General features: G+C 42.8%; 5 protein-coding genes and 1 long non-coding RNA gene across 14 annotated transcripts; 5 read left to right on the top strand and 1 right to left on the bottom strand.

Annotated features, from left to right (window-relative positions):
• The first annotated feature begins 26,414 nt into the window (after positions 1-26,414).
• On the top strand, positions 26,415-96,242 carry STOX1 (storkhead box 1). Of its 5 annotated transcripts, none has more exons than XR_011971596.1 (5): positions 29,156-29,664; positions 82,648-82,800; positions 87,099-89,517; positions 90,837-90,892; positions 95,824-96,000. XR_011971596.1 is itself a non-coding variant. In XM_072628769.1 (4 exons), exons 1-4 carry the CDS (start codon positions 26,450-26,452, stop codon positions 95,978-95,980), a joined length of 2,796 nt encoding a protein of 931 aa, XP_072484870.1. In that variant the 5' UTR covers positions 26,415-26,449; the 3' UTR covers positions 95,981-96,242. The 5 variants fall into 5 exon arrangements, 3 of the variants coding, with proteins under 3 accessions (XP_072484870.1, XP_072484869.1, XP_072484871.1); XR_011971597.1 differs by having other exon boundaries at positions 90,837-90,905; XM_072628769.1 differs by lacking the exons at positions 29,156-29,664; positions 90,837-90,892 and adding an exon at positions 26,415-26,516 and having other exon boundaries at positions 95,824-96,242.
• Positions 96,243-108,295: 12,053 nt separating this feature from the next.
• On the bottom strand, positions 108,296-109,031 carry LOC140525087 (uncharacterized). The gene is made up of 2 exons (XR_011973925.1): positions 108,779-109,031; positions 108,296-108,674 (listed from the first exon to the last, which is right to left on the bottom strand). It is a non-coding gene; the product is annotated as an uncharacterized lncRNA (long non-coding RNA).
• Positions 109,032-109,160: 129 nt separating this feature from the next.
• Positions 109,161-136,030, top strand: DDX50 (DExD-box helicase 50). The gene is made up of 15 exons (XM_072628776.1): positions 109,161-109,413; positions 113,109-113,408; positions 114,532-114,607; positions 115,813-115,991; positions 116,615-116,732; positions 116,851-117,036; positions 117,237-117,382; positions 118,067-118,216; positions 121,046-121,207; positions 121,805-121,924; positions 123,184-123,257; positions 126,521-126,680; positions 129,565-129,699; positions 130,222-130,266; positions 135,535-136,030. The coding sequence occupies exons 1-15, from the start codon at positions 109,321-109,323 to the stop codon at positions 135,820-135,822; spliced, it is 2,232 nt and encodes a 743-aa protein (XP_072484877.1). The 5' UTR covers positions 109,161-109,320; the 3' UTR covers positions 135,823-136,030.
• A 5,321-nt stretch (positions 136,031-141,351) lies between these two features.
• Positions 141,352-161,685, top strand: DDX21 (DExD-box helicase 21). 3 transcript variants are annotated; one of them, XM_072628775.1, is made up of 16 exons: positions 141,352-141,425; positions 143,833-144,345; positions 145,059-145,256; positions 147,116-147,191; positions 148,379-148,557; positions 149,392-149,509; positions 149,634-149,819; positions 150,386-150,531; positions 152,037-152,186; positions 152,728-152,889; positions 154,711-154,830; positions 155,261-155,334; positions 156,703-156,862; positions 157,163-157,297; positions 158,406-158,450; positions 158,738-161,685. In XM_072628775.1, exons 2-16 carry the CDS (start codon positions 143,926-143,928, stop codon positions 159,029-159,031), a joined length of 2,463 nt encoding a protein of 820 aa, XP_072484876.1. In that variant the 5' UTR covers positions 141,352-141,425; positions 143,833-143,925; the 3' UTR covers positions 159,032-161,685. The 3 variants fall into 3 exon arrangements, with proteins under 3 accessions (XP_072484876.1, XP_072484875.1, XP_072484874.1); XM_072628774.1 differs by having other exon boundaries at positions 141,388-141,505; positions 143,836-144,345; XM_072628773.1 differs by having other exon boundaries at positions 141,390-141,505.
• Positions 161,686-162,799: 1,114 nt separating this feature from the next.
• KIFBP (kinesin family binding protein) lies at positions 162,800-176,685 on the top strand. 2 transcript variants are annotated; one of them, XM_072628778.1, is made up of 7 exons: positions 162,800-163,264; positions 166,386-166,484; positions 168,926-169,005; positions 169,324-169,507; positions 171,979-172,063; positions 173,844-173,953; positions 175,386-176,685. In XM_072628778.1, the coding sequence occupies exons 1-7, from the start codon at positions 162,833-162,835 to the stop codon at positions 176,262-176,264; spliced, it is 1,869 nt and encodes a 622-aa protein (XP_072484879.1). In that variant the 5' UTR covers positions 162,800-162,832; the 3' UTR covers positions 176,265-176,685. The 2 variants fall into 2 exon arrangements, with proteins under 2 accessions (XP_072484879.1, XP_072484878.1); XM_072628777.1 differs by having other exon boundaries at positions 171,979-172,069.
• Positions 176,686-223,041: 46,356 nt separating this feature from the next.
• SRGN (serglycin) lies at positions 223,042-239,320 on the top strand. Of its 2 annotated transcripts, XM_072628767.1 has the most exons (4): positions 223,042-223,199; positions 223,308-223,506; positions 234,895-235,042; positions 237,510-239,320. In XM_072628767.1, the coding sequence occupies exons 2-4, from the start codon at positions 223,428-223,430 to the stop codon at positions 237,727-237,729; spliced, it is 447 nt and encodes a 148-aa protein (XP_072484868.1). In that variant the 5' UTR covers positions 223,042-223,199; positions 223,308-223,427; the 3' UTR covers positions 237,730-239,320. The 2 variants fall into 2 exon arrangements, with proteins under 2 accessions (XP_072484868.1, XP_072484867.1); XM_072628766.1 differs by lacking the exon at positions 223,042-223,199 and having other exon boundaries at positions 223,226-223,506.
• The last annotated feature ends 1,875 nt before the right edge of the window (positions 239,321-241,195 follow it).

Here is a 241,195-nt window from a genome sequence, read left to right as displayed (position 1 = left end):
ACTGAGAGCTTGGGTCACTTGCCCAGGGTCACGCAGCCATTGGGTGTCCCAACGCTTGGTACTATAAGTCCCTTGAAATGCCCTACAAAAGTAAGCCTCAATCTTGTATGTGAAGAAAGACAAATTTAAATATCCTCATTTCCCTCTGACACAGTTTTTATCTATGGGTATCCATGAATGCAGGAGGGACCATATTAAGCCAAAAGCAAAGCAGATATTTATGTCACAGAATCAGTCCTTCCAAAGGGCCTCTCTGCTGCCTCATTAATGAGAGAGACCTGCACCCGATCATTATGCCAAGCTGAAGCAATTTCAGGCTGAGCAGGTCTGCCTACTTAGTATTTATATGTGCTTAAAGCTGGGGAAAGAAGGATTCATTCACTGTTGGGTCTCTTGTCATTTGCACCTGTGAGCAGTCTGGTTTTCTCTCTGGGTAAGTGTTTTATAGAATTGAGTAAAGCTGTTTCTTCCCTCTGAGAAAATGAAGAAGGGATGTAGTCTAGAAGAGACTTTTTAGTGGCTTTTAATGATATGGAAGATTCTCTTGGGATACTTATAACTAACAGTGACAACAAATTGTGATGTATTTTTAGAGCCAATTTAGAGAGAGAAGGCTGGGAAATCCCCTCTTCACCCCATCTTCCATCATTCAGTTTTAAACATCTTTCATTTAACTCTGTGAAGGGATTCTTTGGCATACTTGGGTCATTCTTTGTCCAAACTCACAGCCGTGCTGGTGTGACTGAGTGAGCCAGGGTCTTGCTAGTGATCTTACTGATACCTGAGGGCAGGGCACAGAGATGGGAAACTCCCAGAGCCTTAGTCCACCTGTTAGCTCACCAGCACCCCTATCTTGGCTCCCAATCCAAGTCTGACTTTCCCAGCTTTCTTTTTAATAGATTTTTATTCATACTTATGTTTTTGTAGCAAAACATCAATATATCCTATGCCATGTTCCCTACCCATGGACCTCCCTACCACCCACACCTCCTCAAAGGAGGGAGGGATGATCTCCCTAACTTAAATCTCTGTTCTTGGACCTGGACTCCTGTCTCTTCTCAGCTCCTTGGACTGGATTGGAGTCCCCCAGAAAAGTCCCATGTTCCTACCTCAGTCCTGGTCTTGATCTTAGCATTAGCTATATCCTGATTCAGTTCCTACCCTCTTCCCATTGGGGGCTGACCACTCTGTCCCACTCCTCAGTAGGTTCTAGTAATTGTCCTCATTACACCACCCTTAGCATTGAATCTGGTGTGCTAAGCTTTTCAGTTGGATCCCTTGTAACAAAAGTTCCCTGAATTAGCAGGAAAGTAAATTAGGTTAGAGAAACACTTCTGATGGGTGTCATAAAGTATGTATGCTCTATGGATGCTACTTCGTAAAATAGAAAATAACACTTTTCTGTTATTCAAAGTTACTTAGTTACACACTTTCAGGAATTTCTCTTTCACAGAACTAATGCTGTTGAACTAGAAGAAAGCTCAGAGATCATGTAATCTGACTCTTGTTTTTTATATAATTGAAGAAATCAAAATTTCGGAATGAAATGACTTGCCCAGTTATGCAGATAGCAAGTAGCCAAGTTGGAATTAAAACCCAGATCATTGGAGTAAACTCCAAAATGCCCTGCTAACTAATGCCATGCTGTATTCTCTTTTCAAAGCCAAGCTAAGCTTAAATCAACAGCAAAGTGCATTCCTTAATTTTTCTGGGCCTCAGTTTCCTCACCTGTAAAATGGGATTTAAGGACTACCCCCAACATCTTATGGCCATGGTATCTCTGACCACTCCCCCTCTACCTTTTATTCTGAGATAGAGATTGATGTCACTACCATTCCTGACAAGGACATGGAGGTGGTACAGTGGATGGAGCATCAGATCTAGAGTCAGGAAGTTGTTGCTCAGTCATTTTCATTTATGTCAGACTCTGTGATCCCATTTGGAGTTTTCTTGGCAAGGATGCTGAATTGGGTTGCCATTCCTCCAACTCATTTTATAGATGAGAAAACTGAGGTAAATACCTGAGTTCAAATCCAGCCTCAGACCCTTACTTTCCAAGTGACCCCAGGCAAATTATTTAACCTTTGCCTCAGTTTCCTCATCTGTAAAATGGGGATGATTACAGCACCTACCTCACAGAGTTGTGAGGATCTAATGAGGTAATCATTGTAAAGCACTTTGCACAGTGCCTGGCACATGGTAAGCTCCATATAAAAATTAGCATACGTATGTATTGTCTTCTATTAAAACATAAGCACTTTGAGGACAGAAATTGTTTTGGTTTGAATCTGTATCCCCAGCTTAGTATAGTACCTGGTACCTAGCGCTTTTTCGTTCATTTATCTCTGAGGTCTCATCCACTTCTGAGTTCTATAATCAGTCCTGTGTTCATGCACTCCCAAATACAATAAAAAGAGCAGAATGTGATCCTTGTGTGTTCATCCTTTGTTGCCAAAGAAGACCATGCCACCAGAGAAATAATGACATGACTTGCATTTGACTTTGTTTTGAGTGAGGGCTGTGCAGGTCACCAGCCTCACTTCTCCTCCAGAGCCATCTGAATCCAGTGACCAGATATTCATCAGGATGACTGGAGATGATCCAGGATGAGGCAATTGGGATTAAGTGACTTGCCCAAGGTCATACAGCTAGTGAGTGTCAAGTGTCTGAGGTGAGATTTGAACTCAGGTCCTTCTGATTCCTGCACTGGTGCTCTATCCACTGCACCACCTAGCTTCCCCTAGAATGTGATCTATGCAAAGGAGAGATGACTTTCAGCTGAGGGTTGGGTGGGCAGGAAGGTGGAACTCCTTCTGGGGCACCATGGGAAGAATTTGTGGTAGGTGTTGAGAAGACCCAAGTGAATGCTCAGGGGCAGGGGAGAAGGGGACAGAACCAGGGCTCACAGGGCGTTGTGGTTTGCTTAGAATACAGCGTATGCATAAGAACAGAATGCAGTAAGCCTGAAATGGGGAATTGGTGTCAGATTCTAACGAGAAGCCCTTAAATGCCAGGCCAAGAGCGTCTTTTATTAAAGGGAACCACGGATGGTTTTTAAAGCAGAACATCCGATTAGATCTTTGCAAGAGGAAGTGTGGTGGGGCGTCCACGCAACAGAAGAGTTGGAGAGAAGAGTCTAACCTTGGCAGAGCAGTGTGGCTGCTCTGGAAGCCTTTGGTAGGGCCTCGAGGAGAAGGAAGTTGGGGCAGTGGGGAAAAGCTAAGCAGGAATTGGAAAGAGTTCTGAAATTGAAGTAAGAAGCAGACTTAGATTCAATTTCCATCTTTTAATCTCTCCAGTCTCTGATGTTCAGTTGTGTCCAGCTTTCTGTAACCCCACTAGGGGTTTTCTTGGCCAGATATGGATTGGTTTGCCATTTCCTTCTCCAGTTCATTTTACAAATAAAGAAATTGAGGCAAACAGGATTAAGTGACTTGCCCAGGGTCAAGTGTCTGAGGCCAGATTTGAACTCAGGAAGATGAGTCTTTCTGACTTTAGACCTGGTGTTCGGTGCACTATGATGCCACCTAGCTGCCTTAGTCTCTGTTAATTTGCCCATAAAATGGCACTAGCATCTACTTCAGAGTTCTCATGTGGATCCAATGAGATAAAAGCACTCTGCAGACTTTAGGGTGCTCCAGAAATTCCAGTGATGATGATGATTATGTTGTAGAAAAAGCTCTAGATTTGGAATCACAAGAACTGGGTTTGAATTATTCCAGCTCTGAGGTTTATAACCCATGTGACGCTGGGCAAGTCACTTCCCATTCTGGATTTCAGTTTCCTTTTTGGTTAAATGAAATGGTTAAGTTAAATAATCTCTAAATTTTCTTCTGTCTCCCAGTCCCAGGAACCTGTGCTAAGAGGGTGCCATTACCCTATATTGACAAGTCTTTTGAAGAGTCCCTTGCCAGAAATCTCTCCCTATACCACATCAAGTTCTTGTGCTCATTGATTCTAAATATATTTTTTAAAACCTCCATCCTAGATTATAACAGCCATTTAAACTTTTAAAATATTCCTTAAGTCTAGGTTTGGCTAACTCAGTTACCTATAAATATGTAGCTCTCGGCATCACTATACAATGTCTTGAGAACAGACGGCTTTCCATTTCACCAGACCCAGAATCCATGTGGCCTGGTCAAACTTCAAAGGCCACCATAAAATCACTTTAATTTTTCCACTTTATTGGCCTACTGCAGTTTCATTATTGTTGGCACGTGGTTAATAAGGTCCTCTGCCATCTGAAGTATGTTGAGGGCCCTCAGATTCAGGGGATATGTTCATCTTTAAAATAAAAAACAATTTTTTTTCTATGGCTGGTTTTGTAAAAGATCATTTATTGCTATTTTCGTGGCAGCCACTACCCTAATCACTACTCTGAGGGGCAAATTTGGCCTTTGGTCACCTAGGCCATTTAGTCTAAAAGGAGTTAGACACCGTAGGGTTGCTCAAAAAGAACATGGGAACACAAGAAGCATCTAATGACATGTTTTTTTCAGGAAGCCAGCTCTTTAAATGTGATCTACAGGAAACCATTAAATGAAGTTTGTGATAAACTAAGTCTATAGCTGAAGTAGTCTTTAAATGACTGGACATCTGAGCAGAAAAAATACAAAGAATTTGTGGACTACTTTTCATAAACTCTAAATTTTAGATTCAGGACAACTGAGGCACCAAAAAAGTCACTTAGGACCAGCTGCCAATGCCCAATTTTCCTTTCCTATGGTCTTCAGCTCATTTCAGAGGAGCTGGGTAATGGTTAAAATTTAATTAATAAACATTTGGGTTCAAGTGATCAACTGCATAATCCAAGGGTGGGGGAGATTTACCTAGATAATGGCCCACTCAGGGTTTTAGTGGACTTTGAGAGCAGCAAGAGTCGATAATGGCGGCCCAGACTCCAGAAAAGCTGGACACTATTAGAGGCTGCGTTGAGAGCTCTTGTATCCAGGAGGAGGGAGTGATGCTGTACTACTCTCTGTACCATATTCCGTTCTAGCCACATTTGGAGTATTGTGAAGGCTATGTTTTAAGAAAAACTTGTATAAGCTTGGAACAAGAGTGATTAGACCAGTGGAAGGATTCAAAACCACATCTTCCAAGGATCCAGAGATGCTGAGCCTGCAAAAGAGACTATTATGCTCCACCCCTGACTCCAACTCCAATAACTGCTTTCAAGCATCTGAAGAAGGCAGACAGTCTGGTAGTCAAAAAACATTTATCAGGCATCCATTATGTGCCAGGCACTGTGCTAAGCACTGGATGGTCATGATGAAGAGGAAATTGGACTTGATTTACTTGGCTCCAGAGACAGAACCACAACTAGGAGATTCTCATGTTAAGGGGAAATAAAGCTAGTGGGTTGGGAGAGTGGTGGTCCAAGTGAACACTGAGAGAGACAGAGTTTGATCATAGTTGTGACCTCATTGGGAAAGAGAGGTGGCCCATGCCCTTCACCTCTGGTCCCTTGACCCTCCCAGGGCTGTCTTCCTCACCACACTTCCCAGATCATGAGGTGTAGGGATGGTGGCCTCCAGACTTCTATCAGAAGATCATACCTCCCTGCCATATTAGCACTTGGGATAAAGCCCAAGGGATCACCCTCTGTCCGGGTAGCAGGACCAGGAGCAATGAGGAGACGTAGGAAGGAAGAATTCTAGTGACTGTCCCAAAACAAGAGTGGGCTTCATCTGGCATGGGTGACTCTTCCATAGTCCTCATGAGAAACTGGAGAGCTGGGGGTCAGAGATGTTGTGGAGCAGATTCAGTTCTACATCAGAGAGAGATGACCTTTGAGCTCTCCTCCAAGTCTGAAGATTTGACACTAGCTGCTGTTCTACAGAGAGGAAACGTGTTCAAAGACAGGGAAGTGGCTCCCAGGGCTCCTGGGTCAAGGGCTCATTCCTGTTCCATCCCAGGCTAAGTCAACCTTGGTCCAGATTCCCAGCCTCCGGGCCTGGGCAAGGGGCCTGTGACTGGAATGCTCTCCCTGCTCCTCTCTGCCTCCCAGGATGCTTAGTTTCTTTAAGGGCTCTGCGAGGTTGCCAATTCAATTTAGTTCAATACACATTTATTAAACCCTGAGAGGATGCCAGACCTTGAGGTGGGCATTGGAGATTTGAAGACAAAAATCAAACTATCTATTCTCAAAGAAGGCAGTTATGTGGCCCTGGAGTCAGAAAGATCTGAGTTCAAATGTGGCCTCAGACATTTACAAGCTGAGTGAGCCAGGGCAAGTCACTTAACCTTGTTTGCCTCAGTTTCCTCATCTGTAAAATGAACTGGAGAAGGAAATAGCAAACCACTCCAGGACCTCTGCCAAGAAAACCCCAAATGGAGGCACAGAGAAATCAGACACAATTGGACAACAACACTTTCAAAGAGCTTACAATCTACTGGGAAGAAGCAATTTGTGCCTGAATAAGTAAATATTTGGGGCATGAAAGATGGCAAATATATCTATAGATAAAGCATTTATTAAATGCTTATTATTTCCCAAGCACTCTACCCCTGGTAGAGTGAGTGGATGAGAGCAGTTGGTTCCAATGTCCATGAAGCTGGCTGAAGCAGGTGCTGGGGAGAGCTTACAGCCTGGTCAGACATCAAAGACATCAGTATTCTGCTGCATCCTGGGCCTTCTTGACATTGGTCCTGCCCTGAACATCAATGACTCAAGAAGAGAGAGTGAGGCTGACACTTGATGCAACTCTGCCTCACTTATATCCATTTTATAGGCAAGTCAAGACATCACCCTGGGATGTCATTGATCCCCTTCCAAAGTGAACAATAATGACCATTTGCTAGGTGCTGTACTAGGCTGGGGATACAATTACTGCTACAAGAAAGTCTCTGCCCTCAAGGGTCTTACATTCAAATGAAGAAAAACTATAAAGAGGAGGTGTGCATAGATTGAAGGGATGTGGTGTCACTGCCTAATTCTGGACAAGATTAGGCAAAATCTCCCCTTAGATTTGGGAGGAACCTGGTGGCATCAGAGTTTGGAGATAGGACAGAGATTGGGATGGTGGTCAGAGTGAAAGTAGTATAGTGAGAGGATGAAAAGGTGGCAAGGTAAAAGGGTGACAGTGAAAGCTGGAATGTCATGGTGGAACACAAGAAAGACAGTTAAAAATGTGGAGGAAATAAAAGGGTGCGATGTGAAGTCAGCCTGGAAAGCTAGGTTGGAAACAAATTATAAGAAGCTTTCAAAATCCAGACTTCTACCCCAAAAGCAATATGGAGCCATTGCAGCTTCATCGGTAGGAAAGGGATATACACGGTCAGAGCTGGGCTTTGTCAAGTAACTGCATATGTGGAAGATGCATTGGAATGGGAAGAGAGTAGAGACAGGGTGATCAGTTAGGAAGCTATTGCAGCAGTCTACAGGAGAGGGGATGAGGACTGGTGGTAGCTGAATGAGTGGAGAGATGATGTTCTGGAGGTAGACAACAAGACCTGGCAACTGATAGTGTGTGGCGGGATGAAGAAAAGGCAGGAGTGGAAAATAACCTCCAGATCGCTAAAGTGGGTGACTGGAAGAATGTTATGATAAAGAGTAAATTCAGGGGGAAAGATAAGAGTACTGTTTCACCTATACTGAATTTGACATAGGAATTGGCATCTCAAACCACCACTTCCTGTGAGGCACATAGTAAGCATGTCATACCATTTATTAAGCACCTACTATGGCAGGCACTGTGCTCAACATTGTACAAAGGAAAAAACAATCCCTACTCAAAAGGAGCTTACATCCTAAGTGGGTGGGGAAGAAGAAAGAGAGAGAATATTAAAAACATGCACAAATGTATAGTCTAAATATAAGGTGAATAAATCCCAAACTACCCAACCACAATTAAATGTAAGGTAATATATTGAAATGAGCTGTTTTTCTACTACATCCTAGCTTGGTTCGCCATCTTGGTCTCACCCACATTCCAGCTTGCTGGGCTCTTCACCTCCCTTCAGGCAAGGAAAAGGCAAGATCCTGTGTGTCACACGAACAATTAATATTTAATGTCTCCTGAATCATTCCTTCTCGTGCAAATGGTCCTTTTCAAACAGGGCTTTGGCCTCACAAAGGCCACTGTCTGTTTCTGGCTTCAAAGCATAAATATTTAATGGAAGGAAAACCACCTTTGAAGCTTTACTTCCAAAAAGGCAAGTGTACAGTGTACTGTAGCCAAGGGCTGTACTTAAAATAATTCTAAGCCCATCTGGTTCATATTATAGGATTTTATCAGCTTTTTGCATTCGGGAATACCCTGGGCTGAGGCTATGGGAAAGTTATTTCCAAGAGGTGAATGTTAAAGTGCCAGTAGCTGCTGCCCAATCCAAATAAAGACCCCTTCTTTACCCATACAACCCACCAACCATCCTCAAAAGATTTGGATGCTTAGTAAATAGGAATCTACATTGGCATACCAAAGCTATGACTTCAAATTCCACCATGGCTTTGTTCCCACCTGAAGATCTGAAGGTGTGGATCACTTGGTTTGTTATGGTCATCAATTACTCCAAAAGGAAGGGTTCCGTTTAAAGAGATGACAGAGAAAATGGACCCCTAAAAGGAGGGTTCTTCCCATTCCTTCCCAAGATCCTCCAGAGGCCATGCTATTTTTTCATCCTTATATTCCCTGATGGCCAAGAAGAGTACTCTCACATCACTGACAATTGAATGGGATGGAATAATCTCCCACCCAAGACTTTTCCTGCCTTCCCAATAATATACAAGTTCCTTGAGAACAGATATTGTGTTCATTCTTCTATTTCAATCCTCAGTGCCTGGCAGTAGACCCATAGAAGACCTTCAATATATGTTTACTGAGCTAAATTACATTGAATTCTTAAGGAATAGAGATCATCCTCTCTTATTACTCAGAATCCTTATTAAACAACCAAAAAATAAAGACTATGGGGAAGACTGTCAGTATCAACCAATAAACTATTGATCAAGCAACAAATGTTTACTAAGTCCCAACTAAAATTGCATCTTCTGCAGGAAGCCTTTCCCAACCCCTCTTAATTCTAGTGCCTTCCCTCTCTTAATTATTTCCTGTTTATTTTTTATATGGCTTGTTTGTTTGCTTTTGTTTCCCTGTTGTCTCCTCCATTAGAATGCAAAGTTCCTGAAGTCAAGGACAGTCTTTTGCCTCTTTTCATATCCCCAGCTCTCAGCATACTGCTGGGCACATAGTAGAAGCTTAATAAGTGTTTATTGACTTACTGACCATTAAACACCTGCTATGCGCCAGGACACTGTGCCAGGCACAGAGGACACAAGTACAAAGAAGAAAGAATCACTGTTCCCAAGCAATTTACCTTCTAAGGAGGGAAAACCACACACACATGTAAAAAATACCCAAAGTGTAAATAAAAAAGAATGAATACAAAATAGTTAAATACAAGGTAGTCTGGGTAGAAGGGCATCAGGAATGGTTTCCTGGAGAAGATAGTATTTGAGATGCCTCTTGAGAGAAGAGAGGGACTCTGAGACTGAGAGAAGGAAAGAGAGCTTTCCAGACCTGGGAGACAGCCAGCACAAAGGCAAGGAGATGGGATGAACTGTCAGGTGGGAAGAACAGAGATAAGACCAGTCTGGCTGGATCATAGAGCACGGGAAGGGAAACTGTGTCCAATGAGAAAGCTAAGCTGAAATAGGACATCCATAGCTGGGTGGAGTTGGGGGGGAGGGGGAGGAGGGGAGAAGGAGGAAGAGACAGAGAGAGAGAGACAGAGAGAGAGAGAGAGGGAGAGAGAGAGAAAGAAGAAAAAAGAAAGAAAAGGAAGGAAGGAAGGAAGGAAGGAAGGAAGGAAGGAAGGAAGGAAGGAAGGAAGGAAGGAAGGAAGGAAGGAAGGAAGGAAGGCCTGAAATAGAATGGCTCATTGGAGTCAACTTTCCAGTTTTTAGAGTTTTTAGGACTGGAGAGAGCCCTGTTGATGTAGTTCAACTCCTATGACTTTTTCAACTTTGACAGAGATTTTTTAAAAGGAATAATAGTAGATCCTCAATTTCTGAATCAACTTCAGTGTTAACCCTCCTACAAGCAAGAGAAGCACATAACCTTCTGATGGTCAGTTCAGTGATTCCCTGCCAGACACCAAGAGGTCCCAATATAGTGTGTACAGGTGGAAGACAGATGACATTCATCGAATTCATGTTCGACCTGAAACTTTTAGCTCCTCACCCAGGGAGAAGGACTCCATTCATCAAGTTTTTGGACATTCAGATTGGAACTCCCCACCATGTTTTCTTTTAGCACAGCCACACATGTGACCAGGGCTGGGTTTTGTTTTTAGAATGTGATTTACATTCAAGGTGTCAGGCTGTTAACTGAAAGTGAAAAGAAACACAGCGTTTCTTGGAAAAGGGATATTTTTACTCGAAGGGTGGTAAGTTTCCTATGAGTTAGCCTTTGTTCTCATCTACCCTGGCCTCTCTGGCTATGTTACAGAGGTAAGAACACTTCTGACCAAGACCCAGGATTGAGTCCCAGCTCTGTCATTAGCTAAATGTGTTATCTTGTTCAAATTGCTAAACCTCTGTGATTCTGTTTCCTTATCTATAAAGTGGATATAATCACATGTTCACAGGGCCTTGTGAAGATCAAATGACAGGGTGTTATAAAGTGCTTTAAGCAGGAAACCCATCAATCAATAAGCATTTATTAAGCACCTACTATATGAAAGGATACAAAAAGAGGTAAAAGGCAGTCCCTACCCTCAAGGAGCTTACACTCCAATGGGGGAGACATCATCCAAACAAATATATACAAAGCAAACTATATACAAGATAAGTAGGAAATAATTAAAAGATGGGATTTTTAGTTGGGACTTAAAGGAAACCAGGGAGGCCAGCAGGCAAAGTAGAAGAAGAAAAGGTTTCAGGTCAGAGAGAATGCCCAGAGCTGGGAGTTGGAGGGTCTTCTTTGTGGAGGAGCCAGGAGGCTGGTGTTGCTGGATTGAAGAGTTGGAGAAGCAAATTGTAAGAATCATGGAAAGTTAGGAAGGGTGAAGGTTATGAAAGGTTTAGAGTGCTGAGCTGATCACTGTAAGTTACTATTAATTATTTTTTTGGCTTGGGCAGGCTTGGTGTCCTCAGGCATTCCATTTTTCCAGCTAGGTTCTTTGCCAGATTCAGGTGCCAAATAAATTTTTGATCATAGAATTATGGTTTTAGAGCTGAAGGGTCTTTAGAAGTCCTGTGATCCAACTCCTTCGATTTAGAACAATGGAGTCCAAAGAGCCTTTGATTGATTTACCTAAGGGCACCCAGTACTAAATGGTAGAACTGGGATTTGAACCGAAATCCCCAAATCTAATGAGGCAGCTATGTGGTGCATTAGGTAGAGCACTGGGCCTGGAGGTGGAGAGACCTGAGTTCAAATTCCATCTTAGACACTTAGACACTTACAAATTCCATCTCCACACTTACTGGATGTGTGACCTTGGGTCACTTAACCCTGTTTGCCTCAGTTTGTTCATCTGTAAAATGACCTGGAAAAGGAAATGGCAAACCACTCCAGTATCTTTGCCAAGAAAACCCTAAATGGGGTCATGAAGAGTCAGATGTGGCGGAATGATACATATTAGGAGAATTACACCTGACTTTCCTTACATGCTGGTATCTAAACTTTCCTTCTCAAGAAAGAAAAGTGGCTTGTAGGTTGTGCCCATAAGGTTGGAAGAAGGTAATGCTGAGGATGCGTCCTGTGCATCGGAGAGAAAGGGCGATTGATTGACTCAGTACCTTCCAGCTGTGAAAGCCCCACCTCCAGCTCCATTCCCAACTGTAAAAATGCAAATTTAGGCCAGCTGTGACTTACTACTGCTTACTTATGCTAGCAGTAAAACTCTTTATTAAACTTCTTAAAATAAAAGCAGAGTTGAAAGCCGCTGAAATGAGAAGGGGAGGAGGGATGGGGGAGGGGAGCTTATGTTTAAGGCCTTAATCTCCTCCCTTGGAAAACTCAAGCCCAAAGCTTGCCCAGTCAGTGTTCCAGGGTGAATGCATTGTTCTAAATTCCCTGAGAAAATGGACTAAGCATGTCTCTAAAGTTTAGTAGAAGCCCGGCACTGTACTAAGCAAGCACTTTGATCTCATTTGATCCTCACAATAACCCTGCTAGGTGGGTGCTGCTATTATTCCTATTTTACAGTTGAGGAAACTGAGTCAGGCAGCAAACTCATATGACTCACTGAAAGTTACATAGCTATTGAGTGTCTGAGGCCACCTTTGAACTCAGGTCCTTCTGACTCCAGGCTCAACAATCTACTGTCTGTGTTACCTAGCTACCCTAGCTCTAGAGAGAGGTTAGGACTGGATATATAAATTTGGGAATCAACTCCACAAAAAAATCTTTCAACCCATGGAAACAAATGAGATCACCAAGTGAGAAAGTAAGGAGATGAAAAAGAATCAAAGCCAGGGCCTTGCTTGGGGGATGCCTGTGGCTGGTGGTGTGTGAGATGGGCTGAGGAGGGTAAGTCAGACAAAGAGTGCAACCAGGAAACACTAGAATTATGAGAACCCATGAGGAGAGAAGACCTGGGAAGAGACGATGGTCAGTTTCAAAGGCTGTTACAGAGAGGTCCAAAAGGACCAGGACTGAGAAATACAAGGTCATCACATTTAGCAGAGAAGAGATTCTAGACAGTGGTATGCTGATCAATGTTTAACAATTTGTTCTCTAAGAAACTGTGCATATATGATTCTCACAGAATGCTTTCATTGATTTTTACCAAACTCTCTTGTCCGTAGCTAACCATGATTCCACAAGCGGAGTTGCTTCCCAATCTTCTTTTTCCAATAAATTTATTGTCACTAAATCTGATATGTCGCCTACTGTTACACTATTTCTTACCCTTGTACAAATTATATTAACTAAACTGAAACCTCTTTCCCCTTCAAAGCTAGTGATGGCAACCTAATTGTCTTTTTGTATAGTTTCAGAGAGTGGAATATTGCTTGATGTAATATTATCTAAAAAATCTACAAAATCATACAAATCAATTTCATGTTTTAAAATTTCACTTAGATGGAATAATATTTTTTCTACAGCTATCCATGATGCAGTTAGTTCTTCTTAAGGTCAAGTAGATGGTTGTAATAAATCAAAATAGTCAATTTTGATAAAAATTCTAATAAAAAGCATGTAAGTTCACATGTTGAATAATATTTTCCAGTTAACATGTTCTTAAGAAGAGCTTTAAATGGATTATTTCCATTCAATGAAATGTTTTTGAGCTTATCTGACTTAATTGCAATCTTTCAGTTGTGATCTATACTTTTCAGCACCAACCTTTACATTTTCCAAAGCTCTTATGGTGCGTTTGATTAATTTGGTGACTTTTGGAATGTTTTTCATCTTAGTATCAATGCCGTTGAAAGTAATGGAAATCCTTCAAGAATATCAATTATTCAAGTAAGCTCTTGGGAAGAAATTAATGTTAGCTAATCTCTTTGTCAAACAAGGATGAAAAGAAAACAAGAAAAACATATGTATGATGTAAGATATACATCCCGTAGTGTGGTGGCTATCCTTGGCACACGTTCCACTCATCTTGATCCCAGTACTCAACCAACTTAATCATTTCAATTTTCAAATTCTTTAGCTGTAATTTCTGGTTGTTTTTCAATCATTTTTAGTCATGTCTGATTCTTTGTGACCCCGTTTGGGTTTTCTTGGCAAAGATACTAGAAGGGTTTGCTGTTTCCTTCTTCAGCTCATTTTACAGATGAGGAAACTGAGGCAAACAGGGGTAAGTGACTTGCCGACTTGCCCAAGGTCACACAGTAAGTGTCTAAGGCCAGATTTGAACTAGGAAGATGAATTTTCCTGAATCCAAGCCCAGGGATGAACAGAATCTAGTTTACCCAGAACTATTTTAAAATTATTAACTTATTTTACTTAAGGTATTGAATTGTCAAGTGATGATTGCAATCAATGATTTAAAAAGTGCCAAATGATGATTTTTAGAAAAATTTTCTGCCAACATCATAACTACTCCGGACTTTCTTTCCAGTGCTGTATCAGTCCCGTTACAGACAGCTGGGTGGTGCACTGGGCCCAGAGTCTGGAAGACGAGTTCAAACTCTGCCTCAGGCACTCACCGGCTGTGTGATTCTGAACAAGTTCCTTAACCTCTCTTAATTGTAAAGCAGGTAAATGATAACTCCTTCACAGAATAGCAGTGAAGAAGAGAGGGAAATAATATTTGTAAAGTGTTTAGCAAAGTGTCAGGCATATAATAGGTGCTTAATAATTGTTTCTTCTCTTTGCCTTTTCCTTCTTCAGAATAAAATACAATTAAGTTCACTTTCAAATATTTGTGATCAAAGCCACGATCATTTAAAGTAGGCAATAACCCATTGAAAATACACTCTGCTATGGCTGACACCAATCCTTTTAAAATCACAAATAGCATTACTGGTCTAGAAACTGACTGAAATGTCCATGCTCTATGTTTTACAACAGGCTCACAAAATTCCTAAATATTTATTATTTGGCTCGTAAGTGCTAGTCCAAGTCATCTCTAGCATACAACTGAATTCATAGGAAAACCTTGGAAAGAGTAGCTTCCGTTGAGTGATGGGTAAGAAAGCCTGATTACAAAAGGTTCAAAAGGGGGTGAGAGGTAAAGAAAACAGATGAGTATGGATGTTTTTTCTTACAAGTCTTGCTCTGATAAGGAGGGATAGGATGAGGCATAAGACACAGGATAATAATATGAGAAGATGTCAGGGTCAAAGCGAAGGGCTTTTTAATCAAGAAATGACCTGTAGGTAAGAAGAGACTGAAGATGTTATTTGGTCAAACATCCAGTTAAAGATACAAAGTGTCCCAAAGGTCCCAGTGCTGTTTCAAGCCTTAATAATACCTTAAGTTTAATAAATTAATAGCTTAATACTTTAATTTAAATTCATTTAATAACTTTAAGTTGCACTAATACTTTTGGAACACCCTAACTAATAGTAACAATGTCCACTTATCAACTCCTCACTACAAATCCCTTCCTGATGCCTCTTGTACCTTCACATGTAGATACATATATTTTAAAAAAGAAAGTTATAGTCAAACAATGCTGGATTTCTGGTTCTACTTTCTCTGTCCTTGCACTGTTTCATACAGGGCTTTCCCAGTGTGGTGTAGTAGAAATTTGGAGACATTTGGAGGACCTGGGTTCAAATCTGGACCTTGTCAGTTTTGACTTGTATGATCTTGGACAAGTCCCTTCCCTTCTCAGAGCCTCAGTTTCCTCATCTGTAAAGTAAGGGGGCGTATAAGCTGATCTCCAAGGTACTTTCCAACACCAAATCCATGAAACTGTGATGATATATTTCCCTATGTTCCAAATAGTTTTTGTTTTTAGTGGCATTCTAAAACTCTATTACATAAATGTGCCACAATTTACCTGGCCATTCCAAAAAACCTCTGTACCAGTATTTCAGAATTATTACTTTCTTCAGGTATAGTCACTGTAATGAGATTACTGAGTCCAAAGCATGGTCATTTTTTATGACTTGTGTGCTGCCAGACTGCTCTTCAGAAAGCCTAGTTTGCAATAACATCAGCAATGTATAAGTGTAGCTGTTTCCTCACAGTTCTATTGACGTCATGCTTTACTATTTTTAATTTATTTTTGTTGATTTTAAAGGTATGCAGTGGTACCTCAGAGGCTGGTTGATTTTTTTTTTTTAAATAGGGAACTAAGCTTCCATAAATATAGTCATTTTTATGACCTTTATATATTACCAGATTTTTCATCAGAAAGACTATACTGGTTTCAATTACACCAGTAATGTATGAATGCACATTTCCTCACAGCTCCACTAATATCGTGATTTATTATTTTTATTTTTGTTAGTTTGAAAGGTATGCAGTGACACTTTGGAGGTTTGCTGTTGTTCTTTAAATACAGGATAATCTCCACTTTTCCCAAAGCTTACTTACAGCTTTCCCTTTTGGTGTTCATTTCTTCTGACCATTTCTATTGAGAGAAAGAATATTGCCCTTACAGATTTGTGTCACTGATATATAAAATCTGGATACCAAACTTTTATCTGATATTAAATACAAAAAATTTCCCCCCAATCTGTTTTTTTCCTTTCTTAGTTTTATTTTTTTTGGTTGTACAAAATTCAATTTTTATTTTATATACTCAAGTTCAAGCATCTTGTCTCCAGTAATTTCTTTATTTAATAGATTAGAATTTATCTCCTCTATCCATTCGTAATAAATATGTTATTCTATGTTACAGTTTTCAAAAGGCTGAGTGAGGAACTGTGTATACACAAGCTGCCAAACCACAATTCAGAATTATCTGTAAAATGAAGGGGTTAGACTAGATTCAGTTCAATTAACAAATGTTTATTAGGCACCTACTGGGTGCAGAGGACTGTGGATTAGAAATGGATTAGCATTAGGAGTATTTGGGAAGTTTAGGTAAATTTCAGAGAGGTCCAAAAGGAGAAGAACTAAGAAAAGGTAGTCAGGTTTAGTAATTAAAAGATAGTTGGTAACCTCAAATTCTAAATTAGTGAGAGGTTAGTGTCATTACAGAGAAAAGGAGCTCTTAATTCCTCTACTGCAGGTTAAAATATAATTAAAATTTTTAAAAATATTCTTCATTATAAAAATGACTGGGGAAGAATAAATGGGAAATTTAGATAATGTAAAAACAAAATATACCAAAAAATTTTACTTTATAAAATTAAATATGATTTCCATTTAAAAGTGATTTATTTATAACTTTCCAGGGACTACAGGAAATACTTTGTAAAGAAAGGTTCACCTATGGCATTGTCTTTCTTTTTATTTAGCTATGAAAATATTTCCATTTTCAGCAAGAACCATATCTCCTGGACACAAGGTCCCTTTGTGGAGGAGGGGGGGGAGGAGTCTTTAAGATTTTTGTTAATCAAATAATCAAAAACTTTTATTTACTCAAAGTCCTACTATGTGCCAGGAGCTCTGACAGAAGTTGTGAGGTAGACACAGAGGCAAAAATAGAAACAGCCCCTCCCCTTGAAGAGCTCATAGTCGATGGTATAGGATCATGGATTTTCGGTTAGAAGGGACCTTCTAGGTTTGCTGGTCCATAACCCTAATTTTGCAGATGGACAAACTGAAATTCAGAGAGAGTGATTTGCCCAGGGTCACACAGCTATTAAACAACTGAGGTGGGATTTGAATCCTGGTCTCCTAACTCCAGGTCCAGTATCCATCTTGCCTCACAGTGTTCATATATAAGTAAATATAGGACACATATAAAATGAATACCCAGTGATTTGCCTGGGCAGTAGGGTAGTGAATACTTCCAACAGGGAGAATCGAAGAACCCTAAATTCTAAAAGGGGCATCATATGAGCAAAGACTTGAAGAGTAGTGGAGGTTCCAAAAGGTGGAGGTGAAGAGGGAGAACATTCCATGTGTGGACACAGCCTGCACAGAAAGTGAGTCCTGCTATTTAATTGGACAATAAAATGCATGAGCGTAATCATAATCACATGTATAGATGAGTAATCGGAAATCCAGGTTGAAGACCTATACTTAAGGGTTCTAAATGCTGAGCAGATTTATCCAAGAGGCAACAGGGGTTCCTGAGCAAGGGAATGAGTGACATGGTCAGACCTGTACTTTAAGAATATTAGTTTGACTGCTGATTGTATGGATTATGAATCAGAGAAGGAGAGGCTGAATACAGGGAGACCAGTTAGGAATCTTTTGTAACAGTCCAGGCAAAAGGTGACGAGGGTTTGGACTGAGGTGGTTTTGGTATGACTAGAGAGAAGGGGAAAGATGAAGGAGATTTTGAGGAGGTGGAATTGTTAAGACCTGGACACCTATTGGATAGGGGGTGGGGGTGGGCAGGGAGTGAAAAGAAAAGGTCAAGGGTGACTTGTTAGTTGCCCATTAGATAAGTGGATGAATGTTGCTGCCCCCTGGACAGAAATGGGAAAATGAGGAGGGTGGATTTACAGGGAAAAATAATGTTTTGTTTTGGACATGTTGAATTTGAGTTGCCTGTGGGACATCCAAGTGGCTGAGATCTGGAAGGTGGTTAGGGATTCACTCAAGTGACAGATTAGGGCTGGATTTGCAATCTTGTTATCAATAGAGAGATAATAGTTGGATTAACGACAGATCTGATTAGATCACAAGCATAGAGGAAAGAAGAATTAAGATACAATAGCCAATGCGGGCAAGACATGGTTGATGGTGAGACTGAGAAGGATCAGGCTGACAGGTAGGGAGAGAACCATCAGAATATTCTCAATGGCTTGGAGGAAGGCATAAATGGTGAACACACAGTTAACTAGGATCCAAAGAAACTGTGACGAGTAGGATTTTTGGGCTAAGAAAATGAAATTAGGTAAAAAAAAGAAAACAATGACCACAAGCTCAAGGTGGAGGAGGCATGGCTGGCAGCTATTTTTTGAAAAAGATCTGAGGTTTTTAAGGGACTAGAAGTTCAATGTGAATTAGCATCATGATGTGGCGACCAAAAGCAAATGAAATCTCACTGGGCATTAGGACACTCAGGAAGATCATGAGAGCTGTGTATCCTGCCCTGCTCAGACCACAGAGTCCTATGTTCAGATCCAGGTGCCACAGTGTAAGAAGGGCCCGGATAAGTGAGAGACAGTCCAGGGGAAGGCCACTGGGATGGCGAAGAGCCTTGAGTATATGTCAAAAGGACTGGGTGAGGGAATGGGGAATGTTTAGCCTGAAGAAAAGACAAATCAGGAGGTACACGCTAGCTGTCTTTAAGTAATTGAATGGCTGACATGTGGAAGGGGGATTAATCCTGTTCTGTTTGGCTCCAGAGGGGAAAATGAGGATTAAGGGCAACAAATTTATGCCTGATGTCAGGGAAAACTTCCTACTAATTAGAGTTGTCCCAAAGCAGAACAGACAGCCTTGGAAATAGTTGAGTTCTCCCCTGCCCCTCACTTGGAGTACTTTGGGCCAAGGGTGCATGATTCATTTTATTTTTGTCTTCGGAATCATTATTCAGGTATGGATTGGATGAGATTTCCCTTTCAATTATGAGATTCCATCTTTCTCTAGTTCTCTAAGAACCCATGGCTATAAAGCTCACTCTCTGGTACCCAGTAAAAGAATTCCAAGCCAATCAGATGAAAGCATTTGGCTCTAATAAGTTTTGTCATAAATATCTGTAGGAAATTAGAGTGGCATCTTGTAGGGGGTATTAAATTTGTGGAGCACATTGGCTTCGTCCCACATAGTTTCCCTTCCAGTAAATGAGGGTTTTTTTTTAATTAGAGGGTTAGAGGGGCTGCGGGAGATTGGTAAGAACAGAACCCTGGTTTGAATCTAGTCCAGGTCAACCTTGTGACCCCAGATTGTTTGTGTCCTGTGTGAAATGAGCTGGTGCATTCAACCAGGTCCTTAAGAGACTGCTTTTCCAATCGAAGTTGGCACTAATTGGTCTCCCTGTTGACAAGCTCAGCAGAGAAGCTCAGGACTGAACTGGCAGGGAGTGGGAACAGGATTGAAAATCCCTCTTTTTCATCTTTGGAAAGTCTGTCTAGTCAACTAGCCTGGGGGTACAAAAAGAGACTGAGGTCCTGCCCTCCTCAATTCGAAAGACATGGACTTGGGAATTCTTTGCAGTCCTCTCTGAGGCAGTTGAGAATTAGGGTCTGGGGGTCCCAGCAGCAGTAAGGCCTTTTTCCTCAGTGGGTATATAGTAGGAAGGACTGTGACTTTGGAGTCAAAAGACCAGGTTTTGAAGCTCAGCTTGTGTGACCCAAACAAATCATGACCACACTCAGCCTCAGTTTCCTTCCCTATAAAATAAACTAGAAGAGATGGTCACTAAGGGCTCTTCCAAAAGGAAATCCTATGTTTTCTGTGACTTGCAAAATGGGAAGAGCCAACATAACCCTCCCCCACCTCCCAGGACCTAGTCCTACTTTACTTCGGAAATTTCTGTGAAGCTATGACAATATGATAATGAAAATGAGCTTTTGGGAGAACTTTTTCATAGTGGTAGTGAGGTGGTTGGACTTAGGAGTCAGGAAGACCTAGATTCAAATTTTGCCTCTGATGCCTTCGAGCTGTGTGACCACTGACAAGCCATTTAACTTCTCTGAGGAACAATTGCCTTTTCTGAAAAATGAACATAATAATTGTGATGCCCAAAGAGAAAATAATAATAATGCCAGTGCTATAATATTGCAGAGTATCTACATTTTCATTTAATCTTCAATTTTTGTAACAAACCTTGGGGTAAATGCTAGGATTACCATTGTCTCCCTTTTATGGATGGAGAAAATGGGGCCCCTATTGGCTAAGTGACTTATCTGTGGTCTTTCTGAGTTCAAGTGTAGTACTTTGCAAACCTTCAAGCAACAGTCATTATTCTGTCACCATTATTGCTGTTGTCATCACTGACATGATGATGAGTCATGGAAATGTAAATTTCATTGCTTTAGAAACCCACAAAAGTCATCTACGCCTCAGCAGCTGGATGGTGTGTGGCCAGGATGCTGCACCTGGAATCAGGGAGACCTCAATTTAAATCCTGCCTCAAACACCTACTGGCTGTGTGACCCTGGGCAAGTTATTTAATCTCTTTCTGCCTAAATTTCCTCATCTGTAAAATGGGGATGATAATAATAACACCTACCTCTCAGGATTGTTAATGAGATAATTGTCTAATGAGATAACAGATGTAAAAGACTTTGAAAACCTTAAAGTGCCATATAAATGCTAAATATGATAATAATGATAGTCATTAGTAGTAATAGAATTTTTTATTCTGAACTTAACAAAGACAAAATTGAATTAATATTTTCAATATACATAGTAGAACAGAGAGGATTGTATATGAAACTGCAGATCTCTATTATGCACAGCTTTATTTTTTAAAATAATTTTTCTCAATGAACAAGAATTTTTTTTCCATCTTCCCCAGTCAACTGAAGTACCAGACAACACACTCGACTTCAAAGTACCAGGCATCAAAATGATTTGGTTCTGAATAAAAAAAAATAGAGAGGTTCATTAGTGGAGCAGATTAGGCACATAAATCAAGAGCAAAGGAGTTGAATGTCTGATAAACTCACAGACTCCCACTCCAGGTGTAAGAACTCAATATCTGTCAAAAACAACTGCAAAAACTGAAAAGCAATCTGTTCTTTCTTTTTAAGTATAAAGCAAATTCTATCTGTAGCTTTCAAAGCTAACTTACGTATCAGTGCCTCTTTCTGACCTTCCTTGAGTTCTCTTCTCTGTAGTTCTTTTTTAAAGATGCCTCAATGACCCTGAGATTGACTAGAATTTTTTTTTAAAAGCTCTTGATTTTATTGAGGCATATTATCCTAAGAACTGCATAATAGTGACAATGTGTCTTCATCCATGGCCTCAGTTATGGGATCATGAATTTTGAGTTTGCAACGGTCTAAGGATCTAACCCTCTCATTTCCTTTTTTTTTTAATTCAAAAGTTAAACACCAAATAACATTAGCATTACCATATACATTGTAGAACAGAAGAAAGGAATGGTACATGAAACTGTTCACCACTACTATGTAGAGCTCACTTTCTTTTAAAGTATGTAACAAATGTATCATGTTACTTTCAAAGCTATCTCATTAGTCTATGGTTCTTCTGGCCTCCCTTTAGTTCTTTTCTCATTTTTTTCACCCTTCCCCTCTCTCCCCTCTCTTCCTCATTGAAAAGGAAAAGGAAACTTTTGTAATAAATATGCATGGTCAAACAAAACAGACTCCCACGTTGGTCATGTCCAAAAATATGTGTTTCATTTTGCATTTTGAATCCATCACTTCTCTTAGTTGGTGGGTAGTATGATTCATCATTGGGACTCTGGGATTGTGGATAATTACATTGATTCAAATTTTTAGGTCTTCTAAAATTGTTTTTCTTTACATTGTTGGTGGTTGTACTCCTTTCACTCTGCCCCAATTCAAAAGTGTCTTCCCAAGTTTGTCTAAAGCCATCCCTGTTGTCACTCCATGTGACAAAATGGTATTCCAATAAACTCATCTAATCAACCAAGCAATCAATGAATATGTAATCTTTGTGGCCAATTTGTTCTCATGCATCCATCCTGTTGGGGGAAAGCTTCATATACTTGGGGTAGACATCCCCCTAATTCACCAAAGATTTTGAGGCTTCTTGGCTACCTTCAGCCTGGGTTAGCCCATCTGCTGAGGTGGTTTTACTGGAGTATGGCCACCATGCTTACTAATCTTCTTGGAGCCAGAGGTAAGAGTTGAGTAACAGGTAGACACCAATGGTGGTGGATGAGTAGCCATGAGAATGGCTCAGTAGTCTTCACCCCAGAGGTGCTAGTCCTCCCTGAACACTCCATACACCCTGGGATAAATAGGAAATAACAGAAGGAAGGTACTGGAATTAATATATCATAGTTTGTTTAGCCATTCCCTAATTGATAGGCATATCTAATTCTTTGCCATTGCAAAACAAGCTGGTATAAATATTTTTGTACCTATGAGTTCTTTTCTTCTTCCTTTGATTGGGGTATAAACTAAGTATTGTCTCTGGGTCAAAGCCTTCAGTAACTTTGAGGGCATAGCTGCAAACTCATTTCCAGAATGCCTGGGCCACTTCACAGATCTGGAAACAGTGCATGAATGTGCCTGTTTTCCCATAGCCCCTTCAACATTTGTTTTTTGTCAAGTTTGTCAAACTAATGGGTCTGAAGTAGAACCTCAAAGTTGCTTTAATTTGCATTTCTTTAATTATTAGTTATCTGGCTACAGAAAACTTGGATTGTTTTTTCCTTTGAGAATTGTCTGTTCATTATCTTTGACCATTTATCAGTTAGGGAATGACTCCTGTTCTTATATATATGAATCATTTCTCTATCTATCTTGGACATGAGACTTTTGTAAAGAAACTTGCTGCAAAGTTTTTCTCCTCCCCCTCCCCACAATTGTTTCCCTTCTAATTTTAACCATATTTAACTCTTTCATTTCCAGAGGAGAAAATAGGCTCAGATTAGTAAAATGACTTTCCCAGGGTCACACAGAGAATAAACAGCGGAGTTGATATTTGAACCTAAATGCCTTGATGAATCCAGTGTATTTTGCATTTGCTTCTGTCATTAATATTCATGGTGGTTTCAGAGGGAAAAGGCTTTAGTAGCTTTCCTTCCCCACCCCGAGACCCCCCGCCCCCGCCCCCACACTCTCCCCCTCTTCGATCCTTTCCAAAAACCTGAGAGGAGAGACTCAAGACTGGCAGGGGGGAGGGATGGGAGACTGAGATTCTTTGAGCTGGGCTTGAGTAACTGGCTGGGAGCCAGCTCCCTTCAGAGGATTTGCATGTAAATGGGGTCAGGGGGCCACCGGGGCTACCCAAGCATTGCACCCTCCTCCCCCTTGGTGGGAAGTACTCTTCAGCCACCCCTTCTCTTAAAAAGCCTGAGATTCAGCCTGACCTCCTACCCCGACCTGCCTGACTGGACTCTGTTTGCCAGGGCCTGATTAAAAAACCTGGAGGCAGGATCAGTGTCAATGTCAAGACTGGTGACTGGCTGTGGCTGGTAGAGCGTCTGAGGAGGCTCAGGCATTCTTCTCAGAAGGCTGTCTCCTTGGTTCCCCTGAGAAGAGGCCTTAAGCCCTGTTTTGGATCCCATCAGCCTCCCCTCTGACCTCTGCCTTAATGAGCCTAGAGTAAAAATGTTCTAACTCGTAGGGGAACAACAGCTGGAGGCCTTCCCCTTGTTAGCTGGCCTCCTCAGGGTCAGTGTGACCCAGAAGGAGCCAACCACTGAGGGGATGCTTTTTCAAAAAGTAAAATCCAGTCAACAAACCCACTGCTTCCCACTGGGCACTGCTAGCCTTCCTGGAGCTCAGAAATAATAACTACTCACATCTGTCTATAAAATCATAGACCTACAGCTGGAATGGACTTGGAGATGATCTCCTCTAAGGCCATCATTTTACAAGTGATGAAGTCAAGAGATTAAGTGACTTGCCTTAAGCCACAAGGGCACCAGGGACAGGGGCAGGATATGAAGCAAACACTTCTGTATCCAAACCCAGCTAGTTCCACTGCCTCTTCCTTCCATCCTTCTGTCCCTCCCTCCCTCCCTCCATCCATCCATCCACTCATTCATTTAACAAGTATTTATTAAGGAGCCAGGCACTGTGTGACATGCCAGAAATAAAGGGTCAAACATGAAACAATCTGTGTTCCCAACTGAGATAACATGTAAAATACTTTCTAAATCTTAGAATGATATGTAAACGTTAGCTCTAACTTCTATTATTCCACCGCAAATGCAACACCAAGCAAGCCTGCTATGTGCCAGGATCGACAAACATGAAACAGACTCTTCCCTCAGGGAGCTAACCTTCTAGTGGTGAGAAAACACATTCAAATAAAAGTAAACACTAAAAATACACAGGAAAAACAGGAAAAAGTAACTCCTTTTGATAGTCACTAGCAACTGGGAGTGGGAGTGGATATAGGGAGGGGATCAGGGAAGGTCTCAACTAGAAGGCTGTGATTAGGCTGAATGACAGCTACTAACAATAATTAAAGTTTATGTAGTGCCTATTATGTGTCAGGCATTGTGCTAAGTACTTTACAATTATTATCTCACTGGATCCTCACAACAGCTTTGGTGCTATCATTATCCCTATTTTACAGATGAGGAAACTGAGGCAAATAAAGGTGAACTAAATTGTTCAGCATCACAGAGGTACTAAGTGTCTGAGGCTATAATCTGAACTCAGACCTTCCTGATCTCAGTCCCAGTCCACTGTACCTAGCTGAATTTTAAAAGAAAGTAGGAATTAGTGATTTAAGTTTGCAAAGCACTTTTTAATAGATGTTCACTCTTTTGTCCCTCACAACCAACCTATCTTACAAGTAAGGCTAATGCCTTACTTTGCTAAGGAGGAAACAGAGATTTAGAGAGAAATGACTAACCTAGGCCCACACAGCTAGTAATTTGAATTCTTCTGATTAATTCACAGGTTGTTAAAGATGGAAGAGGTTAACTAATCTAGCTCCTTTTTTTTGAGTTGAGAAAGAGGCACAATCTGGACAGGGGACAGGATTTGCTCAGGGTCACCCTGATAGGACATATATTTTTTTTTACCAAGCCTCTTCCTAAGTCCAACCCCAGCTAATTTCTAGAAGGGAGATGAGACACAGATAATTTTGATACAGCAACAACTGGTAAAAACAATTGGTGAAGTCTGAGGGGGCAGATTGTCCCCTGTGAGGAGGTTTAGCATGGGCTTTCTGGAAAAAGTAGCATTCAATGTGGGCTCTAAAAGATGGGAATGGAATCAAAATATTAGGGTTTCTTTTACTCTTTATTTTCTTTTTGTGGCATCTTTGTGTGTATGTTTGTCCTTCGTTGCCTAAAAAGACTATACCTTCAGAGAAATGATGACATGACTTGCACTTAACTTTGTTTTGAGTGAGGGAGGACTGTGCAGGTCACCAGCCTCACCTCTCCTCCAGAGCCATCTGAATGCAGTGACCAGATATTCATCAGGATGACTGGAGATGACCCAGGATGAGGCAATTGGGGTTAAGTGACTTGCCTAAGGTCACACGGCTAGTGAGTGTCAAGTGTCTGAGGTGAGATTTGAACTCAGGTCCTCCTGACTTGTGCTTTATCCACTGCACCACCTAGCTTCCCACCAGCATCTTTGTGTAATTATAGGAAGGATCTCTTAAGCTAGGGTCCAGAAACTTGTTTTGAAAAAAAAAATTGATAGCTGTATTTCAATTTAGTTGGTTTATTTTGTAATCTTGGATGATTTATTTTATGCATTTAAAGACATGATTCTGAGAAGAGGTCTGTAGGTTTCACCAAATCAGTAATCTGAAAAATGTTTATCAATCTATGGTGAAAGGAATGAATTTTTAGACTCAGAGTCAGGAAGCCATGAATTCAAATCCCCCCTCAGACAGTTTGTGACCTTGGGCAAGTCACTTAGCTTAGTACAGTGCCTTTCAAATAGTAAGCATTGATTGACTGACAACCTATGAGCCACAGGTACCCTTCAAAAATGCAACCACTGAGGTAAGGATAGTTAAGGGATATTTGGTGGTGGACAGATTTCCCATACTCCCCTAAATCTAGGCACATGGGTATGTTTTTTAAGTATTGGCTCTATATTCTTTGAAAATCAGTGGTCCAACTAAGAGAGAGGATGATAGAAGGAGGGGGAAGGGAGGAAAAGAGAGGGAGGTGAAGGGGGGGGAGGGAGAGAGAGAGAGAGAGAGCTCGAGCACTGGCACAGACTATTCTAGTGTGTCAGAGCCCTGGGATTTGCCACAGTCTGGTATTTTTCTTATCTGAGAGAAGGGCAGGAGCAGTCTCTGCTTCTGGCACGTTCAGTTCTCCTCCCATACAAGTTCTGGCTGCCATTTTACTCTTCCCAGCGGGGAGGCCCACAGGTTAAATGCCGGCATTGTCCAAGGGCACAGATCAGAATCAGCTGTGGGAGTTCCTGGCTTCTCTGGTCTCAGGTCAGATTTCTCCTTTGTGCCTCAGGTCACCAAACAGGTTTTCAGCCTGGGGTGAAGACCATTCTTAGATCAGGAGAAAAAAAGGAATGATCCCGACTCTGAGGCAGGAGAGTAGAGGTATAGGATCATGGAACCTACAACAGGAGGGTGGAGCCCAATCCTCTGCCTTTAGGAAAACATCTTACAAATAATAAGGATAGTCCTAGGAGAGCCTGCATCCCCTCAAAGCTGGCCAGGGGGCTGCAGAGTCAGGAGGGCTGCGTTCAGGTTTAGCCTCTGACATACTCTAACTGTGTGACCCTGTGACAATCTCTGCCAGCCCTCAGACTACTTTTTTAAGACTAATTTTTAGAGCAGGTGCCCATCTGTGTCAGAGAAGAGAATTTCCTCATCAAGAATTTCCTGCACAGATGAAATCACAGGTCTATAGCTACAATCCTCTGAAAAAAAGAAAGATATGCTCTAGGATAGTATATGGGTGTACAGAGAGCCACCCTAGGGGCCAAAAGCACCTAGATCCAAGTCCTAATTTCTTACTGTTGTTCACTTGTGTCCAACTCTTTGTGAACACTTGGACTAGTTTTTCCATGGGATTTTCTTAGCAAAGATACTCGAATGGTTTGCAAATAGAGGTTAAATGAATTGCCCAAGGTCATATAGATAGTAAGGAGGAGGACCTTTTGTATTTTAATAGTGGTTTAGTTTTCAAAACATTTTCCTTACTAGAACTTAGACAGTTTACAATGCAAATATTATGTTATTGTGGAAAGAACGTTGTTTTTGCAGTGAGAGGACCCGAATTCAAATCTATCTTTAGTAATTGTTTCCCCTCTCTGGGCCATCTAAAAAGTGGGAGAGTTGGACAACATGATCTCTGAGGTCCCTTCCAGCTTTGGAGCCAATGATTCTGTATCATCAATATCCTTTTGTATAGCAATAGACTGGATAGAGGTGTGTCCCTGTTCTGACATGTGAGGTCCCTCTGCTTCCTTCAAATCCTGGGATGCACAACTGTTCCTGGGAGTTTTGGTGAAAGATCCATACCCAGGGATTAAAAGGATCCCATAGAAGTTTAGATCTTGGAGGAAGAAGAAGGGTCACCTCTATCCTGGTTCTGTAACCCCATGAAAGCCCCAAGTCAATGGTCTGTCCCAGTGGTGGGATCAACCTCCAAATCCTCAGAGAGGGAGGGAACCACAGATGTACTACCAGTTTATTAGGTTATGCTTAAGAGCCTATTTCCCCCATCCTAGCAAAAAGCTCAAAGTTCTAGGCACAATAGACCCTCACAATGCTCATTGTGCCCTTAGTATGATGCTCCGGGCATGGCAGACTTTCTGCGGATTTAACCGGAGGAAAATTGAGGCACAGAGTGGATGTGATTTGCCCAAGATCACAAAAAGAGTTACCAGTGAAATCCCACCACATAGACAGTTTGTTTTATAGGATCAAATGAAGTTGTGCTCCTATCACATGACCCCCCTCCTTTCAGTGGGTACTTCCCCTCCTAATGACATGGAATAGGCCCTTGGGGGACTCTGTGCCCCTCACTCATAAGCTGTGGGAGTTTTAGCTTGAAATAGTTTAGGTTTTATGAGGAAAATCCTTTTTTATGCCAATTCAGCTGAGACTCAAGGGTTTAGGGGTAGTAGGAGAGGAAATGGGGTTGGTCAGTTTTCTCCTTTGCAAAATCAAGGAGTTGGATTCAAAGATGTCTATATCATTTCACTGAGTTACCAAGAACAATGGGCCTTCCTTGGGGGGCCAAACGTGTGCTTCTAAAGAATGAGGGGCATATCTGGGGCAGAGAGGAGAGGAAAATGTGATCCCTAAAGGAGTGAAAATGGAGTCCGGAGGCGGAGCTATACCAGTACCATTGGGAAGTTCCTTCTCTCGGAGCCTCAGTTTCCTTTTCCATCAAGGGAGGGTGTGCACTTAGATGCCCTAGAGGACTCTCCCAGCTCCGTGGTAAGGCAAGAGGTGTGTGTGTGTGTGTTGTTTGTGTGTTGTGTGTGTGTGTTTCCTTTTTTCGTGTGTGTCAAAGATCTTTTCTGTAGCCTAGGGAAGCCCATGGAGCCCTTCTCAGAATGTTTGTTCCCTATGTTCCTATTTGAAGGAACTGACAAGGAATCCCTCTCCACTGAGAGGTTGGTAAACTAAAGATGTGATTATTTTCCCATATCAGTTCACGACTCTCCAGAAATCCATCCACGGACCCCAGATGAGGAACCACTATTCTGAGCATTCTTTCGGCTCAACATTCTAGAACAAAATATTCCAACACTGTATATTCGAACGTTACTTTGGTCCTGAGATTCTGGGTTCAACGTTCCAATATTCTATATTCTAAAGTCATCATTCGAAGCTGAACGTTCTAAAAGTCCTAGTTCTCAGAACCACGGTCGGGCCCTTTCCTGGGCACGGGGGACCTTCCTTCTGCTACACCCCGCTTCTCTCCCCAACCCCAGTGGACTAGTGAATCTAGCTCCAGCTCATTTGCTGGCTCGCCCCGCCCTCACGGCTGGGGCCTTCGGGCCGGACCCTCGCTCACTCCCGTCCCCGCCCCCGTCACCAACCAGGCCCCCGGGAGCCCAGAGTTCGGACTCCGCCCCCAAAGTCGCGTTCCCTAGGCAGCCGCGGCTGCTGCCCAGTAAGCCGATCTCCCGGCTACGGGCTGCGAGCTGCGAAGGGGCTGCGGGGCTGCCTGATCCGGGGCTGCGCAGGGGGTGCGGGGCAGGCGAGATGGCGCGCCCCGTGCAGCTGGCCCCGGGCTCGCTGGCACTGGTGCTGTGCCGACAGGAGCGGGAACGGGGAGCCTCCGGGGCGCCGGAACCGGACCCGGAGCTGGAGGCCGGGGCAACCGAGTCAAGCCTGGACGAGTTGTTGCCAGCTGGGGCCCCAGGGGCGCCGGAGGCGGAGGATGGGGAGCCCGGAGGCCGTGCGCTCTTCCGTGCCTTCCGTCGTGCCAACGCGCGCTGCTTCTGGAACGCGCGCCTGGCCCGCGCCGCCTCCCGGCTGGCCTTCCAGGGCTGGCTGCGGCGCGGGGTGCTGCTGGTGCATGGGCCACCCGGCAGCCTACAGGTGCTGCGGGACGCCTGGCTGCGCCGGGCGCTGCGCCCGCCGCGGGGCTTTCGCATCCGCGCCGTGGGTGAGTGAGCGCGTGCAGGAGGGAGGGAAGGGGACTCGAGCGGCGGGCGACCGGAGTTGGGGACCAGGGGCGCGAGCACCTGTGGGCTGGCGAAGTGGGGAGACAGGGGCTCCGGAGGACGCAGGAGGCTCGGCTCGGGAACGCATCAGTTCTCTCTGGAGAGAGAGGCTAGAAGAGCAAAGAAGGGAACCTGACCAGCTTCGCTTGGTGTCCTCGCCGGGCACGCACCTCCCTGCCCCAAGTGCTGGACTTTCCCGGTTAGGTGGTGAGCTCCCCGCAGAGCAGCTCCCGGGACCGATATAGTCGGGGCACCAAAGATTTGGGAAGCAAAGAGCCGCCCCTTTACCGCTCCCTTGGGTGGGCGGTCGGGAGTGGCCTTCCAGTCTCAGACCAGCTGTTACCTAATGTTTTAGTTCTCTCCGTTCCCCCACGCCCCCATCCATCCATTTGGTTCAGAGCTGTGATTTCTTCAGAGTAGGGAACTCCTGGTTTCTCGGAAGAAGAAAACCTTCGCTACTTACAGACTGGTAACTAATGCACACTTTACTGGTCTCAGAGAGAAGCCTGGGGCGCTGAGGGGGGAGGGGCAGAGACTTTTCCGGGGTCACTCAGCTAGTATGTCAAGAGATTACCCTCCTGTGGACGCCTACGATGCGAAGGGGAGGAGAACCGTGATTATAGGCGTGGTCATAGGGCGTGCCGGGAGTATGGTAAATGATTATATTTTATTTCTTATAAGCATCTGATCGGTAAACTCTCCATTTGTTTCCTTTCATATCGGATCTGGGACTTCCGAAAGCCAAGGGGTGTTCAGATAATGAAAGGTTGGGATGCCCTGCTGTACTCTAGAGGCTTTTCTGGAGCTTGAAAGAGTTCAGCCCAAGTGAGGCAAAAGCTTGGCTCGGGTTTTGTGGAGGTTCAGCTGGGACCTGAGGGCTTCTCCGCAGGCGGGCGGGAAGGGAATGGTCAACTTCCTCTGTAAAACCAATGGGTTGGACTAAAGGATTTCTGAATCTATCCAAGCCAAAGCTTTTTTATTGTTCAAAAAATTACCTTATCGATGCCTTTAGTTTTTACGTCACTCTTGCGTTTTTAATATATCCCTCACACTGCTCGGGGAGCCATCCCTTGTAACAAAGATTCCATAAGGAAGAGAAAAAAGGCCACACTCCCGGAGACTGACAATAGCTGAAGTGTTCGGCAGCTATCCCCCTGCCCCCATCCCTTCGGCAGCGGAGGCTGGGAGGGAGCTGCATTTTCTCAGCTCTCAAGGCCAAGTTTGGTCATTATTATGCTGAAAAGAGTGCCTTTTTTTCTTTTCTTCCCAACGTGTATTTTTTTTTTGTTATTTATGGCTGCATTGATGTATTTTATTTTTATGTTACATATGTTACTCCCACTTCTCTTAAAATGTTAGGTATAATAATACATAGACCTCATCTGAAAGTACACACATTTCATATTTGTAATACTCCCTCCTCTGTTTTTTTAAAAATGAACTGAAATCATCCTCCCTCCCCCCCTGGGAAAAGAAAAGAAGAAAAAACTTTTTTTCTGTCAAATATTCATAATCAAACAAAATACGGGCCTCCAATGGCTATACGCAAACATATATATGTATATGTACACAAACATATATAGATGCAAGCCTCATTGCACACCCTACATCCATCACCTCTTTGTAATGGAGAGCAGGGACATCATTGCCTCAAGTTCTCAGAACTCTCTTTAGACTTCAGATCTGTGGTCTCTTGCCAGGGGTGCTCCCTCTGAGCATGTAGCTAGCTCATCTGTGCCTTTCTACCATCCTGGGTTGTTCTTGTTCACACCCTGGAAATCCTGTGAGTTGAAGGTACCCCCTCCCAGGGTGCTGGCAGCCTCTCTTGGTGTCTTTGAACATTTCTGGGTAGAATTGCAGCCCTCGACATGTCCATCTGTTTTCCCTCCATGTCACTCCAAGACCATTCTCTCTCCTCAGAGGGCATGCTTTCTGCTAGAAACACCTTTTTACAATTAACAGATATATGCTGCAGCCTTCATACATTTCTGCCTTGCTCTTCAAGTGGTCAGAATTCTGATTTTTCAGAGATTTTTGCAATCTGGAATTCCCACTTCTTGTTTTCTGTCCTCAAATCACATTGTATCTCTTTGTTTGTACATCTGTTCTATCCCTTTCCTCAGAATGTAAACTCCTTGAAGGCAGGGCCTGCCTCCTCTGTATCCCCAGTACCTAGGACAGAGTAGATGCTTAGGAAATACTTGTTGGCTTGACTTGAACAGGGATGGGGCACCCCAAGGTGCTGAACTGGTACTGAACTGATTCTGGGGTTGTTTGGAACCAAAAGTTCTGTGAGTGAAGCCCTTGATTGTTTGAATTTTGGACTGAATAGGCTATTGATCCCCAGTTTTGGACTGACCTGGGAAGACTGAGGAGCCTGGGGTAGGGCCCCGGGGGGCAAAACCCCCCCCTTCTCTCTTGGCTAGGCTTAAAGCTGGTAATGCTCAGCAAAGCAACTGAAGTAGCTGTCTTCCTCACAGCTCATCTTCTAAATAAACAGGGAAAGTAGCTCCCAAATTACCAATACCCAGTGCAAACTCTGCCTGACCTTTTCTTTCTTTCTTCCTTCCTTTTTTTTTTTAAGAACCAGCTGTCAGTCATACTTTTTCTTGGAATGTATTTGTGCTCTGTTAGAAGGTAGAAAGCTTCAGTGCTTTCCTTGAGTCCCTTTGCTTGTGCAAAATGTCTTTGGACTAAATTCCCATGCAAAGCCCTGTCTTTGGTCCTGTGGTTGGACAGTTACAGAACACAGAATGTCAGAGCCAGAAGGGACTTTAGAACATACAATATTAGTATAGGAAGGAACTTTAGAATCCTGAATGTCAGAGTTGGAAGAGACCCTGGGACATAATGTCAGGGCTGGAGGAGATCCTGGAATGTAGAATGTCAGGGCTAGGAGGCCCCTCAGAGACCACATCTAGTTAAACCTTCTCTTTTTTCCCGAGGTGTTGACTGAGGCTTAAGGAACTGCCTTGTTTTCTGAGTTTCCTTCTGTGAAGAGCTCGAGTCTTTGGCTCACCCCTGTCCAGGAAATTTCAGCAAGTTTTTCCTGTGAATATTTGGATGCGAACACTTCTTAAACTGTAGGTCATGACCCTATATAGGGTCTATATGTGTATAGATATAGACATGGTAGTACTATATCTGCATGGATTTGTGACTGTAGTTAGTTTGAAGACAGGTTGTTAACATGTCATCAGCTAAGCCTTCCCTGGGTTTTGAGGCACTGTGGTGCAGTGGGGAGAGCTGGCACTTTGGAGTCCAAGGATCTGGATTCAAATAGAACCTCTCTTACTTGCTACTGTTGGAGATGTCTTTTCCTCTCTGCCCAGTGATAGCCTGGAGCTGGATTATCAGGCAGTTGGCTGCCAACTCTAAATGTTGTGAGGTTGTGTTTCCCTAAGCCAGAAGAGTCTCACTTTCTCTTTCTCTTTCTCTACACCTTCTCTAGACAATTTCCCTATTCTCGAGCTTAAAGTGTGATAGAGATGCCTGGGGCCACTGGGGCCAGCGTGTACCAGAGGCTTATCTTCTATATATTGTGCTTACTGCCTCTCAGCACTGGATCATAACCCTGATTACTGTGTCTCTTTAATGACAAATGTCCAAGCTGAGCAGGTCATGCAATGGGGTTTGGGGGTATGCGGGGGTGGGGAGTTGCTTATATTTTGCAGTTGTACCACATCTCATCAGGTCCACCGATTTCCAGCAGAACTCCCCACCCATGCCCAACTTCCCTCCTTCCCAACCCTTTATCTGCTGGTCTCTTGTTCTTCTTTCTGGTTTGAATTAGCCATCCCAGGTCTGGTGCTTCTAGTATTAAATGGAGCAGCAGAGTACACCAGGGAGGTAGAGGCTGGGCTGGGACAGGGATGGGGGGGACTGTGTTTAGGGTAAGATAATGGAGGAGGAGTGGGTAAATCACAGCGGATAACAATGACATGACATAAGGTACCAGTTAGGCGGTGGTAGCCTTCAGTCTCTTGGCTCCTTTTACTGACTCTGAAAGCTGGGCCCTAATTAAGGGAACATTTGAAAGATTGGACAGTCAACGAATGGGCTTCTAAGCCCCAGGTCCTAAAGTCCAGCTCCGATGCTCTTGCCTCCCCTGCCCCCCCAGCTTGTAAATACTGAAAACAGTGATAATAGTTGGCATTTATGTGTATTCAGGGCTCTGCACAGCTTTTACAACCATGATCTCATTCAAGCCTCACAACAGCCAGTTCAGTAGGCAGAATAGCTACAGCATTATTATTCCCATTGTGCAGATGAGGGAACTGAGACTCACACAAGCCAAAGATTTGCCAGTGGTCACCCAGCTAGAAATGCCCAAGACTGGCTTCAAACCCAGATGTCAGCTAACTTCCATTGAATCCCTCCTCCAATGGGGCCCACCCCTGTAGACACTCAGTATTTATTTCTAAGCATATTGATGCAGTGGAAAGAGCATAGGAATAGGAGTCACATGGTCTGGGTTCAAATCCCACTATTGCCACTTAATAGCTTTGTGACCCCCAAGCAAGTCAATTCCCTTCTCTTAAGATTCACTTTTCACTTCTGCAAAAATGGAGATGATCCTACTGGAGCTGGATTGTTGAGAGGCAGTGGATGGAAACGGGAGAGGAAGTAGATGGAGCACTGGACTCCAAGTCTGAAAGACCTGGGTTCAAAACCTCCCATCGATACTTTCTAGTTTTGTGACCTATGGCATTTCACAAAGTTTCTGGGTAGGCCTCCGTTTCCTCATCTGTAAAAAGAAGAGGTTGAAGTCAATGCCTTCTAAGGTCCTTTCCAGCTCTAAATCTGTCTCCCTTTGATTATTATTGATAAACTTTAAAACACAGTAGGAATGAGAGTTAGTGCATTATATTAGTCATATAATATAAATTATATAGTGAGTTATTATCTCATGTCCACATGAGAAAACAAAGATGGGGAGGTAGCATAACGAGGTCAGGGCCATACCACTGAGTGGGGGCAGAGCCTGGATTCCACATCTGAGCTCTTGCTTTGATGACATTTCTTGAACTGAACTGAACTCCAGAGCAGGACATGTGATAGGGATGAGGTCTGAAACTCGTCATATTGGACTATTGCTTTTTAGAACCCAGTTGGATGTGTCAGAGAGACTAGAAAAGAGCTAGAAGATTTATAAAGGAGTTGGATGAAATGTCTTATAAGGAGAACCTGGGAAACTCAATGTCTTCCAGGAGAAGGAGGTTGGAATTTGCTGGTGGCCTTCGGTGCTCTTGCCAACAAGATCAACTGATCCAATGTGGGGATGCTTGGGGAGGACGGGCAGCCTCTCAGTGACTTGTGAAAGCATAGAGACATCAGAGGAAAAGGAACCAGAAGCCTCGGCATCAGTTGGTACTGGAAGGCAAAGGCACTTGTTACCTACGTGGTCACCTCTTTGGACCTCAGTGTCTTCTTCTATAGAATGACCCAAGCTTCTAGCTCTCAATCTTTGGTCTCTGCTGGGGCTGGTTGTCTGGGGGAGTTTGTGGTTCTTGCAGTCATGGCAACTTTGGGCAAAGCCAGAAGGCCCCCAGTAAGCCAGGCCTGTACATTCCAGATATGGAGTCTTAATGATAGAATGTTAGCACCCCAAGGGAACCTCTGAGAATCCAATTCCACAAATATTTATTGTGTCTCTGTGCTAGGCACTGATGGAGAAGCAAGGGGAAAAGTGAAGTAACATCCTGCCCTCCAGGAGTCCTACATACCACAGTGGGTTATGTCCATAAAGTCTAACAATCTACAAGCATTTATTCCCAACCTTCTAGGTGCCAGGTACTATAGGTGGTACAGTGGATAGAGTACTGAGACTCTGGGTCAGTGAGACCCGAGTTTGAATTCTACCTCATACACTTACTAGCTGGGTGACTCTGGACAAGTCATTCCACATCCTTCAGTCTCAGCTTTCTGGGAGGGGGATAATAGTAGCACCTTTCTCATACTACTTTTATGAGGACACCTGAGATAATGTAAAGCGTTGTGCAGACCTTAAAGGGCTAAGTAAGTGGGAGCTGTTATTTGACACTGAGGACAGAGATAAGATTTCTAAGTACAAGCTAATTTGAGATGGGAAAGAACATTAACAATGGGAGGGATCAGGGAAGGTTTCCCAGAGGAGGCAACACTCAAGGTAAGCTTTGAGGAAAGACTTGGGGGAGAGACTGCAATAGATGAGGAAACTGGGGCACAGAGTGGAGAGCTGACAAAACCAGGAATCTAGCCACAATGGAGCAACGGAAAGACTTCTGTTATCAGATCTGGGTTCAAATTTCGACCCCTGCTTATACCACCTGCGTGACTTGGACCATTCGCTTAACTTCTCAGGGCCTCAGTTTCCCCTTCTGTAAAATGAGAGGGTTCTGTAAAATGCAGCAAGATCATGCTGACTTTCACATCCTTGTCAAGGGTGAACTAAGAGGGAGATCTTCACTCGCCTTAGGCCAGATTGGAAGGGAGACCAGTGAGGGACCAGTGTGGTGAAGTCTGCCTAGGGGATGAACTGAGAAGAGCTGGGAGTCATGGATCCCAGACCAGGGGTCAGGTCGGAGTGTAGAGAGAGGAGGGGGGAAGCAGGCAGACCATGTGCTTTTCCCTTTCCTCCTGTGGATTCCCTTCTCTCTCACGAGGAGAATTGTGCTTAGGCTCTCCATGCCCCAGCCTATCTTTGCCTAGTTTTCTTGGTCTCCCCATTCTTGTCCTTGCTTTTTGCAGAAATAATAACACTTAAAGCAAATGCACCAGGACTGAAAGAGGGAGAAAAAACGACCCTGCATCTTATACGAACTTGGCGTTGTTGCTCTTTTAATTTCCCCGCTTTGCCTGTTCACCTAGGCTTGATTTAACCAGGCATAAAAGAATTTGCCTGCTGCAGAGTGTTAATAGTCAACCCAGGCCGGGAGGGAGGGAGAAGAGATCAGCCTTCTCAAGCCCTCAGTGCTAAAACAAAACAAAACAAAAACCCCAATATTCAATTCTTACTGATACCGTTGGTTTTTTACTACTTGCCTTCCCCAATTTCTCTCTCACCTTCTCCTTCCCAAAGAGCCACCTTTTATAGAAAAGAATTAAAAAGGAGGGGAGAGAAGGAGCAGTTCAGCAATATTAACCAATAGCAAAAGCGTCTACTTTACTTAGTGTTTCCCACCCATATCCCCTACCTTGGTAAAGAAGAGTGGGCCAGACCTCCCCTCCTCCCTTCCCCTCCCCTCCCCCCTTTTCCTCCCCCCCTTTTCCTCCCCCCCTCCTGCCAACCTTGAGCCATATGATTTCAAAACATTCACTTTCTATTGTTTTGTTCTTCTTTCCATTTACATCATTTATGTCATTGTTTTCTTGATCCTGCTCATTTTATTTGGTTTATGTGAGTTCATAGAGGTCCCTCAGTCATTCATTAAGCCTTGCAATGCTTCTACGTATTTTATCACATTTGTTGCTTTGATAACACAGAAACATCCCATTCTGTTCACATAACCTCTTGAATCATTTCCCAACCAGTGAGCTTCTACTGGATTTTCAGTTCTTTGCTCCTACAAATATTTTGGTGCATATGGTGCCTTTCTTTCTGTCACTGATATTTTTGGGGTATAGGCCCAACAGTGGAATCTCTAAGTCAAAGGACATGGATATTTTGAGTCACTTTAAAAAGAATAATTCCAACCTGCTTTCCAAAATGGGTGGACCAATTTGCAGTTCCACCAACGATGCATTAGTATATCTACACAACCTCTCTTTGCTTTTTATGTAATTGTGTCAGGGTTCTATTAATATTTCCCCACAGTTGTAACTGAGAAATGAAGCTGTTTGTTATCGTTGTTCCTGAGTTCCTGATCTAGATTCATCCTCCCCAGGTTTCTGGTGTTCTCTGGACCTGAGACCTCAGGAAGCTTTTACCACTGTCAGATACATAAGACCTTCTCTAGGGAGGAAGCATGGAACACAAACATTGTCATGCAAGAGGCTCCCCTGCAAAAGTCTTACCTGGCTCCTTCTAAAACACTCAACTGTCATCACAGTACAATAGACCATCGTATTGGGTGCTCAGGCTCTCTGAATTAGTTGTGGAAATTTAAAGCTGGAAAGGATCTTCATTTTATAGGTTGAACACAGTGAGGCCCAAAGAGATCATGAGCTCTGGAGTTAGAAGGACCTTAGAGAGAAAAGCATGTTCCTTGTTTGGGTTAGGGAAGTAAGTTTCCCAAGGTCATATAGGTAGTAAGGGGCAGAGTGAGGATTTGAATGAAGATCTGACTTCAGACCAAGTTCTCTTTGTTGCCTTCCAGCAGCTTCAGAGAAGATAAATCCTAGTGCCCTTGTTAGGCTCATTGGTAATGGCTGCTGTCTTCCTGTTCCTTAACTCAGCTGCCCTGCCTCCCTTGTGCTAACACCTGTCTTCTGGGATGGGTGGAGTCAGATATCCAGGTGACCTGTGTATGACCTGTGCATTAGAGCTCTTCCCCTTTCATGGTTCAGAAACTGATGCACAGATAACCCCAACTGAGGCCTTGACCAAGGCCACAGAGAAGGTGGATGAGGGACCCTTGTCTATATCTCCTAGATCTCCTAGATCCTCTCAGAGCTTAACTCAAGTACCACCTTATCCACTCGGCCTTACCAGATTCCCTCAACTGATAGTGGCCTCCCTCTCCATCCTGTTTTTATTTTAAATATACTTAAAAAAAGGCAAGTTCCTTGAGGATAGGGACTGTTTCATTTCTGTCACTGTATCCCCAGTAGCCAGTACAGTGGCTGGCGCTTAGTAGGCACATATCAAATGCTTGTTGTTTGATTTATTAAAGGGTAAGAGCAGGTAATTCAGGACTCCTTAAGTAGACACTCCCAGCAGACATAGTGCCTCAGCCCTATTGGAAGGTGTGAACTTGTGGGCAGCCATGCTAGTTCCAGAACTGAGATTCCCCGAAGTTTAGTGATTTTATTATTTCCCTTCCTGACTTCTAACACCATTTGGTAGTAGCCGATTATCAGTTTCCCCTTAAAAGAAGGGGACAAACTGGAGCCTTGGACCCAATAGGTACATTTCCATGATCTTTTATGCTCTGGTCCCCGGAGTGGTTTTGTTTTCATTCACCAACTAAAGGGGTGGGTCTCAGGATCTAGAGGGAGACAGCTGTGAACTGTGTGCCCTCTGAGATGTGTGCAGCCTTTGTTTGCAGTCAGGAGGCCAGAGATGGAGAATGGATCATAACTAGTCTTTGGGAATCTGATGCCAGAATAAAAGGACTGTCTTTGTGAACTGAGGTCCTGACCTATATGTCTAGGTGGGGGAAGTGCTGCCTTTACCTGCTGGTATTTTTGTGTCTTCCCCGGGGTCAGGGAAGAGGATGTTAGCCAGGAGCTGAGTAGGTATGTGAGTGAAATACCCAAAATCCCACCATGAAATCAGGAAGTTTCTTCATTAACTGAGAGTGACCCTGAGATTGTAGAATGGGTAAATGAGCTAGATCTGGGGCTCCGGAGTGGGCAAATTCCAAATCAGGGGGGAGAAGGAATTGATTGGAAAGGCCCCATTCTCTTTGGGGCCATAAACATAGATTGTGGTAAGGGCTTTGGCACCAGGGAAGGGGGTGGGGATGAAGCTAGCCAGAGGGAAATTTAGTTTGAGATCTGGTCAGCTGGAGAATTTAGGCTTCTTTAGGCTAGGTAGAAATCTTTGGGACAAAGTTTGCATTCCCTGTAATTCTTTATGTTACTCTTTTCTCTTTTAAAGTAACTCTTGAAGATGTGCTGCTATGGTCTGAAGTTTGTGATGACCAGGGGTCAGAAGGGACAGAGGGGAAGAGACACCAGGCTATATGGTATCCCCTTATGGTTGTGACTAAGAAGGGAGAATTGGTGTAAAGGAATTTGGAGTCAGAAGATCTGCTTTGTTTGAGACCTGGCTTTGTTACTTCCTTGTGGAGGGTAACAGTCAGAGTGCCAGAGTTAGAGTGAGGAAGACCTGGGTTTGAATTCTGCTTCCAACATTATCTCATTAATCCTCACAGCCCTGCAAAATAGGTGCTATTATTATCCTCATTTTATAATTGAGGAAACTGAGGTTAACAGATATTAAGTGCCTTGTCCAGTGTCACACAATTAGTAAGTTTCTAAGGCTAGATTTGAACTCTGGTCTTCCTGACTAAACCCAGCACTCTATTCACAGTACAACATAGCTTCTTCATAGAACTCAAGACACTTTTCTCACAACCCTGGTAATGTTCCCTTGTTATAGACTAGGAAACTGAGGCTCAGAGAGACAAAGTAATCTGCTCATACTCATAAAGCTAGTGAGTGACAGATATGATTTGAAGCCAGGTCTTTTGACCCTGAAAAGTACTCCAGAAAGCCCTGGAACCAAATTAGAGAGAGTTGGCTCCAGAGTCAAAAGACCTGGGTTCAGATTCTGCCTCTGATGAGGACCATCCATATAACCTTGGGTAAGTCACTTTATCTTCCCCTGACTTCAATTTTCTCATCACTCAAATGGGGATATTAGAGTAGACATTCTCTAAGATGGCCTCAAGCTCTAGAATTACAACCCTTTTATTCTTTGGGATTGTATCAGTGTCTTGGACCTGTTCCAAGAAGAAGCCAACAACCTCCTTCCCACCCCCTCCCAACTGACCTGGTCAGCAGTGGCTAAGGTCAGATCCTTTGCCAATCATAACAGTTCCCACTTCTGTAGCTAGTTAAGATTTACAAAGTGCTCTAGGAAGGTGAAAGGTTAATGGTGACAGTTTGCAGAGCAGCCACTCAGGGAAAAGACATAATAACAGCCAATTGGCCGAACAAGTTTGTTCCCCTGTCCTCCTCCAAAATTTATAACTGAGTTGCCTCCCCACCTCTAGCTTTTGTCTTCCACTCTCCCATCGCTTCATAAAAATGTCGAAGGCACCTGGAGAGCTCATGTATCCCATTCCCTTCAATTGGCTTGATTTGTCTTTTACTCCATATGTTTCCATGTGTTTGAGGGGGAAATGGGTTTTTCATTAAATCTGGAATTAGCCTGTTTTCCCCAAGGTCTGTTTCTGGAAGAGGAATATCCTCTTTCCCCTTGGTCTAGAGGTGACTGAACAGAGCACAGACCCAGCTCAGCCTGAAGTAGCATTCCAGTCCATATTCTTACTGACTGAGGATGACCTTGAATAAACCATTTCCCTCTTTCTGAGCCTCAGTATCCATATCTGTAAGATGACAGATGGTTAGTCTAGGTGACTTTTGAAAGACTCTCAATTCTATCTCTAAGCTCCATCTTGCCTGTATCCCAGCTTCTTGTGATTTGCTGGTCTGGTGGCTGACCTTTCCTCTAGACAGGTGAGGCAGTTTCCTCCCATGTGACATGATTGAAGAATTCTGTTATGTCCCTCACCTGCCTCCCAAATTTGAAGTGTCTTCATTTTTCAGTGCTTTAGGGGATCAGAGATCTCCTCCATGGTATGTGCTCCTTCTGCAGTGTAGATGGAAACCCATCTGGGTCTTCTTGTCCTAGGCAGTATTTGTTTAGGTAGAACTTTCCATAAGTGTTCCAGACAGGTTCTACCCAAAGCTTTAGAACTCTTCCTTCTTTGCATGAAATTAAAATGGCAGGATTGGCCTCATTAAAGACAAGTTTCTTTATTTCTGGGTGCCTCCTAGCAAACAGCTTCCCAAATGGGAGGTTGACACCATTTTCTTCATATTGGTGTAGCACAGTATAGACTTTGGGATTGGGACATAGTATATGTGTGCCATCACCCTGGCTTTTAAATTTTTTTCTGTTTTATTTTTAATTCAACAATCATCAACAGATACAAAAATTTTAGTGTATAAAGAACAAAAAAATGGGTTACATATGAAATTGAATTTTAGTTACTTGTAGTTTGTTTTTTAAGTATATTTTAACAAGGTAGCTCCAAAATTGCTCATTTTCATATATTCATGACTTATTTTGTTTTTTCTCCATATTCTTAAATGTTTTATTGATCTTTATTTCATCCTTCTAACTTCTGTTTTTCTTTCTTTCTTCCCTTTTCTTTCTCATTCTCCTCCCTCTTTTCTTTGAAGATTGAAGAAAAGGAAAGGGAAAGACTGAAGAAAGTGAAGGCTGGAGGCATAACTAACAGTGTAATTTCCTTTCCCAGAGAAGAAAAGAAGAGATTCTCAGGGTTCAGAGGTTCTTTTCCTTCCTCCTTTCCTTCACTTATTTTTCCCTTCCTGGCTCCCTTCCTCTCTTCCTTCCTCCATCCCTTCCTTTTTTCTTCCTCCTTTCCTTTTCTCCTTTTCCTCCCATTCTTCCCAACCTTCCCTTCCTCCCTTTCTTTTTCTTTCCTTCCTTCCTTTTCTTTCTGTCTTCCCTTCCTTCCCTTCCTTTCTTGCAAACCTATCTCTACCCACTAACTTGTACTCCCTTGTAACAAGTACAGTCCAGCAAAAATTACTAAACACAATGATTTTTTTAATTATTTAACTTTTAACATTCATTTTCACAAAATTTTGGGTTCCAAATTTTCTCCCCATTTGTCCCCTCCCCCACCCCAAAACATCGAGCATTCTGATTTCCCCTATCACCAATCTGCCCTCTCTTCTATCATCCCTCCCTTCCCTTGTCCCTGTCTTCTCTTTTGTCCTGTGGGGCCAGATAACTTTCCATACCCCATTACCTGTATTTCTTATTTCCTAGTAGCAAGAACAGTACTTGACAGTTGGAACTTTGAGTTCCAACTTCTCTTCATCCCTTCCTCCCCACCCATTCCCTTTGGAAGGCAAGCAATTCAACATAGGCCATATCTGTGTAGTTTTGCAAATGACTTCCATAATAGTCGTGTTGTGTAAGACTAACTATAATTCTCTCCATCCTATCCTGCCCCCCATTGCTTCTATTCTCTCTTTTGATCCTGCCCCTCCCCAAGAGTGTTGACTTCAAATTGCTCCCTCCTCCCATTGCCCTCCCTTCTATCATCCCCCCCACCCTGCTTATCCCCTTCTCCCCCACTTTCCTGTATTGTAAGATAGTTTTTCATACCAAAATGAGTGTGCATTTTATTCCTTCCTTTAGTGGAATGTGATGAGAGTAAACTTCATGTTTTTCTCTCACCTCCCCTCTTTTTTCCCTCCACTAAAAAGTCTTTTGCCTGTCTCTTTTATGAGAGATAATTTGCCCTATTCCATTTCTCCCTTTCTCCTCCCAATATATTTCTCTCTCACCACTTAATTTCATTTTTTTAAGATATGATCCCATCCTATTCCATTCACTCTGTGCTCTCTGTCTCTGTGTGTGTGCACATGTGTGTGTGTCTGTGTGTATGTAATCCCACCAACTACCCAGATACTGAAAAGTTTCAAGAGTTACAAATATTGTCTTTCCATGTAGGAATGTAAATAGTTCAACTTTAGTAAAGTCCCTTATGACTCCTCTTTGCTGTTTACCTTTTCATGCTTCTCTTCATTCTTGTGTTTGAAGGTCAAATTTTCTTTTCAGCTCTAGTCTTTTCATCAAGAATGCTTGAAAGTCCTCGATTTCATTGAAAGGCCATTTTTTCCCCTGAAGTATTATACTCAGTTTTGCTGGGTAGGTGATTCTTGGTTTTAGTCCTAGTTCCTTTGACTTCTGGAATATCCTATTCCATGCCCTTCAATCCCTTAATGTAGAAGCTGCTAGATCTTGTGTTATCCTGATTGTATTTCCACAATACTTGAATTGCTTCTTTCTAGCTGCTTGCAGTATTTTCTCCTTGACCAGGGAACTCTGGAATTTGGCCACAATGTTCCTAGGAGTTTCTCTTTTTGGATCTCTTTCAGGTGGTGATTGGTAGATTCCTTGAATACTTATTTTGCCCTCTGGTTCTAGAATCTCAGGGCAGTTTTCCTTGATAATTTCATGAAAGATGATGTCTAGGCTCTTTTTTTGGTCATGGCTTTCAGGTAGTCCCATAATTTTTAAATTGTCTCTCTTGGATCTATTTTCCATGTCAGTTGTTTTTCCCATGAGATATTTGACATTATCTTCCATTTTTTCATTCTTTTGGTTTTGTTTTGTGATTTCTTGGTTTCTCATAAAGTCATTAGCCTCCATCTGTTCCATTCTAATTTTGAAAGAGCTATTTTCTTCAGTGAACTTTTGAACCTCCTTTTCCATTTGTCTAATTCTGCTTTTGAAAGTATTCTTCTCCTCATTGGCTTTTTGAACCTCTTTTGCCTATTGAGTTAGCCTGTTTTTCAAGGTGTCATTTTCTTCAGCATTTTTTTGGGTCTCCTTTAGCAGGGTGTTTACTTGTTTTTCATGCTTTGCTTGCATGTCACTCATTTCTCTTCCCAGTTTTTCCTCCACCTCTCTAACTTGATTTTCAAAATCCTTTTTGAGCTCTTCCATGGCCTGAGCCCATTAGGTGGGCTGGGATACAGAAGCCTTGACTTCTGTTTCTTTCCCTGATGGTAAGCATTGTTCTTCCTCATCAGAAAGGAAGGGAGGAAATACCTGTTCACCAAGAAAGTAACCTTCTGTGGTCTTATTTTTTTTCCCCTTTTCTGGGCATTTTCCCAGCCAGTGACTTGACTTCTGAGTGTCCTCTCCACCACCCCCACCACACCTCCAGATCCACCCAGCTAGTGCTTGGTGTCTGAGATTCAAATGCTGCTTCCCAGCCTCAGGGCTTTTGGTGGGGGTGGGGCTGCTATTCAGTGTGAGATTAAGTTCAGCTGCTCAGGTTGGGGCAGGGCGGCCTCACTGGGCTCAGTCTCCTCAGGGGGTTTATGCAGAGATCTTCAACAATGGATCCAGGCTCCTGCCTGCTTCGGGAGCCCCTGTCTACTGCTGCCTCCCAAGGGGCCCTGAGTTATGGAGACACTCGCTCCCCTCTCTGCCAGCCAAAGAGACTCTCTCACTGACCTTTGCCGCCTGTGGGTGGAGGAACCCGAACTGCCACTGGAGATTCTGTCCCTGAAGCCTGCTCAGATCTGCTCCTCTCTGTTCTGCATGGCTGAGACAGGGCTGGGCTCTGCGCCGGGTCCTGGGCACGACAGACCTTTTGTGTCAGTTTTTCAGGGCTCTCTGGAACAGAAATCTCCTCCATTCCATTGTTCTGTGGCTTCTGCTGCTCCAGAATTTGTTGGGAGTTCTTCTTTACAGATATTTTATGGGCTGTGGGTTTGGAGCTAGCATATGTGTATCTTTCTGCTCCGCCATCTTGGCTCCTCCCCCGAAACACAATGATTTTGACTGAAAACATATGTTTCCTTCTTTACACCTATTTCATCTTCTCTCTGCCTCATCATAGGTCTTGGGGAGTTAGGACTGGACACTTCATTGATCAGAGTTCAACTTTTGAACTCTTGGCAAGGAACCCAAAGTCTCCTGGGTGAGGAAGCTGCCAGAGCCCATGTACCATGATGGCAGAGAGAGGGAAAGGCCTTTGGCTCTCCTAGTTCATGGTCTCCACTTCAACAATGATGTTGTCTACCTCTGAATCCCCTCCTGATTACACACCCAACCTCTGCCATTTTGGTCACATATTTCTTATTTCCTCCTTTTTTTTGGTTATTCTTTCCTTGACAAGCGTCTTCAAACAGGAATATTTTCATATGTGTAGGTGGACAGAAATAGAAGATTGTTATAAAACTACAGCTCCCCGTTGTACATCCTTGCTTGCAGTTTTTAAAGAATGTAAGGAGTTGAATGTGGTAGTTTCAAATCTGTCCCGTTTGCCTTTTTCTGTTTTCCTGTGTGTTTTTAAAAAATGATATAATGACTCTCTTTTCTTTTATTCTTCTTTTTTTGATAGCCTTATCAGTAGTTCTCTTTTCCCTTCCAAATCCTTTCCCCAAATGAAAGCTTTCTTGTGTTGAAACAACAACAGTAGTGGCCACAACAACTTCTTTGGTAACAAATAAGCATTATATAAATCCACACATTGACCGTGCCTGAAAATGTGTATCTCAGCCTGGGGTTTGAGCCCCCTGCCTCTCTGTTAGGAGGTAGGTAGGAGGCTTTCTCATATCTGGAATAGTGGTTGGTCATTTTATTGATCAGAATTCTTTAGTCTTTCAATTTTTCTTAATTGTACACATGGCTCTTTTTCTATTGCTGTATACACTGTTCACCGGGTTCTGCTCACTTTGCTTCTCTCCATCAGTTCATATAAGTCTTCTCAGGTTTCTCTGAGTCCATCCCTCTTGTCAGATTGAAGAAAGGCAAAGGGAAAGACTGAAGAAAAGGAAGGCTGGGGCCATAACTAGCAGTGTAATTTCCTTTCTCAGAGAAGAAAAGAAGAGATTCTCAGGGTCCAGAACCTTACTCTGTCTTCTTTCATTCAATTCCTAACCTGAGTTTCTATAGCACCCATCAAGGTATAAAGATCTTAAATTGCCTTGTAGGCTATAGTGGCCAGCGGAGTTTGGGGAAGCCCTCTCTAATTTTTAAAACAACTAATTCCCGTGTTGGGGAAAATCTAGGTCCAGAGAAGTGAAACAATGATCACTCAGAATCAGTAAATGGGAACTGAAAATATGAATGCTATAAAACCGAAGCTTAAAAATACTATTTCCTCAATAGTCAGTACACATTTATTAAGTACCTACTATGTGCCAGGTACCATGTTAAGTTCTGGGGATACAAATAAGAAAAAGAAAGACCAAATATGTCAGTATACAAAGAACAAGAAAGAGGATTGTATACAAAACTAAATTTCAGCTACTTGTAGTTTGTTTTTTGTGTAATTTAATTTAGCAAGGTAGCACCAAAATTCTTCATTTTAGTACCTTTCAGAACATTTTTGATTCCTTCTCCATATTTTTAAATGTTTTATTGATCTTTATTTCTTCCTTCTAACCTTTCTTTTTTTCTCTTCCTTCCTTTTTCTTTCTCTCACTCTTCTTTCCTTCCTCCTCTCCTTTCCTCCTCTTTTCCTTCCTTACTTCCTCTCTTCCTTCCTACCTCCCTTCCTCTCATCTTCCCTTCTTCCTTCCTCTTTCTTTTCCTCCTCCCTTCCCTTCCAATCTAATGGAGGAAGACACTACACAAAAGAGGGAAAGGAGAGCCACCAGAAGGTCCCTGGTATAGAGGCATGATATTTGTGGAGTTAAAACCAAGCAGAGACCCTGATGGGAAATGAGTTTAGCTGTAAAAATCTGGGTCCTCATAAAGGGAATCCTGGCTCTCTCCTGGTTCTGCTCACTTCCTTCTGCATCAGTTCAGACAAGTCTTCCGAGGCTTCTCTAGTTTTTCTCATCCTGATTTCTCACTGCCCAGGAATATTCATGTGCCACACTCGGTACAGACATTTCCGTATTAATGAACAGCCACTTTGTTTCCAGGTCTTGGTTTAACTATGAGTATTTGCCAAGGAGATTTTTTTTTAAACTAGAATGTAAAAGGTTAACCCAGAAAAGGGGAAATCTTAGAGCTCAGTTAATTACAAGTTCTATTTAAAATGTTATTTTCACTGATATCTTTAAAATCTTTTTTACATTAGCCAACTTGGATTTCTTGTTTTTCGGTTGTGTCTGACTCTTTGTGAGCCCATTTGGGGTTTTCTTGGCAAAGATGTGATGAACTGAGGCAAATAGATTTGAGAGACTTGCCCAGGATCACACAGCTAGTTAGTGTCTGAGTCCAGGTTTGAACTCAGAGAGATGAGTCTTTCTGATTCCAGACCAGGCACTACTGCCTCATCTAGACAATTTGGACAACCCATCTCTGTGAAATGAAAGTCCCTATGTCTTTTTATGTCTTAGAGGTACAGACTTTGTATCTGATTTTTATTTTCCTGATATTTCCTTCCTCCTACCCTGTGTAACAAACAATTCCATATTACAAAGATTTTAAAAGAAAAAGGGGGAAAATACTTCATCAAAACCAACCAACCTCTCAGTCATGTTTGATGGTATATGTACATCTAGCCCCTCACCTTTTCAAAGAGGGGAGGGAGGTCTGTTTTTTTCAGTTCCATTTTGGGTCGGGCTTCTTCATTATACCCTCTTGGTCATGTTTTCTCATGAGAAAACAGGCCCAGAGTGGAGGTGACATGCCCAAGGTCACACAGCTAATTAGTGGCAAAGACAGAACTGGAGGTAGGGTCTTCTGACTCCCCTGCTCAATGTTCTTTTAACCCTGGCTTCCCAGCATCCCTGTCTGGCCTCTGCTTGTCTTCAGCAGTCATGCACACTGCCTCTCACACTCCCAGTGTGGTTATTTGATCACCATCAGATCAATGCTGTTGGACGCCAAGGCAGCGGAGATAGCAAAAACAGCTGCTCCTTGTAGGGGCCCTTCCTCTCCCCCCTGCCTCAGGCTCCCCTTCTTCCCCACCCAGGAGACTTCCTGGCTCACATCTTTTTCTGTTTTTCTTTTGGTTGCCAGATGTTACCTTTTACCTTACTCAACTCCATGGTAGCTGAGAGGCTGAGTCTGCAACAATGTGAGGGATCCCATCCAAAACTGGGTGAACATATCCACAGATCCCTGGCACAATGTCTGTATAGTAAATGAGGGTCTAATAATGATCTGTGGTGAAGTGTGTAGCACATCAAATTGGGAAGAAACAATTTTCCCATCTGAATCTCACCGTGTGGCAGTAGGGGATGATGGATGCTAAGCTGGAAGAGACCTCAGGTCATCCAGTCCGAATCACCCCTTAACAGGACCCTCTCAATAATAGTTCTCATTTCTATAATGCTTTAAGATTTACAAAGTGTTTTTTTTTTTTGAAGTAATCCTGGGAGGTAGGTCATGCTGAGATTACTGTAGAGTTAGAAGGGGCTCAGTTAGTCCAGCCCATTCATCTTGTAGATGAGAAAGCCAATACTCAATGCCCTGGGCCATACTGTAACTGTCAGGTAGGATTTGAATCCAGGTCCTTAGGTTCCAGAACCAGCTCTATTTCTGTAGTACCATGCTACCCCTCTTTTTTTACTGTTCGGGAACTGAGTCTCAGAGACTTGTCTGAGGTCATATAACCACTCATTAGTGGAGCTAGGATTCAGAGAATTAAGGTCTCATGGACTGTGAAAATGAGAAAGAACCTTAGAAGTCATCTGTTCTGATCACCTTATTTTCCAGAAAAGGAAATTGAGACTCAGAGAGCAAAGTGATTTTTTTTCATGGTCACATAGCTACAACATATTGAAAGTCAGGATTTGAACCCAGGACTTCTGATCCCAAACCCATCCCTATTTCTGCTAACCAAGACAAGTCTCTTATTGAAAACTCCCTAGTGATAGAGAAATGACTTCCTTCCCTGACCTCACTATTAGCCTTTTCAACAACCCCTGGGGCTCCAGGCAGAATGGTGTTCTGGGACAAGGATATTGCCTTTTTCCATCTATCTTTCATTACCTTGGAGTTGGCCCATTGGTAAAATTATAATCATGTGTCACCTCTAGCCACTTGGGAAGCCATCCACTCCAATAACAAGCAGGCCCTGGAGCTCACTTTTTGCTGTCTGCTGTATTTCCTGCCCCCAAACTCAATTGGTTATTGTCTGCTCACACAACTGTGAGGTGGCAAGGCCATGTGTACCATATGGTGCAGAATCACAGGATTTCAGAGTTGGAAAGGGACCTCGGTGGCATTCAGGTTCAAATGAGGCCTCCAAGGTTAGTTCCCACTATAACATCCCTGACAAGTGGTCATCTGCTTAGAAGCTTTCAAGGAGGTGAGTCCCACTACTTCCAGAGGCAGAAACTGCAGTTTTAGACAGTCCTAATAATTCATTTCCCTCCTAAGAACAAGCCTGAATGGGCCTTTTTGCAATCCATGCTCCATGCTCCTATTTTTGCCCTCTTGGGCCCAGCAGAACAGATCCAATCCCTCTTCCATGGAACAGCCCTTCGGGTACTTGAACACAGTTCTCTGTCTTGGAGGTTGGAGGACAGAGGGAAAAGAGTCAGGGACGAATGGAACTCAGGATTCTCCATTGACTTCCCCCTGTCCTTCCCCATCTCCGGGCCCTTGGTCATTACTGTATTAACAGGTGCTACTGTGTTGAAGGTAGGCCTCTTTATCCTTCCAGGCTCTCTTATTAGATTCGAAATTCTCTGAGACTGGGCACTCTTGTCTATGTTTTACACCTTTTCTCAAGCCCCAAGTTCACTTCTCAATCCTATGGATCACAGATTCAGAGCTGGAAGGGACCTTCAGGGTCTTAAAAATAAACTGGCCAGGAATTGATTGTGTTTGTGGATGTTGTATTTTTGTGGCATCTCAGAACTGCAGAGTTCGTTTTAGGAGAAGAAACAATTATATACAGATCACTTTAAAACTGTCAGGCCACTGGAGAGGGGGAGGAGAGAAATTAGAGACACCTGAGTAGACAGCCCTTTCCAGTAGGTTAGCCACAAAGGGTAGAAGAGATCAAAGACAATATTTGGTGGGTGAGGATCTTTTGGGGATGAAGGAGAGATGGACATGTTTGTAGGCAGTAGATAATGAACTGGTAGACCGGGAGAGATGTGGAAGTAAGTGATGGAGTGTGAATGACCAAAGGGGCAATCTGTTGGAAGCAACAGGAAGGAATGGGATGACTTGAGCAAGTAGAGGGGTGAGCATTGGTGAGGAGTAAGGCAACTTCATCATGTGAGACAGGAGCCAAGGAAGAGGGAGCAGCCGAAGGCATCTAGGTGATATGAGATGAAGGAGGTGGAGCAGACTGAATGATCTCCCATCAAATGACCTCAGTTTTTTTTTCTGTAAAATATGAGGCATAGTTCGAAAAGGGATGAAAAGCTTTGGAAGAACTGTTGTGAAGGATAATGCCACAATGAGGTGCTTTACTTCCTTTCCCTGGGTCTCTCTGTGCTCAGGCAAATGAAAGGATTGGTTCTGGAAAATAACTTGGAATTTGACTAGAAAGATTACTAAAGTAACCTTACCCTTGGACCTATCAATTCCATTTATGGGCCTATACTCCATGAAAGCCAAAGACAGAAAGGAAAAAAGGAAGAAAAAGAAAGGGAAGGAAGGAAAGAGAAAGAAAGAAAGATAGGAAAGAAGAAAGATGAGCTTTAAAGGTCTCTTCTAGATCTAAATATTTGGTCTTAGGGTCTATTAACAGTCATGTTTCATTTCTCTTGCCAGGAAGGCAAGAGGTTCTTAATATCATCCCAAGACTCCATCAGGAAGCCACTTTTATCAGTCTAGGCAAAATGCAGTTCTTGGGCCTGTCTTTGCCCTTTGTCTCTAGTGGTGTGGGTATCAGTGAGTGGACAGGCTTGTTGACACACTCTAGGTTTGTGTTTGATAGATGCTGATGCCCTTTGCCCTTTCAGATTGGCATCTGTAGTGGAGGCAGCCAGATCCAGTCTTCCCCCAGGTTATGGGAGCTCCCAGGAGACTCACAGAAGGGTGTGTAATAGCTACTTATTAGCAGACGAATTGTAATCATCCTGTTGTGGGGAGGTGACTCAGGTGAAGGGCAGAGGGCTCCATCACTATCTTTGATCTTGGGCAGGTTTTTTTCACCTCTCTGGGCCTCATTCCCCTCATCTGTAAAATGGGGATAGTCATCCTTGCCTTGCCTCTCTGTCCTCTCCCTCCCTGTCCCACTCACTGCCTCATCCCCTGAGGCTTGTGAGGTTCAGATGAGGCCATGTATGTGAGGAGCAGTAACATCTCTGCTGTGTTCATCACTGCACTGTGAGACAGAAATTATCTCCTTTCTCCTGAGGAAGAAATGAAAACCTGATAGTAATGTTTTCCCTAGTGTTCAGAGAATCCTGGGGTTTTAGAATGGAAAGAAATGTGAAAGTCACAACTCCCTCATTTTACTTAATTCCATAGAATCTTGGTCTAGAGTGTAAGTGACTTGCCCGGTGGTACACAGCTAATCAGTGTCCAAGGCAAGATTTGAACCCATGTCTTCCTGATTCCAAGGAATAACAATACCACAACACCTCTCATTTTAGAAAAAGTAGTTGTATTAATACTTTTTGTTTTTGCATCTAGTCATTTCTGGAAATACCCTTTCTTCTTCTTCAAAGTTCAACTCTCTCTTGGTACAAAGAAAAACTTTGAAAAAAAGAAAGAAAAAACAGTTTATTAAACACATCTGATACATGCACATACCATTCTACCCTGGCCGTTCCCTGCCTCCCAGCATACAGGAGGGGTTATGAATTATCTGTTCTTCAGGATCATTAATCAGTACTCCCCCCATCTTGATTTTACAGGAGGGAAAACAGTCCTAAAGAAGGGTACATTCTCAGCCTCCTCATTTTACAGGAGAAGAAATTGAGGCCCATAGAGGGATAGAGGAACAATCCCTTTATTTTACAGAGAAGGAAACTAAGGCCCTTAGAAACATAAGATCTTGGGACCACAGAGATCTGAAACTAGAGAAAGACCCCCAGAAACTATCAGATCTAACCCTCTTATTATACAAATGAGACCCAGACACTTTGAAGCAGGGGCTCCTGCCTCCACCTCTAAGGCTGTCCCAGGCTTCCTTTTGTGTCCGTCAAGTACTCCTTAACTGTAAGCTCTTCTCCCAGTGAGCTTCCATACAAAAGCCCGGCCATAAACAATACAGACAGATAGGAAGGACAGACTCTAAGTAAATGCAGATGGGGTTGAGTGTTTGGGTTTATATGCAAGTGGAGGGCAGCTTAGTGACATTCCTCAGGGTTGCCTTTCTTTTTCTTCTCCTCTCCTTTAAAAAAAAGTTTTTGGATAATTTTTGGTTTCCTGGGGTCCTTTTTAGGAAATGCAGATGGGCCAGGGAGATGGGCTCTGAAAGCCTTGCTTCCAAGTAGGGCAGAAGATTGGGACCGGCTGAGGATGTTGATTTCAGGACTAGCTGAGGACAGTTGATTTCAGGACCAGCTGAGGATGTTGATTTCAGGGCCACCTGAGGACAGTTGATTTCAGGACTAGCTGAGGACAGTTGATTTCAGGACCAGCTGAGGACAGTTGATTTCAGGACCAGCTGAGGATGTTGATTTCAGGACCAGCTGAGGACAGCTGATTTCAGGACCAGCTGAGGACAGTTGATTTCAGGACCAGCTGAGGACAGTTGATTTCAGGACCAGCTGAGGATGTTGATTTCAGGACCAGCTGAGGACAGTTGATTTCAGGACCAGCTGAGGACAGTTGATTTCAGGACCACCTGAGGATGTTGATTTCAGGACCAGCTGATATCTTCACTGAAATCCTCCCTTTGTCCCTGTGTGTTCTCCCCCGACCTTGAGAACTTGGTAAATGGTCTGTGATAATTATTGTAACTGAATGGTTTACACATCCCTCCTTCCTTCCCACACCCAATTTGTAAACATACGAGACAAAGCCAAGTTGTGGTGGGTATAGCTAACACCCCAGCAACGTCCAGAAGACTGAGGCCCAAAAGGGTGACATGGACCTCAGGAATGGACCAGGAAGCTATAGTAGGAGACTGACAAGATCTTTCCCTGTAGTGATCTCTTCTCAGGGTCAGCTAGTTCAACCAGGGATGTCTCTCTTTTTGTGACTTGTTTCAAACAATTTCATTTTATTGTTTTCTTTTGTTTTTATATCACACATCTTTAGAGATCACCCCCACCATGAGCCCTTCTTTTTAACAAAGACAATTAAGCAAGGCAACAGACCAGAGTAGCCAAATCTGGTGGTGTATGCACCATGCCATACTCATAAGTTCCACCCTTACCCCATTCTGTACACATTTTTTTAAAGGGAGAGAGGCACTTTCTTGGGGCATCCACAGTGGATAGAGAACTGACCCTGGTGCCAGGAGGTCCTGAGTTCAAATCCGCCCTCAGACATTTACTAGCTGTGTTATCCTGGGTAAGTCATTTCCACCCTGTCTGCCTCAGTTTCCTTATCTGTAAAATGAGCTGGAGAAAGAAATGGCAAACCATTCAAATATCTTTGCCAAGAAAACCCCAAATGGGGTCACAGAGACTCAGGCACGGCTGAAAAAATGACTGAACAAAGGCACTTATTACCTTATCTCTTCTCCCTGGGACTAGGATTGGTCATAATTTAGACTTTTGGCTTCCCTTTAGCCTTCTTTGTGTTTCCATGATTATAGTTGGTGTCTTGTTGACTTGTCAAATAGCTATTTCCAGGGGCTTGTTAGTCATAGAGCTGGAAAGGACTTTAGAGAGGGGACCTTGGCCCAGGAGGGGAAGGGACTTGTTCCGCATAAAGGGGCCCAGCCGCTTCTTTTCCTGGTGACCTGCCCCTTCAGACCAGAAAGGGCAGACTTGGTCAGGAAGAGATGGTGCAGACCATCTGGTCCAGTGTTCTCATCCTATGCAGGAGGAGCCTGAGGCCATGGGACCTGCCCAAGTCCACAAAGGTAAGAAGTGGGAGACATGAGATTCCACTACCTCACTCCGCCCTTAAGACTTTCGAGGTTCCAACAAGTATTGAATGTCATCTGTTCCCTAAGTAGGTTCTCAGGGGAAAAAAACAAAAAACACAATTACTTAAAGGCAGCTAAGACCTGAGTTTGAATTCTGCTTCAGATAATCACCAGTTCTGTGACCTTGAGCAAGCCACTTAAGCTCTGTTGGCCTCAATTTTGTCACCTGTAAAATAGGCATTATAATAGCAACATAGCCTTAGAGATGGAAGGGACCTCTGAGGTCATCTGGATCCACAACATTGTCCTTCTTCTCATTTTTATAGATGAAGAACCTGTCTCCTGAGGAGGTGAAGTGACTTGCCCACAGGTAGCATAGGGGCACACAGGTAAATGCTCATTGTATAGCTGATTCCAAGCTGGAAGGGACCTTAGACACCATCTAGTCCAAATGCCCCCATTTTACAGATTAGGAAACTGAGGCTCAGAGAGAGGGAGTCATTTGATCAAGGTCATACAGGCAGTAAGTAGAAGAGACAAGGATTTGAACTCAGACCGTTTGACATCAGATGTAGCACTCTGCTCTTTGCACTTTATACCTCTGTTTCGCTGTTATCAAGGTAAGGAGGTACCTCAGAAGTTTTCTCCAGACCCTGAAATGCTATCCAATTGCAGTTCTTTTTAAGCCCTGGCAGAACTGGTGCCATGGTTGGAGTCATCGATGGCTGGGACTTCCCTGGCTGATGAGGGAGAGTTTGAGGCTCCTGCTCAGGTCTTTCCTTAGCTTCAGGGTCTGTTGTCCAAAGAGGGGGCCCTTTCCCCCCACCCACTTCTGTGCAGAGTTGTTTTGGCCTTCAGGCTTGCATGATAGCAATGGCACTGACCTTCAAGCCACAGTAAGCATCTTTGCTCCTTCCCCTGTCCTTTTGGGAGCCTGAACCTCCACATTTGACCTGTGAAGGCTGTAAAGGCCCCCTTCTCTGACACTGGATTCTCTCCAGGTTCTAAAGGTGATCCAGTGCAGATGCACCAGGCAAGAAGGAGGCTAAAACCCCCAGGAGGCCCATTTAAATCAGAAGCCTGATGAAGGAGAGGGAGAGCCAGACAAAGAATCCCATTCTGTTCAGATAGAGAGAAAATCCACAGTGCCTTTAGAATTGGGAGGGGGAGGTTTATCTTTGGGGGAAAGGGAGAGCCTAAAAACAGGCCTCAATTTCATGTTCAGGCAGCCACTTCCGTGAAAGATAATTTTACATCAAGGGCAGAGTTCTATTTGTTTGTTTTTTTGGGTGGTGGTAGCAGTGGTATGTAGAAAATTAAAACCAAGCTAAATATTTTGTAAATGGGACCAGAGTAGTATGGTGTAATGGGAGAAATGAAGAGTTTACAATCCAAGAGACTGGGGTGCAACACTCTCTGCTGCTTAGTAGAGACCTTGGGCAAGTCATTTCCTGCTCTGGGCTTTCAAGGGGACTGCTCTAGATGAACTTTAAGGGACTTTCTGGCTCTAAATCTAAATTTTGTAATCCTTCCCTATTCATCAGACTTCGGGAATACAAAATTTCTTTATGTCTTTAGGTCACAAGCTACTTCATTTCTTCTAGAAGCCCAAAATCGGCAGTCTGCAAAACTCCTCCACTTCATTAAAGAGCAGAATTTTAGCACCCAGAGCTGGGAAGACGTTAGAGCTCATTGAGTCCAGACTTTACTCATGAGGAAGTTGGGGCCCAGAGCAGGCAAGTCACATATCCAAGGTCACAAAAGGGAGGGGAGGTGGGCAGGACAGCAGTAATGATGAGCATGCTCTTGTCTTTAGGGTTTTAAGGCTTCAAAGGTTCTTTCTCAGTTTGGTGTCATATGGAGAACCCTCCTCAAAATCAGGAAGACCTGGCTCAAATCTTGTCTCCCTGGCCCTGAGCAAATCATTTAACCACTCCTGCCCCGGGGCAACTCCAGGATTTGTAGAAACACCAATGAAATTAAGATCTGGCTTAAAAAATAAAAAAATAAATTTTCCTTACCACAGCCCTGGGAGGGAGGAAGGAAGCAATTAGTGCTGTGTGTAGATCTGTTGGCACCGAGTGGGACACAGTGTACAGAAGATCAGGATTCTGACCTTAAGGAATTTATAGTGCAATAGAGCTTTAAGTTTGATTAACTCCCTTTTACAGAGGAGAAAACTGAAGCCTCGGATTACCAGTGTCCAAACATTGACTTGATCTTTGGAGTCCAAGATACCAACTCTGTTTTCACCAGCCAGTACTCAGCCATAATGTTTTAGGAAGTAAGTCTTTAAAGGTCACATCCTGCCCCCTCATTTGAAAATGAGGAAACTGAGGCACAGAGAGAAGGTGATTAGATAATGTCATTCGATGAATTAAGGGTAACACTGACAGAGCTCTAACTAGGGATAGGCAAACTAGGCTTTTTCCTAGGTTGTTGAAATTTAGAGGGTGACAACTATTCTATCCTGGAGTGTACCTCTCCACCAGCAGTGACCATCTCCCAAATGAACTATGTCCTGCCACACCTCTTGCTAGGGCTTGTTTTCTCCATGGTATACTAGGACCTAAATATGTGGTTCAGGGCTTTGATCCCTCTCCCCACTGTCTCTCTTTGTCCAAGATGTAGAAGACTATGTATCTCTAATATCTGCTTTTCTGTATCCTGTATAGAGAAGTGCATCATTGTTCAGGACTCTGGGTATATAGGCCTGTTGTCAGCGACCTTCAGGCCTTTGACTGAATCCAAACTTCACAGAACAGATCCCTTTAACAAAAGGATTTGCTCTGTAAAACTTGGACTCAGAAGGCCACACCTGAGGACCTAGAAGGCCCCATGTGGCCTTGAGGCCACAGGTTCCCAATCCCAGCCCAGCATTTCATTTTGGTCTGGCCCCAAACCTCTCCTTTTTACTTCCCCCCCTGCCCCCACATTTGTCTCACACCTCAGGAGCCCTCTAGGCTTGAGGTCTGGAGTGGGGACTGGCAAATTAACCTAAATTAGGGGAAGGTGCTAATTTCTTCCAGGCACAGCTGAGATGCCACAGGCCTTGTGGTCACATTTATACTGCTCTCTTCACAACCAGGGGGAGGAAAGCTTGATTCTGTATTTCTCTTACCTTCTCAGTTTTGCAAACAGGAGGCTGAGGCTCTGAGATGGAAAGTAAATTGTCCAGTGTCACAAGGCTAATCTGTGCTTACCCCACCATATCCCCTTCCACCTGCCTTGCTGCCTCAGGAGCACTGAGATTTTTAGAGCTAAAAGGCACTTGAGAGATCATTTGGTTCAGCCCACCCCTATTTGACATCGTGGAAAACTGAAGCCCAGAGAGGTGAAGGGACTTATTTAGCATCACTCAAGTAGTTAAAGGCAGGATTCAAACTCAGGTCTCTTGACTCCAAGTCCAGCACCCTTTCTCTTATCCTTTCTCTATCCCTTCCTTGGACCTCAGCGTCTTCCAGTCTTTCTGGTACTTTCCTAGAAATATAGAATTTTGAGCAGTTTGTCCTGAAAAAAAGATTTAGACAGGTCTTGGTGTAAGGCAGAGTTTTTCACCTAAGATCCATGGACCCCTTGGGGGTCTACGAGTAGATTTCAGGGATTGAATTTGGATGAGGAAAAAAATACATCTTTATTTCAATGTTATTATCTTTATTTGTACTTTTCTCTATTTTAGTTTATGCTTTTAAAAATAAAATTCTGAGAAGGGACCCATAGGCTTCACCAGATTGTCCACAAAAAAGATTAAGAGCCTCTGGCCTAGTTAGTTGATAGAACACTAGACCTAGAGTTAGGAAGACATGGGATTGAATCCCACCTGAGATACATGCTTGCTGTGACCTTGAGCAAAATCACTTAACCTTTCTGGACCTCAGTTTCTTCATCAGTAAAAGGAGGGAGGTTGGACTTGGTGACCTCTAGGATCTCTTTCAGCTCTAAACCTGACAGAAACTGGATGGGTGGGAAACAGATTTTATCTTGTTTCACTTGGCCCCAGAGAGTGGAATGAAAAGACAGGTACAGAAAGACTCATATAAGGAAAAGTCTCTTAAGCCCTCCAAGGGCATGGATTGCTGCTTGTGGGTTCCTAATCACTGGAAATCTTAAGGTAAAAAGTACATGACCACTCATTAATTTTAGGTCAGGTCGGGTTGGCCATTTTGGTCCCTGAGGTCCCTTCTGAGGGTCAGTGATTCTAGAAGGGACCTTGGATATCATCAAGTTCATCCCTGAGTTTACAGATGAGGAAAATGACTCTCGAAACCCTCCCTGACCATTAGCTACGGACAGAATCAGAATTTGAATCTATATCTTCTAAGTCCAAATCTAATGCTTTCCCCCCATCAAGCTGCCTCTCTTTTATTCCACCAAAAAAGGAACTAGGAAATTCAACCTTAGAGAGAGATAATATTTTATGTTATGTTATGTTTTATTATGATTAGCCCAGAGAAAAGATGATTTAGAGACACCATTTTAGAATAACTCACAATCATATAGGGAGAATGAGCTACTGCTAGCCATTGATTGGTTTATTTGTGTAAGCAAATGGCATCCCAGCAGGCCCACCATGAGGCCTGGCCATCCTAAATGCCTATGTCTAATCAGTATCTGATACCTATCAATCAATCAATCGATCAACAAAATTAAACACAAAAATTAGGCACTGTGGGAGGTGCTAGAGATGCAAAGACAAACACTAACAGTCCCCATCCTCAAGAACGCCTTTTATATCAGACAGAACTCCAACAACTAACTTTCTTGTTGAAAGGCCACCATGTTGGAACAGATTGATTGTTTGTCTGTCTTGGGATTTGTGGGTAATAAAGTTAGCCCCATTCCCTTTTGTGAGTTTAACCTCTCAAAACAAGCCCCCAGTGGCCTTGAGGCCTTTCCTCCCTGCTGTCTAAACTGTTTGCCCAGCAGGACTTCGCTTAGAACTGACTTTCCCAATGTTGGCCCAGCAGCATCCTATTAAGGAAAAACCACCAAACTGGAAGGCAGAAGTTCCGAGTTAGACCTCTGGCTCACAGAATCTTGGGATTTAGAGCCAGAAATAGTTTTGGATCCCACCTGGTCCAGACTCTTATTTACAGATGGGGAAACTGAGGCCCAGAAAAATCAAATGAGTATCTCAGGCTACACCAGTAGTAAGTAGCAGTGGAGGTTTGACTCATGTGATGTATGTAACTTAAAGACTGCTTGACTTGGAGCCCAGAGAACCTAAATTCACATTCTGATTCTGCTAACACCACCTTCTGTGACTGCAGGAATATCACTGGGCCTCAATTTCCTCATCTGTAAAATGAGGGCCTGGAACTATATGATTTCTTTTATGTTTGTTTCAGACCTGCAATTTCTTGTTGTAGAGCACCCTAGAAAAGGAAACTCTTTCCAACGAGGCAGATCTACAATCAGCTATAGTCTTAGAGAGTGAGCTAAGGCATGGAGTGATTGAGTGATTTACTCAGGGTTTTGTTTGGGGCCAGACCAAGAAAGCAGCTGAAGGGAAGCGCCAAGACCAACCAAAATGTTTCAGAGTTACTCCCCGTTCTGGATTGAGAATGGCAGCTAATCAAAGAAGCTGATATTTATCGAGTGGTTGGGAACTGGAAACTAGTCACAGAATGTCACACTTGCTCCACAGTCCCTCGAAAGCACTTGCATGAAAAAATGTCATAACTGTCCCCCAAACCATAACCAACAGACCTACTGTTGTAAGATCATCAAGGGCCCAGGAGAAGATGAAACCATACCAACAATAATAATCAGCCAACAAACATTTATTAAATATCTAGTATGTGAGTCTCCCTGTGTTGGATGCTGGGAGTACAAGAGGAAAATGAAATAGTTCCTTCCCTCAGTGTCATAGCTAGAGGGCTGACCCTTGGGTTGTAAAGACCTGGATCCCAGTTCCGTCCATGACTCATCCTGGCTGGGTGACCCTGGGCCAGTCACTTAATTCTTAGTGCCCCAAGCAAGCCATCTCTTAAAGACCTTACAGTGTGGGTGGGGAGATTTTTTTCACCGGAGTTTCCCCATACTAAGGAAGTCCCAATTCCAATCCAAAATAATGACAATGTGCACTCAAATCCCAATATTCTTATAGAATTATGAAATCTAGTAATTTCATTTGCCTGCACAGCATTCCAAAGCACCTTAAACAGATTTGGCAGCAGAAAGGCTTGTCCCAGGAGTGTTTCTATCTGACCTTTCAGAAGGAGATGTGTGTGAGCTGATATCACAGTATCATGAGGAGCTTGGCTTTGGTGTTCTCTGGAGCTTTCCCCACTCTAAATACCATGTTGCAGGAGAATGTGCATCTCTGATGACAGAGATGGTTTTGGGTTTTTTTGTCTCTTTATCCCCTGTGCCTACCCTGTGTCCATAAGGGCTTCCTGGATAGAAGTAAATGCATAGGCCCTCCATGCTCACCCACAGGGCTCAGGCTTTCAGGGACTCTGGCTCCTGAGCTATCCCCTCCTCTCTCTTCCCCCTCCCCCTTCCCAGGGAGCTGATCTCGGCCAGCTGCACGGGGCACACACTTAATGGCGGGAGCAGGCACTCAGCAGGAGGTGGGACATGTGTTTCTTGGATTCCTTTCATGGTTATAGTGCTTTCATCTCCATCCCAGATTTTGATCCTTTCTGCAGCACAGGTTTAAAAATTAAACCAGATTAATTCTATACCTGGCTCGGGGCATCATTCCTGGGTTTGGTTTCATTTGGGAATGGATTTAGGATTTTTAGTTCCCAGATTTTTTTCTTCTTCCTCCCCCATTCCCAAAATAAAATCAGATTTTATTTTGAGAAGGAGGGAAGAGGTACTGCAGAGAAGATCTTCGCAGCAAACCTACTTAAAGTTCCCATGGTAGGTCCCCTAAATCAGCCGGGAAGCTCTAGGACAGGTCCCTAATGGGGACATTTCAGAGAGCTCCCAGGGAGCTGGGTGTTATTTCTCAGGGACCACTGATTATCCCAGGCTAACCTGCTCCTTACTCAGGGTTAGTTATCCTTACTGGCTAGAGGTAGGCACTAGAAATAAAGCAGTCATTGTTCCTAGTGTCCTGTTTTCACTGGATTACTGTTATAACCTGCGCTACTTTAGAGCACGATCGTTTAGACCAAGCCCCTCATTTGACAGATGAAGAGACTGAGACCCAAGGTTGCAGAGCTAGTAAATTTCAGAGGCAGGACTTGTCTTTTTTTAAATTCAATTTTATTTTATTTTTAGTTCCAAATTCTTCCCCCCTCCCTTAACCACTGAGAAGGCAAGAAAAACAGAAGTCCATACAAAACTATATGAATATCATGCAAAACAAATTTCTGCATTAGCCATATCCGTAAAGGAAGGGAGGGAGGGAGAAGCCAAAAAAGGAAGGAAGAAAGAAGAAAATAGGCTTCAGTCTGCTTTCTGAGGTCATCAGTTCTCTATCTGGAGGTGAGAAGCACATTTCATCATAAGTCCTTTGGAGTCGTGGTTGGCTCATTGTGTTGATCAGAGTAGCTAAGCCTTTCAAAATTGATTGTCTTTACAATATTACTGTTACTGTATAAATTGTTCTCTGCTTTCTGCCCACTTCACTTTGCATCAGTTCATACACGTCTTCCCAGGTTTCTCATGAAACCATCCCCTTCATCATTTCTTACAGAACAATACCATTTCATCACATTTGTCCCACAACTTGTTCATCCATTCCCCCAAATGATGGACATTCCCTCAGTTTCCAGTTCTTTACCATGGTTATAAATAAGTTTTGTACATGTGGGTCCCAGGGACAATATTTGAACTCAGGTCTTCCTGGCTCCAGGTCTAAGGTTCAGCACTTCAATAATCCAATGAATGGCATCCTTGATGAACCAGTAGATGGTCTTGGAGCATTGCTGTAGCAGATTAGATGCTGGAGTGAGAGGTAGCATGGCCTGGTGCAGAACCAGAAGCAGCAGGTAAATGTTTGAGAGGGTAATTTGTGCTTGACATCAGGAAGACCCCTGCCAAGGAGAGCTGTCTAGTGGCCAAATGGGTAGCAGTAAGAGGTAGTGGCTTCCCCCTCCTGGGAGGTTTCCTAGCAAAAGCTAGAGGACCCTTTGTGGGCTCTACTGCAGCAACAGTTCCTTTGGGGACAAGTTGGTATCTATGGAGTGGAGGCTGCAAGATTTAGAAATTCATCACCTTATTTTAATCATCTCCCAACTCTGTAAAGTAGACTTGGGTCCTAGCCTTTATTCTGCTGCACTAAATTTTCTCCCATCATGCACTCCATCTTCCTCATTATACAGATGAGGAAACTGAGGCCCCGATGAAGACAGTGCTTTGTGAACTTTACAAAGAGCTATAGAAATGTGAGTTGTTAGCACTACACACCCTCACCCACCCAAAGGTTTCCTTTATGTCTACCCTGTTTGAATGTTAGCCCCAGGACCACAGGGGCTGTCTGGCTTTCTTATGTATCATGCCCAGCTGCTCAGCAGAGTTCCTGGCACATAGTGCGTCCTTAACAAAGGCTCTATCATTTATTCCTTCTTTAACTGGGAAATAAAGAAATCCTGTCTTCTTTGCAGAGGGGAGGGAGGATGTATGTAGAACATTGCGTTCATTATTAGGTTCAGTTAATATATGGGTTAGTTTTACTGAAATCACTATTTTTTCCTCCTTTTCTCCTATTCTTTGTGACAAGGCATCATTCTCTGAGCAAGGAAGTCTTCCCAGGGAGCAGGGAGGGAAATATTAAGAAATGAAGGTCATTCAAAAGCAAGGAATAGCTATAAAGAGTTTAAAAAGAAAAAGAATTCTATGGCACGAGGGGACGCCCTCAGAAGACGACTAGCTGACATTACGTAGCATATTAAGGCTTTCCAAGCCTCTTCCTCACTATTGCCCTGGGAGATAGGGTAGAAGAAAAAGAAGGGAGAGGGGAAGGGGGGCAGTTCTGCTTTTACTAGGCTGGAGGCCTTTCTCTGGGCTGCAGCCTCAGTCCTGGAGGGGGATGGGAGGTAGGTAAACATTTGATGGGGGCAGGGGAGCCAATAGCTCCAGCAGATGGGCCCTGGGGTTTTTGCTGGGCCTCATTAACAACCTGGTGTAAATGTGGGCCTTGCCTTTCTTCTCTGGGGGGGTGGGGGTGACTGTAATCTGAGGAAGCTTCCTAGCTGTCCCCGGTCAGAGGTAATAATAATGGATGGATTAGCTGGAAGGGGGGTGGTGGTCAAGTGACCCACTGACCTGTATTGGGGGAACCTTGAGACCCACTGACTCTTCTCAGCTTAATTGTGAGAGGAAGGAAATTTTAGCATCCTATTTGTATGGAGGTGGGCTTGTAGCCTGGCACATAGTAGGGACTTTATAACTTTTTATAAAATTGAATTATAGATATATCCTAAAGACCTGCCGAGGCCCAGGCAGCCCCTTCTGCTTTGCGATATGACTCGGGGGAGGAGGGTAGCTAAGAGGATTTAAAGAAAAAATTGGGATCCTCCTGGCTTCCAGCTTCCCAACATCCCACAAAGGCACTTCCCCATAACTCCCATTTCCATGAAGCCTGTTCCCCAAAGCTGCTTTTTACCTCCCCTAAAAAATTCCCATTTTCAAATATTCTGTCATCAGCCAGGGCCCAGTTGGGGATGTGGGAGACAAAATCCCCCAGAGCCCAAATGAAAGAGATCTTTGAGCTTGAAATAGAAGCTGATGTTTTCCAGAGAGAAGCTTTCAGAGGCACAGAAAGAGACCTGAATAGGCCAATGGTCCAATTGAGGGATGCCAGGGATGCCAGGGGAGCACGTCTGTGCCCAGGGAAGCCTCTCTAGGCTGGCTGTCTTTGATTCCCAACCAGATCCTGTTACATTTCTGCCTGTTGGTCACCCCACTCCACCCCAACCCCCCAATCTCACATACTTTCTTATGGAAAGGGAACTGGCAGCAGTTGGGGCTATATTTCTCCTGGGGTCTTGGTTAAAAATGCATTTTTTATCACCTTTTTCAATACAGAACTGTGATGTTATTGGTTATAGGCAACTTTTATCAAGAAGACTGCCCTGACCAATTTAAATCAGGGACTGCTTGTCTTCGAACTTTCAGACTAGGCTCCCGGGCCACTTAGAGAGGAAGTTACTTGCCCAGGGTAACAAATGCATGGGCTGTGTGTCAGAGGCCAGACTTTCAAGTCTGCCCATAGTCTCTGCTATCTTTTGTGTGAATCATATACATCACTGACACATTTATTAAGTATCTACTGTATTCCAGGTGTTGGGGATATAAGCACATCCCAAAATGAAGCGGTACTGAACCTCAAAAAGCTCACAGTTAATCAGCAAGTGTCTATTAAATACTGCCTTTGTGTCAGTGCTGTGCCAAGCTCTAGGAATACAAAGACAAAGATAGAAATGTCCAAGAACTCAGGGAGCTAATATTCTTTCAAGGGAGATGATATGTATACATAAGTAGATATAAAAACATTTTTAAAGATTAATTTGAGGGGCAGCTAGGTGGCTCAGTGGTTAGAGCACTGACCCTGGAATCTGGAGGACCTGAGTTCAAATTTGACCTCAGATACTTATTAAATCTGTGACCCTGATCAAGTCACTTAACCCTGATTGGCCTCTCCCCCCCCCCCCAAAAAAGATTAATTTGAGATGAAGGGGCATGGTTAGTAACGGATGTGGGGAGATATCAGAAGTGGCTTCAAGTAGGAGATGACATTGGAACTGAGCTTGGAAAGCAGGTGAGCCTCCCTGCTAAGAGGGGGAGGTGAGGAAGGAGCAGGGCATTTCAGATTTGAGAGACAATGAGCAAAAACTCAGAGGTAGGAGATGGAATGTGGTGTGGGAGGAACCAAAAGTTGGGATAGAGGATATGTGAAGGGGAATGATGTCCTAAACCCAGAAGGGGAGCTTGGAGCTAGGTCAGGAAGGCCAGAAATGCCAAGCAGGTGTTTATATCTGCTGTTGAGGGTCATGACATCCAGGAGGTGATGTCATGACTTGCAAGTGAATTGGATTTTACCCCAAAGAAAGGGGTCTTTACTTTACTAATGTCCTGGACCCCTACATCAATATCTGTTAAAGCTTCTCCACTAACCTGTCTCAGAATCATGCATTTTAATGCATCACATAAAACAGGATTATGAAACACAATTATCCAAATATAGTTTACGTATTTTCATTTTAATGTATTTTATGTAGTTTAAAATGTGTTTTAAAAAACTAAGTCCACCACCCCCAGCTGAAGAACACCTGCAACTAGCATTTATTGATTATCAGCACAGGGTCAATCAACAAGCATTTCATAAGTGCCCGTTATGCACCAGCATCATGCTGGGCTTGTCCAAGAGAATCTGAGCAGAAACAGAGCAGTGGTCGGGCAGACTTGTGCTTTAGAAACACCCCTTTGGCCGCTGAGCAGAGGATGTGTCCGAAGCAGTACTTGAACCCAGGTCTTCTGACTTCAAAGCCAGCCCTCCCTCAGCTAAGCCATTTTTGGTTTAGCATTTCTTATCTTGTACACAGTGGATTCTCAATGAATGTTAGCTATATTGAACTGACAGTGATCTGTGTTGGTGGCAGGTGGGAAGGAAGACCTGTGCCAAAGAAATCTCAGATACCTCAAATGTGGAAGTGAGTATGCTTATTTGGAAGGCAAGAGGGCAAAGCTACATCTGCCTCCTGTGGAACAGATACAACCTTCTTTGGGGGTTCAGGAATCCTGTTAGTGCTCCACATCTCTCAGGCAAGATGGCCTAGGAGGTCTGTTGCTAGGTATTTCAGAGGTAGCTGGGAACTGATTGACAGTAAATTCCTTGGGCAAATGGTGAGAATCATCCCTGAAATAGACAATAGCCCTTATTTGCCTCTGTAAATCCTGAGCTATTCCCTGTGGATCTTAATAGGGACATTAGTTTATTGGTTTCATATGACAGGCTTCCTTTCAGGAAGGGAAAGAATGGGGAAGAGACCATGCCCTTATTAGGCATCTACTATGTTCCAGGCATTGTTCTGAGAACTTGACAAATATCATTCTTGCTTCTTTAGGGTCAGACTGGTCTCTATTAGAAGAGGAATCTCTTTGCAGCTGTTAGCATTCTGATTTCCTGACCTTATAATTCTAGGCTATGACAACCTTCAGCAGAATCTATTCATTTTGTGATAGAGAAGAGTGTGGTAGCATACTTTTAAAAACAATGTTAATTGGTCCAATTTTTTTAAGTATCCCTAACACTTTGCAGTAATCACTTCACCTCCCAAAAAATCCTGCCTCATAGCAAATAAGAACAATTAAGCAAAATAAAATGATGAATCAACATGATTTTGTAGCATATGCAATATTTCACACCTCTCTAATAAAGAGAGAGGAATATTTTGTCATCAGCCCTGGAATAGAGAATGACCATTATATTAACCTAATTTAAAGAAAATCTTATTCTATCAAATTATATATAATAAATATACATACCTATTACACATAATCATTACGTATGATTTGTTCATTATATTCGTTTTTATTTATTACGGTGCTGTTTTCCTTTCATTATTGAAGTCATCGCTTATATTTTTTCTTGTTTCTGCTTTTCTATGCTTTGTATCAATTCATTTGTCTTCCTTAATTTTTCTGAATTCCTCATACTTGTTGTTTCTCACTATATAATAATATTCCACATATTCTTATACCAAAATTTGTCCATCCAATCTTCGGTTGAGAGTACCCAGTTTGTTTCCAGATATGGCTAACCTCCCCAAATAATGTTGTGAATGTTTTGGTTTTTATTAGACCTTTGCCTTTGATCTCTTTGAGGCATATACCCAGTCACAGGATTGCTGGGGGAAGTTTATGAAGAGTTTAGTGACTTTTCTTGCCTAATTCCACTTTTCTTCTAGAATACTGTGCAAATTCACAGCTCCACTGACAATGCATTATTGTGCCTGACTTCCCATCTCCTCTTTATTATTGACTAATTTCTGTTTTTGCCATTTGTGCTGATTTGCTGAGTGTGAAGTGAAACCTCAAAGTTGTTTTCATTTTCCTTTCTCTTATCAGTCACATGGAGCATTTTTCATATGATTGTTGATGTTATGCGCTTCTTCTTTTGAAAACTGTCTGCTTCTATCCTTTGACTTCTGTTGGCAATGATTCTTTTTCATGAAAGATTTCTTGAAGTAGATAAAATAAGATAGGAATAAAACCTCCCTTTCACGTTCTTTCCATTACCAGGACTGAGTGTTCATGTTAGAGGCAGGAGCAGTGTCTTCTGTAAATATTTAGGAAACAATATTTAGGCCTTTAGAACTTCATAACAGAACCAAAGCAGCTCCCACATAGTCTAGCAAATGAGTGTAAACTCTGAAAGCAGGTACACAGAGCCCACTATCTGCACCCCAGGGCAAACACGGTTCCCATTCTGTGGATGCATTGGGAAGAGGAAGCCAATGCCACACTGCCTTAACTGGCTTTAGAGCCATGAGGTAGAGATTATGAGATGTGTTCATCACAGAGCTAAAAGGGACTCCTGGGATCATCTGGTCCAATCCCTTCATTTTTACATGTGAACAAACTGAGGCCAAGAAGGAAAACTGACATGTTATGTGGTTCATAAGTAACAAGTTTCAGAGCTGGGATTTGAACTAGAGCCCTGGCTATTCCAGTACAACATCCTTTCCACAGTTTAGTATAAAGCAGATTTAGGAGAAAACCCACAGGCTCTAGGTTCTTTATGATTATCTTGCCCAATCCTCTCCTTTTACAGATGAGGAAACTGAGGCCCAGGAAGGCTAAACAATTCCGCAAGAATCATCACATAGGTAGTATGTGTCAGAAGCAGGATTTGAACCCAGCTCCTCTGACTTCAGAGTCAGTGGTCTGTACCATGTTGCTAAGCATGAAGGAAGGCAGTTAAGATGATGGGGATTTGAAGGAACAGGGGATGTTTGATATAGAGAAGAATTCAGAGACTGCTCATCATTCAGAGATTTAGAGCCAGAGGGGATGGACCTTATATACTTACTGAATCCACCACTCCCCCATTATACAGAGGAGGAGGCTGAGGCCAAAGGAGGAAAAGTGACTCCTTTACACAGATAGCAGGTGTGAGATCAGTTTATCAATAAATATCTTTTAAGCTTGGGGATAAAAACACAAAACGACAGGCCCTGACCTCCAGGAATTTATTTACATTCTATGGGAAACAACATGTGTACATATGAGTAGATATAGAATTTATACAATGGAAATACAAGACAATCTTGGTCTAGTCCAATGCCCTAATCCTGCAGATGGGGAAACTGAGGACCAGAGAGAACTACTACATCTCAGATAACACAGCTGTTTAATGTTGGAGATTTGAACCATAACCTGGTTCCTGTGGGACTCCAGGGTTAGAGGCTGTTAGAGGCTGGAGTATAGAGACCTCAGATCAGGGGTCCAATTTTGGGGGAGCCAAGGTGGAAGGTGTTAGCTTTGCTTTGTTTCATGCCATGGTCCACGACCCTTAACCTAGACCCTAAACCTTGGTTATCTAGAGATATATGTAAAACTTTGTAGCTGTAAGGAGACCTTAGAAAGCCTTTATTCCCATTGCCTCTTTTTTCAGATGGGCTCATGGACTTGCCCAGGGTCACACAGTAGTAAACAGAGCCAATAGTTGAACCTCAGACCTTTTGACGCTAAAGTTTTTCTCACTGCACACTGTCTGGAGCTTTGTAAAAGCTGAAAGGAATGGAATCCTAGGGGGTGGGCTCCCATCTTGCTATTGCACAGAGTGAGTCAAGAATCTCAGCTTCATGTAAGGACTGATTCCCTCGATGGATGCTCATATCCTGTGCTCATGAGTGTTAGGGGCAGGCTCCCCACCAGAGCAGCAGAAAGTGAGAATTCCTTCCTAAGCCCCTCCTGCAGGGCACCAGATGGCTGATGGCCCCCACCTCTAACCCCAGAGTCTAGTAGCATGGGCTTTCAATTGACTTTAAGTGGGCCTGGGAACCTACCCGCCATCGCTGACCTTGCTTCTGGGAACCAGCGGGTTCCACAATCCAAATAAACCACCTTCACAGATTAACTTTTGGGGCAAGGAACACTGATCGGTTGGAGGTAAATAAGAGTAGTGATGAGGATGATGATGATGATGATGATGATAATATATGTGGATATATATAGTGCTTTAAAGCTTGACAAGCATTTCACAAACATTTTAGTGTATTTGACCCTCACTGCAAGTAATGACTTACTTGCCCAGGGTCATTCAGCAAGGCTAGTTCAGAGTGCAGATTTGCACTCAGATCCTCCATCTCTCTCTGCCTCTCAGGCAGGGGTTATTATTGCAATCTCAGTAAAACCATTTTAAAAAAAATCCAGAATCCAGATTTCAAGATAGAAAAATGTAATAGGGCCAGATTTGGAATTCCAGTCCTGTCTGCTTCTCACTAGCCATGTGACCTTGGGTAAGTTGCTTGTTCTTTCTAGTCTCCTTTTCCTCAGAAGGATAAGGAGTATGGCCCTGATTGGCCTCCGAAGACCTTCCCAGATTCGTATGGAGGTTCCTACATGGGGCCCGCTTCAGTGATGGTTGGTGTCCCTTGGATCTCCCTGGGACACCATAGACCCCTGAAGCACTTTTTGAATAAGAAAAGAGAAGCTAAGCAATGTCCACTATAACTGATGTTGGAAGTGATTTGGGATGGATGACCTAGAAATGTGCAATCCACATTTAATACAGTTGTTCATTTTTTCCAGTCATGTCCAACTCTTTGTGATCCCATTTGAGATTTTCTTAGCAATGATCCTGGAGTAGTTTGCCATTTCCTTTTCTAGCACATTTGACAAATGGGAAAACTGAGGCAAACAGCATGAAGTAATTTGCCTAGGGTAACATAGCTCATAAGTGTCTGAAGCTGGATTTGAACTCAGGTCTTTCTGACTTCAAGCGGCTCATTCCATCCACTGGGCACCTCAATGTCCTGTCTGGCACAGAGTAAGAGCTTAATCAGGGGTTCTTAAGTTTTTTGTCCCCAGGACCTCTTGACTCTCCTAAAAAATTATTGAGGACCCTAAAGAGATTTTGTTTATGTAGGTTGTAGAAATACATCTTAGTATTATAATAAAAATAGTTTTGGCCTTGTGGATATTCTGAAAGGGTCTCAGGGAATCCTTTTACCTGGGCTCAGCACTGTCCCATTACCCGGGATGTTGCATTGATTCCCACTCACACTTCATAAATGCCAGCTTCCGGTAGTCCTTTCAGACTGACTCCTACCATGGTGCAGGGCACACAGCAGGCCCTTAACAAATCTTAGTTATTGATCTTTTAAAAATACAAGTTAAAAATCTTGGGCTATGTTCTTGCAACCAAGCTTTGATTTTGCCTATGGCTTAGCTGAAAAGTTCCAGGGAGTTGCCTGGGGCCAGGTGAGGTTAAAGGATTTACCCTGGGTCACAGAAGCAGGATTTGAACCCAGGTCTTCCTGACTTCAAGCTCAGCATTCTTTCCAGTGTGCCAGGCTGTCAATTAAGTCCCAAGATAGAATAATGATGACAGAGAAAGGCATCATGGAGCAGTGGATAGCGAGCCGGCCTCTGCGGTCAGGAAGTCCTGGATTCAGGTGCCATTTCTGACTCATCCTGAATAAGTTGTTCATTTTTGTAGTTAGAGAGATTCTGTTCTAAGATTCTAAATGGGAGAGCGGATGCTGACCTCTGTTGGATGATTGAGTCCCAAAGTAATAATAACAGCAGGCAATAAGAATAACTTTGTACCTCCATCAACACATTTCAGGAACCAACTACCTGCAAAGAGCAAATGAGATTCCTCATCAAGTCTACTCCAGGCTTCTCTGCCTGGATGGTCTCCAGAGGAAAGAGATATCTCCTTAAGAACTCTGTTCTGGTTTCCTGGAAGGACAAAAGTATGAGGTTCTCTCATACCTGACTGCCCCCAGGATTGTTGCTGGGGTAGGGAAGTGACAAGGATGTTCAGAGGGAGATGTGGTTCAGGAGAGGGCTCATACCATGTTTTCCTATGGCTCTCCTCACCCCAAAATCTGTATCAAGGTAGAATGGACACTGAAGGAAAAACCGAGTCACAGGAGGGCCAACATTGGATCAGTCAGGTAGTGGGGTATGATCAGCAGGAGGTTATGGATGCTTCTTGCAGGCTGTGTGGCTTTGAACAGTCCCTGCCCTTCTCTGGGCTGCTTCAGATTCCTTCTCTGTAAAATGTGAAGGAGTTGGATACCTCTGCTATCTTCTGAATCCTGTGATTCCAGTGTCTAGGATTCATTTCATCTCTAGCTGAAGGACTTGCTTCACTTCATATCCATCCTCTCTTCTCCTTCAGTAAACTCCAGCAGCTATCTCCCTGCATTGCCTCCAGGATCAAATATAAAAGCCTCTGCTTGCTTGCTTCTCAAAGCCCTCCAGAACCTAGCCCCTTCTGACCTTTCCAATTTCATTGCCCTTTACTCCCTTCCATGGACTCAAATGACCCAGGGACGCTGGTCTGGCTGTCCCCCATGCCTGGAACACTGTCCCTCCTCATCTCTGCCTCCTGCCTTCTCCAGATTCTTTGAGGTATCAACTCAAGTCCCACCATCTGCAAGAATCCTTTTCCAGTCCTCCTTAACATTCACGCATTTCTTCCGAAAGCATCCCCAATTTATCCTGATTCTATCAGGTTTGTACATAGTGATTATCTCCTTCATTGGACTGAGCTCCTTGAGAACAAAGATTGCTTGACTTTTTTTTGCCTTTCTTAGTATCTCAGTGATCAATGATCAGCCCATGGTAGGTGCTTAATACATGCTTGCCAATCAATTAACGATGGAAAAGCCCCATCAACGACAGGGGCTTGATTGGTGTAGATTTCTTGAATATCTTTTCTCAAGCCATTTGAAAAAGTCCTATCGAGGGTTGTTTTATTTTTTCCTCCTCTTGAATGAACCCCATTAACAGTTCAGCAGAAGACCAATTTCTATAAGGGAACTAATTGAAAATAAAGGATTGTTTTTTTCCCAAACACTTGTAACTGTGTCTGATAAACACCTTCAATTTCTAGTGTCCCTGGTCTCTATTTTCCTGGATGTGTATCTGACCTCCATTCACTCAAACATAGAAGGATGTCTTCACTACCTGATTTTGTTAAAAGGGAGAGCCTCCTAGTACTACTGGGCTAACCCTTTTTTGTCTGTGTTGGTGTTTTAATTTCAGTTGATTTTCTGAATCTCTTGTAGCCATATAACAATGGCCCTCACTATTTAGGGCCCCATTGATTTGAGTATGGTATCTTATCGCCATCTTGGAACCAGAGGCATATGGTTATAAGATACACCATTGGGTCGTGTTGTTGTTTTTTTTTAAGTTGAGTATTATTTTTAATGTTTTTGAAAAAAATGAGTGGACATTCTGTCCTGGATAAAAGTGCTTTTTTTAAAAAAAAGGAAACGTCTTCAAGTTACACAGAACAAACCATCCTTTTGTCTCAGCCCTGAGTGTGTCTGCCGGCCGTTTTGGTCATCAGTAACACACACAGGAGATACCTTTCCCACAGTGCGATTCAATACAGGCCAGCAAAAGATGGTCTCAGATTTCACGGGCTGGGTAATTAGCTGAGTTTGAGTGGCTCCGTTAAAGTATTTGAAGGTCAATAATGCATGAATTTCTGGCCGGCTGCCTAGCACAGAGTCAACAAACACTTCTGTATGAGCCGAACTTTTTATAATAGAGAAAATTCTCTGTGTTATGTGTAAACTCACTAGGGTTAGGATTTGCCGGGCTCCATGGGCTCCCTCACTGACCCCAGGGCAAGTGTGGAGTTCGGACATGAATACCAGCATCCCAGAGGGACTGCTTGCTTTCCAGAGGGAGGTGATCCATATTTCACTCACACATTTGGTAGCGTACATACAGCACCACGTACCTTAAAATTACTTTAGATAGACAATTCCAAAAGACTCACGATGGAAAATGCTACCCACATCCAGAGAAAGAACTTTGGAGTCTGAATGCAAATGGGAGTGTACTGTTTGCTCTCTTTTTATTGTTGTGTTCTGTTTCTTCTGTCTTATGGTTCCTCCCATTGGTTTTAATTCTTCTTTATAACATGACTAATGTGAAAATACGTTTAATGTATGTAGAGCCTATATCAGATTGCACATTGTTTTGGAGAGAGGGGAGAGAGAGAAAATTTAAAACGCAAAATCTTATGGAAGTTGAATGTTGAAAACTAAAAATAAATTCATTAATTTTAAAAAATTATTTTAGGTATCCAGTGTTAAAACGTTGAGGTTAAAAATGGGCAGGATACTAGGAAATTCAGCTTGTGGATTATAGGTTGATGGCTTTGGAAGCCAAGTAATCCAGCCTTCTCATTTTACAAAGATGTCAACTGAAAACAGCAGAATTCAAAACCAGGATCTTTGAATCCAAATCCAGTATTCATTTCACTATGCCCAACTGCCTCCTACATCTTTTGGGGGGAGGGAAGGAACAATCATTAAAGTATTATGGAATATATGCATTAGTCAACAAAGGTATATTAATTGAGAAGGAATTGGAAGGTGAGTGATGCCAGAGAACCTGAGTTCTCTATGGGTACCCACAGAACCCTCAAATGGAAGAAGGCCTTTAGTGCATTGGGCAAATCCTCAGACTGAGATGGGTAAGGATGGGGTGGGAAGCAGGTTCTGTATCATTACACTTTTTTTTGGAAGTGTGGTGAACCCTTCTCCGAATCATCGTTTGTAGATTACATTCAAATTCGAAGGAAGGTTAGTGAAAATAGTGGTGTAATTTTTTTCCCCTATCCAAGGCCATAGATCCCTTGAAATCTCCCAGGTTAATATCTTTCATCTTAGAGAGTTGGCTAGAACAGAGGTGTCAAAAAGTGACTTACTCACTGTTAAAATGTAATTGGGAAATATTGAACAAAATAAATAAAAATACAATGGAACTTAGATAATGTTAATATGTAGTTTTCTAAGTCAATATGCAACCACAGAGAGGCTCAATGATCCTGTTTTAATTTGAGATTGACTCCCCTGACCTAGAACACTGAGAGTTAAAGTGGTTTCTCCAGGTTACCCAGCCATTATGTGTTAGGGCCAGCATATGAACCCAGGTCTCCCATTGGAGTCAAACTCAAATAGAAACAGGGCCCCTTAAACTGTACACAAGGTCCTTGCAGGCTGCATATTGACTTAGGAAATCACACATGTTTATAGATTTCTTTTTTTTATTAACACATCAACACATTAAAATCCAATTTTAACTACATTTAAATCTGGTTTGGCTATTCTCTGGAGTGTCATGGACCCTGCATGTGATCAGTGGGATGTGACTTTGAAACCTCAGCTCTACCCCAGACTGTTTCTTAAGATTCATTCAGTCTAGTTTCATCTCATGCCTTCAGGAGACTTCATACAGAGTGTTAAGGTGATTTGAAAATAAACAAACAAAACAGTCCCACTCTGAGAAACATGCTTGAGATGTGTCCCCAGTGGTCTGAGCAAAAAATTCCATTAGTGAGAAAAGATTCTAATTTTGGCTCTGACCACTCATTTAGTGACGTTTGATCTCTCAGCTAATTTGTGTCTGTTTTCCTTCCCTTTAGTAAACATTCAATCAATGAACATTTACTAAGCACCTACTATGCTTCAGGCACTGTACTAAAAACAATAATGATGTTAACCTATAGCACAAACTCGTTGAGACTCACCTTCTAAATATATATAGTATAGAAATATCATTTAAGTATTGATATTGGTATAAAAGCATCATCATGAGTACACATTGCCAGAAAGAGATGTGACCTGTATTCTATCAAGAGTAAAGGCCAACAGATGGACAGTCTGTAAATTCATAGACAAGCGGGTTGCAGTCCACACTGATGGAAGAAATATCTGCACCGAGATCTCAGTTTAACTGGAGTGTTGAATGACATGACCCTTAGGGCCTGGATTAGTTTCACACGTCTGTTGGTTGTGGGCTCCATCTAGAAATCTGGGGAAATTTTTAATTGAGTAATCCAGCAAACTGACCCCAAATTCTACTTGGAATTGCTACCCGAGTCCCCCATGTTGCTGTAGGTTCCATGACTGGTGTAGCCATTTTCAGTCAAATTTCAGCCCAAGCCCCCATCTAATGCATTCTTTCTTAATAGAGACCAGGCAGGAACCATAAGTCAAATCATAAAGCTTTTAATTAAGGCAGAATATAGCAAAGTAAATAAGAAAGAAAAACTCACAGAATCACTTTTTGCCTTCCCCCCCCTTCCTCCACAATGGGATGGGATCTCCCACAGATTACTTTTTGTTTGTTTGTTTTTGGTGAGAAAGGGGTCATTTCTTGCATAACTTACACCTAGGATTCCACTCAGCTCTGTGTCCCAGGAACTGCTGTTCCCCGTTCTAGAGATCCTGGCTCCTCTCTCCCCTTAGCTCTTTTTCTGCTCAGCGTTTACTACTGTTCACCAGAGCTGCCGTCTGCTTCTTTTTTCCTCAAAGGAAATCTTGAGCTAATAGATCAAACCTTAAGGCACTATGTAAGTGCTAGCTGGTATGATTATTGTTATAATCAGTTTTTAATTGGTCATTTTCCTCAGGTTTCATTACTTCCATTCTAGATGTACTGTCTCTTCCCCACTGTAACCACATATTCCCATGGTGCTATGTATCTACTTTTTTTTAAGCACTTCATTGCCTTCTTAATCATATGTATATGCCCATAGATAATCCATCCATATATACATATATATATATATATTTGGTGATATTGAATCACAACTTGAAGCTGTTATGAAATCTAGGGAAAAAAATTTGGAGACAAATTTGGAGAGTTTAAGTGACTTGACCAGGGTCACATGCTATTAAGTACCTGAGGCCACATTTGAACTCAGATCCTTCTGATTCTAGGACTGGTGCTCTATCTACAGCTGTACCTCTGCTAAAAAATTTTATTTAATGCATCATTTATAGTTATAGTTTATCAAGATGCCAAAGCCCCATTTTCACTTGTGGGACTCTGTTCATCCTTCCCAACCTCAGATACTATCTTTTCCAGAAAATCTTTCCAAATCTACGGGGTTGGCAATGATATTTCCCTTTGAACCTTTCATTGCACTCCTTTTCAACAAGAATAAGCATTTATTAAGTACCTACTATGTGAAAAGTATTATTCCAGATGCTAGGGATGTAAAAACAAAAAAAGAAAAAAATTTCTTGTTCTCAAGGAGCTTATATTCTACTATGTGTATACCACATAGACACAGATAAGGAAATAGAAGATAATTTGAGGAGGGAGAGAATAACCAACAAAGAAGCATTTATGAAGTGCTTACTGTGTGGCAAGCATGATGGTAGATGGTGGGGATTCAAGTACAAAGAATGAAACAATTTCTATTTGGAAGATGCTAACATTTTCTCCTCTTCCTCCTCCTTTTCCTCCTTTCTTCTCCTACTTTTCCTCTTCCTTCTTCATCCCCTTCCTCTTCCTCCATTTCCTCTTCTGCATAATACACCAAACAAATGTTGGCATTGTCCATGTCCACAGAATATCAGTCTCAATCTGCTATGAGTTCATCAGCTTTCTGTCAGGAGATGGGTAGGAGCTTACATTCTAACCAAGGAGACAAATACATTAAAATCAATATAAAGTGGATAAATGCAAATAATACGAATTAAATTAATTTTAAAAAGACAATAAGGGAGAGGTGGCCCACCAACAGTTGAGTGAATCAGGAAGGGTTTCATGCAAAAGATGGTCTTTGAGCCTCGCCTTGAAGGAGGAAAAGGATTCTTTAAGGGGAGAGGAAGAAGAGAGGGCATTGGAGGCATGTGACACAGCCAGTGCAAAAGTGAGGAGATGGAAAAGTCATGTGTGAGAAACAAAGAGAAGGCCCAGTTTGACTGGATGGCAGAGTAATGTCCAATGAGACTGAAAAGGTGAATTGGAAGCAGGTTGTATAAGGCTTTAAAAACTAAATAAGATCAAATAAGTCAGGTTAGGAAGGACTTTAAATGCCAAACCCAGGAGTTTGTTTTTGATCTTAGTGGCAATAGGAAAACCTTCCCTGTCTACCCCCCTCCCCTGTAGTACATGGGCTTTATAACCCTCAGGATTGGGATTTTCAAATTCTACTGAACTGAGTTCCATGAAGGCAGGAACCCCACCTTATCCCAGCTCTGTATCTCCCCTAGTACTATTGTATACAGTAGGTGCTTGATTAATGCTTGTTGACTCAAAGAAATAATTAACTTATTTTGGAGTCATTCTTCTAGTGGGTAGTACACTTTTCCCACAACTCCTCAAACTGCAGGTTGTATTTGGTCAAGGTTCTGTCTCTTGGCCTTTCTCTCCCGTGCCCTGCCTTAAACATTCCTGACTGCTTATTTCTGTAGCAGGGAAAGACCTCTCCAGGGCCTCATTACAAGCGTAGCACTCAATTACTTGGCCAGATGACAAAGCCAAGGGACTTTTCTCCTTCTGCTGGGTCATAACTCACTTAAATATGTACTTTGTTTTCTTCACAAAAAGCTGGGTTTGGGTGGAATGCCAAAAAAAAGCCAAGCTAATGCCAAGTTAATTGAAATGCCCTGGGCAGCCTCAGCAAAATGATTGTGTCATTTAGAAATGGCTTATTATGGATTTGTTTGTTTTTCTCAGGCAGAGTAGTCTGGAATTAAGCATAACCAAGGCAACCATAAGGCACCTAGGTGGAACAGTGGATTGAATGTCAGGCCTGGACTCAGGAAGACTCAGACACAAACTGTGTGATCCTGGGCAAGTCACCTCACCCTGTTTGCCTCAGTTTCCCCATCTGTCAAATGAGCTGGAGAAGGAAATGGTAAACCCCTCCAGTGTTTTTGACAAGAAAAGCCAAATGGGGGCACGAAGAGTCGGACATGACTAATCAACAAAATACATAAAACAAAACTCTTGATTAGGGGTACATTGGGGTGCAGCCCTTTGTGTCAACCTCATTTGTTATCTTTCCATGGCTGATCATCTCTCTTAGGTTTTCAGATAATATTCCCTGTTTAGTGGAAAGTGTTTTAGAGTCAAAAGACTTGAGTTCAAATGCTGACCCCACTGCTTTGTAGCCATGTCAGTAGAGCAATCTTACCTCCCTCCCTCATCAGCTTGCTCTCTAACTCTCCACGGAAGCTCTTCTAATACTTTTCATCCATCCTCAAAACTCCCATGACTCCCCCTCAACTCCCCTTCTCAGTGGAGAACTTTGCCTCTTATTTCATAGAAAAAAATTGAATTATTTCATCATGATTTCCCTCTTCTCTCTCGCCTCCCATCTCTCAGACACCGTCTGCCCCTCCCTCCTTCACCCCTGCCTCCCATGGAGAGGTGACTTTACCCCTTACCAAGGCTAAGCCCTATGCTTGTTCTCCTCCAGTGGATTGCCCCCCCTTGCCTCCCCCGTCTGTCACTTACTTTCAGTCCCTCCCTTTCTACTGTCTCATCCCCTATTGCCTACACTCATACCCATGCTGAAAAAACCCTCACTCAATTCTTCCATCCCATACCCCTTATGCCCTTGTGACTAAACTTCGTCAGAAGGCCATCTATAATAGGTGTCTCCACTTTCCTCCCACTCTCTTCTTACCCCTTAAAATTGGCTACTGACCTTATTAAATAAAACTGCTTTCTTCAAAGTTGCTCATGATCCCTTAGGTGTCAGATCCAGTGGCCTCTTCTCAACCTCTCTGTGGCCTTCTCCTCCTTCTCTTCTCTCTAGGTTTCTGGGAAACCCTTCCCTTTTGGTTGTTCTACTTATCTGACCACTCCTCAATCTCCTTTGCTGAATCCTCTTCCATATCACACTCTCTAACTATAAATGTCCCTCAGGTCTCTGTCCTGGATCTTCTTCTCCCCTCTCTCTGTACTACTTCACTCTATGATCTCATCAGTTTTCGTGGCTTTAATCACCAAATCTAGGCTGAAGATGACTTCTCCTGCCTCAGCCTATCCGCTGACCTCAATTTCACACTGCCACCTTCTTTTCGGATATCTCCAACTATAGGCATCTTAATATGTCTAATATGGAACCCATTCTCTTTCCCCCTAAACTCTTCCAACCTTCCCTGTTATTATAGAGGGCCCCATCATCCTCCCAGTCCTCAGGATTCATCCTGGATTCCTCACTATCTCTCACCCCTTTCCTCTATATCCAAGCTCTGGCCAAGGCCTATTGATTTCACTTTTGTAACATCTTTCAAGTATGTCTCCCCCTTCTCTCTTCTGACACAGTCACTACTGTGGTGCAGACCCTCATCACCTCACACCTGGACTATTACAGTAGCCTGCTGGTGAGTCTGCCTTGCCTCAGGTCTCTCTGTCTGTCCTCCATTTAGCCACCAAAATGATTCTCCCAAACCTCAGATCCTACCGTGTCATCCCTGCCCTCACACATACACATACACACATTCAATAAACTCCAGAGGCTTCCTGTCACCTCCAGGATTAAATATAAAATACTCTCTTTGATGATCAAAGTCATTACCTCGCTGTCTTATACCTTTCTATCCTTGTATACCATACTATGCAACACCCACGCTACTCTGATCCAGTAACACTGGCCTCCCAGCTGTTTCATGAACAAGACACTCTATCTCTTAATTCCAGGAATTTTCTCTGCTTGTGCCCCATTCCTTGGAATTCTCTCCCTTCTCATCTCTACCTCCTGGCTTCCCCAATTTCCTTTAAATCCCAACTAAAATCCCATCTTCTATAGGAAGCCTTTCTCAATCCCTCTTAATTAGAAACTTAGAAACTCTCTAGAGATGCAACATGATCCTTTTTGGATGCCTTCTCTAGTGCTTTCTACTAAAAAAATTCAGGAAAAATGTATGTGCCATAGTTCACTGATCTGGAAATTAGCATTTTTTAAGATTCCAAATACATAGTGATACAATGTAAAAAACAGATGTCATTTCATAAAATTCTCACAAGTTGTCACTTGTCTTGATGCTTACAAAGACCTTCCCCAATTTCAAAACTATTTTTTTAAAAAAGGAAGAGAAAATAAAATTTCTCATCTCAAAGGGAAATCTTGGTTCCTCTGAGTTCCCAGAACATAGAGGGTTCCTTCCACAAGGATTAGGGGCTTGGGATCAACGGGAAGTGACCCCTTCATTCTTTGGGAGAAAAAACCAATGATCCTAATCCTTCTATGACTTCCTTTAGCATATAAGCTAGGCCAGCAGGAGTTCCAGACATCATCTCCTGTTGTCTCTTTCCATACAAGACATGCTAAGTTTCTCCATGGATAAGACTGGAGGGCCAGATAAAAGATTTCTTCTGGGTCCCTTCACTATAAGTCATGTGAAATTTCTCTAAGGAATCACTGTTAATTCATTAGGGCAATCTAAATGGAGTTCCTAATTCACGTCTCACTAGGATGGGCTGGTTTAACTTAAAAGAAAACATCTCAGAAAAACTCTTAATTTGGTAGGGGACTCCCAAGGAGGAAGTACTCAGGGTTAATTCTTCAGGGTTTTCAGGCCAACCTTATCCCATAGATGTGCAACTTAATGATCTCATACAAGCTGTCTGAGTTCTTTTCACAATTAGAGCAGGCAAGTCTAGGTTAAAAAGAAAAAAAAAATTATCAACTAACAGTGTACTAGACAAATGCCTAGTACTAATCTTTTAGGGAAAGAAAATGCATACTTCTCATATTAGCTTTCATACACATAAGGGATTCAGGTCTCGGTACATAAACATTCAAACAAGCAAAGGTTATCCCAGAAGACCTGGTCTAACTTTTAAAGAAAACACATATCATCTGTCCAAACTGTCTCCCTCAAAACAGAGGGGAAAATGCTCATTTTTCTCTAATGGAGCCAAAAACATGAGAGTCCTAGATAGACAACGTCTCCCGAAGGTTTTGCATATGAGAAGGTTCCTGAAAGAACCCTCAGAGTGGATATAGTAAGTAAAATGCAGGCTTTGGTATTTAGAATGCCTTCTTCAGAGGGTTGTTGGAAGGTAAATACTTTGCTTATGTGACATGCTCTGCACATGGGACTTACTGTTTCCTGTAACGTTCTCTCTGTCCTCAGGGTCAGGGGTAGCCTAGGGGATTCTCCTGACCCAACCAGTGATTACAGCTGTTTGCTGCAAAGAGCCCCATTCTAGCAAAGAGGGGCCAGCCCAGGGATTGGATGTTAGTAAGGCTTACCTCCTTTTCCTCCTGGCCTGTGTAGGTACACCATCCCAACAGAAAGAGGATCTCATGTCACTTCTGAATAATAAGCCCCACTTGTAGTATCTTGGGAAGGTACTAGATTACCAGGGTGTGGGGGTGAGGGTGGATGGAGGTAGCACCAGCTCTCTTTTCAAGTGGACTAAAACATTACTTTAAACTCCCCCACCCTATCATTCCTACTTCTCAGTATTTGGGGCCCTAAATGGCCTCTGAGGCCTGGACAGTCATGAGGTTCAGTGATTCTTTAATGAGCCCCTGGTTAGTCCAGAGGCTGAGAAGGCAATAGCCAACATTCATTTATTTTTTAAGGTTTATAAAGTGTTTACAGATATCCTCCCAACAACCCTGGGAGAAGCGGTGCTATTATCATCTCCATTTTGCAGATGAGGAAACTGAGGCTGAGAGAGTTGCCCAAAGTCACCTGACTGAGTAAGTGTCTGAGGCAGGATTTGAATTAAGACTTTCCTCACTCCAGCATCCTATAACCCTGTGCCACCTAGCTACCCTTTGTTCCCCAAGGTGGGGTCGGTGGGACCTTGTCTGTTAAATGGACCAGAGCAGGGGTGAGGAACCTTGGCTGTAATTTCCCCATCCCAATCATCAAGGCTGTGTCTTTATATAGTTTCTGAAACATTCAGCAGCCCAGAGGCCCGTCCACCACCCTCCTCAATCAGTGGGCAAACAAGGTCAGGAATTGTCCCTTTTATTTATTAAGCACTTACTACATGCCAGGTACTGTGTTATGTGCTGGCAATAGAAATACTGGGAGACAGAAAGAAAGATGGTTTTACATTCTAATATGGGAAGACAAAATATAAAAGGAACTTGAAATGAGGGTGGGGATCTATGGTCAGGGGAAGAGACCACAGGAGCTGAGAGTGCTTCTAATATGTGAATTCCTGGACTGCAGTGAACTAGGGGGATGAAGAGGTTTCTGAGGCATGGTAGAGAAGGCCAAAGTATAGCCTAAAGCCATGTACTGGGCATGGTGCTAAATGCTAGGCATACAGATATAAACAATCCAACTACCCCTGCCCTCAAGGCACTTCCATTCTAATGGGGAAAGACCACCCAAGGGAAGTTGGGAGGCAAAGGGAGAAGGAATACTTTATCAGGGGAAGAAAGAGAAGGATTCTAGAGAGGGTCAGGTATGAGGCAGGGGCTCTTCCTAAAGTGGTGGTTGACGGAGGGAGGTCCTTTGGGGAGCCCTTTCCAATACATTATCTCATTTGAGCCTCACAGTAACTCTGTGTTTTGGCTTCCGCAGGCATTGCTGCTCTGTTTTATAGTTTCGCCGCTGCTGGAAAGCGCTAGTTTGGTTCTCTCTGATTCCACGAAAGGGGAGAAGAATGAAGCATTTGCTGAGAGCCGCTTGTCATCCTGATTGGACTGTCTGGACATTTCATGTTGTGGATTTTCAAGCTGTGGTTCTGTTTTGTTTTCCTCCGTAGGGGATGTTTTTCCAGTACAGATGAATCCAATTACCCAGTCCCAGTTTATACCTCTGGCTGAGGTCCTTTGCTGCGCTATAGCGGATATGAATGCAGCTCATGTTGTGGTGACCCAGGAATCCCTGATGGATCAGCTAGTGAAACACTACCCAGGTACAGGCAGAAGTTTCCCCGCTTTGTGGAGGATGAATGATGCGCTGTGGGTGGCTGGTTGGTAACACTATTCCAGTCTGCCTTAACAAAAACCCTTAGGGATCAGAGGCCATAAGCCCAGAAAACCTTAACTCTGGCAAATACCTTACTTTGCAATGGCACTTGAACCTTGTTCATTGTAAATATTGAAATAATTGTTGTAATAATAGTCAACTGACATTTATTTTATACAGTGTTTTAAATTAAATGATTTATTTAAATTAGTATATTTATTTGAATTAATTAAATTAAATTTTTGTCATGGTAATATCTGGTACCTGGACAGGATAGTCCAGTGGAAAGATAGCAGGTTTGGAAACAAGAGATCTTGGTTCTGATCCTACATCTGACACTTACTACCTAGTTAACCTCAGGCTTTTCACTTAACCTCCCTGGGACTCAGTTTCCTCTTCTGAAAAATGAGGAAGTATAGAATTATCAGGGCATAGTTCTAAAGCTGGAAGGGACCTCAAAGGACTAGTAGTCCAAGAGTGGAAGGATCTACCTCAAGAAGTGATGGGTTTCCCTTCATTGGAGGTCTTTTAAGCCAAAGATGGATGACCACTCATCAAGGATGCTATAGTGGAAAGGTCCTTTTATTTTTTGGAGTAGACAAAATGATATTTGAGGTCTCTAGAACTGTGAGCTTATGCTCTTGTTTTCCAGAACCATAGAATATCTATCTGTAAGCAGGATACTATTTTGAAAAAATTAATTTTGATGGTAAAAGGACCCACATGTACAAAAATATTCATGACAGCTCTTTTTGTGATGGCAAAGAACTGGAAACTGAGGGGAAATTGAGGGAGCCCATCAATTGGGGAATGGCTGAACAAGTTGTGGTATACGAATGTCATGGGATACTATTGTGCTGTAAGAAATGATGAGCAAGTGGACTTTAGAAAAACCTGGAAAGACTTACATGGACTGATGCTAAGAGAAATGAACAGAACCAGGATTGTATATAGTAACAGCCACATTGTGAAATGACTGACTTTGATAGACTTAGCTCTTCTCAGCAATGCAGAATGATCTAAGACAACTCCACAAGACTCATAATGGAAAATACTATCCATATCCAGAGAAAGAACTTTGGAGTCTGAATGCAGATGGAAGCATTTGCTCTGCTTCTCTTTTGTTGTTTTGTTTCTTCTTTCTTGTGGTTCCTCCCATTACTTCTAATTCTTCTTTGTGTCATGACTAATGTGAAAATATGTTTAATATGAATATATATATATAAGTACAGCTTATATCAGATTGCACATCATCTTGGGGAGGGTGAAGAAAAGGGAGAAAACAAACTCAAAATCTTATGCAAAGTGAAAGTTGAAAACTAAAAATTAATTAATTATTTAAAAAATAATTTTGGTAATTTCCCAACTTGAGAAACCAATCAGTCAATCAATAAGCATTTATTAAGTGCCTTATATGTCCTGAAGTCAGTGCTTCTTAGCACATTGCCTGGCATGTATCAGGCACTTAAAAATACTTGTTGAGTGGTTGCTAAAAAGACCAGAATGAAGCAGTCCCTGTCTTCAAGAGACTTGAATATTAGTTATATGTAACTGAACAATATTTAGAATTTGATTTGGACAAGACTATAAAGACTATCTAATCCAATCTCTGTTTTTTTTCACCATTTTTTTATACTGACCTTAAACACACACCAAATAAAATGAGTATTTCTTATATATAGCGTGGAATGGACAGAGAATGGTGTGTCTATTGTGAACATCTTTTGTTTTTGACAATAAATTTAACCGGTAACTTTCAAAACCTGATTCCTTTTGACCCTCTGGTCTCTTTCATTTTTGGAGGGAGGGAACCTTTAACTCCCTTGAACAAATTAAACAAAAACCTTGTAATCAATATACATAGTCAAGAAACTCGCACATCAGTTCCATGTCCAAAAGTGTACGACTCTTTCTGCATCTTGAATCCATCACCTCTGTTAGGAGGTGAGTAGGATGCTTCACCATTGGTCTTTTGAATTGTTGGCTGCTGCACCGATCAGAGTTCTTAAGTTTTTCAAAGTTGTTTGTCTTTACAATGTTTTTGTTATGATAAAAAATCATCTCCTGGTTCTGGTCACTTCACTCTGCATCAGTTCATACAAATCTTCTTAAATCTCTCTGAAAACATTCCCTTTGTCATTCCTTACAGAATAATGATATTCCGTTACCACCATATACCATGCTTTTCTCAGCAGTTACCCAATAGATAGGCATCCCCCTATTTTCCAGTTGTATGTCACCATAAATAGAACTACTCTGAATATTTTTGTTACATATGCATCTCTTTAGTCTTTCTTTAATTTTTTGTAGATATGTAGTAGAGGGGTAGAGGTAGAGATGTAGTAGTGGTGTTGCTAGGTCAGATGGTATGCCCTGGGTAGTGACTTGGAGAAGCATAGTCCTCTCCTTTTGGAGAAGAAGAAACTGAGGTCCAGAGCAGGCAAGGGCTTTACTCAAGGTAGCAAATGACCAAACCAAGTCTTCTGACTACAGAGTGCCCATCGTCTTTCCACCATGTTGTTATTGAGTCATATCTGAGTTTGTGACCCCATTTTGGAATTTTCTTGGCAGAGGTATTGGAGTGGTTTGCCATATTGTACATTTCATTTTACAGATGAACAAATTGAGGCAAACCAGGTTAAGTGACTTGCCCAGGGTCACATAGCTAATAAGTGTCTGAGGCCAAATTTGAACTCAAAAGAAGGAGTCTTCCTGACTTTAGGCTCAGTGCTCTATTCACTGAACTACATAGCTGTCCTAAATCAGCTTCAAACGTATCATCTATGACTGAAGTACTGTTGTTATTTAAAAATTGGTTTTATTATAAACTTAACAATTGTCAATAAAAAACCAAACAAATCAAATGTTATAACACACAGGGGTAGAATCTAGATAATATCCTTAGCATTTAACAAAGTAGAACTAAGTGAATAAACAAACAACAGACAAGCCAATGCTTGATTTTGCTCTGTGTCTCCATCTAGGTCTCTCTGAAGCATAATGGCTTCTAGTTTTTATTTTTTTAAAAACATATGTAGTTACTTAGCCACTGCATTTACTAATCTAGTTCTGGTGATCTCACTTTGCATCTCTATATATCCTTGTTCGATTCATGTATTTATTGTTTTCTCCCACCCTGTGATATTCATATTATTAATTAATAATTATCAATTCATTATTAAATAATCACATAATTATTAATTAAACAATTCATATTATTAATATTTTTATTTTTTGAGACTGGGTCTCCCTGTCTCACCCAGTCACCCATGGACCTGATCCCACTGCTGATTGGAAGTGCCCCATTTCCAACATGGGATAATTTGCCCCTCATTAGGCAGCCTGGTGGTCTCCCATCCTTGCGACTCAACATATCTGGTTAGTTCACTGCAGCTCAGAACAACAGAGCTCATGAGATGATCTAGACTCCCCCTTCCCTGGTAGCAGGGATTACAGGATTGAGCCACTGTACCCAGCTCCATCAATTGTTCAACCATCCTCCAGTCCTCAAACTTACAGGTTCTCAGAATGGTAGCTATACATTTTAGTGCCCAGGACAGGCAGCACAAAATGTAGCCTCAAACTAACTTTGTAGCTCATGATGTGAAAATGACCCAGTTTAGTAAAGTACAGTTGAATTGGAGGAGAGGCTCTGGGAAATTAGCTTCATGGTGGGAGGGATGCTGAAACACCCCCTATATAGGAGACAAACTCCAAACATGGGTACCCTGATAGGAAGAGAAGAGAGGGAAAGACCTCAACACTAACTCTGTGCAGAAAGTCCGGGAATAATGCCCATTATTGGGCAGAGACACAAGGAGAGGGGAAGAGCTAAGGACTGGGCTGGACTGGGGAGAAAACTTGCCCTGTGACAGCACTGTATTTTAACTTTTGCTCCAGGCGAGTATTAAAACTCAGTTGTTTCCAAGCTACTAGAAGAGTATAATTGCTATCAAAATGTAAAATAGCAAGTTTTAAAATTCTATGCTCTGAAAATAATTTTTAAATTTTTTGCCTTCTAAATTTTGGTGTCCTGAGGTAAAACCATAGTCACCTCATCTTAATTACAACTCCACAGGGTGTTTACGATTGTATGTTATCACCAGTAGAGATTGTTGCTATTAACGTTTGACCCTTTGCACAAAAAGTATAAAAGGTGTTTTAATCAGGAATGAATTCATCTCATGAGATCATCATATTCTTTCAGATGGAATTAAATCTCTGTCACACCTTTCTTTGTTTTAGGCATAGCCACTCCCTCACAAGAGATCCTTTATACAACCCTGGGGAATTTAATTAAAGAAAGGAAGATCTACCATACTGGAGAAGGATACTTCATTGTGACTCCCCAGACTTACTTCATCACAAACACAACAGCAACCCAAGAAAAGAAGGGAGCTGCACAGGGAGATGGTCACCCACTGCCATCTTCGGTCACTTACCTGGTCAGTATGGACAACAAGACAGAATTAACCAAAGAAAACATCAGTAGTCCCTCCCACTGCAAATCCTGCCGCTGCTTCCCAGACCCGTGTCCTGGAGAAGGACCAGTAGCACCACCTACAGGAGAAGTGGGTAGGAGAGGGCAGAAGAACTTGGGGGAAGCCAAACCCTTAGTACAGAACCAGGCCATCTCAGCATCAGAGGAGAACCGACTTTGTAATGGGACCAAATCCTTACCATCCACCAAGGACAAAGAAAAGAGCAAGAAGTTTGGTCTCCGTCTCCTCTGGCGCCAGATGTCCAGAAAAGAAAGGCCCAAGAAGGACCATCGGACTTTCTCTGCCCAGTTCCCACCTGAAGAGTGGCCTGTCCGAGATGAGGAGAACTTAGACAATATTCCTCGGGATGTTGAACATGAGATTATCAAGCGTATCAACCCCGAGCTGACTGTCAACAACTTAATCAGACACACAGTCCTAATGCAGAACTACGAAGAGCGGAAAAAATACATGAGCCAGGGCACATCCACTGACCTGCTGGCAGCCAACCACAAGCTGCCACAGCAGCAGCCGATGAAAGCCGGGCTGAGGAGACAGCAGAGTAGGTCAGGAAGGCATAGGAGGAAAAGACATTCGAGCAGAGAGAGGTCAAGAGGCCGGAGCCAGAGAGGCTCTCAGGGTAGTGAACCAAGGTCAGGCATCACCAGACTAGAGAAACACTCCAAGCACTTCCCTGCTGAGGCTGTGCCCAGAGCCAAAACCCCAGAAGAAGGACTGGCTCAGAAACCTTTAGGGGAGACTCAATCAGAGGTTGCCAACCCCCATTTTATTTACAAAAAAAGAATCAACAACCCTTTTCTAGGCTTTCCTCACAGGGGGAACCCAATAATTAGAGGCTACAAGGACCAGAAGAGCAGTGACCTGAAATCCAAGCAGATCAAAAAGCCCAAAAAGTCTTTCCAAAGGTCAAGGTCTTTGGATTCCTCAAGAAATGTTGACAGTGAAGGACAACAACTGAGCACTGAACAGCCCAAAGATAAGATGAAGCCAGGAATACCATTTAATCGTAGTACTGCTTCTGTCCAACCTGTCAGTGATGACATCCAAGACTTCCCCTTGAATTACTCACAGGGTGGGCTTTTCAGAATAAGTAGTAAGGGCCATCCCTTTAGAGAAAGCCAGCCTGGGCATAATGCCTATGCTGGTCAAGACAAGGTAGTCTCCAATGTCCAGTGGAAAATTCACTCCTGTGCTGATCCAGTAGGGAAGACCCAAACTGAAACACAGCATCGCTCTGTGTCCCAGGCCTCTTGTTTAATAGACCGCACAGCCCGTGGGCATGGGCTGATTGATCAGGCCTTTGTGCATCAGTTCCAAAATCTTGGCCTTCTGAGCAGTGCTCACCGGGTCAGACAGCCTGAGAGGCAAAGCAGAGATACTCCAAAGGAGCTGACTATGAAATGTTGGGAGCCCCTCATTCAAGAGAATGAGGGGTTTACTGATGACGATGACCACCAGGCTTTGTACCAGAAGGATGTGGATGGTGAAGAGGATGCCTGCAGCTCTTTGGAGGAGGAGGAGGACGAGGAGGACGAGGAGGACTTTGCTGAGAAACACATCCTGTGTCCAACTCTGCCAAACCACATCCCATATTCCTTTACAGATGGAAGCCTGTGGGACAATTTAGGGAAAACTCAAGTGACAGAGGGACATCTGGACCACTGGAAGATAAGTAGTGATCTGACTGATTATAGCAGCAAAATACAAGGGTTTGAGCCTCAGATTTCTGAAAGAAATGACTATCACAGACCTGCTGGCACTCTCACTGACTTGGATGGGCACCAGAAGATGAATTTCTCAGGAGAAAACCATGGCCCCCGTCCATGTGGCTACCACTGTGATGAGGAAGCTGGTGCAATCCCAAGGGCCCAAGCTTCTTCAGAGCTTGTCGATGGCAGTATATTTGATTATTACAATACCAGCGAGGCTGACTCTGAGGCAGAAACTTTGCAGAACTCCACCGGGGAGATGGGGGAGAAAACAGGTTGCTGGGGTCTGGGACCACAGGGTGAGGAAGTGAGGAAACATTTCAGACAGAAGCCAGAGCTCTTTAGTGACTCACGGATGCCAGGTTTGGCCCAGCATGTCCAGCAGGAGCAGAATCACTTGGAAGGAACTGAAAACCACAGTCTGACAGGAGATAGTGGAATTGATTCTCCACGGTAAGTACATCAGTCTCTCCTGGGACTCGGTGGGACCAAGGACAGGCTGAGATCTTTAGGACCTTCTACTTTCTTCCAAACTGTATTACTGGGATATGATCGGGTCTACTGTATTGCATCCATCTCTTAAAGTGAAGCATTACTTAAGGAACAGTTTCAAATATATTTTCCATAAAGGTAATTTAAAATGTTGATCTGGTGTTTAGTTAAAGCTTCACTGAGACATCTCTGAAAACAGAAGGAAAAATGCAGACTGCTGAGAACTTCCAGATGTCCTAGAGGTTTAGAACAGAGACCTGGCAGGATTGTCATGTAATGTTGGATCTGTCCACTATCTACCTAATTTTGAACGAATAGATTTGATTTGTCAGCATTTCTCCAATTTCACTTTAAAAGAGAAGCATTTGAAAGATCATCTTGGTAGGGATGTCAAGTCTAATCATTAGTGAACAACCATGTAGTCGTTTAAAAACATTTGAAAATTTTATGAATGTTAACAAAGAACCTTGAGAGATGTCAGACAGTTAAGGAATTATATCACAGTGGCATTTAGTTTGCCCTAAATGAAATCTCAATCATCTCTATAAGGGTACCTGATTTCCTAGGATAAAAAGGACAAGAATTCTAAGAACTATCATTTACATAACCCTTTAAGATTTAAAAGACACTTTACAAATATGTCCAGGAAGTAGGTGTTGTTATTTTATACATGAAGAAACTTGGGCAGACAGAGATTAAGTGACTTGCTCAGGGTCACACAGCCAGTAAGTGTCTGAAGTAGGTTTAAACTCAGGTCTTCCCAGAGTCCAGGTCCAGAGCTCTATCCACTGCACCATCCAGTCACTACCTGCTGAAAATCAGGTGTTTAAAAAAAAAAAGGCATAAATGAGAACATGACTACTTTCTATTCATTTCTACCCAATTCTTTCTATTTTACAAGGACAAGCTATTTATCTATTTGGGCAAATCATTTGCCTTCTCTGAATTTCAGTTTCCTCATCTGTAAAATATGGGAGTTGGACCACACACTTTAAAAGTTTCCTTTTAATTAATCAAGCAACAAGGACTTCTTATGTACCTATGTATATCAGACATTGAGCTGAGTTCTAGAGAAACAAAGACAAAAATGAAATCATCCATATCCTCAAGGAGTTTGCATTTTAATTTAAGCCTATGAACATATATAGAATATGTAATAATAATAACAACAGGCATTTAGATAATGCTTTAGGGTTTGCAAAGAGCTTTATAAATATTACCTCATTTTATCCTTACAGCAACTCTGGGAGGTGGGTGATATTATTGTCCCCATTTTACAGATGAGAAATCTGAGGCAGGACAGAACTGAAATGACTTGCTCAGGATCACACTGTTGGTAAGCGTCTGAGGTAGGATTTGAACTTAAGCCTTCCTGACTCCAGGTCTAACTCTCTCTTCACTGGACCACCTAGCTTTCTCAAAAAAGAATTTATGGTACCTTGGGGAGGGAGGAAACTATCAACTGGGGAGATCAGAAGAGCATTCAAGTTGAAGCCCCAAATTCTATGATTCTATATTCTAATTAAAATTCAGTCTTTTATAAGGGTTTCAAAAAAAATGCTCTGAGCTAAAAAATAAAGAACAAAAGAATTCATTTCTTTTCCTCTGTTAATCAAAGAATAAAGTCACTGATTCCACTAGAAGGCATTAAAGACTCCTGTAGATAGAAGCTCCCCTTTGGTTCTCTCCAAAGTCCCATGGTAGATGTGTAGACATCAGCATTTATCATGAGGATACAGACTGGTCCACATGTGTTTTTTCCTTTTTCTTTTTTTTCCCTTTATTTATTTATTTTAAGTTTTCAACATTCATTTCCACAAAATTTTGAGTTCCAAATTTTCTGCCCACCTCTCCCCTCCCCCCACCCCAAAATGCCTTGCATTCTGATTGCCGCTTCCACCAATGTACCCTCCCTATTAACACCCCTCCCTTCCCTTATCCCCATCTTCTCTCTTGTCCAGTAGGGCAAGATAAATTTCTATACCCCATTACCTGTATTTCTTATTTCCCAGTTGTACGCAAAAACAATTCTCAACATTTGTTCCTAAAACTTGGAGTTCCAATTTCTCTTCCTTCCTCCTTCCCCACCCATCCCCACTGAGAAGGCAAGCAATTCAATATAGGCTATATATGTGTAGTTTTGCAAATGACTTCTATAATAGTTATGTTGTGTAAGACTAACTACATTTCCCTCCATCCTATCCTGGCCCCCATTTCTTCTATTCTCTTTTTTGACCTTGTCCTTCCCCAAGAGTGTTTACTTCTAATTGCTCCCTCCTCCCATTTGCCCTCCCTTTCATCATCCCCCTCCCCACCCTGCTTATCCCCTTCTCCCCTACTTTCCTGTAATGTAAGATAGATTTTCACACCAAATTGAATGTGCATGTTATTCCTTCCTTGAGCCAAATGGATGAGAGTAAACTTCACTTTTTCCCTCTCTCCTCCCCCCTTTTTCCCTTCCATTGGAAAAACTTTTTCTTTCCTCTTCTATGAGAGATAATTTGCCCCATTCCATTTCTCCCTTTCTCCTCCCAATATATTCTTCTCTCACCCCTTAATTTTATTTTTTTAGATATGATTCCTTCCTATTCAACTCACCCTATGCACGCTCTCTCTCTCCCTCTCTCTCTCTCTCTCTCTTTCTCTCCATATGTGTGTGTGTGTGTGTGTGTGTGTGTGTGTGTGTGTGTGTGTGTGTGTGTGTAATCCCTCTAACTACCCAGATACTGAGAAAAACTTCAAGAGTTACAAATATTATCTTTCCATGCAGGAATGTAAACAGTTCACCTTTAGATTCTTGTGTTTGAAAGTCAAATTTGCTTTTCAACTCTGGTCTTTTCATCAAGAATTCTTGAAAGTCCTCTATTTCATTGAATAACCATTTTTTCCCTTGAAGTATTATACTCAGTTTTGCTGAGTATGTGATTCTTGGTTTTAATCCCAGTTCCTTTGACTTCTGGAATATCATATTCTAAGCCTTTCGATCCCTTAATGTAGAAGCTGCTAGATCCTGTGTTGTCCTGATTGTATTTCCACAATACTTGAATTGTTTCTTTCTGGCTGCTTGTAATATTTTCTCCTTGACCTGGAAACTCTGGAATTTGGCTATAATATTCTTAGGAGTTTCTCTTTTTGGATCTCTTTCAGGAGGTGATTGGTGGATTCTTTCAATAACCCTCAAAGACTTTTTGAACCTCTTTTGCCAATTGAGTTAGTCTATTTTTAAGGGTGTTATTTTCTTCAGCATTTTTTGGGTCTCCTTTAGCAAGCTGTTGATTCGCTTTTCATGATTTTCTTGCATTGCTGTCATTTCTCTTCCTAATTTTTCCTCCACTTCTCTTATTTGATTTTCAAAATCCTTTTTGAGCTCTTCCATGGCCTGGGACCATTGCATATTTGTTTTGGAGGTTTTGGATGCAAAAACCTTGCCTTTTATGTCTTCCCCTGATGGTAAACATTGTTCTTCCTCATCTGAAAGGATGACAGAGAATACCTGTTCACCAAGAAAGTAACCTATTATGGTCTTATTTTTTTCCCTTTTTTTGGGCATTTTCCCAACCAGTTATTTGACTTTTGGGTCCTTTGTGAAGAGCAGGGTATGTTCTGGGGAGCTGTAAGTTCTCAGTTCCTCCAGGGTGGCACAATCAAGGGAGAGGAGTTTACTCCCTGGCCTGGCTTGAGGCTGAGATTCATATTGGCTGCTCAATTCCTCCAGGGGCTTTAGGTAGGGGCAAGCCACCACTCAGCCTGAGGTTCAGACCAGCTGCTCAAATCCTCCAGGGGCTTTAGGTAGGGGCAAGTCACCACTCAGGGCTGAGGTTCAGATCAGCTCCTCCAAGAGCTTTACGCTGAGGCTCCAACAGTGCCTGCTGTGGCCACCGCCACCTCAGCTGCTGCCACCCACTGCTGCCACTGCTGCACTTGGGGTCTGGACTAGGGGAGGACCCTGATCCCTTGTCGCGGAGGTGAAAAAGCCCTCTCACTGACCTTTGAAGCTGCCTCTGGCATTTGTGGGTTGGGGGGTCTGGGAACCTCCACTGCTGCTTCCAGGGATTCCACGCCCCCCTCCCTGGCCTGCTGTCCTGCTCCTCCCTGCGCTGGGCAGCCAAGGTGGGGTTACGGTCCACTCTGCGTCCAGTGTGATAGACCTTTCCCATTGGCCTTCCAGTTTATCCTAGGCTGGAAATCTCCTCCACTCCGTCATTCTGTGGCTTCTGCTGCTCTAGAATTTGTTGAGAGTCTTCTTTTTACAGGTATTTTATGGACTGTGGGGGAAGAGCTAGAGTATGTGCATCTTTCTACTCTGCATCTTGGCCCCTCCCCCCTGTTTTTCCTTTTTCATAAAATGTCATATTTTACATGTGGAAGTCTCTATAATTTGGATGAACATAATTTGGGTAGGTAATGATAATTAATCAGCAAGCTTTTATTAAGTTCTTTCCATGTGACCTGGCACTGGGTCCTACAGGTGCATAATGGTGGTTATCACTAGAAAGTTTATAATGAGGGTGGAGGAAGGTATATGGGGGGGTCACTTTTAGGATTGTTCTTACCATCCTCACCCCTGACTCCTCCTGCATCCATCCCCCCAGAAGCTGGAGAGAAGAAGGGCAGCATTTTCCTAGATGTTCTGTGGCTGGATGTCACTGAGCAGACTTAGTCCTGATCTCTCCATGTTTGCTATTTAACCACACAGATCAAATGTGCACATGGAAGGACATGGGAAGGGGGCTTTTTCAGCTTTGTGTGTGTGTCCTGGACCCCTTCACAGAATAATACTTTAAAATACATAAAATAAAATATACAAGATTACAAAGGAATCCAAATAAATCAAAATACATTTCTCAAAATATTTTTTAAAAACATTCAGAGACCCTGGGATCTATACCCCTGGTGTAGGGGGAAAATTATTAGGTCACATGAACAAGGACAAGATCCACTGTGACTGTAGAGGCCTAGGACGGAGGAGAAGGGAGTGATGTGGAAGAGGCTTCTGGTAGGACATGATGAGTTTTCACTAGGCTTTTGTATGAGTGACTCCTCTTTGGACCTTTGTTTCTTCCTCTGTAAAATGAATGATTTTGGAGTATATGATCAGATCTGCTCTGAATCCCATGATCTTGTGACCCCAGAATGAGAAACAGAAAATGATGATGAAAAGAGGATGAGAACTTTAGGCATTAGAGATGACTGCTGATATGTGTGTAAAAGTTTTAAGTTATTTATTAACACTTTAAAAGCATTGTTTGGTCCTCTTGATTTTGTTGATGGTAGTGGTCATTTTTCAGTCATGGTCTACTCTTCATGACCCATATTTGTGGTTTTCTTGGCAGAGATACTGGAGTAGTTTGCTATTTCCTTCTCCAGCTCATTTGACTGATGAGGAAATTGAGGCAAACAGGGTTAAGTGGCTTGCCCACAATGACAGAGCTAGTAAGCGTCAGAGGCAGAATTTGAGTTCAGGAAGGTGAGGTTTCCTGACTCTAGGCCTGGCATTCTATGCACTATGGCACCCCTTAGCTGCCTCAGATATTCTCAATAGCTCTGTGAAATAGATGCTCTTAAGAGACTAGTCATAGGACCTAGGCCAGTGATTTCATTGGTATATAGATTGACACAACAGTGTATAGTCTTAGACCAGAAAGAGGTTCTTAACCTGGGGCCCACAGACAAAGGCAAAGTTGAAAACAGGGGAGCAGAAGTCAGTTCAACAACAGAAACATTAACTGTCCAGGTGTTTCGATCTCAGTGCCTGGAACATAAGTAGGTGCTTACTAAATGCTTAGGTTTTTAATATTTCTCATTTTTAATATATTTTATTTCATCTTCATTTCTAATCTTCTCTCCCTTATGCATCCTTTGTAACAACTAATTAAAAAGAGAGAGAAATCAGTTCAACAAAACCAACCAACCAACAAATCAGTGTACTTTGATGGTCTATGTAGTGTCTAATACCTATGTCCACCACCTCTGCAAAGAAAAGAGGAACGTCCTTAATATGCGTTTATTGAATTGAACTACATATGCAATGCATGTGATGATATCATAGATGTCCAGTTGTGGAACACGTTAAGCATGAAGAACACCTGTGACTGAGGACCTGACTTCTTTTAAAATTGTAATTCAGGCCTAACAGAGTTTCTTTTTACTCTTTCATAGTAATAAATAACCAGGGGATGCAATGCCTTACTTGGTTAATATAAACAGAAATCCAAAGCACTTTTTTTTTTTAAAGTAACAGCTCTATTTAATTTTCTATATCTTTAGGACACAGAGCCTGGCATCTAATAATTCTGTTATCCTGGAGGGGCTAAAGAGAAGACGGAATTTCCTACAGAGCTTTGAAGGCATAAACAGCACAAGGAATGGACAGATGCTCACATCAAATTCCTTACTCCAGCTGACACCTGTAATAAACGTTTGAGTCTTCTTTTTCTCTGGGAACTTGAGGCTAATTTTTTTTTGTAAAAAATGTACAGCCTTCACTGTAAGTGTCTTAATCCACTGCCTATATCCGATTCACCCATGTTTTACATACATGCTTTATAATTCTTGAATATTTGCACTCTAGTCACAGACTTTGTTCTATTTCTGATCTTTTAGAAAAATGACTTTTAAAAACAATTTATTTGAGTATAGAGTCACTGAAAATATTAGAATGTTTACAATAAAAAGAAAAAAGCAGACGTGGCATTAGTCATCTTTATTGCCGTGCAACAGAGTCAAAAGGACATGGGAGAGGCAGCTAGGTGGCACGGTGAATGCAGCACCGGCCCTGGGGTCAGGAGGACCTGAGTTCAAATCCAGCCTCACACCAGCTGTGTGGCCCTGGGCAAGTCTCTGATTGCCTAGAAGTAAAATAAAAAGGACATGGAAGTTGGAGGCAAAGCTATTGGGTTTGTGTCCTGCATCTGAGCTTCTCTGCCTCTGTGATCTCTCTTTACCTGAATGTCTTACCAAATAGGAATAGTATTGGTAATGCTTGCACTGCCTGGCATAGCGGGATACATCCTGGATGGCTCCGGAGTCCCCAGTCCAACCATTCCTGGTAGGATGTAAGCCGTTTGAGGGCAAGCATATTTATTCTTGGCTTTGTGTCCCTAGTGCTTAGCACAGTGTCTGTGGGATTATAGATTTAGAGACTCAAGGGACCTTGGAGATCATGTAGCTCCTCTGCCCCTTATCAGACAGATGAGGGAGCTGAAGGTGCTAAGAAATGAAGGGTCGGTCACACAGCTAATAAATATCTGGGCCCAGTCTTCTTGGCCCCAGATCTGATGCCTGTCTGTTGTGCCACACTGCCTTGTCAATAACAAATATTGATCTTAATTACATTTATTACTTAATTACAGTCACACTGATAATTTAATTGAAAAAAGATTACTGGGTGGAGAAAGGCTGGGGACTGAGGAAGGCTGCTTCCTGGAGGAAAGGGCTTCAAAGGGTGGGAAATTGAAAATTCTTTCTATGTAATTGGGAAAAATGCTATTAAAAAAATAAAGGATGAGAAAAAAATCAACAGGTGTGGGGAGGCGGGAGCAGGAAAGAACAATAAGACTGATCAATGACACAAACAAAGGAGTTAGACCAGAATAAAGAGAGGAGGGAGAGGAGAAGCAGGGACCGACGCTGGAAAGGGGGAAGGAGGCATTGTCCAAGGGCTTCAAATACAGGATAAATGATCAAACTTTCCTTGGTAGGTGCTGAAAGCCAAGTAAAACAGTCAATGAGCATTTAGTAAGTGCTTGTAGTATTCCAGGAACTGGGCTAGATCATGGGGATACCAAGACACATGAATTCCCTGCCCTCAGGGAGCTTGTATTCTATTGGAATAATGATGTGAGCTATGTATAAGAATTCATCCGTAGTGGTATGAACTGGAGAAAGAGTTCTAAAGACCTCAAATTCTATTGCAATAGTCTGTGTAGGTGGTAATGGGGGCTCTATTAGGGCAACACTGGAAATAAGAAAGGGAAAGGATGAGGGAATATTATGCAGGTAAAATGTACAGGCCTCAGTAAAAGATTGAAAATGAGAATGAAGAGAGAAGGAAAAGTCAAAGCTAACCCTCTGATTTGGAACTCAGGAAGCAGGGTGAATGCTGGTGCCTTTGACCCACCTCTAGGAGGAATGGATTTGGAGGCATACATAATGACCTTGGTTTTGGACATGAAGAGTTTGAGATGCTGGTGGCACATCCCAGTGGAGACATCCAGTGGCCAACTGGAGATATAGATTTGGGAGACTGGCAGAGGGGTAACAGTTGAACCCCTCAGAAGTAATGGGAGGGAGGAAAGGGAATTCTTCCTTAGGTAATAACTGGGCCAGATGGCCCCTGAGGTCCCTTGGCTGAGATTGCCAACAAGCTCTCCAAGGAAAAGTGTGGAGGGGAAGGGGAGATGGGCGAGGTCAGATCCTTAGGAACACCTACTGCAGGCATCAGGACAAGGAATGGGTGAAGGAAGTTGGGGAAGAAAGAACCAGGAGATTGTGGAGATTCTGAAACCAAAGGAGTAGAGAATGTTGGGTTTGGAGGGGGCAGTTAATCAAGTTAAATGCTATGGAGAGGTGAAAGCAAAATGAGTATTGAAAAGAGGCAGTTTGTATTTAGGTCCTGGATCCCTTTGAGAAAGCAGTTCCAGAGTGAAGATGATGGAAGCCAAATATAGAGAAATTAAAGAAGAGTTGGTGGTCTGTGGCAAGGGGGCCTGACAGATAGAAAAATGTTGCAGGAGTCTAGCAGTGAAGGAACAGAGAGAGATGGATGGGGTCAGATGGGTCAGCAGAAGGCATTTTTTAGATCATGCATCAGATGGTCTTAGAGCTGAAAGGCACCATAGAGATCATACTCTTCATTTTACAGATAAGGAAACTGAGGTCCACAGACTTTTGACTCTCAAATCTGTTTACTTCTATTGTTCTACCACTGCCTTGGAATTATAGAGATCTCCATACACTTGTGGATAAAGGGGAAAGAGCCAATCCCAGAGACAGTGAGAAGTACCCGAGGGAGGCAGAGATAGATGAGTGCTGAACCCCGTTCAGAAGCAGGCCAGAGGGCATAGGGCCAGGACCTCAGGCTGAGAGATTTACCTGATTGTGTAGAATAGCTCTTCCTCCGTGTCTAGTGGGATTTGGAGGGGAATTGAGGCTGAGGATTAGAGAAGGGGGAGCTGAGGAAATTCACTTTGGATGGCTTTAATCTTGTTGGAAATGGAAAAGGAGGCCATGAAATTGCCAGACTTTGGTACTGGAGAGGAACATAATAAGGAGAGGATCAGGGAAAGGACATCTGGTACATGAAAAAAAAGCTTATAAGTAAGAGACAAGAGAGAATAACATAACTGATGTTTAAAAAGTGCTTCAAGGTTTGAAAAGTCCTTTATTTACATATATTATCTCTTTTGATCTTCGCAACAACCTCATGAGGTAAATACTAAGGGTGCTATGATCTTCATTTTAAGAATGAGGAAACTGAGGCCCGGAGATGGGACATGACTTACCTGGGGTCATGTGAGAGGTGGTGTTTGAGCCCAGGTCTCTCCTGACCCAAGGACCAGGGGACCTCTTTCCATTCCACCTCATGGAAGTCTAACTAGGATTTTGGAGGACAGAGGTAGATAATTGTTTCCCTTCACGATGTTGTCCATGTAGCTTTGCCAGAGGGTTTTGTTTTGTTTTGGGGAATTATTTTGGTTTTGTTAAACCAAGAAGTCAGTATATATTTTTGAGAAGGAGGGTTAGTTGAGGCTAGTTGAAGATTTGCTTCAGTAATAAAAGGAGAGACTTTATCAACACAAGGCTGTCCAATCAGGAAGCAGTGTGGTATTGAAAAATAATGAATTTGGGAATCAAAGGACTTCAGTTCGAATTCCTACTCTTCCATTTACTTCTCATATGACCTTCAATAAGTCATCTAGTCTCCTTGGGCTTCAGTCTCTTTATCTTTTAAATGAAGAAGTTGAACTTGGGAGCAGGCCTTTGCTCACTTTAATTCCCTGCTCCACCAAGAAGCCCCAGCCTTTTAGGCCAAAGTTAGGAGGAAGCCTAGTGGCTGGTGCTCCCTCTGCTCCAGAGGGGGTAGGATGGGCCAAAGACTAGGAAGGTGCCTAGATCTATATATAATCCTATGACCAACCATTAGGCTCCCTCCAGCCTTGGTCTAATCTGTGTTCACCAGTTACACTCATCCAGCTAGACTTTCAACATGGATTACACAAATCTGTAATTATGTGGCCTAAACATGGCTCTTTATGAAACCAGACATGTTCCTCTGTCATCTCAAAAACACCTCATGAAACCACAGGAATTACAGGTGGAAGAAATGTCTTAAATTGCCATGAACTCCCCAAAGCTTGGGGGAAGATTGTTCCCTAAGATATACGACATCCACTGCTGTAGATTACTTTGTCATGGAAACTTTAGCTGGACCTATTGACTTCTTTTCCCTTTGTCTGTTCTCTACTAATGAAAAAAAAATAAGCAAGCTGACTATTTTCTTGACTCATCCTAAATAGAAAGGAAAAATGAGCATGTGTTGACAGAATTGGCCTTGTCAGAGGACTCCCAGGGAGGCAAAGGGATATAGTGAGAAAAGGACTGAATTTCAAGTTAGGGCTGGAATCCATCCTCTAATACTAGTGTGACCCTTGGCCTGTAATTTAGCCTCATGGTGCCTCATTTTCTTCATTTGTAAGATGAGAGAGAAAAGTTGGACTAAGTTTCTGCTAAGGTTTCTCAGCTCAAAATCTATGGTCCTGTGATCCATTTTACTTTGATAACTCACTTCCAGGTTGACCTCAACTGAGTCATTTCACTGGGCCTTAATCTATAAAATGAAAGGGTTGATCTCAAAGCTCACTTCCAGCTCTCAACCCTATAAACTACTTGTTGATTGTCAAGGCATCTAAAGTTCCATCATTAGAATTCACTCCTTTTGGTCTTGGAGGTTCTTGAGAGGAGTAAATGAAACTGGAGAGTGGATGAAACAATTATTAAACACTTACTATGTGCCAGAGCCTAAGGGGAGAAGTTGAGAATGCAAAGATGAAAAGGGATCTTATTCTCTGTCCTCAGTGAGCTTAAGATACCTTGGCAGGAGAAATACCAGAAGTCAGCAGGTATATTGACATCTAAGTATATGTTAAAGTCCCTCTTTATGGAAGCAACCTTAGAGATTATCTAGTCCTGCTACCTTATTTTAGGTGAGAAAATAGAGGCTGCCAAAGATGGAGTAATTTACCAAAGCTCACACAGTGAGGACCAGAGCTGGGGTATGAACCCAGGTACTCTGATTGCAGTACCACAACAGGGTCATGTTAGAAGAAGAGAGGGATATGGGAGCTCCATATTGAAGGCAGGACTGGTTGGGGTTTTTTGGTTCTGTTTTGTTTCTTTGTCTCAGCTCCCAACCACCTAGCCCACAGCTTTACACATAGAAGGTGCTGAATAAATGTAGGTTGAATTGAATTGATGTAGGGATATGCTCTTCCTAGCGGCATTGATTGGTTTTGGAAATAAGATTCCGAGGGCAATCAGTTCCACTGGAAGATACAAAAATTTAATTTGCTTCTTGAGTAGTCAAAGGGTTTGGCTATGATGTAGCAGTCTTATTTAGGTAAAACAATAAACTGCGATTTCTTCAGGGGAAACCCCAATGCTCCATGCCTTATTGACAGCTCCGTCTCCTACCATAAACAGCCCTCCCCACCTCTCTTGCCTCACTTGGAAAAAAATAGAGATAAAGAATTAAGATCCATTTGTATCTCTGGACCCAAGTCCGCAGCTCCAAATTTATAAAGATTGGTTTCAATCCTGGGAACATCTACTAAATCCTTTTTCTTTGACTAAATAGCATGTAAATTAATAATAATTTATGAATAACTAATAATACATAGGAAAGACAGTGTGGCCTAATAGATAAATGATCCAGGAAATAATCAAGAAGACTGTAAGTCTTAACACCTCTGATATATACTGGTCTTGTGACCTTGAGCGAAACACCTGCTTGGTGCTGACTAACCTAACACTATAGGTTGCAGAGAAACTGCAGATTTGCTTCAGTGGAGAGAGTTTTCATACTGGGAATTACATATGCAATCATAGTAATGGGCAAAAAGAAAAAAAATGGTGGTAGGGCAGAATGGTGGATGTACACACAGACCTACAAGTTAAGAAGACCTGGGTTCACATCCAACATCTAATACAAACCTGATTGATCTACTGGTGACATAGATCATAGGCAAGACAACCTAACCTCTCAGTGTGTTGGGCAATTCTCTAAGATTACAAATTAAATTAGAATCACTCATCTAAGTTGGTGGAAGGAGGTTCTGCTCCAAGGGCTCTTCATGGTCCTGAACTTATATATCTGACCTCCCTCCTCTTCTCCAGAAAAACTATGTTAATAGTAATTATTTACAGTACAGAAATTATTTTCCAGAAAAAGGTCTGATTTATGACCATATTGTGTAGTTAATATCCGAACAATGGTACTACTATTAATGGATTTCCATTGGCTTGAATTATGAGAAGAAAGGGACTGTAGAGGTCATTGAGTTCAGTCCCCATCTCATTTTATAAATGAGGAAACAGCCCAGGGAAGTGAAGTGGCTTGCTTTACACAGGTATTAGAGAGCAGAGATTTTTTTTTTTCACTTTTAACATTCATTTTCACAGAATTTTTGGGCTCCAAATTTTCTCCCCCCTTGTCCCCTCCCCCCACCCCAAAACACCAAGCATTCTAATTGCCCCCATCTCCACTCTGAGAGCAGAGATTTTTTACAAAAAAATGATTGTTAAATTTTTAACATGTAATTAGGAAATATTTGATGAAATAAAAATAATTTTAAAAAAAGAAGAGCTTTGATTTGAAGCTATCTTTTGACTTAAAATGCTGTGTGTTTTGTACTATACCAGGGGTGGGGAACCTGTGGCCTGGAGGCCACATGAATGAATCCACTGGATTCAAAGGGCCACACTTGAGGACCTAGAGAGCCACATGTGGCCTTGAGGCTGCAGATTCCCTATCCCTGCACCACACTATGGTAATATGATTTACCTTCTGCAAGTAAAGTCAGAACTCTCTTCAGCCTGGTATTTGTAGGGATTATAGAGCTAGAGCTACAAAGTACCTTAGAAGTCATCAGCCCCAACTATTTCAGTTTACAGATGAGGAAACTGAGGCCCAGCGAGATTGAGAGATCAGGTCCAAGATACCTTCTCCCTCCACCATGAACTTCCCACCTTTCCTGCTCATCTCACTCTGTGCCACTTTACAAACTCAGTGCTCCAAACAGATTGGATTATCTGTCATCCCTTAAACACATCCTGTGTTTTTCTACCTCTATTATCATTGCTTGCCCATTCTCGGTGCCTAGGAAGCTGTTCCACCTTATCTGTATCAGGGTGATGCCCTATGTACCCACTCCATCCTTCAAGACCCTTCTCCAGGAAACCTCCCCTGGATGCCTCAGGCAGGATGGGCTCCCTTGTCTGATCTCATAATGGTTTGTGTTTTACTTATGCATTTATAATCTCATTTATATTCTGGTTATTCATGAACATGTTATTTCCCCTAGTAGAGTGTAAGGTCCTTGAGAGTAGGCATTGCCTTATCCATCTCTGTATCTTCAGGACTTAATAGTACTTTGTACATGAAAGGTACTTAATAAGTATTTGTTTGGTGAAATTGTGTATATTGTGGAGTGAATGAATAAAAAGACACTTGCTAACTGGATCAGGCACTGGACTGAATAATGGGGTTCCAAATACAAAAAAAAGAGATCCTGCCCTCAGGAGCCTTACATTCTGATGGGAGAGACAACACATAGAAGGAAAGGATGACCAGGGGAGAGTGGGATAATAACGAGTCCCCACTTATATTTCTGACAACAACGCTATGAGGTGGGGGGATACAAGCAGGCACTTTGTATAAATGGAGTAGTAGACAGAGAAGAGACGGACCCAGGAATCAGGGAGTCCCCTTTTTACAGATGAGGAAACTGAGGCTTCATGAGGGCAAATGGCAGAAACAGAAAAAAGTGTTGATAGAATTTGGAGTCCAAGAACAAGCTCGGCTCTTGATTGTCCAGGTCACCTCAAACAAATCTTCTTACCTCAATGGAAGCCAATTTTCTCCTCTGAAATGATCAGCTTAGAGCATCTTGGAGGTGTCTACCAGCTCTAACCATGTATGACCAAATGATGTGTCCAATGTCACAAAGGGAGTATAAGGGAGGAGCCAGCTGTGGTCACAAAGGTCTTCCTACTCTGAGTCCAATGTTTTCTCACTGACACCAGTGTGGAATTCCCATAGGAGGTTGGTTTTTTTAACATTGAACTTGGACCATAGTTAGTCAAGCACATTGTAAGCATTAAAGTTCATTAGCAAATTCCTTTTGTCTTTAATATGATATTATTTATAGTATGGCTTGAGATTGGAATAGAATTCCTTGATAAGTCACGCCCTCTTGTGGTCCAGCAGATGGGACACAAAACTGCTAAAACAGAAAAACCCAGAATTTCCAAAGTAATCAGAGTTGTTATGAATCTTAGGGGTTTCTCGGGGGTACAATTCCAGGGTGAATTGGGACATATACGTCCACAGACATGGAATAAATGAGTCCATTTAATATGATTGCTCAGGGATTGGCAAGAGAATTCACTGTTGGATTTCAGTTTTTATGCTGCATATCATCCTTCCGTGCTTTCCTCTTTCTGCTGTTTCTTAGTTATCTCCTGGAGAGAGTAGGCAGGAAAGACATCATACTTAAAACTCACGTAACTCCCTAACCGTATGGATCATATGTATACAAGTATTACACATATAAAGTCTTGGAATTGCTAGGGAATTTGGAAAGCACGGTCACCTAGTCTATCCCCTTCATTTTACAAAGGGGACAGCCAGATCCATAGAAGGGAAGTAACCTGTGGAAGGGTCCACAGCTGGTGCACAGCAGCAGAGCCAAGACTCCAACCAATCTTTCTTCACTCCCAATCTTTTCATTCCAGCTTTCCCTGCTCATTTTTGAGTTACCCAATTTTACAAGCTCCTAGAAGAAAAACAGCACAGCACAGTGAATAGACTGTGGGACTCAGAAGCAGAAAGACCTGAGTTCAAATTTGATCTCAGACTCTTACTAGCTAGGTGACTCTGGGCAAGTCACTTAACCTTCAGCTGCCTCATTTTCCTTATCTATAAAATGGGCTTAATAATAGCACCATCCTCCCAGGATTGTTGGGAGGATCAAATGAGATGATATCTGTGCAGTGCTTTGCAAACTTTAAGACACTATGTAAATGTTAGCCATTATAAGAAAGGGGCCAGAAAAGTGGGACTCATTCTAAAACAAACTGAATTTTGTTAAAAACAAACCAGTTGACATTTGTTACTTGCCCCCCCCCCCCATCACCACCACTTGTCCTCATTTCTAGGGTCACTTTTAAAAGATGATCGTTCTACCAGGAGAACGCTGTGCACAATAACAGCATCGTCATGCCATGAGCGACTTTGATAGACTTGGCTCTTCCCAGCAATGCAATGATCTACAACATTTCCAAAAGACTCATGATGGGAAATGTTATCCACATCCAGAGAAAGAACTATGGAGTCTTAGAGCAAATCGAAGCATACTATTTTTCTCTTCTTTTGTTTTTTATTTTTTCTTCCTCGTGGGTTTTTCCTTTTCTAACCAATGTGGAAATATGTTTAATATAATTATACATGTATAGACTATATCAGATTGCTTGTCATCTTGGAGAGGGGAGAAGGAAGAAAGAGGGAGAAATTAGAACTCAGAATCTTATAAAAGAGAATGCTGAAAACTAAAAGTAAATAAGCTTTTTAAAAAAAACTGATGGCTCTATAAGTAGACAGTGGTATCAAACTCAAATAGAAACAGATCTCTGCAGTTGCACACTGACTTAGCAAACTCCAAATGAACATTATCTATAGTTGTGTTGCATTTTTATTTATTTTGTTAAACATTTCCCAATTACATTTTAATTTGGGTCAAGCAGTACTCAGAAATTTTGACGTAGCTTGTAGCCTTTTAAACCTCTAGATTAAACCAACACCTTCTACCGTGAATCAAGTTAAAGTTCTAAATGCATGCATGACTCAGATGCAAACAAATGAAAGGAACAAGGGAAAAATTACCTTCCAGGTCTATGGATAGGGGAAGAATTCATGATCAAACAAGCAACAGAGATCACAGAAGATGAAATGAATGATTTTAACTACATAAAATTTAAAAGTTTTTGCTCAAACAAATCTAACATGGTTAAAATTAGAAGGGAAAGAGGTAACTGAGGGGGGGGAAATCTTTGTAGCAAGTTTCTTTGATAATGGTTTTATATAGAAAATACATAAAGAGCTAATTCAAATTCATAAAATTAGATAAATGATCAAAGGAACGGAACAGTTTTCAAAGGAAGAAATCTAAGCTACCACTAATCATATTAAAAAATCTTCTAAATCCCTAGTAATCAGAGAAATGCAAAGTGATAAAAATGATGGTTCTATTTTTCATGCTTAGGTAGATTGATAAAACAGGTACAACATGTTACATGAATTTAGTGGAAAGAGGGCCTGAATTGTACTCAGGAAGCCTAGGTTTGAGTCTAGGTTCTGACAACTATGAGTCAGGTGACCTTGGACAAGTCACTTGCATTGTTACTCAGAAGCTCAATTTCTTCATCTGTGAAATGAGGATAATACCTTGCTGAAGGAAGTGTTTTGTGTACCTTAGTTTACAAAGTGCTAGAGAAATCTGAGTTCATCTTCTCTCCTGGTTCCACTTTCTAGTTATATGGTACATTTCAATGGGGGAGCTAGGTGGTGCAGTGAGTGGATAGAGCACCAGTGCAGGAGTCAGGAGGACCTGAGTTCAAATCTCACCTCAGACACTTGACACTCACTAGCTGTGTGACTTTGGGCAAGTCACTTAACCCCAATTGCCTCGCCCTGGGTCATCTCCAGTCATCCTGATGAACATCTGGTCACTGCATTCAGATGGCTCTGGAGGAGAAGTGAGGCTGGTGACCTGTACAGCCCTCCCTCAGTCAAAACAAAGTCAAATGCAAGTCATGTCATTATTTCTCTAATGGCATGGTCTTCTTCGGCAATGAAGGACGAACACACCTCACACACCTCACATTTCAATACTTCAACGGATCCTTCATCTCATCAATGTGGGTATTCCCTCCACTAGTGTAGGGCACTATCTATCCACTCATTCTCATTCTTTAAAATTCTTGTCCATTGGCTATAGAGCTAACTGCCCAATGAGCTCAAATTTTTCCTCTGTGCTTTTATGGGTACGAATGCATCACAAGATGCTTTTCCTGACTCCCATTAATTCTAGTGTTTTCCCTTTGTTGATTTTCTCTACTTTATCCTGTATGTAGCTTGTTTGCAAGTTGCTTGCATGTTTCCTCCATTAGACTGTAAGCTCCCCAGGGAAGGGTATATTTTTGCCCTTCTTTGTATCCCTAACACTTGTCATAATTACTGGCCCATAGTTGGTGCTTTACAAATGCTAGTGTACTAACTGACTAGTGATTCTTCTTTTCTGGTCATACAGTGCTTGGTGTCTTTTATGCCACTCTGGGAGAGTGAGGGTACAAGATGTCACTAGTAACATGCTAGATTATCCAACTAGGTGGCATATGGATGAAGCAAGACTTAGCTTCAGGAAGATCAGTGTGTGAATCCTATTTCAGAACTCACTAACAATGTGACTCTGGAGAGGTCACTTAACATCTTAACATCCTCAGTTTCTTCATCTTTAAAATGAGGATAATATTAGCACCTTACTTCTTTGTTATGAGGATCAAATGAGATAATATAACAAAATGAGATAATATAAGTACCTTAAAGCATTATAGAAATATTAGTTATTATCATTATTAATATAATTATTAGTTATTAATATCATTACCATGTGATCAAGGGTCACCCACAATTTTAATTCTTTATAGTCTGGGATTTCCTATTCATAGTCATAGAGCATGATATAATGGGTAGAGTACTGGACTCAGAATCTGGAAGACCTGGGTTCAAACCTTGCTCCAGTCAATTCTCAGCTTCCTTAAACTAAGTCCCTTCATTTCCCTGGGTCTCACTTCACCTGTAAAATGAGAACATTGTACTTGATAGGCTCTAAAGATCCTTCCAAGTCTAAATCTATAATCCTAAAAGTATTAATGTTAAAAGATGAGATTTTATGTCAGGCAGCAACTTTGGACTGTTGAAAGTACTATGTGATCTCCTAAATGCAATCCAACTGGCTTTCTCCTGCTTATTCAATCCTGGGCCCATCTGGTTGTCCATCTGCTGTGACTGTCTAAGAGATATATATACTCTGATATACTAACTCAGCAGACTGTTCATCCAGCTGCATGTTCTGTTCTAATGTGTGGGGGCAGATCAAACATCTCCCATCCTTCAATTTCTAAAATTAGAGGTGTTATGAGCAGACAAGAAAGGAGTGTGGTGTGGTGGATGAGCCACTGGACCTAAAACCAAGAGGCTTGGTTTTTAATCTAAGCAGTGGCATTTTCTTTCTTTCTCTGAGTCAGTTTTTTTCCCCTGTAAAACTAACAGGTTGGACCAGATGACCTCTAAGGGCCCTTTCTGCTCTAAACCAATGACCCTATGATCCAAATGACCAGTTTACCAAAACATTTACCTTCTAGCTCTTACAGTCTAGGAAACTTTGGTCAAGACTTGTTGATCTTATTAATCATTCAATCAGTCAAACGTTTATTGAGTGCCGGCATGCCTTTAAGGCTGGAAATACAAATATAAACAAAAAAGACAGTCCTCAAAGAGTCTATAATCTAATGGGGGTGGGGGAGGGAAAACAGGAGGTTGAAGAACTCATGTGCAGAAGAAGGGTACTCCAGGACCGAGGTGCAACGGAGAAGTCCAAAGTACTGCTGGCAGGCGAGAAAATTAACCTCAATCATTTTATAACAACAATAAATGATATTACTGTGAAAGGGAGCTTAGTCCCGAGGTTCCATCACTATCCATTGTTCCTATGTTCCAAGTTTGCCACAAATTGGATCGAGTTCTCTGTTCTTTCTTTTCTTTCTAGGCCCCGTTTGTGCTCCTGCAAAAATGAAGATCAGGATGCATGTGCGAAGGATGCACATATATTACATGCATGCGCATGTGTTATCTACGCATGAACATGCACCACATATAGGTACATACATGTGCATGGATCACAGTGCGGGCTCCTGGCAATGGGCGTCCTCCAGGGACCTCAGGGAGCCCACTCCCCACCCCTGGGGCATGCCGCGCGGTGTTAGCACAGGTCGCCCAGGCCACCCAGTTATTTGTAGGTCGTCTCCCCCGTCAGATGGTAAGCTCCTTGAGGGCAAGGGCTGTTTGTACAATCTTAACACACAGATCACACTGGACCAGCGCTGGCACACGCGTGTCTAGGCAGCCACCTGCTGCGCACGCGCCTCAGGGCCGATCTCCCAGGGCTGGGTCGGGTTATTCCTTGCGCGGATTGGCTGAGGGTCTCAGCGATGAGCCAATAGCAAGCTCTCTCCTCCCATTGGCCAGAGCTCCGCGACGCTGGCCCGGCTAGTCAGGGCGGAGAAGGGAGTTGGAGCGGTGGGCGGGTGGGGATGGCCTCGGAGCGGAAGTGACGCCCGGCGGCGCGGCCCGGGCGTCTTCCTTTTCTCGCTGTCGCTCGCGGTGTGGGGCTCGTGCGGAGTGGGCCGGGAGGGAGCAGGCGGCGGACGATGCCCAGCAAGGTCCTGTGGGGAGACCTGATGGAGGAGGAGGAGCCCCTGGACGGGCCCGAGAGCCCGCGGAGGGACCGCGGCCGGCACAAGGTGAGCGCGGTGGGCCGCCCTGTCAGGCCTACCCCGCCTTGGCGGGCGGCGGTCTCCTCACCACCCCCTGCCCCTGCCCCCATCCCCTCCCCGCGGCTCTGGAGGCCGCAGATTCCTTGCCGAGCCTGGAAAGTCCTGGCCGGGGAGGTCGGGGTGTCCAGGGGGGAGGGACCCGAACCCGCCCCCTTATCCTCGCGGGGAAACTGAGGGGGGAGGACGCGCCGGAGCCCGCCGGTCCCCTCCTCTGATCCCCCAGGCGCACCTGCCCAGCCTCGCATCTCAGGTCCCAGGGTCGGGGTCTGGGAACCCGCGGCCTCCCCGGGCGGGAAGGCCCCTGGCCTTGACGCCCCCCCCCCCATCCAAGGAGCTCCCTCCCCCCTCAGCAGACGGTTCTAGAGCAGCCCGTCCGCGGTGGGCAGACTGCCCTCTCCTCCCCCCGGACCCCCGCCGAGGGTTCATCCTTGTTCCTTCACAGCACGTGTTCTCTTTAAGTCCATAAGGTTTGAGAGGTGCTAGCAGTGTTGAGAGGAAACCGGGGCTCGGAGGTTCGGTGGGATCTGACCGTGGTCTGGTGATTGTGGCATCTGAACCCAGAAGTTTCTGCCCCTGGGCTCCCACCTCTCCGCAGTTCAGTTCTGCACGAGTTTATAGGGTTGGGTAGGTGTACAAAGAGAAAAGGAAAAACCGCCCCGCCCTCTGCGCTGACCAGTGTACTGGGGGGCTCCTACGGGCCGAACTTAGAAGCCCGTAGATGATAAGTTAGGGAAGGAGGGTGTGCTCGAGGCGAGGGGTCCAGGAAAGGATCCCAGGAGGTGACCCTTGACCTGGGTCTTGAGGGAAGAAGGGGGTGCAGAGGGGGGCAGCCGGGGGGAAGCTTCGGATCGCACCTGGAGTGTGGGAAGGGAAGCCCCGTGCCCTTGGCAAACTAAAGAGTTGTTTGTTTTAATCTCCAAAAGGTAGCTCTCTAAGCTCTCTTAATCGAGAGAGTGCCTTGGTCAGACTTGGGTTTTAAGGTAATTTTAGTCCCTCTCTAGAGGGGATGGGGCCTGAATGATCTGGGAGTGGATGAAGGAAAAAGTCTGAGTTCACCCTCTGGCCTACCCACCCTTGAGGTAGTCGGGAGGGTGCTTCTTGGCTCTGGCAGCAAAATGAGTGTCTGCTTGTTTGGGAACAATAAAAGGCAGTATGAAATCAAGTGCTAAGTTATGATTCATTGATACTGTGCTCTCAGTTTCCCACTCTAGGATAAGGAATTTCATTATCATTAGCACTGGGAAGTCCTCTGTGATAAGCTCCTGCCTGTGCCAGGCAGCATCTCAGCAGCTTACAGGCTTGGTGGGCAGCCTGAGCAGAGAGGGCAAGTGACTTTGCTCCTCGTTTTCTTGGCCATGTAGAAATTGCCCTCTCAAAATGAGCTTAATTTTTTTTCAATCAACAAACATTTTTTAGCTTGTACTATGTGTGGAGCATTGTGCTAAGCACTGGAGGATACAATTTAAAAGCAAAAACAGTCCCTACCTTCAAGGAGCGCATTGCATTCTAATGGGAGGAGACAAAACATGTTATAATTAACACAGTATAAATATAGGATAGATGAAGACACTTTAGAGGGAATGGCACTAAGGGGAATAAAAAGGCTACCTAAAGGAGGTGGTGTTTGAGGTCAGTCTTGAAGGAGGCAGAGATTCGGAGAGTTGGGGAGGGAATGTACTGGAATGTCTTGTGCAAAACACAGCAAGCAGACCAGTGTAGCTGAATTGTAGCATGGGTTAAGGGAAGCAAAACATGGGAAGATTGGAAAGATAGAAAGGGACCAGACTGGGAAGACTTCTAATGCAAACCAAGCAGTTTATATTTAATCCCAGAGGTGGGAGGGGGAGAGAGTGCTTTAGTAAAATAGACCGCTTTAGTAAAATCAAGTTGGACCTGACTGGAGAACAGATGAGACTGGGGAAAGACTTGAGGTAGGGAGACCAACAAGAAGGCTATAGAAATTATTCAGGCAAGAGGTGTCGAGGGCCTCTTCTGTGGTGGCTGTTAGAGTGGAGAGAAGGGGACTTGTAGGGAATGAGATTGGACAAGTTTGGATTTATATGGTAAATGAGGGGAGTTGAGGATGGTGGTGCCCTTGATGATAATAGCAAGTTCAGAAATGGAGAATTTTGATAATAAATGGATTCTGTTTGGGACATGTTGAGTTTGAGATGTCTGCAGAACATCCATTTTTAAATATCCAACAGGTGTTTGGTGATATAGGACTGTAACTCAGAAGAGAGACTAGAACTGGATAAATAGATCTGGAAATCATCTGCATAGAGATATTAACAGGATTTTACTGTTCTCTAACCTGTGAATTCTTGTAGCTACACAAAGCAGGTCTAGAGACAGGAGTGCCAGTAACTAAGTAGCAAATTAATCGATTTCAGAATAAGAAATGCTCTCCAAACTGGAGTAAAAACACACTTTATATACATAAATCAAACCTGGGGAAGATGAATTACAAACAATTGTTTCCCAGGGCCTGAGTGGTTTTCTCACGACAGGCCCACAATACAGGTGGGCAATACAACAATTTTTTGATTATTTTCCTTGGATCAGAGAAGGACCTGATTTAATTTTATTTCCTTTTCCCTTTCCCCCATTCCAAATCAGGTTTGAGAAATCTTTTCTTGAGGAGTTATTTGTGATTTCCACAAGGGGTGTGTGTCTGTGTCTGTCTGTCTGTCTATGTGTTGTGTCTGTGTTGGGAATGGAATTGGCTGTTGGTATAAGGCATAGCAGTAGGTACTGGCTTGGAGGGTCACCATTTAAGATTCAGGATCCACTGGTAGGTTGTAGTCTTACTTCTTTACCTTCTTCCAACCCTTTAGATATGGATGAACCCAAGGTACAATCCTTGGCTACCTTCTCTTTGTATTTTCTCTCATTTGATTTTCTCTGCTTCCATGTCCCTGATTATCCACACTATGCATATGATTCTCAGGTTATCTGTGTCATCCACCATAACTTCTTGCCTGGATCCTTGTTCCATACTTTCATCTATACTGTCTGCCGCATATTTCCATCTGCATGTCCTACTAACACCTCAAACTCAGAATATCCAAAATTTTGAGCTGTTTTCTTTCTGTCTGTTCATTTGGTCTGTCTGTTTCTCTAACCCTTTCCTCTCCCCCTAACTATTGATGGCAACACTATCTTCTGGTGAATCAGGTTCATAACCCTGGAATCACCTTGTATTCTCACCTCTCACATTCAGTAAATTCCCTCTGTAATTTTTCTCACATCTTTTCCCTACATGACTTTACTGATGCCATTACTCATGCTTGGAATGAATTGTTTTCTTGACTCCCATCTATCAAAGTTCCTGTCTTTATTCAAGGCCCAACTCAGATGAGAAACATTCCCTGACCCTTTCCTTGATTTCTGTGGTTTTCTACCACCACCCTTGCCAAAAGTGTTCTATTCCCCATTGCCTTGATTTCATTTCTTCTCTGCTGTCATAGTTTTTTTGTGTTGTAGCTTTTTTCAACTATAGTCTAACTTCAGGGCCTTACACATCATGTTTATAAATGTTGACTTGGATTAGTGAGCATTGATCTAGATCACCTGAAGTCATAATAAGAGAACTTTGTAACAGTCTTTTTAATTTATTTTGTTTTAATTGAATTAATTACTGTTATTTGTTTCATCAACAGAGTGATAAAAGGAAGTTGAACCACCGAGATGACTTTAAAAAGAAATTGAAAACATCAGATAATGATGATTTAGATGGACTCAGTCCCCCCAAATCCAAAAAATCAAAAAGGAAAGAGAAGCTAAATGGAGACACAAAAGAAGGGCTCGATAGATTTCCAGACGAATTTTCAGATTCACCCAAACCTGACAAGGCAAGAAAGAAAGGCCTCTCAAATACTGAAGAAAATGGAAAGACTTCGAAGAGCCGATCGTCTATTAGCAGCTCCAGCCAGACAACAAAATACAGTAAGCTTGAAGAGGTATGGAGGCTTTGTTTTACATTCCGTAGATCCATCAGTGGATCCTTGATGTTATCCTTGTGGGCACTCCCTCCTGTGGTTCCTTTGCACCTTCTCATACTGTGACATTCCCATGCATGAATTTCCATAATGTACCAGAGCTTTTTACTGAGACCTTTTAACGTCACATGACTACCAGGGCAGTAGCATTCACAATGTCCATCTTATCTCTTACATTAAACTAAAGACATGCATATATGTGCTGTCCTTGAATGTAGATTTCATCCTTAAAATGAGATGGCTTTGGACAGTGAACTACATCACCCACATGCATACATACACATGCAGAAAAGTTAAACAGGTTTTATACAAAGCCAGATTTTGGGAGGAAAGTCTGACCTATATTCAAACCAATGCAGTATAACTTAGAGAATGAGGCTGATTCATTTAAATTTATGGATAATCATGCTCAAATGTCTGTTCTGTACACAAACTTTGCTTTATATTATGCATTGATAGGTATGCTGTTTCCTTAGAGTATCACATGGCCTTATAGTTAGCCAGCCTCAAAAATCCAAGTCTATAAGATCTTTGATTACTCTGAACATTCTCCTTTATTTTTTTCCATGTATCCAAAATAAAAATGAAACTTGTAATGTCAGTAAAAGTCCGAAGAGCCAATTAACGAAGCTATGGGTTATAGTTGAAATACTTTGTCCACTGTGTGATTTCTTTCAGACCTAGATTTATATATCTGACTTAGTTCCCATGGCTGATCTGGTCTGTATTTTATCTCAGTGTCCTGCCTTAATAAGTAGTAATATTGTTATATCATATGTAGGTATACACATATACATAAGACATATTAATATATCTTAGTTTATTAAATGCATTCTTGAGTAGCGTATATGAATTAAATATTATTTTAAATGAACTAGGCTGCTTTGCTCTTTAAAAGATTGTAATTGTAATGACCCTTAACTTTATTAGTTTTTTAAGTGTGGCAGTTTATCTCTTTTGTCATTTTGTAAAGTTAAATAGTAGTAGGTGAATATTAACTTAGGAATCTTAGAAAACATTTACCTGAATATAGAATTGAGTACGAAGTATGAGCAATATTTGGACTTGAATTTAATTTTGATAGGACCTAACACCTGAGCAGAAAGAAGGCGCCTTCTCCCGATTTCCTATCTCTGAAGAAACTGTAAAACTCCTCAAAGGTAATATGAAATTTAGTTCAGTGTGTAATGAAGCAAAACTACTCTTGTGCCTTTTCTGGTCAAAAGGAAATTATTGTTTAGGACAGTATGAAACAGCTGATCTTTTATTATGCTTGTTGTTTCTGTGCAGTTCTGGTTGATCTTCTGTTAGCATCTTAAAGAGTCCAGTCTCTCAACAGTTATTTTTAACATTGTGAATTAGTTACATACTAATTATTATTTATAAATGTGATTTATTATTATTATTGTTATTAGTGATGAGAGGCAGCATAACATAATTGATAGAGAGTTGGCCAAAGAGTTAGGGCGAACTGGGTTTAAGTTCTAACTAAGACATTCTCATTTGGTTTCATGAACCTGGGCAAATCACTTGTCCCATCCCAAGTGATGATAGAATATGTTGAAGACAGGTGTTGATTTGCATGGGTAGAGAGAGGCTTTACATTGGAAGTTTCCTATATTATTGAAATTGAATTGAGACTAAAAAAATTTTTTTAAATTTTAACTTGCTTGAATACTTGTGATCTGTGTTTTGAGAATTGCTTCATTTTAGGAATTTGTAGGGTTTTGTTTTTTAAGAAACCTGGAATTGTATCAGTTCTACAATTTTTTTAGCTGCTATTTTTAAACCTGGGGTGAAGGTAAAGCTAGCAGTCCAGTGGTGAGCCATTGTTTGCAGATTCATTCTCTTGGGCCATTGATTTTTTTTGTCATTTGGCATCATACAGTGTTAGCACTGGAAAGGAACCATGTAAGAGTTAGTCCAAGCCTCTCCCATCTTCCACAGTGAGAACTGAGACTCAGAGTGGCAGAGACTTTTCCAAAGGCAGTTTCTTGGATTCCCAGGCCTCTGGTCCACTCTTTTTAAGTATGGACAACTTACCCCATTGTCAGTTGCCCTAAATGGATTTCATTGATGAACTTACTTGCAACAACTTTGAGGTTAATTTCCTTTGCACTGGTGGAGTTCTTGAGAAGTTGTAGGAAGGGTAACTTGCTTCCCAGTCCCCTCCCTCCTCTGTGTGGGTATAAGCAGATGTATGTTATAGGTGGGTAAACATGGTGCTCCTGCTTCTTTGGAGTATAAATAAGAGGGTGACTGTCATTGGGATAGCCTCTCTGCAGAAACCCTGAGGAATCTGGGTTGGTCATGCAAGTGCAGAGCTGATGCTGCAGAACCATTCTAACAACATTTCATTTTACAGCTCGAGGGGTAACCTATTTGTTTCCGATCCAAGTGAAGACATTTAGTCCTGTATACGAAGGGAAAGATTTAATTGCTCAGGCACGGACAGGAACAGGGAAGACATTTTCCTTTGCTATCCCTTTGATTGAGAAACTCCAAAGAGATCAGGAAGAAATGAAAAAAAACCGATCTCCAAAGGTAACCATTGCAATTACAGGCATGAATGGCTTTAACTACTATTATGAAGGAGAAGAGGTTGTTGTCTGAACTTCAGTATCTGAAAATTAAACGTCCATTGAGCCTTGTGGGTCTCAAACATTTCAGAAAGAATCATCTTACCTTTTAGTAGTTGCAAAGTAAAGATTTTTGAAGCAGGATGTTAGTTAGTGCTATCTATGGGTCTTGAGATTTTTTTTTATAACTTCATATAACATGAAGCTGATACATTTATTTTTAAAGGGCTTACACATGTAATTATATTAAGTAACACTTTTTCCATAAATCCACACAAGGTTTATGAGGACTAATTTTTTCTTTTTTAAAGAATTCACTTTTTCATGTGAAATTAGAATATCATGATGGTCTAAATAAGACCTCCTCCCAACCCCCACCCCACTCTGAACTGCTTTAAAGGGGACTTTGGTTGTTCTTTGTACTTTTTAAAGATGTGTGATACCATGCTTTTAATTCAACCATATGCTTCTAAAAGCATTAGCTGTTCCTAGGTCTTAGCATGTCTTAGAACAACACTGAAGTCTCTGTGTCAGTTTAGGTCTTGGAAATGCATCTCTCTGTCTTTTTCCTTTTAAACCATTACTCAGGTACTTGTTCTAGCTCCAACAAGGGAACTGGCAAACCAAGTAGCCAAAGACTTCCAAGACATAACTCGGAAACTTAGTGTGGCATGTTTTTATGGAGGAACACCATATCAAGGTCAAAGTGAGTGAATGTTCATGGTAATTGTTAAACATACAATTATTAGTACGTCAAAGGAAACAGTAGAAATTCTTAGACTTTTTTATTTACAAATATTATTGGCTTTTTTTCCTTTCCTTAGTTAATCACATTAGAAGGGGTATTGACATCTTAGTTGGGACCCCTGGCCGTATCAAAGACCACCTGCAGAGTGGCCGTTTGGATCTCTCTAAATTGCGTCATGTCGTGCTTGATGAAGTGGACCAAATGTTAGATATGGGTTTTGCTGACCAAGTGGAGGATATTATCCATGGATCTTACAAAACAGGTACTTCAAAATAATGTTAGGGGTGGATTAAAAAAATATTCATGAAGCATTTTAATTTTCTGGGGTATGTGTATGCATGCATAAATATTTGGGCTTTGAACTTAGAAAGTACATTATTTGGGATTGGAGATTTGACTGGAGAGCTTCGAAGAGTCTTATGATGATGTTCTAGAACACTGAATCAGATTTATTTGTTTAAGGTTCCGAAGACAATCCTCAGACCCTCCTGTTTTCTGCAACTTGCCCACAGTGGGTATATAAAGTTGCCAAAAAATACATGAAAACCAAATATGAAGAGGTTGATCTCGTGGGAAAGATGACTCAAAAGACTGCAACCACTGTGGAAGTAAGGAATTTTGTTTAAAAATAATAATAGAGATAGTTCTGCTATAATGAGACACATGATCCCAAAAAGCATCATGCTATACAAAATCAGCAATAAAACCACATGGCTTACGGGGGAAATAGGGTTAAGACACAACCCTCAAAAACCTCATCAGCGATGTCAAAAAATGTTAGGAACCTAGTGAAAATTGTAGCCCAGTTTTATACATGTTAAAGGTTTAAAAAAATAAATAATACAAATAATATCAGCATCCATGGCTTCCTGCCCAGCGTCCTCCCTCCTCATCCCTCCCTTTCCACAGTCCAAGTTAGGTAAGTTGAAATCCTGACCTCATTAGGCCTCCATTGAGGTGGGAGCAGGGGATGAGGACCAGCCTGTCTCTGCCTGCAATTCTTACTGCACCAGAAGATATACAATGAATCTGGCAATTTACCTTGACAAACACCTAAAGTTTGTTTGTGGGAGTAGGCGTGGAAGAATTGCATTTTGTGAGTTATTTCGAAGTGGTTAATTTTTCTGCATTGCCAATGTTCAGTCAACAGAGCTCCAAATATACTTGGTCTGGGACAGATGATCAGAAATAATCATGGATTTTGGAAGTTATTGATCATTTGGGAAGTGGAGCTGACAGGGACTGTCTTTCTGTGATTTCGTAGATCACATTTTTGAAATTTTCTCTCAAAGCATTTGGCCATCCAGTGCCACTGGTCTCAGAGGGCAGCAGTGATTGGTGATGTCATTCAGGTCTACAGTGGAAATGACGGGAGAGCCATCATCTTCTGTGAGACAAAGAAAAATGTGGCTGAGATGGCCTTGAATCCTCACATAAAACAGGTAGTTACTTTCTATAGAGTCCTGGTAGTTGAGGCTATGGGAATGGAAAATGATTAGGAGCATGTTGGTTTGTGGGACCTGTTGGGTTGACATTCAAAATTCAGTTAAGGTCAAAGCACTGAATCATGTCAGAAAAAGATCAATCTCTCAGGTCAGGTCATTTGCTCCATTATTTTTTTTTTTCATTTGCTCCATTATTATTGTTTTTGACTAAAGGCCACTGCAAAGCAATTTGATTTTTAAAACACATTAAAGGCAAGGACCAAATGGAACACGATTTGAGTGAGCTTCTGAGTGTCAGGAGGATTGTAACCTTATTTTGTCATTTTAACTGTTCTGCATAAATGCAAACAGACACTCTTAATGGTTGCTTATGTTTCCATGTTGGATGGCAAGTACTCATTGTGCAAGTAGTAATTATTCTTCAGTGGGGACCAATTAAGTGATCCTAAGGAATTTCTGGAGTGATTCCAGATACAAAGGGCAGAATGAAAGGTAATGTAGAGAACCTTTAAAGCCTTTTTGTCCCAAGGATCTAGCAGAATGTTTTGCATAGGGATTATAGACTCAGGCCACAGATAAGTAACTAAGGTAGGGATTTAACATGGCAGGGGGACCTGCAGAGCTCCCTGACAGGGACAAATTTCAGTAGATAAGACTACTTACGGTGTTTGAAAGTATGTAGCTTTCTGGCCTACTTAGGGGCTGCTGCCCCTAAGATCCTTGAGGAACACAGCGCTCAGTATGCAGAGACTCCAGATAATAAAGGCTTGGATCAAACAAACCCCTAGCATTCTCTGTAGAACTTAGGCAGGGCCTACTTCTAGATTCTCAATTTAACACAGATTCTTAATTTAAGAAGCAAGGCTAGAAGAATGAGTAAACATCACATCTCTCATGTGGGAAGCAATTAATAATTGAATAGTTGCCTGTTCAATTGAATCTTTAAGAGGGATCTACTTTGACCAATTTAATTACTTTATGCTGCTTGGAAAAGATTGCGACCAGAATAACCATTCTGAAATACATAGTTTTTGATTAAACCCAATGATTGTTATGTTGTTGCCTGCTTGAGAAATGATTTGTAAATCCCATAGGTACAAAAAAGAGTATCCTGGTCTTTACAGGCTTGTAGCCAGCCATCACTTAAATGGCACAAGGTTCTGAAGGTAGGCTCCACCTACTGAAGCATTTTGACCATGAACACGGCCCTTTTTGTAGGGAATTGAGCCTGTGTGCTTGGGGAACAGATAAGGATTGTTGGAGGAAGGAGTTTTGCAAAATGCCTTGACTTAAAAGGTGTCTTGCATCTTAAAGAATTTGAGCTCCTACTTCCTGGATGGATTAGGTGCCCACTTAGATAGTAAGCTAGAATTTGTGTTAACAGTGACTCTGACATTTGCTTATCTTGATGAGCCTTGAAAGAAAATGTTTCTTTAAAATAATTACCTAAGATTTTAAATTCATGTACTATTTATTTAATTGGCTACAGATAGTTGGCTGATTAAAAGCTGCTAGGAATATTCACACCAAAGCTACAATTTTTGTTTTTAATCATTAATATTTAAAGATTCTTCTTTGTACTGTCCAAGATTTAGACTTAGAGCCATTTTAAGCCTGTGTAGGTAGAAGGTAGACCATCACGATGCAAAATTAAGGGGTTTTTTGGGTAGCCACTTGAAGGGAACACCCACTTTCAGTACTAGGTTCCTGATTGTCCTTCTTTCCAAAATACCCTTTGGTTTCTTAGTTCACTTTCAAATGCAAACATAAGTCAGTTTACATACCTAGCCTAGGACTCTGTGAGCCTGCTTCTGATGGTCACAGGAAGGCAGCCTAGGTGTCAGGTCCCTTTTGACACTAAGGGAGTGGGGGTGCGGATAATTTGCCTTCTTGTTGTGTTTCAAATGGCAGCCAAAATAGAAATTCCTTATGTGGTGGGCTCCTTAGGCTTTTGTGCACTGACCTGGGGACCTGACTCCCATTTTTGCAGCATCATTTCTGTGGGAAAAACCTGTTTAGGTTTCTCAACTGCAAGTAAACTGTGACACAGTCTATAGGGAGGCTGCCAGTATTACCAGATTGGAGTGTGTTGTTTTCATTAGTAGTAACCAAAGTAAAAACTCAAGCATGTTTTCTCTTTTAAGTGAACCAGATTGAGATAACGGTGAAGACCACTGTGTGATACACAATTGACATAATTAATATGGATAATTTGGGGGCTCCTTTTTCTTAGTATGAGATGAATTTTGGCTTTTCTTCTCTAAATATTTAGGTGAATTTCATTAAAATGGTTATGACTCCTTTAGCTCTGTTCTCTAAGAATACTTCATGGGACTGTGATCTTCTCCAGAAGACTTTGGGGTCTTTTTTAAAGCATTAGAGACCCCAGATGCAGAGCATTCAATGCCTCCACATCTTGGAGAGTCACTTACCAGAAGCTGTGGTCAGAACAGTTCATTACATGATAGACAGATTTGATAGACAGTAGATGACCTACTCTGGAATCATACCAGCTTGGAGCAGGGCTTCTTAAATGTTTTCCACTTGTGACCCCTTCAGCACTTCTTAAATTGAGTTTAAGAAGCTCTGGTTTAGAGGACCAGTATGCTTGAACTTGAAACAGCTTGATGAATCAGCCTGTGCCCCCCAGGCAGCGCCTTCAGCAGTGCTGGGTTAGCTCTGAGCCATAATGAGGTACCCAAGTAGAGGAGGACTTTACTAGGCCATGTTGATATAGGGCTTATAAAATGTCACAGGGTTGTCCTGGTTCCACCAGAAGTGAGTACTATCAATGTTTTTAATTTTTTTCTCCTTCTTTACAAATAGAATGCACAGTGTTTGCATGGGGATATTGCACAGTCACAAAGAGAAATCACATTGAAAGGCTTCAGGGAAGGCAGCTTCAAAGTTTTGGTGGCAACTAATGTAGCTGCGCGTGGTTTGGATATTCCTGAGGTTGATCTTGTGATTCAGAGTTCACCTCCACAGGTAGGAGATGGGGGTATGGTTTGAATGTGAAGGCCCTGCCTTTTCATTTTTGAGACCAATTTCAATAGCTTCATTTTCTATGAGTGGTATGTTCTTTAGAATGGAGAAGTATGAGTTGTTTTTTATTCCTCCTTAGCCTATTGTATATTTTCAAAGATTAATTTTTCATGACAGCTTTTATTATTACTAATGCTTTGATTATCTGTATTTTACAGATGAGGATATTGAGGCTCAGAGAGATTAAATAACTTGCCCAGTGTCACACAGCTAAGGAAGTGTCTGAGGCGGAATTGGAGCTCAAAGCTTTCTGGCTCCCACTCTCACAATCTCTCCACGAAGCCTCCTGGCTGGCCCATAGTTTTATGTATCCAAAGTAACAAGCAACAGAATTAATGCAAGGAGGAAATAGACCACGGAAAACATTAGTAGAGAAGGAAGATTTGACTTTTACTTTGCAGTAAATGGTTTTCAAAGAAATGATTGAAAGTTTTATAACATAGCTATTATATAATTTATAGCTATTATTATAATCTGTATGAATGCAGTTATCTGTTGTGCACCATGCCAGAAGTTTCAAGAGGATTCTCTCTTATTCAGGATGTTGAATCCTATATCCATCGTTCTGGACGCACAGGGAGAGCTGGACGAACAGGGATTTGTATATGTTTTTATCAGCCAAATGAAAGAGGCCAGCTGAAATATGTGGAAGGAAAAGCGGTGAGTAGAGCTATGGCCAGCTCCCTGGACTGCAATGGTGGGGGAGGAGTCACAGAGATGGACCTTCTGCTGATTCTCAGTTCTTGTTCTTGGATAAGAGATGTACAGAGAGTTAAAATCTTGTCTGAGACTTTTTGCTTTAACAAAGCTTTTATTGTGGAGAAAGCCTCATTTGGATTTTAAAAAGCTTGCTAGCTTAGAAAAACAGGAATGAATCAAAAGAACATTTAATTTTAATTAATTTAGTTATTTCAATATAATTTTAAATTTGGGTTCCTTATTCCAGCAAGAGGGTCAGGTGTTAGTATTGGGGGTGAGAATTTCTTTGAAGGCTTATTTGACTATTCTTCCTTTGCCATCCCCAGTTGTGAATTATCTACAACAACTTATTCTCCTGCACTACTTTTTGGTATTTCTCTTTGCATCTTTCATGGAAGATAGACCTTGCTCTGCTTTTAATTTAAGGATGCCAGAAAAGCACTTTTTTTGACAGTGTCATTGTCATTGCATCTTTTTATGCATGCATACATACGTTGCATCTGGGAGGGTCACATAGCATATGTATACATGCTACATACTAGTTCCCCTCCTTTTCTCGTCATGTCTTTCATGCATGATATCGTTCATTGTTGTTGATGCGCTATAACGTACATACAGCCACCTTGTGTCTTTCCGCTGCTCTTTGGGTCAGTTCTGCAGTTTTGATTCTTCTGAGATCTTGATGTTCCCTTGTTTCTCAGGGAGGAGAATTCTGATGTTAATAAATGCTTTGCCTCAGCAAACAGGTTGTCCTTAGTGAAAGCAGTATGTGATTCCCTAAATATAATCCAGCCCATTCTCCTATTCAGTTCTGGGTGCATAATGTTGTTTGTAGGGTGCTTGTCTAAGATTCTGAGCACCAAGGGATTCACTGGGAGCCACCTGTTGAATGATGGCATAATAAAGGTTCTGAAAGAAATTACACATATGCTGACAACAGCTTTTGTCAGGAAAGACCCCTTGTTCACATCAATGGAGTCATCTGTTGGAAATTACCAGTTCATCATATTACAGCAAACAGATATGCCACAGAAAGTCTATTTTATCAGTTTGTTGTGGAGTTTGGTTTTTATTGGGGGTATGGCATAAATAGACCTTAATTTGGAGTTTGGAAGTATTTTAGCGTATGTCTAAGAAAATAAAAATTATCCAAATGTGTTAATCTAGTAATTATCTCCAGAGACTTCCATTTTCTTTAATATGGTTCTTTGATTTTTCAGGGAATAACTTTTAAACGTGTAGGTGTTCCCACTACAATGGATTTAGTTAAATCTCGGAGTATGGATGCTATCAGGTATGTTTCATCTTGAGTAGTATTTTTTCTCTCGTCTTTTGGTGCACAGTTTCAATTCATTGCATGTTTAGTAAGCAGTAATTTTAGTGATTCATTTAACAGATTTCTAATTTCCAAAGTTCAGGTGGCCAGTTATTACCAGCATGGTTAGCTGCATTAAAATATTTTTGTTTGCAAAGTTGCTGATGAAACTCTGTAAATATTGTTTCTTGAGGCAAAAGAAGTGTGAACGGTAGTTCATTTGGTAATCATCTTGATTCCTCATTAACTAGAACAACACTAAAAAAATAGTTAACTAAAAAAATCATCTCATTATTTGCTTTCATAAGCCAGCAATGAGTTTATGGCTTTGGAGAAAAATAAGTGTGCTAGTGGTCATGGATAGAATACCAATCCATATTTGGTATGAGTCAAGATAAAAGTGACTATGTCTTGTGTCTGTGTCATGTGATCCAACAAGATGGAGGACTTATCATCAATTCTTGGACCTCTCCAAAAATAAAGCATTTGTAATTATCTGTACAAATTAAGACATACCAGAAACCATGATGAAGTAATAGTTTGATGAACTAACAGCCAAGAAATCTGATCCCTAATATGTTCACTCAGCACCTTCTCCACCATCCCCTGTGGTCTGCCACAGCTGCATAATGAATCCCAATTCAGTGTTTTCCTTGATGTTGCTGTCATTTTTGCTAGCAAGACCTTTACCTTACCCTCCTACCCCTTTGCTCTGCTCTCCCCATCATCCTGTGGCAACAAGTAACAAAATTCAACTCTCCCCATCCTAACCTGTGAGGAGGAGATGGGATACAAGAAAATGGAAGCTTGCTCTTCCTGACTGTTCTGTAGCAATACTCCGCCAGAGAATTAAAGAACAGAGGGGAAGTGGGGCAGGATGTCAGCATGGGGGAAAGTCTCCATCAGGCTTAAAGAAAAGGGGGACTGCCTTCCTGCTGATACCATTTCTGTCTCTTGAGAAGTCATGTCTGAAAGACTAAGGCTGCTAGTGAAAAGTGAATTTCTTAGTGTGGGAGGAAGCTAAGAAAGCTTTGAGATCTAGCTTGTAGGGGAACTGCCATCAAAGAAGAAGGAGACAGAAATTGGAGAATATAAGGAAAAAACATTGAAATTGACAAAGATCTCAGGAGGAAGTAAACTTGGTTAAAAACTGTGAACATACACATGTAAACCAACAGGGACAGTATTAATAACAGAAGGGAAGATGGCCTTCAGGACATCTAAACAAGTCCAAATATCTCTGAATAAATATTCAAGACAAAGCTAAATTGGCACTTGATGAGGCAGAGGACCTTGTGGATTCCCAAGAGAGTGTAGAACCACAGCACTATCTTCCCAGATGTTTGAAGAGATAAATAAGAAACGTGAAAGCAGAATTTTTTGGATTACATGTAGAAATAATTTGCAAAATATAAAAACTTGAATAGTGACGAGTCTCACCATCCAGCAAAAAAAAAAAACAACAACAACAAATGAGGAGATAATTGATTAGATATGCAAATACACAGAATTTTAGGACGGTTTGGAAGAATATTCAGTGCTTACGGCAATGCTTGTTTGATAAAAATGACAATCCTATCAAAAGAATTTGCAGTTTTAATGCTATCAGACTATCACAGTGATACTTTAAGGAACTCAGTAAAATAGTGGTAAATTCGTTTGAAGAAACCAAAAAATCTAGAATAATAAAGCTGCTTATTTGATAAAAACTATTGGGGAAAAACTGGAAAGCAGTATGGCAGAAATCAAACTTGGACAACATATTATGCCATATTCCATGACAAATACAAAATAAATTTATGACATTAAAGATTACAATATAAAAATTTTTTTAAAGCAGATTGTATATCTTTCACAATTATGAGTAAGAGATATTTTTAAACAAGATGTAAAGGTAATTGCAAAAGATAAAATAGATAACTTTGACTGCAAAGTTATCTTTGTGACTAAAAAGATTCACAAACAAAATTAATACATATAAGATAACTGGTTAAAAAAAATCTTTGCATCAAATTTCCCAGATAAGGGTTTGGTATCCAAAATACATAAATCATTATATGCCCAGAATCCATTCATTCTCAGTCAGTAAGTAGTCAAAGGATATGAACTCACAGTTCTCCAAAGAATTGCCAATTACTAGGAATCCGATGAAAGAAAGCTCCAAATCATTAATAAGACAAACACAAGTCAAAGCAACCCTGAAGTTTTCCCTCATACCTGGTAAATTAGCAAAGATGGGGAAAAGGTGTTGAAGGTGTTGTTGTCAGTAGGCAAACGAGTGGTAGAACTATGAATCAGCGAAACTGTTTTGGAAAGCACTTTGGAATTAAGCAGATAATAGTAATTAAAATGACTGTACCCTTTGATCCGGAGATTCCACTACCAGGCTCATACCCCAAGGACTCCACTGATAAAGAAGTCCTCGTATACACCAAAATACTAATAGCGCACTTTTTGTGATAGCAAAGGATTGAAAACAAAGTAGATGCCTATCGACTGGAAAAGCTTTCAAATTGTGGTGCATGAAAAAAACCTACAACACAGGGAGAGATGAAGAATAATGAAACTAATTTGGAATTGGCCAGCCAGAAATCATTACCTTTAGACCCACTACTGTCATGGAATTTTACTGTGCTGTAAGAAATGTGTATGATGAATACAGAGAAGCATTTGAAGATCTTTGTAACGAGGGAAGTCAGCAGAGCCAAGAAAACAGGTGACACAGTGACTACAATGTAAATGGAAAAAAAAGTTAAACACCAAAAAATTTAAGTGACTTTTGCAAAATTGCAACCAAGCATAGCCCCAAAGAAGATATCTCTACCCTGTTCCTTTGCAGAGACCGTGGATGTAGTACATTGTATATCTTTTCCAACTTTTTCTGTGCCGTGTATTAGTTTTTCCAGTTTCTCTTCGTTTCTGTTTTTTCTCTAAAAAAACATTTGTTATATAAGATGGCTCTTGGGGGATATCCGGGGAGATTCTGGAGATTCAAAAATTAAAAATAATATGACTTCTGTTATACTAGAAGAAATATATTAAAGTTAAATGTGTTCAAAATTTGCTAGACTGTGCCGATGTTTTCAAATCATTTCTGAACATTTGATAGTTGTTGAATAAAGCATTAAATATGAAGGGATAGGTTAATGGACTTGTATTCTGGTTAAGAATTTTACAACCTTACCTGGAAGTAAAAATTCTGCTTTATAACCAAGAAAATGTTATATTAAATAAAATTGTAGGTCCCTGGCTTCAGTTTCTTTTGTTGCTGTTGAATTTTTCCGGCCATCAGCTCAGAGACTGATAGAGGAGAAGGGGGCAGTGGATGCATTGGCAGCAGCATTAGCACACATCTCAGGTGCCTCCTCTTTCGAACCTCGGTCCTTGATCAACTCTGATAAGGTACACATACTTGGGGCAGTGATAATGGAGGGCAGCAGATTCTAACTGAACCTCGATAAATGTGCCTTAGTACTATGATTGTTTTAACTCCTTTCATGTGCCATGTTTCCTATGTGCTCTGTAAGCAAAACGTGCTTTGTGCTGTTAGGCATTCTCTCTTAAGGAATTTCCTCCTTCAGGAAATGTTGAGTTGTACATCTCTCCCAAATCACACTCTTGGGAAGGACCCAAATGCAAAAATTTTTCCAAGCAACCTTGACCCATGGCCGTCTAGTCTGTCTTTGAGCATGTCCAGCAGTGCAAAGACATGACCTTCCCCTGTCACTCAGAAGATCTCTCTTTTATGGAGGTGAAATGTGCTTCCTTAGAACTTGCCCAGAGTGGTCCCAGTGCTGCCACCCGGATTAATATTCTCCCTTTCTGTAGCTGTTCTCCCTTTCACTTCAGTCTCTGCTGATGACCACATCTCTTTCTCCTCTCCCCAAGGTCACAATGTTACCCTGTCATTAAGTCTCATTGTTTCTGTCTTCACAGTTTCTTGTAGCCCTCTTCTTTCTGCTCCCACATTCATGATTGTGCCTCATCTTCCTCTCTAGTGCATCCTCCACTGCTCAGTGGCCTAAAGAAGTTTCTCAAGTACTTGATGCTCCGTTTCCTAACTTGTCTCCGAACTTCCTTTCCAGCCTTATTAGACTTTTCTCCCTTCCTGAATTCTGTTCTCTAGCCAAACTTTTCTGCCTGCCATTTAACACTTCTCTGCCTCTGGCCCTTCGTACTGGCCGGATACACATCTTCAGCACCCCTTTGCCTTGTAGAACCTGTGAACATTCACTGCCTTATGCATGAAGCTTGTCCTTCCCTTCTCCCTGCTTACTTTGTATTTTGAGTACATTTATTTATATAGATACAGATCTATATAAATACATGGGGTGCCCTGCTGGAGTGTAAGCTCCATGAGGGCAGGGGCTATTTCATTTTGGTCTTTATGTCCTGTTTGTTGTTCAGTTGTGTTTGATTCCATGACCCCATGTGGGGTTTTCTTGGCAAAGATGTAGATGAGGAAACTGAGGCAAACAGACTTGTCCAGGGTCACACAGCTAGTAAATGTTTGAATCCAAAGTTGAACTCAGGAAGAACTCCAAACCCAGCAATGCGTCACCTAGCTGCCCTTTTATCCCCTTGTCTCAATTTTCTTTTTAAAATTTATTTATTTTTAGTTTACAGCGTTCGGTTCCACAAGTGTTTGAGTTTTAAATTTTCTCTCCCTCCTTCCCCTCTTCCTTCCTCAAGATGGTGTACACTCTGATATAGGCTCTACATATACATTCATATTAAACATATTTTCATACTACTCATGTTGTAAAGAATTCTTACTAATAGAATGAACCATGAGAAAGAAGAAACAAAACAAAGAACAAATAGTATCAGTTTTCTAATAGATATTTAATAAATGCTTGTTGACTCATTGGTTGGTTACCTTTTTTGGAACACTGATTTATCATGTGTCTGCCTTAAAATGCAGTACTTGAAATTGGAACACAATGCAATAGATGTGGTCTGGACAGCGAATAATAGCTGCTTATAATAGAGCTTTAAGTTACAAAAGTGATCTACCTACATTATCTCATTAGCTTCTAACAAATCTTCGAGGCAGACATAATTATTATTATCCCCCTTTGACTGATGAGAAAGCTGAGGCTCAGAAAAGTAAAGCAGATTTACCTGTGGTCACACAACCCAGAGGAATAGAATCCAAAAGTCTTCTGACTTTTCTACAATATCAAGCCAAGTAGAATATAATTGTGCCTCCCATTGACCCTAATACTTACATTAATGCAACCTAAGGTGCCTTTCTTTCTCATAGTAGTGATCATGTTTCAGACGACTCCTCCTATGAAGTGTTGCCATTGATTTTATGAAGCCAAAATACACAACTTGGTTTCTCTCTGTTACCTTTCATGTTGTTGGTTTTAGCTCAGGGCTGCAGCCTGAGATCTGAGTAACATTCAGTTAGTAAGAACTGAGCAGTTTAAAACCTATTCTTTATCTTTAAATGAGCAGCAAACTTCGAAAGCAGAAAACCCCAGTTCAGTCTTCCTCTTTTCATTTTGTTTTCTGTATTAATGAGGCATTTTGGTCATCTTGACCTGTTTCAGATAAAAGTCTTTATATATAGTCACAAGCCCTCACTTTTCCAGTTTGTTTTCACTTGAATAATACCTTCATTTTATTGTACTTTATAGTTTTCAAAAGTTTTATTTGCATTATTTCATTTGCCCCTCAACAGTGTGAGGTCAGTAAGGGTAACATCCTTATTCCTTTCATCGTTTTAGAGTTTGTGTGACCTGTCTAAGGTGACATAATAAAGCACCAGAGTGCTAATAAGAACTAGGTCTAGAAACCATGTCTTATACCTCCCTGCTGCATTATTTTCTGTTTCACCACATGAAGCATATACCAATGTTTTATTAAATATTAATTTTTAAAATTTCTAACTACAAAAGCTACTAAAATGCAACAAGCAAATGAACAATGCAGATAATATGGCACTGTTTGTTGATTTATTCAGTAAATGCTGAATTCTGTTTTTAAGGAAGTCTGCCAGATGCTATGGGGCACATTCAGTGACATTAAGGTGCTCAGTCTTGTTATAATAATTCTCCAAATTTTACATTATGTTGGAAAACAAAAGTTGTGTTGTCTAATGGATTTTCTAGCTAATTTACCAAAATAGGAATGCTTGTAATTATGAGAGGTTGCAAGATCTGCATTAGCATGCAGTTTATCATGTCTTCGTCTTACTTTGGTTTTAAAGGCAAAATCTGCTTTCTTTCATTATCCTGAAATTCATACTCCCTGGTGATTGTGATCTTTGTTCCTGAAGGGATTTGTGACTATGATCCTGCAAAGTCCAGAAGAGTTACAAGACATCAGCACTGCTAGGAAGGAGCTGAGCAGGAAGCTGAGTAGTGACACCATGTCCCGAATTGTCCGGATGTGCCTCCTAAAAGGGAAAATGGTAGGTCACAATCCCTCTACAAAGCTTTGTAAGCAAATGAAAACTATTTAGAAGGTTAGCAGGTTTGGGGCTTAGTTTTTTACAGTACACAAAATATAATCTCTGGATGCTAGCTTATTTCTGATAAAATATTAGGGCTGCAGGAATAGCCCTTCTCCAAAGAAAGCTAAAAGTTACTCTTGTTTTTACAAAATCCACAGCTCCTTAGAGGTAGACATAATTTCTTAGTTCTTGAAATAGCTTCTGTTAATTCAAGTTGGACTGATGCTTTCATTGGTCCGTCATCCTAGACAGCTTTGGAGGAGGGGTAGGTATTTGATTCATCTTTACTACTTTGGGCCTTATAGACAGTCACGTAAAATTGCCCATTTTAAAAGTTATTTTTATACTTGCATGGGGTTTTACTTAACCTTTCCCTTCAAAAAATTTAAACTGCTAGGAGATTACCATCAAAGCCTATTTTAGGGAAGATTACCTCCTAAGCATTTCATACTTAAATAAAGTTTACCATTCTCTTTCTAGGGTGTGTGCTTTGATATTCCAACAAGTGAGTCAGAACTAATGCAGGTAATCTTTTTTAATGCCTATTTTTAGAAAAATATTAAACCAACTGTTCTGAATACTATTACTGTAAAATTACCTGATTGCTGCACATCATTGCTTGCTCTGAAAAAAATTCTTTCCTATATTATGAATTTAAACACTGAAAAAACAACATTTCTATTACACAATAAAGCACAAAAATAGGATTCTATATGAAATCACAGATATCCACCTTATACTCCCTGCCATCATCTAAAAGTTTACATCATTCCAAACAATCATTATAGCACCCCAAAACAAATCCTGGAACAGCAGAACCAGCAAAAAGATGGGATGAAACAGTCTTTTAACCCAAGAAATTTGGAAGATCAGCAAGAAAAGGTCTGTCTCACTTGGGTAAAAGGGGAAGGCAGTCCAGCACAGGAAGTGTCCCAGCAAGCCCCACCTCAGCAGGTAGTAGGAGATCCTGAGCCCCAGTGCCATGGATCTGGCAAACATCAACTCCAGGGTATCCCCCTTCCTGTAACACATCAGCATCTCCAGGAGAAGGGTAGATTCCACCTCTGAGAACCTCCACATGTTTCATCATAGCCCCAAGCAAATAGGTAGATGCCCACCCTCCAGGTTTCTTAAGCAAACAGGCAGCCATGAGCACCAGCAACCAAGTGCTTCAGCATAGCCTTGGGCACACAGACAGCTGCCAACAGCCAGACCACTGTGTGCTCCAGAAGTAGCCTGGGGGAAACCCCAGAAACACCCCACCAGCCTCAGCACACTCCAGATGCCAGCACTAGGACCCCAGGTAAGTAACAATAGCCCTGCAGCCTCCAGCAACACCAGCCACCCTCCTATCCCACCCCCTCAGCACAATACCTGATACAAGGGTTTCCTGTGGGCCTCAGGGCAACATCAGTACAGCACCAGGTAAATAACCCCTGGCACAGGAGCCTGAGACAGTGTTCCTGGGAGCAGAACTTAAATAGAAAAGAGGAAAAAAAAACCCCAAAAGTTGAGCAAACATCAGTAAAAGAACTGGATCATAGAAAGTTACTATGGTGACAGGGAAGACCAAGATACAAACTCAGAAGAGGACAACGAGGTCAGAACAGCTGTGGGCAAAGCCTCAGAGAAAAATGGGAAGTAGTATCAGATCCAGAAAGAACTCATTGAAGAGCTCAAAAAGGAGCTTAAAAATCAGATAAGAAAGGCAGAGGAAAAATGGGGAAAAGAGATGAGAGTGATGCAAGAGAATTAGGAAAAAGAGTCAACAGCTTGGAAAAAGGAAACAGCTGCTTAAAAAGTACAATTGGACAGATGGAAAAGGAGATAAAAAAATCCACTAAGGAAAGCAATTCCTTAAAAAGTACATTTGGTCAAGTGAAAAAGAACTACAAAAGCTAACTGAGGAAAACAACTTTTTAGAATTTGGCAAGTGGAAGTTAATGACTATAAGACATCAAGAATCAATCAAATTCAGAATGAAAAAACAGGAGAAAATGTAAAATACCTCATTGGAAAAACAAGTGATCTAGAAAATAGGTCCAGGAGAGACAATTTCAAAATCAAAAGGAGGATTTGGACAGAATCTTTTAAGAAGTTATTAAGGTAAACTGTCCTTGTTATCCTGAGACCAAAGAGCAAAATAGGCATTGAAAGAATCCACCAATCACCTCAGGAGAGAGTTCCCAAAATAATCTCCAAGGAGCATTATAGTCAAATTACAGAACTACTAGGTCAAGGAAAAAATGCTGCAAGTGACTGGAAAGAAAAAATTTAAATATTTGGGAGCAGTAGTCATAAGTACACAGGATTTAGCAGCTGTAACATTAATGGATTGGAGGTCATGGAACATGATATTCTGGAAGGCAGACTATAACCAAGAATTACCTACCTGGAAAAATTAAGCATAATACTTCAAGGGAATAATTTAGTGAAATAGAAGACTTCAAGCTTTGATCTCCACTATCAAGACCCAAGAGAAGCTTAAAAAGGGAAAAAAAAACATAAGGAATTCAGTGGAGTTGGAACTGTTCACCGTCTCCACATGGGATATTATTAATTAAAAATTGTACCACTAATAGTACAGCTAAAAGGACAAGACAGTACAGGTATAAGCTGAATTTGAGGGAATGACAAAATAAAATTAAGTGATGAGAAAGAGGAATACACTGGGTGCAGAAGGAAGGGAGAAGTTGAATGGGGTAAATTATTTTATATGAAGAGGTGTGAAAAACTTGTTACAGTGGAGGGAAAGAAGGGAGGGTGGGCAATGGGCATCGCTTGAACCTTACTCTCATCATAATCAGTTGAATATCAAATTCTGTCTTACCAGACGGGAAAATAGGAGGGGATGAGATTTAATAAGGGAGTAGGGGAACTGACTGAAAAGAGGGCAGACTGGGGCGAGTGGTAGACAGAAGCAAAACACTGTCAAAGAGGGAAGGGGTGAAAGGCAGGAGAGAACAAACAGAAGGAAAAATAGGATGGGGGGAAATGCACAGTTAATAATCATACCTGTGAATGAGGTGAATCCTCCCGTAAAACAAGTGGACAGCAGAGTGGATCTAAAACCAGAATTCTACAATACGTTGTTTACAAGAAACACACTTGAAGCAGAAGACACACAGAGTAAAGGTAACAGGCTAGAGCAGAATCTGTTATGTTTAAGCTGAAGTCAAAAAAAAAAGCAAGGGTAGCAGTCCAAATCTCAGACAAAGCAGAAGCAAAAAATGAAGACATAAGAAAGGAAATGACATCCTGATAAAAGATATCATAAATAATGAAGTGATATCAATACTAAACGTGCACCAAGTGATACGGCATTCTTCAAGTTCTTAGAGAAGTTAAGTTAGAGGTTCATGACCAAATGAGATAGACAGCATTGTGAAATGTAAAGTAGATAAATTTTGATTTTATTAAAAAGCTTTTGCATACACAAAACTAATACAACCGAGATTAGAAGGAAAGCCAAAAGCTGGGAAAATTATCAAAGACAGCAAGTGTCTTTGAAAAAGGCCTCATTTCTCAAATATCTAGAAAATTGAGTCAAATTTATAAGAATACAGGCCATTCCTCAAGTGATAAATGGTCAGATATATGAAGAAGTGATCTAAATCACTTTTGATAGGAGAAATGCAAACTAAAACAACTCTGAGGTACCACCTTACCTATCAGATTGGCTGATATGACAGTAAAGAAAAATGACAAGTGGAGAGAATATGGGAAAATGGGAAACTAATGCACTATTGTTGGAGTTGTGAACTGATCCAACCATTCTGGAGAACAATTTGGAACTATGCCCAAAGGGCAACCAGACTGTGATCCCTTTGATCTAATAATACCAGTACTAGATCTGTGTCCCAGAGAGATCATAAGGGGGGGGAAGACCTTCATGTGCAAAATGATTTATTGTAACCCTTTTCATGATGGCAAAATATTAGAAATAGAAGGGATGTTCATCAATTAGGAAGTAGGTGAACAAGTTGTGATATATGAACATAATGGAATACTGTCGTGCAATAAGAAATGATGAACAGTCAGATTTCCAGGTTTTTCTAACCTGGGAAGACTTGTGTGAACTGATGCAAAGTGAAATCAGCAGAACTAGGAAAAACATTGTGCCACAGTATCAGCAAGATTGTATGATGGTCAACTATGAATAACTCAATTCTTCTCAGCAACACAGTGATCCAAGACAAAATACAAAGAACTTATGAAGGAAAATATTATCCACATCCAGATAAAGAACCTGATTGGACTCTGAAAGCAAAACATACTTCTTTCATTTACTTTATTCTTTTCCATGTTTTTTTTCCTCTTGATCTGTTTCTTGCATAACTGTGACTAATATGGAAATATGGTTTACGTGATAGCACATGTCAAATTATTACTTGTCATTTTAGGAAGAGGGAAGGGGAAGGGGGGGAATTTTGGAACTCAAAATCTTGTAAAAATGAGTGCTTAAAAATTGTCTTGAAATAATTGGGGGGATATGCTATTTAAAAAAATGAAAAAGATATACAGCAAATTCTTCAAGTTATTTTCAAAACCCTCCTGCTTGCTTGTTCTTCCTTCTGAACATTTTCTTCCGTGCTTTTAAAAAAGTGTTATAATGGCTCTCTTTTTGGGGGGTGGGGGGTGGGGAGGAGGCAGCATCATTATCATAACTTGTTTGGAAATGTTTGTCCATTTTTTATTCACAGTGAAAGTTCTGTACCATCACAAGAGCAGCAAATACCCATTATCACATAGTCAGATATGATGGGCCAAATCAAATCCCTTAACTAAGGTGAACACCTGACATAAGGTTGTAAGCCTAAGATTTCTTGTCTCCTGACTTGTGTTACACTAAAAGCTCATTTATTTCTCCTAATCAGGAATCACATCCTTTTTATCCCCAGTAACTCAAATTTTCTCCTTTAGCCATCATGTAAAAAACAAAACTTTTTGGATGCTAATGTTTTTGTGTCACATTAAACTATTGACTGCTGTAGTGCTCTGATCCCTCATTGTGACAAGGGGCTGACCCTGGCTTCTTCAGGGCTAGTCCTACCACACTGGAAGAACTTCTAGGTCAGGACAAATGGTGGACTCCCTACCTAAAGCTCCAACTTGGCCTGGCCAAAGGGTGATGCATTCTCTACTGCCTCCTGAAGGGTCTAGCCTTGAAGTCAGAAGGGCTGGGTTCAAGTCCTGCCTCATTGTACGCAGGACAAGGGGCAGTAACGTCCGTGCTCTGCCTGGAACATCACTGTCAGCATTAGTTAGTTCTTTGTATTTTGAGTTCTTGAAGCTTTTTGTGATTTGGTCTTTTGCCTGACTATTAGGTTTTTCTTATTCCGATGATGTTTTTTCTTATGCTTTAGAGCATGGAAAATTGACATCGAATATAGTTGGTTTAGATAGGTGGTTCTTAACCTTTCTGGCGTCCATCTAGTAAAGCCTATGGACTCCCTCTCAGAATAATGTTTTTAAGTACGTAAGATAAAACACAGAATTATAAAGGAAACAAAAAATTCATAAGCCATACATTACAAACCTGTATTTGAAAATTCTAAAATTAAAGAGGTTCAGAGTCTCTCTTAAAAGCATCATTCATGAGCTTTATGACATATTTTTGGGCTTCTCAGAGACCTTTTTTCTGCTTTCTGGCTTTTGTCTATGTCCTCATTACTTTAACTAGTCAGATAAATGACTCTTAAATGAGAAGGGGTACTGCAGTTCCCTTGCAGGGAGGTTCTTCTAAATTATTTTGTGTAATTTTTTTATTAATCTCATAAATCATCTTTACAGGCAGAGTGGAATGATTCAGATTGGATATTATCAGTGCCAGATGCGTTACCAGAATTAGAAGAATATTATGATGGGAGGAGATCGTCCAACACAAGACAGAGAGGTGGCCGGTCAGGTGGTCGTTTTGGAGGACGATCGGGTGGTCGTTCTGGTGGTCGGCAAGGTGGTGGCCGGTCAGGTGGCCGTCAGGGTGGTGGTCGGTCAAGGAGTCGACAAGATAGCAGAAGGCGTGGAGGAGGTGGAAATAGATCAAGAAGTCGGGGCAAGAAACGAAGTTCCAACAGTTAATTCTGCCAGTATAAGCTAGTTAATTGGGTTAAATCATGTGTATCATCCACCACAAATTGGGTCTTCATAGTTAAGGGATGTGTCCTCTATTTGCAGAAGCACTTGGTCATATTTTTCAAAAATAACATTACAAGCATTCATGTGAAAACAAATCTACTTATACAGTTATACCTTTGAATAAAAAAAAACCTTTTATTGTCTCTTTTCACTAAGTGTGAAGAATTTCATTATTTCTGAAACTTCTCATTCCCTTTGCTTAAATATTTCATGTATGTATGACTTTATTGGTGTGGGTCCTGTCTCTCTACCCATGGTCTTTGTTACCCAGACTCAGAATCTTGAAAAGAAAAACATCTTAAAAGTCCTTGAGTCCAGCCTGTATCTGAAGGGAAATCCCCTCTTCAAGACCCTAAGGATATTTTAGTTTCTGCCAAGAACCCAGGGACAAAGAACTAACCTACCCCCTTTTGTAGATGGACATCCTGCCCATCTTTTGGACGCCTAGAATTGCTAGAAACAATCTGAGTTGCTGTAGCTAAAAAAAGCCAGCCAGGCCTTGGGTGGTAGACATTTCTCTGCCTATTTCAGGTTATCAGGCAAAAAACGTTGTGTCTGCTGCCAGACCTGCCCACAACCCTTACTTTTTTGACTTGATAGGTCCTGGAAGAGTTTGTGCTTCATTGGCATAGCCATCAAGACCCCAGGACTACCCCCAGGTGCTGAGGCCCTGAAAGTGCATTTGAGAAGAATGTTAACCTGGATTTGTACAAAGCCTATGCTCATGTTCAACTGATTCTTCCCAAGGTTATGGGAAGATGATAAATGCTTTGTATATTTGAGAAAAAAGGAGGCATTAGAAGAGGAATGTGTATCTGACATCTCTTTGATCATGGAGAGAGGGGGTAATGAGTGGTAATGGAAAAAACCCAAGGTTTTAGCACATGATTGTAGTTATAAAGGGACCAAGTCCTTTGGTATATCTGTGCTCTCAGTGGTAGGCATTTCTTCCAGGAAGGCAGATGATAACTCATCCTCCATGCAATTCGATAAACTGTGTGCCAGAACACTTAACAATTATTTGATTCTCACACCAACTTTACGTGCTATATTATCGCTATTTTGTAGATGAGGAAGTAGGCAGATTAAGTGACTTTCCAGGGTCACAGCTAGTAAGTGTCTAAGGTCAAACTCGAAATCGGGTCATTGATTCTAAGCTGGTGCTATATGCACTGTACCACCTACCTGCAGTACCTGCCCTCAGTGAGTTTACAATCTGATGGAAGACAATACAGAAAGAAGCTGGAAGGGGTGGGTGCCACCAGGCTGTCCTCAGTGTAGGGCATCACGTTCAGTAGAGTTCAAGCCAAGCAGAGCTGCAGGTGGAAATGGGAGAGTGAACCCTGTTCCTTCTCTCCTTGTGTGAGTTGTCTGTATCCTCCACACTGAAGGGCACCAATCCAGGATTCACCAGCTGTCCTCTCTTCGTCTTGTAAAATGACCAGCCCACTTTTCATGCATTCATCTCTCCCAGACTCTTAGGCCCCTAGAGTATTTCATGGGTTATTTTTAACTCTTCTGCCTGGAACTGGCATATTGGTAAAACTCTAGGATCGTAGTACAGTTGAGTCTCCATAGCCTTGTGTGGATTGTTGGGTATGATTCATTATCTGATAAACAAATGCAACAGAAGAGCCTGTCCCATTCAGAGTCAAGGTGGCCTTTGTGTAGATACAGTACTCACAATTTCCTTTTGCCCTGAAAGTGCCACAGAGGTGAACTGTGAAGTCGTGGTTAGCCATTGCTCCTTCAGTGCCTGGGCACTGTGCTCAGGTCAAGGAAATAAATGAAGAGATTAGGTGGAAGACGCTATTATATGCTTTTAAAGGAGCTTAAGAGTTCAGTAGGGGATAAACAGGCAAAAAGAGCTGTGACATAAAATAGAGTTGTGAGATATCAGAGCTGTAATTTTCTAGTCTTCAGTTTGTAGGTGTAAAAATTCTCTCAAAGACAAATTACTTGTGTAAGGGCAAACAGCCAGTTACTGTTCGAACAAGAATGTCATGAAAAAATGGAAGGAAAGGCAAGATACTAAAAAGTATTTGAGGGCTGGGAAGATGGAAAGACTGCCGGACTGGGACGTGAAAGATGGAAAGAATTTCCAGGAGTCAAAGTGGGTCCACGGAGAGGAGAGAGGGATGGATTCTCGGGGTAAGCTGATAATAGTAATAATAAATAAGTAATAATAAAAAATAACAACTTGCAATAGTAATAATATTAGTATTGTAATAGTAAGATTGGCAACTCACTTTCTTCATTATAATCTTGTGAGAAAAGCAAAGTTATTTCACCAATTTTGAAAACAAACCGACTTTCAGAGGTTAATGACTCATCCAAGCATCATTTTTTTATTTTTGCAGCAGCAGTGTTTGAGTATTGTTTTCTTTTGGCAAAGCAGGAGATGCCATTGTAAGTAAAACTCAAGTCACAGGGGAAATATTTTCTTGGGTTGCAGGGGGTGTGAAGTTACCCAAATCAAAAGAATATAAATAAATCTAGGTGTGGGAGGATATTAAACATGTAAATTTATACATATATATGATAAATATACAGAGAGAGATAACAGCTAGGTATGTGTATATGCTACAACCAAAATATGAGAAGAATTTTCCCAAATGAATATCCAACATTGGTACATTATTACTCCTGGTTTTCCTCATTTCTTATCCCCTTCTTGTCATAAGGTGCAAACTTTCCATAAAGACAACATCTTTGTGACAGGTATGTGCTCTGTAGACAAAAATCTACAGTCAGTATATGATAAGCAAAAGAAACTTCCACATTCTTTCTGGGGACTCTTGCTCTTTCCAAGAAAACATTAATGCCTGTGATTAGCAGGGCTGGGTAAGTTTTTAAAGTTAAGTTTTCCTTCCTGCTAAGCTCTTACCCAGGTCTCCTAGCATCAAGAAAATTTTGTCCTTCTACACCAACACTCCACTGGGAACCCAATCAGTATCTGAAAGCATAGGAAAACCTTTGAACATTCAAATGTTAGGGGTAATAGAATCATTTTCTTAATGAGTGACTGAGGTAAATCATATCACCTCACCTACAAAAAGAGGGTAGGTTCTATCACATGACCTCTAAAGAACTTTTTCAGTTCTAATTGAGGAGGCATTCAGTTAGAGTTCAGAAGAGATCAGTTAGAGATTTGGGGGGGGTGTCATTTACATAGATGTAACAGCTCATTTTTGTTGTGCAGGGTGGGTCCTACGCATATCTTACTTTTACATATGAGAAATAGATTTTTGAATGGTTATGTGGCTTAGGGTTTATGAGGAAGTCTTAACTTGGGGTTCACCCCCCAAAAGGTCCATGAACGTGGATGAGAAAAAATTAGCCTGCTGGTGGGTCTGACTCAATCAAGTCTCTCCTCATTTCAATGCATCCTCCAGTCTGGTCACCAAACTAATTTTACTAAAAGCACACCCCCTACTTAGTAAACCCCAGTGGCTTTTAGTCATCTCCAGAAGCCAGTGCAAAATGCTCTAGTTGGCATTCAAAGCCCTTCATAACCTAGCCCCCTCCTATATTTCCAGACATGTATTCTTGTATTCACACACATGATGTGTGTGTTTGGGACCAGTGACACTGACTTCCTGTCTTTTCAGGAATAAGAGACTCCTTCTCTTGGTTCCTGCTGTTTTCTTTGGCTGTCCCCCATACTTGGAGTGCTCTCCCTCCTCCACTCTGACTGCTGACCTCTGTGGTTTCCTTCAAGTCTCAACTAAAATCCCATCTTCTACAAGAAACCATCCCCAGCCCCTTTTAATCCTGGTGCCTTCCCTCTCTTGGTTCCTGTTTGTCCTGTGTATAGCTCGCTTTGTACATATGTGTTTGCTTGTTTCCCCCATCAGATTTTAAGCTCCTCCATAGCAGCGACTGTTGCCTCTTTTTCTACCCTCAGTGCTTACTTAGCACAAGCACAGTATCTGGCACATAGTATGTGCTTAATAAATATTAATTGTCTGATTGATTGGAAGAGCCACTGCTATTGTTCCAGGGGTACCAGACACAAAGATATGGAATAGACAGTTCTTAAAGTTAGAGCAGAAAGGGACCTTAGAGATGGTCTAATCTAGCTGATTCAACAATCCTAAAAGCACCTGCTCTTCAGGTTAGCACTCTGGGGCTATGAGAATAATATATGGGATGTAATCTAGGAGTTTACCTCCACTGGGGGAATGGCTATTTCAAATTAGGAGTAAAAAGGCATAGGGGGAGACCCGGAACATCTGAGAAGAGAGACAGCTAACAACTGGTTTTTGAGGAAGAGTGGGTCAACTTTTATTGCTGTTTGAAAATAAAACTGCTCCAAGGTGGAGGTGGGGATGGAGTATAATAGTTTGTGTCCCCTCTGCTGTCCCATCAGGCTGAAGCTTGATTATGGCATCATGGAGTGAGATAGAAAGGACTTTCAAAGTCATCTCATGCAGTCCCCTGGAGGAAACTGAGATTCCAGTGGGTGAGAGTTACTAAGTGGCACGGCCATGATTTGAACCTGGGTCTCTCCACCAAAATGAAGGCCTGAAATGTCTGGTAAGGAGCTTGTAACTTATCCCAGAGGTAGGTAATAGGAGTGGGCATGATAGAGTGCTGGATCCCGATCTTCCTGGGTTCAAATCTGAATGACTAGCTGTGTGACTCCGGCCAAGTCACGGCCTCAGTTTCCTCATCTGCGAAATGAGCTGGAGAAGGAAATGGCAAAGGCTCCAGTATCTCTGCTAAGAAAACCGGGTGAGACACGACTGAGCAACAATGGGGGGGGGGGGGGGTTTGTGGATAGCGATGTGTCCTCGTTAACCCTGGGTTTGGCGTCGGAAGGACAGGAGGGCGGCACGGGGCCACACGCACATTCGTGTCCCCTTCAGCCTCGCCAGCCCCCCAGAGCAGCGGCAGGGAAGCTCGGGGGGCTCACCTCGTCCGAGCCCAGCCTCTCGGGGCTCTCCCCGCCACGCGCGCCGCTCGGCCTCAGTCTCCTCTCCTATAAAGTGGGGAGCTGGACCAGTCCCCGGGGTCCCCTTCCCCTGCGGACCGCACGCGACTTCAGGGAGTGACCTGGGTGGTCCAGACACCCCGGCCTCCTTCCCCGGGGCAGCACCGTGCTCCCGCAGCGGCCCCCGCCCCCAGGCCCCACCCCTCCGCTAGCTCCAGCCCTGGGCGGAGCCTAAACGGCCCCTGGGTATCTAATGCGCCCGCGGTTTGCACCGTGTTTTCGAGTCCTGTTTTTTAGGCGTCTATTGGCCGCTGGAAAGACCGGGCCGGGGGAGAGGGTCGAGGGGGCCGACGCTGACCATACCCCGTCCCCGGACCGTAAGAGCTGAGGAGAGGACTGGGCAGAACCCAGGGCTCCCGCGCGAGCGCCGATCCCGGCTCCTCCTCTGGCACTTCCGGAGGCCCGGAGCCCTCACGTGGTCGCCGGGAGTGCGCGCCTGCTTCCTGCTTCCTGCTTCCGGCCTCTGCGGAAGTGACGTTGCCGGCTCTCTGCTTCCTTTCCACGCGGTTGTCGGTTGTGGAGTGAGCTCGCGGCCAGAGGATTATGCCCGGTAAGCTTCTGTTAGAGGCCGAAGTCGAGTCGGAGGCGTCCATGGAGGCGACGGAGCAGACGCGGAAGCACAAACAAAAGGTTCGGGCGGGGGCTTTGAGGTTCGGACTGGGGCAGGGGGAGGGAGGTATGGGAGAGCCTCCTGGCCCCGGCTCCACGTGCAGCCCTGGCCGGGCTCGGCGCTCCGGGGCTCCTGATGCCTCTGAACCTCACTTTATCCATAGCACCCACCCCCCAACTGCGCTTTGCACGTGAGGACTGTGAGGTCCGGGGAGGCGAGGGGGCCTAAGATCCCGGATCACAGGGTCACGGGTGGGCCGTGGCCCAGTGGAGGAAACTGTGCCTAAGCGGTCTCCGGTGGCGGCGGGGGGCCGGGGGTGTGGGGTGAGTGAGGCCCCCGCGGGCCAAAGCGCCGGCTGTTATCGCTGTTCTTGTTAAAATTCCCCTCCCCAGCCGGGCGGAGGACCCCGGACCCCAGCCCCTAACCCCCTCTGGGCGATTCGGGCCGGACCCGACACCCAGTCCCTGCCTGCACGTGCTAGGTCTGCCCGGGGTGAGAGGATGCGCTCGTCATCGTGCCGGCTTGGAGCCGCTGCCCAATGGGCGGCCGTCCTAGGGCCTGGGGTGGGGTCTAGGGAGGGGCTGAGAGGCGGGCTCCCCTCTGCTGCCCCAGCGAGCTTGCTGTGCCCCGGCAGCCAACCAGGCCCACAGCGTTTATTATGGACTTGTGTATGTATGCCGGGAGAAAGGGGAAAGACTTATGCCTAATTATCAATACATAGAGCACTTACTAAGCCTTCTTATGCTCCAGACATTGTACTGTGCGCTGGGGATACAAATATAGGAAAATAAAGAGGTCCCTTCAGAGATTTTAATTGTAATGGGAAAGACCACAGATAAAGGGGAGCTGGGAACTTTGTTTAGGAACTGCTGGATTTCCCTTAGAAGGTGAGTTAAGTAAAGACATTGTGTTATACCCGCTTGAAATAATGGCATGACTTTTTTGGCCTGCAGATGTGCTCAGAGATCACAATTATTGTGTAAATGATTGTCCATTTCTTATTATAGAATTTTAACTTCTGTGAAATAACATTCGCTTAATACAATGTTTCAAGTTACTTGGGGTTAGGACACGTGGTGTGCCATTGACATCCCAGGAACAGTGACTAGTACTGAAAGGATAGCATGAGCTAGGGGTAGAATATGTTACAGAAAGCTTCACATCTACAATTAGACTGTTAGAAATTTAGGACCCGTGTTGGATCCATTTTTCTGCATAATTTATGAACTGCCAAGGATAAGGAAAGTTTGATTTCTTCTAATAATTTAGAATTCTGTGGTTTTGCTCTAGTCAAGAGTACACAGCATTTTCTGTACATTACCTGGTTTACCCCTCAGGTATCCAGGTAAAGTAGTTTGGGGGGAGGTGGGAGGTATTATATACCTCTTTTGGTATAAAACAATGTTGTGGCATCGAATTGTCACCATTGAAACCATCTCTGTCAAGATCAGTTACCAGTGTCAATGGCTTTTCTTCCTCCTAAACTCAACATTTGTGGTGTATCTTTGAGCAGCTAAGTTCACTGTCCTCTGGGACATTATCACTCAGAAACTAAAACAGATAAAAGGGACAGTCTTGATTTACCTGCAGCTCTTGACTGAAATATAATCTCCAAATCGCAACAAGGTGGTAGAAAAATGGGACTGATTGATAGATTTTGTTTCATTTGCCAGCATTCTCCTGAATTGAGTCTGGTAAAGAATAGTGAAATGCTCTGGGTGGGCTTTCTTTCCCATTCTTTTCTTTATTGTCCCTCAAAACCGTAGCTAGAAAAAGGTTGGACAAGAGGTGGTAAAGTGGGTAGAGCGCTGGGCCTGGATTTAGGAAGACTTGAGCTCAAATGTGACCTCAGATACTTATTAGCTGTGTGGTCCTAGTTAAGTCACATCACCCTATTTGCTTCAGTTTCCTCAACTGTAAAACGAACTGAAGAAGGAAATGACAAGCCACTCTAGGATCTTTGCCAGGAAAACCCCAAATGGGGTCCCAGAGAGTCAGACATGACTGAAATGATCAAATAGCAAAAAAGAATTAGTAAAGGAGGGGAGGGCAGCATGGTTCAGCAGGGATGTCCCTGAGTTTGGAGTTTGGGTACCAGGCTGAATTTAAATTTTGTGGCTGTGGGGAAGTGACATAACTTCTCCCATCTTCATTTTCCTCATTTGTAAAATTTGAAAGTTGAAATGGATCCAGATGGTTTCTAGGATTTCAATGAGATGGCCAGATGCAGTTAATTTTCTTTGCTATGTTTAGTAGTTGTGAATAAAGAAATGAAGATATTTGTTAGTTTAAAAAAAAGTAGATTTTGGCCCTAACGTGTGTCTCTTTGAATTATCTTTGAATTTAGCAGAAAGATAAAAAAGAAAAATCAAAAAATGAGAAACCAGAAAAGAAGGTCAAGGTAGAGACTGAGGAACTTTATTCCCCTAAGCCCAAGAAGATGAAAAGGGAGGCGCTCCCAGAAGAAGTCATTTCTCCCAAGTCCAAAAAGGCCAAGAAGAAAGAGCACCTCCTAGAGGAAGAGGAAGAGGAAGATGCTTCCCCTAAACCCAAGAAGTTCAGAAAGAACAAGGAGGGGTCTGTGGAGGAGCCCAAAAGGGTGGAGGAGCCCAAAAGGCTGAAGGAGAAGGAGGATGCCTCTAGCAGTGAGGTCTGCTCTAAGACCAAAAAGAGCAAAGAGCTTTCTGAGAAACTCAAGAAAGCCAAGAAGAAGGAGGGACCAATAAATGGAGACACAGGAGAGAAAAAGTCAAAGTTGCAGAAGGCATCAGTGGGGAATGGACTGCCCCACTCCAAGAGGGCATCTGATTCTGATTCAGAGGAGTCATCCAGTGAAGACAGTGACAGTGAGGCTGAGCAGGTGAGGGGCATTCTCACAAAGCAGGACAGTGGAGGTTGTTGGTTGGTTTGTTTTTTAATTGTTGGCTCCAGTTAATAGATTTCTACTCCAGATATGGTCTGAACAAGAGTAGAGGTCATGGGGGGCCCAAGACCCCTTATTCTGAATATTGTAGTGTACGTTACTGTAGCCCAAGGTGAAGCCTGCCCTCCTCCTGAATACCCTCGCCTTCTTGATGGTAAGTGGTAAGCTGTTCCAAACATGAACTAATTCCACCATTGCTGGGTTTGGTTGTCTCAAAACCAAGTATCTTAAAGTGGAGCTATTTTAAAAGAAGAGAGTTTCTTACTCAATTCGATGGCTCTTAGCTGGGAAGGAAGAGCAGGCTGTGGTATAGATGGTAGGCCATCAAGGGGAAAAGACCCTTGGCCAGCCAGAAGTGTAGGGAGAGGTGATTACAGCGAGTGGACTTTGGGATCTAGAGAAGCCCTTCTAGGTGCCATGACAGAGCTGAGAGTCAGGGCCAGCCCAGGCCTGGGGTGGTCTCCAGACTTTGCCCTGCTCTCCAGTTGGTGTAACCTGGCACATTCACTGGAGCTCTTTTTGGGGAGAACAGCGGGTGTAAGAGAAGGGACTGGGTGGATGTTTTTTAAGACTGTTGTGCTGTTATTTACATATTTTTGGTTGTGCTTTAAGATTGTATTAATTTATATGCTTAATACATGTTCATTCAGGAAAATGATCTTCATAAAGGAGTAGAAAGCCACGCTCTTAGTTTTAAAGGAATAAAATCCCAATTGCAAGCTGGACTGACAAAACAGTTTGAAGGGGGAGATGATGATGATGATGATGAAGAAGATGAAGAGTTGGAGAAACCCAGAAAAGATGAAAAGATGGGAAATGAGAAAGATTCAAAATCTGATGACACTGAGGTATGTGGAGACATTTTAGGCATTCTCTGTGAGTAGAATTTAGATGTGGAGGAATAATCCCTGAGATTTTGATTCATGTTCCCTCCTCTCCCCCAGCCTTCTTGTTCCTTAGTCCAATCTTCACTATCCTAGAGCTGGGGAAAAAGACATCTTTGTTTTCTTTAACCTTTAACTGAAATTTCATGTTTCTTTCAGTTACTTAGAGAACATTTTATGGAGAAGTCCATTGGCTTCACCAGACATTCAATGGGGCCATGTCACAGAATAGGTGCTGCAGTTAGTCGTTAAGATTTCATGAAATATTTAGTGCCTGTCCTACACTTGTGTTTTGGTCAGGTCCTTGAATCTTTTTATGCCTTGGTGACTAATTGCAGTAGAAGGATGCCAAGCATCAGTTTTTGAGAAAGTGGTTTTGGGACAGCTTCCGTTGCCAGTTGTTGTACAAGTATGGGATCCTATGCTCAAGTCACTCCAGTGGCTAGTTATTGCTTCTGGGATCAAATTCAGACTCCTCTAATGGTGATTCCCAGCTGTCTTCACATGGGCTTGTTGAGCTACACATTGTTTCCCTTCCTGTGCTGCTCATTCCAGCCAGACAGGCCTCTACAACATGCTTCCTGTCTTCTAGGTGCTTTGGCCTAAGCTACCTTGCCATGCCTGCAGGGACCCTCCCTCATCTCTTGTCAGGAAGGACCCCTGGGCACTTTGACCACTCAGCTCAAGCACCAGCTTTGGTGGCCTTCATAGGTCCCTTCCTGGGTCTTCCGTAGATATGAGAGAGAGAGAGAGAGAGAAAAAGAGAGAGTGTGAGTGTGTGTGCGTGCAATTTTCTGAATGTGTAGTAAAAGAAGTATTTTATAAAAAGTTATGGGCAAAATGTTCAAGGACCTAAACCTAGACTAATTGAAATAGTGCCATAACAAATGTCAAGTGCACCTACTTAATAAAAGTTTTAGAACAAGGCATAATGAACTTGAAGATCACTTGCACTTTAGGAAATTTTTGCTGTCTTCCTATGCCACTGAAAAAAGATTGAGAGTTTTGATCACTACACTCTGAACGCAAAGTTAGCATGGAAATTCCAGAGGTCAGAGGCATTTTTAATGGTGGACAATACTCATCTCTGACCAGATTTAGCATAAAAAGACTATGTAAATACAATGGAAACCTATGCAACTAAAACTGAGTCAAAGTGCCCTGATAGCAGAATTCACACCTTGTGCAGTTGTGCGCACACTTCCGACCTCTATGACCTCCAAGGTATCAGATTGTCACTCTCTGGAGCCATTTTTTACAAAGTCTACAGTAAGCCTGGCTTGCTTTTCAAAAACTTCATGGGGGGTTTTCAAAGTTCAAATATCTCATGTATGTTTTCTAGTGAGTTCTTTATTTTTTTGTCTATTCTGCCCATGTATGTAAATTGACTTATAGCTCCCTAAACAATCTTTGAAGTGTCTTTATGCAGATGGTTGGTTTTAAATAGTCCATAATGGTTCTCTTTTGAGTGGAATTAACCTTTAATAATAATGTTTTAGGGACCTAGTATATCCATTGTATTAAATTAATCCACAGATATTTGCCGTGTGCCAGACCTTGGGGACATAGAGACAAAACAGTCCTTGTCCTCAGAGAGCTTATTTCTGTGGTGTGTGTATGATGTTCTAGAAATGTCTGATTTTTCTTTTGTAAAGAGGATGCACAGTTTCTCCCTCTATAGACAATAAAGCAAAGTCTTTATATCTTGTGGCCTAAATGGCACTCCCTTCTTCAGCTTTGTTTCTTAGCCACAGATTATGTTACTGATAGAGGAAGCTGTTGGTTTCATTTATCCTGCTCAGAAGTGCTTTTTAATTTAATAGGAGTTATCTGCAGAACAGAAAGAAGGAGCTTTCTCTAATTTCCCCATCTCTGAAGAGACAATTCAACTCCTCAAAGGTAATTTTATTAGCCACTAAACTGTTATCTTGTTGGGAAAGAGATTGTCTTCATTGATGAAATGGTCTCTCTTGTGAGGTGCTGTAGTAAGAATCAGGGTAGAGTAAGGTTCCTTAAAATCCCAGGTATTCTAATAAATGATGTAAGAATTTTTGAGTATCTTTCATTTGGGAGAATCTGTTTTGCAGGTAGTCCGCAGGTAGTAGAAAATGTCACATATGGTGGAAGTATAAATTACCGAGGCCAGTTCCCAGCCCCTCCCTATGCCTTGGTTCTCTTTGTCTATAAAATGAGAGCTTGCACTAGGTGATTTCTAAATCTGGGGTCCTCCTAAGACAGCTGTGAAGTCCCTCCTGCACCCACAAAATTGGGGAGTGGGAGAAACCAGTTCATGCATTTGTTGCTGATAGAATTGCAAAGTCATCAAAGGTCTTGGGGGATCAGTCTAGCAATAGGCAATAGAAGTAACCCATATAAGTCAGCCTGTCTCTGTTATGTGCTTACTGTGTGCCAGGCCTATGCTAAGCCCTGGAAATACAAATCCATGCAGAAATACAGTATCTTTTCTCAGGAGCAGACGGTCTAACAGAGAGCTAGGACAAGAAAAGGATCAAGAAACCAGGGATAGAGGGTGGTGGAGGAGGAAATGGTCTTATCGTTTATTTCAGGAATTCTTCCCTATTCATGTAGATTTTTTTTTACAAAGGAAAACTCCTTTGTAAAAGCTCCCTGTGCCTAGGTTTTCATGGCAACTTTCTAATTCCCCAGAAGCCCTGGAAGGGCCAGGGCAGAGTACACACTCTCTGCGGACATGAAAGAGGAAAAGGCCATGAGAATATCTCAGGCCAGCAGGATCCTGGGGGGAACTGGAGGGAGAGTCAGCAAAGTTGGGTCATGTACAGCTCTTGACTGAAACCTTCATCTTCTTGGTTTGGATGTCTCTAGGGGTTTTGATTGCCAGCCATTCACACCGCCCCACTCTTCCATCTTTGTTGTTAGAAAGCAGATTTCCTTGTGGGGCTTTTAAATATTAAGTTTATAATGATTTTGAAAGAAAGAACTCACCTGATTGCTGTTCACCAGAAGCGTAGGTGGTATGCTGAAGGATGTTCTTAAGGTACAGCTCTTGGGAGGTAACTCTGTTGAATTGACATGTCATTCTAAAAATTAATTGGATTCTTTCCCAGCCCGTGGGGTGACCTACCTGTTTCCTATACAAGCAAAGACGTTTCATCATGTATCTAGTGGGAAGGACTTAATAGCCCAAGCCCGGACAGGGACAGGGAAGACATTCTCGTTTGCCATTCCCTTAATTGAAAAACTTCAGGGAGACTCTCAGCCCCGAGGAAGAGGCCGTGCACCAAAGGTAACCGCAGCACAAACCCACAGAGGCTTGCTTCCTAGCCACAACCATGTTCTGGGCAGTCTTTAGTTGTTGCTAATGGGAACCCTCTTGAAAATTCCCGCTTCTGTGCAATGAATGCTCAAAAAAACGATGAATGTGAGGGATGTTGTAGGAGAACAATCCCCCCATTGGGTCATCAGGCATAAGCTAGTCTCCACCCTGTGGGTAGGGAGACCCTGAGCCTTGGAGTGGCTGCCAGGGGCCTCGCATCTGGAGGTGCAGCTGCTTCTATGCTTCAAGGACTGGGATCTGTATTGACTAGTGGGGCTGGCAGAGACAGAGAAGAAAACATGACAAAAGGACCAGAGGAGGTGGTGTGAGAGCTGCCAATGGGCAGGAATTCACACCCAGGGCTCCAGCTGTGAGTCTCTGCACTGTTCTTAGCAGCTTGGTGGCTCAGCTTTGGCCCTAGGGTTAGGCAGATCTGAGTTCAAATGTGACCTCAGACACTTAATAGCTGTATGACTCTGGGCAAGTCACTGAACCACTGTTTGCCTCAGTCTCCTCATCAATAAAATGAGGATAATCACAGCAGGGTTGTTGTGACAGCCATATGAGAGAATATTTGTAATTGCTCAGCACCAGAGGAGGCATATTGTAGGTGCTTAATAAGGGCTTATTCCCTTCCATACCCTTCCTCAAGATCATGGCGTTCCACTCCCTGCCTGGGTCAGCTGTGTGGGAGTGAACTTTACTGCTGTGGAAGAGAGAGCAGGCCATTTGGGTCCTGTTGAGGTTTGGGCTTGTTGGGCACACTTGTCGTGATTGGGCCCAGATCTGTATTTTCTTGCCTAGATACTGGTCCTGGCCCCGACTCGGGAACTGGCGATCCAAGTCAGCAAAGACTTCAGTGATATCACCAAGAAGTTGACAGTGGCTTGTTTCTATGGTGGAACACCGTATAATAGCCAGAGTGCGTACAAATAGTGGGGTAAGGGGAGAAGGAGGTGACACTTGGGTTCCTATAGTGCTGGAGAGCAGCCTAGAGGCAAAAGGAGCCCCAATAAACACACCCTCTCCTGGTGGTTATTCGACAGTTGATCTCATTCGGAGAGGAATCGATATCTTGGTGGGCACTCCGGGTCGCATCAAAGACCATCTGCAGAATGGCCGGCTTGACCTCACCAAGGTGCAACATGTTGTACTGGACGAGGTGGACCAGATGCTGGACATGGGCTTTGCTGAGCAAGTGGAAGAGATTTTAACTGTGGCGTATAAGAAAGGTAAGTAAGGACTAATAAACTCAGGCCACTGTTATAATGGGGAGAGTCCACAAGATCCTGGGGCGGTACTAGAAGGTAGCCCAGAAACCAGGTCAGGGTGGGAAAGTGGGCTGCCTCTCCTTAGAAGAAGGAGGTTTCTTTTCAGCCCCAAAGGTGTGGTTTTTGGTTTTTTTGGGAATGTGACCTGAGGCATAAATGGTGAGTGCCCATGCTCCTTGTTTGTGGGGGTCTGCAAGGCCTTTGTGGGGGAAGGTGGGGGGACTGCCTTCCCTCTCAGAGCCTCATTTCCCTGATCTTGAAGAAGAAGAGATTGGTCTGGGTCATTCACCTGCCCTGAGTAGCCATAAGCGCCCCTGTGTATGTTAGGGGTCACCTGCCTGCTGCCCGTCTTACTGTGCTGAATTAGAGTTCTATCAGATTCTCACTTAGCGCTGAAACCTCACGCAGGCTTTAAGGAAATGCAAGGGTCTAAGTCTCCACCTTGGAATCACCTTGGATTCTTCCCTTTTTCAGTCTTGTAGAGGAATGCGATTGATTGATTGATTGATTGATTGATTGATTTTAAGATTCAGAAGACAACCCCCAGACGTTGCTTTTTTCCGCGACATGTCCTCACTGGGTCTACGATGTTGCTAAGAAATACATGAAGTCTACTTATGAGCAAGTGGACCTCATTGGGAAGAAGACGCAGAAGGCTGCCGTCACCGTAGAGGTGAGTGACTAGGGTCTCTTCTCTTTGCCTTGTTGGTATTATAATGGACAAGAATGGACTTTGGCCATGCTGCCTATAAAACCGCTCTTGAAAACAGAAATAGAAAGGTCTTATTTTCTTGTTTTGGGTTCCAGAATCTAAAGGCCAATGAAGCTCTTAGTGTTTGATTTAAATTTCAGCATCTTTATCGCATAGCTTTCTGTGGCTACTGCGCTGCATGTGGTTCCCCTTTGACTTGGTTATGCCTTGTATCCATTACCAGGTGGTAATTAGAGGCAACTAGAAATTACAGCCTCTTGGAGGAGAGTCTTGGGGATTGGAGAGCCAGACCTTCGTCACAAATGGAGAAGGAAGAGACCAGAAAGGGGAGGCAGGCAAACTCCAAGGGAGTTGTGGGCGTGGTGGGGTTTCCGTCTGTATTTAGCTCTGACTTAGAGGGGCCTGAGATGTTGCTGGACAAGGGGTGCAAGTGTTTTCCTAGAGTCATCTGTGTTGTCTTGACTGATAGTTCAGGTAGACAAAGGGCTTCATATCATCTTGCTCAGTCTTCATGATGACCCTGGGTGGTAAGGGATAAGGGCTGTAGGCATTATGATTCCACTTTACAGATGAGGAAACTGAGGAGGTAGGCTGTATAGAATGCTATCTTGAGGTTTAAAAAGAGAAAAAGAAAATAGAAGTGGGAAAAAGTCAAACTTAGCCTTAGCCCAGCGGGAGAGCCCCTTTTTGAAAACACGAGGAAGCCCCAAATGGAGCTTGAGGTCACTTTTCTTTGCCCAGATCAGCCTGTTCTGCCCTGACCTCTAAATCTAGATGATGCCGACAGTACCAGTGACCTCTTCTGGTGCCAGCCACATGCCTGCTGTCCATCTCCCCACAGCAGTGAGAATTTCCTCATCCAGTTTGCCACCAGAAGAGGTGTGGGCAGAGGGCTGCCCTCTGCAGTCGGGGCTCTTGGGCCTTGAGGCTGCCTCTTGTGCCTACCGTTGACTTACATGGTAGCAGCAGTGTGGGGGAAGCTTAGGCCTTTTAATATGGGGCCGGAAACTGTGTTTTGTATTTGATAATTTCATTTCAGTCATTGATTTCCTTTGTGATTTTCTGAAGAGGGTTTGTAGGGCTTCCCCAGGCTGCCACAGGAGTCCAGTTCACAGGCCTAAGAAGGCTGGCTCCAGCTTCTCCCCTCTTCCCTGCCATATTGTTAGTGGGGTCCTATAATATCTGATAGATAAGGGTACTATGCACTTGGGTTTAGCACAAAGATTATTTTTGCTTCTTCAAGAGCTGGGAGTAGTAATCTACCAGTCATTCAGTCATTCATTTAGCATTTATCAAGCACCTACTAAGTGCCAGACACCGAGCTAAATGCAAAAAGACATAAGACAGTCCCCTGCCCTCATGCTCCCAGTCCAATTAAAAACAAGCCACTCAGCTCCCTGTGCCCAGCACTTGGTCTCTGGATCCTCTCAGACAAGGCATCAATCACTTTTTTCTTCTTCTCAAAGCATTTGGCCATCAATTGCCACTGGTCTCAGAGGGCAGCAGTCATTGGCGACGTCATCCAGGTCTACAGTGGGAGCCATGGACGAACCATTATTTTTTGCGAGACAAAGAAAGAGGCTCAGGAACTCTCTCTGAATGAATCAATAAAGCAGGTAGGAAGTGATCCCTGGCCTGCGAGGTGGAGAGGAGTAACCATTGCCCCCCAAAAAGTGACTGAGTAGGAATAAGCTACCACAGAAGCTTCCCTTTTGGGCCTTTGAGGTGGGGCTGCTTTGTTTCTTTCGTCAACTGCCAACATGGCGGATGTAGGAAACACAAAGATGCTCCCAACTCAGAGGGGACACTGTTCTTCATGGGATCCCATGTTAGAGATAGAGGGGGCCCTAGATCAGAGCCATAGAACTTGAACCCTGGTCCCCTAATTTTCAGACCATAGGCTCTTTCCATTCCACCTTGTATCATTGGCTTATCTTCTTGTCATTGTGCCCTGTTTGAGTGTATGATTACAGGTGGCTATTGGGTAATAAGTGTGCCAGGGAACTTAGACACATTTTTTTCTTTGTAATTTTCAGACAGGAATTGTGACAGGCCTGGCTACTTTGGGGGCTCTGTGTAAAAAATCATCTGCTTAAAACAATTTAGCTTTTCAAGTCCTTTGGTTCCTTACTCAGACCTAGTTTGTTACTTTGTCAGGACGCCCAGTCACTGCATGGAGATATTCCACAGAAACAAAGGGAAATCACCCTTCAGGGTTTCCGGAATGGTAAATTTGGTGTCCTGGTGGCAACCAATGTGGCAGCTCGGGGCTTGGACATCCCTGAGGTGGACCTTGTTATACAGAGTTCTCCTCCAAAGGTAAGGGCAACAGTACCTTCCTTCTTTCTGCTTTGCCTAATTGTAAAATAGAGACGTTCAGGCTTTGCTTTTCTGAACCTGACAAACACCAACAAATATGAACCATCCTGTATACAAAGAGAAAAGAGAGGAATAAATGTGGAGTCATGGGCATGAAGTTAATCAGGCCCGTCTGCTGTCCTGCTTCTGCGTCGTCTTCTGACCTTCTTCCTGTCCTTGTTTTACATACTCGATTGATGCTTTTTTCTTTCTTCACTAGTTCTGCCCCTCTTCTCCCTCCCCAAAAGACTCTCCTTGTAACACCCATGCACAATAAAGTGATCCGTGCATTGGTCCGACCCCCAAATGCCTGTGTCATTCTGCACCTCCCCTCCATCTCCTCCTGGTCCACTGCAGTCATGGGTGGGTGGTGCCATTGTAGAAATGCTTCTCTTCACTCTGCATCAAGTCAGACCGGCTTTTCCAGGTTTCTCAGGACTTTCCTCTTTCTTCATTGCTTTCCACAGTCATATTCTATTTGTTCAAGCCATTCCCTCAAATGAGGTGCACATCTTTAGTTTCCATTCTTTGCTGCCATGGAATTTTTTTGTGTATATAAAGACTTTCTTTCCTTTGATCTCTTTTGGAGTGGTAAGGCTGGAGCAAGGCTATACGCACAGTTGACATTAGTGACTTGGGGTGGGGGGGGCATTTCCAAATTGTGAGGATCCATTCACAGCTTCACAAACAGAACATTAATTTGCCTAACCTTCTACAGCACCACCAACAGTCCAATAGTTGTTCTCTCTCTCTCTCTCTCTCTCTCTCTTCTTGCCTTCTTTTCTTCCTTCTTTCCTTTCTTATCTTTGTCAAATCAATGGTTGTGGGGTAAAAACGCACGAATTTTAATTTGCAGTTTTCTAGTTATTAGCGATTGTTGCATATTTTTCATATCGCTGTTGATAGCTGGTTTTTCTTTTCAGAACTACTTGTTTATATTCTTTGACCATTCACCTTTTGGAAGATAAAACTCTTGCTATTAATGCAGAGTGCTACACAAGGCTTCTGGGGCACCCTCTCTTTTTTGATCTGTTCCCTATTTGCCTTGGAAATGAGACCTCTGTTAAAAAAAAATTGTTACAAAGATTTTCCTGGTTCACTGTTTACCTTCTCATTTTAACTGCACTGATTTTGTTTGTAAGAACCATTCAATTTTATAAAATCAGAGTTGTCCATTTTCTATGTCCTATGACACTCTAATAATTCTTTGTTTGGTCAGGAATTTTCCCCATCCATCTTTGTGAAAGATAGCTCCTCTTTGTTCCTCTAATTTGTTTATAATGTGACCTTTTATATCTTTGTCTTGCTTCTCTTTGGTATGTGGTATATTAGACCCTAGTCTAAACCTAGTCTGACTAAGACTGATTTCTAGTTTTACCAGTCAATTTTGCCAAACCTTGAGTCCTTGTCCCTTGAGAATTGGGTCTGCCTTGGTTAATTTTTTAAAAGAACGTTGCACAAACCCTCACAAGTCTGGAAGTTTACTTTGGTGTGGCATTAACAGCTTATGAGTTATTAAAACAATAGCCTTAAAGTAATCACATATACATTCTTTTGATTTATAGTGCTAAGAAACATTGGCTTTTATTTTCTTTGATAGAAAGTAGTGTCATTAAACTTCTCAAGTGACTCAGGGTTTTTATAAAACAATTTACTCAGTTGTGCTGCTGGAATCACCTAATTAAGATGTCATTTTCTCTTCCTCTGCTGGTTCTCTATGAGCTGTTGCTTAGAGATTTTTCCCTTTTTTCCAAATGTCAGTTCTCCATTTTATTGTCCTAGGATGTGGAGTCCTACATTCATCGTTCCGGGCGGACAGGTCGAGCTGGACGGACTGGGGTCTGCATTTGCTTTTATCAGAAGAAGGAGCAACATCAGCTAGCGCAGGTGGAGCGACAGGCGGTGAGTGCACATGCTTTCTGTCGGACTGCTGAGCATCAGGGCAGCTCCAGGGGTGGAAGCCCTCTTGTTTTAGAAGGCATTGATCCAGCCCTCTGTCACCTTGGGCAGTCACTAAAAGCTGGTGGTTAAGTGAATGAATGTGGACTCTTGTGTTCTCCTTTGATCTGGAGCCAGTTGGGAGAACCTTTGTTATTTTTTTTGTGAGCAGTTTGGGCATTCAAATTCACAGCTATAAAGTAACTATCTTAGCTGCTGGGAAGGCAGTGGGGTTGTGGTGGGCACAGCTTGACATTTGCCTGGGTTAAGAACTGTGTGTCATGTGGGAAACAGTGCAGATAGGGGTGTTTCCATCTCAGCCCCACTCCTTTTGGTGATGTTCATGATTGAGAGAAAGCTAACCTTGTGTCTGTTCTGATCCGACATCTTATAGGGGATCACATTCAAATGTGTGGGTGTTCCCAGTGCTTCTGAAATAATTAAAGCCTCCAGCAAAGATGCCATCAGGTATGTAGAGGCCTGGGGGTGCTTGTTGTCCCAAGGGTCACACAGCGGTACTTGGTTATCTGGGGGTTTTTTTGCCACCCATATTCTTTGGTATAAGGGAGGATTCAGTGTGGGGGAATTTGGAGGAATGAGTCTGATGTTTTTGCAAAGGCATGAATAAAAGTAGTTAGCTGGAGGGAGAGATCAAGGGGATATCGAAGGCAAGAATTTAGAATGATTATCACCTAAGATGGGTCCCCTTCTGCTGGTAGAGAGTTAGGCCACCCCAGGAGTTGGCTGCCCTATGTGAGTGTCATACTACATGTTGCTTTCTCCATTCAGCTCAGGAGGAGAGACAGAGGGGCTATCCTGGGACCTTGGGATTCACCAGGAAACAATGAGGGCTTGTCTTGAGGGGTGGGAGGGTCACACTAGAGATTGTCAAGAGGCAGGAGTTCCCCACTCCATCTGTACATATACTTTTCTATATCTCTGTACGTCTGTCTCTGTGCCCTTCTTGGGCCTTGCCGGGGTGGGGCAGTTGCCAAAAATATCAGCCTACCATTTTACTGTGATATTAATTCAATTTTGAGTTCCATGTTGAATTCTAAGTAGCTCATGGAAGGTTCATTTGTTAGATTAGTGTCTTTAATGATCACTTAATAATTGCTGCATAGTTTGGCAGGGGTTCTGTGATAGTTGGAGATGACGATGATGGGAATGGGGCAGAGCTGGGGTTTGGGGATGCTCTCGCAGGACAGGAAAGAGGAGAGTTGTGAATAAGGAGGTGGACCAGGCTCGTCCTTGTGTAACTCTGGCTTGAGCAGATTTCTGAGGCTTCTTCAGTGTAAGATGCTCTGTGGATGGATGTATTTATGAACAGCCAAGGACACGTAGCTTGCCAGGTGTGTCAGGTGGTGGTGCTGGCTCTTTCCCCATTGTATAGGAGTGTTGACAAAAGGTAGCACTCACTGTCCATAAAGATGCAGTGGCCTCCAGTTAAAGTCTGCATTTAGCCTGGGCGTACCACAGTTGTATCATCCAGCCACTCTGGGGATAAAAAGTGAGATTGCTTTAGCTCCAAGTATTCTCTAGGTAGGGTAAAGTGCTAGTATTAGAAGTCAGGAGACCCCTTTCCTATCCTGCCAACAGGTGTTACCAGTTGTGTGCCTGTGGGCTGAGAGTCACCCACCCAGGCTCTCAGTCTCCTCATCTCTAAAATGGGGTTAGGTCCAGAGGAGGTGATGTGTATAAAGCACATTGTAGATGTAACAGTGCAAGACAAATGCCAGCTGCTGATGATTCTAGATACTAGGCTTAAAATCTCTCTTAAGGTGCTGAACACCTAGAGTCCTTCCCGAAAATCATCTGTTCTTGGTCACTTCCTAGGTTTCTGGATTCAGTGCCGCCTGCAGCCATTAACAACTTCAGACAGACAGCTCAGAAACTGATTGATGAGAAGGGAGCCGTGGAAGCTTTGGCTGCAGCATTAGCCCATATCTCAGGGGCCACCACTGTTGAACAGCGATCCTTGATCAACTCCGATGTGGTGAGCTGCCCACAGTCGTGATTGTCACCTTGGAGGTGGGGGGAGATCAGTCTGCTTCACATGATTGTCTCCTGGTTTCTGTGCAGTTTGCTTTGTTCCTGCATGAGAAGTAAATCACCTGTGTGCATTTCTTTTAAAAAGATAAAATGTTCAGGTGCCTATGATTCAGTCTCTCTGCTAAGAAGGAGTCTCTTGTTAAAGGAAGGCTTTTGTTTTTAGGGAGAATTGCTGTCTTCTAGTGCCCTTTAGAAATTAGCTGCTTCTGTTGCCTAACGTCTCTTCTTGGTTTCCCTGCCCCAGGGCTTCGTGACAATGGTCTTGCAGTGCTCCATAGAGATGCACAACATCGGCTATGCTTGGAGAGGACTGAAAGAACAGCTTGGGGAAGAGATTGATGACAAAGTCACTCGGATGACCTTCCTTAAGGGGAAAACGGTAAGGCTGGAACAGGTGGCAACACGGGCTTCTCTGGATAAGGGGCAGCAGGTGGGAGACCTTCCCTGCTGTGAACAGAAGGTGGTCAAGGTCCCTGAAAAGAGCAGAGTGGGTGAATGGGGCTTCATTCCCAGTGCCTGCCCAACACTCACCATGGTATCAGATAACTGGAAAATCGGTGCTTGTGGGTGGAACCTCAGTCCAGGTCCCATCTGACTAGGATGGGAGCAAGAAGAGGGAGCAGAGGGACGAGGGGACAGCTGGGGGTGTTGTGGTCGGGTCGATACTTCCTGTGAACGTTCAGAACTGAGATGGAAACTAGAAAGTTTTCTGTGGGCTCAGGTTTGGAGCAACATTTAACCTCTTTGCACCAAGATGAATTTTATGACCTGAATGATCTTACCGTGGAAAATAAATCATTCCTTTCCTTTTTAGCTTTTCATTGGAAACTAGATTTCCATGATAAAACTAGACTGACAATTTGCCTTCCTTGATTTTGTTGATGTGGGCACCTGTGGATGGCTCTGGGTCCACCTTGCTCATGTCAGGTGGTATCAGAGCTGTGCTTTGAACTTGGGCTCTTGACTCCACCAGTCCTTTCTCTAGGGCACCAGGTGTTCTGCTGGTGCGGATTGCAAGTCTTTTTCCCTTTATCCCTCTCTGTCCCTAAATTCTCCACACTCTGGAGTCTGTCCCATCCATCCTTGAGTGTCTTGAGGACTTCAGTGTAGCTCACTCCATCCACACCAAGCTTACTTCCTCTCCTGATCCTTGTACTCCTTGATGTCTTTGACACAAGTTAATAGGACAGCAGGGTACTCCTCTCTCTCCAAGGCTTTCTTGTGGAATCCTATTTAGACGGAAGATTCCCTTCCCATAGTGCAGTTCAAGCTCTCTGTGTTAGACCACTCACACTCTTGTGCTCGGCTTTGGAGAGCAGCTCCATGTATTCCATATGTGATGGCACATCTCCCCTCTTCAGTCTGTGGCATACGGATAACATCTGGACCATGGCTGGATGAGCAGACACCTGTCTGAGGTTACTCAGCCTTGTCAGGGACTGAGGGATCCCTTTGTGAAACTCTTCATCCTGTTCCTTTCTTTTTAGGGCGTTTGTTTTGATGTTCCTGCTGCAGAAGTAAAGACATTCCAGGTATTCTCATCTGGCATAGTGTGGGTGGGATATAGCCTCTGGGTCCAGCAAATGGCTTGTGAATGTAGAGTCCTTTTCAAAGTAGGGGGAGGAGAATTTCCCATCGTGCTTCAATGACCAGAGCAATCAGGATGGTGCCCATAGCATTTAGCATTCAAGGGAAGTCACCTTGGGGTTTGCACCACTTGTAGAGTCGGGAGTTCTTTGGGAGGATGGGAGATGCTTGTTTTCCTTCAGATGGTATCTGGACAAACTGAATTGAGACAAACATACCTTGTGTTCCCCAGGAACAATGGCAGGACTCAAGGCGTTGGCAGCTCTCTGTGGCCACCGAGAGACCCGAGCTGGAGCAGCAGCCTGATGAAGGCAGAGGCTTCTCTAGTTTCCGGAACCAGAGGCAGGGAGGTGGTGGCCGAGGTGGCAGCCGGGGTGGTGGCCGGGGCGGCCGGAATGGTGGCGGCCGGAATGGGGGCGGCCGGAATGGGGGCGGCCGGAATGGTGGCAGCGGCTTCAACAGGAATGACAGATTTCAGAATAGAGGCCAGAAGCGAAGTTTTCAGAGAGCATTTTCTCATCGTTAAGATGAGCAAAAGGACACAATTAAGTTTGAAGAGACAGCACCACCCTCCCCAGTGACTTTTGTAGACTCTAGACCTGCTTCTTGCTTCCTTCTCCGCTCACCACCTGGCTATTGTCCTTTGGGGCAGCTCTCAGCAAGAGATGATGCTTTCTGCCTCGAGGCCCGTCCCTGTTCAAAGGGATGTTCGCCATCCCTTCATTTGTCCACTGTGTCTTCAGAAGTTTTTCTTTGGGACAAGTGTGTCAGTGCACACGTGTTCATTCTGAAATTCATGTTAGTGGATTGCTTCTAAGCTCTGCCGTCTTTGGAAAGGAGTAGAAAAGTATCTCTGTGTAGTGTTTTACCCTGAGGATGAGCTCCCAGGGCACCCAAGCTCAGAAGATCTTTTCTTCCATAGCCAAAGATTTGTTTTTGCAACAGATATTCCTAGTCCACCAGCTGAATGAATTCTCTTGGGGAGACATTGGGCATCGGCTTGTTCTAGAGCCTGGGTCCTGCTGATGATGCTGTGGGTTTGATATCTCATAAAGAATACATTTTTTGTGCATCTAATGCTATTTTGGTGCTTGAGAAATAAATCACAAGCATTCTCCTCAGTGGCATGGGACCCAGGTGGCTTTAACCAGGTTCTGTCAAATCTTCCTTTATGGTAGACAAAAAACTAGCAAATTTTACTGAAAGCATCTGTTAGAATCTCAGGCATGGGAAGATAATTTTATGCCCTTTCCCAGGTGGAAAGAAAGGAAGGAGGCAAATATTTGTCTACTTGCTTTGAATTCTTCTCCATTTGGGAAAGAAATATTATTTATTTCGGAGAAAAAATCTTGACTTGCTAACCAGATGAAATAAACTATTAGACAACATTTTTCAATTAAGAGAAAAAATTCAAAACCACTACCTAGGGAGCTATAAAACTTGGAGAAGTGTTGACTGATAAGCAGGTTCTGTTGGTAATAGGAAAAATATTAGGTTGATTCTTATTGTGTAAATTTCCATAACCCTATTATGTTATAGAATATGTACATTGGCTTTTTGATTCCACAAACATTTATTAAGCACCTACTGTGTGCTAGAGGTTGTTCTGAGAACTCTTTCATTGTGCAGCAGAGATGATTCATTAGGTCACTGTGCTCTTTCTGCTTTGTAAAGTATCTTTGGAGGTTCCGTTGATGATCTGGGGCATGTCCATCCCTCCCCCATAATGGTGTTCCCATCCCTCCTCTGGGTGTCTTCTGTAGCCCCCTGACAACCTGTCTCAGCCCCTGGGGTGAGCTGCCCATTGGTGGTGTGGGGATTACTAACTCTTGTCTCAGTGTGAGGGCGGTCTAAGCATTTATGAAGCCCCTCTGGTGTTCCTGGCACTGTGCTGCCCCCCAGTTTGATGACTCTCCTTTTGCTCCCAAACTTCAGATCACCCTGGCCAGATTTAGTGGAAGGAACACTGGGTTTGCAGTCAGAAGATGTGGGTTTGAATTCCAGCCCTGCTGCTTACTAGCTTGAGTGACCTTGGGTGAAGGGTATGCTGCCATGACTTCTTATGACCTTGGGAACCCCTGTTTTTTCTCCTTTGGCTCCTGAAGCTCTAGCTCATTGCCAGGGTCGTGGTGTTTTAATACTGGTGAGCATGAGGCATCGGTTTGTTCTAGAGGCTGAGTCCCACCCTCCCCCCACCCCCCTAGCTGCCCTTGTTAGTGCAGAAACAATCAAAAGGCCAATTTAGCAAGTATTTTCATGATCAACTAAATCCCCCCTTATTGATGCTCTTGGAAATCCTTTGAACTTCCCATTCTGGTTCCTAATGCTCTACTTAGGTGCTTGGTGACTGGGAGAATGCTAAAGCCTCTCATTCCACCTTCTGTCATCACGTCTGGGAAGCCTGGAGGTCCAGCTTTATTTTTTCAGATGATGAAGGCACAACTTTTCAGACGTGAAGTAACTGATAAGGTTACTGATACTTCTTTTGAGTATATGGCACAATGTCCGACTTGAACCTAGGGCTTCTGGTCCTGAGTCAACTGTCTTTAGTGCAGGGTTCTCTCAGCATCTCATACCTTTTAATTGGGTCCACCTTGGTGGGGAGAGGTTTTTACAGGTCACGAAATGCACCCCATTACTGTGATTTAGTGATTAACAGTGGCCAAACCTTTGGTGGGCAGCCAGCAGGATTGGGTTTGGAACTGGTGTCGCCTTGTATTTGGCAAGGTATCTAAAGGGCACTCCCTTGTTTGTGGGCATACAACTATTGTGCTTTGGAATCAAGAATGCTTCTGTATGTGAACAAAAGAAAATTTTAGTTCTGAATATAAAAGCTAGTGTGGGGTTCGTTTCTACTTTGCAGTATTAGACTTTCAAGGGAAAATGCTAATATTCATAACAAAAGGCTGTGGGAAAATGTAATTTTCCTGGAACAAGACTTGTACATTACATTCATTGGTACCTAAAAAGAGTTTTAATGAGGTTTGGTTGGGCTGGCCTGCGGACCTCACTACCGTTTTTAATTTAGTTCTCATGAGAAAGTATTGAGTTCCAGATTTTTTTTTACAAATGAATTTTCAGAATACAATCTGTTTATGAATTGGGAACTGTCAATGGATTATTAAAGGTAAATATTTTCTAAGATATTGTCTTATGTCTTAATTAAAAACAGTTTCCTTATGCCTGTGCTGCTTTTTCTTAGTACCACAGCGGCCTGGGCCCTGCAGAGGCCTGAAAGGTGTGTGTGTGTGTGTGAGATTATTAACAAATTTGCTCGGGAGATTCTGTACCCATTACTCCATCTGGGACTCATCCTATAATATTGGATAGGGCAGAAGTTATTCCCGTTTTATAGAGGCAAGGACTCAGGCCGTGCTTCTGGGCACGGGGGTAAGGGAAGGCCCTCCGAGTCCTGAGTAGTGGGAAGATGCCAGGGTCCAAATTTATATCTCCAAGGGCTTTCCTGGTGGTGTCAGAATTCAGCGCTGGATTTGGGGTTCAAAGACTGGCACTTTCTCGGGCTAGGATTCTAGTGTCCTCCTCTGCCCCCTAGTGAAGGCCTCACCCTTAGACTAGGCTCCCCATTCATTCCTCTGCCCCGAGTCCCCATTTTATTTCCCTCTCACACTCCTGGGCAGCCCGGCCTGCTAGTGCAGGACATGCCCACTGGGCCTCCGCTGAGCCCCATCGCTGCGCATGCGCACACTGCAGTGGCAGCTTGCGGTCCCTTCTCCGCTACCTTCTCGAGGTGGGACTTGTGGAAAGCGCTTTGCAAACGGAAGAGCTGCGTAAATACCAGCACTGTTGTTTGGGGGTAAGGGGGCAGGGCAGTGTTTCGATTGGCACCGCGCCTGGCACACCAGTTGCTGACCGACCATGCGCAGATACGCATTCATCAAAAACTGAGTCGGGGGACCCCGGCCCGCCCCGGCCCCGAACGTCGCACACGGATGACGCCCAACGAGCGTGCGCAGAATAGAATCTGCTTCCGAGGCCCCTTCCTCCCAGGGCGGGGCCGGCAGTCACGTGGGGGAAGGCTGGTTGGCTCTGGACTCCTCGGAAGTGCTTCGGCCAAAAGAGCGAGGACGTCTCAGCGTAGCCACCCAGCAGCACCGCTAGGAAAGAGGAGCGGAGCCTCTCTTCGGGCGCAGGTGCGTCGCCATGGCGACGGTGGGCCTCGCCGCGGAGGCCCCGCCCCCTCGCGCCGGCGTCTCCCGCCATTGGCCGGCGCGCCCGCGCGGCCCCGCCCTGCGAGGTGTGCGCGACGTGCGTGGGGCGGGCGCGGCAGGGGGCGAGGGGCAGCGGCGGGGCGGACGAGGGGGGCGTTATGGCGACCCCGGAGGACTGGGCCGCGGCCTGCGAGATGTTCCGCGCGTCGCTGTCGCTGTCGCAGGTGGAGTCTCAGAAGGACCCGGAGAACAACCCGTACAAGTCCAAGTACTACGCCCGGGAGCTGCTGCAGGAGGTGAAGGCGCTGCTGGGGCCCGCGGCCGATGAGGACGAGGACGACGAGGCCGGCGGGGGCGGTGGCGGCGGCGGCCCGGGCGCGGAGGAGGGGCCGGCGGCGGAGGGCCCGGGAGCCGGGGCCGAGCCCAGCGCGCGGGCGGTGCGCTTGGCCGCCGTGGAGCTGCAGCTGGGCCTCAACCACATCGACACGGAGGAGCTAGCTGCCGGCGAGGAGCACCTGCAGAACTGCCTGCGCCTGGTGCGGCGCAGCCGCCTCGAGCCCGCCGCCGTGTCCCTGCACCTGCAGGCCCAGGTGTGACCCGGGGGAGGGGGCGGGGGCGGGAGCGGAGCGAGGAGAGGGCACCCTCGCTGTGACCCTGCCTCTGTATGGTGGGGAGGGGACCCCCCGCGGTGAGATGAGGGGGGGGGGGGGAGAAAGGGTCTTCCTACTCCATACCTGGAACACTAACCGTTGGGCCACCACCACCTAGTTGAGATACCTCCCCCTCACTCCCAGTTCCTAGAGGAAATGAGTAAGGCCAGGAACTAGGCTCGAAGAGACCTCAGGAGCCATCTAGCACACCGTCCTCATTTTACAGAGAAGGAAACTGAGGCCCAGGGAGGTAGTATGACTTAGGATCTTAGATCTAGAAGAAACCTCAGCGACCAGGTCAGTACAGTTCCCTCTGTTTACGTAGGAAACAGATTCAGAGAAGAGAAAATTGCCCAGAGTAACAGGTACGACTTCTGGTTACCCACATGGCACCTCTTGCCCATCAGAAGACATTCAAAGGCTCCACCTCTTGCCATGCCTAGGACCTTGGCCACAGAGTGGGAATTAAGCCAGACTAGCAGCCACCCTGGGTGGGGCTTGTGAGTGCAGCTGGAGACAGTATTGCTTATTTTTTACGCCTTTTTACATATTCATTTCCTAACCTATCCTTTCCATTTCCTCCTCCGTTGTTGCTTTTTAAGAATCCTCTCTCAAGTCAAGAAGCTAGGCCAATGGTTCTTAATTTAAGGACTGGGAACTTGAAAATTTTTTTGACAATTATATTTTAATATAATTGGTTTTCTCTACAGTCGTACGTCTTTAATTTTTTGTATTTAAAATCGTTATTCTGAGGGGGAATCATGACACAAAGGAAGATTAAGACTCACCAATTTCTAGGCTTCCTCTCAGGTTGACATTCCCTATTATGCTCTTGGTAAGCCTGTCGTTCCTTGTTCTTAGGGCCCTAGCTCCCCTGACGTTCCCTGCCATGCTTGGACCCTTATCCTTCTTTGTTTTCAAAGTCAGAGTTTAAAAATTCTGGATGTGACCTTCAAAACAATTGGTTTTAAAGTTTCTTCTTTGGATAACCTTTAAGGTTCCTAAAATCTTTTAATGTTGGCCATTGTATATAGTGTAAAATGCAAGGAAGAAGGACACCTTAAAAATTATTATGAATGTACATGATTCCTCATGAGGCGTAGTGACAAAGTCTGATGCCCAGTCAGTGGGGGGAATGTTATCAAAGGGTTGACAAGCACATGTGAACTGTTTTGGCTACTTATCTTTCTCCCTAAGCCCCTACTCTCCTTCCCCACCACTATCAAGGACAACACCATCCTCCCTGTCTCTCAGGCTCACAACCTGGGAGTCATCCTGGATTCCTCCCTACCTCTCACCCTCCCCCATAGCCAGGCAGTTGTCATGGCCTTTTATTGTCACCTTTCAGTCATCCTTTGAACACTCACTCTTTTCTCCTCTGATACGGCCCCGACCCTGGTGCCGACCCTCATCACCTCACATCTGGACTGCTTCCTTAGCTGCTGGTGGATCTGCCTGCCTCAAGTCTGTCCCCACTCAAGTCCCTCCTCTGCCCAGCCAAAGCCCAGGTCTGTCTCTGTCACCCCTGCTCCCCCACTCAGTAAATTCTAGTGTCTCTGTATTGCCTTAAGGCCTACTGTACATTCCTCCTGGCTTCCTTTAAATACCAACTAAAAACCTTTGTTAAGTAGTTTATCCTGTATAGCTTGTTTGTACATATTTATTTGAATATTGTCTCCCCCCTTAGATGATGAGTTTTTTTGGTGTACTCAGCACTTGGCATAGTGCCTGACACAAAGTTGGCCCTTCATAGATGTTGATTGACTGCAGTAAAGTCTGAAAGCTACAGTGGACAAATAAAATACAGTCTTTCCAGTGGCTCAAAAAATGTCTTGTTTTGTTTGGAAACTTTGGGGGAATCCTGGGGAAGAATCGTTGGTGTTCCTGCCTCTGACAACAAATCGTTACTGACATTCAAGGCCCTACCTCATTATTTTCTAATCTATTTTTCTTTTTCCAACCTTATTCTTGTAGTAGAATCTTCTTACATGTACAAGATCAGTCTCTCCCTCCATTCCCATTGCTCATTAATCATTTCTGGAATGGCCTTCTCATCATGTAATGTCAGTTAGAGGGGATCCTGTGCATCCTAAGTTGTACCTCTTGAGGAACCCTTCCTGGCCCATCATCTGAATTCTGATAACACTTAATGTGGTGGTTCATGCACTCCTTTCATTTGTAGAATTTGTCTAATGAGGTTTAAAATAGAGAACATGTCTTGGCCATGGCACTGTGGTTCTGAAATGCTGGAGAAGTCAGGGTTTGAAAGGTGTTGGCCATTCACAACCTTGTTTCTTGGGAACTAACTGATGTCTTGAGGATTGTGGCTGCCTCTCAAGTCTGTGCTCTGGGTTAGTAGTGTGGGGAAGTGACATCATCTGAAACCTTGGTCCTAGGTTGGCAGACACACCTTGCCTGCTTTATATCTGAATACACAAAGCAGATTTTCAAACAGAATATAGATCTAGAGGCACCATACTAGAGACTGGTTATTACTGCTGCCTTGGCAGTTCCAAAACATGTTCCAGACGTTGGGAGTTAAAATCCCCTTGAGGAAACATGACATCTCTAACTTATCAGGTAGAATGTGATAAGTTAGTTCACTGCTGGGCCTCTTTGGAGCCTCAGACTGGAATGGCTTGAGGTTTTCACCTTCTCCTTGCCTCCAGACTTGACCACTCTTAAAGTGACATAAGAAGCAGCAGGGTATAGCAGAAAGGCCCTGGTCTTGGAGTGTAGAAACTCCTCTGATTCCTGACTGTCAGACCTTAGGCCAGTCACTTTGGTTCTTTTGGGCCTTCATTTCCTTATCTGTAAAATGAGGCCTGGACTACTTAACCTCAAAAATTCCTTCCAGCTCTGCATGCTATAATCCTAAAGAGATTCCGCAGCATGGAATCTTTCCTGCTTCATCCTTCCAGGCATATATTGTCAAAATTCAGTATCATCTAACGCTGGTGCAATTGATGCATGTATGTTTGAATGCCATCTTAGATGTAATTTTAAATGTAAAGGTGCAACATTTTCTCTGAACTGTAATTCATTTGTTTTTTCAATCTAGAATAATCTGGGTATCCTGTGGTCTGAGAGAGACGAAATTGAGACTGCAAAGACTTATCTGGAGTCTGCAGAAGCACTGTACAATCAGTATATGAAAGAGGTATGGAAAGCTTTCAAAAATCAGTTTTGACTTGTGAGCTAGTCAGAAACTGATAGGAAAAAGAATGTAGTGTTCTGGTGAGACTTCAGGAGATTAGCTGCTGTGAATGTCTGTGCCATAGATTAGCTAATGGGATGACACTGCAATTTTGTAACGTGTCACCTGATATTTTAGTAGCTATATCCTCTTCAACAGGATTGGATGATGTCTGCAACAGGGACTTGTGTGAAGGTGAGATTCTGTGCTGTTACTATTAGCATCACTAATGGTCTAAAAATTCGGAATTGTTTTTCAACCTTACATTAAGAATTGTTGTGCTTAGAGGAAAGCAAATTAAAGTGTAATATCTGAAACCTTTGGGATATCACAGTTCCAAAAAGTTTGTAAAAGTTTGTTTGTAAAAAGTTTGTATTAAGGTGAATCTTAATTTTGTTTTGAGAATTTGGGGCTATAACTTAAAATAATTGGAGAAATGTTTCTCAAAACCAAGGATAGAAATCACTCCTTTATTTTCAAATTAAGGTTTTAGAAAATATATATAATTTCTGTTTGAGTTCACATTGGTAATATCTGTAGTGCTTTTGTAGACACATGTATTATCCAATTATTGATGTTGTGAATGAACATTTAACACATTTCACACTAGTGATAGCAAAAAATCATAATTTCATTATTTTTGTGTTTTTTTAAATGAGAGCACACATAAGAATCGCATGTGTCTTAGAAAAGTTGAGGTGACATAGTACAGAGAACTGCACCCTGTGTCAGGATACTTGAGGTGCTGCCTAGGTAGGTCATTTGAGCACATTCTGTAACTTTTTTCTTCATCTGTGAAATGGCAGCACTCTTCTCTGCTCTTCTCACTTATCTCATTGGGTCATTGTAAGCACCAAATCAGAGGCCCTGAATGTGAGTGGGTATTAAAAAGTGTTCTATACAGATGAAAGGAGATTTCCTGACTGCTTGTTGGAGGGGATTAAAGATAGATTTCTCACACAAGTGAAATCACAAACACATAACAATCAGAATGGGACAGGTTAGTCCAAAGCATTGATTTTTAAGGTGCTACAAAAGCTTTGTAATTTAAAGGGCATCTCCCAGGACAGACTAAATAAAGTGGAATAATAGTAGGAAGAACTCTTGGTAAGAAGGAATGATTGAAAGGCAAAGCTGTAAATGGAGTTCACATGACCCCCAGCCCCACCCTGCATGCCCCATTGGTTGTACCTCTTAAGGAAGGCAAAAAACCCAGCAAGGTGCTTATTAATTGTCTTCATGCACATAAACTTAGGCATCTTCTACAGTGTTAAATATCAGGAATTTATTTACATGTATAGGAAAAAAGTAGAATTTAGTATTTCTTGTATCACCGAATGTATATGGTAACATGACTACACATTGTAAAGTCTTGTTTTTCACTTATATCATTGTTGGCAGGAAAACAGGTAACTAGTTAGTGAGAGAAGTGTGGCAAAGGCTGCTTTGACTCTTCTGAGGAGCGGAGTGTTTATGTGTCCTATGAAACGATAGGCTGTTGTGTTTGTGTGTGACCCTATCAGTGAGGTGGGTCTTATGCATATTAAACAGTTTTCTGAGTTGTTGACAGAGCTGTGGAATAGCCCTGCTATAACAGAGCCTTTGTATGGAAACCAACTTGCCCCTTGTGACCTGCCTTAGCAATGCTTTCCTATTTCAGTGGCTTCTGTCAGCACAGGGGCCGAAGTAGAAATCTGTTCAGAGCCTCCCATTAGCAGGATAGGCTGCTTTCAGAAAAGTGAGGAGTTCTGGTTGAAGCTGACTGGTTTAAGGCACATCTGATGGTCGTGTACTAGCAAAAGCAAAGTTGGGCAAAATAAAGATGAAGCACTCTGTTGTTGGGGGATGTATTGGAGAGGATCATCCCAGGGAAGGAATCTTTCAGTGAAAAACACTTCTGGAAGTGTATTCTGGAAGGAGGATAGACATTTTCCCCTTTTTGGAGGAGAAGCTGAGAATGACTGAGGAATTGAATTTAATTCTTCCTAATGATCAGTTTTAAATGGTATTGCCATATAAAGTTTTGTCCATTGGTTGATTCCACTTCTGAATGTGTGAGAAAGAGCTGGAGTCAGGGATTTGCCCACTAGCATTATTACTGTACTCATTCCTAAGCTGTGATTTGGGGAGAGTGTCTAGCCCAGGCAGTGAAATGTTTTGTGATGGTTTCTAAGCAGGGGCAGAATTTTTTAGGGTTTGAAAACATATCCTGGGAAACAGTAGTATTTCTGCTTCTCATGAAGTCTTAACTTAGAGACTTTGGCTTGAGTAAAATTCAGTGAGATGTTCTCGTAGGTTTCATAATGTGTTCTTGGCTCAGAACTGGTGAAAATGAAAACTCTGGGGTTCCTCCTTTTCACCAGAAGAGGGAGCCTGCTACTCACAAAAAGTCTCTCTTCTTCTAGATTGGGAACCCTCCTCTTGATCCCAATGAGCACTTTCTGGCTGAGGAAGACAAGCTTACAGAGCAGGAGAGATCCAGAAGGTGGGTGCTCAGCATGCCCAAGGGACCTTCGGTGAAGTTCAGCACGTTGTAGGTACTGGGCAAGCCCCTGTGGCTCAGTGTGGACAAGGGGAGGTGATGGGAGAGAGGGGAGGAGGCACTTCCTAAGGGTTCCAGATGTGGGCTGCCTCCCAAGGGTGGAGTGAATTCCTTGTTGTCAGAGGTTTTTAAGTGGAAATGTGTGGTATCGCTCTTATCAGTGATATCACTGGTGGGATTCCTGCTTTGGGCAGAGTTTGAACTAGGAGTCCCTTTTACTTATGCAGTTCTGTGATTGTTCATGACCTGTTGTCATCACAGATTTGAGAAGGCGTACACTCATACTTTGTATTACCTGGCTCAAGTCTATCAACACTTGGAGATGATTGAGAAGGCTGCTCAGTACTGCCACACTACCCTTAAACGCCAACTGGAATATAGCGGCTACCACCCTGTAGAATGGGCGATCAACGCTGCCACCTTATCTCAGTATTACATCAATAAGGTAATCCTTTGCCAGAAGGCACAGCACAGTGGGTGCTATGGGTTGTCTTGACATGGGATCCTGAGTAAAGAAACCAGGGCTCTGTTTTCTTTCTTGTGCCTCTTGTAAGGATTCCTGATGGGATGCATGCCATAAGGCCAGCCTGGGCCTCTTTCTGACCGAGACATAAAGCAGAGAGCTGGGCTTGGGGAATGCTGGGTCTTGGTTATTTCCCTGATCTTCTAGGCCTGGATGGAAGGGGCCTTTCAGCGTCCGATCATCTATAATGGAGCCTGGTGGAGGGGACGGAGCATTACATTTTTGAGAACTGAGGTTCAAATGCTACTCCTGCCACTTACTGTGTTGCCTTGGACAATTCACATTCTCCTTTCTGCCTCTCTGTTTCCTTATTGGTAAAATTGAGGCATTGAACTAGATTTTTTATCACTACTCTGTTATCCTTTGATAAGTTATTTGAATAAAGATTTAAAATAATAAATACATCATTTTCTAAAGTTTGGTGTAATGAAATGTTAAGTTAAATTGAACTTTTATCTTTATTGCAGAAATAGCTTTATCTTTATGAATTTGTGGGTACTCTTTAGGGAATTGTAATCTTATAACAACTATCATCTGAATTTCAAAAGGAAGTTGATAAATGTGGTGATATTTTTCGGTTATTTTGAGAATTAGCTTCTCTCTGCTAATTTTTACAACTAGAAGGAATGGTCTCAGCTCATCTTCAATTCAGTGTATTTGTGAAGTTTCTCTTTTGAACTCACTCGTAGCTGGCTTCATTTGCCAAGTCATGGAGTCCCTCTCCCCCATTTAAGTTACTGTTCCCAGGAGCAGAGGTCCTTTGGCAGGTCACAAGGGGCAAGTTGGTTTCCAGACAAAGGCTCTGTTATGGCAGGGCATACCACAGCTCTGTCAACAATTCAGAAAACTGTTTAATATGCATAAGACCCACCTCACTGATAGGGACACACACAAACACAACAGCCTGTCTTTTCATAGGACACAAAAACACCCCCCTCCCCAGAAGAGTCAAAGCAGCCTTTGCCACACTTCTCTCATTAACTAATTACCTGTTTTTCTGCCAACAGTGAAATAAGTGAAAAATAAGATTTTACAATGTGTAGTCATGTTACCACATAAATTTGGTGATACAAGGATCACCAAATGACTCTGGCCTAGAAGTATGACTAGAGTCATACTTCACTGCACATTTTTAACCCAACTTCTGACACTTAACTGTATGATCATGGGCAAGACACTTTGTTCAGAGATGCAGTTTACCTCACTAAGACTTTTGGGACACTGTATTTAATGCTGAAGATCAAATCCAGGTTATTGTCCCCCTACATTAGCTACCGTTGAGCTTCCTCCTGAAAATCTACTATTGTAGAATGAAGTAGCTCTCGTTTTATAAATAGTTGGAGGAGTTAGTTATGTCACTGCTGGACACCTGTCACCTGTGGAGGGCAGGTGCTGCTAGCCAGGTGTCATGCTTACCAGCAGAAGCCATCAGATGTCATTCAGAGACTTGCTGTGCTACTCTGGCTAGCATGTCACTATGGAGAATTCCTTGGTAATCTTGAGACAGTTAAAACTAATTTTCTAATTACGATGTTTGTTTCTGAATGACAAATTTTTGAATTCTGTTACTAAAATAATTTCTTTTTCCAAGCTTGGATAGTGGACTTTCAGAGCCATGTGAGATATCTCTTTATTTGCAAACCCCACTAGGTAGAGATCTTTCTGGCCATGTGGTAGATAGAGGAGGGGAATAGAGGAAGAGCAAAGGGAAAGCTCTTTTTTTCAACTCCATGCTCTTATGCCCTCACCAATTCAAATTATTAAGTTGGATGCTGCTTTGTTTTTTAATCAGAGAGTAGCCTGTGATTTAGAAATCCAGGCTTTGGGCAGATTTCCCCATAGGGGATCCAAGAACACTTGGACGAAGGGGCCACGCAGGGGCTTAGCCCTGAGCTTCCTACCTGTCTTAGGGGTCTTTGACTCTGCACCAGGGCTTCTTGACCATTTTTGTGTTCTGGGTTCCTTTGGCAGTTGGATGAAGCCTGTGGCTCCCTTATCAGAATAATGCTTTTAAATGCATTAGATAAAATGCATAGTAATTTGAAGGAATCAAATTATCTTGAAATATGGTATAGTATGAAAATATTTTTTGTGTGAAAAAAAATTTTTTCATCTACTCCAGGTTAAAAAACCCTTCTCTAGATTGTATTCTCAATCAATTCTTCATGTTTGGGGGACTGTACTAGAATTTTTTTCATTTGATTGTTTACCCAGGCAAACAAATGAGAGATTGTGTATGTGAGTGTATCTTGTGTGCTGGAAAAGGGACTTTTTTGATGGGATTTTTTTGTAGATTTTCTTGCTCTAGCTATATTTAAAGATCGGATATTTTGTTAATAGTTGCCAATCTAGAAATTCAAATCTCATTTCACTGTTGCTTGCTTTTCTCATAGCAATGTTTTATGGAGTCCCGGCATTGTTTATCAGCTGCGAGTGTCATCTTTAGCCAGGCTGAACAGACTTCATCAACAGAAGACAGTGAGTGTGGGTGTTTTTTATATTATATAGTCCTAAAAATCATTTTCTTAACTGTGATGAAGAGAACATATCAGAAATTAGAGTGTTTGTCTGTTGGCAGTTGCAGTAGTATGTTGACCAGTTTCTTTGTGTAGTAATAGACAAAGTGTTCCTTGAGTCACTCCTAAACTAACATTCTTAAATTTGGAAATAAGATACCTTTTTCTCACCTATCTAGTAAACGTTCAGGACTCCTGGAGCCCTGAGAAACCTTTCTCCTAGAGGTTCTTCTCCTCTGCTTTGTATGTTTCTTGCATTTACTGAATGTTTGCATGCTTCCCATTAGAATGGGAGCTCATGGAGGGCAAGGACTCTGTTTTTGCCTTTCTTTTTATGCCTCATGATTAGCACAGTGCTAGGTGCTTAATTAACATATATAGATTGAGAAGTAACTTGTTCATGGTCACACAGCCAGTGTGGGCCAGAAGCAGGATGTAAACGCAGGTCTTTCTGACTCTGAGACCACCATTTCTGTACACTACATATATGACTTCTGACATTTATTTATACCAAATTGCTTCCATAGTAAAAAAAAAAAAAACACTAAATTTTTTATAAAATCAAGTAAGAGTTACTCCTTAGATGATTCTTCAGTTTTTTGAGAAAATCAACACTGGGCAAGAGTTGAGAAAGTTCAGTCACAGAAAAAGTCTGTGGTGTAGTTTAGTGGAGAAGTCATTTTCTTGAGTCTCTCACATGAAAAAACTGGAGATACGTAATTGGGAGAATACTCGGAGTGGGGAGGCATGATCCTTGTCTTCAAGGATTTAAAGGGCTGCTAGTTGGAGTAGGGATTAGGCCTTCGCCAAAGTCTGCTTGTCCTCAGAGTTGAAAGTTACCAAACAGGCAAATTTAGGGCCTATCTCAAGAAAAACTTCTTAATAGGGGTCTGTTCAAGAATAGAATAGACTTCTTCAAGAGATCGTGTACCGAGATCTTGTGCCAAGGCTGAATGATCATATGCTTGTCCTTTTCATTATGGACTATTAGAAGGCCAACAGTGTCTCTTACAACTCCGAGATTCTCAGATTGGGCTTTTCTACATCTTCCAAGAACATTCATTTAGTGTCAGTTTTGTAATGGATACAGATGGTTGAGGTTGGTGTATCTGCAAGGATATAAAGACTGTTTTATTTCTAAGCGTGAAGTTATGAAAAAGCACAAGCCTAGAGAAGAGAAAATTGCACACCTTTATTCTGCTCCGGGCATGGGTCATATTATTATCTTGTTAGTTTCATCACTTTCATCCTTTATACAGCTCTTTGCCTCCATTGCTACTAGGCCCAAGGTTAAGAGTAAGAACGTAATCATCAGTTTACCACCAAACACCTGATCTCATACATTGCTCTGTTGAAGTTTTACTAGTTCAGTGTTTGATTTCACAGTGACAGGATCCGATTTTTTTTTGGTATCTGATTAAAAGGAAGTATGCTAATTTGCAGGGTATTGGCTATTAAAAAAATTTCTTTCTGTCTTTTATATAAAAAGAAATTCTAATTGCAAATAGGGACAAATTAGATTCTGAAGAGGTAGAGGTACCTTTAATAGACAAAAGTTGGGGTGCTTTTCTTTCATAGTTTAACAACCTCCGCTGGATGTAGTGAGGATTGATTTTTTTTTTTTTTTGCAAGACTAAAAAATAATCAGTTTGAGATGCCTGATTAAAGTTCTTAATGCACAGCACATTGAAAGTCGGCTACCCTCTGAATTTAAAGATGCCTTGTATTGTGTATCTTATCAGCTGAAAGAGATCAAGACCAACAAGATCTTCGTCAAAGAAAAGCAGAAATTGCCAGATGCTGGATCAAGTACTGCTTGAATCTCCTGCAGAATGCACAGGCCTCTCTAGAGGTAGGACTGACAGAAAAACTTGCTTTTATGTTTAAGGGGGCAGAGCCTCTTAAACGAGATCTGTCATCACCTAAGAGTACAGCCAAATGACCCACCCAGGATAAACCAAGTGGGTGAAGAATGCTTATTGGACAGCCCAAAGGTCTGTGTCTTGGCCTTGAATGGATGCTATGATCAGACAGTAAGGTCCAGAATTGAAAAGGAAGCAAAGAGCAGGACAGTGCTTTTCATGATCCCTCAGCTTCTTTCCAAAGCAAAATTTTCCTTTGGCAACAAGTCATTGAAGACTTGAATGGTCCCTGTCTTGTGATAACTTAAAAACCTTTCACAGACATTCAAATGAACAAGCAGTTGTTAATGGGCCAGGCACTGAATTCTGGGGCAAAAAGAGAAAATGACAGCCTCTGCCCTCAGGCTAAGACCACTTCAAAGAGAGCTGAGCAGGGCAGGGGGCTGAGGTGGAGAGGGGCCCAAAGAGGAAGCAAAAAAGAAAATAAATGGAGGCTTCAGGAGGCAGCAACTAGTTGGAACATGGATGAATATGGTAAAAAAACAGAATGAAAATGTTAAGCCAAGAAAACCTCCAGACACTTGATACAATGTACACAGCAAAGATGAACTTTGGAGCGAAAGTAAGCATGAGACTTATTTGGGCTAGACAGTGGTTCTTGGATCCCCACCTCTACCCAGGTGGGACCAACGGACACTGACTTTGATCCAGAGAGATACCCTTTGGGCATAATTTCAAATTGCTCTCCTGAATGCCAATCCCCTTATTCTACAGAAAAAGAAACTGAGGCCTCGGGGAAAGTGTCACCCTACCTCTGAATGTTTATTCAACTTTGTCCTCTTTTTCTTCCTACATTAGAGATGATCATTTTATATTTCTATAATATCTTTTCATAAATAGTCATGCCATATACATGTTAATTTTAGCATGCTTAGTAGAAAGGAGATTAATAAGTGAAACAGGAGTTGTAGAGCAGGTAAATAAATCTCTAGAGAATGACCTATAGAGAATAAATTGTATTATCCAAGAGATTTCTCTACTTTTTTCCGCTTTGTTTAGTTAAATGCTTTGCCTCTGCTTGGCTTCTTAATATAGTCTAGGGCAGGGGTGGGGAACTTGCAGCCTGGAGGCCACATGTGGCCCTCTAGTTCTCAAGTGCAGCCCTTTGACTGAATCCAAATTTCATAAAATAGATCCCCTTAATAAAAGGATTTGTTCTGTGAAACTTGGACTCAGTCAAAAGGCTGCGCTCAAAGACCTAGACAGCCACATGTAGCCTCAAGGCTGCAGGTTTCCCACCCCTGGTCTAGGGGAAAATTTTGCATCTTTCTCTTCTGATAGTGTAAAAAAAAGATTCACATTGTTAGAGATGATAGTAGATAAGGGGCCTACTTTAACCTTTGGCTTTTTCTTCTCTTTCAGGACAACATAGGAGAACTTGACCTTGATAAACAGTTGGAACTTAAAGCTCAGAGGAAAAGAGAAGAAGATGAGAAAGAAAATGGCAGGAAGAAGGTTGTTCTCTTTGGCACTAGTGATATGTGTGATGCCATCTTAGCCATGGAAGAGAAAGTGGCCTGCGTGCCCCCTTTAGACTTTAGAGAGGCCAGAGAGGTGTTTTTAGTGGGCCAGAACTATGTCTTTGAGGCGAAAGAGTACTTTCAGGTTGATGGGTACATCACTGACCATATTGAAATTGTCCAAGATCACAGCTCTCTGTTTAAAGTGCTTGCCTTCTTTGAAGAGGATTATGATAGACGTTGCAAGATGCACAAGCGGAGAATAGACATGCTAGAGCCCCTCACTGTAGACCTAAATCCACAGTATTATCTGTTGATCAACCGGCAGCTTCAGTTTGAGCTCGCTCACACCTACTATGAGATGATGGACTTAAAGGTGGCCATCGCCAACAGGCTAGAGGAGCTCGATTCCCACATAATAAAGAAAATCAATTCCTTGGCCCAGTCAGCCATCAAGTACTATGAACTCTTCCTAGACTCCCTTAAGGATCCCAATAAGGTGTTTCCAGAACAGCTTGGGGAAGACGTTCTCCGCCCTGCTCTGGTAGCCAAGTTCCACATTGCTCGGCTCTATGGCAAACTCATCACTTCTGATGGTAGGAAGGAGCTAGACAACATGCAGGCCTCCTTGGAGTACTACACGTTCTTGGTCGACTACTGTGAGAAGTACCCTGAGGCTGTGCGTGCCGTAGAGACTGAGCTAGAGCTCAGCAAAGAGATGGCGGGGCTGCTTCCAGCCAAAATGGAGAGGCTGCAGGCCAAGCTGAGCCCTTTTACTTAAATCCTTGTCCCATCCATCTTGGAAATGTGCAATAGAGCTGTGTCGATGGTAGCCTTAGGCCCCGCTACAGGGTTCTTACCTCTAGTGAGCAGAGAAGTGCAGCTAACTCTAGGAAGGGCTCTCCTTGACTCATTTGTCAGTAAAATGACTTCATGATTTTCTTTTGATTTTGTACATTTCTTCTGTAAATTAAACTTGTGGTTAGTGTTTTAGATGGCTTGTTTAAAAGAAATACAGTTTTCTAGGAAAGAAAAAACCCATGAGCTTCTTGCAGTTCCTCCTAGAATCCTAATTCCCCAAAGACATTTTACCCATTACAATTTTATGATGACTAACCTATAATTTATTTTGTATGTTGTAAAATTATTTGTCTATATTATAGGAAAAAATTATTAGGGATGTAATAAACAGATTTACTTCACTAACAGTATTCATTTAGTTACTTTTGGTCATCTTCATGGTCTGATTTCAGTCATTCTGTGGTTACCACTGTTATTTCAAACTCGACACGTTACTTGTGAAAAAATCAAAATGGTCATCATATCAAAATCCCCAGATAAGTCCTGATGCCTTGTGATGGCCAGAGGTGACTCTGGAGCCATATCTGCAAAGCACAAGCTCCAGCGGGTGCTGGGTGGGCATCAGTCTCTGCTGGTGCTGCCCATTGTGTGGAGGTCACCACCAGGAGGTGGGCCACCTCAAGTTTGGGGGCTTTGGGGTCCTAGGAAACTATAAAATGACCTTTGGTCCTTGACTACTCATTTCTGCTTTTGCACTGAATGGGCTGGGAAAGGAAAGAAAGGATGCTGAGAATCACCCGGAGCTCACACCTTCTACAAACATCTGTACTGTGGTCAGTAGGCTGACCCACAACTGATCTGTAGGAACAGAAGCAAATATCCATATTGACCTGCTTATAAACAAAACCAAGTTTAACAGAGGAAAAACCCAGGAGTCAATCTCCAGTGTGTTGGGTGATTCTTGGGAGCATTTATAGGAAAATATGGACGAGAATAGCCCAAGAGATTGGATATGAGATTGTGATCTTCCTCAGTGGACAGAGTACTGCACCACCAATAGTGTACCTCCTGAGAGAAGACTGGAGAGAAAAATGTTGCCCACCTGGTATTGATTCACATTGTGCTGCCCCCTAAATCAGTCCTTGAGACTTGGACGTTTTCTCTTTAAGACTTGCCACCTGTAGATTGGGACCATGATCCTGGTGGTCTATAAATCCTCGAGGTGACCATTACTGGTGTACGTCGGGGTGTGACTAGTAGAGTTCCTGGAAGTCTTTCTGGGACTTGATCCAGCTGCCCCTGCTAGCCTTTGCCCTGTATCCCTCTTTTTGGCTAAACTTGAGAATGCCTCCTCCATTTGGTGCCTCTGCTTTACCTCTTCTGCATGCCTTCCTTTCCTGTTGGCCTTCTGAACCCATCATTAGGCTGAAGCTGCTCTCTCCAAACTTAGCAGTGACCTTTTAATGGCCTGTTCCCAGGGCTTGTTCCTATTAGACTGTAGACCACTTCCTCCTCGAGCACTCTCTCCTTTAGGTTTTCGTGACATTGTTGTCCTGCTTCTCTTCTTACCTCTCTGGTCACTCCTCAAACTTAGATATCCATCCGGGTCGTAACTGTTCACTGTGGGTGTCAAGGCTGTCCCGGACCCCCATTTCCCTCTATGTTGTCCTGGTTGGTTATCCTTATTCTATAGGTTAAGTGATCAATGCAGATAATTCTCACATTTGTCCAGCCCTAACCTCTTTCCTGACCTTAGGTCTCTCACCTCCATAGTTTATTGGATATCTCCAACTATAGATGCCCTCCCTGTAGGCGTCTCAAACTCCACATGTCCTACATATATGACTGTCTTTGTCCCTGAGCCCTTCCTCAGGACTTAATTATCACTGCCAAGACCCCACCAGCCTCCCAGTCATTCTGCTCTGGGGTTTACAGGCACTAAGGCTTTGTTTGTTAATTCAGTTTGATCTTATTCCTAGCTCCAAATTCTTTTCCTCACACCCTTTTTTCCCCTCCATTGAAAAAGCAAGGGAAAAAAAATCTGTTATAAACATGTAGCGTCAAACAAAACAGGTTCCCTCATTTGCCAAAGCTCTTAGGGTTTCATCAGCCTCAGTTTCCTCGATTGATAAATGAGACCTCTGGATTAAATGACATCTAAGGTCTCTACCACTTCTTATGCTCTCTGATGCTGTGTTTTAGATAAACCAAGGGAAGCGTAAACAGTGGCTGTATTCTACTGGAAACGCTTGATTTTTAATGTAGTAATTTAGGACCAAGGTCTGCTAGATGGCGCCAGAGTGCACAAAGAGCCTGGAGTCAGGAGGACTGAAGTTCAAATGTGGCCTCACCCTTATTAGCTGTGTGACCCTGGGTAGGTCATCTAATCCTGTGTGCCTCAGTGTCCTCATCTGCAAAATGAGCTGGAGAAGGAAATGGCAAACCGTTCCTGTATCTCTGCCAAGGAAACCCCAAATGGGTCATGAGTAGTCATACATGACTACAAAACGACAACAAAATCTGCCTTTGTGCAGAATCCTCTCAGTTCTGTCCTCTTGGGACAAAAGGCAGATCTTTGACTCTGAGGTGAGGGCCCTTTAGTAATTTCCATCTGTCTTGTACTCTAAGATTTACAAAGTACTTTCTCCACAGCCTTATAAAGTAAATGAGGTGGATATTATCTCCATTTTATAGACAAGGAAACAGAGTCTCAGATGAAATGACTTGCCCACAGTCACACAGCTGCTTAGGATCTGAACCAAGAATCAAATTCTGAATTTTGACTTGAGTCCAATGGACTTTCCACTAGATCACTATATAGGGAGCATTTTTTCATGTGATTAGATTTCTTCCTTAGGAAACTATATGCTCAAGCGCTATGACAATTTATTATTTGAGGAATGGCTTTTATCATTATGAGTTTCAATCAGCTTCTTATATAAGAAATGAGACCTTTCTCAGAGAAACTTAGATTAAAAGGTTCCTCCCTACTTCCTGGTTATCTGTTTCCCTTCTAATTTCAGCTGCCTTGGGTTTGGTTGTGCAAAATTGTTTAAATTTTATGTAGTCAAAGCTGCCTGTTTTATCTTCTGTAATCCTCTCCATCCCTTGGACTTTTATTCTATCCATAAAAATGAATGGTCATTTTTTTTCCTTGTTCCCTTAATTTGTTTTTGATGTCACCTTAAATCATATGCCCATCTGGAGCTTATCTTGGAATATGTTGTGAAATGAACAGCTGTGTGGAGGATGAGTTGGGGAAAGGAGGGAATTTCCTCTTTCAAAACCTGCTAATGAGGACCCTGAAGCCCAAGGTTACACCAGTAGTTAGTGTCAGAGACTAGATTTGTACCAGCTGGGTGGTACCAGGCCTGGAGTCAATAAAATTTGAATTCAGATCTTGCCTCAGACACTAACCGTGTGATTCTGAGCAAGTCACTTAACCCTGTTGACCTTAGTTTCCTCATCTGTCAGTTGAACTGGAGAAGGAAATGGCAAACCACTCCAGTAGCTCTGCCAAGAAATTCCCCTCCCCCCAAAAAAAGTCAGACACCATGTGTGTACATAGTTTTGTGACGCATTGTGTATGCATGTGTGTCTGTATGTGTTGTGTGAATATGTTTGTTTGCATATGTATGTGTGTATATGCACATACATGCATGTATACACAAGCACACAGTGGGACTTTAGACAGGATTGTAAGGGGCTCAGAGCAAACATTTTTTGTTGGTTTTCTTTGGTTCTACTTTGTTCAAAAGTATAGTATTATATTTCTAATTTTTAAGTATGATTTTATTCCTCATTTTGTTTCTTTCATAGCCAGTTGAGTTTAAAATATTTTCTTCTTTTTTCATTAAAAAAAGGTGGCATCCAGCAGTTGCTCATTCAGCAGCCTCTGAAGCCAAAACTTCTGTCCAGATAGGCCTCCCCGCTACTTCCCTGCTGGCTATCTCTAGCTCTTCTGGACTCCGGGTTATCTGGCCCCCTTCATCTTTCCTATTATCACTTGAATGCAGGTTGTGTTATCAGAAGACCTCATCCCCTTCCTCCCTTCTCAGTGAGCCCCCTTTCCTTTGGCTCATGCTTTCAGTTTCTTACTCACGGCACAGTCAGGACAAGGACCTGTCAACATAAAGTCACTTCCATTGGAGCTTCAAGTTGGTGCTGGACTTTCTCTTATGAATATGTTAATTTAAACTGTAGAGTTAGAATTGGGAAGGACCTGAGGAGTCATCTAACATTGTCTCATTTTATGGATGAGCAAACAGACTGGGAAAGGTCCAGTTTCTTGTCCATGGCTCTATGAATATCTAAGTTTGGAATCAAAACCAAGTCTTCTGACTCTAAGGTCCACATTTTTCCCCACTATACCCTACTACCTGTAGTCTCTTCTCTGTAAAACCCACTATTAATAGCAATATTCTCCCTTGCAGCTCTATAATTGTATCTGTCCTCCCCTCCTTCTTGCTCCCAGCAAAATGGAAGCTTTATGAGGACAGGGATTTTTCATTGTACTCCCAGGATTCCTTGCCTGTGTTAAGCACTTAATTTGTTTCATGGATTGAACTGGACTGGCAACTATTTCTAAAGACTCAAAATGACTAAGTATGGGTGTAAGTGAGCTCTAGTATCTTATCCGAGAGGAATGTGCACAGGAACTCATGTGAAAGATTTCATCCTGGAAAGGGGTAATTGGAAAAGGAGATGAGACAATGAGTGTCTAAAATACTCAGGGCTTTAACAAGGGTGGGGTAGCGGGGGCTTTGTCCAGGCACTAATACTGTGGAACATGCTTCTTCTTTGCTGCAGTTCAGAGATCACTGTCCCATGGCTTTATGACTCCTGGACCTCCATGAGTACATTACTCAGTGAGCATGGGAGGAAGGTGGACTCCCAGGGAGAATGTGAGGGTATGAAACTGTGGACAAGGAGGGGAGAAGTTACCCATTGTGGTACTGGATCAATACACAAAGGACCCAGGATGGATGGTGGCCCTGACTGGCAAGCTAGCCTTCCCCCCATTCTGCTGCCCTGTCTCCCACCTCATACATAGGAGGGGACATCCATCGCTTCAGCATGTTACCAGAGGAGAGCTGCTGGAAGGAAGCCGTGGAAAGGACCTCATCAGACAGATGGAGGAGCAGGGAAGGAGGTGGATTGACCACGTAGCAGGAGCAAGGAATGACCCTCATGCTCTACTGTATGCAGGGGATTGTGGAGCACTGCCCTGAAGTTTCCTGGATAGAGCCCTAAGGAGGAGAAGAGGAGAAGACATCTCCCCAAGTGTTTGTATCTCTACCTGTAAAGGGACAGGATCCCATCCCCTGGAGGGAATCACAGATTCCAGCACCTAAAGTGGTCCATTGCATTGTGAAGATGCATAGGAAAATGTTTGGTTAATGGAATTGAATTCTAGGATCCCCATTCTGAGGTGATTCTTTTCTTTTTGGTGGGAAGACCAGCACTTAGCACAGTGACGGGTACATTGTAGGTATTTTATAAATGTTCATTGACTGACTGCAGGATGTTCCAGGACAGGACACACCTTTAGGTCTGGTGAAGAGAGTTCTGAACTTCTAATCAGAAGATAGTCATTACTTACTGGTGGCTATGCGTTGGGCCCAGTCTTTGAAGCTCTTTGGGACTCATCCTGACACATGAGTCCTTCCCAGCTTTAATACCTCTAATTTCTGTGGGAATGGAGCTCAATATAATTTCTTTTGTCAATGTATCTCCCAAGAGATCATGCTAGAGAACCTGCTTGGGGTTTGGGGTAGGGGACCTGGGTCATGGGTTCTCTTCTTATACTCTACAAACAGGAACCTTCCCTCATTCCTGCCCTGAAGTTACTGTGTAACCTTGGATAAGTCACATAATGTCTCTGGGCCTCAGTTTCCTCAACTGTAAACTGAAGAAGTTGGATCAGATAACTGCTAAGGTCTCTTGTAGCCCTCAGTCTGTGATCATATAATTTATTCTGCTTGGCCCCAGAAGGAAGAACAATGGGTGGTTGTTATAGGACGGCAAGTAACGAAATTCTTGTTCACTATGAGAACTATACAAATATGGAATGAGTGTTTGGAGTGGGAGTGAACTGCTGGTCACTGAGGTCTCCAAGGGGTGGCCAGAGGACTATTTTTGGCTAGTGTGTCGAAGAGATTCCCTGGCAGCTCTGGATGGGACCAGGTCACCTTGTGATGCTTATTGAATCTTTGTTGCTATAAGAATCATCTTGACTCAGACCACAATCTCCCCTGGACATTGTCAGGTAGACTGACCAATCCTTCCTCTCTGACTCTTCTCTCTAGGCTCACCCTCCTGGTGTAACAAGCCTCTTGGACTTCCAAGTGCAAAGACAGATAGTAAGAATGTTAATACACATGCTTTTCTGAGGAATATATGACCTTCTCTTTTCTGACAGAGTTTCAGAGGCTTGTTTCCTAGTTTGGGCTCTGAAGACGGTTGAATAGATCACATTTTATCTTACCCCAAGTTCCCCTTTAGATTGAGGTCTCCCCAAGGCTGTTTCTCGGATTTCTTAGTCCCATCAAGAACCCAGTTATCTCTTAGGGAGCCGCCCTGCTGTTGCTAATCTGATCCTGGGAGCAACAGCCTTAGAGTCTGAGCGTGGCCGAGCTTCTAAATGAGTAAATGCATTAGATACAGAAGATCACATCATGAACAGGCTAAAGGAGCCAGCAAGAAACTACCTTTTGGGTCTCCAGAGAAGGGAACAGTTCATGATAAAATGAAGGGATCGCAGAAAAATTAAACAATTTTGCACAAACCCTACACAGCTAAAGTTAGAAATGAAAAAGTTAACAGAAGTGAGTATCTTTGCCTTGTAAGTGTCTGAGGCTGGATTTGAACTCAGGAAGATGAGTCTTCCTGACTATGCTCTAGGGTGCCCCCTAGCCGCCCTTTTTGTTAGCATCTAACTGGGCAGAATAACTTCTGAGAACTTCCTTTATTTCTTCTTCAGTTGTAAGGTTTTTTTCACTTCTCTCTTTTAAATAAGGTTATCTATTTTATTAGTTTTTTTAATTCCTTGAAAAAAAAACAGCTCTTGCTTTTATTTATCAATTCCATGGTCTTTTTGTTTTCAATGTTATCAATATACAATCGATACATTTAATTAGTGTACAATTAATATGACCATCACAGTCCTGTGTCCTAATAATGCCTTATTATGTGTGACCTTGGACAAGTTTCCAGAAACCCACCACCTTCCACCTCCTTCTAGAGTTTTGTCGGCTTAGAAGGGAGGACCCCTGGATTTCAAGTCAGAGGGCCTGTGTCCAAATCCTGTCTTTGCTTCTTATTTTGACGCCCTTGGACAAGTCATGTGATCAGTCTCCTCTTCTATAAAATGAGCAAATTGAAGCAGGTGGTCACAAGATGCCTTCCTTCTTCAACCCCGTAATTCTGTGATCGTTACACCCTACAACCCTATCTTTCTTCATATATTTTGGAAATGGAAGCCTGGGGTTTAGAACACAGTTCTGTCTAGCAAAGGGAATGACTTTGGGCAAGTCCCCTCCCTTCACCGAATGACAGCTCCCTCCTTGAACTCTTAAAGTGTTCCAGATATGCCCTGTGTCACCTTGGGCAGATTACTTGACTTCTTTGGGCCTCAGTTTCCTCCTCTGTAAAATGAAAGGGTTGGATAAGATGGTCTTGGAGACCCTTTCCAGGTCTAATCTGTGTTCCTATGAGCTCTGCTTTACAGATGGGGAAGCTAAGGCTCAGTAGGAATTCACAAGGCTCATCAAAGATTTAGGACTGGAAGGATTTTGTAGATCATGTAGTATAATCCCCTCATTTTATTGAGAAGGAAGCTGAGTTCTGGGGTAGTGAAATGTCTTGCTCAGTCATTGAGGCAGGACTTGAACCCAGGTCCTCAGATTCCAAATCCTGTGCTTTTTCCTCCTACTTTGAAGTGAAATGACTAGTAACAGCCAATTATTAATTGAGCTAGGGGCTAGAACCCAGCTCAGATATACTGACTCCTAGGCTCAGGGGTTTTCCAGCTCCCTCTTCCCCTTCTCCTGCTTCAGTGATGGGGGTGAGAAGGAAGAGTTCCTGTTGCTGTGTTCCTTAGTTCCTCTCTGTAGGAAGCTAGGCCTTCTGGGGAAGAGGCCCACTCAGGGCTTCCTCTGACTAACCAAGCAGAGGGTACCCAAAGCTTGGCCGGGAAATGAATCTTGCAACACAGCTCGGGTTTCTGAAACCAAAAACATCACATGCAGATAACAAACAAGGGTGCTCTGGATGCGGTCAGGCCTCTTCTCAGCAACCTCGTTTCCCATCTTGTGTACGTCTTTGGTCGACCGGAACTGGCCATGAATGAGTCACCTCAAAAACAGAGTTTCGGCCCAGGCAGGTTGAACAATAGATTGGCTCAGACTTCCAAGCCATAACTTTACTGCTCTCCCCCAGCTCCCCATGACTCCCCACCAATCGATAGAATCCAGTCATAAGCAAGGCACCTCACTAAGGGCTCCCAGGATGGAGAGAAGGTCAAGACAAGATCTCTTCTCTCAAGAAATTTATTATCTAGGTAGGGAGCTATGGCATAGGAGAAGGGGTGTGGTACGGTGTGAGAAGAGTGCCAGATTTGGAGTCAGAAGACCTGAGTGTGAATTTTGCCTCTGGTACTACTTGTTAGTCAACTAACCTTTGTTTAGCATCTCCTTTGAGCCAGGTATGGTGCTAAAGGCACAAGGCAGTTCTTGCTCTCAAGGAGCATGTGATCTAAGCCTGTGAGACCACAGTCAAATTGCTTAATCTCTCTAAGCCTCAGTTTCCTTATTCGTAAAATGGGAATAAACTCCTTTGAGGGATGGGATTAGGCCTTATCTTTCTATCTTAGGAGCCCTTTCTCACAGAAGGACTTCATTGATTGATTGGTAGATTTCTGCTGCTCTTAGGATGCTCCTGTGAATGGAGATATATCGTAAGAAAACCTAATAAAACCAGGGCCAGGAATAGCACCTTTGGGAAAGTTGGGAAAAGCCAATGAGATCATACCTGTAAAGCACTTTGCAAACTTTGCCTTGCTCTATAAATGTAGGTTATTGTTGCTGATGCTTGTGTTGTTGTTATAAAATGAGGGGGCTGGGCTATGGCTGTTGGGGTCCCATCCAGCTTCAGATCTGATTCTAGGATCTTCTGATTCTGTACATGCTGCCTCTCAGCCTGCTAGGAGACGGTCTCCTAGGTGGGGGACCTACAAGAGGCAAGCCCTGCCCAGTGGGAAGGAGGTTGGGTTTGAGGGTCAAGTGGAGCTGGGTCTTGAAGCAAGACCCAGGGTTCAAATCTGAGTTTTATCCCTTACTACCTTGGGACCTTAGATGATCCACTTCCCTATTTGTACGGTGGCCTGGGTCTTAAAGGATGAGTTTGCACAAGACTGGAGCTAAGATTTGGGTATGACTGCTTACTGCCTGTAGGACATTTCAGATGAGTCACTTCTTTATCTGTACAATGAGGGGATTGAACCTGTATAACCTTAGGTGAGTCACTTCCTTTCTAAAAGGTAAGGATTAGATGTTCAAGTAACCTTCTCCCTCCAACATTCTATATTCAAAAGTCCATTCCTGCTGGGATAGTCTATGTGCCATGATCTGCTTTCAACCAGCTCAGAATGGTACAATTCTTTGAGCATCCTGGGAAGAGATATCCCCAAAGCATCAGTCCCTGGAGTTGAACTGAGGACCCGTCTCTGGCTATGTCTGGGTCAACTTTCCCTGAAAAGGCCTGTTCCCAGACAGAAGGGGACTTGTGAAGCTCTGGGCAAATGCTCAGTGATCACTAGAGGCAGTGATGATGTGAAATTGATTATTGATTGGTTAATAGTGGAGCTTAGTCCTCAGGGTAATAGTCACCGTAACCAGTTACTGGAGCTTAGATTTGGATTTATCTTGTATAGGCCTTGGTAGAAAAGTTTGTAGGAGACTTTCTAGGAGTTTAGACTTAGAACTGAGACTGGACCTGCCCCTTGAGGGAGATAAGGAAGATGGGTGAAGGGTGATTCAGCCTGGGCAGGAGATGTTTTTCCTAGTCCTGGGTTTCTCTGGCATAGTGGGGTCGGGGACTTTCCAAAGGATGCATTCCCTGTTATTTTGGGTTCAGGAGACCCTCTTGTTCACTTGTACAAGTCAGCATAATTATGGACCAGCCACAGTGCTAGTTTAGTTGGAATCTAGTAACTCTTATGTAATGAACTTATATAACCAAACTATAAAAAGCTGCTCTGATTGAGTGATGTGTCTCTGGCTGCACTGAGGGGCCGTTGACCTCTATTACCAGTAATTGCTAGCCTTATGAATATTTGGACTTTTGTGCCTCAGTTTCTCTTAATTGCAGATTTATTGTGACAATGAATAGTGTTCCCCAAATTCTGCAAAACTATAGGGTGGAGACAACCCCCCACCCAGTGTTAGGATTGGAGGATTTTGAGTGGGTAGGACCTGGAGCTTGGAGGTTCCCCAGAAGCTTTCTAATTCAACACTTTCATTATAAAGATGGGGAAGCTAGGGCTTAAGGAGAAGCAGTGACTAACCCGGGGTCATACAGGTCTAGCACCATCATTATACAGATGGGGAAACTGAGGCCCAAGGAGAGGAAATAACTGAGCCCAGGTTGCATGAGCAGTAAGGAAGGGAATCCAGATCTGCAGCCAGGACCTCTAGTAGCAGAGTCAGGGTTCTCTTTCATCTGTTCCTTCTTACTCTTTCCCTCTGTCAGCCCCTTATTCCCTGTTCTCTGTGCTCCTCTCCCTTGCTCCTAAGCCTTACCACTCCTTCCACATACACCCAGAGTGGGTCTTTGTCTCCTCCAATTGAGTTTCCTGCCCTGACAGGGAGCTCACACTCTGAGCAAGTCCCAAGGTCTGGGGCTTTAGCCTTGGAAAAGACCAGAGAATACATCGAGGCTCACCTCTTCATTTTTTCAGATAAGGAAACGGAGGTCCAGAGAAGGGACTTGCCCAAGGTCACCCAGGTATCCTGGTCCTGTGTCCTCAGTCTATGGTTCCCTCATATTCCTGCTCCCTGGTTACTGAAGAGTGCCCAGGCCTGAGTCTCCAGCCACAGGCCGATTGTTCTGGTGTTGATAAATGGGTCTGGAAGAGGCAGGGCAGCAACTGGAAGACTGGGCTTGGAGTTGAGAAGCCCAGAATTGAATCCTGCCTCATACACTCACTAGCTATGTGACCCTGCACAACAAACTTTCATAATAATAGTAATAGTAATGCCTACTATGTGCTAGGCATCTGTGCTAAGCGCTTTACAAAGATTACCTCATTTGAGCCTCACAACAACCCTGGGAAACGAGTGTTATTACTGTCCCCATTTTACGGGTGAGGAAACTTGAGGGAAACAGAGGCTGAGTGCTTTGCCCAAGGTAACACAGCTATTAAATGTCTAAGGCTGGATTTGAACTCGAAACTTCTCCATCCACTGCCTCTCTCCTGCCTTTCCTCATCTGTAAAGTGGGAATAATAACAGCATCTACCTCATAGGGTTGATAGGATCAAAGGAGCTAATAGCACTGTGTAAAAATCAGTTATTAATCCTAATTAAATATAATTATTAATTCTAATTCTATTCTTATGGACTTTCTTGGGTAGTCCTTACAAAGGAGTGAGCCCCTGAGACCCACTGTCATTCCAGTGATCATTCATTACATATTTGCTGTGCTCAGAACTCTGTCCATGGCACAGAGGAGATGCGTTAGGAGATGGTCCCTGCTCTCCTGGAGTTGATGGTTTAGTAGGTGGGACACATATGATTACAACCAGACTCTCTGGGTTCAAATCTCAACCATGCGATGTAATACTTGGGTGACTTTGCCAGTTTCCGAATCATCTTTTTGCCTCAGTTTCCTCCTCTGTAAAATGAGGAAGTGAGCAGATCTTAAAAGTCCCTTCCAGCCCCAAATTCTTGATTCATCATCATAAAGAACTTGAACATTGGAGAAGTACCCAAAAAGGGATCTGAGATGGAACAGAGGCTTCCTGGAGAAAGTAGCATTTGAGGTGGACTTTAAAAGATGAGTTGGCATTTATCTAGTAAAAAAGAAGAAGGGGTGGGTGTCCCAGGTATAGGGCACAGTGTGGGTAAAAGTATGGAGGTAGAGAAAGCACAGTCTGGAGAGGAGAGTAAATTTGAAGGCTGGAAAGTTAGGTAGCATCTGGTGGCAAGTGTCTCCTTCCCAGGCTGACTTTTCCTTATCATGTGATAGGGAGCCAAAGTAGAGATCTGAACAGAGGAGAGACCTGACACCGGATTGGGGTGTGTGGCTTTTGTGAGCTTCTTCATCCAGCAGTAGTAGGGGCAGACATAGAACTCATCCCACAGAGCCTCAGGTTGGTTTGTGAGGACCCAGAGACATCCAACCCTCTCTCCTGGGGACAGGGCTCTCTAATGTGGCATCGTGGTTCTTGGGACGGGTTCTAGGAAATGAAAGAATCCCAAGGAGGGAGTGTGGTCCCATGTGATGGGAGCGAGATGACCAGATAGTTCAGTTCCTGGAGAGGTGGACATGCCCACCTCCCCTGCCCTGCCCTCCTCTGTGCTACTGACATCACTGGTAGGTCTGTTCCTCCATTCTCCCTAGAGGCTCCTGGACACAATCAGCCCAGCCCTGCTCCTCCCTGGCCCCCCCCTAAAACAGAACCAGGGCATTCTCCCCATATCTCACTTAAGAGTAAAAGAACCTGGCATCTGATTACCAATCTATTGCCCTGCTCGCTGTCCCACTCGGCTACCCGAAGTCAAACTCACCATCAATCTTTCTTGTCCCCATCTCTGTTCCCCTCCGCTCCCTACCCCCAACAATGTCTCCCAGGTATCCTTGCTCAGGACCACCCAATTAGTAAGCCTCAGAGGAACGATTTGAACCCAGGTCTCAATCCCAAGCCCAACCTTCCAGCTACAGTTCCATGCTGCCTTTGGAGAGTTGCTTCAAGAGTAATAAGCCTGACTAGACAGAAGAGAAAACCGAGGTGGACAAATGGAAGGACTTTCCCAGGGACACACACACAGTCAGAGTTGGGCAGTCCAGCCCTCTCTCTATCCCTCATGAGATCTTAACTACTTTGGGACCCACTGGACAGCATCCTGAAGCTGATGAACCTCTCCTCAGAATAATGTTTTTAAGTGAATAAAATAAGATACATAAGATTATAAAAGAAATCTATTATATTGAAATATAGTTTCAGATATATATGTGTGTATATTTTATGTGTGTATATGTATATATGTGTATGTGTATATATGTATATGTGTGTGTATATATATCTATAATTATTGTGTGTGTATATATACATACACAACAAGAAATTGTGGTGTGTATATATGTGTGTGTATACACACACACATATATACATATACATACAACAAGGAATTGTGGTATGTATGTGTGTATATACACAAAGACACACACACACAGACATACCCCACAATTCCTTGTTCACAAATCCTAGGCTAAGAACCCTTGTATCTAGTTTGTCAACATTTGCTTGGATCTGGACTGTGGCGATCAGCTCTCTGTCATCACCAAACTTGACATTACCCGAATCATTGGTTAAAGAATGGGACTTAACACCAGGCCAAGTGCAGATCCCTAGGGCACCCCACTGCAGACCTTTCAAGCTGACCTGGACTCTCTGCTCTTTGTATCCAACCATTCAATCTACTCCAAATCTAATTAACTGCATCTTGTAGGCCCAGGGAGGGCCATAGATCGAGAGCCAGAAGGGACTCAATGGTCATCATTTCCAACCCCACATTTCACAGTTGAGGAACTGAAGCCCAGAGAACTAAATGACTTGCCCAGGGTCATGTCAATGGTGTTTGAGGCAGGATTGGAACCCATGTCTTCCTGATTACAAGCACAATACTCCCCTATACCAAGTCACCTCATCCATATCTCCTTGTCTTTTCCATTACAGACTTCCCCACAGTCCCATAAGCAGTGAGCAGAATCGGATTTGATCCTAGGATTTCTGTCTCCAAAACTGGTGCTTTTTTCCTCCCATATTTGTAGAGGTGGGGAACTATGAGTGTAAAATATCACATTCAAGGTCAAACCCAATTGATGTGTTGGTTGGTTTTGCTGAGTGCATTGCCTTTTCTCCCTCTTTTTCAATCTTTATCATGAAAGACGTTTCACTGACTAGAGATGAGGAAAGAAACATGTTTGGAAATAAAATTGATATAAATAAAAAAGCTATCACTCAAAAATAAGATAAAAATTCTTCAATATGGGACTTTTTAAATGACACTCTTAATGTTCAGGGCACAGAGAGGAGCTGGCGAGGCCCAAAGAGGCCAACGTTTCTGGCTTGGGGCCTCCTACTTCCTCTAGGGCCATTGTCCAGCAGGGCGGAGGCTGGTTCTCAGGCCTGTGAACTAACTGCTGAACTGCTTCAAAAACTCCAGGACGATAGCATCTGGGTCTCACCTTCCCTCCCTGACATGACTGAGTGATGCTGGTGCTCTGCTGTTCCCGTATGTGACCTCTGGGTCTAGGTTTCTCCCTCCTGTTCTTTGGGAGTGTTGGTGGTTGAGGGAGACTTGTTTTTTTCTTATTTTTCTTTATATTATCCTTGTTTGGGATTTTCTTCTGCCTTCCTTCCCAGAAAGGTACATGGGGAAATCCTCGGTGTGTGGAATGCAGTGGGAGGTAACCTCAAGGGAGATATGCACTAAGCCTTTGAAGGTCATTGAGAACCTTCCAGTGCTAGATAGATCTTAGCTGTTTTTATCAATGCTGTAATATAGTTGGCTTATAACTTAGCATTGATTTTTCTGGGTACATGTTTTCTCCTCAATAACATGGAAGCTTCTGGAAGTCAGGGACTGAATTGTTTTTTTCCCAGGAACCCCAGTACCTAACACAGTGTCAGTATATAGAAAGTCTTATAATATTCATTAGGAGTTGAACGATAATAAGTGCTCATTGAATGAATGAATGTTAGGACTGGAAGAGACCATTGAAAGTGAGTCCAGGTTTTTCCCTTTTGTTCTGGTTTTTTTTTACAACATGACTAATGTGGAAATGTGTTTAATATGATTGTACATGTATAGCCTATGTCAGATTGCATGCTGTCTTGGGGAGGGGGAATCATTTGGAACTCAAAATCTTATAAAAGTGAGTGTTGAAAACTAAAAATAAAGTGAATGCTGAAAAATAAAAGAATGTTGAAAATTAAAAATTAATTTTAAAAAAGACAAAAAAAGAAAATGAGTCCAGCCTTCTCCCTTTTATAGAGGAGGAAAAAGAGAGGAGCAGAGCAGAGAAAGACTTAATTAGTCCCTGGGTCTGCCTGGACAAGACTGGTGCAAGTGATAGGAACCTTGACTGTGACTGTGACCGGCCAGAAAGGAGGGGGACAGCAGGCCTGGGCTCAGGTCCCATGACCATACTTAGCCCTTGCACTCATCACTGGTCAGAGCCGTGGTCTGTAGTTATGAGCCAATTACTGTTTTTTTCCCTCATCTAGAAACTGTGTAGTGCGGTGAAAAGTGTGCCCAAGCACACAAAACAGCAAGATTCTGAGTAATGTAATGGCCAATCTGGGCCCTGGAGAAGAGTGAAGACGTGTGCTTGGAACACAGAGGCTCTAGGGCTGTACTGCCAGGTCAGCAGTCTAGAGCATGACTGGCCACTGTTCCTGGTAGGGTTCTAAGGGGAACTGAAAGGGTGGTGGTGACTTTCTATGACTCACTCACAAGCCTCATCTAGTGAATTCCTTCTCAATATTAATCTACTACTTATCAACCATCTCCCCACTATCAATTATCTAATTATCATTAATTAGTTTTTACAAAGGGGTATTTACTGAGAAAATCTATCAAGAACTAAGGTACAAAACTGAAAGCCTTCCCTCTACCTTTTCAGTTCCAAGGGAGATAGACTCCAACTTAAAGTGGTGACTACTAACAATCTCCCTCCCCATTCATGCCACCCAGCTTGCTTTTGGGTTTGGCATGGCCCCATATACAGAGCTACTTTCTTGCTGGTGTGACATGCTGTCCTGGCTGCTGGTTGGGTTCACTGCCGGGCTGGGTCAAACAAATTGTTTCTCAGGACTGAAAATGGTGATAACATTCACACTACCAACCTCAGTGGGCTAGGAGAAAGAAAACACTCGGTGAGTCTGAAAATGTGAGTTACTACTCATCTCAGGATCTTTTCACAGTGATCTTAAAAGATTTTTTTTTAAGGTGTATTTTTTTTTAGCCTTACCCAACTGGAAATCAGCCAGGTAGCTTGTGGATGATGGTGAGAAGATAACTCATGGGCAAAGGTTAGGCTACCAGTCATGGGAATATGTGCCCTAACCATGGTTTGGGGCTGCCTGGCCCATGCCTCCGGTACCCTGCCTTCCAGCAGTAACACAAGGGCCCTTTTCAGGGAAAATGATATACATGCTAGAGAGGGGTTTTCTTCTCTTGTATGCCTTGTTCCGCACTACCTCCCCAGTCTGATCCAGGATGGTCAGATGACAGGTAGGAACTTTGATGGAAAATGAAGACAGGGTGGAGTGGAACCTTCATCTTTGCTACTGAGTAGTCTGAGGCTGGTGGATCACTTGAGTGGAAGAGTTCTGAGCTGCAGTAGCCTAAGGCAATTGTTTGTCCACACTAAGTTTAGCACCAATATGGTGAGCCCCTTGGAGCAGAGGACTGACCACTGGGCTACCCAAGAAGGGACAAAGTATCCCAGATTAGAAATGGGGCAGGTCAAAGTCTCTTGCTGATGACTGTTGGGATTGGATCTATGAGTGACCACTATACTTGTAGCATGGGTGAGACTAGAAGACCTAGTCTCAAGGAAAAGAAAAGAGGAGAGGAGAAGAGAAAAGAAAAAGAGAAGGAGGAAGGAAGGAAGGAAGGAAGAAAGGTGGGAGGGAAAGAGGGAGAGAAAGACAATGAAGAAAAGTTTGAGCTTTCAGAGGAGCCCAACAAGCTCTCAATTCCCTAGGGACTGATTACTCAGAGTATCTGAGGCTTCTCAGGAGGCACCCAGGCATAGTGGAATGTGTTGGAAAACGTGGACTGAAGTCTTGGCTCTGTAAATCTTGGACTATCTGTGTGACTTTGGACAAATCACTTTGTATCTCTTTGAGTGTTGGTTTCTTCATCTCCAAAATGGGGCTAAAATAATATAGCACATAGAGGGTAATTAGTGGCCTCCCCTTCCCAAATTACACAGTCTTTCTCTTTCTTTCTTTCTTTCTTTCTTTCTTTCTTTCTTTCTTTCTTTCTTTCTTTCTTTCTTTCTTTCTTTCTTTTTCTTCTATGTTCTGTATAGATATCTGAGGAGCTGTCATTTTCTAGTCAATGTGTGCCCCTTCAGGGCAGAGACTGCCTGGTTCTGTCTTTATAAGCTCAATGCTTGCCCATCTAGTCCTGGTCCAGGCTTGTGGTTTTTATCAATGTGGAGAACCAGAGTCCCACCTGCCTTGTCACTTACATCTTATTCTCCTTCACTCACTCCACAATCCAGTCATATTGACCCCTTGGCTGTTTCTCACCCAGGACATTCTGCCTCTCATCAGTGGGTTTTTGGTCTGTCTGTTCTCGGTGTTGGAACACTCTTCCTCTGACCCATGGAATCCCTGGCATCCTTCAAGGCCCTCAGTTCAATTCTGCCTTCTGTGGGATTCCAAAGGCTAGGCAAGGTTATAACTAAAGTCTTCTCTACCAGTGGCCTGGAAAAGACCTGTGATCCACAGATCCCCCCTCAAACTCTTTGGTGTGTTGCCCCCTAGAGAGCCATTCATCTCACTCATTCCTAGCTTTAGCCCTGCCCAAGTGACATCTCCTGGGACACCCTCCCACTGTCCTTCCGCCCAAGACTGAGAAGGTGTATAAAATGAGCTTTATAACCGTCAGAGTTAGCGTGACTTTCTAGGGTTCAATTTTGTATTTAGAGATTTTGACTTAACCAGAAGAGATGTGGGTTTTCTTCAGGAAATTTCAACTTAGGCTTTCCTCTTTCTGGGGAAGCAAAAAGGAAACATGTAGTGGCTTCCTTGACCTTGATACTCCCCAAAGAAGAAGGAGGAGTCCTTTGCTCATGGGCTTGGAGCTTTGAGAACCAAACCAGCATGACCTAGTAACTTCAATCACCTTCTTTATGTGAAATTTGAAAAGAAATCAGGCCAAAGGTTTGCTTAAAAACTGTTACCTCAGGGTGATTTATTTAATTCAGGGAAACTGGATCTTCTCCCCCTTCTCCCTTTGGACTACAAACTTCCTTCTTTCTTTCCTTCCTTCCTTCCTTCCTTCCTTCCTTCCTTCCTTCCTTCCTTCCTTCCTTCCTTCCTTCCTTCCTTCCTTCCTTCCTTCCTTCCTTTCTTCCTTCCTTCCTTCCTTCCTTCCTTCCTTCCTTCCATCCTTCCTTCCTTTCTTCCTTCCTTCCTTCTCTTTCTTCCTTCCTTTCTCCTGCCCTCCCTCTCTCCTCTACTGGTGCTCTGCCCAAAGGGAATGTAAATTTTAATCTCTGAAACTTTCTTTTTCCTTTCTCCCTCAAAGACTGGCCTTAATTCCAAATCACTCTGACTCTCATTCATTGGCCAACAATAAATAGGTCCCAGCTTGGTCATTTTTTTGGCTCTGATTGGCTCAGAATGAACATAAATAGCACTTGTTTCTGTTTTGGTCAGAAACCTTGAGGGTCTTCCTCTTGCAGATCTATTTTTTTAAGAGGTCATTCTTTGCCTCATTTCTTATTAGGCCTTAATCACCGATTGTTGCTCTGCCTCAGTCAAACTGACACTTGTTAAAGACCTTAGCTAGAAAAGGCCAAGGTCTCCCACTGCATCCTGGGCCATCTCCAGTCATCCTGATCCATATGTGACCACTGTATCCAGATGGCTCCAGAGAAGAAAATGAGGCTGGTGATTTTGCACAACCCTCCCTCACTTAAATCCAATCCACTTGCGTGTCATGACATCACCTCCCTGATGTCATGGTCTTCTTCAAGAACACAGGACAAACAACAACCTAATGTACAAGCAGGATGGAGTCAGGTCCCTTAATGGACTGTATCTAATAAGAGTTGGTAAAAATTTGTCCAGACTTTTCTAAAACTAATGAAAGAAGTTTTAAACTCAAAAGGAAGGGAGAGGAAGAAAACTACCCATCCACCAAGCTAGAGGCTGGTCAGAGCAATAACAGTGTCAGAGAAACAACAACTGAGACCCCCAGAAATTAATAGAAAACAAAAATTCAAGAAAGCAGATGGTGATAAAACCTATTTCTGTACAGAAATGCCTAAAGTATGAGGAGGAAGCAAGATGAACCAGAGATCCTAACTGGTGTTGTTCAATCTTGTTTTCAGTCATGTCCAACTCTTGGGGACCTCATTTGGGGTTCTCCGGGCAAAGATACTGGAGGAGTTTGCCATTTCCTTCTCCAGCTCATTTTATAGATGAGTAACTGAGCCAGACAGAGTTAAATGACTTGCTCAGGGTCACACGGCTAGTAAGTGTCTGAGATCAGATTTGAACTCAGATCTTCCTGACTCCAGATCTGGTGCTCTATCCACTGTGCTACCTAACTGCTCAGAGATCCTAATGCCAGGGAGCAAATGCATTTTCCTTGGTATCATTGAGAGTTAGTGTAGAACCAACAAGAAAGAATTCCATTCCAGATAGGATTCTAACCAACAACAAAGATATGGTTGCTAGAAGGAAAATTATGTCAATAATTTTGATCTTTGAGCTTGTGAAAAGGAAGGAGGAGGAAGGTGGGCATAGTTTGACAGCCTCCCTAGAGTTTGAGAGAGATTGCAAAGGGCTCGTAGTCACTGATGGGTTGATATCAGTTCAGTAGAGGGTCTCCAGTGGAGTTCCCCAGGGATCTGTTTGACTGTTCTGTCATTTAGTACTTTTCATCAATGGCTTAGATGCAAGCAGAGAGGCAGGATATGCAGATGATACAAATCTGGGAGGGAGAGCTAAAACCTTGAATGAAAGAACCAGGATACAGACAGCTAGAACATTGGGCCAAACTGAATCAAACCAGATGACACATTATCCAGACCTTACAGGCTCATCCTCATCAGGGTATGAATGGGTCAGTGAGAGCCCAGGCCAAGGGCACTCCCCATCCCTACTGAAGATGGGGGATCCGAATCTCAAAGGAGTAGACTATTAAGGAAACATGGTCAGTGTTCCAGACAAAAGCCTTCATCCTTTAACCTTATCAGGCTGAGCAGGCTCTATGGATTTTGGACCCTGTTCATTAGAGAGGACACTGATGAGCTGAAGAGCTCATAGTGAGGCAACCAGGATGAAGCAAGACCTCCAGATAGATCATACTGTGTGTGATGGTCTGTTGGAAGACTTAGGGTTGTTAAATTCCAAGGAAGAGGAACCGGATGACTCAATTTCCTTGGACTTGGGTGTCCATGTCCCAGGCACATGGGTCTTTCACAAAACTACTCATCAGTGTTTTTCTGCCATTTGTCAAAATCTACCTCAATGAACACTTTCAGTTCCTGAGGATGTGGCCATAAAAGGCAAAGGAAGCTTCAGCTGTTATCAGTGGAAAAATGATGCTGTCCTTGTTCCATTCTGCCCTCAAACTGCTACAAAGCAAGAATCACTCAAAGGATTTGGTTCTCCTTTAAAAAAAAGGGAGTGGGGCAGATTAAGTATGACACCACATTGAGAAGCAAACAGACCTAATTACATAGGTTGGATCAGGGGCAGGGAACCCCAAAGGCAGTAGTGACCGGGGGAAGGATTCTACCTGACAAAAACTGCTCAGAAAACTGGACAGCAGCCTAGAAGAAACTGGACCCAAGCTGCACACCATACAGCAGGGAAGATCCAAATCGGTGGCTCTAATAGGTCCCATCTTTAAAAAAATTAGAGGAGCAGAAAGAAATCACCTTCTGGATCAATGGAACAGAGAAAAGCACGACTAAACAAGAAGTAGAGAGGATCACAGAAGATGGATGATTGCATTTATATAAGATCTTAAAGTTTTTGTACAAAGAAATCAAATGGAGTAAAAAATTAGAAAGGCAACAGGTAACTAAGGGAAAAATCTTTGCAACAAATTTCTCTGATAAAAGTCTCATATGCAAGGAATATGAGGAAATTACTTAAATTTATAAGATTAAAAGGCATTCCCCATAGATAGTCAAAGGATACAAATAGGAAGTTTTGGAAGGAAGATATCCAAGCTATCAACAACCACATAAAAATGCTCAAAAAACTAATAATTAAATGAATGCCGAGCTCAGACACTTCCTAGCTGTGTGACCCTGAGCAAGTCACTTAACCCTGTTTGCCTCAGTTTCTCCATCTGTAAAATGAGCTGGAGATTGAAAAGGCAACCCACTGCAGTATCTCTGCCAAGAAAACCCCAAACAGAGTCATGGAGACTTGGACACAATAGAAAAACCACTCAACCACAACAAACAAATTAAAGAAACTCTGAGGTTCTACTTCCCTCCCATCAGAATGGTGACAATGACCAAGTGACAAATGGGGGAGGGGCTGTGAGACTAATGTATTGTTGGTGGAACTATGAGTTGGTCCAGACATTCTAGAAAGTAATTGAGAAGCACTGGTCATATCTTCTGATACAACACCACTAGCAGGTCCACACTCTGGAGAAATCAAAGTAAAGAAAAAAAGTACTTATATGTTCAAAACCACTGGCATATGTAGCATCTTTTCATGGTGGCCCCAAATTGGAAACTCAAGGACGTGTCCTCCTATTGGAGAAGAGCTAAACAAATTTTGATATATTAAAGAGCCAAATGTTATTCTGCCATAATAAGTGATGAAATGGACATTTTCAGAGCAAACTGGGAAGAGCTTTATGAAATGATGCAGAGTGCAGTGAGTAGAAGGAAGGGAATAATAAAGCATGATTCCAGAGGAATGAAGGTGAAATCCATCACTCACCTCCTGAGAGACTTGATGAACTTAAGATGCGGAAAGAGACACACCTTTTTAGACTTGACCGATATGGGATTCAGTAAATATGTGCTTTCTTTTCCTTTTTTTAAAAAAAATTTTGCTCACTGGATGGTAATGGGAAGGATAAATTACTAAATCATTAAAAAAACTTTTGAAAGAGTAATGGAAAAATGCTTGGAGGGCACATGTGATCTGTCTCAGACTGTTGATGATGACTGTAGAACAATGGATGTCATAAAAAATAGGATCCAAGAAACATGAGGCTGGAAAAGGAAGTGCATCCACCTCCTTCTGAGAAAGTTAGGGATAATTGACTGCTGCAAAATAGACAATGACCTCTGGGAACGCCGCCGGCTTGTGGGAGAGGCTCCTGTGCTGCTGTTTACGTACCCATTGTCTCTCTCGTCAGAATGAGGGTAGGGATAGTTTCCACTTTTTCTTTGAATCCCTATCTTTTAGTGTTTTTGTTGTCTTTTCCCCCCAAAAAAGATGAGGAAGATTTTTCTGTGACCCCATTTTGGGGCTTTTCTTGGCACAGTTACTTGTTGTCATTTCCTTCTCCAGCTTGTTTTATAGATGAGGAAACTGAGGCAAATAGGGTTAAGTGACTTGCCCAGGATCACACAGCTCTAAGTGTCTGAGACCTGACTTGAACTCAAGTCTCTCTGACTCCAGTTCTGGCACTCTAGCCACTTCACTACATAGCTGCTGGATCTGGAATCAGGAAGACCTGAGTTCAAATGTGGGCAGTATGGTGAAACCTATAGACCCCTTCTCAGCATAATGGTTTTTAATACATAAAATAAATACATAGGATTACAAAGAAAGACAATTCTATTGAATCATAGATATAAGAATATTTTTGAAAAACAAGTTTGTGGATCCCAGGTTAAGAAGTCCTACCCTACCCTAATCTTCTCCTTTGATATAGGGCCAGAGAGGGGAAGCCACTCGTCCAAGGTCACACAGCCAGGGAGTTAGAAAGAAAGAGCAGCTTGAAATCCTGTCCCCTCCTCTCTCTGACCTCATTCCCTGGCCACCACAGGTGGCCGTAAGGGCAGGCTGGGCACCTGTAGCTGTATCACAATCTCAGGCCTTGGCAGCTACCTTTTCTGGGGCAGGATGGAATTGGAGAAGGCCAGCTGGTTCCCTACATCTTGGGGTGTCAGCTGACTGGCTTCCAAGCAGCCCTGGCTTGTGTGCCCAAGAGAGCCTCAAACTTCAAGGTCAGAAGGGTGTCAAGTGGAAACCCAGCCTGAAAACCCCAAGCCCCAAGGATCCATCGGATGAGGACACTTTGGGTTAGCTATGGAGCCCTGACAAGAGCCGACCACAGGTAAGCTGGGAGGGGCTTCTAGAGACTAGGGAGTGGTATTTCTAATAACAATAACAGCCAAATAAGAGAACTTACTTAGTGCTTTAAGGTGTGCAAAATTCTTACTTCATTTGTTCTCACCACACCTGTAAGGTAGAGTGCTATTTATATTTCCATTTTACAGGAAACTAAGTCTGAAGCAAATGAAGTGACCGTCGGGGGTCACACAGGTAGTAAATGTCTCAGACAGGATCTCAGACCAAGTCTTCCTGGCACTAAATACACAGGTCTATTTACTTGCTGAGCTATAAGAAGGAGACTCATTTCACAGATAGGGAAACTGAGTCAAGATTGAGAGGAGTTAAATGACTTACCTAGAAGGTTACCCAGCTGATAGCTGCTCAAAGGTGGTTTGCCTTGAGATACAGACAAAATATGGCAGGTCACATACTCTTTTCTCACCCTGTGATGGGATCCATGTGCAATAGTGCGACACCCTTCTCTTTACTCTTCCGAGAATGGATCTGGACCACCAGTGAATGGAAGATCCTTTGAAGGCTAAACTCTCAGGAGGGTCCCAGTCCAGTATTTTGTCATCTCAATACTTGGATGTTGAGGACCCCATTGGACTAAGGGTCAGGAGACCCAGGATGGGCTCTCAGTTCTGCCACTGACTTGCTGTATGACCTTGGATAAATCATATCTTCTTCCTGAGTCTCAGTTCCTTCTGGAGGGAGTTAGATTATCATGGAGTGAGTAGAAGTGAGTTGGATATACCCTGGATCTGGAGGCAGAGAACCTATGTTTGGATTCCACTTCTCCTCCTCTCTGCCTGTAAGACTTTGTGGCAGTCCACAAACATTTATTAAACACCTCTTGTGTGCCAGTCACTGTGCCAACCACCGATGATACAAATTAAGGCAAAAAACCAGTTTCTTCTCTTGAGGAGCTCACAGTGTATTGGGGAAACAGCATGTAGACAATTATGTACAAACAAGCTATATACAATAAAAATAAAAAATAGTCAACAGAATGAAGGTACCAGAATTAAGCGGGTTGGGAAAGGCTGCCTGCAAAAAAAAGGGGGTTGAAGTAGATGAATGAATGGGGGGAAAAGCCTGTATTAAGTGTTTCTTGCGTGTCAAGTGCTGGAGATACAAAGAAAAAAGACAGGTCTGGTGCCCCTGCAGCCTGGTTCTCTAAGAGCCTCTTCTGCCTCCAGATTTATGAGCAGAGAATCTCAAAGGTCCCTTCCATGCCAAATCTATGAAAGATGGCAAAGAATAGGGAGTCATCATCAACCCCCATGCCCAGCGGCCTCAATTGTCTAAGACACCCTTGGCTGAGCTTTTTTCCTCTTTTCTTCTATTGTGAAATTAAGCAATTTTACAGGAAAAAAACAACAACCCACAACGAGCAGTAAATGCTGTTGATGTTCCTCCCAAGGTCTCTGCCAGTCTTTGCTAAAATTCACAAGTCACACAGCGGTGATAACATGAAGTGGAGTCAGGAACACCTGAGATCTACACTGTCTGTGATCTACACTGGCTGTGTGACTCTGGGGCTTTTTTACAATTCATTCACTCATTGTCCAGAGTCGCACTGCAAGTGAGTGTCTGAGACTGGATTTGAGCTCAAGTGTCTCTGACTCCAAGTCAGCGCTAGGATATGAATTTGACATGGGTTGAATTTTTCCCTTCCTTCCCATTCCAGAGGCAAGTGCAAAAAGTAGAGACGTTGGACAGCTAATATGGAAGACAGATTCCCTGCTCAATTTATTTCAGGCCCACAGTGTGCCCAGCACAGTGCTAGGAATTCAAAGAAATGCCTGAGGAAACAGACTCATCATGTCTGAATTTCCTTGAAATTCTAGAGCCTGGTAGAATGACCCTCGCCTGCGTGAGACCTTTGCCAGCTTGAAAGCTCATAGATGCTCAGGTGGCTTTTGTATAATCTAACTTCCCTGTATGTAACTTCCCTGATTTCTGTTGTTGCTTCGCTTGGATAAATTTGTTCACTCGCTATTTGTTATTTGTGTTGGTCTGTGGTGTAACCAGTGTTTGGTGGGAAAGGAGCTAAGCTGACAAGCATAGACTAAGGGCTGCCCTCCTCTTAAGAGTGACCAGGGTGGCCGCTTTGCCTCTGAGTTCAGACTTGTGCCTCTAGATCAGAGATACTGGAGGAGTGACAGGTAGGTGTCTTCTAGCCTGACAGTGGAGAAAAGACTGTCCTAATTCAGCAATGGCTTGTCTGTCCCTCTCTGCTAGCCATCATGCCGGGTTTGCAGATTGGATCTTGTCTTTCCTCTTCTCTGCTGGGATGGCCCAGGTCTCAGATCCCATCTATCTATACCACCCATGAACCTCATCTTTACATTTAGACAACCCATGTGGACATACCTATCTTACACAAGTCTGACAATGTGTGCAGTATTCCATATCCATAGGCCCCCACCTCTGCCTAGAAGTCCTCTGTAGAACTAAATTTCTTGGATAGCTAACGCAAGCTTATGTTGCATGAAGGAGATATGATATGATGGAAGGCACCCTGGAGTTTAATTAAAATCCAATCATTACTTATTGTCGCTGTGGCCTTGGACATACTATTTCCCCTGGGCCTTGCTTTCCTCATCTATAACATAAGACATTTGTACTGGATGACTTCTAAGGCCCTTTCCAGTTCCTGAGTTGTGATGCCCAGAGCAGGGGGAACAGACAGATTTTTCTCCCTTTATTTTGCTTAAGACCAGCCCTCCACACTGGATGGGTCTGTAGAAATCATCTAGTCCCGTTGATTCATTCAGCTGAAGAGGAGAGAGGACCTGTCACCAAGAACACACAGCACTAAATGCAAAGCTCAGCTTTGAACCCAGGTCCCCAGGCTGCCAACCCAGGGTTCCTTAGTTTTGACCTTCAAAACTCTTCCTAAGCTGACCCCTTCCTCTATTTCCAATCTTCTACTCCATTCCTTCTCTGCAATTTTGTCATTCCTTACACCTCAAGTTCCATCTCCTACCTCTAGGCCTTTATCCTGGCTATCCTGCCTGCCTGGAATGCTGTCCCTCCTCACTTCTGCCTCCTGGTTTCTTTCAATTCTGGGCTCAAACCCCACCTTCTTCAGGGTCTTTTCTTGCCCCCTACTTCTCTCATGGCTCTTGCTAGTGGTTTCTCCTCTGAGACTCCTTTCTGTCTACTCTGCTGATACCTTGAATGGATCTAGTGATTTATACTCTACCTTCCCTTAGACTGGGAGCTCCTTGAGGGCAGGGACTGTTTTTTGCCTTTCTTTGTACCCAGAGCCCCTATCACTGAGCCCAGACCATAGTAAATGACTAATAAATGCCTTTGGATGGAATGTCTCTGCCCTGAGGCGGTTTCACAGGTACCAACGCAGCTGATGCAGGCTCTTGATGTGTCCAGACTCCCAAAGAGGGCTGTGAGCTGATGGAGGTAGAGGCCTATGATAATGAGACTCCCCTGGGGGTCAGACTAGAAGAAAAAAGGGTCTCCCATGGAATGTTTTCAGCCACCAGTGATCCTAGTTACTATCCATCAGCTTGCCCTTCTGAAGGCTGCGGTGGGGGCACTGGCTGGGGTGATCATTGCTACTCTGTTTTGGGTGTTGACCCTCACGATCTTCTCTGATGGAGGTGATCCTGCCTTCCTGAAGGCCAAGAACCCAAGTTTCAATGGCTTTGTCCAAGTTAGGAAAGAGCTTGAGTCCAATGGGGTATGCTCAGTTGACCAGGGTTCAAATCCTGCTTACCAAGCTTACTACTGTGTGACTTTGGGCAAATTGCTGGGCTGACTTGGGCCTTAATTTCCTCATCTGTAAGATGGTGATGACAACAGCACCCACCTCCCAGGGTTATTGGGAGAATGAAATGAGATACTCTCTGTAAAGAGCTTTGTAAACCTGAACTCTTACTCTGCTCATTGTCTCTGAGGCCTCTGCTTGCTCTAAACTCTCCATCCCCAAGTAATATCTGCTTCCTCCTAGGCAAAACCAGAGCCCTGGGCCTGATGGCCTCTGGGGGCCCTTCTGGCTCTGAATTTGTCATCCTATAGTGGGCCTAGGAACAAGCAGAGCCCTGAGAAGCCAAGTCACGTCTGGAGTCAGTAGCCTGAAGTTCCCTCTGGGATTGGCATCAGGGTCAGGGAGGAGATCACCTGGAATGCATCTGAGCCCTATTTTACTCATCATTCTTGGCAGTTAGACACCTCCCTGAGAACATATAGGGCTCCTGGTGACCTCTCCATTTGGTGCCCTGGGGAAAAGCTCTGGTCACCCTGGCCTGGTTATTGCCGCAAGAGTGATAATTGTCTCAGGACCAGAGAGGCTCATCCCCAGACACTGGGCCCCAAGTGTTGGGGCGACTGTTTTGGCCATAGCAACACAGAACCGGTGGGAGCAGCAGCCACAGGGATAAAGTCATAGATCCTCCAAGAGATCAGTCAACAAGCATTTTTTTAATAGCCTACTATGTGCTGGACACTGTTACCTGGCTGGGGGTACAAAGACAAAAAAACCCTCAAAACACTTCCTGCTCCTGGGGTACTCACAGTCTATTAGACTTCAGTTTTATTAGTAGATAACATTTCTGTTTACAATAACAAATACATGATGAGTGTGTGTTCGTCCTTCATTGCCAAAGAAGACCATGCCATCAGAGAAATAATGACATGACTTGCACTTGACTTTGTTTTGAGTGAGGGAGGGCTGTACAGGTCACCAGCTTCACTTCTCCTCCAGAGCCATCTGAATCCAGTGACCAGATATTCATCAGGATGATTGGAGATTACCCAGAATGAGCCATTTGGGGTTAAGTGACTTGCCCAAGGTCATACAGCTAGTGAGTGTCAAGTGTCTGAGGTGAGATTTGAACTCAGGTCCTCCTGACTCCTGCACTGGTGCTCTATCCACTGTACCACCTAGCTGTCCCACATTATGTGAGAGAGATAAAGCAAAGAGCTGAGATTCTCCAGGGCAGGGACTGACTGTTTATATTTTATCCCCCACACTTAGCACAAAGCAAGGGCTTAATAAAGACTTGTTTCCTCCCTCTTTTCTTCCTTTCATTCCTTCCCTCTCTCCTTTCTTCCCTCTCTCCTTTCCTTCCTTCTTTCCTTTCTTTTTCTTCCTTCCCTCCCCTAAGTTTAAGGCAGATGGTCAGGTTTCCCATTGATTTTTTTTCCACAAGGAATTCTTTGTCTTTAATTAAGCCCCTTCTCCAGTTTGTCATCTGGGCTACATTAAGCCCACTTTCTGGACAGTTCCCAATCTCAGCCAATTTGAGTGGTGACCTCCTTCTGCCTTCTTTCTCTTTCTTTCCCCTTTCCCCACAGTCCTTTCTCTACTTTAATAGTAATAACAATGTAGAATTTAGATATCATATTATATAAGGTTTGCAAAGCACTTGGTATACATTCTCCCACTGAATCCTTCCACTGACCCTGTCAGTGCAATTGTCATCTCCATTTTGCACATGAGGACGTTGAGGCCCAGAGAGTTGATGCGATGTGCCCCGTGTACCAAGGTTGCTCTGATCCCCCTCTCAGGGCCAAGCTCATCCTGTTTTTACCCTCTCTGATTCTGGTTCTCTGATGCCCTGAAAGTGTTGGGAGGTCTCTCTTTCCTCTGCTATTGGCTTGAAACTCCAATAACAGTATCGCCCCACCTCACCCCTTTTGGAGGCTGGTGACTAAGTGCAGTTCCATTAGCCATTTAACATCAGATTCACTTTTGCAGAGGGATGTTTATTTAAAGACATAGCAAGACCAGCCCCTCAGAGCATAATCTCTACTACCTGAGTCCCTGAGGAGCGGTGTGTGCGATTAGGCTCATAGGTTACCTCAATTCCTACATAGCATCAGCCCCATCAAGTTCCAGTATAAAGTCACTCTGGCTGGATTGGTGGGACCCTTGCTCCTGGTGCCTTACCACTGGGCTGGATGTACCATCTGGCCTGGGGAAGGGACAGCCAGGGGCCAATCCCCTCCCCATCTCCAGTGGAACAAGCCTCAGCACGTTGAGGGGCTCTCGTTGGAGCTATCCACAAACTGGCCCATTCTGGTTTTCCTTCCAGGGCTGCTTTTGCACAATCCTCTTTCCTAATCTTCCCAACTGAATTTGGGCTGTGGGCTCCTTGCTCAAGTTTCTGAGGGAGCCTTGGAGATTGCAGGGTGGGGGGCCCGGCTGAGGCACCCATCAGTGTATAAATGACAAGGAAGCATCTGCCACCTTTCACTTCATTGCACTGTTACCTTTCTCATCCTTGGAAACCACAGAAGACTCACCAACTGGTTTTATTTTAGACCAAAAAAAAAAAAGCTAAAACCACATACATATACCCCTGGGAAGCTTCAGTTCAACAGACATTGGTTAAGCTGTGGCTTTGTCCCAGGCCTCATCTTCTGATGCTATGGAAACCAAAGAACACTGGAGGCAGGCCCAACCCCCTTGGAGAGGGAAGAGGAGGACAATTAGGAAGCTGCCTTTGAGGTTAGAGGACCTGAGTGCGAATCCCACTTCTGACACTTATGACCTATGTGACCTTGGACCTCAGTTTCTTTATCATTAAAATGAGGGGGACTAGAGGGCCTCCAAGATCTTTTCCATCTAGAAATGTGGGATCCGATGAGTTAATAGTCATCGGGCACTTTAAAACCTGCAAAATGCTTTCTGTAGATACATTCTGTCTTTTCTCTCTTGCAACAACTCTGCAAAGTAGAGACCGCAGATGGTGCTAATGTGCCCATTTTACAGATGGGAAAACTGAGGATGCCAAGCATCACACAGATAGTAAGTGTCAAGAGTGGGATGTGAGCTCAGGTGTTCCTGATGCTGTCTTAACATGCTGTTGCCATGTGAGTCCCATTAGATGAAAGAGACTGGCCAGGTTTGATTGATAGGATTCAGGCAACAGGTTGGATGTGTGAAGGGGGTTCCAACTGTTTTCTGCCTGGTCGACCCCCATGTGCAGTACACGGTTCATTTCTGGGTACCATCTTTTAGGACACTGACAAATCAGGCAGTATGTCCAGAGGAAGGCAACTAAAGTTGCCAAGAGCCCATGCTGAGTGACCATCTATTTAAAGGAACTGGAGTTGCAGAATAGTTATTTTGGTTTTAATTGAAGAAGCTCTCACAGAGAATTCATATAACCAAAACCCAGTATTTGCTCCATTGCTTACCACCCATGTGATCTTGGACAAGTCATTGTTCCTCTAGAAGTCTGAGTCCTGATCTATCAAGTTACAAGGTTGAATCAGATGGCATCTGAGGTCCCTTCCAGCCCGCAATATGTTTAACCTGAAGAAGACTTGCATGACCCATAGCAGTCGTGAGGCAATGGAAGAGACTGTCCCATGAAAGAGAGGTGGCATTTGTCCTGCTTGGCTCCAGGGAGGGACATTTTGGCCAAATATGAGGGAAGACTTTCTAACAAATAGAGCCTTTTAAAAGTAGAATCTGCTCTCTCCAAGAAACTCCTTTCACTTGGGGACTTAAAGCTAAGATTAGATAAAGAAGGTTGTTTTTTTCCAGGGGGTGGGATGGAGGTGGACTGAGGTTTAGAGAAATGGAATGATGTAACCATAATGACTTCAGTGGTTGACGTCAGAGAGGCAAAATTTGAACCCAGGTCTTCTGACTCAACACTTAATATTCTTACCACTGGCCATACTGCCTCCTACTTTGTGGAGGTGTTATAATGAGGACTCTCCTTCAGACTTAAGGGAAGTGGACTTTAAATTTCATCCAGTCCATTCAGGGAGTGCACTTTACCTTAGCAAATTAGAGATCTACAACTACTGATAATTTATAGTTTTTGCCAGGGTACGGAGCTTTGTCTCTGGGTCATTTAGAGAGAAGTTAAAATGTTCTCTCAGGTAACGCAGCCAGTGTGCGTCTCAGGCAGGATTCCTGACTCGAGACTAGCTCTTAATGCGTTACCTTTTTCTTGACCCATTACCCTTCTCCCCTCCCTCCCTCCCTCAACAAGGTATCCCAAAAGTCTTGGTTGATTTCTTTATTAATAAATTACATATTGAATAACTTTAATATTTAATCATAGGAGACTAGCGGACTTAATATATACATATATACGTATATATATAGAGAGAGAGAAGAGTAACTATATCAGAAAATGACATTTCTTCAATTTATTCAATAACCGTTGCCTTAGTAGTTTAAAAAAAGATCACAGTAGAGTCACTTTAAACCCTCCTAATAATGGCAGAAGATTTCTCTTCACTTTAACAGTTTAAAATTTACCTGTTAGACCCTTGATTCTCTATGGCCTCCTAGAGACTACAGGTGCTTTGACTTTAAGAATCAGGTGTGTAGTGGGGGGAAGGTAGTCTGAAGTTACATTTGTAACTGTCATTCTATGAGGTTTTTGTCTCTCTAGAATCAAGGACATTGTGTGAATTAAACTTTTGATCTATGAGGGGTCAACGGAGAAGACCGGGACAGAGGTAAGGAGAGACTTCTAGCTTCTCAGAACCTGTTAGACATTGCAAGCTAGGTGTCCCAGAGATATCTTTAACTCAACATGTCTAAAACTGAATTCATCCTCTTTTCCCCCTAAACCTTCATCTTCCAAATGTCCTTTCTGTCAAAGACACTACCATTGTTGCAGTGCTGTCAGTTCATAATCTCTCCAGGGTCCTGGACACCTTACTCTTCTCACCCATATTGTCAGTTTCTAGCATCTGACTCCTCTCTGTTCCCATCTACCACCATAGCTCAGATCCATTGGCACCACTAGCCTCGATTATCATAGCCGTATCCCATCCTTAGGTCTCTTCAATCCAGCCTATCCACCCATGCCAAATAACCATATAACTTTTCTGCTTATCCAGGTCCTGTGACTTTCTACCATTAGAGTGTAAGTTCATTTCAAGTAGAGATTTTTCTTCTTTGTACTTGTATCCACATGCCTATCACATATTAGGCTCTTAATACACACTTCTTGATTATTTGAATGGTCTTAATTATTATTTTATGATTAAAAATCATCATGAGAATTTTACGAAGAATGTGTAAGGAACTGGCATTTTTACTGTATATTTTGGAAAGATCGTTGCTTGGCTTGGTTGAAGAGAGGGCAAATAAAAAAGACTGAAATACTTTTAGGAGACTGAATTCAACTCTTCTATGAGGAGAAATATAGAGGAAACTGTTTTAAACGAACTGAATGGTAGAACTAATTTTGCAGAAGTGAAAGTCAGCTCTTATAGCAAGGGTTTGAGGTGACCCTGCTGTGATCTTTTGCACAGCCAAAATGTTAGAATTATTTATCTTTGTTTTATGGTTTATCTCTTTAGTAATAAATTACACGTTGAATAACTTTACTATTTAATCATAGGAGATTAAGGAATGTAACATATATAGAGAAATGAGTAACTTTATTAGAAAAGGAGATTTCTCCAGTTTGTTTAATAAGTAATAGTTAATGAACTGACTGGGTTTCAACTAGTTAGTGAAACTGAGCTTTACCAAGTTAATGAAAAAGAGGTTGTAATTTTGTTAATTAATAAGAAAATACTCAAATATATCTGCGGGTTGTTCTAGAGCTCAGTATGATAAGATTCAATATAGTATAGTATATGTTATATACTATAGAGTCAAGCAGGAGACTCAAGGATCAGTGTGGTCAACTACAATACTTGTCACATGTACAACACATTTATTTCAAAACCTTGAGGTTCTATGTTTTCACTGGTATAATTTTTCCCTTCACTGATACAAAGTGCAGCCTCTCTACAATGGAGTAGGTGGTCTCTGAGAGTCACTGCAGCCAAAAAGCACATCCCATTCCCCTATGACCAACCTGGTTATGAGCCTTTTCAGTAGTAACGAGGCTGGTCCCTGTACAACAAATCCAGAGGCAGATGCTCAAGATGGTGAAACAGTATGCCCAATGAGGAATACATGAAAAGTCTGGGGATGTTCAGCATGGAGTAGGTGCTTAATAAATACTTCTTGCATGAATAGAAACTGTGTATTACAGTTAGCCTTACCCTGATGCTTTCTTATGATGCCCCGGAGTCTCCAAAGCAGCAGAGTGCCAATTCTGATAGGTTCTACCCAGCTGGGCAGATTTGAGTATGGGAGTAAAGATGAACCTATGTGCATCTGTTACCTAAGGAACAGCCTAACTATATCAGGGAGGTTCATAACTGGCCGGGATATGGAATGATGAATTTTCCAGCTCTAGTCATTCTGAAAGATTGAGATGTCATACTCCCACCAAGGAAATTATATATCCTTGAGGTATGGAGAGGTCAAGTTATCTGCTTATGTGCCATGGCCTGCCCCTGGTCCGTGGGTGGTGAGTGGCCTGAGAACAGAGCCCACGCTTATCTGCTCTGACTTAGCACATCCCTCATCACAAAGTACATGACTTGCTGTGTCCCCCACACAGTAGAGCTTAATGAATGTTCACTGAGTTGAATTGAATTTGGGGAAGAAGTGAGGAGAGAGGAAATTTGGCAAATTCACAGTTGATCTTCAGTTAGTTTGGTTCTGAGTTAATATGACTCTATCCACCACCTTCATCATTTTCACTTCCTTTCAGAGAAGGCCAAAACAGAGCCCCCTAATGACTGAAAATGACATTTATGCATAACAAATGACCAATTTTGCACTGAAACAAATACTTTCTTCTGCTTTCTTTCCCCCCCCTCTTCTTTCTTCATTCTTTTTATTTTTCCTTCCCTTCCTAGGTGAGAGGCAGACCAAAGTAGTGGTAAACATGCTAAATCTGGATCAAAATCCTCTTTCTCTCTATGTGACTGTGGCCAGGTTAATTAGCCTGTCAGCCTCAGTGTCTTCATCTGTCAAGAAGGAATAAAGACATACCTTAGAGAGGTGCTGTATGGCTCACATGAGATAATTCCTATAAAAGGCTTTACAAACTTCAAAGTGCTATGTAAGTGGTTGATATTCTCTTTTCCTACCTCCAAGCATTTACCCCTAGAACATTCTTCTTGCTCATCTGCTCCTGTTGAAATCCTTCTCTTTCTTCAAGGCTCTGCTCAGGAACTGACCTCCTCACGAATCAGTTTTTTCTGATTCCACCTGAGGTGAAAGTTGGGTCCCCAAATGACTCCTGCTTGCCTGGACACCACAGATGCCCTCATTAACTGCTTCTTCTCAGACTGATTTCAGTGATCCTAGCTGATCACTTGTAAGCTTGCTTCACATTTTCTTAGTGTTGTTCAGATTTCTCCTTTGCATTATTCGCACTCTGCCTTGGAACTAGGGCCATCTAATTGAATGTCTTCATTTTACAGATGAGGAAACTAAGGCCCAGGGAAGTTGTCTAAGGTTGTACAGACAGCAAGCATCAGAAGCAGGCTATGAGCCTAGGTCCCCTGACCCCAGAACTGTTGTTTTCTATTGTAGCACACTACCTCTGACCTTACCTATGGACATATTGTATCCTCAAAGTAGACTTCATGCACCCTGTGGGCAGGGCCTGTGCTATTTTTCATCTCTTTGCTCTAATGCCCAGCACAAGGCCATGCGCAGAGTAGGTAGCACATTTTATTTTCAACTAAATTTATTTGACTAGTCCCAAAACTGCATTGGCTCCTTTCAAAACAAGCATTTTAGCTAAATTGTCCTTCCTCCGAGCCCCCAGGGGAAATCCGGAATGGAGCAGAAGGATGCTTGCTGTGGTGTACAGACAGACTCTCTCCTCTCTGGTGACTAAAGCCTTCTCCTAGGATTCAACAGGGGACAAACAGTGTCTGTAGGAGAAGGGGACTGAGACCTAGATGGGATTTGGGAGACTTCATATACACAGATCACTTTTACTTCTCTGCCTCATCCAGACTCCTTCTTTGATCACTCCTAAAATAAGGGAGTTGGAGCAGATGACCTCTCCTACAGCAGAGAAAATCGAGTCCAGAGAAGGGAAGTGACTGACCCAGAGCCAGATTGGTGTTGAGTGGCAGAGCTAGGTCTGAATCCAAAGCCAGTGCTCTTTCCATAAGGACATACTTGCTCTTGCTGGTCTAACAGGGCTGGTATCAATGGCAAGAGGTCACAACCCCCGAAAGTCATGGCATCCAGGGACCTGTTGTCAGATCAGGCTATAGCTCCCCTGTCTTGATGGAAATAATAATTACAAAGCACTTAGCACAGTGCTGGCACTTAGTGGTTGGTTGGTTGTTATCCTTTGTTCTTGAAAAGGACCAAAATGCTGGCACATAGTAGGTGCTTAATAAATGCTTGTCCCCACCCTCTACCCCTTCCCCTTCCCCTTTGTTCATTCAGATAAGAAATGTACTGATTTCCCATGAGCACCCCAAATTGTGACACTCAATCAATGAACTTATTAAGGACCTACGGTATGTCACAAATTGTTCTAAATTTGGGTGATACAAAGACAAAACATTCCCTGCCTTCAAGAAGCTTGTTTCTCTAAGGTACTATATCCTGGTATAATGGAAGTTGAGATCACTGACTCTGGTGGAGTCCAAGGACCTGCATTTAAATCCCTGAGGGCTCTCAGGCAGTCATTCACCTCCCTGGACCTCAGTTTCCTCATTGGTCAAGTGAACCTGATCATCCCTGAGGTCACAGATAAGAAGTATATAATCCTGATCCCATCCCCTATTTACTTAGTGGTGTAAAGTGCTAGAACTATTGGTATTTTCATTCCAGAGATGAGCCATGGAGAGCTTACCCACAATCCCACCCCTGGAAAGTGCCAGGAGCAAGATCTAACTTCATGCTCTCTTGACCTCATACCTGATGCTTATAATCCCCACATCAACCAACCTCACTGCCCCATGGGAAGGTAAGCATGTGCCACCCTGCAGAGGTCATCACTGTCTCTTTCAGGAAGACAAATTTATACATAGTTTAGTCCCAAATTTAAAGAGTCTAGGGAGACAGTTGGGTGCCACCCCTCCCCCACATGGAACATTGGACTTGGATTTAGGAAGATCTGAATTCAAAACCTGCCTCAGACACTCAGTAGCTGTGTATCCCTGGGCAAGTCACTTAACCTCTGCCTCAGTTTCCTCATCTGTAAAACAGGGAGAATCATAGCACCTCCTTCCCAGGGTTTTTGTGAGGATACCATGTATAAAATTCTTTGGAAACCTTAAAGTGCTATGCAAATGCTAGTTGTTAGAATTAGTATCATGAGTCACAGGAGCATGGAAAAGACAAATCAATGATGGTGACATCTGACGGGGGGGGGGGGGGGGGCGCAAGAGGGGGGGGTAGGGAGGCCGGTGACTTCATCTGTATTTCAGGTTTCTCTGGAGTCAGTGAGAAGCTTCTCTCCCCAGAGGGACACTTTCTTTGACCTTCATTTCAGTTGCAGGGCTGTGTCTTTGGCTGTTCTGGTCCCTTCTCTAGACTGCCCACTGAAGGGAAGGAGAGCCCTGTCACAGATAAGAACCCCAAGTCATTTGGTCATTGAACTGTTAAATGCGGTCAGTGGGGGAGGTGGTTGTTCAGTTCTGTGGTTACCATTGACAAGAGGCCTGCTCTGGGGAGAGTTTCCTCCCTCCTCAGTGACTAACAACACCCAATTTTCCGATCCAACCCAATAAACATTTATCAAGTGCTTACCACCTGAAAGTTTCTGGAAAATGGGTCTTGCTCTCATGGAGGGATGCAGGTAGTGAATAGATAAGTCAGCGTTTAAGGATTTGAGGAGGAAAGAGAGTCCTAGTGACTAAGGAGATTTCCTGTAGATCATCAGACTATAGATGTGCAGCTAGGAAGGACCTTCGAGGCCAAAAAAACCCCTTCGTTACATCTGAGGAAACTGAGGGTCAGAGATACTTGCTCAGAGTCGCATAGCTGCCAGGAGTCAGAGAGAGGATTTGAACCCAGATCTTCTGGATTCCAATTCCATCATTCACTTTCTCATCTCAAGTTGCCCCTCAGCTGTTCTGTGCTGTCTTCTATGTATCTGTTTACATGTTGACCCACGCATTACACCTTTGCTCTGCTTTGTATCCCCAGTGTTTTGTCCCCCAAAATTCCTTTGTGTGTAGATGTATGTGTGTGTGTGTGTCTCACATAGAGGTAAGTTTCTGGGGTTGGGCATTTGTAGTTAGACTAACTGCTGATGTTCAGGGAGCATGTACGTCTGAAAGCAGCTTCAGAGTTTAGGTAACTTTAGGAATTCAGGAGCTAAAGGGGACTCTCAGAGACCATTTGGTCCAACTCCTTCATTTTACAAATGGGAAAACTGAAGCTAAGAGAGGCTAAAGAGTCTGAGGTCATGCAGGTTGCAAGTGGCATCAGCGGAATTTGAACCCAGTCCTTGGACTCCAGATCCAGTATTCTTTCCACTAATCTATCCATCTCCTATGTATTATTTCCCTTAAAGTAGGAGCCAGCTTCTTAGCACTTAAGAGTCTCCCAGAAGTATTATCAGGTTATAAGTGATGGAATACAATGATCAGAGAAGAACCAGTGGAGTGGATGACCCCAAGGCTAGAGTGGGCCTAAACAGCCTGCAGAATTTTTTTTTTTTTCCATCAATGATGGTTAGTTTTTAAGAAGAGGCATCAGAAATCACATTCACGAAATGCACAAACAGAAATATCCAGTCATGCGATGAAATCAAGGGAGGGAAGATAGACCAGCTGATAAGCCAATGGTGACCACAGAGCTTTGTGTCCAAGTGGAAGGAAGGCCTCCTCCAGTCCATGGGGCAGACCTTCAATGGAGGATTCCTGATAAGACAGCTATCAGAATAGAAGGGATATAAAGACCTGGATGGGTAGCAACCTGTACTGGTGGAGAGAATTTTCACATCATGGAGATCAGTTTTCTATTCAAGCAAAGGAGAAATGAGAGCAACAGTGTTTTTGAAAGAGTCTGGGTGGAGATCTTCCCAGGCTTCTTGTTGTGTACTCAGTGATCTTCAACTTCCTGCTTAGAATTCTAGACTTTCCAAAATCTGATACTACTCTACCTTTCCAGCCTTATCATACAATTATTCCTACTCTCTACCGAATGCACTAGGGCAGCTAAAAATGGCCCTGGACTGGACCTGGGTTCAGATCCCATTTCAACTCCCTACTAGGATTATAACCCTGGATAATCTCATCCATAAGCATTTATTAAGTACCTACTGTGTTTTAGGGATTTGCCATGTTGTTTATTACCCATGTTATCTTTGAGGGGGTATCTTACACCCTTCCTAAACCATTAATTATAGGAAGGCACGAACTATGTCTTATCTATACTCTATCTTGCCCTGCAATGCTGAGTCCAGACTCCTGAACATGGCCTTCGCTATTTTTGCTTTATGGATGTTTATTATTGTCCTTGGGTTCTGGATTCAGGAGCTTCCAAAGTCAGGCTAGTGCTGAGAGGCCTCCAGCAGGTCTAGACAGAGTCTTTGGGTACCACTGAACACCAGAAGTCCTAGGCAGGACAAGAGGAAACAGACTGGAGGAAAGTAAGAAGGGTGTGGGAAGGGAGAAAAGGGAGGGCGTCTCCTTGGCAGAGGAGTCTGGACTAGTAGGGCAGAAGGTTTTCACCTTATCTCATGTTTTGCTAAAACTGTTATTTCTTTGTTAAAAGGGAGGGTTTAATTTTGACGAGTGGGTTTCAGAGGATATTTTCAGAAACATCTGTGAAGCATAAACAATACATCTTATTCTTAAAAATAAAAGAAAAAGGATAGTTTCTGAATACTAACTCAGAATCAGGGTAAAGGTCATTCCCTTTTCAAAACTCCCTCCAAAGTCCACTTTCTTTTCTTGATATCAGGACTATCTAATCTGTTGTATTATGAACTTCCTTATCATTCATATGTGAGGGTAGTGATCTGCTGTCCCCCAAGTCATTTTCCCGTTTTTTAATTTTCTTTAAATTTATTCATTCATTGATTCATTCATTGATGTATTCGTTTGTTTATTCCTTTATCCATTCATGTGTTCCTTCCTTCCTTCATTTATTCATTCGCTTGTTTGTCTGTTCGCCAGGCATCACAACACACAGTTGTAGTCTCTGCTTCAGGGGAGGTTGAAGCTGGTGAATCTCTTGAGTTCCTGAGTTACAGTAGGGCTAAAGGAGGTGGAGCAATAGATAGAATTCTGGTCCTGGAGACAGGAAGACCTGAGTTCAAATTCATCCTTGGACACTTCCTAGCTGTGGGACCCTTGATAAGTCACTTAACTTCTGTCTGCCTCACTTGTCCCTTCGGTAAAACAAGAATAATAAAACACCTGCCTGGAGGATCAAATGAGATAATTATCTATGTGTGGCACTTTACAAACTTTAGGAAGCTATACAAATGCTAGCAGTTACTTCTTTTGTGTTGATATCACTTTCTTTATCTAATTCATCTTTCTCTTCTTCCTCTTCCAGAGACCCAAACCCTAGGACAAAGAATTGTAGAAAAGGGGAAAAATAATCAGTTCAACAGAACTAGTCACCACATGAGCCAAGTCCACCATGCCATGTGCTGAACCTGGGTCTCCCAGCCTTCTGACTTTGGTTAAGAGCACTCCCAAGTCTGGAATGCCTCCTCTTCTCCTCTCCAGCTAACCAGGCCCTGGTAAGCTCGGTGCAGCCTTCCTGACTCCTTTCCCAATATTCCCAGCTCCCAATGCTTTTTCTGCCTCCTCGAATTCCCTTCTCCTTGTGCATGCTGAACACTCCTTCTTCCAGAAGGAGGATAGAGACTTCTTTTTCAGGGTTTGAATCTCCAATGCTTAGCACAGAGTAGGTGCTTTAATGAGTACTTGGTTTATTGCATTGGATTGAGCCACTTGAGATCTAATTTCTGTATTAGAATATAACTTTGTATTACCTTAGGAGGTACTTTAAAGACCATCTAAAGACCATTCAACCCTTTTGTTTTACAGATGAGAAAACTAAGGCCCAAAGAGCTGACTTAAACAAAGTTGCACAGCTATTAAATAACTGAGGCAGGTTTTGAATCCAAATTCTTGACTCCAACCAAATTCAGATCTTTTTCCATTGTACAAGGTTTCCTCTCCTGTTTCACAGTATGATTTTTCATCATTTCATCTCTTTAGACCTCAGTCTCTTCATCTGTAAGATGGAGATAATAAGCCTTGTACTCCCTTCCTCCCCCTGTTGTTATAGGCACCACACTCTGTAAACCTTCAAGTGTGATGGGGGAGCTTGTAAGATTCTTACAAGAGCAGGGCTGTCTTAGTTGACTAATTCTCCTGGGGGCAGGGCTAAGGAACAACCCAGGAGATCTATAAAGAATCTCCAAACTAGGGAGGGCTGTCAGAGGTCATTGAAATCCAGCTCATACACTGAACCCAGAACCATCTCTATCACATGCCTGATACTGGGGATTTGAAGGCCTCCAATGAACCATTACATAAAGCCCTCCAGTCATGGGATGCTCCTCACCTTAGGAGGCCACCCCTTCCACTCTACGACAGCTCCATGGGCCACGTTGGGAGGTTTTTTTTCTCTCTTGTTCCCACATCAGTCCCTCTGTAACTTGTGCTCTTACCGTAACTCTGCTCTCTGGATTGTCTCTGAAATCCCCTTATAGTATCTCACCCATCCTTAATAAATGCTTTTTGAATGAATGACTGGATCCAGGCAGAACAAACCGAATCCCCTGTCCTTATGCTTAGCCTTCAGTTTCAGCTCAGGTCCTTCTCTCCCCACCCTTCCCATGTCCTCCAGGCCTTCTTTTCTTCAACCTACGGATCTCTCTTTCCTGAAAATGAACCTTGAGGCTCAGTCTCCTGTCTTTCTTGGTCATTTCCTCTGGATGTTCCACCTTATCTAAGTGCCTTCAAAAACGTGGGTTCCAGAATTGAACACCACACCCCAGATCCAGTCAGACCAGGGCAGGTCCAGCAGGGCTTTTATAATCTCCAAATATGATAATATAATTCTGTCTCAAATAATATTTATAAAAGTGTTTAGCACAGTGCCTACCACATTATAGGTGTTTAATGAATGCTTGTTCTCTTTGCTCCTTTCCCTCCCTCCCCATGGCTCATACAGTGAGGTTAATGCCGCCTAAGATCCCTTTACTTTGGGGGGCTGCTATATCACAATCCTAGTTCACTGAGCTTGTGGTCCACCCAAATTCCCAGATCTTTTTACGTGAATGTCTTTCTAGCCTCATCCTTCACCCTTCAACATGTACTTCAACATTACTCAAATGTAAGACTTCAGGTGGTATCATGGAATGGTGGCATAGGGTTGAATTTGGAGTCAAGAAAAACTGGATTCAAATACCGTCTGTGCTGTTTATGTGACTGTAGGTAAGTCATTTAATTTCTGTTTGCTACAGGCAACTTCTCTCACCCCTAGAAGCCCTCCACCCCTTGTGAGGAAATCCCAGATCTTTCTAAGGAAGCCTGGAGGACCTCATGGGTTCATGGCATCCTGTTAACTGTGGTTCATTTCTCTGGCTGCTGCTCATTTTGGATCCTGGGTCTGTCACCCTGGACCCTTGCCGTACCTCACACTTTCATGCCACCTCTGTTTCTGACATCTGCCAGCTCTGCCTTCCTCCCACTTCTCCTGAAGATACCCTAGAGGGTGGGGGCCCTTTAACTCAGACCTTAAGAGATGGTGTCAAGGGTAAACTGCCAGCCTCTCCTTAGGGTTCTTCTTACTTCTGTTTCTGAAAGCAGTGGGGCTGTCAAAACAAACATTCTATTCTGAAATGTAGGGTTTGGAAAGCACCCAAGCGCTTATCCAAATAGCTCCTTGCCTTCTTAAAGGGCCAGGAGGCAGGGGCCAGTCTTGAGGAAAAGTGATAGAGCTGGAATCCGGTGCCTGCTTCCCCCTCCTTGCTGTGTGACCTTGGGCAAGTCATTTCCTCTCCCTGAGCCTTGGTCTCCTGTTCTGAAACATGAAGGGCTTGGGTGACCTTTAGGTCTACATCTCTCATCCTTGATTTGTGATCTGACCTCATTGCCCTTCCCTCAACTTGAGTTTTCTCATCTGTTAAACAAAGAGGTTGGCCTTGAGTCTAAACCTATTACCCTCAATTCTCCTCCAATAGTCATGCATACTTTATAGCCCCCTTCTCTCAGGAGCTCCTAACACTCTAAATCAAAAAACCAGTCTTAGAGGTGGAAGGTGCTTCAGAATGCAGCTGTTCATGCCTGTAGATGACCAAGAACCTCTTCTAATATAGCCCCAACATTTGGTTAGAAAGATTTGTTTAAAGACTCTCAGTGAACAGGAACCTTTGGGGGTTTGCCTTCCAAGGGACCTCCGGGTAATATATCCTTACCTCTTTGTTATTTCCACCCAGTGTATCTAATTCTGCCCTCTGGGGTGATGCAGAATAAATCAATCCCATTTCTAGGTGATAATCCTTAAATACTGGAAGACAGCTCTCACATTCCCCTCTGAGTCTTTTCTTCAGGCTAAACCTCCTTAAACTCCTTCAGCTGAGTCTTACACAGGATCATAAGACCCTTCATCCCTCTGGTCTCCCTCCTCTTGAAGCTTTCTGGTTCATCAAAGTTCTTCCTAAAGTGTGTCTTATAGAACTGAATATAAATAATCAGGGTGTGGTCAGACTAGGGTAGAATACTGTGAAATGAGGACTGAGCTCTGGACAATCATGCCGCTCAATGCAGCCTATGATGGTGTCTACCTTCTTGGTCTTCTTGTACATATTGTGTCAACTTTCTTGGCCTCCACATCATACAGTTGATTCATATTGAGCTAACAGGTCACTAAAACTCCCAGGTCTTTTCCCTGAAAACTGATGTCTGTCCATGCCTACACTGTCTTGGACTTGTGAAGTTGATTTTTTGGACCCAATTGTAAGACTTTACATTTATCTCTCACATTTCATTGATTCCATTTCTGTAATGGTTTGGGGGGGAAATGAGGAAAGGGTACAACCATTTCATAGTGGAGGAAAATAAAGTGAATATGGTCAAACACATACTAAGTTAGTGCTTGGGCCAGGAATAATAGGCCACAGTTATATAGACTTTACAGTTTACAAAATACTGTTCTCATAACTCTGTATGATAGGTCATATAACTATTATTTTCCCCATTTTGCACATGAGGGACCAGAGAGTAAGAAAGATGGGGTTGAAATTGGGTCCTTCTGATTCCAAATCTCTACCATGCCTCCAGGAAGGGGATTCTCAGGGTACTAAGGTGAGGAAGGGCCCTACAATTACATTCTCTCTGAGGGACTAGCATAGTCTGTATTAGGAGGCCCCAATAGCAGTGGGATCAGTTACACCCATAGGGAAGGGTAGGGGGTCATTTCTCTGCCCAGGACTCCAGTCTGGGAGGTGGCATTTGAAGTGTTTCCAAGGCAATGGATGGCATTTTGGACTGAAGGACTCTTGAAGGATGATAGAGGATTTCAGGCCTTGTATCCAAGTCCAGGCTCCCAGGGCTGGAGGATTCCTATAGCTCCTGGGATCATAGTTTAGATTCTAGACTTTAAAGGTCATCAAGCCCAATCCCCTCATTTTATAAAGCAATCTAAAAGCAATCTAAAGCCCATGGTTGCCCGGCTAGTAAATATTTTAGGTCAGATTTGAACTCAAGTTCTCCTGACTCCAAATCTCACACTCTATCCATTATTCGAAGGGGTCTTTATGGACCCTTTCCCGCTGGGGCCTGGTCCTATTTGAAAGAATTTTTTTCCCAGAAGTTACTCCTCTTTCTCCCCTAGCTGTTCCAAAGTTGGAGTCTGAGGCACGTACTTAGCAATGATCAGGAAATGACCAAGGGTTCCGTCGGGAAACTGAAACAAGGCAAGGGAAACTCCTCCCTCTGATCAAAAAAAGAAAAAAGAAAAAAAAACAAGTCTAAGAAAGGGCATAGAAATGGAAAGTGGAAAGTGACATATATGCACATGGGCTCCAAGTTTTGACCTGGTTGTGTGTCAGCGAATGGCAGAAGGAGGTCAGGAGGGAGATGCAGAGGCTGTTCAAGGAGGCCATGTGTCCTCAGCCCCTCCAAGGGTCTATTTGGGAAGGCATCACCCTTCCACTCTCCACAAAGCCCAGCCCAGGGAGGGAAAGGTCTGAGTGGCCCAGCATACAGGCGAAGATGTGAAGGGTGTCACAAAGAGAGTCTGAGGGTCAAAGACCACTTCTGGTGGTTCCTTCCTACATGACTATGTGCAAGTCCCTTCACCTCCCTAGGGGACAATTTTTTATCTGTAAATGAGTAGGTTAGACTACATGGCCTCTGAGGTGTACCCCTAGAGATAGACTGCTGAACTTGAGGTGAGGAAGACCTGAGTTCAAATCCCATCTCAGATGCTTACCAGATGTGTGACTTTGGGCCACTCATTTACCTCTAAACCTAATTTTTCTCATCTGTCAATGGCAAAGATAACAGCATCTATCTTAGAGGGGTGTTTGTTGTGAAGATCAAATGAGATAAAATACATAACACACTTTAAATGGCATATAAATGCTTTTATTACTATGAGCTACAGAGGTGAGAGGGGGAGAGCAGCGGTGTTCTCTGCTAGCCTTCTCCAGTCTTGGTTGCAAGTCACTGTGGGTTCCACGTAAAGGGGGCTTCTGGCCATTCCCTGACCTCAGTCAGCCCCTTCTGACCTCTGCCTTTGTGCCACTGTCCTTGGTACCTGGAAAAGTCCCCTTCATACCTCATCCTCTTGGAATTATCATCTTCCTAGAGGACTCAACTCCAGTTGCCTCCTTGAAACCTTTTGTAATCCCTTTAATTTGTTAGAATTCCTTCTCCTTGCACTTCTGGTTACACCTTGTGAAGAGATGGAATGGAAGCTCTGGAGTGCAGGTGTCAGTTTTGAGGGGTTTTGGCTTTTATCTCTCAATCCCCAGTGCTTAGTGCAATTACTTGTTCAATAAATGTGTGTTGAATTGTAATTGGGCTAGCTAGGTAGTGTGGTGGGTAGAGCATAGGGCCTGGAATCAGGAAGACTCATCTTCCTGAGTTCAAATCCAGCCTCAGACACCTGGTAGCTGTGTGACCCTGGGCAAGTCACTTCACCCTGTTTGCTTCAGTTTCCTTATTTGTAAAATGAGCTGGAAAAGATAACGGCAAACCAGACCAGTGTCTTTGCCAAGAAATGGGGTCACAAGGAGTCAGGCATGGCTCAACAACAAGAATTGTAACCTCACAGCAAATCGACCAAAGGGTTGGGTCTCAATATGGGTGCTCTTGACCATCTGCTTATTCCAGGCTCCAAAGGAAGAGCTGGACATCTAGGCAAGAGGAACAGACCAGCAAGAATTAGTCAAGAGTCAAGGTGGAATCCAGCTTTAAATTGGATCAGGTTCAGAAGAAACTGCAACTCTGGTGAAAGAACCAAAGGAATTCTCAGGAGTCTTATAGTTCTCAACTAGAGCCTGACTAATGAATCCAGCAAAGTTGTCATATTATTCCTTCTGGATCCCTTGGTGTAGATGTGTGGGAGGAACTAAAGAGGGGGAAACTGAGTCTATGAGATGAGCCTTACAACTCATATGTCAGAAGACAATTTCATAGGATTCTTAAGAGTCTTAAGGAAACTTAAGGGATCCAACTAAGCCCTGAAGGGGGTAAATGCCTTACCCAAAATCACAATGGTAGGAAGGAGGAAAGAGAGGATTGAAAACTTTCTCTAACTCCTGACCATTGCCCATGCAAGTCAGCAAGCACTTACTAAGTGCCTACTATGTACACAGCACCTGAGCTAGAAAGACAGAGCTGATGCAGACCCTGCTCCAAAGGGGTAGGTTCATGCATCTTAAGCCAGAGGGACTCTAGCAATCTACCTCTTTCAATTCATTTTAAGATGTAGGAAACCAAAATCTAGCACATGAGTTAAGTGCATGTCAGAGGGAGGATTTGAACCCAGGTTCTCTGACTCCAGAGCAGTGGGGGATATAACATGTACATAGACCAGTAAACACAAGGTATATATGATATAATTTCAAAAAGAAAAGAGCACTGTTAATTGGAGAGGGAGAGGTTAGGAAAGACATTGCCACATAGCCTAGTGCTTGGTGCATAGACACTAACAATGTGGATTGATACACTGATTGATTGATGATCAGTCTTGGATATGTGGTGGTCCCTGAGTTGTGCTTTGAAGGAAGCTAGGCATTCAACAAGCTGAGGAGGGGAAGATGGGGGATACATTCCAGACATGGAGCACCACCAATGCAAAGACAGGGAGGTAGGAGAACAGCTAGAGAGCCAATTTTATATCACAGCACAATTAGATGTTTTTCAGTACTCTCTATTCATTTTGTGTTTATTATGCATGATGACAATGTTACATCTGCAGTTTTCCTACCTCATCAGCATTTAGTAGGAGCTTTCTTTTTGGTCTGAACACTTCAGGGCTGGAAGGGACCTTTACTCCAACCCATTCATTTTATGGAGGAGGAAACAGAGCCTCAGAAAGATGAAGGGACTTTAAGGTCACATAGCTAGTGAATAGAAAGTTAAGACGTTAGGATTTGAACCCAGACCTCCCAATCCCAAGTTCTGCCTTTCTGATCCCAAGGTCAGTGTTCCTCACTCTTTTCCGGTGCCTTTCTCCAAATAGGAAACAGGCTAGATTATGGTTGAAGCAAGTGTAAACAAACCCTCATTAATGCCACTCTGAGAGTGGAAAAAAAAAATATTTTTTTGAACAGGCAGACAATTTGCAAACAACAAGACTTTCTAGTAAGTATCCCAGGGGAGTCCGGAGTAGTTTCATAATGGGCAAAAATTGTTCTTTGACTTCTCTCTCTCTCTCTTTTTTTTAATGTGGATGTCTTTCTACTCGGTCAGGAAACTGTGACGTCAGCTCCTTCTGGTCAGGGGTGGAGGATTCAGAACCTGCTTTCAGCTACAAAGAGCTCCCAGCCACATTTCCCAATCGAGACTCGGTGGAGGCTGGAGTTGGTCACCATGCAGCATCCGTGGACACACACCCGCAGGACACTCCTGGCTCTGTCTTTCCTGCTCTTTTTGGAATCCTTTGTCCAAGGTAAGACTTGCCTATGCTTCTGACTAAGCTGTGGGCCAAGGAGCCCAGTGCCAAGTCTTTATTTAAAAAACTGAAACTGATAACTGTAGAGGAGGCATCTGGGAGGGTGGAACACCCTGATAGACTGGTAGCTTTTTCTGATGCCTACACAATCATCCATCTGACTTGGAAGGGACCTTAGGGATCAGTTAGTCAACCCTCTTGTTTTACAGAGATGGAAACTGAACCTCAGAGAAGGGCAAAGACTTGTCTGAAGTCACACAGTGAGTAGGCAGCTCAGACTCAAACCTGAATCTTCCAAATTCAAGGAAAATTCAGTCTCTAGGAGTAGAAGTCGTCTCTCCCATCCTTCTGAGGGCAACAGTGTGATAGTTTGTCTTTGCCCATTCTTGAGCCATACAAATGTGTGCAAAAATAAGTGGCAGGTGTTTGTGCCTTTTATCCAGTTGTAAATGGAGACCCTTCTCTAAAGTCCCACCCTGGGACCTCATTCTGGTAGAGAGGGCACTCTACATTCTCTAATCCCATACAGGAAGAGATAAAGCTCTGGAAGGTCCTTCCAACTGGAAAGACTTCAAAATGGACTCATGAAGGGCAGCGTCTATCATCCTAGGATCAGCTAAGCTAAATGAGGGGAAACAAGGCTTGAAGTAAGGTGATGAATTTTTCAGCCAGTGAGATGCATGAAAACCATCTGCTAAGTGAAAAAGGATTGTGACCTGTATGGGTACAAGGTGTATCTACACCAGAAAAAAACAATTGAAGCATAGTATGAAAAGTTACATAGCTTAATTGATTATATATAATGGACGTTAGCTAGGTGAGCCTCTCAGTGAGTGTTCAAGCCACTAACTCTAAGAGGTTCTTAGGTAGTATGGGGCAGTTCCTTCTTAAAATAATGTGATTTAATGCATAAAATGCATAGGTTTACAAGGGTTTTGAATACAGGGTTTTGTTTTTTTTAAGCGCATGGACTTCAAGTTAAGAACCTCTGCTCTAAGACTATATAGATGAGATGGTGATCTGTATCAGTGAAGGAAGAGTCCACACTAGGAGATCTCCACACTGGATAAAATCATAAATGGAGTTCCCCCCAAACAAAAAAAAAATACAGAGATATGATAAATAGATTAGGAGCTGAATGGAACTTTGGAGATCAGCCCAACCTCTTAATTTTACAGATGAGGAAACTGAGACCCTAGAAGTACTTTAGGTGGGATTAGAACCCAGGTCTTCCTGACTTCCAATCCAGATTTCTTTCCTGATGTGGGTTGACATACTGGGTAGAAGTTTTAAGAAACTATGTCAGTGTTATCTTCTCACTTGACCAGACCTCAAGCACGGCCTGCTTGTTGCTTTAAAGGGAAGAGATTTAGTAAAGCTGAATTTTGTGTTTACTTGATACTATTTTTAAAATGACTGGTTAGGATCAGGAAAAGGAAACCCTTTTGTGAAATATGTAATTATTCACCTGAATTTCAGCAAATTGATCAGAGAGAAACTTAGCACCTTTCTGGTCACCTAAAGGCAGGACAGTTTAAAGAAGATGCCCTGGTTCTGTGGAATGATCCCGGGATGTCTGGGGCTGAGGGACACCTGAGCACAGGTCTTGTCCCATCCCTGCCCTGCGCTTACTAACCTGAGTGATACTGGAAGAATAATTTCACTTCTTCCAGCTTCAGTCAAGTCCATATGCAAAATGGTCATTGTGATCCTCCTCTTCCTGCCTGGGTAATGTGTTGGTTGACAGGTGACTTTGTTTAGCTAAAGCTAAACAAAAAAGTTTAAAAGAAAGAACCCTTAAACAGTTAGCTCCTTAGGAAGGGCCCTTTTTCCTTGGGGAAGGAATGTGAGGGCAAGAAGATGGTCCAGTTGACAGAGGGACAAATTTACATGGGGTGAGCATCTTAAAGGAAATGTCGATTCACCATGACACAGACATACTGGATTTGTTTCTTAGAAATGACTTCTGGATGTCATACTCTGGGCTTCTGATGGAGACACAATGCTATTCTCAGTTGCAGTTGATGTTTTGGAACATACTTCCCTCCTTCTCATTTGAGAGGTTAAAGGCATGGGGGTCTTGGCTGATTGTTTTCAGATGGAAGATTTTAAAATTTCTGCCTTTGTTGAATGTCTTGGTTAATAAATTAATTATTTAAGTTGACACTACTGCTATTATTATCCTCATTTTCCAGATGAAGAAACTGAGGCCCAAAGTTCAATGACTTGCCCAAAGATACCCAACTTGCAAGTGTCAGAGGCAGAATTTGAACCCAGGTCTTCCTGACTCCAGGTCTAGCACTTTATCTTTTCACTCTAATTAAAAAGAAAAAAATAAGACAAAGTCTAAGCTAATAAATTATCTAGACCAGGGTTTTTTCCCCTTTTTGTGTATCTTGGACCCCTTTTGGCAGCCTAGTGAAATGTATGAGCCCCTTTTCAGAATCATGTTTTTAAATAATTGAATAAATTAAATAATTGTTTCTAGCAGGATGCTATGCCTAAAGCAGGCATCTAATAAGTATTAGTAAACAAACTTGATCTAGGCAAATATTAGAGAAATTGAACTTCTCTCCCTTTGTTACAGAGCTGGGGGGACAGTGGATGTGGAATATTGCATATGTAACATCTGTTATCTTTGTTACCCTTGCAGGCTCTCTGAGTAGGGAGGAAGGAGGGACCTACTGGGAAATTAAAGTGATGTAAAAAAATAAACTTATCAATCAAAATAAGATAGTTTTTTTAATGTTAGCTTGTTGGTGGGACATTGGATAAATGAACAAGTATCTCTATTTCTGATTCACATTTCAACACAATTTGGGCTGTTTTTGTTTTCAGAATTTCATGAACATGTTCCATTTCCCACAAAGGGTCCATGTGATTTTTTTTTTTTTACTGGTATTCATTCTCATCATTGAATGGGCCGTTTTAGATGTGTGGGTCTGAGAGAGGTCAACATAATTTTAGTAAGCCAACTTGGAGTCATTTAATGGACTCCTCAGAGGAAAAATTCCCTTAGAGATTAGAGTTATGAGCACTGCATTTCAAGGACATTGATGAGCTATGACATATGAGAGCACTCTAAAGAAGAGAGCCTGGCTAAAGAGGGGACTCTCCATAAGAGATCAGTTGAAAGAACTAGGTGGGAGCAGTTAGCCTGGAGAATGGGAGACTTTGTTGGGGACATGAACGCTGTCTTTAAGTATTTGAAGGGTTTGGACTTGTTGGACCCCAGAGGGCAGAGCTAGAAGCACCAGGTGAAAGGTATAAAGATGTGAATTAGGCAGGAAATGCTTCCAGACAGTAATCCCAAAGCCTGAATAGCTGGGTTGCTTTGAGAGCTAGTGAGTTCTCCATCATTGGCCGTCTCTAAGCAAAAGTTGGGTGGCCACTTGTCAGCTACACTTGAGAGGTGGTTCTTGTTCAGGCACAGGTTGGAGAAACGGTTCCTGAGGTCCCTTCCCTCTTCAAGATTCTAGGGAAAATGTAACTGGCAGGTACAAATTGGAATCAGCCCTAAACAGAGAAAGTCCCTAGAATTTGAGACAAGGTCATGCTCTAAAACCGAAGCTAATGGAAATTAGCAAAAAGTAGAGAAGATTAGTCAACTTTAGGAGTAACACACCTGAGAGATCTGTCAATGTGTTAATAAAGAGATTATGGTACTTTTTCCAAAAAATCCCATCAGGGAAATACCCTTGTTAAACTTGTTGTTCAGTCATGTCTGATTCTTTGTGATCCCTAGGGACAACGTTTTCTTAGCAAAGATACTGACTTTTCCTCCTCTGGAGTGTCCCCGTTTTACAGATGAGGAACTGAGACAAATAGGGGTTAAGTAATTTGCCTAAGTAAGTGTCTAAGGGTGGATTTGAATTCATATCTTCCTGACTCCAGGCTGGTGCCCTATCTACTGCACCATCTAGATGCCCCTGTTAAACTTGGGACAGATGTAAAAACTCCAGATCCACATCACCAAAACTGCCTCTTAGACACCTAGAACTGGATGCCGCATTGGTAACTCAAACTTGACTTATCCAGAATGGCCCTCAGCATCTTTCTATCCAAACCCTCCCCTCTTCCTATTATTGTAGAAGGCAATACCATCCTTTTAAACATTTAGGCTCAAGGCCTCACTGTCATTCTTGACTTCTCAGGCTCACATGGCCAATCTGTTGCTAAATTTTATTGTTTCTACTTTCATGACATCTTTTCTACACGTCCCCCTCTCTCTCCTCATATAATCACAACTCTAGCTCCACCTGTCATGTCCTCTCACTGGACAACTGAAATAGCCTTCTGATTCATCTCCCCTCCCTCAAGTCGTTCCTCACTCCAATTCATCCTGTAGTTGGAGGATAATTAAAGTTAAACTTTGTCTTATCCTTCTCATCAGCTCACCAGAACCCAAGAAATATCTTCTATGATACAATGTAAATCCACCTCTGTTGTGCTAAAACTCACTTCCTAGCAAGACAGTGTTTGACAAGATGGATCTGTTCTTTTTCCCCAATGGATGGAAGGTTCTAGTAAAGATTGTTAAGAGTGGGTCCAGAGGCTCTGAAAGCAGCTTGGCTTATGAATTAGCAAGGTATGGGTTCAATTCCACCTGTGTGACCTCACTTGACCTCTCCGTGCCCATAATCAATTATCTAAGACTACAAATGTAGAATGGTGGAAGATCCCCATTGGTGGAGAACATCACTCTGCCATAACATCCAGGACTGAATCAAAAGAAATTTTAAACTTCACACTATGTGCATTGTGATTTAAAGCTCTATGTTTTCTATAATTCATATATACATATATAGATATATATGCCTATATAGATATATATCCGCACATATAGGTATACACACATACATATATACACACATGTGTGTATATATGTATGTGTGTACATATGTATGTATATATATACATGTATATGGAATATTTTTTTTTAAAAGAGGGAACCAATATAAAAAGAAAGAAGTTCCTGCCTTCGAGGAGCACATCTAGAATCTCCGTATTTACATTGTTGCAGGATCTAGCAACCATCTGGTACACCCCTTCGTTTTACTGGCAGTTCAGCAGTGCTTGCAGTGGGTAGACCCCTGCACTTGGAGTCAGAAAAGCCATGAGTCTGAATCCTGCCTCGGATATTTATTGGCTGTGTGACCCTGGACAAGTTACTAAAAAAAAACCCATCTATTAAGTGCTTACTGTGTGTAAAGCATTGTACTTTACCTAGTCAGTCAACAAGCATTTATGAAGCCAGGCAAGGTGATTGGGGACTACAAAGAAGTTGGTGATCTAGTCCACATTCTAAGGAGAGAAAACACACCCATGGAAGGTTTCAGCTGCAGGGCAGACTCAAAGGGCCCATGGTCTTTCTATGGTAATGCATCTGCCTTAACCTCATTTCCACTGACAAAGCAACTACCTAATGTTGGGCCACTTGACAGTGGCAAAGAGTTGGGTGGTGAGAATTTTTTAAAAAATAATTTATTATGAACTTAAATTTAAATATGTAGCAAGCCACACTTACATTATCACTAATTATTTGAAAAATGCATTTCAATGTATAAAATCCTCCAAATAATAAAATTACTCTTTTTTTCCCCCTTCGGATGTCATTGTTTGCTCATTCCTGTATCCGTGCCTATAGCTTTTCATCATCTATGTATATATGTATACCTATGTGTGTATTTCCATTGTATATTTTATGTATATGTGTGTTTGTATACATACGTGCACACATGTAGGTGTGTATATGTATATACCATATCCTGTATGTGCCATTCATTTTTTTGAGAGCTTCCTTTTTTGAACCTTCAGTAGCTGGGACTGCTGAGGAGGGAGGCAGGCAGAGGTAATGGCTGGGACCCTTCTCCACAAGTGTTGTTCTCTTGCATGGTGAAAGATTTTATTAGTAAATGGAGCAAATAATAGAAGAGGCCTCCTATTTTTGCTGTCTCCTATGGCCATGAGCATTCAGCTTTGGACTATATGTACATGAAGTCTGGTCTGGTAGAGTTGGATAGTGAGGGCAAGGACATCTCTTCTGGAGCTGTGAAATCATGGTTATCATCAAGTCATTTAATGCTTTAAGCTTTGTAGAGAGCCTACAGGAAGGTGGGTGGTGTAGTAAATAGAGGGCTGGAATTGGAGTCAGGAAGACCTGAGTTCAAATCTAGCCTCAGACCTTACTGTGTGACCCTAGGCAAGTCACTTAACCCTGTTTGCCTCAGTTTCCTGCTCTGTAAAAGGAGCTGGAGAAGAAAGTGGCAAACCACTTCAATATCTTTGCCCAGAAAACCCCAAATGGGGTCACAAACAGTCAGACACAATTGAAATGACTGAAAAACAACAACACTTACCCTTAGCCATCAGGCCAGACTCCCCAGCAAGTATTTACAGATTGCTTCCATCATGTCCAATGCCCTGCTACAATATGGCCAGGCCATGGTGGAAACTCCTCAGCAGAACTGAAACTTGAGAAGGCAAGAATCTGACTTCTAAGACACCGTGATGGGGAAATAGAGAGCAGACGGGACACTTTTTTAGTGCTCACCAATCTATCCTGGGGGAAGCTGCCTCAGTAAAATTGGCAGAAAAAGTCAAGTGACTTCTGATCTTCCAGACTTTTAAAGCTTTGCTAGCCCAGAGTAGGAAAAATACTGAGAAGCCAATAGGAAAAATTTACTTGGGCTACATCTGTTTATCTGTGTATGAATAAAGAGGTGGGGGAAATAGGATTCCCTTTTTCTAAGTAAAACTCAAATCTTTTCATTCAGTTTCTCAGCCATATTTTGAGAATGTACTTAGTGCAATGCCTTATTCTAGCCCCTGAAAGATCTATTAACAAAAGCAACAAAAATAATAATAGGTCTTCTCTGTATGTGACATTTCATCTCCACCTCCTTCCATTTGTGCAAGTGATACCTCATATCTGGAAGCTGCTTCCACCTTAGTTCCATTTCCCTAGCTTTCTTCAAAGTCCAGGTAATAAGAAAGACTTTGTCAGACTTCCCTAAGAAGTAGTGGGAATGAAGCCTACGGTCTTTAGACATGGTCTAAATGACCATGTGGTCATTTGTTTTGCTTAGCTGGGCTTTGTTACAAGAGGTAGGTGAGAAGAGGCACCAGGAAGGAATGGCTAGATTTTTTTTTTTTAAAGCCTCTGGGGAGTCCTTGACAAATTGGAGAAGTTGCCTGAGTCTCCCCAATCCACTTGCCTTACACATTAAACTGACCACTTTTTTTTAATAGCTTGGCTCAAACCTCCTACTCCAAACATTTCCATAGGCCCCAAATTGCATTCTTTCTCTCTTCAGATTACCTTGTGTTACTTTGTGTATATTTTGTGATCTCTTATACTGTGTAATGTATGTATACCCTCTCAGACAAATGGGCAACTCCTTGAGGACGGGAATTGTTTCTTTTTTTTTTCCTTTTCATCCCCAGCTCATAGTTCAGGACCTTGAACATAGGAAGTATTTAATTAATGTTTGTAACATTTAATAAGACTCATCCCTTGTCCTTCTGTTTACTCTCTAGCACTAGAGACCTCTAAGAAAGACTCCTTAGGAAGGTGTAGTGTCCAGAGAAACAGTCTGGGACATTTCCCTCAGTTTCTTGGATGATCTCCAGAATAAGGAGCCTTTCTCAGTCAGGGCAGGATGAACTGAGGCTACTCCCACAATGAGGGGAAAGCAGCCTTTGTTCAGTTGCTTTTATTTCCTCAAACCCCACCCCCAGCATGGACGTCTTCAAAATTTTGTGCCTGTTAATTTCCATCTATTGGGGGTTTGGGGGTGTGTGTGTAAATTCTACAATCTAGTAGACTTAGGAGGGAAATACATTCCTTATTCTAAAATAAAGTATCAGACTCCCATTAGGCAATCAGTCTCATACGAGTAGGTGGTTTCCACTTTCTCTTTATGATTGCTCATAGCTGAGCTATTTGAATTCTGGGGGTGTACACAGCTCCCAAAATGGTGAGGAGGATGAGTTCTTGGAAATTATCTGTAGCTGTTTCACTTAGATATTTCCTCCACTTTCTCCTCACTGTTTATAATAAAAATTGGCATTCATAAACAGTATCTGAAGATGTAAAAAGCTCTAGTCCTGATAAAGAGATGAGAAAATGCATCTTCTTTCTTTGTAGAGGTAGGGGACTATCGGTATGGAACATTGTATATACTGTCAGACTCCATTGATATGTTAGTTCTGATGAACTGGGTTTTTTCCTTCCTTTTTATTATTTGTTACCAGAGATAGCTCACCAGGTAAGGGAAAAGGAATATATTTCTCAAAAAATAAAGTTGATGTATAAAGAAAAGATATCACTAAAAGAATTTACAGAATGATTTACTCGGATCATCTCATTTTAAGGCAGTATGTGGTAGAGAATGGAGTGGAGGATTTGGAATCAAGAGGACCTAAGTTCAAATTTGCCTTCTCATACTTACTAGCTGCGTGACCTCAAACAATTTGCCTATCCTCTTTGAGCCTCAGTGTTTTCATCTGTAGGTTGGGGTTAATGGTACTTATGCTGAAATGCTGTTGGAAGGCTCCAATGAGATGTATGTAAAGGGTTTCAGAAAACTTTCAAGTTTGATGCAAATGTCAGCTCTTAATCATTCAGTCCCTGCGTTGTGACCCATGAGCCAGGAAGTTTTTGTTGATGGCAATATTTTGCCTTACCCAATGAAAAATACCCCCAGTGAAGTTTACATCATGGAAAGGTCGGTATTGGCTTTTCTTTCCACTTCCTGTTATAATTGACATTGCTTCGGCTCAGGCCCTATACCCGCCATTGTTATGTCGCTGGTTTTTCTAAGCAAGCACAGAGTGAGGAAGACGATGGATGTCTCCCTCTGCTGGAGAATGTGATGGATGTAAGTTCCAGGAAGATGCCTGAAGGGTTCTCCAATCTTGGGAGGATAATCATGTCCACTCTGTCAAGGCATGTGGTTAAGCCACCCCACTTTTCCTGGGGTTCAGGTTAAGAAGCATTCTTGTTCATGACACTATACTACAAGTTGAAGACCAAGCATCTATCCATTTCTATCTCAGCTCTCTTGGCTTCCTATAGGATCCCAGGATCCCTTGGACTTGTGGTGGAGCCCCTAAAAATGAGGGTACAGAAGGAAGGAGTAAGGAGACAAATGGGGGAGGGGGAGAGGAGAAAATATCTTTCCATGCTCCCATGACATAAGTGCTCAAATAACGTCTGGTCTGTCAACCTACCTTGTAATCAACCAACCAGCATGGATTAAGAGCCTCACTATGGGCCAGGAAGTCTGTTAGGTGCTAGGGTTTCAAAGACAAAAACCAAAAGCCCTTAAGGGGAGCTGCTATTCTGTTAGGAGAGACAACTTGTACATATTTAGACAAAATCCATGCAAGATGATTTGGGGTCAGGGGAGAAGTACTAACAGAGGATTAAGAAAGGACTCCATCACATTTTCCTCTGATGCTACATCTTCAAGAGCCTGCTCTCTCAAAGGCAATGCTAGGAGAGGGCAAGTTTTGGCAGATTGTGCCACGCTGGAACATCATCTAATGCCACCTAGAGCTGACAATACAGAGAGCTCCCTTGCTGAAAATCAGACTAGCTGAGTAGAGTAAAACTCATCACCAATGGGCTGGCCCACTGGTGGATAGACACTTTAGTCACAGCAACCCTTGAAACAACAATAAAAATACTGAAAGGCTGTTGATTCTGCCATGATGGTGTTGGGTGGTGGAGAAAGGAGGCAGAGAAGGCAAAGGATCACACAGATTCAGAGGCATGGGAGCTCCTTGTGCAGTGACTAAAGAATTGAGTTGCATTTACCTCAGCATTCTCATGGTCATTAAGCATTTATTTTTTCCCCTGTTCACTAAAAATTTTATTATCTAATGATGCATATTAAAACATATAAAAATCTGCACAGTCCATTTTACATGCAGCAGAACAATCTTCATTTCACAAGTGAATGTCAACTGTTTTATATAATAGATAACACTTTCTTAAGGAAATGTTTCATTTACAAAAGAGATAAAAGGTAAAAAGGCAATTATCGCTTTGAAAAAATAGTTTTGTTCAAGAGAGGAAGCTTTATGCCTATATTGAAAGACATGATCACAAATAATGAAAACAATGTGCAAATGAAAGATTTTTAACTATAAAGTGGAACACTTTCAAAATGACACACAACTAATTAAACATTTCATTATGTTTGTTTATCTGACTTTTAAATAAGGACTTTCAGAGTTAGACTCCAAAACTTATAATTAGTAAATGAGAGTTGTAAGTAAGACACTGGAAACTATATGTAAGAAAATATATAAAAAGTCTATAGCAAATTGATTTAAAAGTTAAATGAAAAAGAAACAGTACGCCAAAAGTACTTTCCGCATCAAGCATGGACTCTCCAAATTTTAAATGTGATGAACAGAAGTTGTAACTGCACGATAATTGTAATGTTAAAACAAAACAAAACAAGATTAGTTTTTGAACATGCAGAGAAATCTGCCACAAAGCTACTGTCTCTCATTTGCCAGCTATTCCAGTAAAATATAATATAATTAATATAATATAGTATGACAAAGTATAATAGTATAACATAATATAATGTATAAAATATAATCTTAAAAAATCAATGATGATAACAGTTTAGCTTCCTTTCAGTATACAGAGGGTTTGTACACAACCTACTTTGAAAAAACACACCATCAGGGCAGCTAGGTAGCACAGTGGATAAATCACTGACCCTGGAGTCAGGAATACCTGGGTTCAAATGTGGCCTCAGATACTTACTAGCTGTGTGACCCTGGGCATGTCACTTAACCCTGATTGGAGAGAGATCATTTATTATATCCCAGGTACTAGGTGAGATAAGGAGGATGCAAATACAAAGAATGAAATGATCCTACTTTTAAAGTGTTTACATTCTAAATATAGCAGGAAATTATATGACTAGATGGACTTGTCTCACAGTGAAAACAAGGGATAACTGGTGTCTGGTTAATGTCCAATGGTATGCAATGTTAAGAGATGAAAGAGTAAAGTTTCCAGTTAGTTGAATTCCCTTGTGGGAACAGAGTCATAGAGGATGGGCAGATATGGATGGGTTGCTATCTGCAACACTGAAGAGAATGCCTACGTGAATGAAATCACAAATTCATGGAAAGATGGAAATAGTTAAAGTCACCTCCCTGAGATTTCTTTTTAATATTCTTGTACTTGATTTTAATTGTCTGTGAAATGATATAAACCTACTTCCACAGTATTCCATTAAATAGATGCTAAGAAAGAAATCTAGAGATTGCCTCAAGTTTGTTAATGCTGGATGTGGTGAGAAGTTGAAGGATTCATTCAGATGTCCCTAATTACTGTGGGCACTTATTTGCTAGGGTTTCCTGCCCGGAGAGCAAGATACCAATGGGTTCGATGTAGTCCAGATAGTCTTTCTGCCAACTGCATTGAAGAAAAGGGACCGTGGTTCAACATGCCTAAAGAGGAAAACAATGGGATCGTCAATCCTCCAGTAGATCCATTTCTGTAAGTAAATCAAACTTCCTCCTTCTAGACATTGTACAAAGGGAGCCAATAGGCAGTCTATAAAGTTCTGGCAAATTCCTTGTCTTTCAAAAAAGATTCAAGCTTTTTTTTATTATAAATTTTGTAACAATCAACAATAAAATAAAATTAAATTAAATTAAAAAATCAACAATAACGCTAACAATAATAGAAGGGAAAAAAAGAAACAAGCATTTACTATGTGCCAGGCACTGTGCTAAGGCTAGAAAGATAAATACAAGCAGAAAGAAAGATAGTGCCTGTCCTCAATGAGCTTACATCCTAGTGGGGGAAGACCACAGGAAAGGGGAGCTGAAAAGCTGGGGGTCAAACAGAGTGGGGAGTGAAGGTACCCGGAATGATGCATGCTTGTGAAGTCAAGGAAGCTGGGAACGGGGCTAGAAGGGGAAATAAAAAAAAACCCCAATAATAACAGCGGCTGCCATCTGTCTAGCAGTTTAGAATTTACAGAATGCTTTGCTCACAATCCTGTGAGGCAAGTAGTCCCGCTATCAGCATCCCCATTTTACAGGTGTTGTTTACAGTACTTTGGTCTATAAGCAATGGTAGCCTGGTATAGTAGAGAGAGGACTCTCCTTGCTGTCAGGAAGACCTAGAGTCAAGTCCTAGCATTAACTCGCACTAGCACTGTGAATACAGACATGTTGCATGACCTCTCAGTGTGCCCAGACCATACGAGGATTTACAGATCAGTCACTATTCTGTATCAGCAGAGAGTTTTCACACCAGGGAGTTCCCCTCACTCATGGCTGTATGCATGTATATGTGTATGTGTTTGTGCATATGTGGTATATGCATATCATATATTGTATTGTATATATGTAAATATGTATGTGTATGTAAGTTATGTATGGGGAAAGAGAGAGGCAGAGAGAGAGGGAGAGAGAGAGAGAGGCAGGCAGCAGTCTGGTGTAGCAAATAGACTGAACTCAGGACCAGAATGACCTGGATTCAAGTACCCAACTCTGACCATCTCCTGGCTGTGTGACTCTGCGGTGATTACTTAACCTCTTAGTATCTCCAGAGTCAGTCTCTTAACCTTTTTGATTTTTAATCACAGACTCCTTTGGCAGTTTGGAAGCCCCTTTCTCAGAATATTTTAAATTTATAAAATATAATGCATAGAATAATGAAGAAAATTTATGATATTGAAATATATTTATCAAAATACTTTAAAAAACAACCTAGATTGTTTAGAACCTAGATTAAGAACCCCTGGATAGAGAGAGAAGAGAAAAGGGTCCAGTGAGAGGGTGTGTTTCAAATAAAGATCCAGCCAAGGAGACTGAGGAGTAGTCAGATAGGTAGGAGGAGAACCAGGAAGAGAAATGTCATGAACTCCTAGAGAAATGAGAATATCAAGAGGAGGGCGATCAGCAGAGTCGATGGCTACAGGAAGGTCAAGAAGAATAAAAGATCATTGGCAGCTTTGGAGAGAGCTGAATGAAGCCAGATTGCAGAGAATTGAAAAGAGAAAGAGGAAAGGAAGTGGAAATTGTAGACAGCCTTCTCAAGGAGTTTGAGGAGGGCAGATAAAGACTGAAAGCTAGTGGAGATGGAGGAATATAGTGAGGAGTTTTTGAGGGTGGAATGGAAATAGGTGTATTTGTAGGCAGCTGGGAAGCAGCCATAGGGAGAAATATAGAGAGCAGGGTTGGCAGAGGGAACAACCTGCCAGAGAAGACTGGGCAGAATGGGATCAAGGGTTTGCTTTGTCAAAGAGACCAAAGTGAAGGAGAAGGTATGGCAGAAGACATCTGAGGGAGGGGAGATGAGGAGGGGAGGAGGGAGCTCTAATGGTGAATGGACTCCATTTTTCCCCATCTGTCTATCTAACTATCTATCATCTATCTATCTATCTATCTATCTATCTATCTATCTATCTATCTATCATCTATCTGCCATCTATCTATACACACACACATAAACACATATGCATACACACACACACACACACATTGCCTCCAACTGGACACTAAGCTCCTCCAGGGCAAGAACTATTTCACTTTTGTATTTGTAGCCCCAGTGTCTAGCAATGTTTGGCACATAAGTGTTTAACGCACGTTGACTGATGGATGGATTGTTGTACTTATTGGATATGTGGTCATGCAACCTTTGCTTAAAAACAGTCAGTGGTGGGGAATCTGCTACCCACCCCCAAGGCAGCCTGTCTGTGAGGTAACATCATATTCTGTTGTAAAGATTTTATTTAGTCATGGGTTCGACTAGAAGCCCCCTGAGGCCTTCCCCTTGGAAATACTGTGATCCTGAGAAATGTAGCAACCTCATCGCTAGTGTAGGCTTTAGCCTCAAATAATAATGCAAATAACCAGCTTTCTCCTCGTCCTTCTTTTGTTAGTCTTGAACAAACAGTCTTCCTGTCCTTCAGAGTATATAAAGCCTGACTTTCATTTCTCTTCTTCTTCAGAATGAAGAGACCCCAGGACATGGCTGAAAATTCCCTTTTCTCTGAGGAAGATCCTTGGTCTATCTCGGGCTCGGGACCCGGCTCTGTCTCAGGCTCTGGCAGTGGCTCCTTACCTGAAATGGAAACCGAACCAATAGATGAGGAAGATTTCTACAATTTGAGCCCCTCAGAAGATGAGAATGTTGAGCAACAGCTAACAGAGGAAGAACTGATCATATAAACCTGAAAGCTCTCCTCCACTCTGAAGGTTGACCAGACATCTTCTGGAGGCTATGGAGAAGAAACAGTTAGCTCCCGGACAAAGTGCTTTGGAAAAAATATAAACCTGGAAGAGCTCCCTCACTCTGTATCTCCTTGCCCTCAGTACAAATCTTAATCAAATGTATATTTACACATGAATGCAACCACCATCCCCTCTTGTTTTCTCGCACATCCCCAGTCTCCTTGCCTTTGCACAGTTGTCCTGGAATGTATTTCCTCTTCTTCGTGTATGTCCCTATGTCTACTTCTTGTAATCCCCTCTAGCTTCCCTTAAGGCTCAACTCACATGCTGCTGCCTCCATGAAGCCTTTCCTCATTCTCCCAGTCCTCTCTCTTTCCTCAAAAAATTTTGTATTCACTTATCTATGATACCCATTCTATCTCCCCTATTAAAATGTAATCTCCTTCAGGGCAGGAACTGATTTTTTTCTCTTTGAACCCTTCAGTGTTTTGCAAATAGATGTGTTTAATAAAATGTTCTTAAATTGAATATAGAATGGTAGAGCTGGAAGAGATCTTGGAGATCGTCACACCCATCATACGCTATTCCCATTTTATTAGTGCAGAAACTGAGACTCACAGAGGCAAAATTACTTGTTCAGCATCACAGCTAGTAAAGAAGCTGGGACAGGCTTCACACAAAGTACATCGGGCTGTAGGCCCAGAATGCTTTGCACTGTGTCTGCTGCCATGATCTCTGAGTGTTTCCTCTGTGTGTAAGAGACATCAAACCTTCATACCATGAAATCACTGCGTCCTGTCTGCTCAGAGCAGTGGTGTCAAACTCAGCTAGAAACGGGGCCAGTAAGTCATACGTGAGGATCCCTGTGGGCTGCCCATTGACGTAGAAAACCACAGATTAACTATGTTTCATTCTATTTTTATTTATTGTCTTAAATATTTCCTAATTACAGTTTAATGAAGTCAACTGGGAATGTTGCTTGGTCACATATTAGACTGTCAGCACATTTGACCCCTGCCCTTGTCTAGACCAACCGAGTTGCCTAAGGTTTATGAGATGGATTTAAAGGGGGAAAATGAGCCTGGCTTTAAATATATGTGTGTGTGTATACACACACACACACGTACACACATATACACACATACATGTGTATATACACACATACACACATACATACAAACACACACACATGTTTGAGAAGCAAAGTGTTGTGGGAGATGATGTTAATTTCTAAATTCCCTCCTCCATTCTTGGAGCTGTGATTCCCTCAAAGAATGAGTGTGTACAAGTTCAGATTTTCTTTCTGGGAAAGTTGAAAAGGAACAGATGCCTTGCAAATTTCCCAGTGTCTATCTGGGGTTGGTCTCATAACATGGAGCACACAGTTACCTACTATTGTTTCTTGTTTAATTGGTTTCTAGGGCTCAGCCATTATTTTCCTGGAGCCTTAAACCACTCTCATCCTGATAAGATTTGGAATGGACAGGTTTGTGCCTTTTTCTGAATCTAATATTGCTTCATCTGCTTCCCTGGATATTAGTACATGCCTAATGTTATCTAATTAAAACGAAATTATTATAAAACCAGAGTGACGTTGCCTACAGTCTCTGCTTCCAGGTCAATGATGGTTTTTAAAAAATTACTTGTCCATTTTGAGTAGTCTTCTGAAGAGAATATGCTTGAAACATTGTCTGTAATGAGTGTAAAGGGTGTGCATAAAACCAGTGAAAGTCACTCTACACAAGACAAAAACCTCCCCAATCACCAAGTTTCCTTGTTGGAAGGAATCTCTATGACCATGTAGGCAAATCCAGACTTGAATAAGAATCTCCTCTATCTGTTGTCTCTTCAACAAGTGACCAATCATTCAAGAAGTAGCTAGGTAGCGCAGTGGATACAGCATTGACCCCTGGAGTCAGGAGGACCTGAGTTCAAATTCTCAGACACTTGACAGCTGTGTGACCTTGGGCAAGTCATTTAACCCAGACTGTCTCAAAAAAAGTGACCATTCAGCCTTTGTGGGAAGACTTTTAGTAAGGGGACACCAGCATAGAGGCACTTAAATGCTTTTTAAATTGAATTAAATTGAATTGACTTGACAAGGATTGAGTGGAACTGAACCCACTATATCAAAGAGCACCTACTCCACTTTTGGACAGCTTTCTCTCATTGTTAGGAAGTTTCTCTTAATATCAACCCACAGTTTGCATCCTGGCATCTCCCACCTTGTGCTACTCTTTGGGGTGGAGCAGCCAACTCCATTCTTCCACAGGATGGCCCTTCAGATGCTTGAACTTAATCAAGAAAAGGATCTTTAAAGATCCTCCCTCTGCCTTCGTTTCTAAGGATGCCTGTAACTCTGTCCTCTTTCATTTTTCAATGAAAATGAAAACTTTGGCACCAATTCTATAAAAACCCTTCCTAGAGATGATGATCATCATGAGAAATTAATAATATGATAATTAATTAATAATAATAACACTTTTGATGTGTCAGGTTAAGTGCTAAGCACTTATCAATTATTTTCTCATTTGAGCCTCACAACCACCCTGGGAGATAGGTGCTATTATTAGTTCCATTTTACAGTTGAGGAAACTGAGATAAACATGTGAAGTTGTTTGCCTGTGGTCCCACAGCTAGTAAATTTCTGAGGCCAGGTTTAGACTCAGGACTTCCTGATTCCTGGCCAGTGTACCACCTACCTCTGTGATCACAGCCCAGGCTTTTCTTTATATCTGAACTATCAAAGACCATCTAACAAACAATCATTTTAAAGATCTTTGACCCTGAGACTCCTTGAGTCTCAGAGGTGTAGTGCTTTTTCTACCCATATTCTCCACAGTTTGGTAATTGGCATGATATTGCCACAAAGTTTTCTCCACTATTGGTCAGCCTTCTGATAACAATCTTCTCTTGAGCCACCAATCTGCTTTTAGAATTAGATGGGGCTACCTAGGCCTTCTTTATCCAGGTGAGGAACGTGCCTCAGGTCACACAGGTTATAGGTGGCAAAGCCAGGGTTCAAATCTAGGTTCTCTGACTTTGAATCTCATCTTCATTCAATTCATATTGAGAGGGACTCAAAAAGTCTCTTAAACTGGAAAGTTCATCACCGTTTGGAGACATCAAGGAAGGTTTTCTAGAAGAGGAGACATTTCTATAGGACTTTAATGGCCAAGCAGGAATTCGTCAGGTGAAAGGAGTGGTAGAGGAGTGGGAATACTAGCCTCTGGATTTGTCTTGACTTCCCTAAAGCCTAGACTGCAGCTCAGGCAGCTTTTCTACTCTAAAATAGCTGAAAAAAAGAAAACAGAAATTTGCAAACCATTCTCAGAGGTGTGGAGTTGTTCCACAGGGAAGCCTGGACACATTTCATAGTGTGAAGGACAGGATGACACATCCTAAGTGAGCTGCTGAGGATGGAGAAGGGTGCTGGACCTCCTGTTCCCTGATCCAGGCCTCC

The sequence above is a fragment of the Notamacropus eugenii genome, chromosome 1 (assembly GCF_028372415.1).
Source record: "Notamacropus eugenii isolate mMacEug1 chromosome 1, mMacEug1.pri_v2, whole genome shotgun sequence".
NCBI classification, from domain to species: Eukaryota; Metazoa; Chordata; class Mammalia; order Diprotodontia; family Macropodidae; genus Notamacropus; species Notamacropus eugenii.
This window is presented reverse-complemented; position numbering and strand designations above follow the sequence as displayed.

What these genes read in the sequence shown, in the direction of transcription:
- SRGN (XM_072628767.1), top strand. Translation starts at nt 223,428, where the DNA reads ATGCAGCATCCGTGGACACACACCCGCAGGACACTCCTGGCTCTGTCT. An exon ending in TTTGGAATCCTTTGTCCAAG is followed by an intron (nt 223,507 to 234,894) that starts GTAAGACTTGCC and finishes CTTATTTGCTAG; the next exon opens with GGTTTCCTGCCCGGAGAGCA. An exon ending in CCTCCAGTAGATCCATTTCT is followed by an intron (nt 235,043 to 237,509) that starts GTAAGTAAATCA and finishes CTTCTTCTTCAG; the next exon opens with AATGAAGAGACCCCAGGACA.
- KIFBP (XM_072628777.1), top strand. Translation starts at nt 162,833, where the DNA reads ATGGCGACCCCGGAGGACTGGGCCGCGGCCTGCGAGATGTTCCGCGCG. An exon ending in CCCTGCACCTGCAGGCCCAG is followed by an intron (nt 163,265 to 166,385) that starts GTGTGACCCGGG and finishes TTTTCAATCTAG; the next exon opens with AATAATCTGGGTATCCTGTG. An exon ending in ATGCACAGGCCTCTCTAGAG is followed by an intron (nt 173,954 to 175,385) that starts GTAGGACTGACA and finishes CTTCTCTTTCAG; the next exon opens with GACAACATAGGAGAACTTGA.
- DDX21 (XM_072628773.1), top strand. Translation starts at nt 141,419, where the DNA reads ATGCCCGGTAAGCTTCTGTTAGAGGCCGAAGTCGAGTCGGAGGCGTCC. An exon ending in GACAATTCAACTCCTCAAAG is followed by an intron (nt 147,192 to 148,378) that starts GTAATTTTATTA and finishes ATTCTTTCCCAG; the next exon opens with CCCGTGGGGTGACCTACCTG. An exon ending in AACACCGTATAATAGCCAGA is followed by an intron (nt 149,510 to 149,633) that starts GTGCGTACAAAT and finishes GTTATTCGACAG; the next exon opens with TTGATCTCATTCGGAGAGGA.
- DDX50 (XM_072628776.1), top strand. Translation starts at nt 109,321, where the DNA reads ATGCCCAGCAAGGTCCTGTGGGGAGACCTGATGGAGGAGGAGGAGCCC. An exon ending in CCTTGATCAACTCTGATAAG is followed by an intron (nt 126,681 to 129,564) that starts GTACACATACTT and finishes TTGTTCCTGAAG; the next exon opens with GGATTTGTGACTATGATCCT. An exon ending in GTGAGTCAGAACTAATGCAG is followed by an intron (nt 130,267 to 135,534) that starts GTAATCTTTTTT and finishes TCATCTTTACAG; the next exon opens with GCAGAGTGGAATGATTCAGA.
- STOX1 (XM_072628768.1), top strand. Translation starts at nt 29,259, where the DNA reads ATGGCGCGCCCCGTGCAGCTGGCCCCGGGCTCGCTGGCACTGGTGCTG. An exon ending in CTTTCGCATCCGCGCCGTGG is followed by an intron (nt 29,665 to 82,647) that starts GTGAGTGAGCGC and finishes TTTCCTCCGTAG; the next exon opens with GGGATGTTTTTCCAGTACAG. An exon ending in GCTAGTGAAACACTACCCAG is followed by an intron (nt 82,801 to 87,098) that starts GTACAGGCAGAA and finishes TCTTTGTTTTAG; the next exon opens with GCATAGCCACTCCCTCACAA.